The sequence below is a fragment of the Rhamphochromis sp. 'chilingali' genome (genome assembly GCF_963969265.1).
Source record: "Rhamphochromis sp. 'chilingali' genome assembly, chromosome: 9".
Lineage (NCBI taxonomy): Eukaryota > Metazoa > Chordata > Actinopteri > Cichliformes > Cichlidae > Rhamphochromis > Rhamphochromis sp. 'chilingali'.
In genome coordinates, this window is record NC_137936.1 from 11136471 (window position 1) to 11380492 (window position 244022).

At 40.6% G+C, this 244022-nt stretch overlaps 1 protein-coding gene and 1 long non-coding RNA gene across 7 annotated transcripts; one reads left to right on the forward strand and one right to left on the reverse strand.

Annotated features, from left to right (window-relative positions):
- Positions 1–26301: 26301 nt before the first annotated feature.
- On the reverse strand, positions 26302–157124 carry tafa1b (TAFA chemokine like family member 1b). 4 transcript variants are annotated; one of them, XM_080892746.1, is made up of 7 exons: positions 156550–157124; positions 154383–154519; positions 146841–146894; positions 59287–59427; positions 34839–34963; positions 32424–32515; positions 26302–27546 (listed from the first exon to the last, which is right to left on the reverse strand). In XM_080892746.1, exons 2-6 carry the CDS (start codon positions 154504–154506, stop codon positions 32489–32491), a joined length of 471 nt encoding a protein of 156 aa, XP_080748872.1. In that variant the 5' UTR covers positions 154507–154519; positions 156550–157124; the 3' UTR covers positions 26302–27546; positions 32424–32488. The 4 variants fall into 4 exon arrangements, with proteins under 4 accessions (XP_080748872.1, XP_080748874.1, XP_080748873.1 ...); XM_080892747.1 differs by lacking the exon at positions 26302–27546 and adding an exon at positions 31090–31227; XM_080892748.1 differs by lacking the exon at positions 146841–146894.
- LOC308403392 lies at positions 47779–57834 on the forward strand. 3 transcript variants are annotated; one of them, XR_013972902.1, is made up of 4 exons: positions 47779–48172; positions 48262–56463; positions 56553–56640; positions 57349–57834. It is a non-coding gene; the product is annotated as an uncharacterized lncRNA (long non-coding RNA). The 3 variants fall into 3 exon arrangements; XR_013972903.1 differs by having other exon boundaries at positions 48262–48349; positions 49058–56463; positions 56553–57834; XR_013972901.1 differs by having other exon boundaries at positions 56553–57834.
- Positions 157125–244022: the final 86898 nt, after the last annotated feature.

Sequence of the window (244022 nt, forward strand, 5' to 3'; positions counted from 1 at the left end):
TCACAAGCCGTGTCTGGGCCTAAACTCCGCTGCAGGTCCATATATCAAACGATCACTATGGCATTACTGAGAGTTGAAAAACTGTCTAAAGTCTTTCATCTTTAATAAAATGATCAGCGTTCTGCTCTACCAGGTGTAACAATTGAGTTTAACATCCAGGCATCCATGAAAACGGAATTTATGACATAAGTAAAGTAAGTAAGTAAAGTTTATTTATTAAGCGCTTTTCATAGACAGGTAGTCACAAAGCGCTGCACACAGAGATTAAAATAAACAATACGATAATTAGCAAATGCATGATATACACAATAGGCCTATAGAGTTTAAATGTAAATCAAAAATATAAAAATGTAAAAAAGCATTGGTCAACAGAAAGCTTGTTTAAACAGTAAAGTTTTTAACTGTTTTTAAAGGATTCCACAGAGTCAACCAAACGTAGTTGTAGAGGTAAACTGTTCCACAGACATTTGACAACGGAGTTAGAAGTTAGCAGGAAGTTAGCTCGCTAGCTTCTATCTAAATACGATATAGCATGTCCTGACTGCGGGGTTTTGGAAACAAATTAAAACGTACAGCTCTGTTATCACTTCCAACATAAATGAAGACAGAAAACTAAACAGCAGTGACGTTTGTAGGGTTACTGAAGTTGGGCTAGCTGGTATATAATGATGTGCTACGTGACCGCTAGCGACACAGCTATGTTAGCATAATATAAACAAGCTAACTTTTTTTCCACTGATAAAAGTTAACATGAGTGTTCTCGGTGGTCAGGAACAAATGTAATCGCATGGCAGGATGCTGTAAAAGGACCAAACTTCAGCCAGGAGAACAACTGAGATAATCCATCCACAATACGAGGTTAGTCATTCATATACTGCTGCATGGGCTGGGCTGTAGTTACATCCTAAGGTTTTAAAACTGAGCTTAAATAAATGATTAGCGGTAATAAAAGCCGAGGGAGGTCAACAGGGATCACTGACTGTTTTAGGAGCTTTTTGAGACTAAATAGAAGAAAATACAAAACATTAAACATGTTAACAACACAAAAGCCATATTAAACGCAGACTACTTTAGGCCCGGAAGTAGGATTCGTCACGTCATCGACCTGATTGATTTTCTCCAGAATTACCCTCCGTATCAAAGCTTGGGTGAGACATACTGAAATAATTGCCACAGATAATGGCAGTTCAACATTTTGCAAACATGTTTTTTTTCTGTACAAGGCTCGATCATTACAGCCCTGAGTGCAGTAGCATCGCGCCCTGTACAAACATCATAAATCTCTCTATTATCTTTGTCCCCCCCTTTCTTTGAATCTTTCTCTCCTTCTCTTGTGCCCTCTCCTTCTCTCTTTTTTCCCACTGTAATGTCTGAAACAAATGATGGCACAGATGAAAGTTTTCACGCAATCTACCCCACGCACTGTATCTTAATTTCTCAGCTGTTCGGAGTAGTTTGCAGCTTTTTGCACTGATGCTTTCCAAATCATAACCCCGCCCCCCACCCCCCCCCTCCCCTCTTGTGGACACACAACCAAAAGAAAGTGTTTTTCAAACTGCATCATTCTGCCTCTCTGATTTGTGAATGTCTTGGGTTAGTGTGCCCAAGGGTGAGCCTGGTGGGGGCTGCTCCTCTGTGAATGAGAGCCTCTGCTTTCAGACATGCTGCCTTGTGAGCTATGATAAATTTGTGGGAGCTGAGCAGCTAACTCTCCGGCTCCAATGCCGAGCTCTGAGCCAGAGGGAGCTTGGGGACAGCAGGGCTACCGGTTGCAGGCAGTTCCACTCTCTCATTACTGAGAGGCCTGGATAGCACTGGGCTTCTCTCGGGAACACTGACATGGAATATTTTTAGGCTTACGATGCAGCACTGCAGTTAGGCCAGTCACACCAAACTGCCCTCTTTCCACGAGCGGCGTATCAGCAACAATGGTCCTTTGGAGAGGGAAATATGATGGCATCCTGTAACTGCATTCACGCTCAAGCAAAAACACCTACGTCCACATGAGCTCATTCTTTTTTAAACTTTTTTCCGTTTCATGCATATGCACACGGGCGTGGGAGAGCTGGAATTCGCAGAGAAATTGGCAAGCCTTAATTACAGCAACCAGAAGCTAATGGAAAGGTCTTGAGATCTGTGCAACATCAAACTATATGGTGGATCTGTTTCCCATTCGCCCCTCCTTCCCACTCTCTCTTTCCCTCCCTCAGAGAATTCATGTTCTGTAGATGAGCCTGGCGCCTTGCTCCCCTTCGTCCTACATGGCTCTCTGCAGCAGAATCAATATTTGAGGACTATTTGCGCCGCTCCCCGGTGGCTGGGGTTTGACGCTCCAGCTCCACCTTCAGTTTCAACTGTGTTTAGAAAGACAAAAAAAGAGCTGCCAGGGACAGATTCAAACCTCGTCCCAGGTCACCAGTATTTAACGAGAAAATCACCAGAGTGCACCGTATGTACTTTTACTATTGCTGTGCTGGACAACCAACTCTGCAGCAGAGAAGCCACACACTACTCTGCACAACACTCCACTTGTGCTAGTTTATAAGAAGTAAGTCTAAAAAACCCACTAAGAACCCTTGAGGTATCTTGGAAGAATTTATATTACCATTTTCACCTTTAATGATGCTACACTGAATGCAAATTTAGCAGACATCAATGTCTATGCAAGGCTATATACATTATCCATTCTTTGTTTTTAAAAAAAGCTTAAACCCTGCTTCCAAAACCTTTGTTGCTAGCTAGCTTTTAAAAAATGATGAAAGAAATGTATTCTATGTATAAACTGTGCTTACATCACATTATCTAGTGTGAAAAATAATCTTGTTTTTAACTGGAAGGGGATGTGTCTTAGTGTGTCAGTGGGGGTCTAACCTCAAACACCCCGTTGAGACTGGAAGCTTTCATCTCCATGGGTTAGCAACTGGTGGGACCCAGAGGGTAGGATCCTTAGAAGCAAACAAGCAGCATGGAAGAAAAGACTGCAGAATATCATACTAATGAGAGGATAGATAGCTGGAGTAAAAATGGAAAACAGAAGAATGACAAGATACCTACAAGAGATAAAGAGGTACAGCTGTAGTGTTTTGAGAAGTGGGGGAGAGAAAAAAATGGATGAAAAGCTTTTCTCTTATTCATCATACTTTGTCAAGTCCAATTTGCATTAGCCTCCAGCCACGTCTGACAAATATGGGTTCAGGATTCATTTTACGTGAGAGCTGTAATCTTCAGATGAAGTGAGTCGGTGAGAGGCAGGTGAACTTGACTCGGTTGTAGGAAAAGAAGAGTTCGCTGTTGCAGGAGGAAGAGGCTGGAAAGCCTCGCTGTCTGAAAGTGACACTGATTTAATATAAGTCAGAGGCAGATTAGCAGATGAAGAAGATCTGATTGGTTTTATTGTTGCTGGATGGCACTCGCTGGTCTCGTCACTGTCACTTCAGATGGAACAAATCAACCCGGGCCAAAGTGTTTCCTTTAAGAGAGCAAATCATTTTAGCCCAAAACCATATTATTCACACCACATCTAATTGCATTCAGGCCTTTTATTATCGCTGAGCTCACTTGAGAGCACAATGCAGTAATTTGCCTTCATTTTGAATCATGGGGCAGGATGTTAGAATAGTGCAACAGCAATAGCCGTCACGTGGTTTTTATTGGCCACCACAGCTGGTTGGCTGTCAGGTGATGGTATGGGGATTAATTGCATTATCTCCAGTCTCTTACCCAGCATAGAAAATGTGACAAAACACCCTAACATAGCCCATTAAAATTCTATGAAACCAGGAAAAAAGAGAGGACAAACAATCAAAAGCGTCTTTAATATTCATTTTGTGGCAGGCCTGCGACTGGCCGATATTGACGGTGGAGTGAACGGGGGGAGACATTAACATCTTCTCCCTCGCTGCTTCCTTTCGCTGAGCCGTCCCTTGCTGCGTCGTCAAACTCACTTATCTCTCTGAAGCAATTAGCCACTGGAGGCTCCATTGACCTGAGCCTTTGTTAGACTAACGGGTTACATTAGCATGGCCGTAGCCTGGCAGGCTTGGCAATGCATGTGTCGTTGCCAGTGCGAGCAGCACTGATAAAGAGGGGCCCTGCAGTCTGTGGGTGTGTGTGCACAGGAGGATTAAGGAGCTATTATTAACATATTAACTGTCCATTACCATTTTGGCACTTATACTGAATACCTAGTATATGCACTCTGTATATATGTATACTATACACGTGTTTGCTGCAGTCCTGTTTACATAAGGAAGGTGTCTCATATCTGAGTCAATATGGTTTTCTCTGCATTTATGCTATGGCATTCAAAAAATTGAGAAGCTGAATGCAAAGCAACACTGATAATGTACACAGTAGATATCAGACTTCAACAATATGCGTCCTGATGCACAATATTCCATTGTATTTGCTGGCGTGAGGTGCATACATACAGTAGAAGTGACAGATTTAATTCTGCCTACTGACACTTTAAAATTCCTCAGATATGCACATGACAGTAAAAACACTGCTTGCTCTCTCAGCTGAACATATAACAATAGAGAGACCATGCACTTAGCTGGGGAATATGGTGTGGTAACAGTGCTATTTAAAGCTCACGTCTATTTTGTGAATATTGCATTTACTTTACTGTCACACTGTATGACTGCCAGCTCCAGACCATATAACAACAGAGGGTCCATATTTAGACAGCACATAAATATGCATTGAACTCTCTGATAAACAGCCAGCATTTACGTTAAGCAGAGAAATGGGCTACTACTGCTAGAGTGTTTGCACCAATGACAACAAAAGCTAAATTTGCAAGCATTATTCATAATTAATTATCATAGTGTGATACTCCTTCCTTATTTACCAAATTAATGGTTTGTTTTCCTGAGAAATGTCTCCTGTCTGGCATGTTGGGTGGAGAAACAGCATCCTCATAAATTTCCCTGGCAGGTGGGGCATGGAGAGAGGGATGAGACAGAACAAGGGAGGATCAAACACAAAGAAAACCATTAGTTCCACTGACTCGCTGCTGATTTTTACAACTTTAAAGTCATTCCTTGCAGAGACCTTGCAAATTCTACCATGCTGTGGTACTTGTCATGTAACGTGGAGTCAAGCTCATCCCCCAGCTAGCCACTCTTTGCTCTACAACCATGTGTAAAACAGTGGGTTTTTCCTTCATTCAACTTTATGCATCATTGAATTATGTAACAGTGGTTTTGTGTCCAAATTGTCAACTATAATGGATGTCTTCTCTTGTCATGTCATATTTTCGATTAGGCTTAAAGCAGCACTTTGCCGATGCTTCTCGTGTAGCCATTGTCAGCTTTTAGAAAGTACAGCTCCAACAGAGCGTTAAAATGAGGTTGTTGTTACACTCAGCTTATTTAACCCTTGTATGGTGTTCGGGTCTGTGAGACCCGTGTTCAGTTTTTTTCAAAAGAAAAATTAAACAATTAATTATTTTTTCACGTGTAAATGTGTTGTGTCTTTCCACTCACTCCACTTGATTATAACTGATTTATTTATAACATTTTATATAAAAGAAAAACGAGAAGCACATTAATTCATAAATGTGATCTAACAAAGGTAAAGGGAAAAAATTAACCATGTTTGCTGTTCACATGTCTTGTAATTGGGATGAAGTAAACATCTGTTGAGTAATTTAACATAAAATTGTTTGATAGTGTTAATTTGGAAAGCCAAAACTCTAGCGGGTCCACCAGACCCATGAACACTGGCTGAGTAACAAAAATACGAACACCACACAAGGGTTAAGAAGGAATTTCACTCTTAGCTGTAAGGTCTGGTGGGCAGACAGAATCTGATATAAGATGGGAAGCATCCGAGCATTAAGAAAACCTCATTCAAAATAAAGCTCGCACTTTTAATAAAACAAATCACCTCGAAAAATTGTTACGGCCCAAGCAGCAAAGGCATAGATAACACAGGAAAAATGTCTTCAAAAATGGGCTTTTTAAAATTTTTAACCCCCCAAAAAAGAAAGTTCAAAATATAATTAGCAGGGCCATAAAAGAGGTCAACTAAACGCAACGCTACTCAAAAAGTAACTTCCAGAAACTCAACCAAACAAACTAAACACATGTTAACTCACAAACTGACCTAAACACAAAGACACAAGAGGCACAAAATAACATAAGTAAACTAAAACACCCCAGTTTCTGAAATGCACTTGGTTGGTCCTGCTGAGCAGGCTTGTATTGTCAAAATCCTCAGCTCTTGGCCACGCCCTTTCACCCAGACAGGAAACAGCCACCTCCCCAAACCAGGAAAGATAGAAAATTTGTATAACAGAACACATTTTTATGATATCACTGTTAGGTTTAAGTAAAGACATTAACGAATAACATTATTGAAATAAGTGCAAGCCAAACTAATGAGATATAAGGTATGGACTGATTTTTTTCCCATGTGTGGCAGATGCCATCGCAATAATAATGAAATGTTAAATAAAAATCTTTTGATTTGCCCAGACACGAGTAGTAGATTTAAAAAAAAAAAAAAAAACAGTGACAAAAACAATATAATTGCAGCCTGCTTTGGAATTTGCATACCTGTATTATAAAGTTAGCTCTAAGTTAAGTGTGCAAGTGAGAAATAACTGAAAACAATAGGTGCTCAAATTTTACGCTGCGGTATAGAAGTAGACGCCACTTTATCATGTTATGTGTGTACAGAAAAAAAACTGTGAGAAAATTCATTGACATATAGGAGCTGCAGGCTTGCTAGAGTATAATAAATTGCACTGAGAAACAATGCTGGTGCTTTCTGTCCACCAGCTATCCTGGTGCTCTGCAGAATGATTTTTAGACATATATTTTCAGAGTCTTCTGAGCGTAGCTGCGCATCTGCTGGGACTGGCAGCCAGATGCTGTGCCCTCAGCCAGACCTCAGCCCAGATGACAAGCTCCACAAGCCGTGATTGGCGTCTCTCATCGCGCTCTACCCTGGTCACCCTCATAGCTCAGGGCTTTCTGCCGCTCCGGCTGCCTCTGTGCCAGCCTGACAGATGCCCTGTCGGAGCAGATGTGAGTGGTGTGGAAGTGGTGGGGGATGGCAGAATAGAGCTAAATCACTGTGTAATCAACGTGTGTGGCTGGGAGGTGATGGGGGCTCAGCGGGCACGCAAACATTTACAATTGGCCAGGCAGTCCTTGTAAACAGGAGTGGTTGTACAAAAGAGGCAGGTTGAATAATTGATAGCATGTAAGAGGATCTGGCTTTGGGGGATTTTGGAGCATTGATTCTGGCTGAGAGGGAGTGAGAAGGGGAGAAAGTGAAAGGCTTTCCTGGTGCCAACCTGTATAAATGCTTCTCTCTTTCCCTTAGACCCCACCTCTGCGCTTGCCAGGTATAGTTTTTCGTGTCCGCCTCTGTCTTTTTGTAAAGCTTTTCTGTATGAAATAGTGGGTAGGCCCTCATGCCAGTGCCTGACAACAGCATAGCCAGAAACAAACAAAAGAGCAGATGGCGGCAATGAGCAAGAGTGAGAGTGAAAGAATAGAAAGAAATGATAGAATGAGAGGGATGCGGGACGATTTACAAAAGTGAGAGGGAAACAAATGGGACAACCAGGCCCAACAGCGCCAGTGAAGAGGTAGAGGGAATGCACAAAATATGAAAAAAGAAAACCCAAACACTACTAATATAAATGTGGGAGAGTTAACCTAGATGAAAACCCCAATAATCAGATTTTACACACAAAATCAAAAATACACGCACCACATACTGTGGTAACCCCTACATCTCACCAGCTGCGGGGCTCATAAAAAGAGCTGATATAAATAAATTCACCAGCTTGGTTTCAAGCCCTGCTCTTAGTCTGCCAGCAAGCACAAACACACAGGCATGCACAATGCAAATGTGCAGCAACGAACGCAGACGAGAAGCACACACAAGCCACACACAGCCTCTTTTGACTTTGCACACTTCACATTCACAGCATGTCCGCAGACTGAGAAACAAGCTTATCTGTGGTTGTTTCGCTCGAGCTCTACTTTGCAGCAGCAAGAGAAAATGTCTTGAAGTCTTATTCTTGTCTCATCAAACAGAATAGGTATCAAGATGTGGCATTTCACAACACCGGTCACTTGTAAATGTGCTGCTGCCTTGTTATTGTTGTGTAAGTGATGGGCACTCACTCTTCAAATACAAATTTGTCTTTGAACGAAGTTGCACAGCTGTACCATCAGCTGCTTTGACTGTATATTGCCTGCTTTTATCAGAATCCATCAGAATATTGCACTCCAATGTTGTGCGCTACAACGTTGGAATAATTCATACATCAAAGTCCTAACATATTCACATTTGTCTTCATACTCGAATGGCTGTGATTGCTGCGGTAATTTGAAGTCCTCGGTCTTAAAGTCTTCATGAAACTCTATGCAATTAGCTATTATGGCTATGCTAATGCTTCCCCTCCTCTTGGCAATGGTCTTAGCTTTCCTGTGAAGTTCATATATCATGGGGAAGGTATGAAAATAAGAACCTTTGCTTTTTATTTGCTTTTTATTTGCTTTATCTTTAGTTCAAGTAAGGCCCCCTTTTATGCATGAAGTAACTGAGAACAGTGGGTGGCTTCTCCGAGACAAGAGACATGTGTTTGTTTGGCATTGGGTGGGTGGGTTACATCATCTAACTGTCCGCCTCATGGCCATGCACTCCTCAGTGCCGAAACAAAGACAACGCGCTAAGACCATCATCAGAGGAAATTAGCTCAGTAGCACTGAAAGCGCTCGCTTCTCACAATAGCCAGTGGCCATGCTAAATCATTAGCCTGTCACTTCGTTGGGGTTGAGTCCAATTATTCTCTCAATCCGCCTCCAAACCAAATTGCATTATTGCAATTATATCCATTGCATGACATATTGTCATTGCAAGGGCGTATAAGATGGGAAAAGGAGGAGTGGGGCTAAAAAAAAGAAGGAGATGGAAGGGGGAAATAATTTTGGTGGCATTATCAAGCACTGAGGAATGTCTCCATCTTTGCTAGCTGGCTCTTTAAAAGGGCACATTGATTATGTTTTCTGCTTTAATGGATGTTTCCAGGCTATTTAAACTTCTCTCCCGATCACCCTTCCCCACACTTTTTTTTTCCAAGTGAGATTTTCCCTTGTTAGACTTTGTTATAGGACCAATCCATCTAACTTGTTACATAGATTTTTTTGCTCTTCTTCTCGCTTTCTCGTCACTCTCAGCGTATATCTGCACACTTTTCCCCTGTCTTCCTTTCACACATCTCTCAACACATCTTTTTCTCTCACTGCACCATTGTCATCAAGCTGTCAGCGCTAATCAGGGCAGGGTGCAGTTGATTGCAGTGCATCAGATCATTATTGAGACCTTCCACTCTGATGAAGTCCGAGGTATAATACAGTGCAGTCCCGTCAGCCCCGTCGGCAGTCATGTTGGAGTTACCTGCTTGTACTGTAGATCACAGCTACTGCCAAGAGATTCAGCGCTGCCACTGGGTGCATCATGCTGAGGTGTTCAGCAGTTACACTGACCATCTTCATATTCCTACACTCCAATGTCTTACTTGCTATAACTCTACTTTCTTACTATACGATTAAGTACCCCAAGCGAAAGATATTCTTTTGCAGTCCCACTGTTACTTTTGAGATCGTTTAAGACATTTTAAAAAAATAGACTTTACTTTTCAGCCATTATTCTTGTGTAGTCAGCGCTCACGCTACCCTTCTCACTGTCTTTTCCTTCCCTATTTCTTGCACTGGATAACTCTGTGTATGTGTTTGTTAGTGCGCCCTTGTGCCTGTCTGCAGTGAGACCTTGGACCCAGATGTAATTAGACTTGGTAATGATGTTTACAGCTTAAGCCCTCTGCTAATGATAAATGCACTTGACGTATGTAAGTCCAGACTACACATGAAAAAGACAGTGTGGGACATGCCCCATTTCAGTTAGTCAGCCATCACTAATGTATCGTACTTTTACACCCTGGACCTTGTGCACATGAGAGGCATGTTCTCAGAGCTGCTTGGAGTAGCCCCCATTTTGACAGCTAACAAATTAGTCTGTAAATATTCAAACATTCAAACTACAGGAAACATACTGACTAATCTTACACATCACTTGCTGTTTGTGATGCCTGACATATTTATTCTGAGGACTCTTCACCAGTTGATGGCACAGCTCCAGAAGTTGTTGGTCAAATCATTCTAAAAATAATCCTTCTGTTGGTCACAGTGAAATGTCCCTAAGACAGGTGTGGAAATGGACCATGCATTTAACACTGGCATAAAGCCAGAGGCTTGACATTATGAAAGAGAGAGAGATGCCGTGCTATCGAGACTCCTAACCACCTGCTCTCTCTCCTTGCTCTCTCTCCTGCCTAGCGGGTCACTATGGACACACTTAGAAGACCTGCACTTAAACTCCTTGGAATCAGAGTCAAATAAATGTCCCCACTTACTAATCCGCTCAGTGTGTGTGTTTCTGTGTATGGTCCTGCGTGTCCTTGTGTGTGCTGAATACACTCGTCTAGCCCCCGGGGAGTGAGATCGTGGGATGGTTGGGGCTAGGTGTAGGGTGATATGACAGCGCTGGGGCGGAGCAGGGCCAGACGGTGCAGCTCCATCTGTGGCCCTTCTGTTCCTTCACTACCTGACCTTTGACTGTCTTTAGGTGTTACATGACAAGGATATCTGAGCCATGGCCCTTTAGGAACACTATTGCTTCACACTCACTCTATACACACAGGTAGCAGTTTGTGCATAAATAAATAAATCACACCTCAGACACAAAGTCATGTGTATGTGTTTGTGTAAAAGGGTGCTTCTGGGTAAGAGGAGATTTTGTAGCGGCTCTGATTCACACTTGACACTGTGCTAAAGAGAGAGGGAAAAAAACTGTCACTTCACAGTGCTAATTTGGGTGTAATATCCCAAAGTCAGCCAATTCACAGAGGAGAGGAGAAAGAGAAAATTAAGCATCTGCTTCATTTCCCTAACTGGCCACAGCCAGACTCATTAACAAGAACTATGCTCATCCAGAGAGGCTCTACTCATAGAAACATGCAAACAGCCAGTTAAAGAACGAGAGTATGTAGCAGACTGTAAAAATCTGCATCACTGCTCACCTCCATTTATAAAGTCATAGAATCCAAGTGAGAATCTTTTAGAGAAATTACACAGCAGATTAGTGCAAACCAATGGTGATTACTTAAAGGAACCCTTCATAATCTAAAATTGAGCGATATTCCTGACAATGCTGTTTATGCGTGCTTTGAGTGAGTAAGAGCATCCTGCATTAACTTCCTAGGTGAGGATGGTAAGCTGCGAGGCCAGCTCAAACAAAGCTCTCTATCACACTGTTGTTGCCTGGCAAGATTTCTGGGTCACTGAATGTGAGAGCTGAGCTCATAACCAAATGGCTGTTGTCGCTGAACAGATGGGTTACAGCGACTGTTTGTTGCCGTGGCAATTGCAAAATTTTCAGTTAAGGGGGTTATAGAGAGACACGAGAATCAATTAGGTTCGGATTGGGGCAAAGTTCTTACATTTCATTACTGACAGCCTAATTACAGGGGAATAATTTTCTGATAATTACATTTGCAATAATTAATACACTTACTGTAACAAAAGGAGCGCCGCGAACACACTCATCAGCTAATAGCTTATAGTTGATACAATCAGCCATTCTGTAACGAGGGATGACGGAGCTACAGAAGTAAGAGCAGAACAATAGAGTTTGCCAATGCAGATGTCTAACATCAGAATATATTCTGAAGAGTCTAAAAGAGTCTGAAATGCATGGCTGTCAGTAAGAAATACCAATGAATCTATTAGCATTTCATGTAAGTGATGAGTGACATAAGCACTCAGCATTAATCTGCGCTAACATGGATTGAAATATTAATGAATACATGAGTGTCTTCTTTTACCTTTGATTCAGCTCTCTGTGTGCTGTATGTGTTTAATTAAGCGCCGAGTTAAAACATCTTTTTTGCAAAACCGATGGAATTCATAAGATTTACCCAAGGCTACCAGTAAACACTGCAGCAAACACTTCAATAAACAAAGCTAGCCTTAGCAAAACATACCCAATGATCCTAAGGGCTAAGACAAGCAAGATGTTTAAGGTTTGTTGAAGGAAGCAAGACTGTCCAATTATGTTCACATTTCACGGATTTCTTTGGGGCAGCGAGGACGGAAAAGACTGAAATAAGAACTCTATGTTCGTCAGTGATCCTACACATCCGTTCTATCGCTGAGGTCCCTGCCAGGCTGAGGGAAGTGTTCATTAGTACAACATGTTGGAGGGACATCAGTGCTGAAGGCAGACGCCAGACACGCCAATCAAGGCCGTGGGTGGACAAGGTCGTCCTTGACTCCAGGTAAGCTATCCTAGTTGTTGCTTTTTCAGCTGAGAAATATGGATCACAGTTTATACAGCTCAGACTTTTTTCAGGTTTTGTGGGAGAGAACAAGCAAATGTCAATGGGCTCCTGCAGAGGAGGTTTATATCGAGTCCTTAGTAAACAGATCATTGATTGCTTAGATTTTAATGTTTGTGCCTAGGTGATGAAAAGGGTGCAAACATAAAACTCCCTGACTGTGTCTTGAAAGTATTCCCTTTAATATCTGCATGCAAATAAACTGAGAAAAAAATAACTACTAAGGGGAAGGTTTTAACATATTTAACTGTTTTAACATATTACAGTATTTATAACTTAGCTTACATGTTCAATGATCATCGATCTGGTATTGATTTTGTATGTAAATAGCTGCAGTATTACATATATGTAGATGTGTCTCTCTACATATATGTAATACTGTTGCTGTTAGTTAGCTGCAATTTTTCCAGCTTCATGAAAATTATCCTACCATCCCACGCTGTAGCTGGTAATTTAAACCCATGAGAAAAGGCTACATTTTAATTAATTTTTGCATGCTTGGCAGGTAATGCACAGGAAACCCTGGGTCATGATCAAAGGAACTATAAATGCTTATTAGAAAAAGTTAACGTCATCGATATCCACAGGGAAAGTCATAAACCATCTCCTTATTATTGCTCTCGGACACCTTTGCTTGTGTGAAATGGTGTTGTCTGCAGCAGTATAAATGTTGGAAAAGCCCACGAGACCTGACTGCCTGCCCTGTTCTCAGCTGCCTTGACAGATGTCAACATGTGAACAATTGTCCTTCGGTAAAACTCCAGTGGGTTGGGTGATATGTGTCTATATATGATGTAAGTTTTGGGAAATGCAGAGTCCTTGAGAGTCTGAGGCTTTGTTTGAAAAAAAAAAAGTGTTATGTTTTCTTGTGATCGCCAAATCTGGTGTAATTTTTAACATTCAAGAGGAAAAGGCTTCAAATAAAGACTAGACAGATGCAGATAACACAATAGGAATTTAACAAATTTTGCATCTAACAATCACAACATGAAAGATTACAGTTTGTGTCTATTACTGAATATTTACTTACTGCCCTCCAAAGATTTTCTATGAATTTCACATAAATGCATTTTGAACTGCATTCTGAATTCTGCTCTCGCTGTGTGATGACCGTTTATGTGGTGTCTGTGGCAACTGTGTGTTTTGTCAGTGTCATGTCATGTGTAATGCTAGGCCCAACTTTAACTTGCATGCAATCCTCTCTTCAAATACCTGGGCCCTTTTTCAGCACAGCAATCATCAACCTGGGTATCTAAGCCAGTGTGTGCCAGTTGTTGGTGTCTGTCTTGTAGAATTTGAGATTTTTGTTCAATGTGTCTTTATACCTCAGGAGTGGGCACCCAGAACACCTTGTACTGGAACAGAGTATATGATCCTGTACTCTTTGAAAATGAACTGGTCCAACGCTGAATGGTGTTGGAAATGTTTCTAAAAAAGTTGTCATGAGCAATGATCATTTAAACCCTGTTTTGAATTTGATCAAAGCTGAGCATTTCAGAAAAGTTCACAGAGACAGAACTTCTTTTAACACCAATTTACTAATAGCAGACCAGTTGCAGGAGACCAGTTGCCATAATTTAGAAAGCCTGATGTTGCTTTTTCTTTCTTTAGTCTTTGTCATGCAGCAGTTGTGGGAATTTCTTGTTCTATCTGAGAATTGTTTGGCTTGTTGGTAAGTCCCACAGTAATAATTTTAATATTTTATGAACTAAATTAAATTTCCTAACAACAACTAAATACATGCCTAGCAATTAAATGTTAGGCATATATTTATTGTTTTGCAGGTTTTCTATTAACTCGTGCACACTGTGCTGACCACTAGAGAATAATTCACGTGTCAGTGCAATTCACATCTAAAATCTGGTTTATTGCTAATTTGGTAAGCTATAGGAAAACAAAGTCTGACATGTATAAAGTACGGTATATGTTTTTGGATGCTATTTAGGTTTACATTTAAAACATATTAAGAAAAGAGTAATAGTTTAATTTTGGCTATCTTCTAGATTTAAAATGATGGTTCAACAAATCAGATTCAAAGGTGACTGTCAAACAGCAGAGGTAAAATAGGCAGACACATTCAGACACTTTCAGCCTGGTGCACACTGACTGCACACAGTAGCAAGGAAGATGCTTCCTATCAAAGGGCTTTAGACTAGTGCTTTCTTTTCAAATTATGGTCCCTTAAATCACGAGACATCATAATTCAAAACACACATCCTTATTTGAAGCGTCAGAGCTCTTCTCTTCACTAAAATGAGTTGCTTTTTAAGTTTACCTTTTAGTGTCTGCCAGCAAATCTTGTGCATCATTGCAGGAAGCTGTTGGAAGCAATGGAGTGAGTCCTGACTTGATCAGACTATGTGTCTGCCAGTCTGTCTGTCTAGCAGACAGGTATATTGACTTTCATTCATAAGACATATCTCGCCGTTTGCTCAGGGTAAATGTTAGCGCCATGACTATGCTTGACTGATGCTGAATATCTCTCTCAAACCATAAGTAAATAATACCCTCATGAGAAACCCTGGTTAGGTGGCTACTGGCTGTCAGTGGGGCATTCACACCTCTATTACATCTGGCAGGGCATGACACAACTCAGCCTGTTATTTACAGCTGCTCACATTCTGCATGCTGTATTTCTGACAGTCTGGAAGTTCTCCAGCGTCATCCATTTCTCGGGGAAAATATGGAAACAGACAATATTTATCTACTCAATAAATTTACTTAAAGTTACCATCACTTGCTGGACAAAGAAACCATTTTTTTTTCTGTACACTACCACAGTGGGTTTTAAATCAGCCAATCCAGATGTGATTGAAATGCAGATTTCAGCTTTCACTCAAAGGGTTTTACAAACATTTTCTATTAACCAGCCCAGAAACACCAAACGGACACAGACGAAACCCAAAGTGGATGATGACAGAATTATTTCTCTGGTTAAGACACACATGTTCACAAGAAGCAAATCAAGAACACTCTACAGATACATCTAGCACCTTCAGTCACTGCTGTCTACAAACAAGAGACACGGTCATGAATGGAAGTGCAATAAGGTGTAAACCATCGGTTACACTCAGGAACAGGAAGGTCAGACTAGACTTTGTCAGAAAACATCTAAACGAGCCTGCACAGGTCTAAAGCATTTTTTGACAGATGAAAGCAAAATTAATTTGGATCAGAATGATTGGAAGAGAAAAGTATGGAGAAAGGGAGAAAGAACCAAAACATAGCACATTATCTGTCACATATGTAGGTATCATTATTGAATGGGAATGAAGGGCTGCTGGTGGAACCAGGCCACTGGTATTTATTGATGATGTGACTGCTGCTAAAAGTAGCAGGATGTATTCTGAAGTGTACAGGTCTATACTCTCTGCTCAGATTCTGCCACATTCTGCAAAACTGATCAGGTTCTCAGTGCAAATGCATAACCTGAGTTTCTCAAAGAAATGAGACATTCTTCAATGGCTAAATGAGGCATGTTATTATCACCAACAACAGCAATAATAATAACAATAATCACCATCATAATCATATTGAGTATGTTAGTTTGTCTGATTCAGCCTCTGTAAATGGGGGACTGTGTATAAATAGGTCTGTAATTCTGAAACCTTGTCAAACTCTTGAATTAAAGTTGAAACTAAAACGTGAATCACATCTTAATTATTTGACTTAAAATTCAGTGTGACAGTGTACAGAGGAAAAACTTCATAATTTTGTCTTTGTCTCGCAATATTAGGGATCTAAATGTAAACCCATCTGTTTGTTTTTTATATCCTCTCACTAATATTTTGGATTATTTCTAGCTTGTCAAAATCAAATCATCAATCACTTTTTATTTAAACCCAGGTGTCATCCACATACCCTAAACAAAGACTTGCTGGTGTTTCAGGGTAGGATAACAGAGGACTCTTTTCTGCTTCTTCCATGTGCAAGTTGTACACACTGGGTCAACTGGGGAACCCATGGCGCACCCATGTTTCTTCCTGTAGTGCTAACCATGGTATGTGAAATAGGTGGAATGAAGACACAGATCCAAGAGCAAACACACTTGGTCAGTGCTGAGAGTGGTCCTGTTGCTGAGGTGGGGATCATCCTGTCATCTCTTACGCACTACCTCCACTCCTTCAGTGACTGGAACACAAGTGAAGAGAGATGTAACATCATACAAGCCCATGAGAGTACATCTTTCACCATCTTACAATGCTGTCATTGCAGCCATTCCCCAACTCTCATTGATCAATTGCCAGTGATCAATGGTCTTTAATCAGTGGTTGTTGACGAATGGTCGTGACAATTTGCATATTAATGATCAAGAAACTGACCTCACAGCCCATTGTTCATCAGCGGTGCTAGATTCAGTCATTGTGGAAATGTATAAGGTTGAGGAAACCTGCAGTGAGCTGAGACTGAAGAAGTCACTTGGATGAGTGACAAAACACTGAAAGCGCTACGTCCAGATGAACAGAATCAACTTTTGGGGATTTACTTACCTGGATGATTGAGTATGCACCAAGATATGATCTCAAATGGGTGTAAAAAAACATCCCCTGTCATCTTAGATGGGTTTTAATAAGTTCTTGCATCTAATGCCTAAACTAAAAAAAAACACCTTTTTAATCTCTGCTCAGGGATCATTGTCAAATTACTCGTAGAATGTCCACCAAATGTATATTTTATGAATACGTTGGAGAAAGGCATTTGTGGTTTTCAAGTCATACTTTAAATGCTAAAGACATAAAACCTTGTGGGTGAATCCCAAATATTGTGAGTCCACTGTATTCATGCTTACAAAAGGAGGTTTTCTTATCGGCCTAACTGCAAAGACACTTGTCGGCACATCTTTGCAAGTAAGTGGATAAGGAAAGCATAAATGTGTGAAACCCAGCTGTTTGTGTAGTTGTATTGTGTTTTATTTTGTAATGTTGTTTAGTGGTATCGTGACATTGTTCTCAATCCAGAGAATAAATGGTCCCAGAACAGATAGGGAAAAAATGTAAAAACAAAACAAAACAAAAAACAGGTAGGTAAATTATTCTCCTATTGCTTAAAAGAAGGATAAGTGTATTCAGGTTAAGCAATAACTAAATGATTAAGTCTTTGATTTATTTAACATGCAGATTCAGCTATCATAAACCCACAGAATTTATTAAAATTGCACAAAAAATGTATTATCTATATTGAATCGAAATGAATGGAAAAAAAAGCATATCCGCAACTTTGCTTGTGTCTGTTTTTCAGTGATAAGGCATGAAATAAAAATTAGTGGGCAAGTAAAAAATGTAATATTGTGTTGAATTCCGTCTGGAAGACTGTCATTGTCATTCTACTTTCTGAGAATTTCTTTGTGAAAAGTTTCTGATCCAAGAAATAGTCAATACACTTTCTGTCTACATCACACAGAAGACTTTGTGTTAAATCCTGAGAAATGTCTCTCTATCAGTATGTAAAGAATATGCAGCACTGTAGGTGTGTCTCAGCACAACCTTGAGATATAAAAGAAGGAAACTGCTTAAACACTTGCGACATGTGTACAATACTCTTCTGTTAGGAAATATCATTAGTAGCATCTACATTCAGTTATGAAACTTATATGACTTCCCAAGTTGGAATCAACTGACTTGGACTTTTGCCATTCTGAGGCTTCATTGCAGCCTTTTGGAGGGCTGGTTTCACTCTCCTGGGTCAAGCCATGGCCCTTCCCAGTCTGCCCATGTAGGATAAAACAAATGAAGGGGAACTAATGGTTTAACCACAATTGCAGTACTCTGGAATTTTTGGAAATTAGTATAGCAGTGTATTGTGGTGCATTTGCAAGTGAACAATAATTTTTCTTGCAGCTGCATTCAGTCCCCGTATTTGTTTGTGCTTGTATGCGGTTGAATGCACGCGGCATAGACACACAATAATGCATTGTATGTAAATTCAAGTAACCCTGCATAGTGTGGGCACATACAAATGACAGACACAATATCTAGGACAGCTACACTGGAATTCAGAACACAGACTCAAATGAACTACGACCTCAAATATTATCATAAAGTGTAGATATTGCAAAATTGATCGAGTATTTCTCAGTCAGCCTCTGTGAGGCAGAGGGGTTCAACCTGAGGTTCATGCAGAACATCGCAGTTTTTCTCACAATGATCAAGTTAAATGCAAAGCGGTTGGGTTGCATTGTATACAGATGTTCTCGATATTACGTGTACTCTCTGCAGGTGTAAACACAATTACAAACACACTCGCTCCCCCTACCTGTCCCTCCAAATATAACACAAATCAATTAGAATTCACTTGAGAAATTAATTACCTTCTGTTTGCTTCCCTCCACTAAGCTTTTCATCAAGCATCACTGGGAGAGAGCATGAGGTGAACCGGATCTTATGATGACAGCATAGCAACATAGACATTATGGTCTGCCAGAACTGTGCTTTGTTTTGGATTGCCATTTTGACTTCACACAGGGACGTCTGCGCTCCCCATTGTTTACAACATTCAAAATTGGTGATCTGGCAGCTGTATGATATTCGTGGCACTTTTCATGTATGAAAACCAGGCATTATCTCGGCTTTTGGTTTACACTGCATCTCTCCGCTCCCGCCCTCTACTCTGTAATCACTGGCTTTTCAGTTGAAACAATTATAAACACACATCATTGAGCGTCATTGCATAATGTCGTTGGACATCGCGTCACAAGAAGAGACCATAACCCAGCCCTTAATCTCTAAGCATGTTGAAATCTTATGATTTCTTATGTTCCTCTGTGCCTGCGAGTAAGAACTGCGGCACTCATCTTCTGTTTTGGTGGCTCAGTGACTAATGCCTTGGCCTTATCTTTTCCTCTTTCAGTGCTTCGATGTGTCATACAGTGTTCCTACCTTCTTAAAAGATCACATTATATCTGGAATGTAGTTTGATTTTTACCTCCACCTACATAAATGACTATACTTGTTGCTTTATGATGGTGGTATGTCCAATTATGGATTAATAAGAATAATGTAACATCAGAGGCTTTGATTAAATTACACTCAGTCCCCTGTCAGCGACTTTGTCACAGGGCTATCTATCCAAAGTCTCCTTTAATCTGATTGCTTCATGTGGATCACAAGTGGATTTTCGTTACTCTCTCAGCCCCCACTTTTCATGTTTTATTAATGTCATATGCTGTCGAGTTGGGTTCTCCTAACTGACTTACCAAGTCATCCTTTTCCTTGTCACAAATCAAATTAGCCCAGGCTGTGATTAATCATCAGGCAGAGCACCCAGTGAAAGGGGGCTGACACCTTATTAATTTCCTTAATTACATCTTGTATTAGGTTTCAGAATCGTCCCGTCTAATTATGCCGCCTTTGACTCCCAAGTCTTTCAACCTGGCTACACAAATAATTTGTGCAACCAGGGGTATTTAAATGGATTTCATTTAATGTAGGCACATGTGATTAATGTAATAAAGATGGGGACAGGAGCGAGTTGTTGAGGTGGAAGATGGTGGAAAATTTGGAAAGGTAGGTTACACGTAAAATGGGCGTTATATCATCTTGTGAAGTTTGAGTTATATTTCCAGTAATCAGTCTTCACTGTAACACTGATTTCATTGCTTTATTAAAGTGAATAAATCGCTGTAATATCGCTGGAAGGTTGTTGTTAAGATAGATTTGAATGTATATAAAAGAAACTATTATGATCTGTTTAAGCTCACATGTTATGTTACATGTTATTGGCTCCACAAGTGACAAAACACGTTTTTAAAGGCTATAATTTCCTTCAGATGTAATCTGGAAAATACTGGTATATTGCTTTTTAGGATGCAGTAAAACAAATATCTGTCTGATGCAGCAGAGAGCTGCGCTTTCGGGTAGCGGAAAATTATGAATCAGCTAAATGATCAACGCATTTTATATGAGCTCATGGATAGGCTTGCAGAGCTTTGCTGCCACTGTCATTATTTGTGTTTAGAAGGCAATTCTGGAGGTGCTGAAATGAAAAAAAGAGATTATGTGCCTGAGTGCACGCACTCTGCCTATGAATCATAGGAGAAGGACTGTGCTGTTTAATCGATGACACATTCCAGGCATTCATTTACTAAGTTGTTCATATGGGAACGACTTTAAGTAGTTTTGCTCTGAGCACTTCAGGAAAATGCACTGCCAGTGTTACACGAAATGAGAGCAGTGGCAGGGGACATTCCTGTAACAGCCTACAGCAGACTGCACCGGGGGATCACAGCTTCTCTCTAGCTGAACCTTATGCACTAATGGTTCGCCGCACTCAAAAAACCCAGCTTTATTTAAAACACACATAACGGCTGATGTCATTTTTATTTTATTTTGGCTTTATAAAAATATAAAAACTGCACAGTAGATTAGACAAGGCAGTTTCACAGCACTGGTCGAGTGTGCACTGAATGTCTCTTGATTAGGATATACGATGAAACCCCCCAAAAAAACCCTTCCTTCATATTTCAGCAGCTCTATTGACTTTGTCAGTTTGCATTATGAAAGCATTGTGTCACCTACAGGTATTATGTATACACAGGCCTATTTGTCTTCTATCTACTGTCTGCGAGGGAAGACAGACCGAGAGTTAACTTTGCGACAGCTCCCAGAAAAGCTAATACAGAATAAAGATATGAAGAAGCTGTTGTAGGGATGGTGTGGTGTATAATATCAGCTGACATGTAACTAACTGTGAATGTGAAAGTGGTTGCAGCTCACTTAGATTATGAAACTATATGAGATAAAAACAAGATGTCTTAGTAGACGGCACAGAGCCAGAGGGCCACGAGCTGTTTCTAGCTAATAGATCCACGAGGGACAAGAAGCGAACAGGGCACTCGTTGGATGTTATGCATTGTGGCCACGTTAAGTTTGTCTGATTTTCTGTAGCTGTCGTGGTTGTGGTCAGTGGATTGCATTTATATAGCATATTTTTGGTGTTTTTCTTACTGCTCAAAGTACTTTAGGCTGCAAACCCCAATCGCATAGCACTATAAATCTTTAACCACTTTGTATATCTCACATTTACCTACAGGCAATTTAGAATCGCCAATTAACGCAATGCTCTTCCGACTGTAGGAGAACACTGGATCACCCAAAGGAAACCCACACAAGTACAGGGAAAGCATGCAAACTCCACACAGAATTGCCCCAAGAAGGTTCAAATCAAGAAGCGACAGTGCTAACTACTACACCAGTCTTCCACCCTGCTGTACAATACCATAAAGGCAAGCCATATAGAGACGTAGATCTTCCAAAATGCTATGCTATTTCATATGAAACATACAAATATGAGAGTCTATTGCTTAATTTATAGGCTAATTCCAATAACTTCCTTTTAAACCTATAAATATGTAGTTGGAAGCATTGGGTCACACACTGAGATGTTAAAGCTCAGTTGTATCACAACCATGTCTGTGTACAGCCAGCACGTTTGACCATCTATATCCAGTCACTGATGAAGTCTGACCAATAACAAGTATTGTGCCGATGGCACAAGCAGCAGTGTCTCACTTCCAGTGTGGATCAATGGCCGCCGCCTTGAGGCGCAGACACCATTCTATTTGGGATGATGGCTTGGGGGAAAAAAATCAAGGTGGGAAAGGTAACACAAAATAGAAAATACCCTGGCTAGTCATACCCAGGCACTGTCGTGGGAATAACATCTAAATTGATTTCTGCATCATGCTCATCTTAAAATTCCAATCTAGCAGCGAGGTTTGCAATACTGGCTGCTTAGGTAAAGGCATGTGTTCAGCCCCTTTGTGTACTTGTGTGTGTATATGTCAGTTGCCAGGTTAAGGCGATTTTCTGAAGAATGTATGCCACTATAAGGTATGCTTTTATGGCCCAGATAGCACATCATTCACATTCAATTATTAAACAAGATTTCCACACTGGACTACTGGTTGCAATCGTTTTTTAAAGGTATGCCTGCTTGTGTTCTCGGCACTGTATTCAGTCTGAGTTTAGCACCGACGTACTTCATCTGCCGAGGGGAAATGATCGTGTTGAATCTGAATGAGGCATCGTTGGCCCTCCGGGGTGGCTCCGTCTCCTTGTGGCCTAAAGACTGTGTCCTTCACAATCCCTGCTTGCCCTTGTGCCTCTAATTTGCATACCAGAGAAAGAGGCAGCTCATTGGCTGAGAGTGGAATTGGGGAAAGTGGTTCCATCCTGCAGCCATCAGAAAATCACCTTTACCATTAACCCAGACTAAAGACTCTGCTGAGACTGTGCTATATAACCGCTCAGCTTGTACCTGACACAGGAGAGAATAGCAACAATTCACTTTCTGTCTAGTCAGTCCATGGATTTTTATGTGTTATTGTGGATTTTACATACTTGGTGTTCTGCGTCATGCTGTAATCACAAGGATTCACTTTCAAATTCAGAAAAGAGGAACTTTTTGTGAGACGGCCTTGAGACATGATATAATGTGGAAGAGACAGATCAGAGAATGAATATGAATTGTAGCAATTTATTTGTGAAAATGTTTTAAATTTATTAGATTATGGCTTAATCGAATTTTAGGATTTCTATTATTCGTGAAAGCCTGTGTGAGGACAGAGCAAGGACTAAACATGTATTTGGTATTTGGCCTTGGTGTATTACTAGCCTAACGCTAGTCTACAACAGTAGAACTGTTAGTAATTTCCAGTTTAAGATTCAGTTTGATCATCCAACGGTACTATTTGTTCAAATTGAACCCACATTTACAGGATAAACCCAATTGATTAGGAAACTCAGGTAACTTAATGGAGAACGAGAAAAACGGAAATTGCATGAACTCGATGACATGGCAAAACTTTTCAGGCAGTGTGTGGGCAAGACAAATGCTCTAGTTTGCCTTTCCATCATCCAAACTTTAGATAAGTTCACTGCAGATATTGTGTGTGTGGGCAGGTTTGGACTGACGGCACAGTGCTTTGTCTCTGGCAGGCAGCCTGGGGGCCAGGCCAGTTGTGAACTGTCTATACAATTGTGGACAAACAACATGAAATTGTATCTGACCTCTCCTTAAAAATGCCAAGGTACAATCTTCTCTGCATATCAGAGATCTAGATAGATCTCTGATATGTATGTCTTTATTTCTTTACTGTATGATGTAATTGAAGCCAACACCAGAAAATAGCTGTGTCGTGTTTACTGGTCTGAATTATAGTACTCTGTGGTGCACTGGACATTTTATGAAAAAAATAACGCAATAAAAAAAAAAACACAAATTCAACACAAACAAACAGCCTTTTCAACCTGTGAGATGTGCTGTGTGTCCTCATCCTGCGTTGTGTCCTGCATGAAAACATTATTTTGCATTTTATAATCATTAAATTTTGAATACTGTGAGATGTACAAGCTAAACTCATGTGACGTATTCGTGTACTCTGCGGCTCGGAACAAGAAGTTAACTCCTCACTCCTTCCAGTTCGGCTCTTGGTCATTTATTCAGAAGTGGCAAACAATTGAGAAACTGTGTGTTTACAGCTGTCCCGCTGTGTGGATTCAGCACTATGAAAAATGCTCTCTGTTTAATGGGAAAGTGTGAACTGTGAAATCTCCCAGGGAGGCTGCTCTGTGACGACATCGGCGCCCCTTGTGGGACATGAAATGTCATCCTCAACGCTCGGCCATTCAGCATGTGCAGCATGATGGATTTTAGTTTGCTGCGTTTTGGGTTGAAATGGGAGACGAAATAAGGTGAAGAAGTGTAAAGGAGCACGGAAATAAATTATCATTATGGCAGCCGCTGACAATCATAGACAGGCTAGTCATTTGGCTGACAAGGGTATTGGTGGTTGGTGGGTACGGTTAAGTGTCATGGGACTAGAACAGTGATGTATTGCATACCCATCAGAGTATGTGCTCATTTGTTACAAACAATGGTGTACAGCAGGGGATTGGTGTGTTTCACTTGAAAGTATGCGGTTGAATCAGTTTCAGCTTTTGTGTGTGTGTGTGTGTGTGTGTGTGTGTGTGTATCAACTTTGTGTTTTGTCACCACTACAAGTTCTTTTTAAAAAAAGGTGTGATGAACATGTTAGCTGTGACAGTGCTGCCACTGCTCCCATTTGTTGAGTTCAATAATTAAAAGGATTAATTCTACTCTGTCTGATACTGTGCTATTACATTTCATAGAAAATGGGCCACTGGTAATAATGCCCAAAGTTGCAGAAAATAGCTATCATTGAGGGGAAGTTTTAGTGTCATTAATGATTTTCGAACACTCTTAGTTGTCCAGCTCTAGTGAATGATCATTATAAAGCTGATATTCACCGTGACTCATGGCCATAATGACTGTAATTATAGGCCACAAAGCCCCCACAGGTAAGGAGTGTGCCCTTTCCACAAATTATAGGTTGCTATCCAAAATGATTAAAGAATATGAATGTGATAAAGTGCGAAGACAGAAGTGCCGTCAAAGAGGAGTGAGGCTCTTTATGAAAGCTCCTAAAAGCAGCCAAGCATTTACCTTCTATGCAGGGCAAAAGTTTAGGTTTTACTTGAGATACCCTTGGAAGTTACAAGTGCAAGTTTTATAAACAACACTGGCCGACATCCTGCGCGCACATCTCGGCTGCATGAAAAGGGTTGTCCTTGCTGTCAGGCGTTGATTAGCCATCCAGCGTGATGTGGTCATGGCTGTCTCCCTGTCTCAGTGGGAGGTCGGCAGGACTTGATGGATGTCTCTCTTTTGAGATTGTACAGTCCTGTGGCGTGGGAGGAGGACCTGGCCCCGCTTATTTATTCATGCTGGGCTCCTTTCTGCTTTGTCTAAAATGGTGCAGGACCTCCCTCCACAGCACGACTCCATCATTTCTGGATAGAGCTAAGCAGTGCATAAAAGAGAATGAGAAAAGGCAAAAGGAAAAGCACCTCTTCCGTTTCTGATCCCCAAGCACCTTTTAAGCAAAAAAAAAATCCACTTAGAACTGCATAAGTAGGAAGGGAGAAATCGCTTGATTTCCTACACGAGCACCGAATTTTGAGGATAATCTTCACAGTACGTCGTCGCAGGATGTATTTCTCCCAGACTCTGGGTCTAAAATACACACACACAGGGATGTGCGTGTAAAAAAAGACAAACGTTTATGGCAACAAAAAAGCACCCGCAGACAGGTCGTGCATATGCACAAACTCCTCTACTGTTTCATTTTCTTTAGTACAAGCTAAATAAGACTTAAGGACGGCCAATCCCAATAAATAGGAGAAAACAAAGACGGAAATGACCCATTCAGGAGGAGAAAGCAGTCTCTCTCTCTCTCCTTTACTATATTCCCTCATGATTCTGGCAAGACCACTGGGAGATTGATGTCTCTGTCTTTTTCATACCTTCTGTGACTGCTCAGCGAGGCACCGGGCTCCACGAAACTAGCCAAATTCCTAAATGATGAATGTACACTAGTGCATCCACTGGGACAAGAAACGAATCTAATATCTGCCGAGAGAGGAGGTTGATATTGAAAATCATCTGGAATTTTGCCTGGCCTGATATTGGAAATCCTTATTCTAATTGCATGAATGAATTGAATGCTCTGTTTTGATAAATCCACTCTGCCAGCAAGGGAATTGTATAAATGAAGCATCACAGATCCGTTTGTGTTTACCGCATGTGTGTGTGTTTGTGAGTGTGTCTGTGCCCGTAAGTCATTTTCATACCCGTCCTGTGCCGTTCTTGATTGCTTGTTTACTCAAGCAAAAACTCTGTTCACAATGTTAACATATAAAATAAATGAAACTCTGACGAGATCTTCCACCCACATATTACAACATATCAAATAGTCGTAAGAGGAACATTTTTCAAAATATCAGTCACCTTATGGAGAAATGGGAGGCAGCATATCAGTATAGAAAACCATTTTTATTTCTCATAAGGCTGTCCTGTAATGTACTTATAGCTACTGGGGGATAACTATGTTTCTCCTTTGTGACTAATACTTTCTCACTGTCACTTTGAATAAATCATCTCTCTGGTGTGTGTAAGAGGAACATCTACATTACAGACACTCTCACCTGTGACCACTCTCCGCTGCAGAAACGTAATTGTCCTATTATGGTCAGAGTTTCTCTGATGTGTCTGAGGGGAAAGGTCACGGGTGGGTGTTGCTGCTTTCTTTAGTGAGGCAGTTCTATACAGTGTTTTCCTCAGCTTTACTGAAACAACAAGCGCTTTCTGGAGTAACCAAACAACATTGCTGAATGACAAAAGTGAGCAGAACTTATTTTTATGATTCCGTTGTGGCTTTTCCCCCCAATGCGAAGCAGTCCTAGACACACCGCACCGTGACGACAGCCTCTGGCTCACGTTCAAGGGTTATTCAGGATTCCAACACGGGCTTGAAATCTGTAAATATATTTTTCAGCTTCTTGGATCTGTCAGCTTAACATGTAATGTATTTATATATGTGTATATATACACAAATTATCTTACATACAAAGAAAAGAAGTGCTCATGAATTTACACTGGGCATGCCCACCAATAAAAGTCAGAATGTTCGTCGTGGAGGATAAGCGTGAGGCCATGGGGTTCACCCTAAAGCCTCTCTGAGAGTCTTCATTAATCGACCTTTCTAGCGGTAACAGCTGACAGTTTCCTCGGTGCAGCCACAACAAAGCGATCAGCCTCAGGTAGTGAGTCAAATACAAATGCTTTCCACACAGAAATAAAAATAAACCGACGTAATTTCCCCCAATGTGCCCTCAGTTCCACAGATTCAGGTCTATGAAAGTTTGCCAACAAGTTCACCCTCAGATGGGCGGGGAGAACGTCTTCAAATTATGTTTTAACAACCTCTAAATAGCCCCTGCTAAGCTGCTTCAGTTCTGAATAGGGAAACAGAGTGAGGGAAGAGTAGGTCAGAAACTGGCCACAGCTGTGTGGAAGAGGAGAGTCACCAACATGGAGCTCATTGATCAAACACGGGATTAGTCTGGTTTCAAATCCTTGGCACCACGCGAGCAAAGCTGTTTTTATCTGGGTGGATATCCTTTCTATGGTCCCAGGTAATCCAGTCAGTAGCCGTGGATGTAATAGTTTTAGTCCATTCGATGAGAAGAGAAAGGGTACATGAGGGGAAGGAGCCTGGCGCTGAGCCCTGCAATGGGAGCTCTCTGTTAGGTCCTGGGATGAATCTGCAACACAGAGGAAGAAGAGGAGAGGAGAGAAAACACACATATGCTTAGATCGAACAAAGGCATACAAGTGTGTGAGGATTAGACCCCGAGGAATTGCTTCGTTCGCACGTTTAAAAAAAACAACCAAAAAACGAGGGGAGTCTTTTGAGCTGTGGAGGCTTTGTACAGCCCCGTCTCACCTCCTGATTTATGCTGTGACAGAAAACGGAAAAACAGACAGCTTATATGCTTGGAAACCACACTGAAGATGGAGGGTTATTTGGCATTTTTATGTGTACCAGGATAAATCAGCAAAATTCTTTGCATAGGAAACCCTGGTGTGTTTCCATGCTGTGCATGTCTGCTTCATGGTATAATTTTTAGCATATTTTTGCCTTTAACATTGAGCAGTTTTGCAGGCCCCCTCACAGCCTGCTGCAGCACCTTCATTTGAACCTTAATAGTCAGCCAGCCAATTTCAAACGACCTGATAAAATAACGTTGGCTTTTCTAAATGGGATTGGGGGCCCCTGCTGTGGAGTCTGAGCTGTCTCGCCATGACTCTGGTTCAGGGACTCTTATTCAGCCCCAGTTGCAGATCTGGACACTTTTCAATGCTCCGTTGTACAGCCTTGAGACTGCTATTGAAAGTCCTGCTTTTCAGCATCCTGCTCATCCTGAAGCTCAATAAAAACGGTGCGCACGATGTCTGCAACAGTTACAGTTGTCGAGTTCCTTAATCTCTTTTTATTGTCGCAACAAAAGCATGAAAGAGTTTCATCACATTTCTGACTTATGTTACTGCTTTAAGAGTTTACATTAAAGAAACATCATGTTTCTCGCGCACGGCGGTGCCAATTAGAAATCCCATAATCCTCTTCAACAAAGAAACACACTCATGGCATTTCCAGCAGTCTTGGCAGGTGGCAACCAGGTGTATGAATTTAATTATGGAGGGTGCTGTGTTGGACTCTGTAATCTCTAACTCACAGTCAGAGCTCCAGTAACTTGTACATGCCAGTAAGCAAGCCATGTGACTTTGTTAGCTGTCCTTCCTCAGTAACAGTAATGTGCACCTATATTCACTCATTCCATTTATGAGGAGGTCTTATGATTAATATCTGAAACCATACGAAAACATGTGCATCTGAAAATATAATGCAGTGCAGCCATAGCACCGACAGACTTGTTATTGACTTGACAGAATAATTGAATGCAGCGGCAAAGTAAGAATTTTAGCAGGCCATTTATTTCATCTTTGAGCCGTAATTCAATTTTGTTGCAAAACACCGATTTGACACCAGTTGTAAATGAACATCAGCTCATTTATGCAATTTTCAAGAGCCAAGAATCATCCATTATTCTGCCTTTCTTCCCAGCAGAGTGGTGGATTTTGTCTTCAGGACATTTAGTATTTAAAAAATATATATTTAAAGATTTTTTTCTGGTTTCTCTGCAACATTTCTGGCAGATACCTTAGTCTGGGGCAGATATAGACAGTTTTTTGTTGACAGTATTTCAAGAAAATCTGTAACGTGTCTTCTTTTTAAAACATATACCAGATATTAATGCATTATCTGTATAAACTAACAGTAGAAGGAAAATATATTTAAAATGTCAGCTGAACACAGAATTGTTCATTCCAAATAATGTTCATTTTAGCATCTATTTTATCCAGTAGCATTTTAATATTTTGTTTACTTCTTTTATAACTTATATGCGGTCAGTTGCACAATTGTAAACATTTCATGTAAAGAGAATTTTATAGATTTTACTTAAAGATGCAAATACAACTTCTGGAAAAAAGTAGCGTGTGAGTGGTAACAATCACACTGACTTATTTGTGTTTTAGGGATTTTTTTTTTTAATGCAGTCGTTAAATCGTCTGACAGGAACAGCAGGATTGATGTAGTCACCTTTTTAACTCTTTTGAATGATTCACCGCAGCTGTTATTATGTATGCTTTAAATAGCTACTCGGATTTAATATTTCCTCCTCCGGGTCTCTTTCTCTGTATAGATTCTCAATTTTTCCCAATGATTTTAAACACTTCCCCCCCCCTCTGGGCTCATCTGTCCAGCATTTGCATATGTATGATCTACTGTCTGGTGACATATCAAAATTACCTCTGCCAGAACAAAAGCAGTAACAGGTTACACCACTGAGGATCACTTTCGGTCTGAAATGCAATCCACCAGAGGTTTGTTAGCGGGAAGAGAAGGGTTGTATGCAAATGTCGTCATTTCAACCCACATATGCATGTAAGAGCAACTAAAAGTGTCCTCTGTTCTTTTTTGTCCCCTTCAAGCAAACAGTGCAGCGAGCACAAGTGGAACGCTCAAGGATTTCCTGCCTGTTCCCATCTTTGCTGGCAACTTAGGTGTCTGCATTCTAATTTGCTGGGTGCATTAAATTGCAATTTGCTCAGACTTCAGTTAGTAAAAAGACCCAAGGACAATTGCCTTAACAAAAGGATTTAGTGCAAACACAGCCTACCCTTTCCCCTTTCTTGTTTAGTGCTGAACAAATCAATCATGCTTGCTCAGAAACCACTTGAAATAGCACTAAAGAGGACCCTCTGAAAACAGAAGACTCCAGACAAGAAAATACATCAAGATCCATTTAATGTGACATTGACAATGGATAAAGAAAAGCAAATGAACATAAATTAATCAGCAGCACTTGGAATGAACTCCTTCACCATTACTATGTACAAATATGTCATAAGGATGACAATCTGGGCACTTTTGGGAGTCTGAACCGCATCTGTCAGCTTAGAGTCTCATCCTTTAACAAAGTGGATATCTCAAACAATGCACTGTTTATGATTAGTTTATAATTTTTCTGTTTGTCATCGTGATGACATTATACAAAGCTGAAGGAGAAAGAAGCGTTGTCAGGCTCAGAGATGGAACGAATCATTCCTGGGTGAAGCTGGACTGTATGCGGCACGGCCGTTTGGAGTTCATTTTGATCAACTTCAGAGCTCGATCTCCCGATTTGACAAATTAGATGGTGAAGCATCTGCTGGCAGGTCACTTTTGCTCTCGGGCTATCTCACAGATGGGCTACATCCTGTCACAGTGTGTTATTTTGCTTGAAAAAGTGCCCTCTGCTCCTTTTAATAAGGGACTTGCGGCACACTGAACAGCAAGTAAATCATGTCAGACTAGCTGGAGATGGAACACACTGAAAAGTGTGAAAGATGGTGCTCCACTTAAATGTCTTTATACAGTTTAAACAACTTCTGTAGATGAATAAGAAACGTTTGCTGCAGTGTGAAATCACTAGAAAAAGTTCAAATTCATGGGATGCGGGATGACGCTCGTATTAGATATGTATCACATTCTCGCTTTGATAGTGACAACATATTGATATTCACTCTAGTACACTAACAATGAGGTTATTAAATGGATGTAATTTTTTTTCTCGCTATCATCAAACGGGAAGAAGAATGAATAAGAGAAAAGATGCTTCGATTACAGCCTCTCTCATTCTGCCTGTCTCTTTTAAGGTGTGTAATTGTTTGGAGGGAGCAGAAATGGATTGATCTATTTAGCCAGTGGAGCGGGTAATGCAGATCTATGGTGGGCGAGTGTTTTGGAAGGTGCTCCCCAGCCTCGCTCTCACTGTGACTTCCACAAACAATAGGGCCTGCCTTGTCTGCTGATACAGAACAGGCAATGAAGGGCTCCCTCTCTGAAAGACATAAGGAAAGAAAAGAAGAAACATGGGTGTCAGGCACTGGCTTTTTGCTTCTTGCTTCTTACTTTGAATGCCAATTTTTTGTGAACGATGATGATGATGAAGCCTGTCTTTGGCTGTACATGTACGCACGCCTGTCTCATTGTGTTTCACTTGCGCGTTTCAGAACCAAATAAAAACTTCTAGGTGGAACAAAATGACTAGGAAAAAGAAAACACGCCGCTGTGTTGTGAGTTTGGTGGCTTGTAAAGGAACAAATACAAATGAGGCAATTTGGCCTGAGAGGCAGGTGAATGAGGAATGTTGATTAAAAAAGAGAGCAGAGTGCAGGATAAAAGCCCTTTCATGTAGCCTGTGGGCTATGCTGTGTGCTGATAGCTGCTTCAACAAGACCCTCTGAGGGGGATCAGGACATCAAGTGGCCTCTGATAAGAAGCCACACAACGAAAAGGGAAGAGATCTGCCCGCCAGCCTCAGTTGTGCACACATGAGTGTACCCGTACAAACACAGACATATCAAACACATCAAACATGTGCGTGCATACACAACTAGGAGCACACACACATGGAGGAGCAAGTAGCATGTCACAGATTAGTGCCTAATGGGATTGGCAGACCGGTGCAAGGCGCTGTAATCAAACCCACACAGTGGCCGATAGCAAAAAACAGGACATGGAACAAAGGAGGCAATGAAAGGAAGAAGGACAGATCCTGCCATTACACACTGATCACAGACAGCAAGGTTCTGCTAAGAGGCGGACCCGACTCTGTGTGTGTGTGTGTGTGTGTGTTTCTACAGTGCTCTGTGAATGCGCTGCTATAGCATGCTGTATGCATATGTATGTTAAGCCATCTGCGCACTAAACATTTTACTGATACATGAGCCACAGTTTCTGTAAAAAACTTTGCAGCAACTTGCTTATTATTTATGCGTGCTCTGCCTGCACTTGGTGATAAATATTTACAGTGGGTGGCGGTGCGATCAGTATTTGTGTCACGCCTGCCTAATCATGCACGGCATGTAAACACACACTTGATTATTTCGCACTGAGTATTTGGGTTAATGGGAAGTCATTGAACATGAGTTGGTCCCACTCCTACTGCCCAACACTCAAATGCATACAGTGATGTGAGAGAGACGTGAAAACATAGAAGGAAAAAAAAAGAGAACAGCTTAAAAAAAGACTAACCTTTACAGAAGCAAGAATGCAGCTCAATTTCTGTTGACGCATCCTCTGCATTTTGCTTCCGGAAGCTAAAAAGGGGAGTATGGCTGGGTGTTCTGCAAAGAGAGGGTCAAGAAAAGAAGGACACGTGTGTATTCGGTAGAAAAGCACCTTCAGGCCTGACCTTTTTACGCTCTTCTCTTAAGATTTTGACATTAGACCAAAGCCATGTTACAGTATAGCTTTTCCATCTTTTGTGCGCAGAAATTAACAAACTCGATTTCTGCATCTCAAGAGAGTAAATAAATAAAATAGGATTCACTGCCTCTACTTTACTGTGCCAAAATCTTGAGCCACCCTGCATTGCTTTATATTTTGTTAGGAAAATAGCTAATAGGTGCAATGATTTATTGAAATCTGCAAACATACATTTAGGACAAAAAAAAAAGCATTTTGTTTCTATGCAGGTATCCTTTTACTGCTCTGGCAATGTGACTGGGATCATTGTCATGCTCGAAAGTGAAGCTGTAATCAATCAGATGCTTTTCCAGATATTATTCCAACATAGATCAAAATCTGATGGTAATTTCTCTTTTAATAATTCCAACAATCTCCAACACCACTAAACCATGACAGAGCCTCCACCGTGTTTTACAGATGGCTGTGGACCCTTACTGTTGTGCTCATTGCTGATACATACTGATGATAATCTGAACCAAATTTGGATTCAGCACTCCGTAAGACTTTTCAGTTCAGTTCTTGTGCAATTTGGCGTACGCCAGCCTCTTCTCCCTGTTTCTCTTCATTAAGATCAGATTATTGACAGCCACACTTCCACTGAGACTGAACATTTCTGATGAAGCTTTGGTGGACAGTAGATCAGCTGAATAGCCAGAGGCATCTCTCAGGTCTTGGCTGGATTTCTTTTCCTATTTCTTAAGGACATTAGATACTGTTCACCTGCTTTTTGGGCCTGTCAGTTCTTTGTTTGTCCTCTACTTGCCTGGTGTCCTAAATTGTTTTAACACAATGCACACCATGTTGACAATAGCACTTTGGGAATGACCTTGTTGGTGCAAAAATATTCTATGCCTGTTAAACCGTGTTATCGTAAGTGTTTTTCATAGTTTTGACTAAAGAATTAGGAAGAAGTCACATGCTTTTGCAAAAGGCTGCTAGTCATAAAGTGTCTAAAGATATGATTTATAATTGGTTCTTTGCTAAGTTGTCTGCGATGTGGCAATATAATAATATAATACAGATGCGGTTCATATAATACTATTTGGCTGATTTATGAGTCAGTGTTAAGCGACTCATCCAAAACACAAAACAGAGAGCGCAGGTATAAGGGCTGGACTGGAGAATTAGTGAAAAAGAAATGTCAGAAAGCCTGCCCAAGACATTTTTAAATACCTGGCTCCTTTGAAGTGAAATGCAAAGAAATGACAGGTTGCTCAAGACTTTTGAACAGTACTGTTCATAAGATCATTTTAAATCGACTTTCTTCACATTATGCAGTGGGCTGCATTGATACTTCTAGATGCATTCTAAAGAGTAAACCAAGTACTGCACCTTACCTTGACAAGCTGGCAAGACCCCATTCGATCAACTTCTTTCTGAAAATTTTAAGCCTGCGATGGCTGTGAGGGGCCCCTTTGAAAGCTTTATGTCTATTTGCTGGCACATAAATCTACAGAACAACCTTGGGAAGCCCCATGACGTCTAGCCTTCACTGGCTGTTCCCCGTTTCTCTACTATCACATTAGCCTCTGCTGCTATTCAAAGTCATTGTCACCAAGCACTGGAAGGGAGAAAGGGGGTCAATTAAGTGAATACAAATCAGGTGATCAACTTGTCACAGTGCTGGACTGCTGGCTTCGAGGACTAAACTCTGCATTATTTTTGCATACTGCAATCGAAGTGAGTGCGCAAAGCTGAAAAAGCAGTGGAGGAGCAGAGCAGCCATTAACTTTATGTCGTTGACAAGTGTGGCCTGAGGCAGATCCCACCTGTTTGTTTACCACCTGCTTTATATTTATTTTTTTACTACTATGGGCCATTAGATAGGTTGCTTACACTGAACAAAACCAACCTTGTTATAGAGAGGGCACAGCTTTTGGATGAATTTCTTTACAGTGCTATTTCAGCACATTTATATGGGTTTGAAAATCTGCGTTTCAATGTGTGCAGCAGCAGGCAGTTGACAAGTTCAAGAAAAACGATTAAATTTTAAGTTGTCTGGCTATATGCAATGCATTGTGTGGAAACGGTGTAAGTGTGCCGTGTCGTATGGTTGGTTAGGTGTGCATTTCTACTCGCAGCACAGAAATGACAAACACATGCGTGTAAAGTATGCGTAGAATAGCTTCTCTGTATTATGAGAGTATGTGTGTGCATGCAGATGTAGGCAGCTGAACTTAAGTGTGTGTGATTTCTCACCCTTGTGGTCTTGATTTTGTTCCCAGAGGAGCACATCCATCCAGAGTTGTCAGGCAGAGTCTTACACTCTTCTCCCTCCAGACACGGTTCCATCTCACACCACCATTTCCCAATTACAATGGACGCTGTGAAAGATGAGCACAGACACATAACAAAGCAGCATTAGTTTAGACACATAGTTCCCTGCCCTCCAGCCCCGCATCCACTCATAAACTGGACTTCTCTTCTACTTGAAACATGAAATACAGAAGGAAAAAGAAATAACTAAAATGGGAAAAAGATTTATTTGTGCCTGCATGTGTTTCACTTCAGTACAGCTGTTATTGCTGGTTCCCTCCACTCCTCTGCTCTTTGTTTCACTGTGTGTGTTTCCTCTTCATTGTGTGATCCGTGTGCAAAGTTCCACACACAAAGAACAGAGCGGGACAGACAGTGACTTTAAAGTAAAGACAGCCACAGCTGAGGTGGAGAACAGGGAAAAATGAGTGTTTAAATAATAAGTCAAGTGTCAAAATCACAATTGCTGGGATTAAATCTGTAACATATGGCTAGTAATGGTAATGACAAGACTTGAAGAAATGGAAGCAGGATGCATTGAAAAGCAACAAATTCAGTTTGTAAAATGTGGGGATAAATCACTGTTTAAAGGACTAATTAAAAAAAATTGTGTTATTTTCAAGATTGTGTTTTTCAAATAGGCATGGAAAGCATAAAATGTATAGTAACATACAATTTAAAAACATAAGGATTAGTATTCGAAATGTGGGTGGAATCGCACATGCGGAAAACTCCCACACAAACATATTTGGTGTGCAAATTATCCACACAGGCAGAATTGTGAGCACTTACACAGAAGCAGCCACACATTATATTACGAGCATCTCCAGAGGAACATCCAGCAGTGTCTCTAAATGAATATTTTTCCTCCTCTTTGGCCTCAGAGCAATTGTATTGTTGCTGCATGGGTACTTTAGCTGTTGACAATAATGTCTTATACCAACAGAAATTAATCATTATTTTGTTTTGATATAGCTACATTGCATGAAGGGGAGCAATCTCATTTTTAATCAAAACTAATTGCCTCTCATCAACTGAATTCTTCCTCCAGCTATTTAACAAAAGCAAATATGTTCTCATCTTCACAACAAGATGTCTTTCCCTCCCCTTTTCCCATTCCTCTTTCTCTCTCTCTCTCTGTCTGTAGGTACATATATGTTTTGTTTTTACCCAAAGTATATATGGCATGTTAAAGAGCACCATACATGCACTTTCTAACAAGCAAATCTTTTTATGTAGTAATTATGGTAAATGGTAAATGGCCTGTATTTGTATAGCGCTTTACTAGTCCCTAAGGACCCCAAAGCGCTTTACACATCCAGTCGTCCACCCATTCACACACACATTCACACAGAGTGTTAAAAAATTACTTTGTTACTTCTTCTAATTAACTTACTTCAGTCCATATGTTTTTATAGTTGCAAACCACCAGCCTCCTGGGTGTTTCATAGCTTCTGCGTCACTGAGCATTATAGTGCTTATACCATTGCTACTTGCCAACAAACTGCCATATGTAAAAATGCCATATGTAATACAACTAAAAATATCAGTTACTCATTTTCAAATATAGCTCATTTTGCTCTACGCTTCCACATTAAAATCCCTCCTGGTTGTCCCAAGTGCAATACACATTAAAAACTGCATAAATGGGTTTTTCACTGAGAAGCTTCATGTCTTTTGTTTGAGCTTGTCGTTGGTGGTTACACAAACAACTCTAGTTCTCGCGAACTTACACTGAGGCTCAGCTATTCCTTCCTTTGCCTACGCTTTGATACATGGATTAATCAGGTTACTAAATGCTAATCTTAACCTTACAACCAATAAGAATTTTAAATGGCCATCATCTAAGGCTGCTAAATTATGGAATTTACTTTTCTTTTATTGAATAATAACAAAATCACAAGTTCTTCGCTTGATCTGATTGATTCAAGTGGGTGTGAATGTATCAAATTGATTTTTAAACATAAAAGAAAATACCAGAACCAGCCCAAGCTGTAGTTTAGATTCAGTTGAGCATACGGGGTAACATCCTTCCCTGTGCATTTTATATAGTTTTGTAGTATTTTTGTCTTCTAAATTTTTAAATTCCACTCTAGGTTCCCACTGCAATTTGAGTGGGAACCTCTCTTCAAGTTACTGTAAATCCCAGCACAAATCAAAACCAGTCTTTCAAAGTCAAGCTGTGATTCATTTATTAACCATGAAGTTTGAAAAAAGAAACTTTTTGTTTTTCACACTCCTCCGTTAGAGCCTTCTGACAGAAAAAGTTAAAACTTCAAAGCAGGTTTTCAGATGACAAGTGATCTCTTGTCCCAACAGAATTTTTGCAGCATGCACTGTGCTTTCTTAAATTCACTCTTTAAAGAGCATCTTTCCTTTTATCTTGTTGACGCAAAGAGGACGTGAAGGTCAAATTATTGGGTAAGTACAATGAGTTAAAACTGTATCATTTAATTTTCCAAACCTTGTTTTTTTTTCTGAACCATTTGGAAAATATACTTTTTTTTACCCTCCAGCATGTGTTGCCAAGGTTACAGACCAACCACCAATCAATTGTGAGCATGAGCAACATGCCGTCTCTACCTGATGGAAGAAGACTGTTAAAGTGCCGTCCCTCACAGCACAGAGTGTGCTACAGTTCAGTGTGAACCAACACACACATACATATACACCAGAGAGAGACTGGACCACTGCTGTTCAGTAAACTCACCATGTTATGTTGTCTCCTCCTTCATTTTTTTCCCTCCATGAGCCCCAAGAATACTAAATACAGGAACGAGAGCATCCACTAACCGGCTGTAAATTCTCCCTTTGGCTTCCCCTGTGGCTGTTTACCTTATACACTAATTACATGTTGGTCCACCATAAACTGTGCTTCCTTATCTTGGCTTTCTCCGTGTCTTAAATATTTCCCATGTTTAATTATGTTCACATTGAGCTGTTTTAGGTGTCAAATCATAAGTATGCATGAAGCCTTCATTAAGTTGCAAATCAGAACTAGACTTGAGGAGATGTGTTTAATCATTTCTACTGAGTGATGATGATGTGCCGTGGTGTTACCATTCTGCTAGTCCCATCCCGTCACTCCAGAGAGTGAACAGGAAACCAAAAAGTTGTTTTTCAATACCCCAACAACCCAGGAGGATTTATAGCCAACAATGTGAATGCTGAGTTCACTTGAAATTGAAGAACGGTAAAGGAGTGCCTGGCAAAACAAAAATCAATTCCTTTAAACCAAACCAGGAAGACAAACAAAAAACAGGAAAAGGCAGAAAAAGAAAGATGAATAAAAAGAAGAAAAAACAAGGTGGGAGATTAAAAAGCTGCATCACATGAGAACTGCTTAGCAGTGAATTGACTTTCTTCTAACCCTGAAATGCTTCCACATGAAGTAGATTGTTCATACAGCAGTCTAAAAAAAACGCATTGAATGCAAAAAGTTTGTTTTTCTGTTTTTTATTCATCCCTCAATTTTCCTTTCGTTTAGGGGCAGCTGTAGCTCAGAAGGTCAGTGGCTTGAACCGTGGCTCCTCCAGCGAGGATGTCAAAGTATCCTTGGGCAAGCTGAACCCCAAATTGGCCCTGATGCATCTATTGGAGTGTGAGAGGGTGTGTAAATCTTAGACAAAAGCGTTCGAAGGAATAAAATGAAGTGCTATGGGGTGAATGAGGCTTGTGGAAGGCAGCAGTTTGAGCACACAGCTGGAGCAGAAAAGCACTATGCGTGTACCAGTCCACTTTATTAGTGACTAATGTAAAAATATGCAGTGTTTATAATTAGGGAAGAGCCATAATTCTAGCTGACTGTTCGCACTTGTTACTTGTTGATTATTAATGATTTTTTTTGCTAATTTGTAAATGGTTATTATATTGAAGAACATTTAGTAACACTGATATGAGGCCTCATTTTCAGTACTGTACAAAAGTCTTAAGCTACCCCTCATTTTTTATATTTCGCCAAATTAAAGAACATTTTCAGAAAGAAACTGATTGAATTGCCAGCCTGTCATTGTGAGATGAGGACTTGGTTTACTTTGAAATCCATCTATAAGTTTCAGTTTATCCACCCATCATTTATTTGCCTTTTGGTTTAAAGAGCCAGACTTTATTGCAATTCTTAAAGTGGTCTTTACTGGGTTTCCTGAAGGGCAAAGGTTTTCTTTTGACATTGGCAGCTTTTTCACTCATTGTACCATTTTTAGAAGATTTTCTTTGCCTGTTTTTTGTTTGCTTGTTAAGTTACTTAACCTTAATCTATGAATCACTCAAGAATAAATAAGGCACCTTGCTCAAGGACTGAATCAGTTTAGTGTGTAACAGACACTTAAATTGTATCTTAGTCACTCTGTTACTTGTCACAAAAACACACAATTTCTTTCCATTCTTTAGTTGAACCTAGGAAAAATGCCAAAGATCAAACAGTTGGACAGGTATAAAATAGTGTTTTTGAAACAACAAGTAGAGGTAAAGAGGTATTAGCTGAAAACCTGGCATATATTGTCATGGTGTGCAGTGGGTTCTTAAAATTTTTTGATGAAAGTTGTAGAGGACGAACAATGACGCAGCAGGACTGAAAATCTACAGTAGAACAATATAAGAAAGTCTGAGAGATGCATCTGACCCTTCAGTTGGTCTACTTACTGTTCAGTTAAGCTTCAGCAGAAATGGTCTCAGCTGAGGGGTTTCTATCAAGAAGCCATTCTTCAGGAAGGGAAACAAGTAGAAAAAGCTGATGTATGTCAAATTACACAAAAATCTGACTGAAAATCAGTGGCAACAGGTATGACTGAGTGACTAATCAAAATTTGGCATCAATATTTATGGAGGAAGTCAGGAGAGAGGTACAACAGTGAGTGTCTACATCCACCTGTAAAACATGCAGTGATGGGAATAACGGCATTATAAGTAACGGCGTTATTTTTTCAGGAACGAGTAATCTGACTAATTACTATTTCTATCGTTACAATGCCGTTATCATTACTAACAAGAAAATGCTGTTTTTCAACAAACAGATGGTTGAAGTTGTCTTCAGCTTACTGCACCTTATATCAGTTGCACGGAAGTAGCTGAGCTACGTAAGTAATCTGGATGCTACAGCTTTAAGCAGCTGCGCACGCTCCCGCGGGCGGCAATCACTTTTTGGCACAACACCTGGAGCTAAGGGGCAAAACAATCGCATGAATGCTGCTGTTTGACTGAGGAAGAATAAAGTAGTCGTGGTAATCCAATCACACGACCACTTCAAGATGACAAAGCAACAAGGTGATATACACCAGTTTTTAAATAGTGTTGATAGGCCACGTAAAACCAGAGTCATGATAAACAATATATACGCGCATTTTTTCCTCAATAGTTTCGTCAGTTTACTGTCTAAGGACAGCGCTAGCAAGCACTCTCTGCTTATGACCAAAAATAAATAAATAAATAAAACAAAACAAAAAACAGTCCTTTCGTGTTGGTGAAAAAATATACATTAAACATGTTTGTGGTTGTTATAGTGAAAAATATAACTTTTTCTACTTGGATTTTATGTTTTTTGTCAAATTTTAGATCAGTGGTGTAAATATAGTATATCAACCATCAGTCATGTATGCCTCCTCAGCGCTGAGCTTCTTAGACTTGTAGAAACTCTGTTTTTGCCTTAAGTTACTTCCATGTATGTTTGCATATCAATAAACTGCTACATGCATTTCCGATTTTCCTAGCAATATAAAGAAATGGGTGGCTAAAAGTAATGCATATTATTGACCTTTCCTTCCACCTTCAGTTTGTTTGTTTGTTTAGTTGCTTCATTGTAAGCTCTTCTGTAAAAGACTTTTTAATGCTAAAATCTGTGCTTTTCATTTGAACTCTCTGATGTTCTTCTAACGTTAACTTAAAATGACCCTTACTTGTTTTGGATTGAACTTGATTGAAACTACACATGAAAGCCCACGGGTTTACATACTGAACTTGGACAATCTATTTCATATCTGTTTTTTTTTACTTTAAAAAAAAGCCCCTTTCACTCAATAATTTCCATGTTGTTACATTACAAACATCATTCTGCATATTGAACTTCCAGTGTAACCTTCAATAGTCAGAATCATCTTTTATGTGTGTGTTTATGTGTGTTTTAAAGGAGACAAAAATTGTCTGTGCTCACATCCGTGCATCTTATTTTACAACAGATTATTGTTTGAAAGCCAATCATGCTCTAAAATAATGTATATTGAAACCTTCAGTGAAGAAATAGGTACAGTGATTGAACATAGAGAGAACGCTGCCATTTTTGGGTGTATCACTGCTGTGGATTAAAAATGTATTTAAAAACGATGTACATGTAGTGGACATGTAATTTTACCTTTGTTTTGAGATCAGCTACTACATATGTATATATAATATGTAAGGATTGAGGTATTAGAAAAATAATTGCCAACAAACTACATAGACATTGATAATTCTGGCACCTTAGGCATGTATTTTTTTTTCATGGCCTTGTTGTTGGCACTCTTTCTTATTTTGCACTCCCTAGCATGCTCAACCATTCTGTTCTGTTCATTGAGCCTTGGACGAGGAGTATTCACAGTCACCAACAACTGCTTCAAGTTATAATTTTAAGTATCTTTCGCCATTCTTTAGCTTCAAAATAAATTTGTCAGCCAGAGAGAGTGCTAAAACATATCAGCATATCAGCAAACTGAAGCAGTGGTGCAAGGCTGTGGTAAAAAGTACACTCAACAAAAATATAAATGCAACACCTTTGTTACTGCTCCCATTCCCCATGGGATGGACGTAGAGACCTAAAATTCATTCCAGATACACAATATAACCATCCCTCCCAAACAGTGGTCACAAATCAGTCCAAATGTGTGTAGTGGGCACATCTGCCATATTGAGATAATCCATCCCACCTCACAGGTGTGCCACATCAGGATGCTGATCTGACATCATGAGTAGTGCACAGGTGTACCTCAGACTGCCCACAACAAAAGGCCACCCTGGAATGTGCAGTTTTGTCTCACAGCAAAATGCCACAGATGCCACAAGCAATGAGGGAGCGTGCAATTGGCATGCTGACAGCAGGAATGTCAACCAGATCTGTCGCCCGTGCATTGAATGTTCATTTCTCAACCATAAGCCGTCTCCACAGGCGTTTCAGAGAATATGGCAGCACATCCAACCGGCCTCACAACCGCAGACCTCGTGTAACCACACCAGCCCAGGACCTCCACATCCAGCAGGTTCACCTCCAAGATCGTCTGAGACCAGCCACCCAGACAGCTGCTGGAACAATTGGTTTGCACAACCAAACAATTTCTGCAAAAACTGTCAGAAACCGTCTCAGGGACGCTCAACTGCATGCCCGTCGTCCTCATCGGGGTCTTGACCTGACTCCAGCTCGTCGCCGTAACAGACTTGTGTGGGCAAATGCTCACATTCGATGGCGTCTGGCACGTTGGAGAGGTGTGCGCTTCACGGATGAATCATGGTTCACATTGTTCAGGGCAGATGGCAGCTGAGAATGTCCCAGTTCTTGCATGGCCAGCATACTCACCGGACATGTCACCCATTGAGCATGTTCGGGATGTGCTTGACGTATACGACAGCGTGTACCAGTTCCCACGAATATCCAACAACCTCGCACAGCCATTGAAGTGGAGTGGACCAACATTCCACAGGCCACAATTGACAATCTGATAGACTCCATGCGACGATGTGTTGCACTGCATGAGGCAAATGGTGGTCACACCAGATACTGACCGGTTCTGGGTCCCCAGACCCCCAATAGCGCAAAAAACTGCACATTCCAGGGTGGCCTTTTGTTGTGGGCAGTCTGAGGTACACCTGTGCACTACTCATGATGTCAGATCAGCATCCTGATGTGGCACACCTGTGAGGTGGGATGGATTATCTCAATATGGCAGATGTGCCCACTACCACACATTTGGACTGATTTGTGACCACTGTTTGGGAGGGATGGTTATATTGTGTATCTGGAATGAATTTTAGGTCTCTACGTCCATCCCATGGGGAATGGGAGCAGTAACAAAGGTGTTGCGTTTATATTTTTGTTGAGTGTATATTGGTATAGTTATTCCACCGCACAGACCACCTGATGTGGAAGAGTCACCATCTCTTAAAAAGGCACTTTATCATAATCTTAATTAACATCTTGACAGCTTCTCATCTTGCAATAAAAGTAAAAATTTAATGAGCAGTGACTATGAAATACATCTTATTAACGTTCATGCTTTAATTTATTATTGCCATCAGTATATTTTTCACTGTATGAGAACAACAATGGCTCAAGAAAACCTCAGAAAGCGCTCTTAATGACATGTCTTTACACCAGTAGCACAACGAAAAAATAGACAGTCCCAAGCCCAGTGGGAACACAGACACTACATGTACACGGCTGTGCACCGGCCAGGACATCTGGCTTTGACCTTGACCAATGGAGAAGAGGGATCTCTGGGCTGGGATCCATGCATCACTCTCTGGTGACCACTGACCTCCAACAGTCGTTTTACTTAACTGCTCTCTGTGCAGTCGTCAGCATAGAGGGTATAACCTTTGTTCCAACATCAGCAAACTTTACTCCTCCTCTGTGACGGTTGGGGAGTGAAAGGGGGGGGGAGACTTATGCTGGGCCACTGTCCGAAATCCTCCTTGGTGGCCATCCATTAATTTTCAGATCCATCTGTTTACAAGATGAACGCGCTGAATGTGATTTAAAGTACCATTACAAATTAAAACCATCCTCGCATATTACCATAAAATAGCTGCATTAGGGTGTCAGCGATAACAGATGGTCTTCGAATAATCAACACACGGACAGGAGGGGTGTTTGATTCAAGATGTCAGCGATGTAGCAAGCTGGAGTCTTTAGCTTTGATAGACAAACAACTGAGAATGGGACTTGATTGAAAAACATGAAGCGATGGACCTTTTTACAAGTGCATCTGTCAGATCACTGTTTGCGGGTTCGGTGATGGATTGAACTTGCTGACACGTCCCTGCCACGTAGCAGAATGTTTGAACACCTTGGCGAATGAGGAAGAAAATTGATCCCTTTCTGTGTCAAAATGTGAATACGTGTCTCTAGGTTCAATGAATAGTTAATGTTAGTCACTTGGTAGACTTTTATAAAATTAATCACAGCAAAAATGGCAGCTTTCCGTTTCGTGATCTATCTGTAATGCGATGGCATCCGGTATTTAGAGTTTGTGTGTTTTTCCCTTTATCTAAGTTAACCAGTGCTCTTCCAGCACCCTGAATATTCACCTATTAACAAAAGAAAGATCCAATCAATCATGCATTCATATAATCATGCACACAAGCAAACAGTTGATCAAATTATTCCCCTCTCACATTCAAAGAATTAGAAGGACTCGCTTTCATCTTAATGAGACGGAGTTATAAATGCAAGTATTTTGCCACAGTGAAGCACTGGAAGGGTCACAGGAGCATGAAACAAATGAAGCAATTGTATAATTATGCAAGGATTGAGACTTGAACCCCTGAACCTGAGGTCAGCTTCAGATAGTCATTATTCTACATTAATCTTTGCCCCTCTCTGAAAAGAGAGAGCCAAGATTTGATTAGCTATTCAGAAAATATTGTTTAGCTTTCTAATCATAGCTTTAGTGAATTTCTGAATTTGTAATTCACCCTGGCACAGCAGCACCTGCAGACCAAAAGTCCAGGGTCTCCATATTTTTATTCTCAGCACGTGTTTTAAAACTCAAATTAATTCTCATAAATGCTGTAAACTATTTTTCTATGATGCGTCTCCATTTCACCAGTCAAGTGAAACTGGAAACCTCCCAGTTACAAGTACAAACATCCATAAAAGCCTAACGCAGAAATACTGGCAGGTGCTGGCCGGTATTACAGTAATGCTGGTTAAAACTATTCCATTTATGACATAACTGGCATTAAATTACAGTATTTAATAACTTCCACTCACTATCAGTACTCTATTTTACAAGCAATGCAGTATCTAAATATTTCATTTCCATGTGTCTTAACTTAAATGTGCAGTAAGTGTAACTCTGTGGTTCTGTCAGTGAACGTGTATATTTTTATTTCCATTTCTTTATGTGGGTAAAAATTCGACTGCTGCTCCCACACAGGTGACATAGATCTCGCTGTGGGTCCCTTCTCTCAGCTCGCTGTGGACTTGTTACTCTGATAGTGAGACCAAGGAAGGCGATGCCATGTTGCTTAAAAAGCTGAGAGAAGTGGTTAGAGAAGGAAGAAAACTACAGTGACCTTTAAACCTCAGCTCAGGGTCAGATGCTTTTCCTTGCAGGTTACAGGTTAGAGCCTAATCACATCATCAGTGCTGTGAGAGCTCAGTGGGATGTGACAACAGTGTAGGAGAAAATGTTCTTCGCAATCATTATCTTCACTCCCCCCTCCCGGAAAAAACATATTTTTTTGACCCAGGAGGATTTCAGTGTTTGTTAGTCTTGCCTTGTGTGCGTTATAGCAAGAGAAAGATGTTTTTGTTGTACAGTACACTCTAATATGCTCCTTCTGTCCATACCCTCGAGCTCTATCTGCAGCAGGTTCGTGTCTTGGCAACCACATACAATTACAGTAGCAGGGGGTCTGTGAAGCAGTGAGACCTGAACTGTGGGAGCTGAGATTTTATAACGGGAAGCCTTTGCTGTTCTTGGGTGTCATCAGGTTGGACTTTGCTGTCCATGCAACCACGTGTAGTAGTCAGTCCTCGTTGGCTATTTTTTTGTAGGACTATCTTTGCCAACAAGGATGTACTTTGTTTGGAAAACAACCACCTTCCTGCTTATATTGACACCAGCCGTGCTTGTGAGAAGATGCTATTGATTTAAGAGTGTATCAAAGTACCCATGTTAATCTACTGTGTTTACTAAAAAAAGATTTTATTCAATTCACAAAGTATGTGAAAAAAAGAGAAAAACTTCAGCACTTACTGTCCCTTCCCTCAGGTAGTCCCCCCCAGGATGTATCTCTAATGTACCATGACAACCTGTTATGCTCGACTCTACACGCCTGCAGCCAAACAGAAGGGTTCATTCCCCACCAGTGATCAGCAGCGAGCGGGCATCTGGGTGCGTCTCCCGCTGAATGAGTGTACCGCTACAGCAGCAACACGACAATACACACGTATGCATAATTAGGCGTCAGCATGCATGTGTTTATTAAATGGGCGCATATGTAAGTGTGTACTCGGGTGCTTCGGCTGAGGGCTTACTTGTCTCATACACGGGGATAAAGGCAGCGGTGCAGTGATGAGCTCCTAATCTGAGTGCATGTGATTGGTCCGGTGAGGCTGGAGAGATATGAGCGTTTGACTTGTTAAAAGGGATGTTCTTCACTTGGAGCTTCGTTGGCCCTGACATAACTGGGACATAATTCTCCTTGTCAAAACTAATAATCAATTCCCACTATGAGGATAATCTGACAGTAGACCCCCAGTGAGCGTGACGCAAGCTGTCCTCACTTCCCCATATATTATTAACAGCCACAACGGTTACCAGTAGCAACTGAGATAACCCCATGTAGCCCCTCTCCACAAGTCAGTAAACACTTGACAATGGGACTGATCTTCACTGTGGGCTTTGATGCTGGAGTTTGACGCTAATGACCAATAATACAGAGCGCCAGAGAGACTGCCTGTTTCTGCAAATTTGGCTAAAAATAAGGAAGTGTTCATTCCTCCGGGCTTTGTATGTGTGTCCAGACTAAATGACCTCTGAAGGTTTTGACTTATATCAGAACACTAGCCGTTCTTTTTATATGTTATTATGTTTTTTTGGATTTTATTTTTGGGTGGATATATAACCTGTGTATGGTACAGTGACAGCAGGTGTCCCCCAGGGGGTGGCAAGATGAGCAACATCGTTCCTCAACTGGATGGAACATTAATAACATGAGGACCTGGGGAGAAAGCTCCATCTGGGCCAGGCTGGTGCAATGCTGAAGGGACAGGCCACTGACTCCACAAGTCTATAATCCCTCACATAGTGCACTGGAAGCCCACTGGGGCAAGTTGACAAACACGCAACTTTTCCAGATAATCGACACCCTTGAACGAAGTGACCTCCTCCTTCCAGTGTCACACTTGAAAAAGAAATAAAAAGCTCAATTTAATGGTGTTTGTTTGTCAGAACCTGACACTTTTGACTGCAAATGAGCTCTCATGAATAATCACATAATTATTTTGCGTGCCCTTCAGCCTTATTCCCTGGTAGGTGTTAAATAAATAACACTGAGCCGGATTCACTTTCAAGCAGGTGAAAATTATCCAAGTAGGGAGGCGAGGCAAGATAAAGGAAGTAAAATTATTAAAAGGTCAGGTCACTACCACTCAAAAGGGGCAGCGATGCTCAATATTGTAGCAGTGCAGCTCAGTGACTTGTCATTTCCATTTTTTATCACCACCTCTTCTGTAAGTGCTTGTTAATCAATACACTAACAACAAGGATTCTCTCACTGTGGGAGCTTGAAGCACAGAAGCATGAAGTGTTTACACCAGCCCCTCTTCTTCACCCCGGTGTCTCAGTCTGTACTTTTTAAAAAATACAAAAATTATATCTTTGTCCAGCTTTGGTGGAAAACTTCTTTGGATTTCCTCATCTCGGTGTAAAAAAAACAAACAACTACTACAAAAAACCTCCCCCAAAAACCTGAGGTTGTATTCACATTTTACACTGCATTCAGCTAACATTTTTTATCTTAATGTCCAGGGTGTAATTTGTAGTTGCCGATAACGAAAGGTCTCAGTCTGACATTAAGGTTTTCAGGTATTGTACGCTGCTGGCCTTGGATAGGAAAAAAAGGGAAAGAATCTTCATTAATATAAAATGATTGCCTTGTCTGCTAGATGCTGCAGAGGAGTGGCTCTGTAACCCAGTGAGTTTACACGACTCAGTAATGCACTACAACATGTTATTGTTAATTGGGATTTATCATTACTCTGTTAATCACTGAGTTGATCAAAAATAAATCAATAATAAAAGATAAATACTATAAATATAAGAATAAAACCCAAAGAGTATATTTAACACCCCTACTGGTTAGGAAGGAACAAGCCCCGCCTTCCCCTGCTCTGTACCGTCACGTGCTCAGACACAGAGAGAGACGGAGGTGCACGAGACCATCACTGATTTTCACCGCCAAGCTTTTCGCTGGAAAATAACTATTAACTTGATAAATTGAGCAAATATCCATACCGGAGATCTGCATGGACCTTGGAGAAACGGACCTGATTTATTGTGAACATTTCGGACCTTGAAACCATCGCGGTGAGTCAGAAGCTGTTAAGCTAACCTTGAAGCTAAAAAGCTAACAAGAAGTTAACAGGGAATATAATGGCCCGATTTCAATGTTGTAGATCTGCGCGGGAGCGGATGAAGTGGACAAGATCCTCTCTGAGAGTTGAACAAGATCCTCTCTGAGAGTTGAACATTAGAAGTGTGCTGGTGAGTTAAACTGGGACTGGGCGAATCAGGCTAATTGAAAAGCTAACTAGCCTAATGCTCATAGCTGTAGCTGACCACGTTTTCACTGTGGGAGAACACACGGGGTTTCTCACTGAGTTCAGCCATTTTGAGCACTCAGCTTGTGTGCTGATGATGTTCTAGTATTACTTGTTGAATATTAAATGCACTAAAATTAGATGATGGAATAAGTTAATGTTGATCTTAAAGGTCATGAATCTACTTTATTTTGTTACATTTGATGCTCGAGCGGCACTGGATAGATGTCCGTGTGTATTCTTACTGTGCTGATACGTTACCACATACTGTAAAACTACAGCCTGTGGGTTTTTGTATATTCTTTTGGTAATTTTATTCTGTACATTGAGTGTAAATAATATATTGCTTCATTGCTATGCAGTGTAAAGCAATGCTCCTGTAATTCAGTTAAAGGGCAATACTGTAAAAAAATAATCTACCATAGTTTATGGTTTATTTCTGATTTCTGATAGAAATGTGCACCTTGACGATAGAATAAGCTGATTGTGATTTAAAGATTGCATTCATGATTAAGATGCACTGTATAGACTATAGTTAGAAATTAGAATTAATGTTTTGTGCTTGTTTTGTTATAGCACTTACATTATTTACATATGGCCATGTATATCATTAGAGTGTGAACTGAATTAGTAATAGTCCTGTTGTTTACAGGCTAGGTTTTTTTATGGGATCGTGAGACCTGGATCTCTTCCTGACGAGGAAGATGGCGAGCCTTTCCCTTTGAACCGAACCGAACCACAGCCATTCTGAGTTGGCCCAGAAGGGCAGGTTGCTCTTCTCTCACGAACAATTGCAACAGTGCGGTAGGACGAAATCGCACCAATCACAAACTTTTGACCTGTTGGATTTGACTTGACTGAACACTGACTATTAAGCCGGCAAGACTGACATATCTGAGCTCAGATAGGATTCTGACTGTTATTATTATTGCTGTCACTGTATTTTATTTTATGTTTTCATTCCTGTTCATAAAATGCTGTTAAATTGTTGCTAAATAGTTTAATACAATTCATAGCAACTTTACCTGTGGCTCCAGTCATTCTTCTCCACGCAACTCCCTTTATCCCTCCTGCGAATCTAGCTATTGGCCCATTCTCTCCATCTTACTTTAATTTCCCCTACCCTATCCTGTACTTGGCTACAGAAAGTGGCGAGCCAGCCAGGAGGGTTTGCAGAGTTGTTAGTCCACCCAAAATTTAATAAAACGATTAAGAGTGCCTGGAGTTTCACAGTGACTTGTATTTTTTTCTACTGGTACTTTTACGTGTCCTAACCATGGAAGTTGTGAAAACAGAGAATGTTAAAGTTCAAAATGCTGTCTTGGTCAGTGGTTTAACTAACACAGACATTGATGAAGAAATAATTGAGTTCTTAGAAGCTTTCGGTCCTGTCAGTAGGCAGATTAAGCTACCAACTGGTGGTCAGATTATTGTGGAATTTCAACATGAGGCTACTGCTAAAGAACTAGAGAAAAGATATTTGCCTTATGACAGACCTTGCACTGTGAAACCTGAAGTTGTCTATCACGTTCGAGACCTAGCCAGTGCGTATAGCATTGAAACCAGCGCATCAGCTACTGTAACTTACCTGTCACAGCTTAAAGATGTGGCAGCACGAAGCAACCGATCGTTTAAAGACCTTTTGATGGATGAACTAGCTAAAATTGGGGAGTCATTGGGAGGGGATGTCCACACAGTTGAGCCTTCCACTGAACAAGAGCCAGTGCCCCACAGTGATGAGGCCCTACCTTCTTCTCCTTTAACACCCAATAGCAACCATGTAAGTGCCTTGAATACTCACCCACCGGCAGAGGCTGAGAAACAAACCCCTCAGATTCCCACCAACCTTTTAAGCACACCTGAAGTGCAGCGGGTTATTGTAGAGCACATTGTTAAAAGCAGTGAAGTCATTCCCCCACCAAACTCGCAATACAGACTGAAACCTTTTTCAGGGAGAGTTCCACATCCTCCTTTCGAAACTGACTATGACACTTGGCGCAGCAGCGTAGAGTTTTGCTTGACTGATCCCTCGCTCACCGAAACTCAAGTTGTGCGAAAGATTGTTGAAAGTCTTTCACCCCCTGCAGCGGACCTGGTGAAAGCTTTTGGTCCAAAAGCAAACCCCAAAACTTACCTTGAACATCTTGATTCTGCCTATGCAACTGTAGAGGACGGCGACGAACTCTTTGCTCGCTTCTTAAACACCAATCAGAATGGAGGTGAAAAACCCTCACATTACCTGCAAAGATTGCACACAGTGCTAAACCTAGTCATAAAAAGAGACGGAATTGCTTCTAGTGACATCAATAAACAGCTCCTGAGACAGTTTTGTAGAGGGTGTTGGGACAGCTCATTGATTGCAAACCTTCAACTTGAACAAAAGAAAGACGACCCACCTCATTTTGCAGAGCTACTCCTCCACCTACGCACCGAGGAGGACAAACAGGCAAGTAAAGCAACCCGCATGAAACAACATTTGGGGATCCAAAAGACTCGTGTTTATTCTAACGTGCAAACCACACGCTCTCAAGGTAGGAACGATTATGAGCATGAAATGGACAGCAATTCGTCTGACCTCCAGAAGCAAATTGCTGACCTCAGGTCTCAAATCGCACAGCTCAGAGCTGATAAAACAGAGAAAAGATCGCAGAAACTTCAAAAGGAAGCAAAAAGGAACCCAAGTACCAAAACTCAGAACAAGCCGGGACAGATACCACAAATTGCTGCAGTGTCAGCCAAACCCAAACCTGGATACTGTTTCAAGTGTGGAGAAGATGGTCATATCGCTTCCAGCTGTAGTAATGATCCCAACCCAGCATTAGTAGCAGCTAAAAGGAATGCCCTCAGACAGAAGCAGCGAGAATGGGAAATATCCAGACCAGTTGATGAGTCATTTAATTTAAACTAGAAGGAGCCCCTGTCGCGGGACAGATGGGTGCTAAATCTGAACCAAGTCCCACTGAGAAAAAGACAACAAAAGCCCAATGTGAAACAGCTAATGTTCACTCAGTGCCTAAACTTCCCAAAAGACTTGTGGGTAGAAAATGCACAGCCAGAGTTGTTATCAATGGCGTTGAATGTAGTTGCTTGCTCGACTCAGGCTCTCAAGTAACCACTATTGCCAAATCCTTCTATCAAGAACACTTACCTGATCATCCTATAAAACCCATCAGTGATCTCCTAGAGGTCGAAGGTGCGAATGGTCAGACAGTCCCTTACTTGGGATACATTGAGACGAGTATCATGTTCCCCAAAGATCTCGATCAGTCAGAGCTTGAACTATCTACTCTTGCCTTAGTTGTCCCTGACATTCGCTCAAACTCAGACACACCTCTACTAATTGGCACAAATACACTTGACCCCTTATATGAGCATCTTTGTGAGAACACCTTACCTGACTTTAAGGTACTCCCTTATGGATACCAACAAGTGCTAAAGACATTAGCATCCAGAAAAAGACAAAGTGACAGTGGCAAGATCGGCTTGGTAAAACTTCAAAGTAGAACCCAAGAAGTCCTTCCTGCAAATCAAAAGCTACTAGTGGAAGGTTTTATGCATGCTAGCCACGCTAAGCCTGAACAGTGTGCACTTATTGAACAGCCCACTACCGGCTCCCTACCTGGTGGTGTGTTTGTAGATTGTTGCCTTATATCTCTGCCAAAGCACGGACCTTATAAAGTTCCTGTGTTGCTGAGAAACGAGACTAACCATGACATTACATTGCCCACTAACTGTGTAATTGCTGAGCTAGTTGCCCCTGACTGTGTCATGCCATGTCCTGAGCCTGAGAAAGGCGACCAAAAGGTGTCTGCAACGTGTAACTCTCAGCAGCAGACTTCAACCTCAAGACCCCCTCTCAGTTTCGACTTTGGTGAATCACCACTATCTGAAGAGTGGAAAGAGAAGATAGCTGAAAAGCTAAACACCTTCTCTGATGTTTTCTCACACAATGATCTTGATTTTGGGCATGCCACACATGTAAAACATCACATCAACTTAAAAGATGAAACCCCCTTCAAACAGAGATCTCGCCCGATTCATCCCCATGATTACGAGGCAGTTAAAAAGCACTTACAAGCCCTCTTAGATGCAGGCATAATCAGAGAATCTGAATCTCCATTCTCATCACCGATAGTGGTGGTCCGCAAAAAGAATGGTGATGTGCGGTTATGCATTGATTTTAGGAAGCTTAACTTGCAGACCATCCGCGATGCCTATGCCTTGCCAAACTTAGAGGAGTCATTTTCTGCTCTTGCAGGATCTCAGTGGTTCTCTGTGATGGACCTTAAGTCAGGGTACTATCAAATCGAGATGTGTGAAGAAGATAAGCCAAAGACAGCCTTCGTGTGCCCCTTCGGCTTCTACGAATTTAATCGTATGCCCCAGGGAATAACAAATGCCCCAAGCACTTTCCAAAGGCTTATGGAAAAGTGTATGAAAGACATCAATCTGAGAGAAGTGTTAGTCTTTTTGGATGATTTGATAGTCTTTTCCAGTTCCCTTGAAGATCATGAGACCCGACTCATTCATGTTCTTGAGCGACTCAGAGAGTACGGGCTGAAACTCTCGCCCGACAAATGTCGTTTCTTCCAAACATCAGTCCGTTATCTAGGCCACATTGTATCTAGAGACGGCGTAAAGACTGATCCCGAAAAAACTGAAGCACTCAAGACTTGGCCGAGACCCCAAACCTTAAAAGAACTCCAATCGTTTCTTGGTTTTACCGGTTATTACCGGAGATTTGTCAAAGATTACTCAAAAATTGTCAAGCCCCTCACCTCCCTCACAGCTGGCTATCCTCCGAGACGAAAGCATAGTAAAAACCCACCCAGTGATCCAAAGTATCTGAACCCCAAAGAGCCCTTTGGTGATCGTTGGGGACCAGAGTGCCAGAAATCGTTTCAAACTATTATTGAAAAACTCACCACCTCACCAGTCCTTGGGTATGCTGATGCAAAGCTACCTTACCTGGTACACACAGATGCCAGTACAACCGGACTTGGGGCAGCTCTTTATCAAGTGCAGAATGGAACCACACAGGTTATAGCCTATGCAAGTCGTGGTCTATCCCGTAGTGAAGCTAGATACCCCGCCCACAAGTTAGAATTTCTAGCTTTAAAGTGGGCCATAACTGACAAGTTTCATGACTATTTATATGGAAACACATTCACAGTCATCACCGACAACAACCCATTGACTTACCTTCTGACCACAGCAAAGCTTGATGCCACGAGTTATCGTTGGTTGGCTGCATTGTCCACCTATAACTTTGACATTAAGTACAGAGCTGGGAGACAAAATCTTGATGCAGATGGACTATCTAGGAAACCACATGACAAACCTGAAGACGATCCAGTTTTTACCCAGGAATGTCAGCGCATTGATAAGTTCAGATCCCATCTCTTGTCCTCAGTCAAAGATGTCGAGCTCCAACTTCAATCCGATACCGTGATGGCAGCCTGTCAAAGATATATGGCTATGGATCAGACTGAACCCTCTTGTGCTCTAGTCCAGTCACTTGCCATGTCTGCAGGTGCCATTCCAGACATGTTTCAAGAAGAAGGCAATGATAACAATCTCCTAGCCTTACCCAGATACACCCATACTGATCTTGTCAACCTGCAGAGAAAAGATCCAGCCATTAGTAAAGTCATCAAGCTGCTGGCAGCTGACTCACGTCCACCAGCCGATACTAAGTCTGAGTCTCACGATGTTCTCTTATTTTTAAGGGAGTGGAAACGTCTTGACCTCCAAAATGACTTACTGTACCGGAAACGCCAGTTGGGGCCAGAGACCTTGTTGCAGTTAGTCCTTCCTGATTCCTTACGCCCTACAGTTATGCTTAATCTTCATGACAACATGGGGCATTTAGGGGTCGAACGCACACTGGAACTCATTCGGTCACGTTTCTACTGGCCAAAAATGGCAGTTGATGTCGAAAAGAAAGTGAAAGCTTGCGAGAGATGTGTCCGTAGAAAAGCCCTGCCAGACAAGGCTGCTCCTCTGGTAAATATTAAAACTTCCAGGCCCATGGAGCTAGTCTGCATGGACTTCCTCTCAATAGAACCAGACAGTAAAAACACTAAAGATGTCCTAGTGATCACGGATCATTTTACAAAGTATGCTGTGTCCATTCCAACCAAAGACCAGAAAGCCACCACCGTTGCAAAGAACTTATGGGAGAACTTCTTAGTTCATTATGGCTTTCCAGAGCGACTTCATAGCGACCAAGGGAGAGACTTTGAATCGCGTACAATCAAAGAACTGTGCTCTCTGCTCGGTATCCGCAAAGTCCGAACAAGTCCTTATCATCCTCGTGGCAACCCTGTTGAGCGATACAATCGCACATTACTCAGTATGCTTGGTACCTTGAAAGACACCGAGAAACATCACTGGCGTGACTTCGTAAAACCACTTACTCACGCTTATAACTGTACAAAAAATGATGTAACAGGCTATTCTCCTTATGAGTTAATGTTTGGTAGACAGCCTCGCTTGCCCATTGATATTGCCTTTGGCCTGCCACAGCCAAACAAGCCACAGTTGACTCACTCTCAATACGTCAAGCAGTTGAAAAGCTACCTCGAACAGAGCTACGAAATAGCCATCAAAAACTCCCAGAAAGTAGCAGACAAAAACAAGAAACGGTTTGACAAAATCATCCGTGAATCCACACTACATGTGGGAGACAGAGTCTTGGTTCGAAATCTCCGCCTGAGAGAGAAGCACAAATTAGCGGACAAATGGGAGCAAACAGTGTATATTGTTACCAAACAAATGGAAAACTTACCAGTATACACTGTAAAACCAGAAAACGGAGATGGACCCAACAGAACGCTCCACAGAGATCTGTTACTTCCCTGTGGATTTCTCTCACCAACAGAGCATGAACCCGAGCGAGTCACAAAAACTAACAGACCATGCACAAGACAAAGTTCAGCTTTGGAAGTTGACTCCGACCAAACACTTGAGGAAGAGGAAGATGAGTTTTCTTACCCTGAACCTCCACAAGTGAAAAACAGACATTTTTACCAAGTATGCGCCATACCGCCAACCCAAGGATTCAAACAAAACAAAGATCCTGTAAATGATAACGAACAACCTAACACATTACCGGACATGACAGACTTACCTGAAAAGGAAACTGAGAACGAAACTGAAACATACTTACCTGAAGGCGAAATTGGAAGTTCAACTGACACCAACTTACCTGAAATGGACCGTGAAACAGACCTACCTCAGACAGAACGTGAAAGTGAAGCAAACGTATCACCAAGTGAAAGTGACACAAGCCTACAAAATAACACACCAAGTGAGTCTGAAACAGACACTCGAAAAGACAAAAATGTTTTGTCGACCAGTTTGTCAGATTCACCGTTGTCAGAGAACTCAACTCATCAACTTTCACCTGAAAGACAAGTTGAAAACGATGATGAACCTGAAACCTTGCAAACAGAAACACAGATCAGAAGATCTGAAAGAATTCGCCAACCATCCCAAAGACTCACTTATCCTCAGCTAGGTAACCCACTAGTAACAGTGGTTAAATCACTCTTTCAAGGATTGAACAAAGCTTTCATCGACTCCCTTGCTCATGATGTTACCTATTCCACCAGAGCCATGCACGGGGACGTGCATGAGATTTAAGAGGGGAGGATGTAACCCAGTGAGTTTACACGACTCAGTAATGCACTACAACATGTTATTGTTAATTGGGATTTATCATTACTCTGTTAATCACTGAGTTGATCAAAAATAAATCAATAATAAAAGATAAATACTATAAATATAAGAATAAAACCCAAAGAGTATATTTAACACCCCTACTGGTTAGGAAGGAACAAGCCCCGCCTTCCCCTGCTCTGTACCGTCACGTGCTCAGACACAGAGAGAGACGGAGGTGCACGAGACCATCACTGATTTTCACCGCCAAGCTTTTCGCTGGAAAATAACTATTAACTTGATAAATTGAGCAAATATCCATACCGGAGATCTGCATGGACCTTGGAGAAACGGACCTGATTTATTGTGAACATTTCGGACCTTGAAACCATCGCGGTGAGTCAGAAGCTGTTAAGCTAACCTTGAAGCTAAAAAGCTAACAAGAAGTTAACAGGGAATATAATGGCCCGATTTCAATGTTGTAGATCTGCGCGGGAGCGGATGAAGTGGACAAGATCCTCTCTGAGAGTTGAACAAGATCCTCTCTGAGAGTTGAACATTAGAAGTGTGCTGGTGAGTTAAACTGGGACTGGGCGAATCAGGCTAATTGAAAAGCTAACTAGCCTAATGCTCATAGCTGTAGCTGACCACGTTTTCACTGTGGGAGAACACACGGGGTTTCTCACTGAGTTCAGCCATTTTGAGCACTCAGCTTGTGTGCTGATGATGTTCTAGTATTACTTGTTGAATATTAAATGCACTAAAATTAGATGATGGAATAAGTTAATGTTGATCTTAAAGGTCATGAATCTACTTTATTTTGTTACATTTGATGCTCGAGCGGCACTGGATAGATGTCCGTGTGTATTCTTACTGTGCTGATACGTTACCACATACTGTAAAACTACAGCCTGTGGGTTTTTGTATATTCTTTTGGTAATTTTATTCTGTACATTGAGTGTAAATAATATATTGCTTCATTGCTATGCAGTGTAAAGCAATGCTCCTGTAATTCAGTTAAAGGGCAATACTGTAAAAAAATAATCTACCATAGTTTATGGTTTATTTCTGATTTCTGATAGAAATGTGCACCTTGACGATAGAATAAGCTGATTGTGATTTAAAGATTGCATTCATGATTAAGATGCACTGTATAGACTATAGTTAGAAATTAGAATTAATGTTTTGTGCTTGTTTTGTTATAGCACTTACATTATTTACATATGGCCATGTATATCATTAGAGTGTGAACTGAATTAGTAATAGTCCTGTTGTTTACAGGCTAGGTTTTTTTATGGGATCGTGAGACCTGGATCTCTTCCTGACGAGGAAGATGGCGAGCCTTTCCCTTTGAACCGAACCGAACCACAGCCATTCTGAGTTGGCCCAGAAGGGCAGGTTGCTCTTCTCTCACGAACAATTGCAACAGTGCGGTAGGACGAAATCGCACCAATCACAAACTTTTGACCTGTTGGATTTGACTTGACTGAACACTGACTATTAAGCCGGCAAGACTGACATATCTGAGCTCAGATAGGATTCTGACTGTTATTATTATTGCTGTCACTGTATTTTATTTTATGTTTTCATTCCTGTTCATAAAATGCTGTTAAATTGTTGCTAAATAGTTTAATACAATTCATAGCAACTTTACCTGTGGCTCCAGTCATTCTTCTCCACGCAACTCCCTTTATCCCTCCTGCGAATCTAGCTATTGGCCCATTCTCTCCATCTTACTTTAATTTCCCCTACCCTATCCTGTACTTGGCTACAGCTCCATTTCATATCCAAAGATCTTTCTGAGTTTCAGCTGTGGCTGACTAATCTTGTGAGGCCCACTGTCCATGCCTGTCTGGCCCCCCTTTGTAATTTAATGAAGATATTTTGGTGTCACTTCTTTGCGGGAGGGCAGACACATGACTTTGATCGTAAATGAAGGTGAAGGTTAAAAGATCGAAACTGAGGAGCCACAAATGAGCTGCGTTGAATTAAGGGGCATCACAGTTCTGTCTCAGCAGACTTGTGATTTCCTGTCAGCTTTTTCCCCCTTTTTCTCTCCATGGAGCTGCCGATGCCTGATTGTTTTTCTCGACTGAGGTAATTCAAGTGCACTAGCCTGGAGCTTCCCTGACTTCTGTTTATTAGTCATTCATTTCTGAGATGCCTTGGGCAATGCGATCTGCAAATTTCTCTCCATTTAGGAGTTCTGCAGGCCAACTGGATCATCGTCCAGATGCCCAGCAGCACTGCACTACTGGGTTCTTAATAGTTAAACTTAGTTTTGTCATTTGAGAGTGGAGAAATTGTGTTTGAATATACTGTATGCCTTCATCTGAAGTGCTTATTAAAGCCTGAGTCAGACTTGAGATGGTAAATCTCACATTTGAAACGACTTTTGTATGTATAAGTAAAGTTCAGTAACAGAAGCTTTCTTAAGTAATAATAGCAAGTTCTCACAATTAAAAAAAAATATGTAGAAACTGTATATTTATCCTTTTACTTCAGCAAAAATGCAGAACTTTAATCAGTCAGTCATCCACCTCCTCTTATGTGGTCTAGCATAAAGTAGTGGATTTATATCTAAAGTTGAATTTTTATATGAAATTTGTAACTTTTAATGTGATATAATTCTGCAAACTAAATTTGTTAATCTCCTAATTTGGCTGATACTGACTGTGGCATTTTTACTTTTTGAACAAAAAAATCTTCACCAGAGAATAATGTGAGTACCACAAATATGTTGCTGCAAAATGAAGCAGATCCTGTCAGCTAGGCGAGGCAGGCGACCTGAGCTGCACTATGTCATGCACATTAACCTCACTCTTTTCGTGCCAAATCCCCCAAATTGGCAGTCTAATCAAGCCCCAGAATTTTCCTGTCGCTCCCTCTGATGCGTCAGTGCTGCACCTGCCCTGCATTGCATCCTGCTCTTTCAACCCCAGCATCCACCTGTTGGCTAAGGGGTTTGTTTACTCTTCACTCTCTATTTGCATCATATTTGTTATCTTCCCCTGTAAGAAAGCAGTCGTTTCAAACGTGAGCTGTCTGACTGAAATGCCACACATGTAGGACACATGCTCTCTGTACTGTCTCTGGATGTCATTTATACTGGGAGAGCGCAGGTAGTAGTATATCTGCTAGAACAGGTATCAGACGGACAAGGACTGTCTCTCAGAGGAGCATTTATAGATAAGTTTAAAACACGTTAGATGTTCTCACCATCCACACAGGAGGGTTTGTTGCGTGTCGTTCCGGCCACTTTCCCCGGTAAACAGGAGCACTTGACTGTCTGAGAGCGCTCCTCGATACGATTCTTGTTACAGCATCGGTGGGCAGCAATCACCTCGCACGTACCACCCTCTGGAGAGAGATTGAAAAGACACCCTGTCAGTAAATGTGAGATGTTAATAAGAAACGTTTAACAGTAAACTATCTGAAGCAACCATGTAATAAGTGTCCTTAACTCACTGCAGTTTGAACTTGAAATCACAAACGAGCAACAACAACGCAGATAAAAGATGGACATCCTGTATAGGGAGCTGCAATACAATCACTGGGTACTTCTACCATAAGTATATGAAGCAAATTAGCCCTCAAGGCATCTCAATAACGCCATCTAATTGCCTCTTACTTGGTGCTGACTGTTCTCACTTCATACCAATCAGCACATGATTGACTCTGATGCCAATACAATAAGCAATAGTACACTAAAGCAATAACTCCAAAGTATAGGTGACATCAGTCGTGACAACTGCTGAACAATAGGTCCCAGTCTGACAAAGGGGTATGTCTGTGGAAAGCGAAGGTGATAAGCACATATAGCAATAGTAGGCCAAAATAACAATAGGGAGGGTGAGGGGGTGATGGAGCTGAGGGACATCCTAAAATGAGTGAGACAGACAGAAAGAGAAAGCTAGAGGACAAGGTGTGTCTGGATACCAGGGACTTGGCATACCGGTGAGTAATGAGAGAGCCACTGGAAGTGCCCCCTTCACACAATTATAAAGCGTGGGGCTAATGCAGCCAGCAGAGCTGCAGGAGAGAGGCCCTCTATCACTGCTCTCCCTTTTCCTTACGCCCCAGGAAAAACTCTTTATCTTCTTTTGACAGGCACCACAACAGACACCAGCGTCCAGCAATTAAACTGGAGCTCATCCCAGGACAAGGGGAGAGGAGAGGAGAGTTTAACTTATTCTCTCCAATATCCAGAATAGAACAGATAGAGTGCAGAAAGAGAGGGAGACAACCAAATGCCACGTTTAATCTTGTCTGTGCATTATTTTTGTGGCGATATGGCTTTTTAAAGAGGACATCCTGCTGTGCTCAGACGATGCACTTGCTTCTGCTGGCATGACAATCACCGGTGTGTGCGTGTCTCTGGCCGGGCTGGTTGTGCAAATGTTTGAAATGGCTCGGGTCATGAATTACAGAACTGAGTTCCCAGCAGCCTAGACAAGTTTGGCAACAGTTTTCTTCTCCCATTCCCATCAATGTCTGCCTCGGCCAGACCAAAGGCCGATGAGATCTGGATTAAAAGGCAAACATTTGCAATCCTGCTGGACCGCGCTGTCGTGCAGAATTAATGTCACTCTCTCCGTGCTTGTTGTCTTGATATTTCTAGGCAGGAGGAAGCAGAACACAGACTATAAAAGTGAGGAGAACAATCCCTCGAGTCTGCTAAAACCCCAATCCTCACAATGTGTTGCCTTGTTGAATATTTTAGCGAGAGTTTCCTGACCTGCGGACTTACTTTTAAGTCAAAGCAGATCGCTAGACAAGAGAGGATTTAATGTTGCATCATAGAATATTGAATTGGCCTGAATCCCCACACCAATAATACGATACATGATCTGCAGGTTAGCGCTACCAGACTTCCAATGGAAAACCTCTGACAAGGTACTACCAAAGTAAACCCTAACATATTTGCATCTGTTATTTGAATGTGATGAGAATGATCTTGATCTGTGTCGCTGGACTTAGTTGTTCAGTGGAAGTAGAGTTAAAATTCATTGTTTCTCCACTTTGTGATTCTGTTAGGTAAGAAAATGGACCACTTATCCCAAATGGTAATACAGTTTCATTTAATCATGGAAGGGTGTAACTCAACCCCCGCCCAAAAAAACCAAACCAATACAAAACAAACAAACAAACAAGGTGAGGTAATGTTAGGATTAACTCTGGGTTTTCAGTATCATGTAGCTGGTTTACTTTACATCGCCATGGTAACTTGTGCTCTGCTCCAGCACAGATTAGGGATTAACAGGTCCAAAATCCCAACCTAAGGACTAAACAGTTCTTTAGAAAACAACGGCATCATCATTCCCGGAAGATCAATCCTAGCAAGAAGGTCTAAAGGATCTACAGTTTTTGTCTTCCCTGATGAGGATCAGTAATAAATACAGATTATTAGCAGGAACTCTATTCCCTGTGCATGTGTGAAAGGTTTTTTTCATGTTGACTTAATGTATGATCCTAAAACAGAAGTATTTTTACTTTTCGTCCTTAATTTAAATTTGCACGTAGATCCTACCCTTGAATTCTGTTTTTATAGATTATTTAGTCTTTACTTTCTCTCAGGCTGTTCAACATCACTGCAGCTGAAAGAATAAGAACTAAATCTGTAGGCCTATTATGCAGAATGGAATAACAATTTTAATCTGTAAAATTCAATCTGATAACCACCTTTTTGTGTCTGCTTATCCCAACTGCCAAGTGAAGCCAAATGAAAGACATCCTGTTGATGTTGAACTTTGCTTTTGTACAAGTTACAGTTCAGCTTAGGAAGTCAGCAGCAGCAGAGATTAAGTCGCATAATGAGATCATGAAGGCAGCTTTTATACAAATGGAATGTATATATAGTTATAGAGTATTTAAAAGTAGAATGGGAGGGAGAGCCTTCAGTTTTCAGGCCCCTCTTCTGTGGAACCAGCTTCCCGTTTGGATTCGGGAGACAGACACTATCTCTACTTTTAAGATTAGGCTTAAAACTTTCCTTTTTGCTAAAGCATATAGTTAGGGCTGGACCAGGTGACCCTGAATGTCCTGAAAAGCACCTTGAGGCGACTGTTGTTGTGATTTGGCGCTATACAAATAAAATTGAATTGAATTGAATATGGTTACTATTTAGCTGACTAAACAGACAGAGTGCCAATGAACCAGCAATTCTGGTCATAGATTAAAAAAAAACAGCTGGACGTGAACTGTTGCAGAGTGCCAATCTAAATGTTGTAAGCTGTCTTTGTAGACTTTAAACTGTCATACCCATGCAAGTCAGCTATAAACATACATACTTGGTTTTGAATGACCAATGAGGAAGTGCTGTATGATCATATTTTTACATTTTGTCTTTGGGATTGTTTAGAAAAGTCCAGCCCTGGACAGATGTTGGAAAGAATCATCTTGACAGCTGTTTCACCATGAGGGGAGGATGCATTAGAAACTTTTGCCCAATTAATTAGTTGATGAATTTTGAAGATATGTTAACTCAGATAAAAATCTGAGCATTATCAATTGCTTGTAATAGAAATCCATAGTGTAGTATATAACAGGCTTTTGGCTCTCACAGTTGTTTTGCACCTTCAGTAAAATAAATTAAAAAGTAATTGTTGTCTGGAAGGACAGTGCATTACTTTGATTTTTTCTTAATGCGGTACATAAAATATAGTATGACTGACAAAATTACCAGCAATACAGCGAAGGCATTTGATTGACAAAGCAAAGCAAAACAAAAAGGAAAGCAGACAAAAACAAAATGAAAACAACTGATGTTGGTGGAATATGGCTGTGTGTTTTAGACCTGTGAAAGAACATAAGACATTTAGTGTTTTATGTTTACCATATTCATTTCTAAGAGAACAGACTGAACAAACATCCCTAACATGCACACAAGCATGTTTTGGTGCGATTCCCAGCAGCATGATCGCGATGAAGCATCTGGTATGTGGAGGAAAGAGCAGCTTCATTACTCTTCTGGGCCAGTCACTAGTGCCACTTAGACAACAAATGGCCATTTGGACAAGCCATATTGCCATTCAGGTAACTAAGAGCTCAGAGTGAGGTTAACGACCATCTATTATCGTCACATAAATTTGGTGGTTTGTGTCTCAATGCATATATTGTGTGGTATTTCATAACAGATTTATTCTGCTCACGTGCACAGTAGTAATCAGTGTGTGTTCTGGTGCAATGTGGGATCAGAACAGCTTAAGACTGTGGTTGTGATGGATGCAGTGCTTGGAGCCTGTCAGGCAACTAAAGGGGTTAAAACAAACTGCAAAGATGGAGTGGGTGACGGTGCACTCTAGCCTTTGGTGAAGGAAGGTGAAGGGTATCGATGGGACCATTGACCGGTCATTTTTCTCTCGGCAGCCTACAGTGACAGCAGTCGTTAAATGAGTGGATGAGGTGATTATGCTTAAGGAAATCAATGCTTCATTGTTTTCAGCTTAGCCCAATGGCCAATTAGGAGGTGTTAATGAAGGAAGGCTGTAAAAATTAGAGATATATATGAGAAGTAGGAATGAGAGTGCAAGATAAGAAGGCATAGATCATATCAGATATTTCCTCTGGTTATCAAAGTTTATGTTTGTGGAAACCACTCTGAACTTAACTATAAAATAACTTTTTACAGATATACAGTATGAATGCACCAAGTTAGTACATCAGATATTCTTTTCAGCGAGAAGCTATAGTTTAGACATTGACTCCTACTGTGTATTCTGTGTTATAAGTCATGAGCAGCCTTAATGCTTCTAAAATAACTAATGTCTTTAAGACTATATTGGAGTATGGTGTTTAGTGTTAATCAAGCCTAAACCTTTTCATTAGTCTGGTTTAACCTGAGTTTCTAATGCTTGTGTAATGTTACAGTGCCAGAAATAATCCACAAGTAAAAACCGGTCAAAACTGACTCCCTGTTTACTTTCTGCAGAAATGGACTGTGGGTTGCATCATCTGTCAAACAGCATAAAATTACTCCTGTCACAGATGAAGACCTCAAGCTTACTGCTGGAGGAAATAATTTTTACTATCTCATATCGTCTGTTATGAGATATTGTAATTATTTCCCTGATGGACGAATTAATAATTGGGGATTATAAGTTGTACTTTATTAGTTATATTTCATGTTCAATTTCAGAAGAGAAAAGACTTTAAGGATGGGTACTCTCTTCTAAAAACAGATGGTTTAGAGGGCGCATGGCTGTCTGATATAAGCCAAAAAAGACATATAAATCAATCACATTTTGTTATCTTAGGCTGAATGGTAATAAATTATTTAATGGTATAAATCTAGGTATTTTTCTACCAAGTAGAGTTTTTTTGTCCATTTTGGTGGGAACTCAAAGCCATATGTGAGATGCAACAATCTTTAAGACAGGGAAACATTAAAAAAGGAAAAACAAACTTTCCTCTAGGTTTGTGGACCATTCAGGTGCTGAGTTTGCAGCAGTGAAACGGTGTCTTCCCAAAGTCAGGATATCGATGCAAATCAGCCAAATCATATTTTTGTCTTTTCAGTGCTCCCTATTCTGTTCTTTATTCATATTCTTACTCTCTTCTTTCAAACTAAATACATGTCATTTTTAATTCAGGGCACAAAATATACTAAATGTTGTTTTCCACAGCAGCAACTGTAACATTAGCTAGTTGGGTCCATACAGGCAGCTTTCGTTTGGGGGTGTTTGTAACAGTCTGTTATGTGGCATGTACAACACAGGGTTACAAGCAGCTGAAAATGTCCACATGTCTAAGCTTTTTGAACAGGTGGTGTCGAAAATTGCACTCATCAGGTTTTTACATGAAAGGTTAATGCACTTATAAAGCCAAGTCTAGTTGTGGAGGGCGCAGAGGTGTGGACCCAAAGGCAGGACGCTGGAGGCAGGATCAAATTGACTCATAGCTCACGCTAAAAACTGTCACAGTAAAACAGAAAATGAACAAATAATAACTGACACAAGTAGACATGAAAGATGAAAATAAATATTCACAATGAAAGAATGTGCAATGGAAAGGCAAAGTGAAACGCAGAGGGAACTAAATATTAATTTTGAACGGGATAAAACAAAAACAGAAACTAAAACTCAAATATGACAAGAAACAGAGACAATAGGAACAAGAATTCATTATCATTCAATTAGCAAGTCTTCTTTTCCATCCACCCTGTGTGTGCCTGACAGAGGTGGAAAAGATTACACTAAAAAAATGGCACCTAACACAGACAACATTTACCTTACTATAATGATCGCAGCGTATGGATGTGTATATATCTGGTGGGCCAGTATGAATGAAACTGAGCAAACATCATCACACATACAGCCATTATTAACATCTATGTTTTTAAAAAGTATTTAAATATGACAGAAACATAGCTTAACAGATGGCAATTCATTCTTTCATTCATTCAATGTTTTCATTCATGGCCTATGTCAGGGTCACGGGGGGGGGGCTGGAGCCTATCCCAGCTACCAAAGGGCAAGAGGCCGGATCCACCCTGGAGGGGTTTGTCATGGTCCCCGCACCTCGCCAGCTGACATCAGTCAGACGCCTTGTTTGTTTATTCTCCCTCTCTCGCCTCTGCTATCTCTTTCTCTCTCGCTCTCTCCCGCTCTCTCTTTCTCCTGCCGGGGCGGAGCTCAGTGTGGGCTCCCGCCCCTGGCCCACGCACCTGGGGATGATCAGCACTGCTGCTGATTATGAATTAGAGGGCTACTTAAGATGACGGACCTGCTCTACTCGCTGCTGGATTGTTGAGCCATCAGCGTCAGGCGTCCTGCAATCTGCAAAGTTTAAGTCGTGAGGACGCCTGAACCTGGAGACTAACTGTTTATCTGTATGTGTGTAGATTCCCCCCTGGACCCGTTCTCTGTGCACTGTGACTGAGCGTGAGCCAGAGTGGTGGTGGAGAGCAGAGGAGCTGTTTGCGTTTAAGGAAGCCGTGTGGAAATCTTCCCTCCCTGAACTTCTGCCCCTTTCACTCCCGGACCCTGGAACCCTGGCCCCCTTTCCCCAAACACCCTTTGTATATATATTTCACTGTGAAGAGTACTGTAAATAAATTCACTCTTGTTTGAAGGAGCTTGTGGTCTGCGCCTGAGTCTGCTTCACTAGCCTTGACAGGGTTGGCACTCCGACACAGGGCTAACACACAAAGACAGACAACCATGCACACTCACAGCTACAGGCAATCTGGAATCACCAATTAACCTAACCCCACTAATTACATGGCTTTGGACTGTGTGACTGTTTATTTAAAATATAAATGAATTACTATGAACGCGACAGTTTGAGGTTAAATGAGGAGTGAATTTAGATCGACAGCCAGGATGTGAATCTGGTAGGGTACAATGTGTATTACAGCTGGGACCTTAGATTACTGACCACAGAGATCAATAGATCTAGAGTACTATGCCTCTTAAATGTCTCTTTTATAATTACAGGCATGTGTTTTTTGGAGATTATCACTGGAAACACCAACATTAAAGTATGACATGTAAACATGAAACCCCAGATTTACAGATCACAGCAGGGTTGTGTTTTGTTTTTTGTTTTTTTCTCTAAATGAACAGATTTCTATGTAGCTTACAAGCTAGACAATAAATATATATCTGTATATCTCACTATTATTTATATATATATATATATATATATATATATATATATATATATATATATATATATATATATATATATATATATATTTGTTGAGTGTTTATAAGCAACAAAAGCACTAAAGGCTGTCAACAAAATTTAACACACTGTACTTTATGGCATTGTTGACGTAATCGGTGAAGAACATTTGAAGTGCTTTCATTTATGGATGGTATGTGTTTCTGCTGTTCTTTACAAATAACATGGTTTTGTTGCACACTATCTGACCTTTAAAAGTGTGAACAATTTTAAAGTAATTAAACTATTTTCATTTTATTAACCATATTTTTTGGCAGTGTGGACCTCTATCGCGTTTCCCTGTGCCAGGTCAGACGTCGAGTGAGATGCGAGACACGAGTTGCATGTAAACAAGGGCTTTAAGAAAGAAATGTAGTGCAGTATCAAACTATGTGACCATAAATGTATTGAAAATATACTGATATAGTTTAAAAACATCTGTCCAATACCAAGGCTTAAAAAGGAGCCGAAATTTTGGCTGCTTTAAACCCATAGAGTAGATAGATGGATCACTGTCTTGCTGTGCATATTCTCAAGGTCACAGCAGCATGACAGCTTATTTTGCAACACCTAAAGGCTTCAAGTTCACAGGAAGTGACAGCTGCTTTCTATATTCAGAGTGACAAAGAAAGCTGGCAACTGACAGCCTTTTGATCACACTGAATTAGAAATTTTTTGACAGAAAAATTAAGGTACTTGTAACAATGTCAGCACCAGATGGAAAAAAAACCCCTCTTTACACTACACCTTTGCTCAGCTGCAGTTCGACAACTGTAATCTATGCAGCGGCAAAGAGCAGTAATCACTGGCTCACCATCAGCAAAGCATTTCTGTCACCTCCTCTTTCTCAAGCTCTCTTGATCTCTCTCTTGCACTGCTTTTCTTGCTGCTACAGTTATTAAGTAATAACATATGGCCCAGTGAAGGGACACAGCAGTCCCTTAAGCTTCTCAAGGACTCATCATAACAACTTAATCAGCGCACACTTGCTGCTTCAGCTTGCGTGCCAGAGCCCCTATTTTGTTTTGTCAGGCAGGTGTTGCATCAACCACAATTTTCTTGCAGTTCTTTCATTTTCCTTAGCTTGTTGTTGTTGTTGCTCACTGGTGCTTCTGGGTAACTGACAGCTATCCACAGTCTCAGAACTTTTAATTGTCAATTTACATCTCAGGTGGCAAAAGGAATTATGGTTCCCTTTGTCAGTAAATAAATGTAGATGCATGTAGAGCTAAAATGTAAATTTGAGACCCAGTTTGCATTTATGAAGCAGAGTGAGAGCAGCATTTTAAATTAGCGCTGAAAATGATGCACATTTGGAGGACAAATTGAGACTCTTGCAGTCGCCTTATTTTTTTCCTCACAAGTGAACAAAGTTACCTTGTACTGTGAGCCAGAGAAGTCAATTCAAACCCTCACAAAGTTTTATCAAGCAGCAGATTGTTTGACAAGTTAGTGTCTGTCAACTTTTCTTTCAGTCAAATCATGCATAATGGAAAATGACCTCCTTTTAAAAAACAAAAAAACAAAAGCTTCTGATGCGCCGTTTTCAATCAGATGCATTTCATTAGATTTAAAAGTTCAAAGTATGCTTTGTCATGATTAGTTTTATGTTCTTTGGGAAATAAAAAAAAAAGTGAGTATATTAATGACTTGTTTGAAGAAACAATGGCATCAAAGTGGCTGTGGGCCAGCTGTCCCTCTGATTATATGTTTAATGACGCTCATCAGAATTTCTTTTCGTTGCTTAAACATCAAGTTTAGTGGACTTAGGGTAACGTTTAAACACACCTTATGGAACATGTAAGTGATATGATAGGTGGTCTTTCATGGCCTTCACAATCACAGCTGGTTCCTCACCAGTATGTTGATGTTTGTGCTGATAGGAGCACTGGGAATGGTTTATACTGTAGCTGCACAGCCTTACATCCAAGGGGAGAGCAGCTACATTTAAATTAGAAATGTCTTTTACTTTTTATAATCCCAGTCATGGAACCATTTGAATGCACCTCATACTTCCATGCCTGAGCCCTAGTTACTTTCTTAGAAAACCAATAAGACTTTTACCAATGAATAATAAAAGTTGCCTCAAGAAGACAGGCTTCGAGATGTTGGAGCAGTTGAAGTATTTCCAGCTTTGGAACCTTTTATGAAGAAAAATTATAAGAAATTAATCTGAGGCATTGTTGACCATTGTTTTTCCAGTCTAAAACCATTTTGACCTACGTGTCACTGATGCATCAGGAGCTGGAGTGCATTCACCATTTATCAAGTGCCCATCAGCCCCTATTGCAGTGATCCGTATAGTTTGTCTGACCTCAGCCAGTCTGAAGGCTTTTGGCTGGTTTTCACTGACCCGTCTGTGGCCTGGATTTCACTTTCCTCCTGAGGCAGCATAACCCACAGTAATGGGAGAAGACAAACAAGTGGGCATTGCAGCTATAGTCTCGCCTGGAGCTACCACAAACGTGAGGGACAGAGGGGTAGCAAACAGGGGGGTGGGGTGCTCTAGAGCTCAAGCTGACTGACAGAACCACTGACCCAGTTATACTGGAGTCACATGAATGAATGCTGTTTTTTCCCCTCTGCTGGTATGGCTTACTCCTAAGTCTAGCTATGCCCTCACAGAATACTGAATACCACTCCACCACAGGTTGAATTTACAGAAACTGTATATGGATGGAGTTTGATAAATGAGTAGAAACCTAAGGAAAAAATAGAAATAAACATATCTAATGCACTCTGCTTTAACAGACAGACATTCTTCATGCATGAGTGCACCGAAATAGGCTCCAGTTTACTGAATAGGAAAAGTATATTGCAGTAATTGCACCATTGGTGGTAATAGTCTTGACATCTTTAACAGGTAATTCCATTAGTATAAATACGAGATGCAAGGTGCATGCTGGCCACGGCACAGGTCGATTCTTAATCACTTGTATGGGTTTCCTCTCGTGGGCCTGTATGACTCCAATGCTCACATCTTTATGGTTATTAAAGTTAACGATTGCTGCGTGCCTCATTTACCAAGGCTCTATCAATACCAGTTCAGCACCATGAAATTACCCCACTCCGGAGGGAGCAGCATGACAAACCGGATTAAGAAGGGCTCTGTAATACCCTGGCATATATAACTCTCCGTGTCATGGACCGCCGCAAGAAGACCCACTGCGAAACCCCAGCGAAGGGGGAGGGGGATGGGTACTACAGGGATGGATGACAACCGTTATAGCCTAAATGTCAATTCAAGATTTTATTACCCACATAGTTGTTGAGAAATGCAATGAAAACTAATAGCTGGTAGTTAAAAAAAGAAAAGGCAAAAAAAATAAACTAAAATCTCAGAAGGAAACACATTAAAAGTTGTGAAAAGTTACCTCACAGATTGATGAAAAAGGGGGGAAAGTGATTATGGTAAATATATGCAGAATGTAGCCTACTTCTGGTCTTTCAGGTGTATGCATATCTTTGGCGGATACTCTCTTACACGGTACTCATATTTTGCAAGGGCAGAGATGGTTGGCATTTCTTCACTTATACCTTGCTTATCTTATTTCCATGACAGGAGGGTGAAGCCAGAAATAGTACAGAGCTGTGCCAGAAACGCTATTGCACAAAATTTACTGTGTTTACATGCCTGTGAAAAAATGCATTGGATCAAGTCAGCAAACCTTGCTTTATCACATTGTGTTTCTCAGTTTATTCCTCTCGTCAGTTGTGTCCCTTGCATGTGTCTAACCCTATGTCATTACAAGTCAACACGACTGCTGAGTCTAGGCCCGCAGGTGTAGCTGTACCTCTCTGTCTTTTACTGCACCCAGCAGTACAGTTAGCGGTGCCTGACCTCCATTCAGTGTCCATATGACACAGGTCACTGCTCACTCTAAATGAGAGTCGGATGGTGAAATGAGCAACTAAATTGTCCATTCAAAATCACAAAACTGCCTTTTTGAACAGCACCATTGAGTAGCCTTCAAAAAGCGGCATTACCCAGACAAAACAATTGGATGCCATGATCCCTGCAGAATGGCCTGAAAGCAGACCATAAGTTTCAGTTCACCTCTTCCAAAAAAGGAAAAAGAAAACTGCTGAAAGTAAAGTTGCAAAACTCGATGGGATTGTTTTATAGAACACAGGGTGCACCAAGAGGTCTATTTTGAATCCTGCGTGATACACAATGAGCAGTGGAGGAGTTGTGATGCAAGGAAGCCGGTAGCTGGCCGAACCAGCAATCAACGCCATATCCGGATTTCTGCATGAGGACCTTGAATGTCATCCTGGGTTCAGTTATGGTCTGCTTGAATTACACATAATGCATTATCTAATCTGCATAATGCATCAGCAGGCACTTAACATCAAATTATGGATGCATGCAAAAATTCCCAGAGTAGTGTATGCAGAAAAATGGCACTTTGCTGTGCAAATAATCTGCCCACTTTTCATGAAGCTGAGCAATATGGGCTTTGTATGATTTTGCACAAGTCCACCTTCTTACCGGCATGCTTGCACCATCAACTCCATGTATTTCATTCATTTGAATCTATGAACAACTGCTAGCTGCTCTTTCACATGTTCTACAAGCCAGGCTTGTGTTTGCTATTGAGCTCCAGCACCATTGCCTGACAAGTAATTTAGCCCATTATACCCATTATTAAATAAATATTGCCTTTTTTTAATGATACATTGGTAAGGTGATAATTGTACAGCAGAACACTGATCATTTTTACACAGACCAATTTCCATGTGACAATCAGCCTTAGAGCAAAAGAGGAAAAAAAATCAATGTGCTAACTTCTCTTCTGAATGACAGTGCAGAGTAACGATGTCAGAATTGGCATTTAGCTGCTGACCTTGATCATGGTGGCAGCAAGGACAAGAGAGTGTGTGGACTATGAAAAACACAGGAGCATGAAGCTGTCACTAAGAGCTACAATTCACCATTGGGTTTTTCTTTCTTTCTTTTTCTTTTTTCTAAGTTACTACGGTAACAGCGTTTTTTTTCCATACCTGCTTGTAGATGACAGACCATAAACTCACACTAATTTTACTGCTGACAGTTTTCTGAATAAATAACTGTAGGTGTTACTTTTTATTTTACTTTTTCATACTGAGGTGAAAATTTGATAAATTAAAAACGAAATATCTGATATTTATATCATCAGATCATATTTTTGGTTATATTGTATTGGTATGGTCAGGATTACAGAGCAATTGTGTTTACGCCAATATTTTATTATCATTGTTTTTTTTCCTCATTGTTTTATCAGTTTTTAACATTTTGACTTGTCTGTCAACAACAGATATCTGGCCATCCTATTAAGTTTGTGTGTCCAACGAAGAGTAATTATGTAAATGTCTTGTAGCAAAAACACTGCCTGTCTGATAATGTGGAAAACATTTCCCAGCTTTTCTCCCTGCATTCGAGCATGGCTATTTAGTAAAAGCAAAAGTCAGCTTTTACCTTGTGAAAAGTTACATCATGTTACATCATGTGACATGTTATCATCGTTATTAGTATTATTATTTTTCAGCAGAACACATATTTCCAGTAGACGGAGTATCATAAAGAAAATGCTTTCTCCTTACATTCACCACTGTAGTGATTACAGTAATTGTAGCCACTGTGGGGAAATTGTACAATGAAAGGAGTCCCCACTGTTAATACTCATCATCCTTTATGATTTTCCTTTCTACTGTAGATGCTAATTATCCTTCTTACAAAAGCTTAGCGCAAAAGTCAGAGACAGGTTTTCAGTCCTATCACTGGAGCAAAATAGAGACTACTGAAAGTACAGCACGGTACACACTGTACAACAGATTAACTGTGGGCCAAACAGAAATCGGACAATGATGATCTATTTTTCTGTAACAGAGCACTGAAATGGGTTTTCAACCCATTTCTCTACCTGTGGGGAAAAAAAATTCAAAGCTATGACGAATGACGATAAGTGAGCTGAGAGATTGGGGGGGGCGGCGCGAGGGCGAGGTTACGAATTAGCAGAGAAGGGCAGCGCGGTTGTTTGCAGGCTCTGAAATCGGCACAATATGAGAAGTGGAACACAATTTGGTGTCAGATTACTCACAGCGATATCCATCAAAACACACAATTCAGTCACTCAGCATCGTTACTGTTTGCTTGATAAGCTTTTAAGCGGGAGATAACATCTTGATGTGGTAACGCAAGTGGGAGAGCTGCTTCGGTATCATCCATTTCTATTGTTGACGCCACAACGCAGAAAATAAGTCATGTAGCAGAGCAATAAGTGAGATGATTTGTTGCCCAAAAATGATGGGCTGAGGCTTACTCTGCTTCCCTGCAGAAACTTTCCCAACTATTGACATCTTTTTGAATCAATGCTTTGCTACTTTTGAGTATTTTCATATGAATACTGTGTTTTATGCATGTGCAGAGATAATCTTGCAATTAAAGGTTTTTAGTTTCTCGTGGAAACTGACTGAATTGGCTTGCTGAATGAAGCCGGTGTAATGCAAACTCTCTAACTTTTGCGCTTCCCTATTGGAGTGAGAGTGGGTACTTCATCTCCCAAAGCAGTCCTCTACAAGAATCATGCATGGATTGAAACATGCTTTGATTCACTGACAGAAAATATTCCCTGTCTACGAGATTAAATATCAGCTGTAATGAATGACACAGCCTCTTGTAGCCATTAATTATAGAGATTAGAATCATGACTTGTTTTGAACTCGTGGCTACATTCGATTCTCAAGGTCATTCTCACTGACTAGGAGTCTTTGTGCAAAGAAACAGACAGACTAGATAAAAGCTTAGAAAACAGTTTTTCATGCTTTTTGTATTCTTGTTGCCCCCAAATTTGAATAATATGTTGGTACTGTGGCAAAAGACCAAACGGTTTTGGAATGATTGCATGAACATTAACACAGTGTTCACATACTGGGTGTGTGTATTTGAGCTTTTTACAGCACTGTAACTGTGAAAACCTTATGTAGTGATAAAATGAAAATCTGAATCTCCTCATCAGTCTTGCTTCTACATACCTGTAAATTTGATCTGTGCCACCGGGGTGGACTGTGAAATCATGTGGCTGCACATCAAATTGAGACTGAACTTAGTGTGCATACTAATGGCAGTGCATGCACTGAGCTCTGTGATGGAGTGAGAGAGGGAAGGAGAGGGAGAGAGCAAAAGCAGCTGCCAGAGAAAATCTCTCTTCAAAGAAAAAAATAAATATATTGGAAAAACGAAATCACGTTGACATTTAGTTAATATTTCATCCACGGGATAAAAAAAAGGTTAAATACAATTTTCAGGTACATAACTACTTCTCCAAACTGGAATCTGCCTTTCACCGGACAACTTATTGGACGAGGTATTGCTGATATGGTGCCAAAAGCAGCAGTGTGCATCCTCTTTATCCATCATGTCTGCTGCATCATTTCCCTGGTCATTGCCTGTGTACTGGTGGTGCTTCAAGTTGTGACTGTGGGATCAGAGCAAGCAGATAAGTGATTGTCTCCCGGCACACAGACACTGCCTTGACATGCAATGAAGAAAGGAGCCTCTGCACTGCACTTCAGTAGATCCTCTCCCTATTTCTCTCTGTTCTGTCTTTCTCCATCCATCTATCCACCCATCTGTCCATCCATCCAGCCGCTGCTCTCCAAGGTAGGTCAAAAGAAAGATCCTGCTTGGCAGCTCATTCCTCACTCTGATGAAGCTGCTTGTTAGAGACTCATCAGCTCCTCTTCGGGTCTCTCAAAGACACACATAACCCCCCCCCCCCCACACACACACACACACACACACGCCTGCACAAAATGCAGCACCATTTTTCACTCTAATACTTTTCTTTGAATGTCTCCATTCCACTTTTTTCACAGCCCGTCTTCCCTTCTTGTGTCTCTCGTCTCTCATTAAGAACGTCTCCAACAGCAGAGTGTATAAGCGTATGCAGCGACACTGCATCTGAACTGCAATGCTTTTGAAAACAGCATGCACTGGTTATCACTTCTCAAGGTCAGAGACTAGAAGTCAGTGAGGTTTAGTGACCACTCTATTTAAAGGGACTCTTGAGATTTAAAAAAAACCATGAAAATGGGACTAGATGAAGAACATTCTCATAGAGGAAATGCGCCTGCGTTCTGCTGCTGTTGACTTTCAGAATGGCACTGTTGGGACAATTATTGCAGGTGTATTGATCATTAAAAAAAAAACACACCATCTTAAATGGCAACTAATGGAATTGTGGTTGTCTTCTGGTTGACACTGTTGCAAAGAAGTGTGTCTTTGATTAATATCATCACGAGGTAATTTGTATATTAATTTTCACATTATTGCTCTGCTCTGTCAACACCTATGCACTCTAAATGGAAGAAAATGCAATAACAATATTTGCCAGCTGTTTCTAGCACACAAATCAAATTAGAGTGCAGCTCTCAAGGCTCAGCAACAGATGGTTGATCACAATAAGTGGGAGGTAAATCCTCAATAGTTACTGTACTGTTCTATGACACTCCTCTGTTTATCTCCATGGACACTCTGAAAGAGCTCTATTATTTACCCATTTTCTCCACTGATGGCATTTTGCGACAGTGAAATGCTGTATTATTTGGGTTTTTTAAAGGCAGATTTATTCGGCTGCTTAGCTGCACAAGACGGCAGCTTGTTTAAATTTGTTTAAAACGTCTCCTATCTGTCTTTGTCAGAACTGCTGCAGCTGCGGCAGATGCCAACACTTTTCAGAACTGAAATGTCTTAGGACCCACCTGCTTTCTTCGGAATTTAATTAATCGCCGTCAAATTTGGCATGTGGCATCCTGAGACTAGTGCAGCCTTTTGTTGACGTCACAAATGGAGCTTGGCGCGCCCTCTCTGCCCTAAACACCTCTGTTAGCATCGGCTGGAGGGCTCAGATAAAAGGGGAGAACATAGCCGCAGCGTGTGGTCTAAGTCTTGTTTCTAATCCCCAGAATGAATGTACAGTACCTACTCTAAGCATCTCTTACAGAGACTATATGAGGTCAAGGAAGACACAGAAATGTTAATCACTTAATCTCTTTAAAGGAATTCAGTAGCTATTTTTTTTTTTGCTAGCTGCTAGCTAGCATCTGTATTCCAGTTAGGGAGCACTTTTCTCTAAATGCTAAAATCAGTGACAATGTTAACACACATAATGTTTCCTTTACCTTAATTTAATGGCCTATTCATGTAGCACTAGAACAATACTTCTGTGCATGGTGTCAGACAAATATATGCAATAAACTTAAATGGTGAAAGTGAGCATTTGTTTGGCCAGTAGGCCAACACACAACAAGTGTTGGTCGGGTATGAAAGATTAAGGGGAACGTACACTTCTGTATCAAATTCCATGGCAGGTTATATTAAAGAAAAAATGTGAGGTATTTCATTACAAATACAGAAATATCAATAGTGTGGTGCAATCAGATAAAAAAAAAAATCAGGAGACCAAAAAGTAATTGCACCTCATCCTCTGGTGAGCTTGTATGTCTCTGCAAGATTTTATGGCAACCCACCCAAATAAAATATTTCACTGACCAACTAATATCTAAATAACCACAGACAAACAAAATCTACAGTTATTTAGGACCACATTTTAGGGACCCCTCTTTACTACATGAGGATGTAACCATTGGCAGAGGTGGTGAAAGTATAGACATTATTCTGTAGAACCAGGCTCAGGGAGATGCAGCCATCCGGCTGTTTGGTACTTTTATGCACAGGTAACTGGACCTTCTGCCATATATACAAATATATTATTAGTACATGAGACTACAAATGTTATTTGAATCTAAATTCTAATTCTAATGAATGTACTCAGCTTGAATCTGTTTTTTAGGGAATAAAAATAAATGTAAAAACTTATTTTTTTTGTTGCCTACATGGTAGAGGATGACTTTGCATCCACACATAAAATGAGAACAGCTAGTGGTTAAAGTGAGATTTGTCAAGTGAGGGAACACTATGATCTATTGTAATGGTTCAACGTGGGAAAAATACTAACACCTCACAACAATTTCTGTTGTTGGCTCCAGTAGATTTTCTCACTGGACAAGCTGTGATCAGCTGACCTGCTGCTCTTTGTGGATTTACACAACATAATTCAAAAAGACATAAGCAGATGTTTCCCAGCTATCTTGGCTGAGTTCCATTTCCAACAGTATACTGTGTATTGTCTTTCTAGTAGACAGTATAAAGTTGGTATAACGATTGAATTCAGTCAATGAATGTAAGCGTCATCAGCTGAAATGTAAATTAATCTCTGCAACACTTGATGTAACCCAACACTGACGATAAGCACAACAGCCACCATGCACCAGTCCAATACAGTGTGTTGGATTCACCACATTAATTCAAGCTAACCTGTTTTAACCTGTACTAAACTACCCAGTCTTTTCATGCAACATTCGAATAACACAAAGTTATTATAGCTTTATTTATTTTTCAGGAAGTCTCACAAAATTAAAATATAAAATGTATATACAAATACAATATACAATTTAAATGCTGACATTACATGTAATCTTCAAATCTGCAGTTTATGAAGCATCACTGAGCAGCGCCTTACCTTGAGATATAACATCTCTTCTTCCTCTCCTGTCCTGTCTTTTCCTACATCTCTCTCCATCTCTGAATGAGGTGAACTCTCATTCTTTTCTCTTCCAGGAAATACAGCAGCTGGACCTTTAGCTAGCAACACAGTACTACTACAAACTGCACAAAAACAGTTTGTGTGTTTGCTGATGTTTGTTGAGTTGATAGAAATGTTGTAGAAACTCCCTTTATGCCCAATTCCTCTTCTGTAGCGCTAGCTAGATGCTGAACTTACACACACCTGCTCTTGTTCACACACACACACAACCCCCTGATAATAAATCATTTAAATGATACTGTTGTAAGGAGTAGAAAGTACAGATATTTGTGTAAAAATGTAACAAGTTAAAGGAAAAAGCTGTTAGAAAAATAAATACTCCAGTAAAGTTAATAAAACTCATTGTGAAGTACAATTTCACTAACTCATCTACACAAGGCATTTTATAGAGGTTAAACCTCCTAGAGCAGCGGTGGCAGTCTGACTTGAAACAGCAACTTTAATGTCCACATTTTGACTTTATTCTCAAGAAAGTAGCTCAACTTTTTTTCCCCCAAAATTAGATTTTTTAAAAATGTGGTCATATAAATCCTTTTTTTATTTGAGGTGCTTTTGTACTCTACCGTACATTGAATATGAATTATGAGGTTGCCAGTGGGCAAGCTCAGCATACTGGTTTTTCTCCTTATATAATACAACATAATAAACCTCCTTTTCCCCAACATTTTTCATGAAGTCTACGTCTGTCACTCGCTGTGTCACAACTGTAACTAAAACATTTCAGGGTTTTTTGTTTTGTTTTGTTTATTTAGAGGACAGATAAAAGTAAAATCAAACCTTTGCCACTGTGTTATTTACTTCTCTTTCAAAAGATAAAGAGGGACATGATTATGGGTCACTCCTGCTGGAACACTAAAACATTTCAATCACAGAACTATTGATGCACAATCTGGCTGCAAAGAAGACTGTAAAACAATTTCTTAAAAATAACTATCTTAGATAAAAACCCAGAAACGGAATAAAGATACTAACCCCATGTTTGCCTACTGGTGGTGGTCAGAGGGCCCGGTGGCGCCAGTGTCCAGCAGCCTCGCCTCTGTCAGTGCGCCCCAGGGCAGCTGGGGCTACAATGTAGCTTGCCATCACCAGTGTGTGAAAGACTGAATGTAGTGTAAAGCACTTTGGGGTCCTTAGGGACTGAGTAAAGCGCTATACAAATGCAGGCCATTTACCATAACTTAAACACAGTTACTCCTAACTTTTACTTTTTACAATGGGGCTGTTTAAGTACTGCATTCCAAAAATAGCCGGGACACTTTTGCAAAATGTAAATAAAAACAGAATGCAACAGTGTGAAAATCTCATAAACCCATATTTTATTAACAATACGTTATAATCTATTATAACAACAGTCATGGGTACGTCTTACACAGACCATAGAGTAGCTGCTGAACTTTTGGGACAGCAATTTTGTCCCATTCTTGTCTGATTCTAACGAGTTATCAGTCCCGAATCCCAAAAGGTAGATTCTGTTCATCTGGACGTAGCGTTTTCAGTGGGAGAAGCGTTTTGTCACTCATCCAAATGACTTCTTCAGTATCAGCTGACTGCAGGTTTCCCCAATCTTATAAACAGTACCTTTGCACAATGACTGAAACTAGCACCACTGAAAGAACAATGGGCTGGGAGGTCAGTTCCTTGATCATTAATATGCAACATGGATCAATAACCATTGATCAATGGTCTTTGAACAATGGTCGTGGCCATCAGTACCATTTGTTGTGGAAGTTTTCCATTTAAATAAAGCCTGCAGACGAGCGGTGAGCGGTAGCTAACATTCTTTAATCCAAACACACAAAGAACAGACAACCAAGCTTGTGGAGAGCCTGCATGACCGCGGGGCAGACGGTCAGCAGAGTCTCACTGAGCCTAGCATGGCTCTCAGTTAAATACCTTCTCCAGGAACAAAAGGCAGTACACAGCTGTTTCACACCTTAAGGTTCACACTCCCTTGCTACCTCCCAGAGTCCTGAAAGAGGTTCTTCCTGTGGAGTGGTCTGCTTCCCCCAACTTCCTACTAGACCCCCACCATTTGTCTTACTGTATGAGTGTCAGACATGTTAAAATCCAGTGGCACCAAGGCGTTATACAATAAAATAATGTGATTCATACATAAGTAAAAGAAATTCCTATACACATTCATAGAGAGTTGGGGAATGGCTGCAATCACAGCCATTGTAAGATGTTGAAAGATGTACCATTAGGCTCCCTCCTCGATTTGTTTTTAGTACAGTGCTATCAGAGGGCCTAGAGATCACAGGCAATGCCCTGTGTCCCTTACGCACATAGATCTCAGCTCATATGTTTCCTGAAATAATAAAATGCATCAATTTTAAAGTTTGACATACTTTCTGTTTTCCACTGTGAATAAAATATGGCTTTATGAGATTTGAAAACCATTGCTTTCCATTTTTATTGACATTTTACGGAGCATCCCAGCTTTTTTGTAATTAGGTCTGTACACAAATCTTCTTCATGAAGGCACATAAACAAATCTTGACCCACACACTACACTAAACTAAATGCAGGAGTCAAGCAAAACGTAATCTTGCCAGAAGCAGCAGACCAGCAGACGCACTTGTGGTCCTGGGCACTTTACTTTTAGGATCTATTGTCACATTAAAACACACAGGCTATCATGTTGGAAGGCATATGGGTGAACTAATTAGGAACGCTGCGTTCTTCGCCACAAAGTACTGGCTCCCAGCTCTGGGCCACTGACCATACTTGCCAGTTAATGAGCTAAGCTTGCAATGCAGAAGCCCCCGCATGCTTTTACAGGGGACACCCAGCCGAAATCTCCATAAAATGTGTTCGCCCAACACACAGAGCGAGAGCGACACGCAGCAAGGTACGCAACGCTGCCCCCACAGCAAAAGCACTGTTCACTCAGTGTTAATGAATCAATCAATTTCTCCCAGATAAATCACAGTGAACGCCTCGCAATGGCCAACTGTCACCATGATGAATTCCTTCATTTCATGTAATAAGCTAGCTGGGAAGTGATTTATCCCTGTTGCACAGGCGGCTATATACAGCAGTGGACAGAGGCGAGAGATACAAAATGAAGTGTAATATGTCATTGAAATATTTCTTATGCAGTGAGTGAATAAGGTTGTGCTTTAGGAAAAACACTTAAGTCTAAACTTCAGTCGATATCATAAGATTTCACTCGGTCTCTGATTGAGGCAGCAGGTTGGGAGAATGGCTGGTCTTTTGCTGCTCTAAGGGTTCCCTGTGGGCCAAGGCACATTTCCTGACTTCATACAGCTTGCTGACATTTGGCTTATATCATGCACTAAGCTTTTCAAGGCTCCTCTTCTCTTTCTCCTTATATTTCAGAATGAGAGAAAGATAAGTGGGTGTAAGAACTACATTCTAATACTATTGATTTTCCTTGCCCTGCCTTTGTTCTGGGCCAAGATTAAGAGCTGTTGTGATTTTCCTTTTTTTTTGAAAAAATGCAGCCCTCCTCTCCGGTTAAGTAGGAGACTCTGCGTGTTAATCAATTTAAACCACTCCTGAGCTCAAAGCATCACTCATCACAATCTCTGCCCAGTTTCTGTAAAAGCATTGAAGCGAGTGTCATGGTTTTGTGATAATCCCAGTTAAGTGATGCTAATACTAACAAAGAGTATCTGCCATTTCACCTGCAGAGAAATCTGTTTCAGTTTTATTTGTGGACTCGATGTTTCTACTTGTCTACACATTAGTGTGTGAATGGGTGGATGACTGGATGTGTAAAGCGCTTTGGGGTCCTTAGGGACTAGTAAAGTGCTAAACAAATACAAATACAGGCCATTGCTTGATGAAAGCTTGTCAAAAACATCCACATTTTCCCAAAAATGTGAGAATTATAAACAAACTATTTTTTCACAGCAGTGACAGAGTAGCAACTTTCTTTCCTCTTCACCAAATACTGAAAGTTACAAATTAAGCCCCTCTGAATTAGCCCCCGAATAGCCATGAAGCTCTTATCCATGTCATTACCATCACCTTTATGGTGCTAAGTGATAATTAATTGAAAATAAATGAGAAATTCTTAAGACTTATTGGCTGCAGAAATCGAAAGGTGATGCAGAAGGCTTTGTTTTGACGACTCAGGCAAGGTGATAATTAAGAAACTGTCACTGTTTGTTAACTAATTCATTGTATGCGTGTGGAGGCGAGTGCCCATAGCGCCAGAGCATGTATGCGAACGGATCCAGGTCCCCTAATCTCTTAAATATGCGTCTGAGGTCTCGTTTAGGTTCAAAGGTCACCGTTTAATTATACTGCGGCAAATACTTAATTTTCAATTATGACAGCGCCAGGGAGCTCACCTTGAAAAAAGGTTGACGCAGAGGCAGGCAGACGGAGCCCCTTCTAACCTTTTCAGAAATGGCTTTATATTTATTTATTTATTTTTTTGGAAACACTGGAGATTGTCAGCCTGGTTGATGTATGGGGCTGTGGCATAATGAAGGCCTTGTGTTGGTGACCCTTTGTAGTTCTTGCTGTGAAGAAATCTGTCTTTTTCTTGGGTAATTAGTGAACAGACCCTTGACCACAAACAGATATGTTTGCTTCCAGGCAAAAATCCTTATAAGGGAACATTTATAGCTATTTAGGAAAGATTAAATCAGGTTTTATTACCAGATAAGTGAATGGTGAACAAAAGAAAGCTGAATACAGGGCAAGAAAAGAGCAGAGCTGCGCAGCTTCTGTCTGAGTCATTGAAACCACAGTTTGCAGTACGGTGGGTCAGCTGTGGTAAAGCTGTTTCCCAATTAAAATGTCCCCGTGTCTGAATTGAAGTCAGAAACTGGATTGGAACCAAAGCGTGGTTAAATGGCAGGTTTGACAATACCCTTTCAATCTCAGCTCAGTTCACAGGTGCTGAGCAACATTAGCAGAATCACTAATGCCTGAAAGTGGTGGGTTTTTTTCTTAAGGGTTGAGAAGTTTAAGAAAAATTGTCTCCAGCAGAAATGAAGACTGTATTATGCAAATTTGCCCATTTTATATTTCCCCAAATCTTCTCGGAGTGGCAGCCAATAGACAGCACTCAGCAGGACACTTTCCTTCGAGCGGCTGGCATCGCCGAGCCCGAGCAGTGGGACAGTCAGGCACAATGAGTGATGAAATGGTTCCCAAACCAAGCTCAGTGCCTCGCTCACTTTCCCTTTTTCCTTCCCCTCTCTGTTTCTCTCTCATTCTCTCTTTCTCTTGAATACTCCACTTCAAGTGAAAGGTTCCCTTGTTCTCAGCATGGAAGAGCGGATGCAGGTTGAAAGACATTTTTTTCCCCCCTTCATCTCGGTGAGAAAATGAGCCTGTTCCTGGCATCAGTAGGCATTCGGCTTTCACAGCTTTCTTCTATGAGAGCAGGTACAGTATGTGAGTGCCAGTTCTCAACATTTCCATTTAGCCAGACATAGAAATGCCCCCTCCCTCACTTTTTTCTAACCTCCAAACAGTCACCTACTCTACTTAACTTTTACACAGAATGAAAGGTGAGTATAAAAAGGTGACGGTTGAAATAAGGAAACTTTTTACTGCCGAATACAGTTTCTCTGTTCTGTTTGTCCAACTCAGCTGCTGCTCATTTATCACAAAAAGCTACCTGCTAAATAGGAGAGAGAACCCACAGAGTCACAGAGAGGAGAAGGAGTAGGAGGAGGAGGAGGAGGAAGGTAGGATGGAAGGAAAGAAAGAAAGAGGGAAGGCAGCAACCAAGCCTATTTTAATTCTATCTCACTTTTGTCACAACTAAACCGGCCCTCCTCCTCCTCTCCATCTCTCATCAATAACACCTACACTTAAACACCTACACTCATTCAAAGGTGACATGCGTCTGCATCACAAATGCATCCTGCACAGAGACAGGAAATAGCCACGGTCAGAGATGCTGAGTAAGGTTTTGTATAGGCAGAGTCTGAAAATAACAGACAGCACAGTGTGGGTGTACGGTACATGCTTTGTTATTACACTGAAGGATTTCAAGGCTGTTACCCTAGGTTTGTTCAGTCTTTTAATAATAATAATAATAATGGATACTTTATTGATCCCCATGGGGAAATTACTTGTTTTTCTCTGCATTTGACCCATTCACTCAGTGAAGCAGTGGGCAGCCCACTAAGCAGGCGCCCGGGGAGCAGTGTGTAGGGACGGTACCTTGCTCAGGGGTACCTCAGGGTAGCCGTTAAGTGGATTCGAACCGCCGACCTTCCAATCATGGGGGGACCACTTTACCTACTCAGCTATCCCTGCCCCTTTTTCACGTTTTAATGGTGTTTTCTCATGTCAAGAAGTAAACAAAACTTATTATTCAGGGGGGAAAAGAAGACAGACACACAAGCAAAATCTAGATGCTTTGCAGCAAGCGGGAAATAAAAAAAAATCTCAGCTTTTGAGGGTATACACAATGGAAAAAATAGCTGAAAAGCTGGACCTCGACAACAGAGCTAAGCACAGAGTGAAATGTTTAGACTTGGATTCAGCAGGTGGGCAGAAACATGACTTCAAATGGATCTGCTGGATATAGAATAAGCAGCCAACTCTGAACTGCTAACATGCTATCAATATCAACTCAAAAATGTGTTGTTCCTGTGTTTTACTTTTTAGTTTTAGTTGTTAGTATTTTTTTTTAAATCACACACTGCATGTTCTTAACCAGTGGAAGGTAATATTTGGTTTGTGGTAGCTGTGGGTAGTGAAGGGATCACACCACCGGCCCGTGTGAACAGTAGGGAAATACAACACAAACATCTTCGGCGTAGAGTATGTAAGTATTCCAGACAGTTTAAAAAAATCTCAGGCCATCTCTTTCACATTTGAACAAATTTTGAATACATTTTTAATGGAAGAAGAGCTCAGCTAAATACACCAGCTGGCACTTTACCGGGTAATTTCAAGCATGTATAATATTGTTTTGCTTCACTTTGTTCAGAATTGTGTTTTTAAGCCAAACAATTTGGAGCATGCGAATCTCCTGGGATGCAACAATTGCCAATGTGTGTGCATGACAAAGCAGACTGTTACTAATTTCCTTTTTTTCAGTTTTCACCTGCTCCCTTTCTTTATCGCAAAGGAGACCTTGAGGCGCTGCCTTTTCTCCTTCACTGGGGAGAAGTTAGACAGCCAAACAGCACATGGATTGCATGCTAACCTAGGCCGCAAAGCATCACCAGAACAGCTTCAGTGTGTCTTGGCAGGGATTCTCCAAATCTCTAACTTTTACTGGAGGGAGGCAACGCTGTGCTTCTAAAAGAGATTGTTTGCTTTGATGTTTGGATGTTGCTAGTGGACAGTGATGAGTGGTCCTTAGTCTTTTAAAAAATATTCAATTAGGTTCTGATCTGGTGAGCAGAAAGACCAAAGAATATGATTCACATAATTTTTATTCTCCTCAAACCATCAAACTATTCTGGGATTCCTTATGGCTCATGGATAGGTAGCATTGCAGACCAATCCTATGAGGACAGGCATGTTTAATCAGGGGATAAATTTGCTAAGTAAGAACAACTTTGCATTCATTTCCACCGATTTGCCTCTAAAAAGACAAGCGAGGCCAAACTATCCCAGCAAAATGTTCCCCACAGTATGACAGAGCCAGGGGATAAGGTTTCATTTTTCCTTTACGTGATCACAAGTCCATGGATGTATCAAATGAGGGTTTTTTTATAGGTATATTTGGGGATCTAAACTGTACTTTTCCTCTGTGTAGCTTCCTCCACTTGATGCATGGAAACCTGCAGGCATGAGAAATTTTAAGAGGTAGGGGGTCTGACTGAATCTCAGCTGGACTGCAAATTGAAATGCACTGTTTAATACAATCAAAGCAGATCATTGGAGTCCATGAGAGAAGCACGGAGGATGACGGAGATGGGTGTGTGTGGGGGCTTCTTGTTAGCTTCCCACAAAGGTTTATCGCTGGGTGTTCAGAGCATCCCAGAGTGCTCCCTTTTCTCTTGTTAGTGGTTTAATTAGAGATTCAACGGCACTGAAGAGGATGGGGGAGTGTAGGAAAAGGGCTGATGTGCTATGAGATAGAGGTGGTTACTGTGAAGAGGAGCTGTTTGTGCTTGTTCTTGAGGCACAAATTGCAAGGCCTTGTTTGTACTGGATTAATCAGCAATTGTCCTACAATTGAGAGCCAGAATATTTATTCTGCAGACATGCTGATAGCACTAATGATGATAATAATAACAACAATAACAACAGTTGAGCCTCTTGGGAGAGCCTTTTCTGTGGGCATTACTTCAATAATTACATGATGCATACCCATAATTCAGCACAATGCGTTTAGAAAAATAGTGGGGGATGAGAGGTAGGTTACACAACTGAGGGAGGCTGAAGTCTGAAAATAAACTAGGCAGAGCTAACACGAGGCTTCATTGGCTCTGTGTATTTAAGAGATAAAACGGCAAAGAGGCAAAAAAAATAATAATAATCCCACTGAGACATGGGTGGTCCCAGAAAATGCAAATGATGCTGTTAATTCTGCAGATCTTGCTGTGGAACTGGGTGCCCGTGACCCACACACTGTCCCCGAGTTGAGCCCAAATTGCTCTGACAAGGGCATTTGCTTTTATCTTATGCTTGGCTTCTCGGAGCCTGTGATTGATGCAGGTCTTTCCAAGGCAGGAGCACTCATTGTTTTGAGACCACATACCTGAGTTATGAATGTTTCATTCAGGAGACTAAATATGAACTCGCCGGGTGAGAGCTTCCCCAAGAGCACTGAGAAATAGAAGACTCATGCATGCTAATAATGGTCTCTGAGAGCGTGCAAGATGGAAAGATGGTAATAGCAAGAAAAGCAAAAAAAGCAGAGCAAACATATCAAATAATTCAATGGCTTCAGTTCCTTTCTTCTACATGTTTCTGCTCTCTGTCAATAACTCTGAATTCTTTTTACCAGCAACAAAAATTCAGGAACAAGCTTCTGAAAACAGAGGAAAAAAAACACATGAATGGTTTTGACTAAACCAGCACAGCGATAGATCCATCTTGTTGACTTGGGAGATGCGGGGAATAGCTTTTGCCGCAGTGACATGCTGGTCTGTCTTATCTGAATTCGGGTGAAATTTATCAATATAACATGTGCTGCCGTAGTCGCTGACAAGTCCTGCTGTGGCCCATTGTGAGGTCTGGATAGGAAGGGGAGGGCGGCTGGCGGGGATGGGAGTCTGGCTGGGGTTGAATAAAACCACAGAATCAGTAAGTCACACTAACCCGCCTTGCACCTTCTGCACTGTTGATTTGACACCTTGTCCACTGCTGCGGTGGGGTCGAGGCACAGGCACATTGCATGTTGGGAGATGAGAGTAGAAAATATTGAAAAAGCAGTTATCCGTGCAACAAGAAATGTCCCATCTGCAGCAAGATGATGATGATGATGATGATGATGATGGCGACACACGTGTGGTGCAAGAGGTGACTTATGCAAAGTTTTCACTGGCTGCCCTGTAATGCTGGGACTGGAGCTGCGATGTATGTTAATAATCGAGGTTGACTCTCTCTCTCTGTATGGAATATTAAACTAAATGTGACTCTCTGATCTTGAGTCGCATTGATGCTGAATACTTCTCTCACCATGAACAAATTATGATTTGTGGTGAACTGAGGCACACTAGCGGTTTAATGGAGTCGAACAGGATGGAGGAGTCTCATTTTCACTTGCGAGTAAGAGACATACGCATAGGCAGAGAGAACGTAAGAAAGCGAGGAGAGAGAGGCAAGCAAAGACATAAAGGATGGGAAGGAAGGGATCCACTGGGATGTGTCAAATGTTGCATGAATCACTAAATGCTTCCTGCTCTAATTGGCTCTATTGAGTGCATCAGCATCCCCTGCGGTGGGGGCCAAATGCCTCCCATTGCATATGTGCGTCTCTCACATTCAACACTCAAAGTGATGGGGATCAAAGGATTGCCCCTGTGCATACAGTGAGCCATGAAGTGATAGTGTCAGCTCCATTAAGGCTCAGATCCTTGTATGAAAACGTATGGTGGAGCTCAGAGCTACTGTGCGAGGGATCGACAACATTTTATTCCAACAAACCTAGAAAGGCTGCTTTCAGCGTTATGTCAGTTGGATATAAGATACAAGTTTATGATATGAGGTGCCGTAAGGGACATTATTACTGAAACGCTCTCACACACACAACTGAAACGCTCTCACACACACTACTGAAACGCTCTCACACACACTACTGAAATTTTAGCTCTCACACACACAACTGAAACGCTCTCACACACACAACTGAAATTTTAGCTCTCACACACACTACTGAAACGCTCTCACAGACACAACTGAAACGCTCTCACACACACAACTGAAACGCTCTCACACACACTACTGAAATTTTATCTCTCACACACACAACTGAAACGCTCTCACACACACAACTGAAACGCTCTCACACACACTACTGAAACGCTCTCACACACACTACTGAAAAACCAAGGCATTTCAGTTGAACAGGAAGGCATTTCAGTTAAATAGGAAGGTATTTCAGTTGAACAGGAAGGTGTTTCAGTTGAACAGGAAGTTAATTCTTGACAAGGAAACTGAAGGAAAAAGTGTTAGATTTCAAACAAACCACTACACAGATGTCTACTCAGCAACCTGTTAGTTAGGGGTGGGTTTTTATAATCGATTTATTGATTAAAATCGATTCTGGCTTGGATAACGTGAAATCGATTCATTAAAATCCTGAATTGATTTTTTAATATAAATTTATTTTGCCCGAAATGCCAGAATCTCTGGTGAAACCTCACAAAATTTCAAATTAATATTTAGGGAAATCGAATTTTTTAAGTTGCACCAAATACATTGTGTGATAGGGCATAGAAAAAAAAAGATGTTCTAGGGTTTTATTTTCATCAGTACAAAAAGAACACTGATCCACCTCAAAGCCAAATCTCTTTTTTTTAGAAATTCTGCCACAGTATTAGTTTTGTTTAAAGTGTGTTTCTTTAACTTTAGGTAGAATAGGCTATTTCATAAATTTTTAGTATGCTTTATCCAGTGTATATGAAATAACTAAATTAGAACCATGCCATGTAACCATTCTGTTGTAACTATGAAATATTTTGTCTTTGAAGAAACTACTAACAAATTTCTTATTGCATTTTTATCAAACAGCTGACATTGCCCTAGCAATAAATTTGGGAGCACTGATGAGAAATTATTGTATATCATAAAAATTTTAATCAAATGAAGCAGAGGCAGTGGGACCAGTTCACAAAATTTGTTATATTCTCTTTGAGAACAGTTTAGACAATATTTTTCTGAAAAGTCTGTGTAACTTAGAATGACACCGTTATCATCCAACAAATCTGTTATGAATATAATATTTTTGTTCAAACCAGTCACTCTTGAAAATTGATTTTTGATCAAGTGTTATTACCCTATTATTCCATAAGGTTGAATTATGGGGAGAAGTTGTGGGTACATCTCATTTTCCCAAAAATGCAACGTCTGTTTTGGAAAGTTTGATATCTTTATGGGGATTTTATTTGCCGCAAAATCACATTTCAAAATAAAGTCTAATCCTGTATACTATTTTATTAAACAAGAATCATGGGATGTGGGGCTAAGTAGAGTCTGGCTGTGACAGACAAGATTTTAACCATTTAATTCTAAGGGTGCCAACCATAAATTCCAATTCTGGAGTTTTGATACCACCTTTATTGTATCCCTTCACAAGCTGAGATCTTTCTATGTAATGGGTTTTATTCCTCCACAAAAATTCGAACACATTTCTATTTATGGTTTTCATGGTATTTATCGTTTTTTTATTTTTATATCGTTTACGTGGCGCAAAAAAGGTTGGGGACTGCTGTACTAGCAGGTTGCTGAGTAGACATCCTTGTAGTGTTTTGAAATATACCACTTTTTCCATCAGTTTCCTTGTCAGGAAACAACTTCCTGTTCAGCGGAAATGCCTCTGGTTTCAGTAGTGTGTGTGAGAGCGTTTCAGTTGTGTCTGTGAGAGCTAAAATTTCAGTAGTGTGTGTGAGAGCGTTTCAGTTGTGTGTGTGAGAGCGTTTCAGTAGTGTGTGTGAGAGCTAAAATTTCAGTAGTGTGTGTGAGAGCGTTTCAGTTGTGTGTGTGAGAGATAAAATTTCAGTAGTGTGTGTGAGAGCGTTTCAGTAGTGTGTGTGAGAGCTAAAATTTCAGTAGTGTGTGTGAGAGCGTTTCAGTAGTGTGTGTGAGAGCTAAAATTTCAGTAGTGTGTGTGAGAGCGTTTCAGTAGTGTGTGTGAGAGCTAAAATTTCAGTAGTGTGTGTGAGAGCGTTTCAGTAGTGTGTGTGAGAGCGTTTCAGTAGTGTGTGTGAGAGCTAAAATTTCAGTAGTGTGTGTGAGAGCGTTTCAGTTGTGTGTATGAGAGCGTTTCAGTAATAATGTCCCTTACGGCACCTCATACAAGTTGTCCTAATCCATCATAGAGAATGAGCAAAATGCTTAATTGATGCAAACACAGGGAATCAAACTGTACGACACACACAATCTATATACTGCACATATACCCTTTTTTGAGCTCGTATAAGACTTGTGAGGATACTATCAAAAAGGTGAAATGGAGCAGAAAAAAAGGCTTCAGGTTTAGCTGTTCTGACTAATGGCTTTCAGTGGCTTACATCACCATTACATCAGTTTTACCAGACACTTATTAAGTATTCATAGATTCTCCAGCATTGTTAAAGTAACCATAATATTCCTGCTGTGTGTGCAACAATTGAAAGTGACAGAGAAAAATGCAAAAACAGAGTGAGTGTAACTCTAACATTAATATTTTAGGGAACATGGGAAACTGCCAAAATGACAGTATGTATGACACAGTGTAATCAAATAACATCTTAAGCATTCATCATCTGTGTAATATATTCATGAATACATAATCAGTGTCATATTCAGTGACTTTTGCAATAACGACTGTGTATTGAGTTGGACAGTGGTTACTAATGCACATTCAAATGCTCAGAATCCAAGTGATAAATAATAATTTGCTTCTGCATGTGGAGGTCTGGTATTCTAATTCCAATTTTTTCATCTTGTTGAATGCAAGTTTTAGAGTAAAGCCCCCTGGCTGTCCCCATGGTTCATCTGCTCTCAGTGTTAAAGCTTATTCACCAGTCTAACATGATGCCAGTCATAATACGGCTCTGTGTGCGTGCTTGTGCGTGCGTGCGTGTGTACTGCTGATATAACAATATGCCTAGTAAATACATATATTTCCTCATGTTTTATATCATTCATGTTGCCGACAGTATACAATAAAAAGACCAAAACTAAAAAAACAAACAAAAAGATTTGATCAAACACGCATTCGCTTGTTACCTAAAAGCCTAATATAGCACACTGCTTTGTGCCATCGGCCTCAGTTGTCACTATTGCACCACAGTGATCCACACAGTTGCACCAGGTTGCTTCATTATGATGAGATGATGCCACTGGATTTTATTTTGAGTCAATAGTGCATTCTCCAGGCTGCTCAAAAGAGCACCTAATGTGTGTTAAGCCAAGAATACAAGTAGCCCCCAATGCTTTTCTTTCAAATTTTTTACATAATGTTTTTATTTTAGGAAATAAATGAGCCTATTTTGAAACTGTTGCATTAGAATAAATAGCCACACATGGGATAGGTCACTCATTAAGTTTTAAATTACCATACTGAATTAAGATGATGTTGACTACGGTCTCTTTTTTTTAATTTGTAGACAGCTGCAACATTTTTAAGTATTTCCAACCTTGTGTTCATACTTATAGACAAGACTTAACTAAGCTGTGCAGGCACGCGGCACATAGAAAGTGCCTGTTTTTAAATCAGCATGCGGCACAATCAGCTAATGTTCATCTGCTGGCGAGCACTTGTGCATTGGGAATGATTGTGTGGTGGTCATAAACGGGGTCTGTGTGTGAAACTGAGGGATTGGAGGTCATGAAAACAACATGGACATGAGAGGCAGGCTTGTAATCCACCAGGTACCTGTATGCGGATAGTGCTCACACACGAACAAATGACCAAATTTACATTTGCAGGAGTGCAACAGTTTTGCACACAAAAGTCAAAATCGACCACAAAAAAATTCATAGAATGACTGAAACTGACAAATATGTGTGCAAGTCTGGAGAAAACGTAACTACAAAGCAATAGCATCAGAATATGTCAAACAATTTTTATAAGCAATAAAGCTCCTGAGAGAATTATTTAGCGAGGACTGTGTTTACTTAAGGAAGATTATTGACTTTTTGCTGCATGACAGCAATATAGAAAATACAAATAGTGTATAAGAAACAAATATGGCCCAATACTGAAGAGAACAATTTGTAGTTTGCTTTTGTCTTTTGCAGGAGTTTCAAAAGAACTAAATTGTTAGTTTTGTCATCAAAATAGAGATGAATCAGAACAAAGAATATTTTGTGTGACTATTTATAAGGCTGATTGCCATCAAAAGATAAATGCCAAACATTGGACTGTGGTGCTCAAGGACTAAACCAAATAAATAAATGACTGTACTCATTAAAATGTTTTTATATATATTTCCTTCAGTATCATAATTTTAGTAACTTAGTAATAATCAAGCAAACATTGTGTTACATGAAAAAAATTCAAAATAGGCCACTTTTATGAACAATAGAAGTCTTGTCTATAAATATAAAGATTTAATAATGGAATGTTAAACTCTAATTTTTTTTTATTTTGTTCGCATTGTAGGACTTTAAGCAGACAAATCCATAATGGGAAGCATGTGTGATGTTCTATCAACAGCGGGAGCCAGCTGTTACTGTAAAGACGCCATATCTGTGCTAATAAAGGAGAGAAATTCTGGGTGTAAATGACTCAAGAATCCAGTTATGACTGTAAGCAAAGTTTCTGTTCTTAGTTTTCTGGCTTTGTAAGGATGATCAAAAATGAGTTCAGTGATAATATGTGAAAAATCAGATAAAACAGATTCATGACTAATCAGACAATATTACTGCAGACATTAAAAAAATCAAACATTATGGATGCTAACTGAACCTATGAATCATCTAAACATCTTTCTCTAAGACAGATTGCTTTTGACAGTGTTATACAAACTGAAATTACATTTAACTTTACATCACACACTCCATATGTGTGCAGATGGCGCATCAATCGGAATAATAAAAGAACACCTGAGCTCTTTTCTGGCTCTCGATTAACAGCATACTGAAGTCAGTAAAAAAAACGCATCATCTGCATCACCATATAGTTCCCTACATCTACCAACACTTACAAGGAATTGAAAAATAAAAAGCTTGTTATATACTGTAAGCCGTACTGTACAAAGAGGAAGGGTTATCTCTCTAACAAATCTCTGAAATTCTTAGTAATTCTCAACACTCTGACCTGCTCCCTTTCTTTCTTGGACCTCTTGAGGCTGCTGAAAATAAACCTAGAGGAGTCACGGTGTACCCTGACCACTCTGTTGGATCTAAAACTGCCAGCCCCTCACCCCAGGAGACACCTGGCATCCTCAGGGCTAAGAAAGCTAAACCCTCTAGGCATTTGGCTCTCCTCTACCTATCTGAAAGCCCTACAGTACTTAGAAATATTCACCAAAAACAGCAGCTGAGGACTGACATAACTGAGCTGGACTAACTGCAGCAAGCACTTTCAAACCATATGTGTACACAACGAGCCTGTGCTGTGGTCATCAGCCTCCAAGACTCTTTAGTCTAGCTTTGCTAACTCAACTTGGCTTCCCTCAAGCCATAAAGCTGGCAATGATCGGAGTGCAGTCATTAAAGAAATAACACTCGGGGAGCATCAATAAATGCCCAGAAGGCTCCTGGTTCAGGTCAATCATTCTAGTCAGTTAATGGTCTCCAAACAACAGGGCAAATTCATCATTGGGACTAATCACATTGGGCCGAGTCCACACTTCGCCTCAGAACAATATCCGCTAACGACATTAGCGAAGGGCTAGTAATATGATGTGATTTCCTGCTGTCACACAGAGGTGCTGATCGATGGAGGGATGAGCGGAGCATAATTCAGGGGAACCCAATGTTCTCATACAAATGTGTTCATTCCTGCACACACACGCACACAGAGCATTATAAGCAGCTTTAAGTCTTATATATTTTTTGACATGATTGTTTTTTTAAGACTGAAAAAGCAGGAATGCCGGTTTTCTACCTTCTGTCTAAAAGCAACACTAAATGCCACCCGAACATGGTTTGAAAATGTCGGTATTTTGCTATAAGTCTATCTATTTTGGGGGCTTTGTTGGAAGTGAGACTATTATGTTTTCCATCAATGGAAAAAAAATAAGTATTTCTGGGGTGAACAGATTCAATTAACCTTTGAGAAGAAAAGCTTCATACAAAAAGCAAAGGGAACCTTCAGTAAACTCATGGATGCACATCCAGTATACAGTCTTGTCGCTGTGCTTTTCTCCAATTAAGGAGTCTCTCCTGAGTCCCACTGGGAGTACATTATCACTCTATAATAAATGGGTGGGTTTCAAAATTTTCAAGGAAATTTAATCCGAAAGAATTTGCATTAATGAAAACACGACGAAAAAAGGAAAAACTGGTTTGTTTCACCAGTGAACTACATTGCTTTATTTTGCTGGGATAAATGAATATCAATAAGTGGTTTCTTAAGGGGAAAAAAGAAGAAGAAAAAAGCACAACAAAAAATTTGTGACTTGAATCTGAAATATTCTCTCTTTCTCTGAATAATGCCCCTGCATCTGCCTATTCCCCCCCAAACTTACATTATCACTGTTCAGCTACATCAGTTGTGGCAATAATTGGCTAGGTATGCACTTTGATTCTTGGGAGCTAAGATCAGCTACAAATCCAAGACATTTACTCAAATAGCTTAACACAGACTAAAGCTCTAGCAACAAAATCCTAGTATATTCACAAAGATTGTATCCAAAGCCAGGGTTACAAGACATGAATTATAATGTCGCTGTGCTTTTTAAAAGCATCATTTTTCAGATAACTTTTTCATTTAAAAAAATAATTGAAGCCTAGAACAAAGTGATCAGTTTTCAAAAGGTAAAGGGATCACTAAAATAATGTGCCTTTCTGTCATATGGGTATGAATAAAACTCCGAGGCCTCCTATTTTTATGAGGATATATTCAAAGAAAATTTTCTTTGTGGAGGCAAGAATTTTGATTTGACCTCTGCTCCGTGAAACAAAATGCTAACAAATCCAGCCATTTTTAGCATGGGCACTGGGTACATTTATTTATTATCCTATATTAGTTGCACTTTACTCTGCTGAGCCTGTGGCCTGTGTCTCAGATGTGCAGTCCTGTACTGTACAGTCACTGAGCAGCAACATTTCTGGCTGTTCCACAGTGTTAAAGGGTTTCTGGGATCTTGAGTGGGGTGAGCTCAGCAGAGAGGCGGTCTGTCCGCTCTGCCACCTCGATGACAAGCAAGCAATGGTCCCTAGATTGAGGCCTTTGTGGCTCCCCTCCTCCTCTTTTTCCGACAAAAACTACCTACGCCTCCATCCATATTCACAGCTGCCTGCTCCCTGTCATATTTGCTTGCTTAAGTTTCCAACTGCTGCCCAGCCTCATTGTTACTCAGCTGGGAATGAGTGACCAGGGGAGCTGGGAGAAGACCAAGGCCTCTCTCCTAGCGATACGATTGGAGGCAGTCTGAACACAGACTCCTGAGAGACACACAGAACAAAACAATTGTGACAACAACAGGAGCAAAAATCAAAACGGCGCAAAAGAAGGAAGCTGAGCTGAGAAAGGAAACAAAGGAAAACACATTTCTGCTTTAACTATACTGTTATTATCTGTGGTTCCGCGCAATTACCACATCACGTAAGTTATTCAGCAAATTAGAACACATAACACTACGATACAATACCGCAGAGCTAGTGTCAGCTTTCTCCTCACTTTCATGAAAATGCAGCAATGGTAGACACTTGGAAACAACAACAATCCAAACTTCTTAAACCTCCTGACTTTGGACTTCAGACACAGTAAGAACTATGGTACAGGATATCCCCTGTAGCGCTTGTCTGATCCTGCTCCATTGGCAGGTGAACACTGCTGGCCAAGTTCCAGCAAATGGGCCTACAGGCTGTGATCAGCTCATTATCCTCCCTGTAAACAACAGTCAATAGTGGGTTACCACCTTGGACTCACCTGAGGTGGACAACCTCTATATAGCATGGCAGCTTCCTTAGGTTGAAGCACTACATTTTATAGACTTCAGACCTGTAAAATAATTGTGGTAAAGCTTGCAGTGCTAGCAGTGCATGGGTCCTACAAATGCCCTCTTTACTATTCCAACTTTGTGCCTGTCCAAGCTAGCTGTCAGCTTTACACTGGTCAGCTGGGCTGACAGCTAGCAAAACCATGGGAGAGAGGGACACTGAGCTCTTACACATCCATCTTCAGCACACGTTGAGAAGCTGAGGTGTGACAGAGGGACTGTCCCAGCGCTGGTTAAAGGGCAAACTTAATGGAGGGTGCCCTGGAGCAGATGCCTCAGGAGGATAGGCTAGCTTAATGTGCTTTACTTTACGCTGGCGTACGTTTCCTTGTCAAAAGTTAAAACAGGACAGCTCAAGTGAACTTCAGAGGAAGAACGATCTGGACAGGTTTATACCTTTGACATTTTTCAGGAAAATGTGAGTTATCTGGTTTAGATGTCTAATCTTCCAATCAAGATCATTTTTTGTACACTTCACGTTAAGCAGTTCTGGAATTTTAGGATGCTCCCTGGAAGCTTCTTGCATTTTTGATCTGCAGTTTCAACATGAACCTCAAACGGAAACCTCAACTCCTCTGTTAAACTGACCTGATGCCGAGGACCACAACTGTCTCTCCATGTACAACTCAGAGAGCAAATAGCGGCTTTCAGTGTTTGTTAGGTCAGAAGTACGAGGGGGAGTATGCTCATTTGATTTTGGGTTTTTTTTCTCCCACTGTCAGTGCAGACCTCTAGTGAAATGTAATGTCCTGTAAACGTTAGGGATGAAACTCAGTGGAAGCAGCCTGAACAAAAGCAAACAGTACATTCAAAAGTTTTGAGGCCACAAAAACACAATCTGGGGTCACCTCCCACCCTACTTGCCAGATTTGGGTCCCTTTGTCGGCTTCTCCAAAAATAAAACCTAAGCTGAAGTATTGCAGTATTTACACAATGCAGAGAATTCAGCCGTCATCTCAGGGGGATCACGACAGGACTTCTTGGTAGTGATCTAAAAATAGCTGCAGTGCTGAAATCAGTTAAGAGCTGCACTTCCAGGTAACCTTGAAGACGAGAATAAAAATTAAATCAGGTATGTATTTAATTTCTAAGAATTTCGAAAACTTTTTCATTGTACCTCATACATAGAAAGTAAAAAGTAATACAGATAAGAAGTTTCAAATAAGGCTGTCAAAACTTCAACAGCCATTACTTCAACTGGAGGTTGAAAACCTCAGGTCTGCTGTCATTGTAGCATAAAATATAGAAACTATTGGCCATTTGGGGTTTCTGCTGCTTTCATTAGGGATCAGAACATCCTTCTTTAAAGAGTGGCTAGACAACTGTATGTTTAACTGACAACTAGAATTTACTTGGAAGAGCAGGTGGAGGTGTTGATGTGTAATTTTGGAGCCTTGATCGATTTCTATCTCTAAGTAAAAAACTGGAGAAGTGATGAGTTGAATACTCCAGGTAATAAACAGATGAAATGGTGACAGATTTCATGGGTTTAAATATTCAAAATATGTGCTGAATTATTTGCAATAACAGTGGAAGAGCATTTGGAGTCTAGTATTGCTAGCTTGCTAATACTTAATCAAGATGTTTACATCAGAGACCTGTTTTCTTCTTTACCGCTTTGATGCTCATCGTTTTGTCATTCTGTTTCTATTCTGGTCTTGTTGAACCGCTAAAGCATGTATCAGCTTGTTTATTAATATAGCTGCCAAAGCTGGAGCTATGGGTTAGCAGTTTTACATGAAGCACTGTTGCTCTTGATAGACCTCCCTGGGACATTCAGAGAAAAACATGAGTACAATGTTTCACTCTCAGATAGCTCCTCTAGAGAAAGCTGGTGCTAACATCATCATCATTATGCAGACATGCCCTGCTGTAAATTAACACAGCTGCAAGAGTGTAAGATGGGAAATGATGAAAGTTAACTTTGAACAATATACTGTCAGAGTGCCGAAATGGGAGACAAGTGCTGGAAAAGGGTGTATTTGACACAGTGTGGTGGAATATAATGGTAAATATTGCAAGACCGAGTCAATGAAATGGATGTCACAGTTGGGCTTGTGTGTCCACGGCTGTACCCTGAAGGTACAACAGTGGAGTTCAACACCAAACGGAATTCGCTCCCGCTCGCTTCACTCTGAAGTCCAGTCTGCTCTATATAAAGTACCGTGTCAGTGAAATTCACTTGGACAGCTACACGTTTTCTATTTTTTTCCTAGGGCTGTATCATACTCTCAGATCATTTATAAATGAGTTGGCGGGATGTCTGCATCACAAGACGTGCCTGAGCATCGCAAAAGCACACTAATAGACACACTAGCTCTGGCACGGCTTCAGTTTTCTCTAGTGAAGTGGGTTACGGTGAGTGTTATTATGTTGAATCACACCACCAGTCATGTAAATTTTCTCCTCGTGCTGGGCCTCTGTGCCAATTTTGAGTGTGAAATGCAACGGCACTCGAAGAAATAATGGGTAGGAAAAGATGCTTCCATCCGTCCTCGCACATATTTGCACACCCATGTGTGCAGCAAGCATTCAGCCGAATGGATAAACCATATCTGAATAACCTCAGCAGGTACTGCAGAGATGAATGGGTGAAAGATGAAACACAGCTGAAAGAGCAGCTCAATATAATGACTTTAACATAAAAAGTCACGAGGAGGAGGCAATAAGCTACCCTGAAATTAGTGAGTCTAAACTGTGCGTCTGTAAACATACAAATATACAGTCTGATAAAGATTCAGGCTCTTAAACTAAATTGCTTAAAAAAAATCTGTTTTTTATTTATTAGATCACTTAACACAACCTGCAGTAGACAGAAAATGAAATCTATAACCATTGACTATTTTGTGTGACCACCTTCTGCTTTTGGAACTATACATATATCGGCTTGCTTATTAATATAGCTGCCAAAGCTGGAGCTATGGGTTAGCAATTTTACAAGAAGCACTGCTGCTCATGTACAACTCTTGTAAAGTATATATTTTTTAATATACTTAAAAGGGAGATTGAATCAATCACCTTGTGGGTTTAGGCTGGGTGAGCTGCCTCTGTTGCCCCATGCAGTCCTAGATAGCCATGATGATGCCGATGATGCTAACAGGCCAATACCATTTTCAAAGATGACACATCTTCGTAATGGAAGATAACACTCTCAGCACAGTCTGCAGCAACTGTAGCAGAGTCACAGCTGAACAGATGGGCAGTGTCACCTGCAGCAAAATTTTGTGTGAAATGTGCTGATAAAAGTTAATAAAAATGAGCCAGTTGTTTTGCCTTTTCAGTATTAGCAAAGCTGCTACTTCTCCACATCAAAAGGAACCATTTGAGGTGGTTCAGGCATCTGACTAGGATGCCTCCTGGGAGCCTCCTAGGTGAGGTGTACAGGCCATGTCTGCCCCGGAGGAGGCTTCGGGGCTAACCCAGGACATGTTTTTTTCCCCGAATGAATTGGGAACGCTTCAGTGTCACCCTCAGGTGAGATGGTAGGAAGGTGGCTACCGAGGGGGATGTGTAGGCTTCTCTCCTTATTTTAACCCCCAAGACCCAGACTCGGACCGGTGGCAGAAAAGAGATGGATGGATGAATGAGACTATATGAATGCACATGTGTATATCTTTATAAATATCCATATACTGTCTCATATTCTTGGCTGATAACCTTTAATATGTGTATATATTAAAGAATATCAGGCAGTTTGTGGATATCCATAAGACAAGCTTAAAAAAAAAAGCAAATCCCAATAACATAATTTCTTTTGGATTATCATGCACACAACATTATTGCCACACCATCTTTGCCATGAAAGCCCTGACATCTGTCCCTATCAGATCACTTTAAATGTCTACATTCAAGGTCATTTGTATTGCAGGGGTTGTGAGGTGGGACAGTAAAAATGAGGGTCTTAGTCATCAGGAAATATGTTATGTTTGGCTGAAAATGCTGCTTGTCAGCGATTTGCTACATGGCGGAGGGGTCAGTGCATCCGGACCTGCTGCTGGTGCTACCACTAATCAAGAGGGGGGCAGGGGAGTCACCATGAAGGGCACACCGTTATTCATAAGAACACAAAGTGCCCAGGCTTTGACAGACAACTAGTTTTCTAACTGTGAGAGTAATGACCATTTCCTAGCTATCCAAGTTAGTAACTTTTTTAGGTTACGCAAACTCCAGATTTAAATATCATGCATAATTATTAACATCTTTGGCCAAAGTTTGCTCCTGAATGCCAAAACAACTCCTACAAACTTTTCAAAGAGCAGCAAAGGGCTTCTGGTCCCTTTGCACATGCTTTATTCAATAGAGTGCAGTGGTAGAAGAAATAAAACAGTTGCATAACAATTGAACAGCCCCCTCTCATTGTAAATGGCTAAGTATTGCTGATTGCCAAATTTAACTGGACGCTAGGGACTGGAGTAGTGGGTGGATGTAGGGCCTCCGCTTTCCCTTGGCTCTGACAGGGACCCTGTGGGTTGCCCTGGGCCACTCGAGATCATTTCTAGCCCTAGTTCTCTTTCAGCTCCATTATTTATAGACTTAGAGCAGAGAAACAATTTCCCTTGCGGCAGCTCACTGGGCTTATTTCTCTGCCTGCAGTCCCATTGAAAAGAACCTTTATTTACACAGACATCAGTGGTTAGGCATTGGCCTCAGAGGGACAATTCTGTAAGCTGTCCTTCTTTGCCTTCTGTCTAATATATTACAATAAGAGTGAAGAGGAAAGGCGGCTTAGTGTCTGAGCTATTCACTGTAAGCAACAAGAGAATTGATCAAGTTTTTAAAAAACGCTCTTTGTGCATCGCATCCTTGCAATAGCTCTCAACTAGATGTCCTCATCTTGCAAAGTCCTCATGTTTTCAAAGTCTATTATCCTTAAGGGAGAGCAAAATCACCTCTGAGAAGGAATCTTAAAACCTTAACTAATTGTGGTAGATTTTCATTTTGAAATTGTCCATCTGTCACATAAAGATATCAGAAACAAAAACACAATCGAGCAACTGTAGCAGACCTTAAAAGGGAAAAAGGAGTTTTTAAATAAAACTCCCGGGATAAAAAAGCTGGGTGGAGTAGGGGGATGCATTAAGGATGGCATTGCCAAGTCTCTTGGAAATAGTTTAGACAGCACAGACTTTAAAGCCAAAAAATGTGATGATGGCAGAGGGAGAGGAATGGGGTAAACAGACTGAGGAAAAGTGAAAAAAAATCTAGTGTATGTTGTGCATCCTGCTTTATCTTCCACTGAAATATCAAAGGGTAATGTTTGGAGCTTTTGTCACCCTCGGTTTTAATACAAAGCAGCTAGATGGCTTGGTAGGAAAGCAGGAAGACACAGTTGTCCCCCTCAGGGTGAGACATCTGAAGTCAAGCCCATCAATCTCCAGACCCGATGCGTCTGGGTCTGCTGTTTGGGAATTCTGCGTGAATGCCAACACTGATGAAACCTGATGCTGAGCAATTTTACTCTTCTAGTTTGTATAATCAGGTAAAATTGCACGGATTGTGTGATGAATTGTTGGACCATCCAGCTTCATATGAATGTGTATGTGTCTGCATGAGCGCTTCCGTATGTGTACATAATGTTTGTGTCAGTGATGCCATGTGTTAAACCATGTATGAAAGTAATTACATCCCTGGAATGAACCAGTGTAAAAAAAACTTGAGGATGCAATTATGCTCCCATTGAATAACTCATCCTTCCTGGCAAGAGCTAATTGCATTAAAATGGATTGTGTATAGTCCTCTAGCATGAGGCATTAAGATTAACGCCAGGAGAGTTAATAATGTGTCATCTCCAACCAACTCCTCGCACCCCTCACCACCCCCTCCCCGCATCTCCAATATAAGATTAGAAGCAGGGAGAAAAAGACAGTGCAGGAGGATATAAAAACACGTTCCCCTCTCAGCATCTGCTCTCCCAGCTGGGAAAAGACCCAAGCTATTCATCAGGCTCCACGCTGCTGTCTACATGTATTCAACTCACTCAAAGGTCACACCGTTAAAACACCAATCTGAAATTCTCTGGCCTGTTTTTGGAGCGCCATCCCTTCAAATGGGCCAGACCTTTAGGCCAAACTTATTTACATACAACACACACAGAGGGGTGTGGGTAGATATATGCATTCCAGCATCATTTATCAACTTCCATTTTTTCCTCTATGTTTGCTGGCCCGGGGTCTTGTTTGCAATATGTTCTCTCGCGTTTATGAATTTGTTTCACTTTTTTTTTGTTTTACTTTGGAAATTCTACTTTAGAAAGCCTGTGATAGATGCTAATGCACGGCAATACTGCGGCTCTCTCTTCTCTTAGAGGTGTTAGGTGTGTGATCTGGGTAGCAGCTTACACTCACCCGCCCACCATACCCCACCGCGCACACACACACACACACAGACACACACACACTTGGGGTGGACAAAAACGTGTGTGTTCACTTGAAACACTCCCAAATGGCTCAACACGCTGTGTCATAGTTCCCTGTCAGGCCCTTAGTGCTCCACCAGGCAGCTAATGCTGTGAAGAAATGGGCTCCCGAGCTCAACATTAATCCCTACAGCATTTCTGTCCTCACTTCCCTCCTTCCTTGCTGTCAGAGCAAATTTAATGTGACATATATTCACAAGAACACGGGCCCTTGTAATTGTTCGAGCTCAAGTCATGATAACGTTGGTTAGCCATTTGGCTGTAATGCTGGCATACCAAAGTTTCTAGCAAGTGCGGGAGGGATAGAGGAGTGCGTGAGGCGGGGTCTGGGGTCCTCTCTAATGGTTGCTGAGATATGTTAAAAGAGAAACACAATTTCTCAGTTAAATGATGTGTAAAACAGATCCCACACAGGGGATGTTCCTGTGTTTTTTTCCCTCCTCTCGCTCTACAGAGGGACATCTTAGAAGTTCTTGGCTCATATCCACAAAGCATTTTCTCACCCATAAATACTGCATATAAAACATCAAAAATATATGCTGCATGGTATTAAATTTAGGAACTAAGGCTTTCTCCGATGTCATGTGCATAGATAGCAAATCCTAACAAGTAGTTTTATTCTTAAAGAGTGGAGCTGAAACTGAAAATTTAATCACAGGGTGATTACAGAGTTTCAGACTGACAGAGCCTCTAAAATGATGAAAGGGTGTAACTTATTCATTTTTCTTGGTCGCGGGTGTCAGATATTTTTTTTATTTCAGTATAAAAGCTCAGCTGTTGCTTAAAAGGATAACGATCATTTACAGAATTATTAACATTTATGAAATTGTTGATAATTGTGTAAACATCGTGTTAATCCAGGCACTAGATAGATCATCTAAAATCCATTAATAAGAAATGATGATGGATTGTACCAATATTGATTTCAATGAAAGTGTTACGGTTTAAATTTATCATCTCAAATGTTTATATGCTGATTACATTGCTTTATATAAGAAAGGCCTAACTCTGAGTACACTCTGTGCCAAAAAGTGCTGACAGGAAACTGCATGCTTTTGCAGCTAGAATGAAGTGAAAGTGAAACCAACTAGGCTGTTTGATGCACACTAGAGAGCAAGTATATAAATACCTAGGCTTCCGTTTGTGCTTCAGACCTTGGGTTGTGTGTTGCGTGCTAAGGTCTCCATATCCGGAAATGTAAAATAAAGATCATTTTTTAAAGTAAAAAGACCACTTTGAGCCGTGTCTTTCTTGGCCCTAAGAATCCAAAAGAACCGGAATATAACAAAAGCTAGAAATTACCTACTGACAGCTACCTATTGACACTCAATTACTCAAAATGAGCAATGTTATCAGATCAGATATGTCCAAGAAGACCCCTTCAAAATGCGATCTAATAACCAATTAAACCAAAAGTCTAGAAAAGAAGGTGAAAAGGCTAAAAAGGAGATTTTTTAGAGGAAAAGGTTTAAGTTTGACTACAGCACGTCCGTTAAACTGTATTGTGTTTAGACAGTTATACAGACAATTTAGGCCAGGACAGATAAACGGGAATTTGTTAAATATGTAGGAAAATCTTGAAATCATGAAAGTCTTTGGGAATTTCAATGAGCTTCTTCGTGTCACAATTTCAGTGGGCATTGATTTTCCATTGAAGTGGCCATTCCTTGAATAATTTCATGGTCCTGAGTCTGCCGACTCACTGCTTTCCGCGCGGCCGGCCTCCAGACTGCCTTCATCTGCCTCACCGCCGTTGCTGTCCGCACGGTTGGCCCCCGGAACTGTTGGCTAGTCGCCGCCGTTGCTGTCTGCACGGTCGCCCCCCTGAATTATTGGTGGACTCACGCACGTTGTGTATTCTACAATACAAATACACACGACTGCTGCCCCAGCCGTGACAAATAAAGAGAAAAGGGATGCTGTTTTACCAATATCAAGGGAACATGCAATAGATGCTGATGATATCTCTCTAAACTTATGGTGAATAAAATTACTAACACTTAATTTACGGTGGCCCCTAGAGACAAAGCACGTACAAACTCCAAAACACTTGCAAAATCCAAAACACTTGCAAACTAAAAAACACATGCAAATTCCAAAACACGTACAAACTCCAAAACACTTGCAAACTAAAACACACATGCAAATTCCAAAACACTTGCAAAATCCAAAACACTTGCAAACTAAAAAACACATGCAAATTCCAAAACACTTGCAAAATCCAAAACACTTGCAAACTAAAAAACACGTACAAAATCCAAAACACGTACAAACTCCAAAACACGTACAAACTCCAAAACACTTGCAAAATCCAAAACATGTACAAATTCCAAAACACGTACAAATTCCAAAACACGTACAAATTCCAAAACACTTGCAAACTCAAAAACACATGCAAATTCCAAAACACAACGGAAGTGCTCCAGGACGCTAGGGGCAGTGTTGAGCTCGATTTGCAAAATAAACAGCAAGTTTGTCTGTATGGGACGGTCTAGTCTCCGTCGCGCTTCCCAGGTTGCCTAGCAACCGTGATACTAACCGCTGGAAACGTGTCATACAACTTGGTTTGACAGAAATGAGGGAGAACATATTTTGTTCATTTGTTTGTTTGTTTCTACATGAGCTTTGTGTGATTTGATAAGTATCTGAGGCTGAGACCACAGGACAGTAAAACATGATTTTTGGGCTTCATTTCTGTACTGAACAGTCATTTCAAGATTAATTAGTAAATAAGAATTAGCTGATGTTGTTCATGAGACTAAAGTCATATCACTTTGGTAATGTAAATATAATATGGCCAATATTCTAGTTATTATATTAATCATTATTAGCTATTACAGCAGTGAACATGAACTCTGTGTCAAATACTGAGCTTCAGTACAGATTCAAGTTGCAGTTATTTATATGTCTTATCACCTTAAATCTTCACTCAAAGACAAGTATCTTTGACAGTGCATATATAGGTGTATCATATATAAGAGACAAATGTTGTTCCTTCATGCTGGCATTACTAAATTTGGCTCATTGCTTACATATATTTATAAAAAGAAAATGTACAAGCTGTGATAACTGTTTCTGATAAAATGAAGAGTAGACTGATATATGAAATATTCCTTTATTGGGTGAGAAAATCAGACCATGTCATAACTGCTTTAAGTCATACAGAATAGATATCAGAGCCTTAAACAGGCTGGCTTCTGCTAAATGGGTCAAACTGGGCAGAAAGTCTACAAACACATAACATCCTTACAGAATATGATGTAACACTATAGATCAACTTACCTCAGAATATATAAAGCATATAAACAATTACAGCAATATGATGCAACAAACACAGCAGTGCTACTAATCCAAAATACTCAAAGCTTCATAGAACTGAAAAAAACATTTGTTTTTAGCTCCATTCTGCTGCTGATACATACTTTAGGTTTCTGAATATTACACTTGTTGCTGCCTTTCATAGTGTGTAACCTGAAGGCCCTGAGTACTTTCTCCCACACTGAAAACACTGGAATGATAAAATTATTTGAACATTACCTAATAAGACTGATTCAGGACAGACAATTAGTTATTTTAAACTTTTCTAGCAGTCCTTCACAAACAGGGAACAGTCTGTCTATTCTCTCCATCTGTCAGCTGCTGCTGGCTCTTCCTCCTCCTCTTCCTCACACACTGTTGAGTTTGTCCTGGTGGATCATCAGGGGTGCAAAGCCTCACAGATGATGTGCAGCAGTGGGTCCCTCAGTCTGTCCTCACTCTGGACACTTGCAGTTGTCACACATGGAAATCAAATGTGTGATAAGCTGCAGGATTCAAACACAAGTGTGACTTATAAACACATGTTCATATTTTTATTACACAATCAGAGAGAAAGAAACAGAGAGAGAGTGCAGGACAGACAGACAGGTGACAGTCTCAGGTGTATACACTGCTACAAAACAGCACAAAAGAAGGAGGATTTAGTGTTTGTGTTATTACGAAACAAGAGGAGTTCCCAGATGGTACAGTGGACACATGTGTGACTCCTGTGATTAAAGCATCTTTCTTTCAGCTTAACGAGTGAACCGTCAGCTCGTTCAAACACACGTTAAAGTCCGTTTGGCTCGACACCACTGAACAGAGGCAGCAATATAACATAGCTAACATTAACAGTGCAGTGAATCTTCCTTGTGCTGTGATATTCAGGACTGCAAACCGAGCAGCATCACTGACTTTCAGCTTGTTGTGTTTGTGGATATATGACTGACTTTAATTATCCACAAAATCATCACAATCTCTGTAAGATTAAGATCGACTATATTTTTTTTTTTAAAGTAAAGGCTTTAAAACCAAGTTAATTCTGAAAGTACAGACATGACTAATGTCACATAACTTTCCCGACATGTGGCCAACAATAATGGTTTAATGTTCTTCATTAAAAAAATATTTGCGCATAAATAAGTGACATAATATTCAGTACTTACTTCTGAAAGTTTACACTTCCTCCGCTCCGCTTCCACCGTTTTTTTTCGGCAAAATTATCCACACCACCACCGCACTATGAAATCTGGGATATGTTGGGCCATGAAGGCTACACCGACCCATCCTTAAAATTCAGGGAAATTATGGACGCATTTGAGGGCCGCATTTCGAGCAGCCTTTGAATTGGGAAAGCCTTCTCTTGTCGCTGTGACGTAATCGGCCTTAAAATGCGGCCTTTAAGGCTGCAAACCCCAAATCCGGTCATTGGTACTTCCTGGCTTGTGTAGTTACTAGGTAACAAAAGCTCAACACTGCCCCTAGCGTCCTGGAGCACTTCCGTTGTGTTTTGGAATTTGCATGTGTTTTTGAGTTTGCAAGTGTTTTGGAATTTGTACGTGTTTTGGATTTTGCAAGTGTTTTGGAATTTGTACGTGTTTTGGATTTTGCAAGTGTTTTGGAATTTGTACGTGTTTTGGAATTTGCATGTGTTTTTTAGTTTGCAAGTGTTTTGGATTTTGCAAGTGTTTTGGAATTTGTACGTGTTTTGGAATTTGTACGTGTTTTGGAATTTGCATGTGTTTTTTAGTTTGCAAGTGTTTTGGATTTTGCAAGTGTTTTGGAGTCTGTACGTGTTTTGGAGTTTGCATGTGTTTTTTAGTTTGCAAGTGTTTTGGATTTTGCATGTGTTTTGGAGTTTGCAAGTGTTTTGGAGTTTGTACGTGTTTTGGAGTTTGCATGTGTTTTTTAGTTTGCAAGTGTTTTGGAGTTTGCATGTGTTTTGGAGTTTGCAAGTGTTTTGGAGTTTGTACGTGCTTTGTCTCTAGGGGCCACCGTAAGAATGGTCGTGTCACATTAAAGCCGTCTTTTACGTCACTGACACAAGACAGACGCCGATTATCAGCGCCGGAGAAGACATCGCGATCGCTTCCTGGCCATCCAGTGTAGATGTCAGTGAAACTGTTGGGAAGACAACATTGGAGCATTAAGACCTGCAGTGTGAATGTAGCCTTAGTGTCCCCAGTAATGGGAACATTTGCCTTCAGGACTTCCTGCCAGAGAGGTACTGTAGGATATGGCTAAGGCCTGATGAAATGGTATACCTGTAGACATAGACAAGTTTTTTTTTTTTGTTTGTTTGTTTTTTTTTTTAAACCAAACTAGGACTGAAAAATCAAAATAACAAAATAACAAGTCTTTCTGGAAAAGAAGGCAAAATTCATCAAGTAAGAGATAGTTTTCTCCTCATCAGGGTATCTGAGGGAAAGCCTGTAGTTTAAAGTGCTGTACAGTGCAGATCTTTTGAAATAAAACACAGCTGATCGTGTAACTTCACCCGATCATGGTGAATAAACACGGCATTCATCCAGTAATTATTTGCCATCTTGCAAAACTAGACTAACTAGATGAACTGCAGACAGAACTAAATGTGACACAGTGTACATCTGGTTGCAGCACAGAGCCTTTTTCAGTACAATGGTATTAAAGATATACAAAACTCAGTCAAAGCTACCATGACATAAGGGAGCACTGACTGCTGCGGCAGTGTATTACAAACATGTTTATGATCTAAGAACATACAGAAATATATTATTCATGGATTCTGTATGTGCGACTGCTAGTCTGACATAACTGTGCTTTAGGCTAAGACTGACTAGTGACTGCTCAAGCTGTTGCAAAAACACCAATCAGAATCATTAAGGCTCTGTGCCAACTTTCACAGGAATATGTAGGGGAGCGATCTATACTGATTGCCGTGGACATCGTGTGTGTTTGAAGTTCAAGGGAAGGGAGTACGTGTGCGTGCATCCAGTGCCAATAACTCAAGTGTATTAACCTCTTAAGCAAGACTAAAGTAACAGCCACGGGAAGTATTTTCTCTAAACTAATGTGTGCAAATTTGAAAGCTGTTGCAGAGAGACAAGCTTAATGATTGTTGTAAAATTATTTTTCCAGTGTGCAACAACAGCCCTGTGAAGAGAGAAACTGCAATACGCTGTTATATCCTGATTATTAAGTAAAGTTTGATGAATTCAGGTTATGCTAATGGAATGCTGCAAATCATTCTTTGAGGCTGTGTGGAAATAAACCACAGAGTAAAAATCAATCATTAGCCCTACGAGCTGGCTGCCCATATTTCACTGATTCTTATTTTACGCTTCCAGCTATGCTCTGCTGTAAAACCTTAGTTGGCCCGCTAATTGCTGGGCCACTGTGAGAGAGGTTATAAAACAAGCTCTATGCCTTATTTAAACCTATTGTTAGTATGATCGATTTGATACATTGTCCTCAGAGCTTCTAGGTTCATTGGCCCATAGGTGAAAACGCACTCGATACTACATTAGAACACGGGTAACATGCAGAGAGCTAAGTTTTTAGCACTAACATCAGCTTAGTAACCACATATGCTGAGTCCATGTGCCTTCACTGAGAGCCACTCAAAGCCCAGTCACACTTCACCCAGCTACTTTTGCATACATGTCACTCATTCTGAATCACAGACAGGTAGCAGATTTTGCACGATGGCTTTCCTTCCACAAGAGGTAAACACTGACTTTCAATTTAGAAATGCTACCGGCTGAACGAATAAATAAATGGTTAACACTTTGGTGCGGAGAAGTGCGGTAAAAAGCGCTGCTTTTTCTACGTGTTGATTTGAATGACCTGACAGCAATCACGCCTAAGCAGATACCGGGAGACAACAGCTGTAGTTTTAGGCAAGTGTTCCGACTGACGTAATGGCTTTTCGAGAAGACATTTGCAGCCCACGGCGTGTCACTTCAACGCCGCTGAAGCGGAGGTGCGTGTGAGTGTACTGCCATGAGCAAAGATCAGGCAAGTTTGTATGTGTTTAAGAAGATCTTGCAGCCAGAGCAGGGCAAATACATGGTCTCACTATTGATTTGGCCCTGGGTTCTCCTGCTGTGCTTGTTTATTGGCCCTTGACTGACGCTTTTGTGCTGAGGAGACACCTGCCGTGTCCTGACTGCTAGCTGACAGACCAAATTCCTGAACTCATGGCTGGATGGCAGCCCACCCAATAAAAACCACAGTGGATCACGCATGCTCTGGAAAAGTGTTAAGTTTGTGTGTATGTGTGTGTTTCTCCACATGAGTGTTGCTACCAACTGTGTCTCTTTGATGTGTGTGTGTGTGTGTGTCTCACGCAATTCTGATGAGTGTGTGCAGATGTGGACATCTGTGTGTGCTCAATTCATATTGATTAATTGCAGTGTGATGAGAGTTAAATCTGTGCAGCCCAGGGAAGTGTGGATTAATCGAAGGAGCCAGCAGACAAATTCCTCTACAGCCATAGACAACCCAAGTCAGACAGCTGGTCCTTCAATACTTCAATTTCAGTACATGCAGTCGTACTTCTTCGTACCCCGAATCCACTGAACAATAGATTTTTAACTTATGTTAGACCAGCTCAGACAATGTGACCCTGAATATATAAGATATGTCTATTAAGTTACACATAGTGATAATGCAAAATGTGTTTGTTTTTTAATTAGCATAGTTTGGAGGCTCGGTTTATTTAAAAAACCACAAGGTAGTCCTCCATCTGTAGTTCTCAACAGCCGTGAGATATGCTTCATATGCTAGTAAATATAAGACAACAATTTGATTTCACACAGCATTTCAGTGCTTTAACGTCAGGTGTCTTCTGCTGGCCCCACTGTACACTCACAACTTACTTCCTGCATTTAATTTTTAACAGATGCCTGCTATCATGTGCTATATTATCTGAAGCTCGAAAACACAACCAGGGTGAGTTGTGGGATTATAGTTCCCTCTCAAATGCCTTTAATTATTCTTGTGTTGTACTTGTGTTATACATTTGTTTTTGTACGGTGACACCAAAAACATGTTGCCTACCTCAAATTTAAGCATGAAAGCACATTTATATGTATATAAAGGGAAAGTAAATTCCTTTCCTTCTCGCTCACTACCTTTTAGAGAAGAAACCCATTAGCCCTGGGACAAATGGCTGATGGGACAGGAAGGACTCAATAATTCAGCAACCATTGTTTCCTGTGATGTGCTCCACGCTCTCAATTGACCTCTGCTTCTCTGTTGTGTTTTTCCTGCACCGGCTTGATGGATCTCCTCACTATGAGACAACTTTAGGAAGACTCCAAAGACCCTAAGTATATAAATAAAAGCATAGCTACAGGCAGCAGCCGTAGTGGCTGCATTATGTATAAACACACACACACACACACACACACATGCATGTCAGCTAAAATAAAGCAAGCAGACAGAGAAACACGCAGAGATAAGCACACATGCCCTGGACTTGAACATAAATCAACTCCTATCTGTTTATCCACAATGGCCAGGCTTCTGCCCCACAGCTTAACTGTCACTCAATGATAAATTAATTACTTGAGTACTGCTAGTTTCTCCACTGTAGCTACGGGCTTATCTGCATCATACAAAGAACTTGACATGCGTGCATACGTGAACACCCAGAGGTCCAAAGCACTGGGAGAGATGGAGAGAGTCCTAATCAAATTGCTTTCTCTTCCATTAAAAAGCTCATTAAACAGGGGAAATACTTGATTTCATTCCTTTAACAAATGCATTAGCCTGAACACAACTCACTGTGTTGGTGAACTGAAATAAAACACAGGTGAGGGGACCATTTATATGCAAGACCCATAGCTCGACCAGGGAACGCTCTTACATTTTTACTCATTTATCCAACGGCCATAGCTGCCTGCTGACAACTTTGTCTGAATTAAGGGCTGCTGCACAATAATCAGCTCTGCTGAATTACAGGATGGATGATTTGTGCTTGTAACATTTGACCCTGGGCTGTCACGGGAAACATGGGCTTCTGCAGGGCAATTGGGAAACTAGTAGTGTTTCGTGCAAGTATTTTTCCACTTTGCATTTCCTTGTAGGCACCCAAAACCAGATGTTTAAGGTATATTCAGGTAAATGCTGACCTCTAACCTCAACCTTATAACCTTCATTCATCTGTCACATGCTCTTTTTTCATAGTGACACATGCAGAAAACAAAAACGACCTGTGAAGCTCTTTACGTGTCCTTCAACTTGTACGTTATTCACTTCAGCATCTTGAAAATTAAATCTTATCAACCAACTGAGTGCAATTCAGCATGGGGCTGGAGTAATTATCGCTTTGAGTAATTATTTTTTTCTCCAGTAGGCAAAGACTAATCCATCATATTGATAGTCCACATAGATACCCAATGGGAGTGCGCGTTGACTGAATATTTATACCCTATGAGGTGAGCCATATTTTACTGAGTCAAGGACTGAAACTGTGTGTTCTGTGTTTGACAAAGACTTTCGAAACAATAGCCTGAAACAAACTAATAGATTTTCCCCCCATGTTGAATGGCTTATTGATAACTCTGGGGCTGCGTAAACAAGGGTATGAAAGAATCAGTAATTTGAAAAAATTGAATAACTCTTTAACTGTTTGACTTTTTATGAAGTTACTCCTACAGTTTTCTTGTTATTAAATAGGAGGGCAGAACATTTAGGAATGATTTCAAGGATAATTCAAAGCTCCTAATAAATGAATACTATCACTGGAGCACATGAAAGTACTCTCTCCCACACGACCCAGAAGTTGAAATCACTGAAGTTCAGAGTACTGTAAGATAAGGCAGAGACATGTTTCTGCTCCTGTCTAGCCATGGAAAATTGGATTAGTTAAACCAATGATAAACTGAAAAAAAGTGAAGAGCCTTTCACTATGTAGCACCAGCATGTGTTAGGCAGATTAAAAGCCTCTTCCTCTTCACGGGAATGCAAAAAGGCAAACAAGTCAGACAAGTAAAAAAAAAAAAAAAAAGATCCTTTTAGTATGAGAGGTGCTGGCAGTTCCTTCAGTGGCAATAAGCCTGCATAGACCACTTGGCTCACAATACATAATGTAAAAGTAGTTGGCTGTGGAAGCCATGCTATCATGGAAAGGTGATGCATGATGGATGGAAATGCTGCTCTGGCCTCAAAGACCGAACGCTGTGAGGAGAGGAAGCCCTGCAGACAACATCTTAAGTTCTATCTACCACTTCGCTATCGACTAATGTTTTTTTCCCCCCTCCCTCCATTCCTGCGGGAACTATCAGCTAACTCGAGATCGAGGTCAAATTCTATGTCAGTGTTTCCCTAACTCCTAAATGTGCAGACAAATAAAACCTATTATGATTGAACCTAGAAGAGAGTGCTATAACTGCACATTATTGCTCACAGTTTATGTCTGCTGAATATTTCGGCTTCAAGGTTTTTTTTGTTTTTTACTGTGCGCATCACAGAGTGTGAAAAAGCTGGATGGTGCTCATTGAATTTTGATTTTGTTTAGAAGTTTTAGAACAAAACTTCATTTTATTGAGACCAAGCTTTACAACTTTACACATACTAACCATATGTAGTGTATATGTAAAACCATTTTACATGAGCATTATTATAAAGGAATTACATCACTATTTTATATAACATACCTATATACTGTACCTATAGACCAGCGAAGGAAGCAGATAACTACGCAGTCCAGACACACACCCACTCAACCTTTTCCCCAACACATCCAGGCTTTGTGAGTTTCCATTACACACTTTTGTTCCCATCTCCTGTTCTGTTCTTCGAAATAATTGGAAAGGCAGTGAAGGCATTCTGGGAAACATGACCATGTAGTCAGAGGAAAGCATCCAGGCAGAAGATATTAAAATGTATAAGTTTCACCTTTTTGTTTTTTTCCAGTGGCAGTTCAGAGCGGGGTGGAGCGACGCCACCCACGAGAGGGGACACTCATCTTCACACATAGCCCTCCGGAGTCTTCCCACGTCTGCCCCAGACGGTCATCTCATAGGCGAGCTAAAGTTTAACACTGATGAAAGCTGACTGACATCATAAGAAATTAATGTTACACATCAGTGGGAGTGCTCCTGCAGCGCAGAGTGGAGAAATTTAGATGTTTAACGTCTCCTTTGAGGAGCAGTTGTTGGTTGACAGTTGCGTTTGGGTGAAGTCGTTGGGTAAGATCGTACTGTGCGTCGTCGGTGGGTATGGGAGGTTGAAAGTCTCCGGAATGGCTCTAATTTTCACAGAAAGTTAATTAATTCCTGCTTGTTCCAAAAGCAGGGAATGCCATAAAAGCACCTTCCACATGATAAAATATGCCATTTCTGAAAATACATAGATTCATTAGTACAGCTGGCCACAGCCATGTCAACAGTCTCTACAGATTAATTAGTGTGTAGACATCTCCACCTTCAGACTAACACCTAACTTTGTTCTCGTTATGTGCCAAGTCTTTAATTAGCCAAGAGGCTCTCTGTTCACTGCTATTTATATTGCCAAATATTTTTGTTTTGTTATCTTCTCTTTTATGCAGTGTCAGCCGGCGCAGAAGCCACACAAACAGTTCAAACAGCAAAGTAGCTGCTAAAGATGTGTCGGAAACCTTAATGTGTGTTGCTTGATTATTTTTTTTTTTTGTTTTTTTAAACAGACCTCATTTCACAGAGGAACAAGTTATTTTGTCGAGCAGCTTAAAAGCTTGACTTAATTGCTGCTGTAGCCAAACTGCCCATCGTCAGCATTCAGCAGGAGAGATCAGAGAACTGACTTCTTTGTTCTTTAGGCTAATTAGTATATATATATATATATATATATACTGTGTATATATATATATATATATATATATATATATATATATATATATATATATATATATATATATATATATATACTGTGTGTGTGTGTATATATATATATATATATATATATATATATATATATATATATATATATATATATATATATATATATATATATATATATATATATATATATATATTCATTTCAGCAGTGGAAAATGAGTGTTGTGAAAATCATTATCATGAGGAGCATAAATCTCAGAATGCATGATTATTTTACACAGTGCTCCACTCTACATAATCGTGATGCTGATTTCTATGTGCATGAACAAACTTTGCGTTTCTTTGTTTCTGTCAGTCTTCCTTCTATCTTTAATTCAGCCACTTGGAATCGCATACTTAAAGAAACAAAAAAAAAACCCCAAATGATTGGAACCCTCTTTTTGCCTTATTAATTCATGCCATGCTTTCTAGTGTGGCAGCTGGTGAGACAAGAGGGTGGGGACTGCTATCGCTTCTGCTCACTGTGTAGCTGTCTGTGTATTACTTTTTAATATGTTGTTTTTTTCATGCCATCTACAGCAGGGTGGGGCATCAGTATAGAGGAAGTGAGGAGAAGAGGGGGGGGTTAGATGAAAGCTGGTGGAACAATTTATCATTCTGTTTCTCCCTTGTCAAGTCAAAACCCAAGACTCTTCTTTTCTGAGCCAAAGAGCAGTGATAACAATAGGCAAACAGTGGAGCCATTTCTAACATCTGTATTTCACACACAATCCCCGCTGACTGAGGTTTGAACATTCCCCCACAGCCCTTGACACAGCAAGCTGCCTGCCTCCTGACTTTGGCAGTTGCTGCACGCAAACACACACAGAGACGCAAGCCAGGAGCTCACACATACCCCAGCAGAGATGCAGATAAACAGTTGAATAGATAAGGAGCCAACAAGATGAAATGTAAAAACAATTTGACTTGACATACCAAGTGCGCACATGCACTCCGGCTCCTCCCTCTCCCCTCCATCCCTGCAATAAGAGCATCATCTTTGCTGTTGTCTTTGTCAAGCTGTGGCGCTGTGAATGGATGTTTTTTTCAGAAATTAGACGAGTGATCACAAGTAATTAAGAGTGAAGAGGTGGAGGAAGAGCAAAAAAACCCAAAAGCTAAATAAAATAGAAAGACCAAAAATACTCCTAGCGGTATGAAAGGAGGATAAGGAGTGAAAAAAAAAAGTTCAAAGACAAGCAAATCAGTGTGGATTAAGTGTCAGACAAGCACCTAAGACCGACCGCAGAATGAAAAACACAATTTTGGCTGGATTTATGTATAATTTCGGCTTTTCCGTGAAGCTACGTAGGTTTCCAGCAGGCATCATTTTATCATTCATCTCACAAAATATGCCTGGAGACATTTTTTCTCCCACTTGAACACACACAAGTTTCTTTCTGTGCTGGAATATTCAGCACTGAAAGTCTGGATGTTTGCGGCAACTTACCCATGTCAAAAATGTACTTGCAGAGGAAAAAATCCAACTCTGAAACTGTGATCCAACATTTGATAAGACAGATAAAAGTCAAGCTAGATAAAGCCTGCTGCACACCCTACTGACTACTTTGGTAACTTCTGTAGTTTGTGCTACTCTGTGATTAACTGAGTTACGTCTCCAGAGGGCCAGTAAATCTGCCACACTTATGATAGCTTGATAAAAATGAATAAGGCACACATTTGTCATTTTTATTCAGTCATATCCGTTCCACCAGGCTGGCATAGCCCATCGTCAAAGCAAAGACATTATTAAATGTTGTCAGATTCATTTTATTTCTCACATTTAGTCACCAGACAGCAAGTATTTAAATAAATGGACACATTGGTTTTAAATTGGTCCTGCACAACAAGTTATGATAAATGACAATGTAAGAGTGAGTCCCAACTGAAATCAACAATGTAATAAGAAGAGAAACTAAAATAAAAAATTGAGTTTTAAGGCATCTGTACTCTGTTTAAAAAATCGTGCAGTATGTTATACATTCAAGTGATAATGAAAAAAAACTATCACTTGTTTAAAAGAAATTAGCTTCATAATGTGTTTTAGAGTTTATGAGAAAGATAACACATTATAAATTAGCACAGCGTACCAGCATATAAGACTAAACTCTCAAGTCACGGTTGATCCTGCCTGAAGGTTCTTCCTGTTAAAAGGGAGTTTTTCTTTCCCGCTGTCACCAAGTGCTTGCTCATACCATGTCATCTAATTGTTGGGATTTTCTCTGTATTATTATTGTAGGGTCTTTACCTTAAAATATAAAACACCTTGAGGCAAAACTGTTATTAGGATTTGATGAAATATAAACAATATAGAATTTGATTTAATTTAATTACAAACGTTTATGCTTATAGTGGTTAAAAGATATACTATGAGTATACCCATATAGTCATTAGCTTCCCAAGCTAGCCTATTGCTTAGCTTGGCAAGTGAAAGGTTCAGTTTCAGTCAGAGACACAAAGCCCTTTGGGGTTGCATTAGGAAGGGCATCCGACATTAAAAAAAATAAAATAAATAAAATTCTGTCAACTCAAACATGTGCAGCTACCTTATGTGATAAAGTGAGCTGCCAAAAAAAAGGCTTTCTCTTTTGATGAGATTCTTCCAGCATCATTGTGTACTTTGTGTACTGGAAAAAGGACAAACATTACCTCATTGACTTTGTATAGCCAGTTCTGTATTACCACTACTTGTGAGAATCCCTTTCCTGTGCCTCACCAAATATCTCTATAATCAAAATAAAATGAGGAGAAAGTAACCAGCCTGCTCTCCCAACACTACTTGACCCAGACTGACTGCAATGATACTTTTTCCTGATCTCTTAACATTTAAGACACCTTTTTTGTGTAATTAACATGCTCCTACAAGACATTACATCAGAGGGAGAAATGAGAAAGCAGAAATCTTGTGTCGCTTTCCTCCACCTTAGACTCTATCATCTAGCTTTCTTGGCTACATATTCCCTCCTTAGAGGTTTAAAGAGAAATGACACTGACAGCACTGGTGCATTTAGTGGCAGCAGATCTGATCCATTAGGAAACAAAGAACTCTTTTTCTACAGCTTCACTCTGTTTTTCTATCCTCTTTCACTTTGCCAGATCCCGCCAGTAACAAACAGACACTCTCCTCTTGTTGTTATTCTCTTCACCATCGCCCTGTTTTAAGCTACTTTTTTATTTATATTTTTTACTTTATATATTTATAATTTCCCGCAGTACCCAGACTATGCAAACACTTCACTACCTCGGGCAATTCGGCTGGAGATTGTCTTCTTTCCCTAAAGTGAAAAAGGCTATATAGTATAAGTATTTGGATAATTTTTTTTCCAAGTTGAAGGATGAATTACTTAACTCATAAATGTGTAAATAAGTATCCTTCACCCATGAGCGATGAAGGCCAGCAGATTTTATATCAACTGCTCGAGTTGGATCGTTTGTGGTTTTGTTCATATACTCATTATAAAGACGGTTATACCCAGCACCATGCATTATGGCTATTTTAATTTAAACTCAACTTCTTATATCTTCAACTCTTCACGTGCCATAGCACCATTAAGTTCATAAATATTCATCGGGAAATCAAAACACCCTTACAAACTTCCTCCAGCTTCATCTTTTACTTTTACACATTCCAGTTTCCACTACAGTGCATTATTTTGAAGTCAAATAAACAAGCAGAAACCTCCAGTTAGCTTTGTGAAGTTGTCCCATCAAGTGAACAGGCTGTCTCTGCCAAATAGATGAACAACGCAAATGGTACAAGTTTCTGCCAATTTGCATGATGAGAAAATGATATGCTGGGCAACGGCCCTAGTGTTGATGAAAAGAAATATGGAAAATGGTTTCTATATTTAGCATCCCCGTGAGCATTCGGTTGGGGGTGGCTCTGGCTCAAACTCATGTTGCTTTCTGTGAGCACTGGGATGAAACATAGTTGCTGTTTTTAAACACCATCATTTGACAAGCATGGCAATCTACATTTTCAAAAATTGCTTATTTGTCCTTAAGTGACACCGAATCGAATGCCAGGGATATCCTGGGGTATAAAATTGGAAAAAAGGGAGGTGGAGGTGTATTGATTTTTGTTTTCAGGTTGGATGTGCCTGGGAGTTTTAAAAGATGTTCGGCACTAAGGTGTAGGCCCCAAAACGCGAGGCATGTGTGGGACCCTTTAATACCGTCGGGTAACGATTATCTTTCAGGCAATCTTCAATGCATTTATTTTTCTGGCCTAACCTACTCTTATACTCACACTTGGAGAGATGCAAGAGAGTGTTTGTGCTGTGTGTGTGTCCATTATTAATGTCGTGGGGACCTAGATCTTTGTAGTTATGTTATGGGGACGTGCTGTTCTTGTGGAAACACCAAGTCCCCATTGTGTAAATCAATGGGCATGTTTTAGAGTTAGGTTCGATTCAGGTTAAGTGTTAGTCAAGTAGCAGTTACGGGGACGCAGACAGAAAATGAATGTAAGTCAAACGGAGAGACCCCTGAAGCCATGGATACATGACTGTGTGTTATTGCTCAAATATTGCATGTGTGTGTTTACACAGATTATAGCGTATACTCTGCCAGTATACTGCTGTGGCCTCCACCTCTGATTAACTCAGTAGGTAATGACTGTGAGAGCTGCATGGGGACTGGAATGAAGAGGGCTCAGAAAGAAAAATAATAGTACAGAGAAGAAGTGGGTCTGGCTGGGAAAGTGGATGGACAATTTGATGAGGTTGTCTATTCTGTGCATGTACAAATGTGTCTACTACTATTTGTTTTTGCAGAGACTAAACAGAAAAAGCAATATGAGTTAGAAAAACTGAGAGTAAATTATTCCTAAAATATATTCAATTCTTCTTAACCTGCAGCATATTTGGCACTGCTTTGAAAAAAGAAAAAAATGTTTTTATCGAAAAATTTTTAAGTTGTACTTTTGTTCTAAAACAGCCTTTTCATGGAGGCAGAGCGTTGCAGAACCTTATAAATATTTTCTGTTCCTTTGACTGTGTAAAACCATCGCTGCAAAACTTGGCATTTTCCATTACAGCTTTGACAGCTTCTCTCTGAAGTTTGAAAACATCGCCTCATATTTTTCTCAAGCCTTCTGGTCCTCAGCCTCATAAGTGTGCTAAGAAAATCCAAGGCAACAAGTTAAACTTAATAGGCAATTAGCTTTCCAATAAACCCTACTCACTGTGATTACAGGACTACATTAGTCTGTTGCTCTGAGAAAGAAATGGCTGCAAGCTAGATAATCATGGCCATGTTCTACTATAAAGTTTTGGTGCAGCCAAAAGTACTTTCCATCTCAAGGTACAACTTATATCTGTGGAGAATCCACTGCACATACCAAAAAAGTTCTACGAAGCAAATAGCATAGAGTACATTTTTATAGTAAGTTTACTCTAAGACCGAGAACACAGCATTTCTCTAGAGGTGTTTGGTTCAGGTTCACTACACACTCTTTGCGTCTCTACACAACAGTCGCTGACACGGCCCTTCCTGCTCTCATTTGGAAAGACTTCATAGTGAGTGCCTCTGCTTCTCAGTGTCCCTGGCCTCTCCTTGGCCCTCATTTCTTCCCGTTTCCTTGCATCAGCTCCATTTTTGTCTCAGAGTGTCTGCGAGAGCACCGGTCATTCTCCCGCTCTAGGCTGAGCCAAGGAATCGATGAGTGGCTGGGCCTCTTACTGTAATCACTGACCCATTCCCCAGCCACCGTTTGGCCTCCGACCTCCTTTTCCTCAGCTCTGAGTGCGGAGCTTTATTTCTGCAGAGCCGGGTCCAAAAGGTCACAATGATTCCGGTTCACTTGGGTTACACCCCCTGAGCCAACTCAAACTCCAAAAGTCGAGACAGATTTTCCTCCTTTTATTAGCTGCTGCTCTGACTTTAAAGTGCTGACATACTTCAATCATGTCAGCTGCTTCAACATACAGCATAGGTCACAGCAGGAAGGATGTCACCTTCATTTTAGTCCCCTGATACCAAAGATGCTAAACTCCTTATCAAACTGCAATCCATCACAAATGCACCGACGGAACCAACAGTTTGTATAAGGTTTGTTCATCTAGGAGCTTCAAGTATCTAGGCTGCATACCTGAGGGTGTTCAGAAAAACCATAGGTTTGGAAGTCCAGATATCTGTCTCCATGGTAACCCTCAGCCCTTGTGCATGTAAGCTGAAAACTGCACAGCATCATATTGTCCTTAGCATCTGAAGGCAACAATTATAACCCAGTTCCTTAGTGAATATGGAGTGATTAGCACACCCACATTCTTGCTGTATGTCACAGGATCTCAATCTGCTTCTAGCTTGCTAAATCATGGGGGTCAGACCCCTTTGAGAAACAGTGGATTGTTTCCTCAAGTCTAATGATCCAGACGTCTTCTGAAAATATGTATAGCTGCTGAAATCAGATGGCATTTTTAAAAAAAAAGATTCCAACTGTTTTCGAATGAGAGCACATCTGCTAGAGGAAGCTTTATTTGCATTTTAACAACATAACATTTAGTGTGGACATTATTTACAGTAACAGCCCTCTCCTTGAGATGTTGAATCATCATCAGTATCATCAGTGGATCTATACAGAGTGATTTACTCCTCAGTGTCAGTTTCCTGCACGCCCTCTACAGTGACAGCTGATAGCGTTCTGTCAAATCCTGCTGTCTCTAGAGTATTTATGAAGGTATGATGATAGTGTCTGTAGCAAGTACAGTCAAGCCCTAAACTCCAGCGTGAAGTGGAAATATTTACTCATGTCATATGCACAGCCTCATATTGTCTAAGCGTGGAGTGATCTTCAGTGAACGAAAGCTGTGCATGTGCTGGTTAGCTTACACACATTTACTGACAGCATATGACTTAATTTAGCCGAAACTTCAAACAGACTTAGAAATATGTGCTGAGAAAGCATTGATTGACTTAAAAGGCTTCGCTTGACTTTACTTATTGCAAAGTCAGAAGGCAAAGTTTGCCTCACCTCAAAACACAGTCTGGTCCAGTACTTGGCTGCTGTTAAATTTGGAGATTTTAATTTATTTTTTCATGCTGTTATTTCTCATAATAATATAATCTCTTGTGTTATGCTCCAATACTGTAAAACAATATCTGTTCTTTAAGTAGCCAGAGGAACTAGTATAGGGCAACTCCAGGCCTCAAGTGCTGGTGTCCTGCAGGTTTTAGATGTGTCCTCGAACCAACACAGCTGATTTAAATGGCTAAATTACCTCCTCAACATGTCTTGTAGTTCTCCAGAGGCCTGATAGTGAACTAATCATGTGATTCAGGTGTGTTAACCCAGGGTGATATTTAAAAGCTGCAGGACACCGGCACTTGAAGCCTGGAGTTGCCTACTCCAATCTAGTATTTCTAAAGGTCTAAAACCACATTCATGACGTTGATTTCATAATAATCATGTTAAATCACCACCTTTGCACACTGACCAGTAAATTCAGTATCCATGCAAGGATACATTTAAAAAGACAGTAGACAGTAAACTTTTTAAAAAGTTTTACTTTAACTGCTATTTTATGATGTGCTGAAATATTCATGTGTTGAATGAAAATGTTTTCTTTCCGAAATAGAAATAAAATCAAAGGAGTATTTTAATTCAGTCGGTTCCCCTTTCATTCACATGGTATGAGTGAAAGGCGATCCCTGTTTAGCTCCCAATAGCCAATGGGCTGTCATGTCCTTCAACATTAACATCATCCACTGGGCCCTTACCCAAAGGTGATTCAGAGTCAAAGCTGCCATTTGTCACAGTGGTGCTATAAATTTAATCGTCTTCCCATTTGTATTAAATTTTTTTTAATGCTTTCCATCTACATTCATCCAATTTCCTCTCTTCCTCTAATGAATAAGTCACATAATTGCAAGATGAACACACAGTTCCTTGGAAGTATGCAGTAAACAGCAAACACAATGGGTAGGAAGTGCTTAAACTTGAATGGCTAAAACCAGCCGTTGTTTACTCTCCAAGGAGACGAGCTTAGAGGTTGCATCAGGTGCTTAAAAAAAGATTTTGTTTATCCCGGTGTATAGTCAGTAAATAAAAATAATGAATTAATTGATTCCTTTCTTCAGGGGTCCTTTGCTTTAAAGCAGGGTGGGCTTTGAAAAGTTTGGCATCAGAGGGAATTTTGCCAGGTAGATGCCTAATTACACTTCCAAGGCCCGGCTGTCTAATAGATTTTGATTTTAACTATCACAAAAGCTGCAGTTTGCCCTCTGAGGCACGTATGTCCTTTCAAAAACATAGAAGAGATTAGTAACACTTTTGTTTTCCAAAGTATTATCGTCAACTGATTGTGAGTACACAGAACGTCTGGATGTTTTTCACCCAGGGTTTTTTCTTTGTGTGTGTCTGTGTGTGAAGAAAACGTTGGCATAATGGAATCTTAGCCTAGCATACAGCATAATGTGCAGATGTTGACAATTTATAATCTTAATGCTGGACACTTGGAATATTCATGGGTGAAGCAGGTCGCTCCCGCAGGCCGACAGTGACACAGGCAAGGACACATTTGATCAGCATCACTTGTTCTAAAGTGTATAAACCACTTCCTCCTGAGTCTGAACCCTCTCTTTTCCCTTGCCTCTGTCGTCTTTAGCTATTTTCTCTTTTAACCTGATACCCAATAACATTTTACTCCTATAATTTGTCCCAGTCAATCAGGAACCAAATTACTCTGGAGTTTTCTTGTCACCAACAGGACCGATCTTAGCATAATGGAATCAGAAAATTCATAGTATCCTCTCCGGATAATCAAGAGTTATTTGTGCATTTTTGAGTGGGAGGATTGTCAGCGTGACTACTAGACTGACTAATAAATTCTGACATTCAGGCGCAGTGGCTGGATGTCTTAACAGATATGTATCGCAATAAGAGGGTAAAGTCATCTGCAATTATGACTAATTGAACGTAACACTGCGTCAAAGCGCATGCCTTTTAAAGTAAAAGCAGGCGGACAGTTGTAGTGGTTTGCATAAATTACATATGATAACAAGTAGGCAGGGGTTCAAATGTGATGACTCTAATGTGACAATAATCTAGTATAATTACATGTGGATGAGTCATTATTTGTGTTTGCTCATCTCTTAGATAACAAAAAAAAAAGAGACCGGCACATTTAATGAGCTGGGAGGAGTAGACAGACGGAGGATCACGGACTGAATGAGAACAAGATTTTTGGAAGTTAGGAGAAGGGTTTGCTGCAGAGAAATCTTGCCGTTTCTACGGATGCATGCGTTAGTATGCAAAAATTTGCAACATTTACCATGAATATGCATCCTTGCACAGGCGCGCCCACATTCAGACTGGCACAGGCAGCATCACACGAGACAGAGAGCGCAGCACGTCCACTTGCAAGTAAATGAACCAGCAAATGTCTCAGCATGCGCACATCAGTGTTAAGTGGCTTTCTTCTACAAGAAAGCTTACGCCTCCTGTCTGTTGTAATGCACGGATGTCTCTAACTTAGTCGCACGGCAGGGAAAAAATCTTAAATGATACGTTGCTGCATTTTACAACGGCGCCAGACATTCCATTAAAGCTAACAAGCATTCTTGACTTTCTCTTGACATTGCCCCATTCTCTCGTCTGAGTCATGGTAATGCGAGTAATAGTGAGTATACCACTGTGGGTGTGTTTAATGTGGCAGCAGTTAAGACTAGTTGTGTAAACAGGCGGCCTAACACCATCTGTTTCTTTATGAACCCTGATTTGATTGTCTCCAACTTGCCATCTCCTTTTGCTTCCTTCTTAATGGCCACTCTCCAGGGACAAATCTGAAACTGAGGACTACTTTTAAGAGAAACACATCCACCGAACCGTAAAAACTTAAATGTTGATTCATCCAATATGCTTTCATTAGTTAGCCGCATTTGTTAAAGCTTTATATGAGGAGGACTTTGTGTGTCCAAACCTGGAGAAGAGAGTATGCTGCATGACTTGTAGCCTCAAGCTGTGTTACCTCTTCTTGATATCTCTCCTTCATTATCCGACTGTGGTTCTTATTTCACTCATGTATCCTGTGAAAGTTCTCGCCACTCACACGTTGCGGTGTCTGACTGTCCTGCTGGTTGTCTCCTTTTAAAATCGATCATTTGAGACCGTCAGTTTAAAAAAGGATCAGCTGTATTTATTTATTTATTTATTTTACTGGAGCAATAAAAGTCTGTCTGCTGTAATCTCTCACCTTTTTCCGGAGGTGCTGGGTTAAGTATATTAGCAATGATTGGGTCCTTTTGAGTGCAGAAACAGGAGACATTAAAAGCTCTCACTAGAATGCTACATATTAAGATTGGATTCCTTTAGAGTGAGGCTCATTGTAGACAACCACAGATCAGGGGAAGAAAATATGGAAGCACTGAAAGAGGAGCTGCATATCCGGGTGTTGCTGATTATCCTGTTGTTCTGTTCGGATTTCTCATATCAAATGGATTTGCAGCTCTGATAGCTCTGTTCATAATATGAGTGAGCAAGCATGACTCTAAAAGTGCTCGGGTCCCAGTGTGCAGTTTACATAAGTGCATGCGTCTGACTGCAAATAGGTAATATCTTTGCTTTCATCTCTGAGGGGCTTTAGCAGCTCCTGTGTGTTCAACATGATGGATAGTGCCCAAGTGGTTTTCCCTGCGTGCAGCTGATCCCGTCACATCAACATGAAATGTTGATAGTGCGGCAATCGGGAAGTCGAAGGCTAGCTGGGTGCTCCTTACGGGCCCATTGATTTGCGCTTGGGTTTTTAAGAGCTAGGATTTCCTAACGATTCACCTGCGGTTCTTTCCCTGTTTGACCAGAAGGAACGTTCCCTTGGGATGCTACAGTGTGTTATATCAGTCTAGTTGTTTTTTTCTTCTTGGTCAATCTCTACTGCTGTGTCATCCACGAACTACTCGACACTGTTAAAGTATTGATCTGCATACACAAAACGCCACTCGGCGTTATCATCTCTTTCTACCTGTTAATGAAAAGGCATGCAAAAGGGGTCGCTGACCACACATGGAAAGAAAACCATCCTCGCCAATCTCTTCTGTTGTTTACAACTTTGCTGAATACGATTTGCACGAAAAAAGAAAAATCCTATTACTTGCCAGGTTTTTAGCCTTTTCAAACACACAGGTCATAAGCAGTCATATGAATTGGAACGCCCTGCTCTGAGAAGCGTGACTACCTTTCATACGAGGCAGCTGTTGTGCTTTAATAATAACAGATATGACGTCCAAGTTGAAAGTGGAATTAGGTATCTGGGAGACGGGAGACTGATTGGCACAGCCGCGAGAGCTGTCTGATAATTGAATCTGACTCCTTCAACAAACACAAAGAAGACAAGGTGTCGAGTGGGAGGATAATCGTAGAAGACATCAAGGCATTAGTGGCAGCTCTGCAACTTTGTCTACACAGTGCTTTGCTAGGTTGTGTATCACTCACAAAAACACTCACACCATTAACAGCCAATCATACTATAAGTAATACCATCATTTGAGATGAGTGTGTGGATTATTGACTTCAAAGTTATCACAGCGGAATACTTTAAAAGAGGAAAAAGAAATGCTCCATTGAGTAATCCTGTAGCACACAATAGCCAAAATAGCCCTGCTTGGTTGACACAACCTCGGAGACCAAAAAGGGGTTTTTTTCCCGTTTTGCCATTAGTTGTGTAAAAAGAAGTCTGATATGAGTCTGTCTGCTTTTATAATAGCTTGCTGCCACAGGGACATTGCCTTGCTCATTGGAAATCTTAAACAAAGCACAAGGTCTTTTGGCCTCGTCTGATTTGGGATCGGGGAGAGCTGGATTGGCTATTATCTCGCAGGGGCTGCTGCCGAGGAGCTCCGGGAGGCTACAACTAGACCTCAGGTGCACTGTCGTACACAGAGGAAATTGAGCAAACAGGAGATAAGTGAGATGGAGGGCTGTCTCTTTTTGTAGGGCGACATCACGGAACTGTCCCTCACTATTAGGTTTCCACTCGTTTCTGCTGCATGTCTCTCCTTCCCACCCTCTCTGCTTCTTTCTCCCTCTCCTCTGTTATCTCAAACACCACGTAAAACATCGGCCCAGTCAGACAAAGTGATGTGATGAAGGACATCTTGCTACACGGGCCCTTTTTATATTCTCCCTTTATACATAGCATCAAGTATGTTACTCTGAGACATCAACCTAATCAAAAGCTAGCACTTTGCCGTCACCCTGTGCAGTGCATTGTCTAAAGATGACATACTGCCACGGTTGGTGGTGGGAGACAGCAACAGGAACAGTAGGGAAGGCATTTACAATCTATATAGCAGCTTGTGCTGAAACACCCCGAGGCGAGCAAATAAACAGACAATGCTTAGTCAATGCCTGCTTTGGCATTGAAGAAATGCTACAGACAGTCAAGCCAGAGTGCAGACAGACAAGCAGCATTACAACGGTCTACCCCTGTCTGCACTAGCATTTAAATGAAGTGAACATTATTAAAAACAGCACATAAATAAACATGCACATGATTTATAGAAGCTGGCATCCGGGAACTCATTCTCACCCAGAGGAGATGGCTGACACAGGGACATGGGACGAGGGCTGGCCAGTACGTGGTCACTACTGCAGTGCACGATCGTGCTGGAACAGAGGGGAAATGGCATTCTCCAGATGCGGAGTGGCCCGGGGCCGTTTCTGTCCATCAAAATATTGTCAGAGATTCAGCAGAAAGACAAAAAGAGGTGATATGACTCCAAGAGTATTGTGACTGACTTTGAGAGAAAAAGATGGAAAATATGTGGGCTGGTAATGACTTGTGTGTTATCTGCATTTGTATACTCAAGTGATCACGATCTTGTGTTTTTTTTCTTTTAAAAGAAGATCTTTTGTTAAGATAAGCAAGAGTTTGATGAGTTATTTCAATAGGGGGAAAAAACGCACGTCTACAATATTCAGGAACAGCTTATGTAAGGACAGATGATAAAAAATGTCACCATGTTGCATCACACTGGTGGCCAGCCAACCGTTGCTTTTGTCCTCCTGATAAAAAGCCATCTCCATGCAAGCTCCCTTTTCTCTTTCGTTGCCAGATCCTCTTTCAGCCTAATTAAAAACAATTACAATGAAGTATATTTAAAAAGACAAAATTCTGAAAATGATGGGAATGGTGCACCGCATCCATCTACACGCATGCCCAGAGCCCAGGAGAGACTCTTGCCTGTTCAGCTGTGCAGATTCTTGAATGTGTAGATTAATTGTATGTTTTATTGTGGGCAGTAGTTATTACTTTTTTTCTCCCCTCCCTTGCCTTGCTTGTGTGTGGGTGAGATTATTAAGACACTGAACACGTGGGAGGCTTAGTCTGCAATGACATGTGTAGTGCAATGACAGACTGGTGATGTGCTCATTATAGCAACCGTGTGCTGCTGCTGCATCCACATGACAGACCTTGACAATATTTCATTCCATTTCCTTCTTTGTGAAACACACTTCATGTTCAAGCCTGCGGTAACTACCATCTTACATCACACATAACCCCAGTAATGGCCTCCAACCTATGTTATCCAAAGGAAAACACCTGCAGCAGGAGAAGGGCAGCACTTTTCCACCACTTTCTTCACTTTTTTTCCTTTACTTATCAGTTCGTCTTTTCATCTCCTTGTCTGTCTGTACAACCCCGCTGAGAGGATTTAGTAGCTCCTGAAAGTCGTTATGTCTATAATATACTGGATCAATCGTCATTAGTCAGTGGTCAGCGTAGGTTCAGGCAGAGAGGGGGGAAATAAAAAGGCTCCTGTCACTAAGAAATCTAGACCCAGTCATTTCAATAAATTCTCAGAGGAAGTGACCTTTGCTGTAGTCATTAAGTTTGGGGGTCTGATTTAAAAGCCGCTTGATCCTGGCTTATTGACTGAATCTTTTGGCTGATTTTTCCGTTATTGTCGCTTTTGTGAACATGTGATTATTCATGTGTCTTTCATATGAGATGTAACAGAGTGCATAAATGACTGACTCTGTGTATTCTTTATTCATGAAATATTCCAGCTGTATCTACGTGCAATTCCTCATGTGGGAAATAGAGACTGGCAGACTGTTTATAGCAGATGGCCATAGCTTAGAGGTCTAAAAGGTTAAGCCAGTGTAGAAGTGCCTTCAACCTGCAAGCTTTCTCACAGGGGGCAAATCTTCTGGTTGCAAGAAAAATCGATGACAAAGTGGCCCTTTGGTTTCCTTGATTGAGGGCCTCAGTATGACCAATTTCTCAATGATTGCATTCACTAGTTTCAAGTCTCATAAAAAACACAAAACGTTTTATGTTCCTGTAACATTTGGTTCCAGTGAGACTCATAAGAGATGCTAAAGTAGACTATGGTTCAGGATAGGCCACCTTGTGACGGTCATGATTGTTATGAGTTTGCAGTGTCCCTCAGTTTCTTGATTAGATCCACTCCTAGCTTATTACATTCATTTTCAAAACACCAAGGTGCTCAGAACACTGAGCTTAAGGCGGTGGTGTCAAACATAATGCCCGGGGGCCAGAATCGGCCTGACAAAGTCTCCAATTTGGCCCACTTAACTGCTTTGGAAAATGTGATGGGACGAGGAATGGACATTTAACAGTACTTTCATAGGTTTAACAGCTTTTCCTACTGATCAAGACTTTCCCCATGGTTACTCATACTACACCAAAATAAATAAAAATTAAATTACAGTTTTTTTCACTATCTGATGTAGAAATTTATGGTTTTTATAATGGTTCCACAGTAAAAAAGGGTGGGGGCTTTACTGGTCGGGCCTATTTAAGCTTGTATGTGGCACATGGTGTATTTGAAATTTCAACTGAAAGCACTTGTGTAAGATAAAGACAAATAAAGCACATTACAGTATCTGTCACTGTCTCTTATTTATGAATTTATTTTTGTTTGATTCCTCTAATTTTGCAATGGTGACCCACCTGCTACAAAAGCCGTAAAACTTTACCCCTCATTAAGTGTACATGTGAGGGACATAATGTTAAAGCTCATTTAAAACACAACTATACTCTCTCACTGAGCTGAAACGCATCAACCAATCAGTATTCTAATACACTGTAGGTTTATTACTTCACCTGTTATCGCAATCAGGCATCCAGCTGCTCCTGCAAATGAGACAGTTTTGCCCCCATCTGGAAGAGTTAAAGGCAGTGAGAAGGAGCATCTAAGCAGGCAGTTTCTTCCAAATGAAAATGTTCTCCTATCCTAATATTAATGTTGTTATCTTATAAAGTGCTACTGAATCAAAAGCGAGGAAGGTGTAAAGCAGGGGATTAGGAAAAGGTGCAGATAAAGAAGGCACAGAGTAAGAAGCTCATTTTCTTTTCATTTAGTCCCAAGTGGTGATTCTGGAGCTCCGATCGATGCTGGGTGATAAATAAATAAATAAATAAATAGAAACATAATGCAAATCTGTTTTCTTTAAGATTAGCCGTCATTAAAAATGGAGCCTTGCTATATCTCACTGTGAGGAGGAAGTGAAAAAAAAACAAAAAACCTGGACTTTCTTTTGATAGTGGCGGGTTTATATAAGTAAATAAAGCAATCCCTTGTTTCCTGTCAGCTAAAGCTGATATTTTGTAAGGTGTCACAGGCAGTCTGCAGCAGTTTTTCTAGCAAAATACACAGCACAGTTCGGTGTTGCTATGAATGCATAAACACATCCCCTTGGAAAGCATTTGTTTATGAATACTATTTACTGACATTATGATCCCTTAGCACTTGCATGCAGCATGCTGAAGTGTGGGATGAGGGAGGAAAAACTTCATTTTCACTGCATTCTCCAGACTTCACTCCACACTTGTCTCTTACTCGCTCTTATATATATATTTTTCCCTTCTTAACCAAGCCAAGAGGAGAAGCAGAGTGCAAGTATTGGAATAAAATTTATGAATCATTAAGAGAAGAAGCGCATTAATATTTTACGGCTCTTAGACCACCAAGTGTTTGAGTGGAAACAGGAGTTTGCCCTCTAACACACATATATGCACGTTTCACAGTCTCGACTGCATTTATGCAGCACTAGATAAAAACCACGCACAACCGCACCCTTCACCATAATGCACATATTCAACACATGCACACACAGACACGCTAACAATAAACACAGACTAAAATTCCTCTGGAGAATTTTTAATTGCTGTCTGTGAGGGTGACGCGGTAAGCACATCTGAAATCAACCCTCCAGCAAAGTCTTCCTCAACCCTGTCCTCCTCCTCTCATTGGTTCCTACTCCAAAATGCTCAGCCCTCTCTCTCCTCAACCCTTGAGCATAATTACCCCTCTATCTACAGACAGAGTATTGGTTTCCTCTAACTAAAGAGCAGCAGGCTCCTGCTTCCTCCTATCACTCTAGACCTTAGTTCGGTCGCCTCGCCTAATCATCCACTAAAAGCCTGGAACTATATCAAAGGGGATTTGTGTGTGCGTGTGCATGTGTATGTGTGTTTTTCTGTGTGATAGCTTTTGTGTGTATGAAGGTATATGTGTTTATATGAGAATTGAGAGGGAGCAATGCGCTAATTTGTGTATGGGTGTGTGTGCATGTATGCACAATTTCCCCCCTCACTCACAGGGTATTGTGCGTTAGATCAAAGCTATAAACCCCTCTGGGCTTGACACACTCTAGCAAGGCTGCTGCAGTGTTGAATCCAAGCCGAAGTAATTCTGCTGATACTGTATGCTGCTATTTAAAAAAATAATAAAAAGTTCTTTTTTTGTACAATGGGGATCACAGACTCCTCTCATTGTTCTGCAGAGGTAAGTGTGTGTCTGTGTGTTGATGGGATAGGAAAGATAGCGCGGTCAGCTGGGGAAAAGAAAGTGATATGTGTTCAGTTATAGATTTCCACTCTCTTTCCTGAAACTTTCCCCTGGGAAGCCAGGACATCAGGATTTCTAGAGAGGCTGGATAGTGCAGGTCATTGTTCATTGATATCTTTACTGATGGCCATTGCTAAGCCTGAGCCAACATAGGAAGAAAAAAAACAAAACAAGCCTGAACAGTGTATGCTCCACAGGGAGAACAAAACAGAGTGCTGAAAAAAAGTGCAACAAGAGCTTGGGACCTGCATGGACAGGAAAGTGTGACGTTCTTCTGCGTTCACTCCATCTTTGGGTTTGGAGATTGGAAGGAAAAAACGTGTTTTCACTTCTTTCTTTGGGTGCAAGCTTTTTTTAAGTTGTGAGATGACCCCATGGCTGGTATGGTACTGCTGCTGCTTGTGATAGGGGACGACTTGTATTTCAGGGGAGCACAGTTCCAAGGAAATTTGTTTCTACTCCTGGAAACTCTTCTCATCTTGGCCAGTGGTCGACCTGCAGTCATCAAGGTGGCATAGTAGGTGTCAGATTTGGAGACATTAAAGACATCTTTTTATTTTGGATTCATATCTCAGTTGAATATATATATCTCAATTTAATAAACACTATGGGTCTTTTAGCTAGTGGCTAGACAAGGGGAAAGTGCTTTAGCTGTCTCTTTTTTTCCTGTTGGTCCTTCATTTATTTTGCCTCCATCCTTTGTTTCTTAACCACAGGAGAGATGGAGCTCTGAGAGCAGAGAAGAGCAACTTTTGGCAGCAGTCTCAGTGGGAGTGAGAGTACAGACAGGGGAACTCCTTTCAAAATACATTTCTCTGTTTCTCTCCTTCTCATTTCTTTCCTAACATTCCCCAGCTTTAGCACAGAGGCTAATGAATAATAGAGTGAACCATGACCCTTGCAGTGTGGGTTCAGGCCTGGCATCCGTCTGATCTGGTGACCATTTTTAATCCAACACACAATAAAGCTCCAAGATACCTGGAAAAGACCTCACAGACAATACTGTGTGCACTCTGAGCCTTAAAAATCACAGCGTTTAGCTCAAAGCGACCACTTCAGGAGAAACAAGAAGCCAAAAATGTACAAAGGCCTTTTAGTGTTGTTTGTTTTCTGTCCCGCTGAATTGCTAGTGAAAAGCTAATATGACAGCCTTGCACCTCTAAATGAAGTGTCACAGCGGCATAGTGTGAACATAAGCTAAAATATCGTGCTTGTGTCTTTAACTTTAGCATCCCAAGCCATATGCCTTTTTCACAGGTGTCAGATTCTGTGTCAGGGTGGATATCAGAATGAAAAACACATCCGCAGGGGTAAAACAGAAAGCTGTGATTTGGCAAAAAGATCTATATTTTTTGCAAATGATTTGCTGTGCTCAATTTGTTTGCATTGCCCAGGGATAACCCTCCACCCTGCATCGCCTCACTGACCTCTGAGTCAAAGCTATCTTTTTTCACACCTTGCGCTTTCTCTCTCTCTCTCCCTTTTGGCCCGGGGAAATCTCTCGCTGGGATAGCTTAAATAACACGCTCACACTTCTGGGAAAGCGAGAGGTGCAGAGAAAAGTGCAAGACAAAAGGTGATAGAGGGAAAGTGAAAAGGAAGAAAGAACACCTGTCTCAGCAACCCCTCGAGTGGGGAGATGATATCCTGATTAAAGGGTGATGTAGAGTCTGGGAGACATTGATCACACAAAACACTTGACCATGGAGGCCCAAGATGTGGTAGATATTAAAAAATCATGAAGTATCTCCCCCCACCCCCTAGTTATGTCAGGGATGAAGAACACAAAGGTGTGAGAGAGGGAGAGAGAGTATTCTGATGGATGGAGCGAAAACTTAAAGTGTTCCTGCCAAGCAGCGTGTGAAGTAAGGTCAGGAGAGCTGCATGCAAGAGTGCAGAGAAGAGTCACTCATCCCGTCACTTTAAGAGAAGAACTCCTACATCCTAGGCTAATTCTACCTTTGTGGTCTGCATCCACGCTAATATACGTTTTTAAATGGGGGTTTTAAAACTGTAATGCACATGGCTTAAAACACATATCGCACTGAATATTAAAAGGGCACACACAGGCAAGCTTGTAGAAAATACTACACCAATGACAAAAAGTAACACCAGAGATAAACACAGAAGCACACAATAATCCAGCGATGGTGGCGGAAAACATCGGATTCGCGAATCAAGCAGCAACAAAATAGAGAAATACTTATGGCTGGAAAGTGCCTGCACAAGAAAGATGAAATCACAAATGATATATGAGTTTAATTTTAATGACTAGGCTTTTATTTCCTTGCTACTGACAGAACTCGGCTAGCATGTAATCATATGTGTCTGCGTCACTGTTTAAAAAAAAGATACTCGAATACTTTCAGTCATCCTACAATATGTTTCAGTATTGCTGATGCTTCATATTAAGTTCCTAAAACAGTGAATGTGTAAGTGTGGAACGTACGAGCTATGCTTTGCATCCAATATTAGAGGAAGTTGAGCTGTGAAAGGTGCTGAAATCTGGATTTTGAAAGGGACCGATGAGTCATTTTGGTGCAGATGGGTTCATTCTCTCCCACTCTCCTTTCTGTTTAAAATGCACACGGGAAAGCACGAGCAAGCGCGATGGCCTACCACCTGTGTTAGCCTTCTTCCTAAAGTGTACTAAGTAATCGGCTGTAGCGAGGGGATGGTAATTTGACAGCTGGTGAGAGTGCAAGCAAACCGAACTGTGAAACAAAAAAGTTAAAACAAAAAAAAAGAGTGAAAGAAAGACTGTGGGGGTGAAAGAGTCCAAAGTAAATGGTCCTGTTTAAAAGCTTCGATATGCATCTTTCAAGAGACTCCTGGATTCCCTTTGTGAGAAACAGTTTATTTGCTGGCATGTACCGATACACGCAGACATAAACACACATCATTCGCAAATGGGATCAAAGATCTGATGGAGCTGAAAGAGTGCCCAATAAGTGCTGCTGCCCCAGACTAAATGAGTGACAATTTACCAGTGTTGTTGCTGCCGCCGCTCTTGAGCCCTTGTGATCATGTTAAAAATGCAGGGAAGTGGAGGAGGAGCAAAAGGATTTCAGGAGAAAGGACAGCTCTCAAATGTCCAACGCAACACTCACAGATGAAGCGTCTGGCCGCTGAAAATTGGTCTTTGAGAGATTCACAAATGCACCTATAATTTCAGTTGCATGTGCGAGGAAAATGTGCGCAGTGACATCCAGCTTCTCAAATACCACATTTGCACACATTTGTACGACTCCTCACAAAGTGTTGGAACAATGCAAAAATGGGCCAAATGCACAGAATCAGACGTGGAGAACAATGCAGACACACCTCTGGCACCAACATGAAAGCTCATACTAAACCAGCAACGCTACTTGTTTAGCAAATAAGAGTGATTTGAAGACTTTCCCCAGAATCCCATCTGATTTAGAAGCCTAAATCTAACGGACGTGCCCTTCTTTCTTTAGGGAAAAAACATTTTAATTGACATAAAAACATGCAAACTTTGATGTTCTCACATGTTAACGATCTGCTGCACAGTCTCTGAGCTCCTGTGCTGTGCGCCGCATGTTTCCACTCTAGCCCCGCTTAGTCCATCCACTCCTTGAGTTAAGATCCTAGAGAGACAATTTGTGCAGTCCATTAAGAGCTGATGAATTGGATTTAGACCAGCAAACTGGTGTGAATGGGCGGCCTAAACACACAGGCTGACAGCCCCCACTCCCCAATCGTTTGTGCAACTCTGTGAATAATGCTGGCCCAGCGTTCGCTCCTGTTTCAAACACACATACAGTTCCCTAGCCCAGTGCTTACGGCTGTATTCACAGCAGAAAACATGACTTCTATTGCTGTATATTGACTGACATCTACTCTACGCTATAAAAGGCTTGTGCAGGGAGCTTTCTATTTGCAGAGGAGACAAAGCACACTCGACAAAATTTGAGTCGTTACGCTAATAGAGGCGTGTACATCCTGTGAACAGCTTTTAATCTAAAAATCAAGAATGGAAAAGTGCTTGACACTTTAATCCCTTTTTGATATGGAAGTGTTACATGCTGCTCTAAGCATAAATATGGGGGTGAGCGGCAAAAAAGAAGAGAGTTTGGTTTACCACACAAAATGCAAGCATCCCCACAACAATGTAATGCAAACGTTCGACACAAAAACAAAACAAAAGCAAAAACCACACACACACACACAAGGACTTGAAAACTGGCCATAAGTGACTCAACAGATCTTTTGGTTCAGTGCGCCGCATTATTGCATTTTGGTATTTTATTAGTAAGGGTAAAGTCTTGATGGTAAAATTCAGATCTAAAAAACTGCGATCCCTCCATGTAAAAAAGTGTGAGCTGCTAATGAATTGGATACGTGTGATGAAGGCTGAGCAAATTCCCTCCTGGCTCTTAAAAGTGCAGTCCTGTCTCAGTTTCATTTAAACAGAGTGAACAGTAGTTACACATATTTAAACACCGAGGGTGTATTTGATACTGCTTCAATTATTAAGATTGCAAAAAAAAAGGAAAGCTGCCAGTGGAAAAGTGCCAACAATGTTCATGTGGTTTTCTATTCTATTTCTACCCTAATGAAAAAGACTTAATTGAAGAAAAAAAAATTATGTTTTAAACTGTTTTTATGCACATTTCCATCATTGGTAATATTCCCTATCAGCACAGCCCTACTGAACTTTTATTCATGTCTGAGTTGAGTGTTTGTTTTGAAACTGGCCTAAAGTGTTGCCGATTGTTGTATTAGAGCTTTGGTTCCTGTTTTTTAACGCTCACTTTTTTCTCCATGTCTGCTTTGTGTCTCAGTTCTGTTTTAATTGCTCTTCTCGTGCAGGTTTTCTTGTTGTCCTTACCACCTGCGATTCCTTGATCATTTCCACTTGTATCTTCCTTCCCAATTACCCCTGAACAAATATGATTCAGTGTCTCCCTCTGTCATTGTCAGACTCTCTACACTGTCTGTGTGTATACCATGTGCTCCACACCTGCGCTTTTTGGCTTTCCTCCCCGTGCCATCATGCCGTTTGTCTCAAACATATCTTTCTCACTCGATCAGCTTTGTGTGTGAAGCTTGTCTTTAGTTTTGTACTTAGTTTCTCACATCTGCATTTGGAGCCTCATTTTGTACCACCCTGAGCACAAATGTATTTAGCGCCGGACATGACATTGTGAATACCATAAGTACTGGAATGTGTGTGCAGTCGTGAACTGGCAAAGCACTGCAGCAATTTTGATTATTATTTATCTCAAGCTTTGAATAAACAAATTCTTGCAAAATGAAAGTCAAAGGGTTAGTTTGATACCGTCAAACCTACTGCAAGTTTCATGCAGTCATCCAGGAAGTGTCTGTAGCACTCTGCCAGTGGTATTAAATATTAATCTCTCCACTTAGGATCTACTGATTCAGAGAGAATGTGCAGGCCATAGGGAACTTAATGGGACACTTATCACACTTACTGTGATAGGCCTAGTGCATGTCTCGCTATTTAACATTTTGCAGTACTCAAAGTCCCACAATATAGTTTTTCATCGGGATTACGATGAAACATCTGTTTTGGCTTTGTGTGTATGTGTGGTAGTAGATGGTTTGAGCATATGTTTGTAATTTTTTGTGGTTCTGTGCCTTTATTTAAGCACGCAGGTAGTGCAATAAGCAAGTGTGTGGGCGGGTACATCTGCGCAGGGCTTAGTGCCTAACTGAAGCTGGATATTTACTGTAGCCTGTTAAACGCCCAATATCAAAAGTTGGTCTTGCAAAACTGTCAGCCACATGGCGGCCACTGGACTTGAATCTCACATGGACCTTGGATTAGTTTCTGTCTATTGCTCAGGGTGAAATGTGTAATCCTGATTCTGAGAGGCGGGTGAGAGGAGAAGGAGTGGGGAGGCGGGGATTCTTGCTATTAATGTCTAACCTTTTAAAAAATGAATTTGCAATTGTGACAAGATACGGGGGCAGATGTGATAATTACTTACCTCCGGTGTGTGTGTGTGTGTGTGTGTGTGTGTGTGTGTGTGTGTGTGGGGAGTGGTGGGTAAACTGCCAAAGAAAGCTTGCTTTATAAAGCTGCCCAACGCCGACATCTTACTTTGACACGAAACTTCATACTTTCTTTGAAAGTAATTTAGCAATTACAACTGTGGCTATACTGGTGAATTTTCTCTTTAAATGGGAAAAAGCAAAAACAAAACATTTAAAAACACCTACACCTATCCATGTGTACAGGTCTGTTCATATGAAATGAATATGCATTTATATGCTCTGAGACAGAGCATTTATATGCAGCACGGTGGCACGGTGGTTAGCACTGTTGCTGCACAGCAAGAAGGTCCTGAGTTCAATTCCACCATCAGGCCGGGGTCTTTCTGTGTGGAGTTTGCATGTTCTCCCCGTGTTTGCGTGGGTTCTCTCCGGGTACTCCAGCTTCCTCCCACCGTCCAAAGACATGCAGTTTGTGGGGATAGGTTAATTGGATAATCCAAATTGCCACTAGGTGTGAGTGTGAATGGTTGTCTGTCCTTGTGTGTTAGCCCTGCGACAGACTGGCGACCTGTCCAGGGTGTACCCCGCCTCTCGCCCTATGACAGCTGGGATTGGCTCCAGCACCCCCCGCGACCCTGAAAAGGATAAGCGGTAGCGGATGGATGGATGGATGCTCTGAGACAATGATCTGGCTCCTCAGCAAACCCATCAGTGAAGCGGCAGGGCAAAATAAGGAATCCTTTTAAAAAAGGTTAAAATCTTCACTGTCTGGCAGATGGGGAGTGTGGCCTGCTCGTGAAGACCCTATAACAACCTCTCTTAGCTGCTCCTGGCCCACCATTACAGTATCTCCCTGATCAAATGGATGCCATCTGTCTGGCTGGGGTTCAGCAAGAGTGCTACAGCAAGCTGGTTTGCTGGCTCAGCCAGACGCATCCTACCTTGTTCTTTTGCATACACATAAGCTCATTTTCTTATCCCACTCTCTCTCACAAACAAACACAGGCGAACACAAAGAGGTGAGTTCAGCCATGCAAATGTCCAGAGGAAACGGATTTAAGATGGCAACTGGGATCTTGTGGCAAATGACGTGTAACAGGTAAGTGGTAAATGATGATCGATGGTAGTGTAATCTTTGGATAGGGACGTGAAATTGACTGTCAGAATTTTCTGTTAAAATACATCGTTGCCTCCTCTAGCTGGCACTCGTGAACAAGAGCCGCACATCCATGAATTTTAATTCACTCTTGTATCCAACGTCAAAGCATGAGGGAAAGCATTCTGCCTAGGTAGCAATAAGAATTTAACACAATTACTGAGTCATTCCCGTGTGCTTCCTAAATGTTTCACACTGTTATCAATATTAAACCTACAACTCCTGCCTCTTATTTTGATTTCTATCTTTCACATGTCGAGTACACATGAAAGCCACATTCCTACTTTAAGGCTCTTACATATAAATGATTCTATAGGTGGTTTTATTGCAGCTCTCCCATGTAGTTTAAGAGTCCTGGCAGAGAGCTGTGGCACCTGCAATCATTCCCTATCACATTCAAGTTGTAGGTGTGTTCACAAAAGCTTGCGATTCCTAACTAGAAATTTGTATTCCATTGTGAATGCCATCAGTATCGCTAACATTAGCACAGTACACCTTTGGGTAGAAAGAATGAAAGAGGTTAGGGCTGCTCGATTATGGCAAAAATGATAATCACGATTATTTTCACTGAAATTGAGATCTCGATTATTTGACGATATTTATTTAACCCTTTAAGACCTACCATAGAACCAAGTCCGCCAGAGCTTATATTATTTTTTTACATGTTGTAGTGCCATTTGTGGGAGCATTTCAAGTTGCTATACAACTGTTATAGCCCATATTTTAATAATATGTATGCATTAAGTCCATAGTAACTACATTAGTTGCAAAAAAGTGCAATAAACTATAAAAAAATTGAAAATAGTTTTTGTTTTGTTTTTTACATATATTTCTACTTGGAGAAATTTAAGAGGTTTATCCCTCAAAACTTTAAATACAAAAAAGTTGCAAAAAATAGTTTACAACAACAGGAAATTTATTTGGAGTGGCTTCATAGTTTTATTTTGGAGATACACAAATTTTTATATACTGCAGGAAAAACGAAAAAACAATCATATGATGCAAATTTGCAAAGAAAACAGCAGGTGCATCAAAATAAACTATTTCCAGCAGTGCAATTTGAGTTCTAAGCATCTCAGAAACTATTCAGAAAAGTCAAACATGACCAGTATAGGCTTTTAAGGCCTACAAGTAAAAAAACTACATTTCCGCGAAAATGACATCACTTCCGGTTTCGGCCAGGAAATTGCAGACATGTGATAGTTCTCGCTGACGTCTGTTTCACTGTGGGAAGTGTTACGAACAGCTGATCGGATCGGCAAAGCGTGTTTCTGGAATATTATGTTTTTGTTCCTGCAAGCGCTTTTTATGCAATTTTTGCAAAGCTATATGTGGAAGGAAACCGTGACCGAGGACAAGCTGATGGCATAAGATGTAAGTACAACTCCTCCGGTTTCATATGCAAAACAAATTATTGCGCTAGCTTACGCGGTTCAGATTCTACCGGGATTTAAAAATAGTTACACAAACTGAGGGCAGGGATAGCTCAGTAGGTAGAGTGGTTGCCCCATGATCGGAAGGTCGGGGGTTCGATTCCCCTTAACAGCTACCCTGAGGTACCCCTGAGCAAGGTACCGTCCCTACACACTGCTCCCCGGGCGCCCAATGGCTGCCCACTGCTTCACTGAGTGAATGGGTTAAATGCAGAGAGCAATTTCCCCACGGGGCTCAATAAAGTACAATAATGTACACACTTTCTAAAACGGAGCGTGCTGTTCTGACCGGATTTAAAGGGTTAACAATGACTTTAAAAAATAATATAAAATAGTGTGCAACACCACTGAAGTTTTTTTTACCTCTCTTTTCAACCAACGGCAGTCACTCTCCTCTCCAAATAACTTCTGCTTAGCTTTCCGAGCTTCCCTCGGGTCCTCTTAATCAGCGGTCTCCAACCTTTTTTGCGCCACGGACCGGTTTATGCCCGACAATATTTTCACGGACCGGCCTTTAAGGTGTCGCGGATAAATGAGGGAGGGGCTAATAATCGGCTCAGTCATTTTTAATGATCGTTGAAAGCCCAGATCGTAATCGTGATTAAAATTCGATTAATTGAGCAGCCCTAAAAGAGGTCCCCTTACTTTCCGTTGCTGTCATTGAATAACATCTGATAGGTTCAACTGTTGAGCTTTCATCTCCTCCAGATCCACAAAATCTCCCCTCATTGATTCAGTGCTGAAGTGGGACTCAAGTTAATTCCACATGTGTTTTTCCTACAGGTAGGTTATACATTTATCACACACACTTTGGAGCTAGAAACTTAAAATGTGTATCCGCTTTAAACGATTAAGGTTGTTACATTTCTCTATTGATCAATACATTTATTTTCTTTTATTCTTTACATTTTATTTCTTTAGAATAGAATAGAATAGAATAGAATAGAATAGAATAGAATAGAATAGAATAGAATAGAATAATCCTTTAATTGTCCCACAAGGGGAAATTTGGTAAAGAAGAATTTGTTTGGTGTAAATCTCTCCATTATTCCTCCTAGTGTTTTATTTGTGTCTAGTAAAGAATCTCAATAAAATACTATTTTTCATGTTTTTATAGGTTCAACTATTTGCAGAATTAACTGGATCATAGATTACTAGCACACTTTCCCGTAAGCATGCTGCGTGTTTTTGTTTGTGAGAGTCTCACATGACAATGGTGTAGGCGTGTGTGACATCCGTAGCAGCACCAGACGTGTGTAGATCAGCAATGGATAATATGGAGTTCGGGAGACAGTACGACCATGCAGCGTTTAAAGCTTGGAAGTACTTACATTACTTCAAGTTTTATTCCGTAAGAAGTGACAAAAGCATTAGCGTACGCAGTAAACTCTGCGTGGGAAGAAAACTTCTTCTTCTTCGTCTTTGATTTTATTTATTCTTTGCTGTGCTTTACTTGCATCCGTTTACAAAGAGTGAGTGTAAACACAAAACATTTTATTTTACATGCTGAAATACGCAGAAAATAGGTTTAAATGTTAAACAATTTCAACTTCAAGTCAAAGACCGTTGCATATAATTTAATTTTTGCTTAATGCAATGTGCATAAAATTAAAAGATTAAAGCTAATTTAAAAAGCATTTTGAGTTTATTTTGTAGTTTTGATTTTCATATGTTACATTGCAATAATGTTACGTGCTTGTTTTGTTATTTAGTTAGGGTCTTAGTTGAGTTTTAGTCTAGTTTATGTTTCTTCTATAGCTCCTGACTCATGAATCTTTTCCTGTCCCCTGTGCAGTCTGTCATGTGTCATTTCTGTGTTAACATTGTCAAGCTTGTGTTGTCTTGTCTACGTTCTGTTATGTTTCCTGTTTTACTTTGAAGGGTCTGGTGTTCCATGTTCAGTGTGTCTAGTTGTACTTCCGCTGTGTCGTTCAGGTTCATTTGTGTCAGCTGTTTCCCCCAGGTCTTCTCATTTCCCTCAAGTCTTCCTCCATTCAGTGTCGGGTCGTCTGTTTTGTCAAGATTCATGTACTTAGTTATTTTAATTATTTTAAAGCTTCGGTTCATGTTCAGGTCTCTCGCCATAGTTTTTGCATGTACCTGTTCTGATTCATGTTCAAGTTTTCATGTTAGTGTTAGCTTATCCCAGTTGAGGTTTTAGTTTAGTTTCACCTTTGTTCACCTTGCCTTGTTTTTCTGTTTCGGTATTCAACCTAATAAATGGCTCACTTTTTGTAATACTTAGTTTCCTCTCTTCCATGTCTGCTTTTTGGGTCCACACCACAAACACACCAGCTGCTCAGCCGTGACAATTTTTCCTTCCCACTGTCACCAAGTGATTGCGCATGTCTAATTGTTGTAGTTTTCTCTGCATTATTGTACGGTCTTTACCTTACAATATAAAGCACCTGGAGATGCTGTTGCTGTGATTTGACTCTATATAAATTAAGTGGAACTGAAATTAAATGAATTAATACTTTTGTCCATATAGTGCAATTCATCTTAAATTTAAAATATAAAAGCAAGCAAACACAAAATAAAAAAAAATACAAATAACACTGAATGTTTTCACAGTTCTGGGACTGTGGGTAGAAAGCTAGGAAAACTAACTTCTCAAACTTTACTGTGCAAAACAAGATATGATTACACCTAAGCTAACCTAACTGGTTATATGCGACTGTACCTGAATGGTAATGTTAGCCAACATCTGTCTTAGAGTAATAAATAAATAAAAAAAATAATGATGCATAATAAATAATGAACATTGGATTAGTATTTCCTAGTTCCATCTTCTTCTGCTTATCCATTTCACGGTCACAGAACAGCTGGAGTCTGTCTCAGGTATCATCAGGCCAGAAGCAGGGTACATGTCATGTCATCAGCTGGTCACAGGGCTAACACAGAGAGACACTCTCACATTCACATATTTAAAAAATCAAAACAAACAAACACAAAAACCCCATTCAAATACAGCTTGCGCGTTGATGATTACCATAGCAATGAAAACAAGTTCTTCTTATTTTTTTTAAAGGTGTATAACACTGAAAATTCCTGTGAGTCACAAAAGGTAACAGCATTTGATAGAGCTGGAAGCTGTATGACACACATCTTAACACCTAGATACCATCAGACTAGGGCACTAACAAACAGAAGGTTCAAGGTTGTGAAGCCTTGTTGCAAGTCAAAGGGTGCTGAATGGAACGGATATATTTTCTGTTTCCATCTCAACCAACTAATTCCTTTTTCGGAGGCTTCCTTTCACACATTTCCTTTCCTTTGCCTTCACTAAGTATGTCTTTACCGCCGCACTTTTAGCATTTACTCGTCTACCCTTTGGTATATACCACCAACTGCATTATGCCAGTGTAACAAATAGTTATAGCTCTTTGGATTTGTACTCCCTTAATCCTGCCCTCGCTGATGCTTTGGGTGACATTTCTCATTTGCTGAACAGTTTAGAAAAAAAAAAAGAAAACGCTGTCTGCCCTCTCATGTGAAACATCCAAAATTGTAATAACATCACTATAGCAACATTCTGCTGCACAGAGACACAGTCTGGCGTGACTGGCTGCCAGCACGTGCACAGCTCATCACCACCCCAACAAACTGTTAAAAGCAGCATCCCCTGCTTAAGCCATGTTTCATACTAAGGTTATTCTCAGTCATGCAAAGAAACGTGAACAAGATGTGAACTTATCCAATATACAGCCAGATGGAAGAATAATGCACAGAAGTGTTGCTTAGGTTCATGGTCCTTCCACACGTTTGCCTATCAAAGGTTTAGTACGACTTACACTTTTTTAGAATAAATACACTGTAAACAAGATTTAAACAACTTGCATTTGCACAATAAAATCGTTTTTAGATAATTGCATTAAAATGCTTCAAAAGGCACTAAGGTCACAAACATGGTTCCAGCATAGGGATGGAAATTAGCTGAGTGCCATCTAGCAGACAGCTACTGGCTACAGCTGCATGTGTCACTCTCAAAATATCAATACAGGTGTGCCCAGCCCTAGTAAAACATATATTTAACCCTTAACACTATTTAAATTGATGTGAAGCTACAAAATTAGCAATAGAAACCAAATGCATTTTTAAACTGGGGAGTAAACTTTTCATTTCTGCTTTAAACTTGTGCATTTTAACATAACCATATGGAGACCGACTTGCTTTTGGAGCTTTTCAACTGGCCATGGCTTCCTTTTTAAGCCCCAGAGGTTGCCGCCTGGTTCTGCCTCTTTCACGCTCTACCCAGGCTCTACCCAGGCTCTACCCCTTGGCTTAAACCAAACAGTGGTTTTCCAGTATGAACGTATCTGACACAGAGACTCTCCTGTTGCGTGCTACATCTGAGAAAGGGCAATTTCGGACAAAGCCCAGGCTTGATTCTCTCTTTCGTGTGTGAAAACGGCTTAAGATAGTGATTGAATAGGCTAGTTTTATCCCTTTCTGCCAGCTCTCTGCCTGACATGCATTCTGCAAAAAAAAAAAAAAAAAGGAAAATGTAGCATCAAGCCAGACAAGTTCTTTTCAGTCCACTGACTGTATCACAAAACATTTTCTGTATTTTATTCAGCTAAATCAAAAACCGATGCTTTGATTGCACCCCAGAGAAGAGGGGGAGTTGTTTTGAGATATGAGCGTAGCTCTATGCAAGGGCTGTACCCAGTAAGACGAGGGAAGAGGTGGAATGTAACACTAAAAGGTAAAATATAGTATGTTAGCCAGAGGTTCTCCTTCTCTGTTCAGCAAAACACTACACAGATACGGTGATTCTTTGGATCTGCTGAGAGTGAAACTAAAGCCCTTTTTTTTCTTGACAAGAGCGGAGCACATTGGCTCAGCTATGAGTAGAATTTTCATTGCATGCTCTTGCCAAGTCACCCACATATACACAAATGTGGGACATAAATGGCTGAAATACAAAATGACTTGGGAGAAATAATGCAGCAGTTAGCTTGTCAAAGGAAATCGTGTATACAGCATGAATCGGGTAGAGCATTAACTGCATCAAACCAGAGTATCTAATACAGCCGCTACATTGTTTTAGTCATTAACCTTAGGTCTATACATTGACCTGCACAGTATACTTGTGCACTAAATCCTTAATACAGACGTGCATCCTCTGTGTAGATATAAGCAAGGAAATAACTTTGAACCCGATCTTAGCTTGAATATCCCACAAAAACTCATCTGCAGCTTATCTGCAGTTGATGTTTTTGTTTGTCTTTCACGAAGGAGCTTAAGCTCACAGGCCTTGATGTGGACTCCACAAGGACACGGAGGGAAAATTTTTTTATTATCATAAAAGATGAGGTGAGGGAAACTGTTTTGCATCGGTACTGTTCCAGCTCTCTTTATTTAGCATGCATGTGTGCCTCGCGGTGTATGCCTTGGAGAGGGCTGAAATCCACAAGGATGGGAAAAAGATGTTATGATCAAAGAGAGCATGCAAAGGTATTCCGTTCTATTAGCTCGGTTCCAATAACACTCTTCTTTTATACACATGTACGGCAACCTCATACTTTTGTTGATGCCTTTTGGGAGAAGGCTGAAAAAGTTCCTCGGAGCAGGCATTAATTCTCATTTAAACTCAACTCACAGAACTTACAGAAAGCAGGTCAAAAGGTCTTTTTGTTGGAAAAAGCTCAGTTCCTCAAACCACTTAAACCTCTGGGATGTGAGACGAGGAGGAGAAAAATCCTACACAGCCTGCCTGGTTGCCTGAGGTTCTAAATATTATTTCCTTGCAAACGCACACTGCAAATTTTAAGATAATTGGAGCTAAGCACAGCTTTTTTGTTTCTTTTTTGTTTTTTACTAACACCTCAAATGAAACTGACATATAGGGGAGCCTGCGTCTGTACAAATAAGACTAATGTGCATAAGAATAATAAGAGATCAGGCAAATAAATAAAAACAGGATGTCCGGGGCAGGAGAAAGAGAAAGGGCACAGAAGAAAAGAATGAGGCAGCGAGTGAGATGCGCAGCTCCGCTGGGTCATTAGGCTAGAGACAGACACATGCAATTGCCACCTCATCCTTCATTCTCTGGCTCTCCTGGCCAAAAGGCACTGGGGTATTGAGCCATGTTCAGTGAACCTGACATGTGCTGCAGATACTGTGGCAAATGAAGATACACTACGGGGCCCATGGACACTAATTCTCCTCCTCCTTTTTCAGCAGTCTGTCACCATTGTTACTGTGTACAGTATGAGTGACTGGCATATTAATACGAGATGCAAAATAGCGAGAAAACTCTAAAACATGGTGGCTGGAGCAGATTAAAATATGATTTCCTGTCTGTTTATACAAGCATTTGGCTGTGTCCATCTCATGTGTCTTACTCTGTACAGCGGTGATAAATAGTTAGCTGTGACATCTCAACCTAACTTCCATTATTAGAGCGTCTGCTGTCAGATAAAGCTGTGATAAGACAATACGGTGGTGCCTCGGCCCAGCAGTCGCATAGATTCATCCAGACACATCAGACAAGACAAATAGACCTCAGCTAATGCTGACAGAGCATCCCGGGTGGAAAATTTAGACAGACTTTCAATCATTTGTTTGACAAGTGGGGACATATTCAAGCAAGAGATTTCTGTTTCCATAATTCCAAACCCCATAATCCATTTTTGTCCCATAGTCAGGGCTCGAATGACTGGACTGGACTGAAAAATGGAGTCTCCCTGGCAACAAATATGCAACTGAAATTTCATGTTATTAGAAGTGTGAAAGCAATTTTTGAAACACAGAAGGTCTAAATATGAATATGGCATGAGTGTTTAGAAGTAAGGTGTGCATATAAAAGGCAACAAGATAGGTTTCATTCAGAGTGGTGTCCGTGTCCACTTGAAGTCCAATATTCATTATGTTTTGGTCTCCTCTAATATCTGAAGAAGATATCTTATTTTTAGCAGGCAATTCCTTCACTACATTCACTAGCTGGTAGCAAACATTGTTTGTTTGTTTGTTTACTGGTGCAGAGAAAGTAGCATACAGTAGTTAAGCCATTTCCTGATGCAGAAACAGCATTATTAGAACTTAGAAATTTCAGTTGCAATGCATATTATACACACATACCATAGATGAGAATGAACAGACTGTTTTGAACTGACAGAAAGGCAAGATTAACTCAAAAAACCGCTTGTTAGAACCAATGTACGGAGAAAAGCATCTCAGAAAGTACAACCTGGCAACCTTTCTTTTTACCCAGTTAGCATCGGACCTTGAAGCAGAAGGGCTACAGCAGCAGACTTAGGTTTAGAAACTGTGGTAACAATTTACACTGACTCACCAAAATTGGACAGAAGACTGGAAAAATGTTGCCAGGTCTGATGACTTTTGATTTCTGTTGAGACATTCATATAGTAGCGTCAGACTATGGCATAAATAAAAAGAAACCAGAGATCCTCGTATCAAAGGTTCAGGCTGGTGCTCTTGGCATTACTGTGTAATGGTACAGGGGATATTATTTTCTTGACACACGTTGAGCCCCTTGGGACCAACTCCCCATCGCTTAAACGCCACAGCCTACCTGAGTCTTGTTGTTGACCATGTCCATCTCTTTATGACCACAGTGTACCCATTTTCAAAAGTCCAGCAGGATAAAGCACCGTGTCACAAAGCTCAAATCATCTCGAACTGGTTTGTTGAACATGACATTGAGTTCACTGTACTTAAATGGCATCCACAGTCACCAGATCTCAATCCAATAGAGCTCCTTTGGTGAAATGGGAGATTCATATCATGGATGTGCAGCTGACAAATCTGCAGCAACTCTTTGATGCTATCATGTCAAAAATCCAAATAGACCATGTTTCCAGCATTTTGTTGAATTGATCCCACACAGAATTAAAGCAGCTCTGAAGGCAAAAGTGGATCCAGCAACTTTTATTAGGTGTACCTAATGAAGTGTCTACTGAGTTTATATATTAAAATAAAGTTGCATGCTGTCAAATGGAAAAATAGGATAAAAGAGCCTACAAATCTTTATTGAGCACCAAGAAACTGCAGAAGTTGTGTAATAATTCTCACATTGCCTTTCATGATGTGCTTTAAAGGAAGATTTTTAAGTATAACTACTTAAGACACTCAAAAGGTAAACTCCCTCACCGCTGCTCGCTCAATAAAACGAAAACAGAATTGATTACTTCAGACTAGACGCAATGTTTTTATCTGTGTACACTGCAAACCATCAGAGGGGGAACTGAGGGGGTGGGACGAATCAGTAAAATGGCCCTTTCCCTTGCATGAGCTTCAAGTTCATTGCTAAAACAGTGATGATGACATCATGACAGAATGAAACTCGTCTTTAGGATCTGTTTGCTGTCTGTTCACATTTGCCGGACAGTGACGACAACGACATGTACAAAGCAATGCGCGATTTAAAAGCCTCACTGGAATGGCTTACCAGAAGAAGACCTGTAGCACGGTTAAGACAAACCTAATTTGACTGCCACTGGATAAATGAGTTGCTCGGGCAAAGTGAGACCTCTGCAAACAAAACACTGAATGAGTAACATTTGTCCCCTGCAGTGGTTTTAACTGATGCGGCGGAGTAGCTCTTTTGCATCACAATTACCTGGCATTGTGTCTTTTCGCTCCATTAGCATAAGCAACCCATTTCACTTCAGTGAGATGCTACTGAAGGGCTCGAGGAGCCCGGAGGCAATCGGGAAGCCGCACGTAGCTACTGTATGAATAAAGATGGCAGTGATGTATGATATAGTAACTATATGCTTTGTATAAATAGAATGGATGTGCTACATGTAACTGGACTACTCTGAGATAAACATGGGATAATAAGACACAGATGTGTATCTCGGTATGCTGCTAGACAGCTGGGCGATGTGAGACCTGTCTATTTTAATGCTCTTCACATTCTTAAAAATAATTGGTGAAGTGAGCCACCCATGCTCGATAGCACCTGCTCACTCAGTGTGTCACAATTATCTAACATCAGAAAAGAACAGGATCTAATCTACCATCTAATCACTCCAGGATTGTGAAAAATACTCCCGAGAACACGCAGTTAAAGGCTTCAGATGGAAAAAGACCGCTCGCTGAGTAAATAAATCCCAATGACACGGCAGAACTGTCACAGGTGAATCGGACTACGTTTGTCGAGGGGGCACATGAAGCAGTGAATCTTCATTCATTCATTAATTAACAGACGCAAGTGGCATTTTCAATAAAGTCACAGCTGGTGACACATATATCAGTAAGGCAGATTGTACAATGCGACTGTACTGTGCAAAAAAATAAAAAAGTTTGACAGTTACCTGAGATTTGGTCATTTTAGAAGTGGTTACTCAGGAAAGAACACAGAGAAGCTCATCTACTTTTCCAGTTTGACACATTAGTGAAGCTCACCTCTAAGTGAATATCTGATTATGTGTGGAGGGGAGAAAAAAAAGTCAAGAAATGGTGCACAGGCGATAGAAAGCACCAGTTCAACCTACAGTCCTTTCTCCCCTCTTGCCGGCCATAAAACGCAGTGTAATAGGATTCCTAAGCTTTTCCAGTGACTGCTTCCACTATCACACAGACATTTAAGTGCACTAATCCATGACAAATTGTCTCATCTGATCCATGACAAATCGTCTGAAGGGCCGATAGAGACGAGGAGATGAAGGAGGGGTGGGCTGGGGAATGGGCGGCAAGAGGATGAAGAGTCGGTGGTGGCGGTGGTGGCGGTGGTGGCGGCGGCGGCGGCGGTGGGGGTGACTGGTGTGAAGAGAGTGCTGCTCGGCACCTAAATGATCAGACAGTTATTGCCTAGTTTTTTAGAAAGGTTGCTTTCATTACCTTGAAGGGCATGCTGTGTGATAAAATGTGAGTGATCACATAGCACTGATGAGCTCTCCACCTAAGCCTGCCATTTTCAAAGCAATTATAATCCCATGTGGAGGTAGATTATAGGATTTCACTTCCTTTGTTGGCAAAAGGCCGGATTTGTAGATGTCATGTTCGCAAAACGAATGGTTCTAATTGAATTTGTGTGATATGTAATTTATGATTTTCATCACCCGGTAGTTACATTTTGGTTCTTTTTTTTTTCTTTTGGGGGAAAAAATTCTATTTTAAAAAAGACACACACAGACTGACTAAATATTCATTTACAAAAAAAAGATAACAGATAAAACTTAACAAACAAGAAAACTGAGCTTATTCAGAGGTCATACCAGAACCTTGCATATTATTGATTTAAATGTGTGTGTGTGTGTGTGTGTGTGTGTCTTGTACTGTACTATGTTGTATTTCAATATTCACCAATGCACCAACGCTGCCAAGCAGATAAAAAAAAATTCCTTTTCATCCACTTTGCAAAAATAAGATTAAGGCATCATCCATTCAAGTGACTGTAATTACATTGAATTTTCTTTTGCCATAAATTCTCACACTAATTAGTCCCCATCGTCTAATGAGGATGCAAATAAAGCTGATTCGATGACGAGAACGCAGCCTATGCGCTCCTACCTTCCTGTGGGTAGCACGGATGGATCGGCTGTTCAAAAGCACCAAAGTGACGAGATTGCCACTGTGCGTTCCTCCGCCTGTTCGCGCCGCTAACTCCGAGCTATTGTAATGAGGAGTGTGACAACTATGGAAATGAGTTCCAAGTTTTTTTTTAAAAAAAAACTGTGTGTGCGTTTGGTTCTTAAATCTGTGAAGTTAATTTCTTAGAGTTCCAAAGTGCTGCAAGAGAAATCGTATATCTTCTGAAGTAAAAAAAAATAATAAAAAATCAGTTCATACTGTGTATATGTACAGCTTCCAGATGTCAGTGCTATCCTCATTTACCAATCTGGCAGCTTTCCTAAATCCGTTTCATAGTTTAGGTTTAACACCCTGTATCCTGTCTGTTTTTTATCTCCCTAGAAAACTCCATACAGCTCACTGTTACATAAAGTTAGAGTTAAGCTCTGTGGTGTTTTGACAGGATGTGTTCTCAGAGCTGGAGACATGCTGCCTAATTTAACCAACATCCCTGCTTACGGTTATGCTGTTGCCCTTACTTGACCATGTGATGCATCTTGGCTAATCAAAGTAATTACGTGGAGGGTTTTTTATTTTCCACCTCAAAGAAAACTTCTACAGCGACAGAGCATTATGCCACATTGAATAATGAGCTCATTAAAATGCATTCCAATCATCTGGGATTAGACTTTACAGTCCATTTCAGATCAATGGATAAAAACATAACAGCAGCACCACTGCATTATTTATCAGCCTTTTCAGTTAGATCATAGCCCCCTTTTGTGTTTTTACATGTAACATGTTTCACGTCCATGAAAAAAATAAAATAAATAAACTTTTTTTTTTTAAATCAGTGCATTTACAGCTGACACTCACAGTTGATTTCATATTCCAATTGTTTTTTTCTCTGACGAACACCAGATAACGTAATTAGTACAAGTGCAGTTCTGTAACAATGCAGATACACCGCAACGCTGCGGCTGACGAGGAATTTGGAGAATAAAACCGGATCCTGTCAGGGTGTGACAGCCTAGTTAGTTTTACAGCTGCACCTGCTCTATTAGATCCAAGTCTCTCTTAAATAATAATAAATAATAAAACAAAGCAGCGGCTAAGGTGCTGTTATATCAAGACTGCTCCTCTTGGTATTGATATATTATATTGGTATTCATGCATGCAGCAAGGGTAAATAGGTAGAGCACCTGCTAAGTATAACTTAATGACAAAACTCTTATCAGACAACGCATTAGGGAGCGTGTTTCATTTTATCATTAGGAGGCACAAATTCTCCATTAACTTCTGCCAGCAAATGCACTGACAATGTAAATGCAAATTGGTTACACTGAAAACCAGTACTATTTATCAAGAGTGGCCTGGTTTGTGCAGCAGCACTCTTGGCAGTGAGAACTTGTGCTCACTGTGCTGGCAGGTGGGGAGAGTGCATAGCCAGGCTTGTGTGTGTCATGTCACATTCAGCTCATCTGTCAATGTAGTGGATTATTTCTTGAGAGACCAGAATTGGCTTCCCAGAATCAGGGCACCATCAATCTTCAGCCGCACGAGCAGGACACGCGGGAGGCTGTGTGAAGCGGAGGCTCGCGGGAGAGAGTGCGGCGCCGCGCTTCCCGAGCAGGTGACGAAGCAGTCGGGCAACTCGTTACTCAATCGCAGCATCAGCCGTGTCTATGGCGATTTGTCACTGAAACGTTTGGAGAAATAAATAAACAAACAAGTGCAATGTGAAATCTTCGCCCAATCTGTGGTGCCTTATTTTAACGTGTGCTGTGAGTTACTGTTGCAGGAGGCAGAGAAGCTGATCTCTCAAAAACTGTTAGCTGCTTCAACAGGCTGGAAGATAACATGACCTTCACTTCCCCTCCTCATATATATACCCACACAGCCCCTTCGCTGTGGGTTTTTTGTTTGTTAGCTTTTGTACCACTCAGTTTCTCAGGCAGTCTGCCAAGCTGCATTCACAGAGCCACACAAAGTAATTTCAGGGCATGTTTTCTTTAAAGGTACCAACCTCCAATTTCAGCATCATCATCTCAATGAAATGTATCTTTTAAAAATTGTGACTTAATAGCAAACATAAAGCATGTTAGTCTAATGTAACATTATACTTCTGTTCACAAAATATGTTTCAGTGCTTCATGAGGAAAGCTCTACTGAAACTTAACTTGCAGTAGGACCATGCAGCACATGATATCATTCTTTAGAAACACAGAAACATCCGCTTATGGAAAACAGCAGAGCGTGAAAGCCAATGGATTTTTCAAGGCAAGACATCTCTTTCTTGCCACGTCCTACATAGCCATATCTATTTATATCTGAGGGTTCTGGCCTCAATGAAACCAGAGAGCTTCTCAAATTATAAAATCAATTCTAATTCAAATATTCATCATAGCATTTCAATTCTGAGAGAGGAGTTCTGGTTAGATCGGTTAATGCCACTTCACGGATGAGTAAAATTGATGTCAGCTTAATCCTCTAAAAAAAAACCCCAAAAAACATGATATACAGTAAATTGTCCAGTCAGACAACAGCAGCTGGAGGGGATGCATTCTGTGAGCAGTCAGATGTGATAGAACAATGCCTGCTGGGAAGTCTGCTGATTAGGACTGTAAAACTTCATAATACACTGGCAGACTAAGATTATAAGTGCATTGTTCTGCACTTGTCTATTTGTCTCTGTTTGTTAAGTTTTAAAGTTTTCTAGAAATTACTCATTGCACCCGTCTCAGTGAGAATCCCAGAGATGTTATTCAAAATTGAGTGGCCCAACCAGAAACACCCCAGTAACATGAATTAAATCTGGGTCAATCACCCATCTCTGTGTTTGAAACTTGCTACTGAAATGCACCCTAAACACAGCTCCAGTATCCCCACAGCACCCATGAGGAAAGGCCACAGCATAATGGCCTTAAAGACGAGACTTCATTTACATCCCTGTACCCTCCTCGGTGCAGTAAATGCATGAGTTGATCTGTCTGACAGGAAAAACCCTTCCCTATCACCATCTTGTGGTTGGATGCCTCTTCTAAATGTACAAGGAAGGGTGTGGAGGCCAACCACTACTTCCCCCCCCTCAGCCCCTTTGGGATCACTGCATTATTCAAAAAAGACATTTACTGAGCCATGCACTTCCTTGTACATCTTTGGCACCAAGCTTGACTTGCCAACCAGTCAAACCCAAAAAAAAGGGAGGAGGAGGAGAAAGGAAAGGGGGGTAAAAAAAAAGAAAATGAAGGCAGCCTTTAAAAAATTCATTCTGAGCTCTCTATTGCTCATCCCTTACTGTCTTGTTCCAATTAACGGGGTTGGGATACTTTGAGAACTTTCTATCTATCATAGCTGGGATTTTCATGTGTCAGCTGTTCCACAGAAAAAAGTACGCCAGCTCTCTGACATGCTGCTTAAAGCCACCAATGTTCAACACAAGCATAGAGAATTCAATGCTGGATTTTTTTTTCCACTTGCTGTGCTTCAATTACTGTCTTTTTGCCTGGCAATGCAACACACACAAAAGGGAACCAAGCAGAAGATAGCATCAATGTTTAACAGCCGCTTGGCATCCACAGAAAGCTCCGCTCCACACAAGAGTTCAGCACAGAAGTCGCACTTATTGTTAGAAGCTTAAGGAAAGCACTTGCTTTGCTCTAAAAACCTTCGCCTCCAGTGTAACAGTTCTACATACACTATAAGCGATTCTGGTAAGCTTCTCCGTAATCAGTGAATTAGAGCCACCTCTGTGTCTACCTCCCCTTTTGCCCTTACAGTGCAGCAAGGCGTCGGGCTTAATTGCCAAATGTTTCCAGTGCAAAAGAGGGGAACATAATTGTCATTTCTATCTAAGCCGCAGTGATCAAAGCTCCCCTGGCTACCAGCACAGTAATGGGGATTTCTCTCTACAGCTTGGCCTATTCGTAACAGTGTGCCAGCAAGATTCACGCTGCAGTAGTCAAGAATTCCACATCGCGACTGTGAATCATCGTTCCACTAGCTAACTCGGAGTGCTGAAAGGATGTCGTCCTCGTTGAGGTCTACACACAGAGATGGGGCGTAGCAGCCATATTTCTCCAATAGGTTGCAAAAAATGTATATGGGTAGGTTTGATTAAATTAACCTAGGGTAATGCATGATTAGAGGTAGCTGTCTTTGCTTATCTTGTATGACTGCGAGCACAGTGAATCATCTTGTACAGTACCGTGGCAAATCATCCTGACATACTGCAGCAGTGTCTCGCTGTTGCCTTTTAAACAGCCAAAGCTGACAACTGCTGCCCCATGGAGAGGGCACCATGTTTCACTGTAACAGGGTGCTATGAAGCTGAAATCTGACAAAGAGGGACACGTACCCAGGGTGAGAATGTCAGTGCGACCAGGCCGGGCCACATGGTGCTGTTGGATGGTCTGGTAGAGAGTTGCCTGGCACAGCAGCAGGAAGCCGAGGCTAATCCACATGGCCAACAACCAGGACATGGTAAGGCCGAGTCTGCAGGATGGCACGCCGCGGGGGAGAAACAACAGGGGGACAGGGGCAGAGTTGTATTACAGCATGTCTCCATATATATTTACAACACACACTGTGTTTATTTCATGTGCCAAAAAGACAAACAATGCTGACATCAACCACACACATCAAGACCACCGCGTCGAATACTGTCACCTGTTTTTTTTTTTTTTTTTCAAAGTAACACAGCTAATGGGAAGAAAAAGACGACAAAGGGGCTTTGAGGGAAATCCCAGCGGTCAAACACAAACTTTAACATGCTAATATCACACCACAAAAAGGAGAGCAAAGAAACACGGGGGAAAAAAACACCCTGCCTCCAATTTTTTTTAGACTGTAAGAATGATTCACCCCTTTTTAGGAAAACCAGAGTTATTAAAAACAACAGCAAGACTGTGTTTCTAAGCACAGGCAGCCTTCTTGCAGATTTGTGCAGCGACTGCCTAATGGCTGGTGAGGGCCAGCATATGGAGACACGCCTTAGCCCTTATTGAATAATGAGGCTCTCCTCCTTTCCAGGTGTTATTAGGGCCTCTCTCCACAGCATACCCCCCCCCCCACCCCCAACCAAGAAATGTGTCTTAGTGTGTTTAGAATTAGTACATATAAGGCTGAGGAGCTCATTTAGTATATTCAGCCAAATGACAAATCACATGTTCTGAAGTGATGTCATGACTCTAATGTAACTATGAATTTAGTAGTGTTTGATTCTACCTGTCCTTTTACACTCTTTACCAACACTAAACCTGCCAATAAAGGAAAATCTAAATGCTCCAGTTTTCCAAATTAAGTGCCAATGATCTGTTCTGATCTAATAATACACTTTCAGAACCCCCCACCCCCTCCTGGTTTGATGTACATCTGAGATTAAAGCCATTAAGGTATTAAATGTTACCCATGTGTTCTTTACCCTCAGTGACATTGAGGCTGCTTAATATTCAGCGAAAATTAAGCATATAATTATTAACAGCACATTGTAAATCCCCACCCCTGCACTAAATCCATCATAATCCGGTTTTGTGGAAATATGAACGGGTCCTGTGGGTTTATTTTCCTTAAAAAAGAAAAAAGAAAAAGAAAAAAAAAACATTAAAAAAAACTATCGTGTTCTTCTTATCGGGCTGCATTTATTATATATTCAAACAAAAAATTGCGCTTGTGTGCTTTGCTGTTTATTGCACAGACTTGGAGGGTGCACGTTCTGACCAAAAAAATAAAAACATCACCTGATGTGAACACACACAGTTTATCATCGAAAGGAGGAGGAGTATTAGTATCATTTTAAAGGAACTTAAGAAATAAAAACACACACAACCAGCTTTGAGGAAAAGCAGACAGGAAAACTCACGTGCATCTCGTTTTCCTTGCGGGAAACAAAAGAATTCACAAGAGCCGGTTTGGCTCTCACAGTTTTATTGCCTTAAAAGAGAGGCAGCCGCTCATCTGTGCGTAACAGGTAAGTCTAGCGTGAGATTTTAAATGCGGTTCGGAGCAGAAGCAGCAGACACACCTGCGGGCGCATAACCTCCTGATGCACCTGCGTGCAGCGTGGATTTAACAAAGTAAGGCGGTTTTATGAGCCCGCTCGTCTTAATGCTGCGGAGACAAGTTTAAGCAGTGACTCCCTAACACATAGACCTGTCTACCTGATTGCAATACACCGGGAGGAAATCACTCACCCTTGTCCGCTGGCTTGTAAATAGCCCACATCTTTCCAAGAACTATATTTGTTTAGTGCTTAGCCTGCTACTCCTGTACTGTTTATCTGGGGAGGTCACCTACCGCTATGTGGAACTATTCATTCTAATTCTAAACATAGGTGGAAACTTAGCATCTTGGTTCAAATGTATTCTTGAGGCTAGAAAAGCTTTTCTACTTGGACTCCAGCATATCTTTACATAAACCAGATGCATTTTTCAGCAGGCAGTATACTGTGGGGAATTAAATCAACAGCCCTCCTACCCCATCCCCAAACACCAAAGGTGCTCCATTCAAGCCCCCCACGCCCTTACCTGAGCGCTGCGTTCAGAAGCAAAGGAGTTCAGTCAGAATCACTGCCTGCCCAGCAGACTCACTCCTCAGTCTTAAATCCATCCATACTTGGGAGCCAGGGTTTTCAGCCTGAAATTCCACTAACAGATAAGCCAAACACTGCACAAAAGGGAGCTAAAAAGGCTGTTCTTTCCTTTCTATATATCCTTTTGGACCCCTGCTGCTCAGGTTCTTTTTGAAATCCTTTGGCAACACAAACAGTCACCAAAAGCAAAACACCCAGGGGTCTTTGTTACAAACTGGCCAGGATTTGAGGGATGGAAGGCTGATCATGTCACTGCTGTCTCAGCCACATTCGTGAAGATGTGCTCTCCTTCCTTCAGTGTCTCTTCTCCGTCAGTAAAACTCCTATGTTCTGTTGACAGGGAGCTAATTTACCCTCCTCACTTGTCGTCTTCTTCTCACGCGTGCAGCGGAAGGCTCCAGTGGAATGACTGCTCTGTCTGCTCTTGGCTGCATCCCCCCATTGAGAAGCAGTGCTGATAGTGTGAGCTTCAGTCCTCTCTCCAGCGCTCTAAGTAGAGAGTCTGTGTCAGACAGGCAGAGCGAATGTGAGTGAGTGTGCATGTGTGTGTGTATTACAATGTAGCCCAGCTGGAAAGCAAGGGAGAGAGCGAGAGAGAGCTGAGAGAGTCAGATCACACGTCTTAAAGCAAGACTACCCACTTCTGCATCAAGACTTCATCGGCAAATGAGGCATGCTTTATTAACCCACCTCTCTTTACGTCCCGGCTTCCCATCCAGAGCACTGGGAGACGTGCGAGTGTAGCCTTCAGCTCACTTTGAATCTGTTTGCGTCCACGTGCACGCCTGCGAGTGTGAGTTGGAGAGAGGGAGTGTGCGTCTGTTTTAGTCATCGCCCTCCAGCAAATTATCGGTCAAAGTGAAATGCTCCAAGCACAGCACTTTTAATAGAAGGCAGGGTGCCTCATCTCAGCTCTGCAATCACCATATTACATGTTGTGAGCTGGCTTTGCTCTTCCTCTAGTTTCCCGGTGATCAGCGAGGATTTGTTTTTTCCTTCTTTTAAACCACGAACCCTTCAGAAAACATCTTGCCACCCCTGAAACGAATTGAATGGGAAAGAGCCATGACAATAAATCTATTCCCTTTAAAGGAAACCCATCTCTTCTCTTCTTCTTCTTTTTTTGTATGCGTGTGAGTTGGTGTGGGTCACGTGTGACACGTGTGTTTGTATGGAGTGTGTGGAGTACCATTTCCTCCAATATACTGAATTTTCCTCTACAAGCATGAGTTCCTCTTTAATTCATCCTAATGTTAACCAGAGATTTACTGTATATGCCACTCCCACACACCTGCCATGACTGACTCACTCATAGTGTGATATTTCAAGTGAACCGTGTGCTGCACACAAGAATACTCAGAGGGGCTAAATAAACTTGCAGACAGTGAAGAGAGTGTTGTTACTGCGGAGGAGTAATACAGATGAACTTGATGATGACTATCTGGATAATTCTCAGATCCGTGTTCCTACACTTTGCGTTCTGTGATGTGCGAGCACAGTGAAACAATCTATTTCTCTGTATGAGAGCTTTGTTGCTAATAAAAAAAAAATCAGCTTTCTGATTGGCTGTGATTTTTGGGCTATCTTTTTTTTTTTTTGTTTCAGCTGCTGGTCAGGGTGCCATGATTCGGGGCATCCTGGACTTATTTGCGCTGCTGTGTTATCACCTCTGCTTGTTCTTTACACGCCATAGTGGGATGTGACAGCCAGATGCACACAGCCCCACAGAGTTAAAATCTGCAGGAAAAGGGCTGAAGTCAAAAAACACACAGTGTGACAAAATGCCACATGGGGATATTATTCCTGCAGTGCAAAGTGCGGAGCAAGTGGGTAAAAAGCTGTTAAAATTACTCATCTTAAGGCTGAAAAATGTCGTGGAAGCAGTTCAAGCCATGTGTTGCTGTTGTTTTTTCATAGTTCTGTAATAATCTATTGGGAAGACAGTTATGAATAGTGGCGCTGCCATCTGGATCTCTGTTGGGTAAAGCACACCACATGTTAAGTGACCAGATTCGCATTAGGCAGAAACTGCAGCGTAATTACCACAATGATTAGTGCGTCTACATTGTAAACGCGTATTTGCACAAAGTGGCTTGATTACTAATAAACAGGCTCATTTGTACATCTTTGTATTACGGTAGCTTATTTTTTTGCATGCGTGTAAGAATTATTAATAGTACCCATGCTTGGATTTCATTTTGTCCTCAGCACTTAATGCTTTTATGATCTGTCCCATTGGACTAAGATGAAGGCGTGAAATGAAAGTCCTACAAACAAGCCTCAGTGGAGAACTTAGGACTGAAGGCATCCAGTTATTATGGGTTTCTTTTCGGCGTTGTGTAACACAAGTCTCCCATTTATAGCTTTATTTCTCTGTCGTTGTTATTTTGTCGCTGCCTCCTGTTTTTCATTCTGTGTCAGTCTGAGCTGTGCTGGAAGAATGGACCAGGACAACAGAATTTCACAGTAATTCTGGATTGTTGTCGCAGTCTCATTCCTTCCTGTCTCCCTTCTCAGGGGTTTCCATCATTTCCAAACAGCTGTCGCCACAACCCATGCCAAGACCTAACCACAACCGACCAGTCGCTGGCCAACTCTGTGTTTGGATCTGGGCAGACCTGTTAAACACCAGCGTTTGCCAGTATTCCTCTCTCAGTCCTCTTCTTTTTCATTCTGTCATTCTCTTTTTTCTCCCCCGCCTTTATGGTTTTCCCTCTAGCTAATAAAATTCTTCCTTTCAGATCAGCCAACAAGCTTCAATATGCACCCGCTAGCTGTACCAAAATGCCAATTTAAGCCCCCACCACCACCCCAGAAGCTTTCTGCTTTTATTTATTAAATGAGCTTTGTGCTTTTCATCATTTCAGACTAGGAAAACAAAGAATTTCTTCATCTGATGTGAAAAGTTGTCGTGTTAGTAAACCTTTTCTCCAGAGTTATCGTAGCGTGACAGAGAGAGTCAGAGGAAAGAAGGGAAATAAAAGAACAGGGGGGAAAAAGAAGGAGATTAAGGCAAGCGGGAAAATTCATTTGGAGGAACTGTGCCGCAGCACTCTTGCTCACTGATGGATGGTAATGGGAAGAAAATGATTAATGAAATAAAGAAACCTGATATATAGTAATAATTTATTTCACATTTATCAGAGCATCTTTTGTGTGCACTTCCTCACATGGGTACCTTACTGTAACAGCAAAGTGTAAAATGTAAGGTTAGTGGATATACAGTTTTCCAAACATAAGCCTTTGAAGCATTAGGTTTATCCTGTTTCTCATGTGTCAGCAGAACCGGTGAGAGTAAACACTAAAATGTCAGCATGAACTCCGAAAGGAAGAGAAATACTGGTTCTCACAAGCAAATTATTTCGTATCTACAAAGATGAATGTTTTGGGTTTTTTCTTGTTATGGCCCTAATTACATTCTCATTTTCACTACTAGACAAAATCAAGTCAGTTAGACACATTTGAATCCTGTAAAACTGAGCTATTTTTATTGATTGTCTGCTCCTGTTCAGTAGCAAATGCATACAACTGTATGTTGTTAGGAGGCGGTTATATAAACAGCAGATTATAATAACACATGTGATTCTGGAGTAAATTACCATCATCTATCCAATTCATTTCTATTTTAAGCTGTGTTTGCCTAAGCCACTTATTATGGCCTGTTTGCTTGTTGGGGCTCTTTTGAGTCACCAGCTTTGATTTGACCTTATACAAGTTTTCAGTGGAAGGGTTGTAATTTTCCATCACCTAAAGGCGATAGGTTAGCTGAGGATCAAGACCAGTTTTTGCAGTCTTCACGGTTTGAGACTGTCAGCCTGGAGTTCCTGACGTGCTGATAGCTAGCATGCCATCATTTGCAGGCAAGCGACACAGTGCAGTAATATTTCTTTTTTTACTTTCTTCTAAAATGAAAATCAAATTGAAGAAATGGCATTTTGAGTGTAGATCCAGCATGCAGAGACATAATTACAGGAGTAATCAATGAGACTTCCATTGAGTGATCTTAAGGTAGCAGCCACACTGAAAGTTTCTGGACATGCCCAGATGGGCAGATTAGACTAATTCAAGGTTTAGGGTTAAGACCTGTAATTTTTATTGGCCTGGTTCTGGAATATTTTCATCATGGCTTCTAACTGGCATGCACAAGTTAGTATTCAACATTAATAAGATGGATCTTGACTCATTGGCCACACTGTATTTGTTACAGTACCAAACATTTTGTTTACTACTGAGCTTTCAGTCCATTCTTCTGACATCACTCCATCCCTATATTTGTCTAATTTCCTTTTATAGCCGGGCATTTTTAATATTATCCTCCCAAGGCACGCTGAGCTACAATATGAACCCCACTTTTGAGGCTTGTGAAAGCAGGACACCAGACCTCACTGATGCTGATGAAAAAGTGCCAGGGAACTTGCCCAGCTACTTGCCTTTGTTAACAGTTGAAGGGAAATGCTCTGGCACATCACTCAGATGTGGCACCGATACCACCCCGTGCTCCACCCTGTGCTCTCAGCCACTGTAACATTGTAACTTCAGTGCCTCAGTTTATGATGTACGAAGTTGCTTTGCAGTACACCCACCTGGTGGTCCATGTCAAAACTTTAAAAACTGATCAGAATGCATCAAACATGATCTCATTTGGATTCTGTGCTGTTTAGCTAAAGATCTAATGCTGATGAAGGGTCTAAATTATTTCTACTTGACTTTGAGACTTTAAAGGAGTGTCAAACATCCCTGTCAACTGATCGATCACCTATCTCTGTAAAACTGACACTGAGCTTTGGATTTGTTTATGTCTCTGCCCCAGATCTTCTACAGTTTTGTATTGGTGTGCTGCTCCTTGGCTAAATAATCCATAGTCAGTTGCCCTTACGCTGGCACTGCAATCATTTATCTCTGATCACCAATTAGTTTCATGCCTTGTAAGGTTTTCTAAAATTTTGGTTATCCAGCTCCCTCCTTACATTGAGTTGTTTTCTATATCCACATCTCCCCACACACACGGAGACACACATATATATGATTATGTATCATGTCCTGATGTTTGGGAATTCTCATGGCTGTCACTCTGTATTTGTGACTAACAGCATGTAGTAAGCTGTGACAAAGCAGGCTTTTACATCAAAGGTAATGGCATTGGTAAAAAAAAGAAAGAAAAAGGAAAGAAAGAAGGAAAGAAAAAAAATCACTCATAAAAATAATACGTTTATAATTAAGGCTTATTCATCACCATTTTTTACATAGGTATTCTGTTGTATAATGCTGATAACATCAGACAACATAATCGAATGATCTCCACAAATGCTACACATATCTACACACTTAAAGTTAAATTCCTTTTTAAAGAATCTCTGTTAGTGCTGCTATAGTCAAACTCCTGGGGAATATTACTCCCCACATATTTAATCATATACTACAGGTAGAAGTGAAAATAATTTGTGGGATTTTTTGTGTTTTGAAGTAGGTCAGAAAATCTGGGCTGGTAATGTACTGGGACTCACCAAGTCTCAGCAGGGCATAGTTTCCTTCTCTTGCCGTTTCAGGCTGTACGAGTAATTGAGCACTAGGTGCCTCTACTCCTGGAGACGACTGCAGCCATGGAAATGTCCCCTCACAGACCAATAAAAATGTCCTCTCCCTCTTGCTGTAATTGGACCAGGGACGGTGGGGTTGGGCTTTGGCCCAAGGAGACCACCTGTGGAAATGCTTTGCTCAATACACCACTATTAAACTGATGAGGCAGGGGACTCCCTGGGAGGGAAAAAAAAAAGCACAGTAAAAAGAGTGATGCTGATGAGAACAAGGAGACAAAACAACTGCAACAAAACTGGAACATTTCAGAAATGCTCACTGCTTACTCAAATTGACAGCTGCCAGAGTTCTACAAATCTACTGAAAATCTGTCTGCCACCACAGATTGGGATTGTGTAGTGACAAGAGCTAGCATCGGAATACAATTTCAATATGAACAATAGAATAAAAAACAAAACGCCTGAATACAGCCAGTGAGAAGTCAGGCAATAACAGTAACATTAACAATTAGAGCATCAAAGTTAAATAACCTAATGTGAAAAGAGAACGAAATATGCTTTCCTATAAAAGTAACACTTTGATTACATTTTTTCAGCTAGGTTTTGGGGTTTTATCTTCCAGTTTTTTATTTAGCAGTGAAAAAGAAAAACCTGATGTCAGGTGTCTTAATTTTTTAACTACCCATGACCTTTATCAGTTACACCCTATCTTTAGATTACATGGTAACATGATTAAAAAATACAAGACTGACATTTTTTATTTATCAGGGAGAATGATTCATATCGAGCAATCACCACACTTCTATACACTGTATGGATATACTGAGGAGTTTAAGTGCTACATGCTCTGCAGTTGTGCTTCAGCAACTGTTTCAAATGAAATCATTCTAGGCTATTCCCACAAAATATCACAATCAGTGTGAAAACGCTGAAAAGAAGCGACATCGAGAGCATTCCAAAGCAGCAGGTGGTGATATAATCCTAACCATATAAAAAGTTTAGCTAATGAAAAACCTACAAATAATAACACCGGTTTTACGTTACAGTATAACCATGTATGCATCGGCGCTTGTGATTGGCCATTAGGGGATTCAATTCAGTTCATAATAATTATTCAGAATTATTTCATTTATTGGTTTTGCTACGTGTCATGCACTTTTTCATACATGCTATATGTCTGCATCATTTATGTTGCTCTCGCTTTAATCACTGATCACATTGGATGATAATAGCTGGAATGTAGCAGTGGACACCTACAGCCAATGATAATGTAACAGATGATAACAACCACTCTGTCAGGTTCTACAGGATAACTTCATCCTTCTTGTTTTTATTGTCCAATTCATCCATCCATCCATCCATCCATCCATCCATCCATTCTCTGCCATTTATCCTTTTCAGGGTCGCAGGGGGGAGGCTATCCCAGCTGTCTTAGGGTGAGAGGCAGGGTACACCCTGGACAGGTCACTAGTCTATCACAGGGCTAACTCATAGACACAGAGTTTCCAATTAACCTATCTCCAGAGTACCCAGAGAGAACCCACGCAAACACGGGGAAAACATGCAAACTTCACACAGAAGGACCCCGGCCTGATGGTGGAACTGAACTCAGGACCTTCATGCTGTGAGGCTAGAGTGCTAAATTCTGCGAAATTCTGAATTTACCGGATTTGAGCTTGCCATGTAACGTATATTCACACTAAATCCACTGAATTTAAAAAAATGAAGTCAACATCAAGCTATGATGAGGTGGCACTGATGTTTATAAAATAGAAAAGTAAGAAACTGAGTCAGATCTGTTTATTCTGATCTGAACAACTGGAAAAACTGACCTTGGTTTAAAAAAATAAATAAATGCTGCAAATTTTCCCAGTAAAATTATGTGAACAGCTGCATTAAGAATAAGTGAAATATTTGGACTAAAGACTTTTAATTTGTTATTTCAGCAACAGACATGTGGCCTGGCCACCGAGACTGGTGGCTATGAACCTGAGTGATAAAACAGCTTTGAAGCACAGTCTTCTTATTTTTATCTCTTTATCTGGCAGGACTTTGAAAATGTCACGCGTAAATTATAAGTGCAAATTTAAAAGCTAAAACTGTTGTGAGACATATCTTAGATGAGTTCAGCATTACTTTAATGGTCTGATCTGTTTCTTACTGTATTCATCAGGATGATGATGTAGGTCAGGCGTTACAGTGTCACAGCCTTTCAGTTACAGTCACCCAGGTCACACATGGATCAAAACCAAGGTGTTTTAACGCTCTGCATACAGGGCTGAAGAAGGTATGGAAGAAAAGGTTGAGATAAGAGGAAGAGGAGAGAGGGAGCAACAAGAGACAGAAGACAGAGAGAAGCTGCAGGCAGACAGAGTAAAAACGCTAAGGCATTCACACTCAAAGCCCATTTAAACATTCATCTGGCTTCTCTCTTCTCCTGCATTCATGCTGCACAGCCAATTCCGGGGCGATAAGCCAGCTGTGTGCTTCTCAAGGTAAGAGAGTGAATAGAGCAGTACAATCTCTGGCTGATGCTGAGGAGGGACAGAGCCTACACACTTACCTTCCGTATGCTAGCTTTACTTCAGCAGTAGAGGAGGGTTTCATAAATGGATTATTCCGCTCAGTCACCTTTGACCTGTCTGGCTGCCTTCCATAATGGCTCAAGCTGCCTGTCCATCACTCAAAGAGAAGCAGAAAGAGAGGAAGATAAGAGGGGAGATGGTTTCAACCTGTGGGAAGGGATTAAACCCTCTGTTGCTTGGCTGTAGAGACACAGGGGGGCCAAAGTGAGGGATCGGCAACTGAGTTGTCAGAAACTGCAGCTGCCACCGTCTGTGCTGGTGACTCAGTAGGTCAGGGTAATATGGAGGAACTGAAGTGACCTTTTTCATCAACTGTGAGACAAGGCTGTTCAACATTTTCCCTCTGCTGACAATTATGATCTATCAAATGTGGCAGAGAAGCCCGAGGAGAGCCACTGAATGCCAAACATCCCGAGTTCCACCCACAAAGAACTGCATTTTCCAATGTGATTCACAGGAGCTGGAAAGGAACTTCCAGCCCTTCATTGAAAAAATACTGAGGATGACTCAGCCGTATTTGAAAGCATTGTTATAGAACACACATTTAGCAACTGACTCACCAGATCTAGATAATGACTGCTATTTAATTGAAAAAGTGAGTATAACCTGGAGAAGAATTATAGAAGCACATTTTCTCATTGCTTAAATCAGAACACTGGATATGTTGGAGTGAAAATCCTCTGTAACGTGTCAAAAGGAAATTAACATGTTATATCACAAGTTTATATAGAAAATGATTACAAAAAAATATGCTCTTGTTGCCAACTCTTTGTATTCCGAAGGACCGTAGCTGGCTGTGACTGACAGTTGATGTTTTGGATGATGGTGAGCCAGTGAGCTGTAACAACTCACTCCAACAAAACAAAATCTCCTACAAGTCTCAAAGGAAAGCTCTTTGAGGGAGGCATCCAATTCCACCTTCCTTTCAGCAATCATCCACCAGGCACGCAGGAATAAAAGAAACAGGACTGAGAGGGCAAGAAAGTAAAGGAGATTGAGACGCACAGAGGAGAGATGAGGGGGGCAGAAGAAGGAAGCGGGAGAGAATGAATGCATGAAGTATTGTAAGCAGGAAGCTGAAAGAGAAAGAAAGGTTGTGCGAGTACAGGGGATTTTCTCCTCTCTACTCTCTCCATTTCTCCCTCTGGCAATGTAGCGGTTATTTACTGCGGCTTCTCCCCTCCCGGTGGAATGGGAGGGAAATGGGCTCTTAACTGGGTTTCCATACATCACCTGCTGACACTGATGCTTGTAGTTTTGGAATGCCTACATCTGATGTTTCTCTTTAAAATCAATTATTTACAGAGTATCTAAGAGCCTTACAATTCATCATAGCTAATTGCAGTGCATCACCGCGGCCCTAGATCATGTCAGCGGCGTCTCGCTCTGTTTCGAATTTGTTTTAAGTGGCAGAAAAGTGGTGAAAGCTTCTGACGTTCTCAGCTATGAAATTATAGAAACTGAGCTCAGCAGTTGAGCTTTCATCAGCCCACCCTTGATTAAAAAAATCTGTCAATCATTTGCACCTCGGATGAAAGTCGTTGTTTTTACACTGTTTATTGTGCACTGGCAATGCATTTTAATAAGACTTGTCAAGCCATCAGACTATTAATAGAACAGAATAAAGTAAAACTGAAAATAGTTTCATCAGGCACTTATGTATTTAGTATTATGAAGCACTGATCCCCATGATGACATGTCACATGTAGTCACAAGGCTTTCACCTAGAGGACAGAGTTAGTTTTTGACTTTCAGATTTCATTTTCATTGCTTTTTTTTTTTTTTACATTGATGTTCTCTGTCTCAGCTGGAACAGGCTGCAGATATTTCCAGAGCGACAAGTCTCTTCCCATTTGTCTGTGTCCTTTCAAAGAAAGTGACAGTAGAAAAGCAAGTCAGTAATTGGCAACAATATAGTAAGGTGACTACAAACACATGTGTGATATGCTGCAATCAATCACAATCAAGGAGAAAACATGTTTCAGTTTGGTTTCACGAGAGTCAAAACTTTAGACAAACACCCGCATTTAGTCAGTTTGATCAGTTAATGGAAACGTCTTATTAACAACAGACAATCGGGATCCGTTTTTAAAATGCTCTGACTTTGATTAATCACACCTTTAAGGAGGAAGCACGAATACAATTTTGGGTTTTTAAATAACTGACTGCTGACTGATCAGCAGTCAGTGGTGTTTGGTTGTTAGAAATGTTGATGGTTCTTCAACAACCTTGGATGCCATGAGGACATCCCACAAGGGTCCTGAGGGATTATACATGGTGTTCATTAGATATGATGGAAATAAAGGCACCTGCTGGTACCCAGCTGTGTTTAGATACAAGGTATACATCAGTGAGATTGCAAGGACACCCCAGCATGTGTATCCCTTTAGATCTTGTTGCTTGCTATTGACACACATGATGAAATCCTTCCACTCTGAAGAGACCTCAGCACACCTGTACCCCACAGGGTGGATGAAGTTGTCATCCACTGTGGAAATTTGTTTGAATTTTCCCAATGTGGCTGCCCCCCTCCTCCACCACCACCACCACCACCACCAGTGTTCACAGTCTGATTGCTTTTACACAAATCTAAATGAAATACAACTGCATTATGAGCCAATCCAAGAAATACATTAACCTTTACAAATCAAAACATGTCATATCCTTTGAGCTGGTGCTGTTTGCCTAAAACGGTTGGATTAAAAAGAACATAATTATGTTTTTGTTTTTTTACTTGTGTTTAGCTGCCTATTGTTTATTGAGTCAGTGGACCTTTTAGTTACTCTCTTAAATGGAAACATCCATGTACAGTAAAATCTTGTGTTTATCTTCCCATTATTAGAGGAAGGATGTGTTTCCCTTTTTTTTTTAATAATTAAAATGCCACAGGCATTAATGCACCGCAGTTATTCAGAAGTTGTTTGGAGATGACCTTCTTCGCTCCTTTTCTGAAAACGAACGACATTAATGGCAGCGTGTAGGGGCAGATCAAAACAGGGATAACAGAGAAGCAGGAAGTGGAGATAATATGTAAAATGCCGTGAGAAGATGAATTGGGGAGTGGGAGCAAGGTGAATGATGGCAAGATGATCATGGGGAACGAGGTGAAGACAGCAGCGAAAGATGGTCAAGCGCGGATGGGAGAGAGAGGACTGATTGACAATTTGCATCCTCTTCAGAGGGTATCAGGGGACATGATTGAATCCAGTCAGGCTGAACCCATTAGGGGTGCGCTGCTGTCGGAGGCCGAGCAGAAAGCCATTCACTGACACCCAGTCCCTGCTCTTCACCGGTCTCCATTTATATTCATGTCAGGGTTGAGTTATTGAGGGACAAGAGAGAGAGAGGCAGGCCTCGCCCAGCCATCCATTTGCTGTTTGTAAGCCATAAAGTTCTTACCCCCTGCCTAAATTGCTCACTTAACCTGTGCACAACTGATCCCATTTGCATGCGATTTTGAAGGTTCAATGTGTCTATAAATTGGATTCAAATTGCGGACGTATGACATTTCAAACCACTTAAAAGCACTGGGAGAAACTATTTAAATACCCTGCAGAAAATGCAAAGCATATTTGCATTTTAAGCAGTTTATGTGTCTCTTCTCATTAGCCCGGTTCGACAGTGCTGGCATAACTGAAACCTAGATGGTGCATATTCTTGGGAGATGGCCATGCAAGAGATTTTTAGTTGAACCGAAACAAGCGTTTTGCTGAAGGTTCTTCTTTGTGCTTCTCGGTAGTCTCGGGGCATGATGAAAGCAGCGGAGATATACAGCACTTGAGGGTGTGATAAGCCACAATGGCCGAGGGCTGCTGGGAACAGTTCCTGACAGCTGTCCCGCCGCTCGTGTCTCCATTCACCTCAGCCAGACAGCAGATCCAGGGCAGCCTCAGAGTTTGACTAGGTGACAAGGGAGGTGGAGTGTTGCGGAGTGTCGTCCACGTGTCGCCATTTATCTCACAAATACAGCACACACGCCCAAAGCTACAATATTACAGCAAGCTTGGTTTTGTTACAGCTCGGTTGTCAAAGCAGAGATGATGGAACCATGCCGACAGACTTCTCTTTATTCTCTCGAGTGGAAATCAGACGCTAATAGAGAAGATTTCTTCCTTTGTGTGTGAGTGCTTTCAGTGGACCTTTTGTGATATTCTGCAGTTGTGAGTGACTCAGACGTAAGTACTAAAAAGGGACACTGTGGCATTTGAAAACAATTGTATTCATATTTTAGTTTGTACCTTAGAAGTGCACTCAGGATGCCAAATTGCCTATTAGGCTGTTTTCATAAAAGCTGCCATGGCGCCGCTAATCCAGTTTTTATACATTGGCTCCTTGCTTTGATGTAATTATCTAAACACAAATTTGATAAGTGTTTTCTGGGTATTTTAGGAGTCCAGCAGGAGTGTAGCTGAAATACTGTTTAATGTCATACAGTCGCCATATAAAGATCACGAGAAAGAGATGTGGTTAGTTGGTTCCTCCTGGGACTACTGTGGAAGGGACTGGTTATATGGGCACAGTCATTTTTGCTGCACAGCAATACGTTTGTTTCCAATGTCTCTTGCCCCGCCTCGCCTCGCCCGCCTCTTCGTTTGTGTCCCTGAAGTTTAAAATAGTCACAGAGGGATCATGTTCGAGTTATTAATGTCCTAATTACCAGAAGGTAGAGAGAGAGAGAGGGTCCTGAAAGTGGTGCTCAAGTGACTGGTTCAAAAACATTGCCAGGCCATAGTTTTTATTTAGGCAGGCTTAATGCAGGCTATTGACTTCTCAGTGAGGACCAGGATTAGGTCAGATATACTTCACTCACTAATGCATGCCTAATGGTTCTACTATAGATTAGCCATAAAAATGGATGAACATAAATATTGCTAGATTTTAAAACATTTATGAGTGAAATCCAATGCCCCGCTTCGAAAACTGAGAGTCACTAAGCAGAGTCACTGAGTGCAGATTTATGCTTTATGTTTAAAAAAAACAAAAGTGGTGGAAAATGTTTGGACTCAGCATAGCTGCATTGATTCCAGTACCACTCTACAAGATGTGTTGTGTTTTTGTTTGGCTGCTGTGTTGCACATTCTCCAGCTGGCATATCCATCACAGAGTAATGAAAGAGCAGGAACGGTGGGTCTCGGAGCTTCCAGAGTTGACTTGTTCGTGCCGGCCTGCCACGGTTACTTCGGCGTCTGTGGCACAGCTGTTGACAAGTGCCTGCTTCACCTGTCACAAGCTCAACTGTCACCTTTGACCTCTGGCAGGATTTTATGGCAGGTGTTGAGATCTGCCTCTGAAAACTCAAACACACATAACGCTGTCAGTGCTGTATGAGACGATTTCAGAGCGAAAGCAATAGTGAAGACCACAGCACATGACAGGCAGGTAGTCAGCAGCAGAACTACCAAGAAGTAACGTTTTCCTGCTGACGGGATTGAGAGACAGTCTTCCTGATGAAGACGTCACCGCCTTCACTGCTAAATCTATTAAAACAAAGTCACCTTTAACTTTAATAAGACTCTTTAAATCAAACTACCTTTGTCACTATCATCACTGAACTAATCAGTAGTTTTTAGCAGTGGGGCTCTTCTCTTCTCTGAGAGTGCCATTGTCAGTTCAGCCACAGTACATTACCTTCTCATTAAAAGCTTATTAAAAGACCATGAAAGCCACAGAAACAGTCATAATATAGCTCAGTTTTTAATAATAGGCTGCTGAGCTTTAACCTTATGTGCTGTGCAGATGTAGTTTTTCTACTAAACTGAATATTAGAGTCTGGGCAGGCAACCGACTGAGCATACCCCTGAAATGAAGACATTTACAATCAGGACAGAGCACAGGGTTGTTTGAAAGATGATGATGATGATGATGATGATTTCACCGACTGATGTGCTGAAGTGCATTTCTGCAGTGATCAGAATGGCATCATCAGTTACTAAGAATCTATAGACCAAACAAGTAGACCATGATTGCTCTACAGTCTTCGAGTCTTCTTCTTAGTTGATATATATTTTAAGCATAGATATAAGCATACACTGTATAAAAAGTATATAGTTGAGTTAACCCACTGGTTTGTAGGCACATGCTTACATTAGCAGCTTATCAGTCGAAGGATAGTTTCATTCTAAATCATGTATTATCATCCATTTTCTCTAAATGTGACTTTCATTTGGTGAACAAAAGTAATTCTATTAAATATAAGTGTCTTAGTTATTGTTATTCTCTGGCTCTCTTAGACAGCGGGTCTTTTTTCTTGTCTTCCTCCCCTCACCCCCCACCAGTCATGGCAGATGGCCGCCCATACTTGAGCCTGGTTCTGCCGGAGGTTTCTTCCTGTTGAAGGGAGTTTTCCCTTCCCACTGTTGCCAAAGCAGTTGCTCATATGGGGTCTGATAGTTGGGGTTTTCCCTGTATTATTGTATTATTGTAGGGTCTCTGCCCCTTAGGATGATCTGATATCGTCGTGTTGGTGTTGTTCCCAGCTCAAATGTTGTTCCAGGTTTAACATTGCAAGTGACGTTATTCTTTTGCACGCCAAGCCATTCCTGCATTTATGAGATTCCAATGTTGCAAGGACAATATCAATTCTGCTTACCGTTTATTAAAGGGTTAGGGTCAGGGTCCGTTAATCGGCGGACAGAGGTGGTTTCTCGCAGCTTAAGTACAGTTTTTTGTTTTACGGTGGTTTTCCCCAAAGTCGCAAAAGTATGACGTCGCAACATTCTGATTGGTCACTTGCAATGTTGATCCTGGAACAACATTTAGTATGATGATCTGGGAACAACACCAACACGACGACATCAGATCGTGCCTCTACCTTACAGTATAAAGCACCTTGAGGCAACGGTTGTTGTTATTTGGTGCTGTATAAATAAACTTGAATTCGATTGAAGCTTTAGGACTATAAATTAATTAGTTAATTAGTGTTTAACAAAGTCAAAAACAAAGAAAAAAGCAGGGGTCATTTTAAATATACTTACTGTATATCTTTATATACGAATACTACAAATGGACTTCTTTTTGCAACCGAAGGATTCACCCTGCTCACCATTGGAATTCTGATTTAAGGCACTTTTTCCTTGCTTCACTTTTCAAGACCCAGAGGCAAAAAAACTCCCCTCTGAGCTCTGCAACGCCCCAGCAAGGAAATCTTTCAAAAAGCAGTCAAAATGTCACCTATTGACTAGAAGCCTTTGGCCTTTGACTCTTTTCCTCCGTGTGTGTGTGTATATGTGTGTGTGTGTGCGTGCGTGCGTGCGTGCGTGCGTGTGTGTAAAGCCTTGTGTTACCTCGTGTTACCATAGTCGGCCCTTAATAAATCTAAGTTATTATTATTAGTAATAGTATTAGTGGTAGTTTTAGTATTAGTTTTATTCAAGTTTTTCATGTGAGATTGTGCACACATTGCTCAAGAGCTGTCCACTGCCTGAAGTTTGTTAAGCTTTGTGACACAAAATGCTGACAAGCATGCAAACGTCTATAGGCCTTGAGATCTTGCTGTGTATAATTTGAGGGGTTGTTGAGAACATAATGATACAAATTGTGTGTCATGAAGTCAGAGAGAGCGTCAGGGCTGCACTTCACTGCACCAGTAAACAAACCTGGCGACAGTAAGTAAATGTTCATGCTCCATTTCATCACATAATGCACAAAATGCTCACCCTGCAAGTGTTTTTGTCAGAGAGGGTGTATGCATTTTTTTTCACACACTGCAGACATAGTTTATCTTGTGTACATTTAATGTATTGCAGGTTTATTCACTGTGTCACTATCACTTGGAGAATAGTTAGCAAGCGTTTGCAGATAATTCAATGTCTTCCAAGCAAACTATAGGTGGCTGTGGTAATACAAAGTAGCGTGTTACTGTACTAAATCAAATAATCACATTACAGCCACAATTATTTCAGTACTTGTACTACAAAGGTTCTTCAGTCATTTGCACGCCATTCGGATAGAAAGAAGAAAAACATCAAACATAAGCACCTTTTTCTTTTTCGTATTGAGAACTACATACTTATATATCATATATCATAACTGGTGGTTTCTAAATTTTTGCTGAGGAGTCTCTAGATCCTGCATTCACGTCCAAAATGACAAGTTAAGCTCAGGAAAACATATTTTATCAGTGTACTTATTTTAACATCAGAAAGTGTTAAAACAGAAGTATGTTGCCTATGTGTCATAGATTGTGCATCACTGAGCAACCTGATCTTTACAAGTGCTTCTTCATAGCACTGACGACACAGTCTCACACTTACCAAACAGTCAAATCAGTGAGTCATCATTTAGTCCCATTGAATTCTTCTTCGGTTCATTTATGCAGTAAACTGTTTAAAGTCATTGCAAACATAAACAGAGCCGGGGTTATCGTGGGTTAACCCTTTCCCACTACACCAGTGCTTTCACACAGATGAGTGTTGCAGCTTCTGTCTTTGTCACTCGTGCACCTGATTCTACGACTGACGAGCCTGGAGACATGCTCATCGCATATTTCTTTCTTTTATAGAGCTATGAATCAGTGCTGACTTGTATTAAGCACATTTTCCAGCTAACATCAATTGCCACTCTCACTCTCGTACTTTTTGCTGCTGTTCTCATCCTCCCTTTACTCGCCTTGCGCCCTCTCCAAGCAGCAGATAAATACATGTTGCTGGCTCGTTCTCTTCTTCTTTGTCCCTGTCTCTGTTTCATACACACAGACAAAAACAAGCAGTTTGTTTAAACAAGTGCTGCTCTTTTGTTCTCTGCTGTGAGTGGGGTCAGCAAAAGGTTGGCAGCAGATAGTGTGTGTCCAATGGATCGCTGCTCAGGAGTCAATTAACGAGGGTCTTTGCAAATGAACAGAACAAGGGCATAATCAGCTCCAGTCTCCTGCTAAGACCTGCCTCCTGACTCATCTGTTAAAGCATGCTGGTAAATTGACTGCTCTGGACTTTAATGGGATGAATCTTAAGTGGTGGAGGTTGGAGGCTCTTAAGACAATTGGTCCAGAGTTTTTAGAACAAGCGCGAGTGATAAGAGTAATCGAGATGCAAAGAGAAGAGCCTTCTGCTCTCACCGTGCCGGTGTAATGTAATGGGTTTCTGGACATGCTCTGTTCAGATACATTGCATAAAACATTATGAGACTGAGCAGGGTGCGTTACCAGCGATTTTAATTAATTACCTTCCCATGGCCACAAACAGCCTCAACCACTCCACACCACTGCCCCCAAACACTAATCCATGAAATCCGTGCTGACAATCCTCTCAAGGCTGTCCTCTTCTCCTACCACTCGGTTTCCCTGCCCATTTTAACATGTGGAAATTCACTGGTGACATTTTCAAATCGAGATGATTTCCCAAGTGGGCAGATCAATGAATTCAATGCAATGCTACATCGAAAGGTGCAGAAAAGTATTTACTGCTCACTCCCGGTTTAACAAGCAACTCACACCTCTCCCTGTACATTTATGCATTACTAATCAGCTATAGTGTACAAATAACGGAGTGGCCCTGAGCAAGGTCAGGTACCATCTACTGCTATTAAGATCATTTGTGTATATTTATACTGAATAACTATCTTAATATACAGCTTTGATCAGAAGTTTACATACACTCATCGTAGGCATGCATATCATGGTAATTTTATTGTTTTGATGATTTCTTTGAACTTTTTCAAGGGTGAAATGATTATACAGTATACATCTTTAACGAATTTAAAAAAACAAAGCTTATGTGGAAAAGTTTGAATTAATTCTCTCTAATCCACACAGGGTCAAAGTATACATATAGGTTCAAAAATATACATAAACTTACTTAAATCTTTTAAAAGGGTTGAATATTGTCTTTTAACTTGACAAGGCCAAGACCCATTAACTTCTCATTAATGATAATGATTGCCCACAACTGGTAATTTCTCTTTCCCAACATAAAAAGGATCGTTTAATATCACTCAGTGGGTTGGCCAATACTGAGAGCAATGGGGAAGTAAAAGGGACTCAGAGAAGAGCTAAGAAGAAGAATTGTAGATTTACAGAAGTTGGGAAGGTCTCAGTTTCTAAACAGCTGTAGCCTCCGAGATCATCAATGAAAACACGCAGTTGTATCAAAAATTTATGCTTTCATGTCACCACCAATGTCTGGAAGAAGACCCAGGCTGTCACTCCCACATGCCAGGGCAGGTCAGGCTCTTAAAGAACAACCCAGACTGAGTTATTTGGCACAGGGACAAGAGGTATGCTTGGAGGCTTTCAAACCTAAGAACACTGAACCAACTGGGCTGTTAAGCTGTTAAGCTGTTAAGTGGATAGAATAATTAAAAAGGAAGTTCACCTCGAATAAAAAGCTAGATGGTTAAAATTTGGACACCAATGGGTGTTCCAACAAGACAATGATCCCAAACACACATTAAAACTGGTTTGGGGATGGATAAAGCAACTGACATTAAGCTTCTGGAATAGCCTTCCCAAGTCCGTAACCTGAAGCTTACTAAAAATTTGTGGAGTATACTTAGTGTTTGTGGATTAGAGAAAATCCAGAATAAAACTTTAAACTTGAGCACCCAGTTCTTGTTTTTTACAGTCATTAATGATGTGCACTGTACGATCATTTCACTCTGGAAAAACAATCGCTCAAATAAAGAATTAAAAACCTAAAATTAGCATGATACTCATGCTCATGAGCATATGTAAACATCTGACCACAACTGTATGTTTGTCTCAAGTAAATCCATCATAACTGAATATTATTGGCATCTTGTCTACAATGAATCTATATCTCGCCTCAGTCTTTTTCCTGCTGAGCAAAAGTGGCTGGCCTTTTTTCTTTTTTCTTTTTTTTAGTTCATTTTTTCTAGGCAACTGGTGAAATGACGAAAGAACGCTGTGAACTTCACACGACCATCAACATTTCCCAGTGTCCTTTAAAAGTCAGGCTGCCCATTTCCTTTCTAAAATAGCAAAGTGTATTTAAATAGCTCGAGCAGAAACAAGCTTAAAAACTGAAACAATGAAAGTCCAGCCTCACGGTGCGTACCAGCTGTGACATTAGAAGCAAGTAAAACTTTCAAATAAAATATGTCTGCCTCGTTCCTCCTATATTTCATTTTAGTGGTGTTGTGTTCACTGAGCAGTGCAATAAAAGTTTGAATCATTTTTAAAGGCCTGTAAATTGAATCTGTGGATTGAACACAATGGGGAAAAGGGGAAGAAAGGGCACAGTCATCAGCCGGCTACAAGGTATTAGAAGCTCCTCTTATAGGAAGGCTTGGGGCTTCTGTCAATGTCAGCTGGCACAATGGAGCCGGATAGGCCGGAGAATCGTCAATTATTTCATTGTTATTTTGTTCAGCCTATGTTTTTATTCTTCTCTGGCCATATATCTCCAAAGACATGAAATGTGCAGCTTTGTTGTCCTTGTCTGTCTCATGTTGTGTCTTCCTGTCATTTTTTTTCCAAGTTTGTTAATAGCGTTGCACGACTGTTTTGAAAATGCTAACGTTTACAGTTAAATTTGACTAAGATATGTGACATATTTTTGGCTAAATGTATTTAAGCAAGAGGTTTGTTTTTTATTTGAATCTATTATCATCATAATTAAATAAAGAGAAGAAGCCATTGCTGTTGTTTTATATTAGAGCATCTAAATTTGGAGCACATTGTCATATTATACTTATACATATACATATTATACTTGTCATATTATACAGTTTATACCCTCAAAATAGTCTAGCAAAAATCTACAGTAATTTAGCTGCCTGCCTAAAGGGACCAATTAATGAGAGCCCTAATTAACACATTTGCACACTGTATTCTAATGTATTTGAATAATGGCGATACTTAGAAATGGATGAGGAAAAATACCCAGACGTGTCAGTTATTATTTATTAATTATTGTTTATTTATTTTTACCTCAAATGTTCTGGCCAGTAGTAAGAATGCCCTATAAGGTCACTGCTTACCTTAGCTGTCACCATGCCTGGTTTGAAGCGTCCATGTCTATTCGCTCTTGGGGAGGCTGTAAAACTTTGTGAAAGGAGTCTGATAGGGGTCAATGAGCAGATCGAGCTCATGTCTGACCTATGACTGTGATTTTGAAGTGAATTGTTAAGAATATCCTGAACGTTTATGTCAGAAAGCACTGCTTTTTTTTGCCGGTGTTAGTCAGTCTTACTAAAGCTTTCTTTGAAGTGGATCAAACATTGTCAGACTTGAACAATTAGAAAAAAAAACTCCTATATGATGTGAGAATGTAATGAACCAATTTATCAAAGGAAATGTGGGATTTTTATACACTCAAGCTTTGAGTTAGCTGGCCTAATGTTAACTTACATGTACATTATAGATGGCTCATTTTCAGCTATCCAGACTAATCTGCTGACAGTAACTGAGTGCAACAGAAGACAAGACTTCAGGTGGATTCAGAGGCAAATGAAGAGAAGAAGAAAGAGACGATCATTAAGAGAGGAAGAAAATATAAAGTACAACTTTTTAATGAGTTTTGTCATTTGAATGAAGTATGTGTGACCATTAAATATCAAGGCTCGCATATTTGAGACTCTTCAATAGATTTTTAGCTAAATGTAAGTGTGCTTAATGTTTATCAGATTTCCCTTTTCTTTTGGAGTCTGGAATAATCGAATAGAATAACAGTGGGCTATGGATGGATAAAACTGGGCCGTGCTTGTACAAGAGGATGAGGGTGACTACTGTCAGCTTAGCTAACATTTAACAATTAACATTATGATGTATTAAATAAGAGCTGGAGCTAGTAACTAAGACCATAAACACATTACGGAAATGTTTACTGGGGTAATAAGTCAAGTGTAAGATAAATTTTTATAGGCCTCCGTAGATCTTGCTTTCTACCAAATGAGTTCCTTAACATTAGAAAGAACATAAATTAATATACATTTGACATGGAAAACTGTGACTTAGTCTCTTGCTTTTTCAGTGAAATGCACAAGCTTTGAAGTAAGAACAAGTGCTGGTTTCCAATTTCCCACCTGGAAAACTCCAGCTGTCAGTGTGCTGTCTATTTAGCAGAATATTATAATGAAAATCCACTTTCACCTGCTCCCTTGTTATAAGAGGTCACCATAGCAGGAAGCTCCACATCTTTGCTCTGCCAGGGTTTTATGCCAGATGCCCTTCCTGATGCAAAATGAAATGGGATTCAGGTCTCCAGCCAGAATTAAACCAGCAACCTTTTGCTTACAAAGTAAACGTGTAATCCACTATAGTATAGTATAATAGTATAGTTTGCTACATAGTACAATAGTATAGTATAATTATTATTATAGTATCATTTTATATCTGACCCCTGCTTTTCTGCACTACCAATAAAAAATGTTTAAAACTGTGTTTTTAAATTTTGGTGTCACATTTCTAGGATGTAAGGGATCTGTATTTCTTTTCCCACTCAGAGTACAGGCACAATCTTACGTGCGAGAAATTCTTCACATATAGTACCTGTTCTTATTCAAAGAGCACAAAAAGACGGGGGACAAAGTTTAGAGTGCGTTCATCATCGTTTACATGCAGGAAAGAGTTGTCAGACAACAACTAAAGCAACACTGCAGAAATACCTATTGAGCTTGTCTGTGTTGGACTGCTGTACACGATCCCCACAGGATCCATCTATCTGCTACTCCAGCTCCCTGATGAGCTGTGCATCGCCGATCCAATAAAAAACTCATGGAACTCCGCTGACAGCTCTGTGCTGCTGCAGGCTCTGATCAAAAAGAGCTACAGCCATTCTAATAGCCACATCTCATTGCATTATATTTCACACAGTAAATATGGCATCAACCTGTCAAGGCCCAGTGAAATTTAGGACACAGAGCTGGCAGACATTTTTTTTGTCCTGGCAGGAGCTTTTCCATGTAAAAATGGGACAGAGTGATAGACTTTAACTTACTTTGTAGAAAATACCTCAGGCAGTAAGCACCAGGTTCATAAGACAGGCATCCCTTTTTGGCAAAATATGTAAGGAGTAGATATGTACACATACGACAGACATCAAGATGTAAAATAGTGTGTTGCACACATGTTACCCAGGGTAATAAAATCCCATTGTCTGCCCTTGGAACATGGGAGAAAAATGGACTTGGGCAGCTAGCACCAGCTTCTTTGGATTTCCCAAAGAAGGATTTGACACAGTTTATCTTTACACACCATATAGCAACCTCCCTTTACCTTTTACTTCAGTGGCAGCATGAAACCATTTCTTTTGCGTACTGTGTGTCATCATCAGTGGGCATAAGCAGATAACCAGATAATCCCACTTCAAGCGTCATTCCGGTGAGGTAACACACAAAATGTTCAATTGTCTTCAAGAGATTCAGCTCTGAGGGAATCCAACGGCTCTTCTGACAGCTTGGCTGATACAGCTATCTTATCTGAGGAAGGTGTTGCTGGGGTTCATTTATTGCTGGTACTTTATTCTATCAGAGTGTTCTAGTTTGAGAAACAGTATGCCATTGTCTGATATTTTAAATGTAGAACGCTGTGCAAAAGTTGTGAGTCACCCTTCCTTTCTTTATATTTTGCTTCCAAGGAGCCAGACGTTCTTGTAAAAGTAGTATTGAACATTAGTTTGCCAGGATTTCTGAAGGTAATTCGAATTTTTTCTTTGGCTGCTTTTTCACTCATTTTCAACCCATTCCTTGCACCTGACCATTTTGAGGACAAGTAGGAGGAATATTTGGTCTGTTTTTAAGCATGTAACACATGTAACAAACATCTTAGCAAAGAACAGATTTTCAATGTTATCTTTCAGAACTTTGTTATTAGCAACCTGTCGCAAAAACACATAACTTGTTCCCTTTACTTTAGTTGAATCAACAGAAAATGACAAAGATAAAACTGTTTGAAAGACATCGAATAGTATTTTTGCACCAACAAGATGATTCCCAAGGACTTACCCCAAAACCTGGCATCCCAAAGCATGGTGTGTAGCGTGTCCTAAAGAAATTTGACAAGTGGAGGACAAAAGAAGAAGCAGCAGGCCCAAGAAACTTTCTACAGCGGATGAGCACTATGTGAAAGTCATGTCCTTTCATGGATAAAAATCCAACAAAGGTCTGACACAGGACCTGAGAGCTGCATCTCACCCTTCAGTTGATCTATTGACTGTTTTCCAGAGCTCCATCAGAAATGGTCTGTGGACAGGTGGCTGTCAGGAAACCAATCTTGTGGGAAACGGGCAGAAAAAGACTGAGGTAGAAGTTTGCTAATGTGATTTATTACAAACAGATTGGATGCAGTTTCCAACTTGAACCCATTCAGTTGCTTCAGTTGACTGACTCTAACTTAGTCACTTTGAAGACAAGGAAAGGAAATTTTTTGGTGATCTGGCCCCTGTATTCAAAACAACCATTTCAAAGGAAATGGCACTGCAAGTTTATTGAACACTAAAATACTATCCTCAGAGTTCTGATTACAGATGAGTTCATACTTGTAGGGAGTTTTACTAACAGTGATGCTAGGATTCATTGTGACACTGGACGATGTGATGCCTCCAGTCTAACTGAATGATGATAACTGTTCTACGGTTGAAAGGATATGCCTGTCCAAGTCAGCCTTTGTTCAGGAATCTTTGCAGCAATATTCCCACACAGTTACCTCAGTCATAAGATGTGAATTCTAGGGGGTTACGGAAAGCAGTGGCAGCATGTGAACCAAGTATTGGTTAGCCATAGGATTCTGCAAATGAAAAATAGGCTGACAAAGCACATGAGAAAACAATAATAAGTAAATAATAAATATTTTCTGGTAGGCATTAGCAAAAACCTTTATTTAGCTTTAGTGTTATTAGTATGCTGAACATTGTGTTTGTAAAAATCACTCAGCTGCATCATTGCACCGCGTTATTAAAGCATCTATGACTGTCTTCCAAGGCCTTAGTTGATATGTGTTTATCGCCTTTTGCTTATCTCACTTGAATCTCTAAAAAGTTTGATAGAAGCTTCAACTGAAGATAATTATTTATAAGCTATGATCTGGCTCACTATCTTACTTGTGAACATTATCCATATATGTTTCAAATATTTTGAGACTGCACTTGTACATAAAAATATCGTTGAGTAAAAATATTGAAACCCTGACAGTGAGGATCTAATATTTTCTAAATTAAGCAATTTTAACCTTTAATGCATGCTGTGAGGAGGGCATTCTCTAATGAGGTAGGAGAAAAGGAATGATGGAGGCTCAGTGAGGTGTGCTGAACTTTGTAGGAGTCTATATGCTCTGGATGAGACGAGGCGATCTCTTTGCTGGAAATGCTGGAAACATCTCTTTAATTAGCCAGCTGCTGTATTTTCTATCTTATCAAAGCCATTTGCTTCAAAAGCAACAATTAAATCAGAATTTAAACTTTTTTGAACTTGTCGCTGCCCTCGCTGCACATCAAACAAGCACATTCTTTTTGTCTTCCAAGCTAAAACCCTACAATATATGCAACGAGCTAGGACCAAAAGAACCAAACTGATTTCATTACTCGCAGAGACGATATGACAAGCCGAGAAAATGGCACTTAAGGAATCCCACGGGTGCCCCACGTTCCGCTGCCACGTGTCCTGCACACTTAATGGAATCTGTGCACTTCTCGGTTTCCATATCAGTGGAGCTGAAATGTCAAAGGACTAATGTGGACTTCCCCTCCTGACACTGCAGTCTTAATTAAAGATCCTGGACACATCATTATTTTGATGGGGATGTTTAGCTTATATGAAGGTGGCATGTTGGTCTGGCACATGTAATTGTAAATATAGCATTATACATGAATAATAAGCCAGTGTTGTATTCGTTGTATCACTAATGATGTCTCAGGGACACCAAAGTCCCAACTTAGACTTTCAATTTTAGGTGTGAAAATGCAATGCCGAGGACAGTACATACTCTGCATGCAACCAGGTTGTTGCTATCATAGTGAATATGACTTGTAGACATATCACGTCCCAGCCAATTTCATCCTTTTTGTATGGAGCAGCAGCAGCAGCAGCAGCAAAGGTTTAAGTTAATGTTAGGTTTTAGCATGAATCAATCCCAGAGATAAAGTGCAAACCATTTTCAGATTATGGAGATTTTTGTACATGTTTCTGATACTTTTGCCTTGGTGTTATCATTTTGGATAAGCTCTGACTGAGCTAGCCCCTTGTTGTTAAAGGGCAGCTTCAAAGAATGAATAAATCTGCAGGTCTCTGCTGGATTTTATTTCTCTCAGACTGAGTTTTTGCTGTGGCCAGTATTAGACAGCTGGATGGCTGACCAGCTGCTTAACACTGGCTGTACTGCAGGAAACACCCCAAGGTTTCTATACCCAGAGTGCCAGCTGATAAATCTGCAGCTACATTGATATTCTTCCGCTCTCACCACCCAGTATGCCGAAACACCTTTCAGCATATGGTGGGAGACCAGGAATAGTTCTGACCTAGTTGGAGCTTCTGTGCTTCACCATCCAACTTCTCTCTCCCTCTAGATTCTGACTTCCCGTGGCCTGGGCATCAGAGCCAAAGAGCTTCACTAACTTTACAAGTTGTTGTGTTGTGTGTGTGTTTTAGAAAGACCTCATTTTTACATGAAATAGTTACATTTCTCTAAATGTAAACAAAAGAGACATTTTAAGCAACTGCCCTGAAGCCCATGAATTTAAAAACAGGCTGCCATTATTTAATCTGTCATATTGTATTGTTTATCGTCCATCTTTTAGAAATGTGAAAAATAGTATTAAGTTCAACATACAAATTTCCTGCCATGGCCACACCACCCCTGTTGAGAAAGAAATACAGCTTGCAACAATTCCTATTTTTTTAGTGTATAAAAGGTCTTGGGCAGCACAGCTGTTCCCCTCATGCACTTCACAATATGACTGAAGCCTATTGATTGACAAGCCAGGAGTTCTAAGAGCTTTGACAAACAGATACAAGTGCAAATAATCCATAGCTGGCCACATTAAGGATAGTGTCCATTTATATACATGAAGGTCAGTCAATCGATGGTTGGTATTAAAACAAGAAACACAAGGCAATGCTTTGTCAGATCAATGGGAGAGCAATCCATCGCAGCAACTCCACAAAGTTCTGACCTTTGCAGTTAAATTTAAAATCTCCTTGGATCACTCACTCTTTCTTTCTTTGTTTTTTTGTTTTTGTTTTTTTTGCCTGTTTGTAGCTTTGAACATGTTCTCTGGAATCATAATTTTTTTAAATTTGGCTTTACACATAAAATATTTAGAAGTATATTTAACCATTCAGATGATCATAGATTTAAACAAAGGAAATTAAGTATTCACGAGGCTTTCATAATCTAAATCTTCGCTTTGTTGCTTCTGAAAGGGCACCTGTGCCCAATAGTTGGACGGCACCAAGGAGAGCCCTCCACCAATCACTCGGCGTGTTGCACTGAGTTCAGCACCATGGACAGCTCCCTCTGCTCATTCTGCTCATGGAGGTGAACTGCACTCTCTTTTCTTTGTGCGGTTCTCATGGCCTGTTAGATGACTAAACACCATTATCAACAACCTTGCGGCTAAACTTTCGATTCCTACTTGTGTCCTGGAACATTTCAGCCTTGTGCGCAGCCTCTGCGTCGCCATCAACATGACCTTTATGCTGCAAATGCAGCACCTGTTTGATGGGCTGCACCTGAACGCTCATGAGACAGCCTTGTGAGATGTTAAATTGACAATTGTCTAGTAAAAATCTGAGAGGATTCTGAGATAAAGCCCAGGCAGAATATTTCTATCCTTGCGTGTGCTGTGAATGCAGTCTCCTTCACAGCACTACAGCCTTGTCTGATTCTGATTCACTGTCTTGCCAGACACTATGAGTCACACAAACAAGCTCACTGCAGGCGTTTTCACTCTTGGTTAGTTCAAGCTATTGGTGAAATTCTTAACACACATATTTTAAGTTAGCAATGTGTGTCTGTGTGTGTTTGTCTACCTGTGTTGCATAGTAAATCTTCAAATCTATACACTTTTGTAAAGCAGATGGGAGCCCAGGCTCCCTGGGGGCTGCTAAATACTATTCCAGGTGCACATTCTAATTTCCTGACTTCTTACTGAAATGCTAACTAAGTGTTTCTAAAGACCCAACGGCTTGTAGTTAAAGAAATGCTTTGTTGTGGATACCTTGTATAAATAGCCAATAAGTAACCTGGAAAGGTGAAAAGAGGTCTTGAAGTTGATGTAAACCCCAGGTGTAATGTCTGCTGCTGTGATAAGGACCTGTTTGTTTCCCCCCCCGTACTGCACTAAGCTAAAAATTGACTGGCACTATCTAAGCCTCTGGCGATTATCTGACGTGCCAGAGGGTTCATGCCGCAAAGACTAATTAGTTTCATTAACTTGCACTCCAGATAAAAAACAATTGCTTTCATGTAATTGAAATTCGGATTTTCTTATCCCGCAGCTCTCCCATCACCACTGCCTTGTCTCACTTTTCTCTGGATTGGATATCTGTGCCCTGACCTGCCCCTCCATCTCTGTACTTAAGGGGTTGATCTCACCATCAACGCACTCTTAATGTTTTTGCTACTTAATTTTATTCTACCGTCACACTTGAAAATCACTTGAATGTGTGAGTCCGTTTTCTTTGGTCATCTCGCCAACCAACTGGACAAATCTGTATTAGTATGTAGACAGTATATAACTTTGGGAAAACCAAACTGATCATAGTTTGGCCATATATAATGATTTTTGTGAAATTTTACCCTTATACATCAAATATTTTCAAGATACATTGTTTTGAAAAATGGGCCGCTGACCCACTTTAAGGGCATGTTTTGGAACACTGAATTGTTTGAACATGAATATTTTAAAAAGTATTAAAGCCAAGAGCCTGAAATTTTCAATGGTCTTTCTTATCAACATGAATCAGGATCTGTAATTTGACACAGACACAAACAATTAAATGAAAATATAAATACATATATAAAAAATAATTAAAACTTAAATTTTTTTTACTGCATTCATTATATATGTCCAAACTTTGGATCAGAAAAAGGGTTGGACCAGAAAACGTTCTAAAAATTGGCTGATTTAAGAATAAAAAGAGGCAAAGATTCAACAATCTGCAAAAAAACTGCGTCTGTAAATTCTGGAAAATTTTCAGAATAATGTTCCTTACCTTAAAATTATGAAGACTTTAAATATCTCATCATCTACAGTAGACATGGCCTGGGCCATTTTGACCCAGCATTTTGAGTTTAATATTTTGTATTATGGTTTATGCTCGGGTTCATTTATAGTCCTAGTTGTTGTATTTTTGAGTTTCCTGTATTCCATGTTTAGTTCCTTGATGATTAGATTCCCTCTTGTGTCTTATTTGTCTTGTGTTCAATTCTGCTTCCCACAGCCCATCATGACCCCTCTCGTTTGCCTTTCCTCCACTCCTCTGTCACACTCGTGTGTCAGTCTTGCATTTTTTCATTTCCTGTTTTATTGTGAAGGTCGTATGTTCCATGTTCAGTGTGCTTAGTTTGGCTTCCCTGGTCTCATCATGTCTAATTTGTCTCAGCTGCGTTCCCCAACTAGTGTCTTTTAGGGAAACAGTAGAAAGTTGTTATTGGATGTCCGTGATCTTTGTGCCATCCGACAACACTGTATTAAAAACAGGCATGATCCTGCCAATGAAATCACTGCATGAGCTCAAGAACACTTTCAGAAATTATTGTCTGTGAACCCAGTTTGCCATGCTGTCCAAAACTGCAGGAAGAAGAAGCCATATGTGAACATGAGCCAGACATCTTGCCGTCTCTTCTGGGCCAAAGCTCATTTAAAATGCCCTGAGACAAAGATGGAAAAAAACAACTATTGTGCTGTGAAATAAATCTGAAATTCTCCTTTTGGAGAACATAGACATGGACTAAAAAGAAGAGGGACCATCCAGCCTGTTATCAACGCTCAGTTCAAAAGCCTGCATCTCAGCTAGTACAGAGGTGCATCAGTGTTTGTAGAACTGGCAACTTACACATCTGGAAAGGCACGACCAATGCTGAAAGTGTTTTCCAGCGAAGCCCTTGGACACTTCAGCAAGCCAATGCCAAACCGCATACCTCATCTATTACACTGCTATTTTTGTGTATGCATACAAACCCCCCTAACCATTTTAAAAAAATAAAATATATAGAACAATCAATCCTTTTGTTATGAAGCTTTATGTTTAATTACCGTTTTGTTTAATTTTGCGCAACACAGCAGCAAACCGATATTTCAAAATGGATGTGAAAATGTCACAGATTGCTAATTGCATCAGCAAGCATGTTATTGTCACATTATTAGATCACGTATGATTGAAAGTCATTATTGTTGCTATTACCATCGCAACCCCCTCCCCAGCTAGCAAGCCCATCATTAATCATCATCATCATCGTCATCATTACTGTCTTCATAATGAACAAAAACACCAGCAAAAGTTGCAGCTTCCACAGCCGCACCAACTGCACCAGAAGCAGCATGATAGTGGGTGTTAACAGCTGGTGTCTTCATAATGAAATGTCACTTTTCATTCAAAAGAAAATCCAGAGAATCCAGCCAAACAATGGTTCAATAATACAGGCTGAATAGCGTGACATGAAGCACACAGTTGAGGAAGTGCTTGTCAAAAGAGCCGTAAATATCAGCTGTGTTATATTCAAGGTAGCTGTAAACACCTGTTTTCACACCACAAAGAACAGTGAGAATAGTGTTCTCCCCCCACTACTGTTCCTTTACACTTTTACCCCTCTCCTACATTTTCTTAAGCTGACAACATCTCTTTCACGTGGTCGCATGTACTGCCCTTCTTTACAAGAGCTGAATGGCAGAACTGCAACCTGGTTTTAACTGGATGCATCTTTGTAGTGTATGCTGGTATATGCAGTACTGCGTTCCTCCACTTAAAAAAATAAAAATTGACGCTGAAATGACTGACATCATCTCAACCTGCAGACGTCCCTTTGAGACAAGGTGCACATTCCTCTTTATTTTCAGTGTATGCGATTTTCTGATAAGACAGTCTATTACATACACACCAGGATGACAATCCAAATTGGTATTTCTCAGGTGTGGTCAGAAAACTCCTATATGAATGTCAGTCTTGTGTCCTTTATGTAAATTTACAATCTACCTATGATCTCCCAGAGAAAGCCCACCTGTGGGCTACGAGTCCACATAAAAGTTTTTGTTTTTTTAGTTCAGCATGCATTTGCTCTTTACTCTGTACTCTCTCTCTCTTTCTCTTCAGCAGTTTATATAAACGATGGTAGGTAATATGGTCGCAAAGACAGAGGCAGTCACAAAACTATAATTTAATTAAAAGGTTACTGAAGTACATGGCATTTGTTACTCCCCACCTCTGAGTAGCTTCAGGTTAAAAATTTCATTTGCTGGAGCAATAAAATCCCTCAGTTGCACCCAGCTGGGGACCTTTGTTGCATATCTCTTTCCACTTTTCCCCCTTATAATCTCTCTGTTGGTGCCATATGATATGTTATAAAAGGCCCAGTGAAAACATACCTTAACCCTATGAAGCCCAAAGCACGAAATAAAACTCAAGTGTCTATTGAACCTTTTGACCAAACTGTTTTACAGTTTTGGTCATTGCATTTTTTTGCAAATATGTGTTTTCAATTTACACTATTTTTGCTACATCTGCAATTTTTATAATGAAATGTATTGCTTTAAATTGTTTTGTGCAACTTATTTAGGTTTTATGGAGGCGGTTTCGATTCACACGGATGACGCAAAGGTGTCAAAAACTCATGTGTCAGATACGATACACTTGGCATCAAAGGGTTAATATTGGAGTTTCTCAGGCACGTTCATGAATAACTATTTCCTACAAAACTAACGGCGTTCCCGTCACCCTGAGCTGCACAATGTGTTTGGAGAAGACTTACAAATGTTGGCACATCATTTCTCATAACACCCTTGCAAGCAGTGTCTTGTTTCACCTGCTGTATGAATAAAACTCCATTTGATAGCCCCAACCTGCACATGACTCTTCACCCAGCTTCACCTGCTCTCGCTGTGTACTACATGTACATGACTGCAAACAGGGCAGATATTGTACACTATGGAAATAAGCTTGCAGTTTACTGAAACAAACACCACCTACGCCACCCACCTTGCATATAAGTTAACTTTTTCTTCTCCTTCAGGGCTTCTGGTCTTTTATAACAGTGTAGGTGAGCAATGACGTGTGTGATATTGTTTGATATTGTTTGGAAAGTGACACACTCCGGGGTTAGACAGAGAGGCGCAGCAGGGACTGGATCGGACCCATTCGCTCTGTGAAGAGATATTGGCGTTTTGACCGAAGGGGTCCGTGCCCATCATTAATGACCTTTTCAAACACGCAGACTGAATACATTTTATCGAGTCTGCACTGTTAAACCTCACGCTATCCCAGGGCTGCTTTGTTCTGTGAAGAGTTGGGCCCGCATAAATCACAGATTCAAATATTTTGATGTAGTTCCTTTTAACAACAGCACAGCAATGATGGGAGCAGGCATAAATAGAAAGAGAGCCGCTGTAGCTTTTCTGTGATTAGTGTGTGTAATTTGCCTGTAGCCATAAAGAAAACATTATCCTAAATATAAAGGAGGCCAGCTTGTGAGAAGATGAGTCATTATTTATTAGCAGCTGCATTCAACAGTGTATTTGTAATTTTACAGTTTGCACTAAATGACTTAACGGTATGTTGTAAATGTTTATAGGCGTTCTATGAGGCTGGCTATGAGGATAATTAGAGTTGCTGCTTTGGATCAACCGAACGTCACTCAAACAGCATTCTCATTAAAGTGTGTTCAAATGACACTGAGCAGCCATATTCATTAGTTTTTAAGCATTGTTAAAGGAAACAAAGACTTTCCTCAACATAAAGCTTCCATAATGACTGAAAAAGTCTTGGAAATCCTCAAACTTTTGAAGCTTATGGATTTTAGAGCCGAGCCCGCGAAAGTGATTATGTGCCATGAATGATTATAGGCTAATGTGAACAGAAAGTGGCAGTAATAAAGCACCACAGGATGAACAGGGAGACTGACTGGCAGGCAGAGGAAGACACTTCCTCCTTCTGAAGCGTTACTTGCCGAATTTCCATTTCAATCATGGGCTGCCTCCAGAGAGGCCCCCAGCCCCAGAGCCTGAATGGGAGGAGTCAAGCCCCCTCTTTGCCAGTGGCGCTTAGCATCGAGCAGAACAGCCTGATGCTTCTGCTTTGTACACCTCTATCGCACCTGTGAAGAGTTTGCATGCAGCACAGGCTCCATCCTCCACTTCGCAGTCTCACTATCGCTCCCTCTGCCTGTCTCCCTTTGCAAACACCTCGGTATCTTCAAGCACAATGTGATAACACCAACCCTTTCTACCATGCTCCACAAAGAAGTTGGCAGTCTTTCCAAACTTTACTTTCACTTTCTTATAGATGCTATAAAAAGAGAAAAATAATTGAGTGCATCAAATCAGCAAACTTTTGTCCACCTTAAGTCCTGAGTTTGGAAGAAACTCAGGAGTGGACAGAAGTGGATCATCTGAGTTTCTCATTGGACGCTGCATCCTTTCATTGTGGAAATGAAGATCCAATTTAGGGGTTTAATTTTTTAATACAATCTTGGTTGAAATGGGAGTGCAGCTCTCAAAACGTCTGAATCTTGTGAAAAGTTCTATTTTATTTTATTCAAAAACCTAAACTTTGATGTATTCTTTATTCATGGTAAATGAAGTGAAATATTTCAAGCTTTTTTTGTCGTAATTAGAGCTTCTAGCTTGTGGAAATCCAGTAACTCAAATATCTGAACATTTTCTGAGATCGATCAAACAGAAATGTCTGCCTTCTCACGAGTATGTTATTTATTCACTATATAGTTAATTGTGACTCCTTTGCCATGAACTATTGCCTCAGTGTGGTGTGATAAGAGAAGCTCAGATTGCCGTGAGCAGCCTAGTGTTTCTCATCTTCCTATTTACAATACCGCACAGCTGACTGACTGCTTCTCTATGGGGTTCAGCTTGGGTGAGTTGGCTGGCCAATCGATGATGGCGCTACCATATTCAGCACATATTTAGTAGTAGTTTTGGTCCAGTGGGCAGGTGCTAAGGCTTGTTGGAAAAATAAATTCAGCATCTGCATAAAGCTTGCCAGCAGATGAAGTGCTCTAAAGTCTTCTGATAGCCATCCTGCTGCCTGAACCAACCATCAACATCAGCAGGTGACATGATACCCTAAATCATCAGAGAATGTGGAAGCTTCATACTGGACTTCTAACAGCTTGGATTCTATGACTCTACACTCTTCCTTCAAACTTTCAAAATGAAATGCAAAAGGTTTTTCTTTTTCTCCCTCCTGACACTGCCTCTGGTTCAGGAGCAGCTGATTGGATCAGGCCACTCTTGCATGTAATGTAAGAGTTGTAGCCCCTGTTTAAGAGCCTTTACCTGGCTCTTGATGCACTCACACCAGCCTCAATCCGCTCACTGTGAAGTTCTCCAAAGTTCTTGAATTGACTTTTGTTGACAGTCCTCTCAAGGCTGCTCCCATTCTCACTGCTCGTGCACATCTTGCCACACATTGCCTTCCCAGTCAACTTTCCACCTTTTCAGCAGTAACCTTGTTTGCTTTACCCTCATTTTATAGAGCATCACTGATCGCCTCAGCGCTATCAGGTCAGCAGTCTTACCCACGTCTCTGGTTAAATATACTGAACTAGACCCAGAGATACACAATATACTGTTACTATAGTCATTTACTCATAATTTGAGATATTCGTTTTTTGATTTTCATGAACTCAAAATATTTCATTTTACATGCAATGAATGCAGAATATATGAAAGATGTTGAGTTGCTGATAGCAAGAATATTTGAAATAAAGATCAAAACGGGAACTTTTTCAATCTAATCTTTTGAGATGTACTAGTATGTGACATGCTGGCTGTGCCGAGGAGTCGAAGCAGCACTTTTTGTCTGTAAGTGGGATGTACTGATGCTCACTGACATAAATAGGTCCTGCATATTTGGTAACACATCGCCTGGGTATATTTGGATGTGTTGCAATAAAACCTCTGTTTGCTCTCTCTCCCACTCTTTCTCTGTGTTTTATGTTTTATATAAGACTGTCACAACTAAAATGTTTTATCTTTGTGCAAATGAATTCTGGTGCAACAACTTCTTAGGGGCAGTCACAAATAATATCCTCTTGAAAGCAGTTCTGCTTTAGAAGAATGCAGATAAAATGATCGGGGAAAAATTAGGCTCGAGTAAGTGGCTCACTGGCTTTCTCCCTCTGTGTCTCCTTCTCTCTCCCTCTGTGCTGTCAATACTGTAAGTAAGATGAAAGGGCTGTTTAGGTGAAATACAATAAAGACATTTCTACCTCCGGGTCCACTGGCTCAGGATCGATGGCTGCCAGGCATGTTTTACTGTAACTAACATGCACGAATAACATCAGATGATGGATCTTTCGTTTGTCACAAATATTTTTTTTGTCTGCCATGACACAAGAGAGCAGTCATCCATGAGGAGAGCATTACCTCACTGATCTTGATTTGCCTTTCTGATATGACTGGAACACGAGGGTATCTTCAACATGTCAGAGAACAGATTCTTTACTGTGATACCATGTGTCTGATTATTTCTGTTTGCTCTGATAACCTCAGAAGAAATGAGTGAGCATTCTATAACACAACAAACGTGCACTGAGACTCAGTGAGAGCAAGGTTTTTAAACAAGGTTGCTTATTGCAGCTTTGAAAGAACTCAGAGTGTAGGTCATGCCCTTGATGACGTTTTAATACTTTGACAGTCTGATTACATTAGATTTATTGCCAGTTATTAACTACAGTTCTATTAATTTTTTAAACAACACATCAGGCAACAAAACGAGCTCACCAAGGCTGAAAAGTGCTATGCAAAAAGATGCCAGAGGAAGGAATCAATATCTTAAAGGACGGCAGACCTGCATGGGTGAAAGATACATGGAGGCTCCAAAGCTATTGAAATGCACTGTACGGTAAAATGATGTGATTTTACAAATCATGATCATTATTTTAGGAGAGAAAAAAATGCAAGTTGACCAGTTGGGCAAATCCATGTATTTTTACACAGCAGTGGTAATGGTGCATTGCACTTGAACATTCAGAATGCTGTAAAAATCAAGCGAAACCACCAAATAAGTTCATCCGTAATAATATGTTCCACTGCGCAGTTCTTTTAATTTGCTAAACTTCATTAGTAACAGTTGCATGGCTGCATTTAATAACGTGACATAATGCATTATTTATTAAACAAATGTGGCATGAATACACACATCTCATCCTGGCTAACTAATAGTATGTGCTTGTGTTAATGTGCTTAACCAGGTTTCACTGTCCTCTGTGGCTTAACGTTTTCAAGTGTGCTCCTCCTCTGTATATATATATATATATATATATATATATATATATATATATATATATATATATATTAGGGGTGCAACGATATTCGTATCGATATTGAACCGTTCGATACAGTGCTTTCGGTTCGGTACGCATATGTATCGAACAATACAACATTTGTAATTTATTTTATCAATTTTCCTTCTGACGATGCTGTCTGTGTTGAGCGCTCAGTGAATCTGTGTTCGACTACTCCGCCTAGGCTGCACTGTCCAGCACAGATCCATTTCAACGAGATTAACCTGAAAGCACTAGTGGGAACACAACGAATATGACTGCACATTTACGCCGACATCATCCTAGTGCAAAGACAAGTGGAAGCAGAAAAAAAAACAAGCAAGCATGCTACTAACTTTAGCCGAGTCATTTAGACAGCTGTTAGCACATGATTCTCCTTATGCTGCTGAGAATATAGCCCAGAAGAAGCGGATAGTATAGCTTTTATTTGGGAAAGAGCCATTTCTCTGTAATAAACTCTCTTTTCCAAAGATGAGTGATTCCTCAATCAGATACAGGGCTCGCAATATCGCTAGCCCGACGTCCCGGGGCTAGCGATTTTTTCAGTCGGGCTACCAAAATCTATCTCTTCCCTGCCCGTCGGGCTATTGTAGGAAAAATATATGTCAATGCTTTTGCATTCTTTCAGAAATGTAGCTGGGTAATTATGTCATTGGCATCGGTGAGCCACTGTCAATATGTGACATATTGAAGTCGCGTTTGAATTTGCGCTTGTTTTTTTGCTTTCACTTTGCAATCGCGCGAACTGTGTATAGAGAGCGACAGCACTGATCTGTGAGTGATGATAATTTGTGCACCAATTCCTCTGACATCGTCTTATTAATTGTTAGCTTACTATGCAAACATGACAAGTGAAATCTCCCGCAGCTTAAACATGTGAGAGGTTGATCGCGCAGAGAATCGCTGAGCTTATGTGAGTGAGCGTGTAAAAGCATTTCAGTTCTGCTGAGCCAAATAAGACAGGTCAGGGTGAAGAAGTGACAGCCAAAGAAAAGCTTACCACAAAACGGAGAAGTTATGACAAATCAGACTATAAGGCAAAAAGAAAGTGCAGCTTTATGGTTTCATGGACAAAAGAATTTCTGTGGCTGCAATATGACAAGCTAAATAACCAGGGCTGCACATAAGTGGTCCGCAGGTGCGCATTCGCTGTCAAAATAAAAAACACGCACAAGGGTTAGGGTTAAATTTAAAAACTGTACTTTTGAGTTAAAATATATATTTATAATTTTAATAAATGACAAATTAAAAAGGCATGAATATATATACATATATATATATATATACATATATACATATATATATATATACATATGACCGAGCTAAGATCTTGTGGGACTTCCAGATACAGACGGACAAAATGGTGGTGGCTAACCAACCGGACATAGTGGTGGTAGACAAACAGAAGAAGACGGCCGTAGTGATCGATGTAGCGGTTCCGAATGACAGCAATATCAGGAAGAAGGAACACGAGAAGCTGGAGAAATACCAAGGGCTCAGAGAAGCGCTCGAGAGGATGTGGAGGGTGAAGGTGACGGTGGTCCCCGTGGTAATCGGAGCACTAGGTGCGGTGACTCCCAAGCTAGGCGAGTGGCTCCAGCAGATCCCGGGAACAACATCGGAGATCTCTGTCCAGAAGAGCGCAGTCCTGGGAACAGCTAAGATACTGTGCAGGACCCTCAAGCTCCCAGGCCTCTGGTAGAGGACCCGAGCTTGAAGGATAAACCGCCCGCAGGGGCGTGCTGGGTGGTTTTTTATATACAGTGGGGCAAAAAAGTATTTAGTCAGCCACCGATTGTGCAAGTTCCCCCACCTAAAATGATGACAGAGGTCAGTAATTTGCACCAGAGGTACACTTCAACTGTGAGAGACAGAATGTGAAATAAAAATCCATGAATCCACATGGTAGGATTTGTAAAGAATTTATTCGTAAATCAGGGTGGAAAATAAGTATTTGGTCAATAACGAAAATACAACTCAATACTTTGTAACATAACCTTTGTTGGCAATAACAGAGGTCAAATGTTTACTATAGGTCTTTACCAGGTTTCGGGCCTGGACATGCACTGGCTTCAGCAGCGGAACACGTCTGGCACTGCGGGATTTGATTCCCTGCCGTTGTAGTGTGTTACTGATGGTGACCTTTGATACTTTGGTCCCAGCTCTCTGCAGGTCATTCACCAGGTCCCCCCGTGTGGTTCTGGGATCTTTGCTCACCGTTCTCATGATCATTTTGACCCCACGGGATGAGATCTTGCGTGGAGCCCCAGATCGAGGGAGATTATCAGTGGTCTTGTATGTCTTCCATTTTCTGATGATTGCTCCCACAGTTGATTTTTTCACACCAAGCTGCTTGCCTATTGTAGATTCACTCTTCCCAGTCTGGTGCAGGTCTACAATACTGTTCCTGGTGTCCTTCGAAAGCTCTTTGGTCTTGGCCATGGCGGAGTTTGGAGTCTGACTGTTTGAGGCTGTGGACAGGTGTCTTTTATACAGATGATGAGTTCAAACAGGTGCCATTCATACAGGTAACGAGTGGGGGACAGAAAAGCTTCTTACAGAAGACGTTACAGGTCTGTGAGAGCCAGAGATTTTCCTTGTTTGAGGTGACCAAATACTTATTTTCCACCCTGATTTACGAATAAATTCTTTACAAATCCTACCATGTGAATTCATGGATTTTTTTTTTCACATTCTGTCTCTCACAGTTGAAGTGTACCTCTGCTGCAAATTACTGACCTCTGTCATCGTTTTAGGTGGGGGAACTTGCACAATCGGTGGCTGACTAAATACTTTTTTGCCCCACTGTATATATATATATATATATATATATAGATTGCTGGAAAGAGAGCCCGAATGCAGAACACTGAGGAAGGTTAAATAAGCACAATACAAGCTCTTAATGGCTGATACCAAAACTAAAGGTAACACACTTCAACAAGCAGTTAGAACAAAACAGGAATCTGAAAGGGGATAGAAGAAGGTCAGAGGGTGAGTAAACAGACTAACAGCTGACAAGGGGAGAAGCAAGATGACTATAGTAAGCACACGCACAGGCCAGACAGGATACAAGTGAACACAAACATGTGAAACTAGGTGGCACAAACAATCATAACGAAGGGGAAAACAAGCAAAAAACCCTGGAGATGTGAAATATAAAATCAGAAGTAAGAATCAACAATACAAGGAAACAAATACATTAAACAGAGTGGGGCAAAGCAGAGACACAGGTGGCACTTGGAGCTCTTCTTATGTCATTAATATGCACTTTGCTCCTTTTTCATCCCTGCTCCTGCCTGAGATGCCAAAAATCAATCACAGTCTATCAAAAAACTAAGTACACCTTGTGATTCAGTAGCTTGTAGAAGCACCTTTAGCTGCAGTAACCTGAAGTAATCAATTTTTCTGTATGACTTTCTCAGTTCATCACATGGTTGTGGAGCAATTTTTGGCCCAGACTGTTATAGTTATGCAGCTCTGTTTGGGATCATTGTCCTGTTGAATGAACCATTTTCATCCAGGCTTTAACTGTCCGACAGATGTCCTCGCATTTGACTCTGGAATACTTTGGTATACAGAGGAGTATATAGTCAGCTCAATGACTGCAATTTGCAGCTTTAACATTTGACATGCTAACTAAGGTCTGTAGACTCTGAGAGTAGCTCTTGGGTTTTTTTCTAATTTGTGTGAGCATTGCATGATCTGACCTTGGGATGAGTTTGCCAGGATTTCAATCCCTGGTAACACTGTAGTGGAGTCTTAACACACCCTTTAGTTGTCCAGACCAGCAAACTGCCAATACTTCTGCTTTTAGTCTTAATCTAGTGCATCTGATGAGCAGTAGCTGGCTGTTAACCTTCCTATGGAAGCAGTAAGGGTGCACCTAGTTTTTCACAGCACTTGCACAGAGTCCTTAGAAAATCTTTATTTACAGGAGAGAGGAAGCTTACCAGATAATCAAGGATGCACAGGTATATCTTTTTGGAAACCTCGAGTGTTTAAAAGAGGTGTGGTACACAGGTGCAATATACGAACCAGAGTGAGATGAGGACTCTTTAAACAACTAGTCCTTTTCATCTCTGTGAGACAAAGTCATTTAGCATGACTTTGTCTCATTGTGTGATTGAAAAAAGCTGTGCAGATATCTTTTCACTCTGTCTATGTTGTGAATTCAATTAAAATTAAATATAACCATAAGCACTGTTACCAATCATAATATAGAGTTACAGCTGGGCTATAGCTAAGCAATTCATGATGCTCTTGTGTCAAATGTCATGTTTAATAAAAATGATTTTAAAATGATGGCTCCAGGGTAAGGCTGTCTCATTTTGTTGAACGTTTGTTGCCTCAACTCTTTGCTCCTTGTGTCTCTTCCTCACCTCCTCTGCTCACATCTCTAGGAGCAACTAAGACACAAATAGAGGAGTCAAGGAGAGGAATCACACAAGAAAGGATGCAACCAAAAAGCAGCCTAAAGTTAACCAGGAGTAAAATTTCTTTATTTTATCCCAAACGGACATCTGATTTTTAAATAGGGAACACCATTCTTAGGTAAAGAACACACAGAGTGCACTATTCAGTAAATCCCACCAGTGGTTATTCACACATACAGCTTTATTTCTTGTACTTTTGCCATTCCTCTGCACCAAGTGATACAAATCTGGAGGGAAGGGAGTGGATGAACCCTATCAAATGTACAGCAACAACACTCTTTACGATGTAAAGAGGATGTGCCTGCGAGGTGCTGATGATTTCATTTGGTCAACACCATAAAAACAATTTGAGAGCAAGAGGAGAAATTTGACAGGAGACATTTCAAGTGTACAGAGGATGACTGAATGTAAGTGGCTGATTTAAGATGTGTGCACAAACCAACTGATCTCAGTGCAAGCATCACGTTTGAGGCACCTGAGTGCACAGAGAGAACTAAAGAGATCGGTTATAATAATAACACTAATAATAATAATGAGCCTTTTAATGCACAGAACTTTTTAAAAGATATTTACAAAGTGCTTTACAGAACAATAAAATAGATCCCAATCAAAAAGAATCTCTACAAGAACTGGTATCAGTTCTAAATATTTACTTGTATGTTGATTCTGTGCACATATTGGGATTATTCTGTTCCTGCTCATGTGGATTCTCCACGGTGTTCGTTTGTTGTTGTGTGTATGTTCTGTGTAGAAATATGCTAAAAAGGTCGGATTACTGTTTTTATTTCCCTTTCTGTTGGCAACAGAAGACATCTTATGAAAACACATGCCTTTTTAATAAACTGAGCAAGTGTTTGATGTGTAAATTTGTATTCCAGGCATGTAAATAGAATGCTATCAGCTACTCAACATCTGTCTGTCAGAGTTTTGACTTGTCACCAATGTTCTTCTTCTTCATCTATGTGCAGTTCTCTCTTATGTACATTTCCTTTCTGCCTTGACAAGAAAGCAAACTGGCAAGTGTAGCCTGAGGCAGAGCAACAGAGCCTTTGTTTAAAAGGTTATACATTTGTGCTCATGCTGATAGAGAACTTGCAAGCCCACTGGCTTAGCAACTGTTTCATCTAGGACAAAATAATCACATATGTGCACCGAAATTATATGGTGCAGCAAAAGTTCAGTCTTCAGCTATAGAAAGACTTTGTTGCCATAGATGCAATTGTTTTCAGTGAAAAGTCTAACTTGTTTATTTCTAGCTATATGTACATCTCTAATAGTGATGGGTCGTTCGCGAACGAAATGGCTCTTAGAGCCGGCTCTTTGACGTGAACGACGCGAGCCGGCTCCTTATCGCGAGCCGTCACGTGGGTTTTTTTTTTTTTTTCTTTCTCTCAGCCTCTCTCTCGCACTTTTTTTCCGCTTCACTCTGCACGCGAGCCTTGTGCTTTACGCTGGGCAGAGGGGGGAGGGGCGGTAGTTACACTCAGTAGCACAGGAACAGAGCCAGAGAGAGAGAAAGAGAGGCAGGGACAACAACATTAGAAAGGTATAGTAATCATCCACAACTATTTTCGGTTGCAGATGATAAAGGATTGAGAAAGTTTATTCATGCAGGTCCATATGACAGAGAATGTGCATGGTCTTTTAGTTTTCATATTATAATTTATATTTAATTGTGTTGTGGTTTGCAGTGTTTTGTGTTCTTTTCACTTTAAATTTGTGAAAGGAAAAAGCTGAAAATTTAAATAGTTAAAACTTGAAATGTGAATAGTTGATTTTTGTATTATATGATTTATTTATTACATTTTATGTGGAGTGAATAAATAAAAGTATATTTACGGTGGCCCCTAGAGACAAAGCACATACAAACTTCAAATCACGTACGAACTCTGAAGCATGTACAAACTCCAAAACACGTAAAAACACGTACAAACTCCAAAACACGTACAAACTCCGAAGCACGTAAAAACTCAGAAGCATATAAAAACTCAGAAGCACATAAAAACTCAAAACACGTACAAAAGACAACAGAAGTGCTCCAGGATGCTGGGCGCAGTGTTGAGCCTTTGTTATCTTGTGGCTACACAAGCCAGCAAGTACCAACGACCGGATTTGGTGTGTGGTAATAACAGGTAAATGAACTTTTTTTTTAAATTATTTGAATATATATATATGAGTGCCTGTGTATAAATACACAAACAATACATACATGCTTTCAATTGTGTAATTTAAGTGATCTAGTAGCTCTGCTTTGGAAGTTCAGTTCATGCTAGAAATGTGTTTTGGAGTTTGTACGTGTTTTGTCTCTAGGGGCCACCGCATATATTTATATATAAACATATATAAATAAAACCACTTGTTTTTATGTTAGTAATTCCTTTTGTGCATAATTTTATATTATTGTTAATAATAAATTAATTAAAGCAACAAAACAACCTGAAGAGCCGGTTCGGAGCCGAAAGAGCCGGCTCTTTTTAGTGAGCCGAACCGAAAGAGCCGGATCTCTAAAAAGAGCCGGAAATCCCATCACTAATCTCTAACTATAAATAAACATATTCCTACACACGTGGGCATGCATCTGTACATCTGTCTACACAACATCAAAAGCTCTAAATGAATATTTTAAGCAGCACAAAGTAATTTTGCAATTGTTATTGTTAATCCGTTTATCCAGTATTTATCAATCTCAGCAGAGCTGCCCCGCTCCCCCCCACTACCACAGGCGGTTGTGTTGGGATACCAAGGCATTCCAAGTCCATCTGAGACAAATCTGTGTCCTGGCCTCCTAATGGAAGAACCTGCCCAAAACACCTCACCCAGGAAGCATCCTAACAATACCTGATACCGGGCGTAGATTTGGTTGCGGCATTGGTGGGGACGGATGATTCAACCACCGAACCCTGCCCTGTTTCTTTTTTTTCCCCTTTTCGTCTTTGCTTCTTGATAAAAAAAAGGAGAGATATACTTGCCTGCATATGCTATTCTACATGCTTTTAAACCATTTAAAAATCACAATTCATAGTTTTATATGTGAATTATATCATGTTAAATTAATATTAAACAAATGACTGACTAAGTATTTTAGACTTTAGTTTACTTCAGCCATATTCCATATAAATCAGGTATCATACAAAAATAAAAAATAGTTTCAAATACAGTCATGACAATAAAATAATATGACTTTAAGGACTTAACAACATTACTTCAGTTATAGTACACCAACATCTGTTATACATTAGCACTAAGGGAACACTTAATGACCTGGTGGTTTTTGTCCATCTAAGATTATCACAAAGTAAAAGATCTCTCAGCAAAATTATGCAACATTTTAGTCGCACTATTGCCCCGATCAAATCAGTGAGCTGGGATTTTTTATTCTAAACATGAACTACTGTTACAGCAACAGACATGGACTACTGGTGCCCCACACAACAACTTAATGTCCAGTATTTGAAGGAGCCAAACACAGGCCTGCTCCTCTCGTTAACTGAGATAAACTGCTGGCATATTGGTTTTATATCTATACTGTCCAGTCTCTCCTGGTGGACATGGCAACACGTTATTCATGGTTACTGTGAGATTATTATATTATCTTATGCCACGCTATACCCCCCAATTATAGATTGTGAAATTATTATGTAGTTTTAGTTCACATTATTCTCCTGAAGAGGTGATAACTATTAGATTTATTAGACTGATTTGTATTACATTAGACTGCTGATTTATTGTGAATGAATGATATTGTTTTATGCATAATAAAACAATAATGATGCATTATACTGCTGAGTTGTAAGAAATACTGTTTTCAGAGAATCATGGCCTTATTTGTCTGATTAGAAGAGAACAGAACATACCGTAGAGGTTTTCTGCCCCATCTCATCAGGAGGAGATAAAACAGGAAACCAAGGCCGTCACTTAAGACGAGAGAGAGAATGTGAATGCTTAGTTTGGAGGGGGACAGAAGCTATAAGAATGTGAGACACTTCGAGATCAGGCGGACACCCTCCCACGCTCATCTCCCCTCTGGATGGTTTATGCTCAAAAGGGTTGTTTGGAATAATGAGAATTGTATGGAATAAAATGATTGTTGATTGAGCATTTATACACCGAGTGTTGTCCTTCCTTCAGCCCAAAGATCAAAAGAATTGGAGATTTAACATTACATACAATTTTAGACTGATGTGGATCAAAGCCTAGCACATACTTGCCATACTTGAGACCTCAGAATTAGGGAGACATTCAAAAGGGCTGTTTGGGATACATATATATATATATATATATATATTCCCCACTCGCCCCTGTAGGTGGTCAATCCTTCAAGCTCGGGTCCTCTACCAGAGGCCTGGGAGCTTGAGGGTCCTGCGCAGTATCTTAGCTGTTCCCAGGACTGCGCTCTTCTGGACAGAGATCTCCGATGTTGTTCCCGGGATCTGCTGGAGCCACTCGCCTAGCTTGGGAGTCACCACACCTAGTACTCCGATTACCACTGGGACCACCGTCACCTTCACCCTCCACATCCTCTCGAGCTCTTCTCTGAGCCCTTGGTATTTCTCGAGCTTCTCGTGTTCCTTCTTCCTGATGTTGCTGTCATTCGGAACCGCTACATTGATCAGGGCCGTCTTCTCATGTTTGTCTACCACCACTATGTCCGGTTGGTTAGCCACCACCATTTTGTCCGTATATATCTGGAAGTCCCACAGGATCTTAGCTCGGTCATTCTCCACCACCCTTGGGGGCATCTCCCATTTTGACCTCGGGACTTCCAGGTTATACTCGGCACAGATGTTCCTGTACACTATGCCGGCCACTTGGTTATGGCGTTCCATGTATGCCTTGCCTGCTAGCATCTTACACCCTGCTGTTATGTGCTGGATTGTCTCTGGGGCATCTTTACACAGCCTGCACCTGGGGTCTTGCCTGGTGTGATAGACCCCAGCCTTAATGGATCTTGTGCTTAGTGCTTGTTCCTGTGCTGCCATGATTAGTGCTTCCATGCTGTTTTTCAGTCCAGCTTTGTCCAGCTACTGGTAGGATTTCTGGATATCAGCCACCTCCTCTATCTGCCGGTGGTACATACCCTGCAGGGGCCTGTCCTTCCATGATGGTTCCTCGCCTTGCTCCACTTTCTTGGGTTTCTGCTGCCTGAGGTATTCACTGAGCACGCTGTCAGTTGGGGCAATCTTCGTGATGTATTCGTGGATGTTCCTTGTCTCATCCTGGACTGTGGTGCTGACACTCACCAGTCCCCGGTCCCCTTCCTTCCGCTAAGCGTACAGCCTCAGGGTGCTGGACTTGGGGTGAAACCCTCCATGGTGAGGAGCTTTCTTGTCTTTGTGTCAGTGGCTTCTATCTCCTCCTTTGGCCAGCCTATTACCCCAGCAGGGTACCTGATCACGGGCAGGGCGTAGGTGTTGATAGCCCGGATCTTGTTTTTACCGTTCAGCTGACTCCCCAGGACTTGCCTGACCCTCTGCAGGTACTTGGTGGTTGCAGCTTTCCTAGCGGCCTCTTCATGGTTCCCATTTGCCTGCGGGATCCCCAGGTACAGCTTGATGTCATCCATGTACAGGAGGTGGCTGACAACTGCTCCATTCCGTAGTCGGTATCCGTAGCCAGTCTTGTCAATTATCTCACTGAAGGGGTTCAGGCCTATGCAGAACAGCAGTGGGGACAGAGCATCTCCTTGGTAGATCCCGCACTTGATGGTGACTTGTGCTATGGGCTTGGGGTTGTCCTCCATTGTTGTACGCCACATCCCCATTGAGTTCCTAATGAAGGCTCTCAGTGTCCTGTTGATCTTATATAGTTCTAGGCATTCCAGGATCCAGGTGTGGGGCATTGAGTCATAGGCCTTCTTGTAATCAATCCAGGCAGTGCACAGGTTGGTCAGTCTGGTCCTGCAGTCTCGGCTGACTGCTTGGTCTGCCAGTTCGATACAGTGCTTTCGGTTCGGTACCCATATGTATCGAACAATACAAAAGGCTGCACTGTCGAGCGCAGATCCACTGAGCGCAGTGCAAGCTAGCAAGACAAAAGCTAAGCTCGTTGCAACATGGCAACTGCCTCAACGCTACCTGAAAATGAACCTCCCCCACCCTCATTCAGATCTGGCATTTGGAACTATTTTGGTTTTCATGTGAAGCATGACCCTGATGGTAAGCGAGTCATGGACAAAAGTAAAACAGGATGTCTGATGTGCCACGCAATGCTCAATTGTTGGGAGCTAGTGCATTAGCGCAGTTAGCTCGTTAACATGTTGACGCTGTCCAGCCCCACGCACGGGACGATCCGCGGTAACTCGTTAACGGAGATTTTCCGCATTATGGTGTTAATGTCATTTTAACGAGATTAACGCTGACAGCACTAGTGGGAACACAACGAATATGACTGCACATTTACGCCGACATCATCCTAGTGCAAAGTCAAATGGAAGCAGACAAAAACAACAAGCACACATGCTACAAACTTTACCCGAGTCATTTAGACAGCCGTTAAAACATGATTCTCCTTATGGGGACCTGCTATGTTTAATATGCTGCTGAGAATATAGCCCAGAAGAAGCGTATAGTATAGCTTTTATTTTGGAAAGAGACATTTCTCTGTAATAAACTCTCTTTTCCTCTTTTCCACATGTCAAATGTATCCCTTAAATGATATCAAGTCATCTTGAGCAACAAACAACAATCCTGTAACAAGGTAGAAGCCGCAATCAGTTTTTGGCAGTGACTTTTATGTATGCTTTATTTATGCAGTTAAAAAAAATTCTTGTTGACTTTAAAAATGTCTCTCTTAACAGTAATCTGGCCAAGAGGACAGCTGAAATTGCAACACATGCAAAAATAGTTCTGTAAACATATTTTAAGTGGACAAAAGGGAGCTGATTGATTATAATGTAGGTACAATAACACAGTTACAAAGATACTTGAGAAACAGGTATTTTTAAAATTTTATATATAACCCCTTTGTAATACCTGTTCACAGAATTCTATTTAGGATCATATGTAACGATATTACACATAAAAGACACAGGGAAACATTGGAAATCACTTTTTGGCACAACACCGGCTCAGATATTTGAAGTTTACACAGCTACATTCTCGCCTGAAAATATGTTTTGCGACCCAGAAAGAGTAATAAGAGTAATATTAAAACTAAGTAGCTGCAGTGGTAGTAGCCATTGTTGGAAACTGGAATTGGCTGGGCCAAGCTGGGATATTTTTCAATTTTGTTGTCTGGGTGGAAAATTGGGATAAATTGGGGAGAATGGTGGCTCCGGGAGATTTTCAGGAGGGAGCCCTGAAATTCGGGATTCTCCTGGAAAAATCTGGAGGGTTTGCATGTATGGCGTAGCATAGCCTGTAACATTATTTTGACGGACACATGAATGAACTTGACTTTAAGTGACTTACAGGTTTCTTTGAAAAATACTTTCTTATATCCAGGTTCTTCCTTTTTGCTGCCATCCTCCTCTCCTCCTTGCAGGTCCTTGCAGCCGCTGCTAAAACTAAACATAGCTGCCTGAAAGGCACAGCCAATCACATTGGCCATATTTGTCACATGAGGTAGGACTCCAGTAGAGAACATAATTTAACTCTTTCTGCACCGTTGGGTGAATGAGATGTTGACGGATTGTCTTTTTTCTTTCTATCGGGTTTGTTTTTCTTTACTCGAAGAGATCAAATTATTGGTGCGGACAATTCAATAATCGCTGGATATTGGTGGGGACATGTCCCTTCCATCCATGCCAAATCCACGCCCTTGCCTGAAACACTTCAGCGGGCTCTTAGCAGTGCAGAATTGCAGCAGCTCGGCTGTGAGCCCCTGCTGAATAATCAAGCACCCTTTCTCTAAGTATGAACCCAGCCATCCTGTGGAGGAAGAGTTATGTCACTAACCACAGCTCATGGCCAGTGTTGGGGTTGTTACTCACAAAGATTAAAGTACTCATTACTTTTCTTAAAAGTGATGCAGTATGTTACCTAATTACTCACCATAATTTTTTACAGTACTTTTGCATTATTCCATAAATTATGTGAAACACATTGTCTTGTAATTCCTTGTTCCACACACCAACACAAATCGCTATCCTAATGATGACACACATACAATCTTTCCTTTAGTGTTTACATGTGAACACAAAGCCGACAACACAAAGCAAAGTGATTTTCCTTACAGGTAGGAATGAAGGCCACTGACTGCTCCGCTTGTCTTTTTAGCCTGTTGAAATTCAGCTTTTCTCGCATTCACTCAGCTTTAGCATCACTCTGGTTTCTTTGCTAGCTTTGTGTTAGCATGCTGTCTGTGCAGATGCTTTTGGTAAAGACAGGAAACGAAGAGGGACCAATAAACTGATTGCCTTAGCTTCAGATTCCTGCTTTCTTTTCCCTCCTACTATGTCACTAAAGTAAGTTTTGGTAGCTGGGAACTGGATCACCAAGTTCAGTCTTCTGCCAGTCCAAAACTCACCAGACCCGAACAGTTCATCCTGCAGGTGGTGGACCCAAAGGAAAGCAGCCCCATGTGGTTTTTTTGACAGCTGAGCTGGCTAGGCCTCAGGAGAAGGGTCCCAGTTGTTCATCTCGTAGGCGTGTGTGGTCTCTCACCAGCGACCGCATTCATTTTGGGAAACGCATCATGGACAGAAGGCCTCTGAGAGTATAGCTCCTGGGATCAGTCAAGCAGCACTCAAACCTCTCCACCATGATAAAATGCAACTTTAAAAAAGTGTGAGTTTACAGTTAAACTACTAAAATATACTGTAGTCCCCAATTTTCAGAATTTCAGTATGCTCCCCGCAGAGAAACTATAATGGAGCAGGTAAGTCACAGCCTTAACTTATATGAAATGGAAAGTTCCGCATCTATAGATCCACTGCAATTCAAAGAAGAATGTTTAGACTGTAGCTTTTTACATAAAACATATATTTTTTATCCTATTAAGCACACACTTTTTCATACTCAAACAAAGCCACATTTTATTTTTAATCCTGACAATATTGTTCTATAGTCTTACACCCAGTTGCATAAAGAAAAGTCACACACAGCTGACATTTCAAAGAACACGAGTGAAAGGAAATTGTTGTACAGTTCAATTCAGAATTGCTTATCGCTCGGAGGCATCTGTCTGTACACACGTTCTTCAAGATACAGAACTGCAGAACACTAGGAGAAAAAGGTTTGTACAACATCAACACATTCCTTTACATTAGCAGTTTTCCTGCATAGCACTAGTTCAAAACATATATGCATTCTGAAAGAAGATTAAATATCCATTAAATAACCTCAGGACATTATGTGCATGCTCCTGGAAAGAGTGTGGCTAGAAATATATATGTATGTCTTGTGTTTTCTTGTGCTTTCAAACACTTTGTGTTGTAAAACTCAGCCACTGGAAATAGCCTCACATGAGCTGAAGCCCCCCCACTGTTTGATATAACAACCATCTAAAGGTCACAGTCGGCTCAACTTCCCTCCCAAACCAAACTCCCTCACTCCCACCACTGCTATTGACTTCATAACCAAAAACATTTGTTCATTTCATTTGTGGCTTTTGTAGGAACTAAATATCCCAGAGACGTTTTAGTCCATTTCGATGTCTGATCTTACCATGAGCTCATTAAAAATACATGATCAGTATTCCAGCTTTGGCACTTGGATAACTGCTTTTTTAATTCCCCTCGCCAACATCTCATGGAATTAAAAAGTTGGTATTAACACGACTAATTCCATCCTCAGGGGGATTTACATGCACACTGTATTATGGCAACTTGTCAGGACACACTGATTAGTGACCACTGTATACAGTATGTGCAGTGATCTATTCCCAGCCTCGGAATGTCTGTGAAATGTGCCGTGAAGTTAAATCAGACATTTAAAACTGCAACTTTTGTTAACATTACACATACAAACAGTTAGTACAGATTTGCTTTTTGGTCCTCAGGCTAAATCCTTTGCTTCTTATAATTTGATAAAGCTGATTTAAATATTCCAGGATCTGAATTTCTTTTTTTTTTTGCACCTCTAATATTCAACAATTTGGGATCTTTACAGATAAATTAAATACATTTATACAAGGAAAATGGATAGATGAACAGTTAAGGAACACTCACAAGAAAAAGTAAAGCTTTAAAAAGTTGGATCCTTTAGATAAGATGCTAAAGGCAAGCTGAGAGGAAGGTCATTGCACCAGCAATAAATGAGATTGAGAAGGTGCAGCAATGCTAGCAGTTTGCTAAAACATGCATAAGTGAATATATCAGAGAATCACCAAAACGCTAACCTGGTGGTGGCAGCCAATGAAAAGGTATGAGTTTAAAAAAATTTGACATCAATACAGACAAAAAACATCTGTGCAAGAATATACAGCAATCCATCTGCTAGTTGTTGAGGTATATTATAATGTGGATCATGCTTTAGACTGATTAACACACACACAGTTACTGCTATCCTTCAAGAACTTTAGCTAAAGGGATTGTTTGTTTGTTTTTTATTGTTTTTTTTATTTTTTTATTAATTTTACAGTTGTAGCATCAGTAGCCATAGTTTCAATAAAGTAAACCTGGAACATTAGGCCTGAGCAAACCGTTCAAGCTCATTGTACTTGTCTCCTGAACTGTCTATGTGTGTGTAAGAGACAATGAGAGAGCGAGAGAGGGAGCGAGAGAGTCCAATTTCAGTATTGATATCGCAGATTTCACACACCAGGCACCAAACTGTCTGAACACTTTAAAAGAAGCCCCTTGCAGCAATAAATTGTCAGTCTTATGCCAGCAGAGACACATACACGTCCTATCAGTGACTAATCGTTTGAAAGACTTTTGCCACACCACCGCAAAGGACAGAACCTTTGCTTCTACCATCGATTTGAAGTAATGACCTGTTCCTTTATTCGTCATGATCTTTTGGGGTTGTTTATACTGCCTGTCCAAGATACCTCACACAAAAAATACTCCTAGGTCAAAGGTCTGAGATCAAGTGTTGAACGATTAATAATACAGTGGAGGACAGGGAACTCTTCTCGCTTCCTTGTGCTGTCGCATCTATAATACATGACCCAATATGAAGGACCATCACAGCTAAGAGGGACAGACTTGGTACAGAACAACGGTCATTCCAGGTCTCAAATCCAGTAATCTATATTTCAGGAGTTATCTTGTGAAAGCGAAACTGCCCCCTCTGTTCTTTATGATGAGTTATAACGGATTCCTTTTTTGTTTTCTTCTATACTTCTTTTAATCTTAGCTTTACGTGCCTGATCAATTTTTTACACAGCTGGTCTTCCTGTCTTTTGTGTGGTGGCTTTTGATGTTAGCCTGCACTTTTTCCACCTATGTACAGGGAGTGCAGAATTATTAGGCAAATGAGTATTTTGTCCACATCATCCTCTTCATGCATGTTGTCTTACTCCAAGCTGTATAGGCTCGAAAGCCTACTACCAATTAAGCATATTAGGTGATGTGCATCTCTGTAATGAGAAGGGGTGTGGTCTAATGACATCAACACCCTATATCAGGTGTGCATAATTATTAGGCAACGTCCTTTCCTTTGGCAAAATGGGTCAAAAGAAGGACTTGACAGGCTCAGAAAAGTCAAAAATAGTGAGATATCTTGCAGAGGGATGCAGCAGTCTCAAAATTGCAAAGCTTCTGAAGCGTGATCATCGAACAATCAAGCGTTTCATTCAAAATAGTCAACAGGGTCGCAAGAAGTGTGTGGAAAAACCAAGGCGCAAAATAACTGCCCATGAACTGAGAAAAGTCAAGCGTGCAGCTGCCAAGATGCCACTTGCCACCAGTTTGGCCATATTTCAGAGCTGCAACATCACTGGAGTGCCCAAAAGCACAAGGTGTGCAATACTCAGAGACATGGCCAAGGTAAGAAAGGCTGAAAGACGACCACCACTGAACAAGACACACAAGCTGAAACGTCAAGACTGGGCCAAGAAATATCTCAAGACTGGTTTTTCTAAGGTTTTATGGACTGATGAAATGAGAGTGAGTCTTGATGGGCCTGATGGATGGGCCCGTGGCTGGATTGGTAAAGGGCAGAGAGCTCCAGTCCGACTCAGACGCCAGTGGAGGTGGAGTACTGGTTTGGGCTGGTATCATCAAAGATGAGCTTGTGGGGCCTTTTCGGGTTGAGGATGCAGTCCTACTGCCAGTTTCTGGAAGACACCTTCTTCAAGCAGTGGTACAGGAAGAAGTCTGCATCCTTCAAGAAAAACATGATTTTCATGCAGGACAATGCTCCATCACACGCGTCCAAGTACTCCACAGCGTGGCTGGCAAGAAAGGGTATAAAAGAAGAAAAACTAATGACATGGCCTCCTTGTTCACCTGATCTGAACCCCATTGAGAACCTGTGGTCCATCATCAAATGTGAGATTTACAAGGAGGGAAAACAGTACACCTCTCTGAACAGTGTCTGGGAGGCTGTGGTTGCTGCTGCACGCAATGTTGATGGTGAACAGATCAAAACACTGACAGAATCCATGGATGGCAGGCTTTTGAGTGTCCTTGCAAAGAAAGGTGGCTATATTGGTCGCTGATTTGTTTTTGTTTTGTTTTTGAATGTCAGAAATGTATATTTGTGAATGTGGAGATGTTATATTGGTTTCACTGGTAAAAATAAATAATTGAAATGGGTATATATTTGTTTTTTGTTAAGTTGCCTAATAATTATGCACAGTAATAGTCACCTGCACACACAGATATCCCCCTAAAATAGCTACAACTAAAAACAAACTAAAAACTACTTCCAAAAACATTCAGCTTTGATATTAATGAGTTTTTTTGGGTTCATTGAGAACATGGTTGTTGTTCAATAATAAAATTATTCCTCAAAAATACAACTTGCCTAATAATTCTGCACTCCCTGTATTTTTCATGCTCTCTGACAAGCAGTTAAGCATTTACAATGCATTGGTTTGTGATAATCAAATAATAGACTTAAAGAGAATGCTGCCATTCACTTTTTACAGCATGGATATGCATCTAACTTTGAAAGTTTTCATACCTTATTAAAGCTAAAAGAGTGATCATGCTAAACAGTATAGGCCAATATTGCAGCCATGAATTTCATTGTCTCTTTTCAGCTCCAGGATGGAGCAATGCCAGGCAGGTCTCTGCTTGAGGCTCACACCTCTCTTATTGTTGGATGTACAACTCAAAGTAGCACAGGGTCAGGTGGGGGCATCATTAATTAAAAGCATGTGCTCCACAGAAGCGCCTCTCTGCAATGCAATAAAGCAAGTTTATAGGTCTCAGCTGCCCACATTCTTTTCCCCCACTTTTCATCTCTGTGACAAAATGCCCTCTCCCCGCTCAGAGAATAACTCTCCGCTCACTGACAGCTCCGGGATTATGACTGTGGGGAAGAGGGTGAGGTGAGAGGGAATGGGAGGTAACAACTTGGCTCCTCAAAGTCATCATGCCGGCTGTAGATTACCTAGTATCCTCTCCCTCACTCTCCCTGGCAGGCGGACAGCGTGCAGCAGCGTGCATGCTGATCAGTTGTGGGAAAGATGAGGGAGGAAGGATGGCAGGACAGACTCGTGTAGCTTGGGCCTTAGGAAGAAAAGCCACCTGATCCCACAGCTGCCGGTGCAGCCCAGGCGCCTCGCACTATCCCACTCAATAGGTGGAGACAGGAAGGGCTGGTAAGAGCTGAGTGATGTGACTGGAGCCTTGGCTGTGTTAAGATCAGCTCTTTGTGTCTACATTCATACTGCTGGCTGCTCACATCTGGTTTCTGGACTAGCCAGTCATATCTATCCTAGGATATGTGGCATCACTGTCAAACGTCATCACAGCTGTCAGACTAATTCCCGCACAAACAGATACTCTTTGCTCTGAGCAGCGGGCTAAACTGCTGAGGCCCCAGTGGAAATCTTCTTTAGGCTACCCTAATCCTGGTGCTTACTGGAAAGGTAAATGCTTTAGAAAATAATATGTGGAATAAAGGTAACAGATAATTTCTAGCTTAACTAAACTATAGACAGTATATAAACAATAGATCATTTAGCATGATGGCATTTGCTGTCTTACTTATTTGTTTTAAATGTCTTTTAGAAAATCAGCTAGTGCATATTATTTGTAATGATCTTAGTGTTATAAAAATAGTTACCAAAAGCTACATAGATGAGATGCTACACTAGGCAGTTTATATAGTAACTTTCATCCAAATTGATTAACATGTCTTACATTAGGGAACAGACACAAATTATAGTGAGATTTACTAAAGTTTATTTTATGTCATGGCTGAGCAGCCGGTGTGTTTGTGCAGTGAACTCAAAAGCAGACACGGGAGAAATTAACTGATGATCAAACAAAAAGCATGCCTGTATTATGGCTGATACAAAAAAACCCCCAGAAAAATAAGGAGAGGCAAAACAAGGCTGAAACTAAACTGAAACCTAAACAGGGACTGAACTAAACTAACTACAAAGACAATGACATGAGACATAACATGAAACCTGAACAGGAGCATGTAAAACCTTGAACTTGAAGTAACTTAAACATGAAATGAGCATGAACCTGAACAAGTGAAAGCAAACACTCTGTGACCTGACCTGACCTGACCTGGAGACAAACAGACATCCCAACACTAAACAGAGGAAGACAGAGGACTTAAATACACAGAAGGGTAACGAGGGAAGTGGAAACAACTGGGAAAAGGAAAACTAAACACACTCAATATGGAAACTCCAGACCTTTCAAAATAAAACAGGAAACATGGAAAACATGAACTAGGACACGCAAGCATGACACAAGAGGCAGAGACAGAAGCAAGAGAGAGAGAGAGAGAGAGAGAGAGGAAACAGACACAAGAGGAAACATAGGTGACATAAACAAGTAGACATGTGTCAAACATAAACTAGACTAAAACTCAACTAAATCCTAACTAATAATAACAACACAAGAACTTAGCATATTTCCAATATAACATAAGAAATCAAACATATAAAATACATTCAAAATGATCCTGACACTTTACTTTTTACTTTACTTTCTCACATAGCTTAATACAGGGCTACCACATAACACAAAGGTAACATACTGTCTCTATTCTATCATTCTGTTCAAAAAAGTTTGACTGGCATCAGTAACTTGTCAAAGAAATAGAAGCAGTCCCATGTGACCAGTGATTCTTCCTTTTACAGTGTGATACATGGTGTCATTATATCAGCCTGCCATATTGTCACAGTTCTGAAACATCTCGTTTGGCAGTGCAATTTAAACTTTTCATTTTAAAGTCTGAATGTCCTACTGAGTCATTCAGCAATTCCTGATTTAAAGCTATAACTTTGCAGACACTTACAAAATATTATGTCAGCTGCCTACTGGTGAATTGTATTGCTCACCTATTGTCATGTTGGCCCTGTCAATTTCCACATTGTATCAGAACCTGATTTCCCTAACCTGGATTTTCCGTGGTCTGTATGAGAAGTCATGCTGCATGTATCACATTTAGCAGAAAATATCAGATCTGTGTCACCCATGACGTGTGACAGAACTCCAAATGTGGAGCTTTTCAGCTGTAGTGTGACTGTGCCCTTGTCTTTCCATCTGTCTACCCTGGCTCTCTCTCTCTGTGTACCCTGTTGGTTGTGTCTGTCTGCCTGATTCTGTCACCTTTCTATCATTTTCTCAGTGTCTCTTTCTCCCTCGTCTGGTCTCCTTGACTGCCCCATTTAAACTACTTCTGCTTTCCCTCTATGCTGTCTCTCCCTCTCTTCTTTCCTTGTTCCTTCTCTTCTGACACCATCATTTTGTCCCCTCAGAATTGGTCTCTGCCTTCAATCCCATATGGATTAACATACATTACACATTTCACAGGGTGCTGTGTAATAAAAGACTGCATTCAGCTTGTCACTCCGAGAGCAGAAAGCAGTATGTACCTTTCCCCAAGGTCAGGACAGACCTGAATAGCCCACCTTAATTCATTTTGGGGGTGTGCCAGTATAGGCTACTTTGGCATGCCGTCTTTTTTTGCATCGCCTAGTGGCCCAGGTGTTGCTTTTAGATTACACTGTATGCTCACAAAGGGGAAGAGGAGGCCTGTAATCAGGTTAGCTGGATAAAGACACACTACACCTCTCCTTCTTCATAAAATTACACCTATTGTCAACATGGAGTAGTGCCTGACTATGTCTGGCTATGTGTGCAAGGGTAGACATAAGAGTGATGTGGCTGGAGGTGCACTGACTTTTGGAAGAGACAAGACAGCAGGCCTCTGTGAAGGTGTAAATAGGTAGCTGGAACAGCAGCACAACATGACAAAAGGATACCATGTTTGAACAACTACCTACACCCTTTTCCATCTTCCTGGGATTCTTTTTTATTTTATTTTTATTCTATCTATCTATCTATCTATCTATCTATCTATCTATCTATCTATCTATCTATCTATCTATCTATCTATCTATCTGTCTGTCTGTCTGTCTGTCTGTGAAACTATCAGAAAAAACTCATTCAAATAAACTGGATCAGTGCCATTTCACACCATTACTTCACCACCCCAGCGGTCAAAAAATAATTGATAGTGTTATAGGAAGACCAGGCATATATCATTAACTTTTATATCACAGTGTTTCTGTGGGTGAATACTAAATTGAACAGACCTAAGGGCAATGTACAGAAAGACATAAATATTGCTCTGCTTTTTGGAGTGTAGGAAATTCCAATTATTTTTGATATTCCCATTGAGTTTGATTGCTCCATTAAAAAACAATGTTAAAAAAACAATTTACAATTTAAATGTACAATTTAAAAATGAATAAATAAATAAAAGAGCGCATTCAAATTCTGTGCATTCATATTTAAACTGGAACCTTGTCTAGTTTATATTCCTGGAATTTACTTTCCATATTCTAAAACAAATCCACAAACACCTCTTTTTAGAAAATAATATCTTGTGGTTTTTGCTTTTGTCTGAAAACTTTTGAAGCATTCTGCCTTCTCATTAGGCTACTCGTCAAGTTATGCGCTGGAAATGCAGTATTTTGCTTAAAAGGCAAGGCAGGAAACATTAGTGTGAGGATCAGACTGGATTTTAGCTCCAGTATAACAACCATGTCAAACCTTCAACATTCCAATTTTTCACAGACTGCAACTTGGTTTCATATATACAGTTTTTTTTATTGGTTTGGCGCAGTTTTCACAAGCAATTGGTACATTTTCAAAACTCTTAGTACTTATATCACAACAGATCATCAAAAGTACACCTTTTTCAAACATTTCAGCATATTTTCAATTGTGTTAGTACAATACACATAATGACGAAATATCTTTTTCTTTTTCTTTTTTTTTTTCTTTTTTTTTTGGCCTGTCCCGTTTGGCTCTTTTGCCATCAGAATTGTTGTCTAAAGGCAAAGAAAGATGCCCAACGGATTTACTTTACCAAATTGACCATCCCAGCCTTGCCATAATGGTCCATTTGATTCACCTTTTATTGTTTATTTTATTTTCACTTACTGAATACGGGACAGACTTGACTGGGGGAAAGAAGGGGAGAAAGAAAGAGGGAAAGAGAAACAGCTGAGAAGAGGGACGGGGGAGAAGGGCAAAAACCAAAAACCAACAGAATGAGCAGAAAAAAAGAAAAAAAAGAAATAAAAAATGCATATATCAATCACCTGGATCACCTGCTGAGAAAGAAAAAAGAAAACAAGCAGAAGAGAACAAGAGTAATAGAATAAACAGCATCACAATGATATATGGGAATATGACAGTAAATGCTAAATATTAAACATTATTGTGCAGCACATAAGATCAACAGAACACAGTGTGCTTTGAGGTAGGAGCCAAAAAGGGTGTAGTTTGTGGGTGTGATCACCCGTGTGTACACCTGTGAGCATGGACGCGCTTGTTTTTAAAAGGTTCCTTCATGTAATGATCTGCTAGAGGGTGTGGGGGGCCACAGCCCCGTCCTCCAGGGCATGAAGCAGGTATGGAGGAGATCAAAACTCCAGACATCCAGAGGCCCCCAGAACACAGACAAAATATCATTTTCACTACACAAAATAAGTGTTTCATCTAAATAAATGTTTCGTTCACAGTTACTGCCTTTCATAATGTTGTCACTATAAAATTTTTGATTTGCATCTCTTATTATTCAGTTTACAGTTTTTTCTGAATGCTTAAACCCTAACTGTGATTCCTGTAGCACAATCTCTAAAACTATTCAGACTTATAGCAAAACCACTCACTGAGTTTGCAAAACTAAAAGCACAAAAACTGCTTTGCACTCAGTTTGCAATTTTGTAACACACACTTTGCAAAACTGTAGGCACAATTCACTGCACAACACTCAATTACCAAATTTCCAACACACTCCTAGCAAAAGTATACACATGTATGGCTATCATTAACACTAATTTGCCAACTGTCTGGCACACTTTCACATGTGAAAACTTTTTTAGATAATTCGTTCACTTTGCAATCAGCCTAAGCACTATAATACAGGTAAGCTGTGTGTGCGGAGTACAATGGAGGGAGCAGAAAGAGTGAGAAGTAGAGGAGGCCGAGGAAGAGGACGTGGAGGTGAAGAAGTAGGATGAAGAGGACGACAAGGACAAGGAGGAGCAAGAGGAAGACGAGGAGGAGGGAGAGGAAGATGAGGAGGGGGGAGAGGAAGGGTAGGAAGAGTAAGAAATAGAATTGCTGATGACATCAGAGCTACAATAGTGGACCATGTAATCAACCGTGGAATGACCCTGAGGGAAGCTGGCCAACGGGTCCAGCCTAACTCGAGCCGCTACACTGTAGCAAGCACCATAAGGACATCTTGAAATGAGAATCGGTTAGTACAGTCACTTCGCACAAAGATTTGTAGCACTGCCATATGCCAATGAGAAACACACCAATACCATTGATGTAAAAATACTGAAATTGTTACTTTACAGAATTGCTAGATGACCAGATGCTGGGGGCAGAGGAAGCATGTTCACTGCAGACCAAGTAACCCATATAGTCATTATGGCGATTGCAAATAATCCTATACTTGGAAATAAACACTTGTGTTTGTTTTGATGTACTTGAAGTTTGGATCCCTCTATGCTTATGGATCTATGACAGAAGTATGAGCTCAAACTGACATAGCCTACCTTGTGCACAGAGAAAGCAAAAGCCAGATGTGTTTTGTATTCATACCATCAGTGTGCAGTTGGCGCATTGTGTGCTTAGTAGATGATGGCCTGTGTGTACTGTTTGATACGGAAACACCATTTTTACGAAGGTGTGAAGAGTTACAGTTTTTACCGAATGCCTAAACCCTAACTGTGATTCCTGTAGCACAATCTCTAAAACTAGTCAGACTTATAGCAAAACCACTCACTGAGTGTGCAAAACTAAAAGCACAAAAACTGCTTTGCACTCAGTTTGCAATTTTGTAACACACACTTTGCAAGACTGTAGGCACAATTCACTGCACAACACTCAATTTCCAAATTTCCAACACACTCCTAGCAAAAGTATACACATGTATGGCTATCATTAACACTAACTTGCCAACTGTCTGGCACACTTTCACATGTGAAAACTTTCTTAGATAATTCGTTCACTTTGCAATCAGCCTAAGCACTATAATACAGGTAAGCTGTGTGTGCGGAGTACAATGGTGGGAGCAGAAAGAGTGAGAAGTAGAGCAGGCCGAGGAAGAGGACGTGGAGGTGAAGAAGTAGGATGAAGAGGACGTGGAGGTGAAGAAGTCCCATATGGAAAAGATATATATAAATCTTATAAAGTTTGTATCTGTCTTGTGTGAAACTTGTATGAAAAGCATATAAGTGTGAAAACAGATATAAGATCCCTTGAAAAATTATATAATGAAACTTGTATGTTTTGGATACTTACTAAAACAATGTATGAAAGTAATGCGAAAGTGGCCACTTTCATGAGTAAATCATGTAAGCCTTATATGATTTACTCATGAAAGTGGCCACTTTCATGAGTAATCACATATAAGTTTTTACTATTTCTTTTCTGTATGGGGTAGGATGAAGAGGACGACAAGGACAAGGAGGAGCAAGAGGAAGACGAGGAGGGGGCAGAGGAAGCATGTTCACTGCAGACCAAGTAACCCATATAGTCATTATGGCGATTGCAAATAATCCTATACTTGGAAATAAACACTTGTGTTTGTTTTGATGTGTTTGAATAAACACCAGTACTTGAAGTTTGGATCCCTCCATGCTTATGGATCTATGACAGAAGTATGAGCTCAAACTGACATAGCCTACCTTGTGCACAGGGAAGGCAAACGCCAGATGTGTTTTGTATTCATACCATCAGTGTGCAGTTGGCGCATTGTGTGCTTAGTAGATGATGGCTTGTGTGTACTGTTTGATACGGAAACACCATTTTTACAAAGGTGTGAAGAGTTAATCTCGCTGTGTTTGCTTTTGCAAGAGAACTACAATGTTTTGATTATTGGGTGACAGGTTTTCTTATTTGTGTGTAGAGTTTTGCTAAATTAGCCAATAGTTACATAACATGTGCTTAAGCAATCAGAAAAAACTGTAATCTAGCTGTGTTTGCTTTTGCAAGAGAACTACAATGTTTTGATTATTGGGTGACAGGTTTTCTTATTTGTGTGAAGAGTTTTGCAAAATTAGCCAATAGTTACAAAAAATGTGCTTAAGCAATCAGAAAAAACTGTAATACATTTTTCTGTCATTTAATTCAACCGATCTTAATGTTTAATCAATGAATCTTTCATTATGTCCATGGATTTTCAACTTGACTGATTGTTGTCTGGTCATTTGTAAGTTCCTTTTGAGAGGAACAATGTCCAGGTGAAACAACTGCGTTCAGAATATATTCAGGTACAACACTAAACTGGCATGCAATTACTGTAACAGAGGGTGATGGAGCTGGACGCTGCTGTGAATCATCACAAGTATATTTTTGTTGATGAGGCCGCTTTCAATCTAGCAAAAACTAGACACAGAGGACGTAACCTTATTGGGCTACCATCCACGTCCCTGGACAACGTGGGGGGAACATCTCAATGTGTGCAGCTATATCTGAAGATGGTGTGGTAGGCTGTAGACCAGTTCTAGGGTCATACAACACTGAACACCTGATAGTTTTTTTTTAAATGAACTGGAGCAGGCCTGTCAGGGAGAAGACATCGTCTATGTTGTTGTATGGGACAATGTCAGCTTCCACCATGCACAGCTGGTTCAGGAATGGTTTCAAACACACCATATTCCCCTTTCCTCAACCCAATTGAGAAATTCTTCTCTACATGGAGGTGGAAGGTGTATGATCGCCATCCCCATGAGCATGTCTCCCTTCTTCAAGCCATGTGTGGAGCTTGTGGTGATATAACTGCTGAGCAATGTCAAGCCTGGATTCGTCATGTCAGGAGATTTTTCCCACGGTGCCTGAACAACGAAGACATCCACTGGGATGTTGATGAAAACTTATGGCCCAATGTTAATGACCGGCTTGATTAATTGTATAAAAGTGATAAAAATAAAATAAAAAAATATATTGTGCTTATGTAAATGACTTGTTGTTTTTTCTCCCTTTTTCGTGTGTGTGTATATATATATATATATATATATATATATATATATATATATATATATATATATATATATTTTTTTTTTTTTTTGGTTATGCCTGAACATAAGTGTAATATTTGCTGTGTAAAGTTTTACAGTTCAGTTACACTCATTCATCACCAAGGACAATTTGAAACGCTTACCTTGTATTATTTGCTCCTGAATGAAATGATTGGTAAAAGTACTACGTTGAAAAAAGATCTTACTGATTTGTCTGGGTGAGTAAAGCAAATGTTCTCAGAATATATCACAATGATCATATGTTCTGCAACAATGATTAAGTGGAATGAAAATATGTGCAAATACAATGAACTCATGACATCAGATTTGAAAGAATGACTAGTGGTGTTACAAATGTGATCAAATGTGAGTTTTGTACTGAGAGATTTGAAAATGCACACTTTAGTTGTGAAAATAGTACCAAACCAATTTAAAAAAAACTGTAAAGTAAATGTAGAGCTTCGATTAATGGACAAAATAGGTAAAAAAAATATTTTACCTGTCAGCAAAAATGACTGAACCCCAATGCCAAGCAGACACTAAAACTGAACAAGAAGGATCCTGATGAGGGTACAACACCTTTGAACTACTTCCCTCCTGTCTCTTCTCATTGCAGCAAAGCTAAGTAGGAATATTAGTCAGCCTACGAACAAAGCTTAGAAGGAGCAACATCAGCAGATCAATGCACAAATTACCGGTTGATGCAGTTGGCTAAGACTCTAAAACTAGGTAGAACAAGCTGAGCATCACCTGGATAGATTATAAGAAAGCCCCAAATACCCCACACATTCAAGTGCTTGGTACTATGCAAGGCTATACAAGGTTACTGATAACCTCCATCAAGAACTTGGTGTGGCAATGGAAAATAATGCTGGAAGCCAAGGTCAATATACTAGTCATCTCCAAGTGCAGTAGCTCCTGTACACAGATGACATCATGCTTAAGTCCTGACCCATTTTACCAGAATCTACTGAATTCACAAAGAGGGTGAATGTGATCAGGACTTAGCTTATAGTTACCAAGTTAACATTACCAAAGGGAAGGATAATAAACTTACAGGACTAAGTTTGCTAAGAAGGAAGAAAAAGATCTAAGCTATGAATGTGTTTTTCTTGCCAGTCATCAGATACCCAACTGCAGTACTTAAATGGCCACAGGAGGAGACAAAACCAACTACATGTCAAAGCAAAAAAAAAAAAAAAACCTCCTCATGATGCACGGAGGGTTTGTGAGGAAGTAAAATAGGGTGGGAGAGGATTAGTGAGTGTCAGAGTCACACTCCAGGATGAAACAAGAATCACAGGCTACATAGTAACAGGCTGTAAGATATAACCTGAGACAGCATAAACTCAGAGGCATAAGCAAGTGGCTGGGACAGTGGACAGAAACATCTGTGCCACATATGGATTACAAATCCCCAAGTCCCAGTGAAACTCACCTCGGAAAGTGGTTAAAAAGAGCAGAGCCAAGATCCTGTGGGACTTGTTTCAGACAGAAAAGAGGCTGCTGGCTACATATTGTTTGTGCGGGTATATATACATAAATAAAGCAATGTCAGCACCACCTATGTGTGTTTGCCTGATATAATTTTGTTGATGTTGCACTCATTTTATTTATTTTATTGCTGTGCATTGTAAGATTTCTCAGGGTGTTCCATTTCCTTTCGTTTTTGTCCCCCGCATGCTAATCCTATTTTACAAAAACAGGTGAGGCTGCACGATGTAGGCAGGGAAGCAGGTGACATACATCTGCACCATTAAGCCTCATTAAACCTCTGGGTGTTCGCTTTATGCTGTAGATGTTTCGCAGCTCTTGTTTTTATACATCAAACCTTGTAACCACGCAAACAAAGGAGCTCACTAGGATTTGTTTTGTTTTCTGAAATAAAGATATGGTGGGAAAAAAGGATTCTTATTGAATATTTTGATTTTTTAGGAAGTTTTCTGATTGATTAATTAACCATAGCAACAATTGAAAGTAAAGTCTGAAATGGCAATCTGTGCATTTTCTTATTTTTGTAAATATGTGCCAGTAAGGCGTATCAATTATGGATGATGAATAATGTATGTAAGCGCTAGATCTGTCTGCAAACTCCACATCCCGGAGTTGCGTATTAATTGATTTCATGTAATCAAACTTTCTTTGCATGTTTGCAGCGACTCAGTGTTACCAACTGACAAACTGACTGGATTGGGGATTTAAAATGAATAACACAAATCAGCTTACTCACAATAACACAAAGGTCCGCTGAATACAGAGAGGCTCTGTCAGCACTTTGCAAGAGGCGGCAGCAGGAAACGAGTTTCACTGACAGTGTAAATCATAGATCAGTTCATTAACAAAATGGCACTGATGGATTTACACTGGGGTCAGAACATTACCAAGCGCCTGGAGGATCCTGGCTCTTTTCTACAACCTTGTGCAATGTTCCACCTTTGTATCCTTTTTCGCTGAACATTTTAATTCTCTGTTCCACACCTCAGGCACAAATAGAGGAGATTTTCACCTACAAAGGCCACGAGTGAGAGAAGCTTCCTTTAACTGGAAGGATGGCAGAAAACTTCACAGCCCAACAAAAATGTAAAAAAGGAATTAATGTGGCAAATACACCACCTTACATCGGTCCATCCATTTTCTTGGGGTTGTGGGGGTGTTGGGGGAGAAGGGTGGGATTGAGACCCTGGACTTTCTGCTAATGGCTCAGTCACGCTAGAGAAAAATGGGACAGCAACCTCCTTGCAGCAAGTAAAAATCACTGATTTTCCAATTATCGCATTGAATTTTATCACCTTTGGTTACCGTAGTAACTAGTTTCAATTGCAAGGTCACCTGGTGGGAGACAACTGTTTACTGCTATGTCACATCATTGTCAATAAAGATTTCAGATCATTTTACACATTAATTCACCAGTTATTGACAGATGGAATCAAACTGTGCACTGCCAACTTAATGCATATATTTTTATGTGACAAGGTAAAGCTGAGCAGAGGATGAGTGGGCGGCATCGCCTCCACATTGCCAGAATGTTCATGCCATGTGCATTTCAATATAAACAGGAGGCCTTGAATCTTACTGAATGCAATATATGGATAAATAGTCAAACTCCCAAAGTGCCTTTTGTAAAGTGCATCTAATGAGCATAAATAGGTGAAAAGACAAAAAAAAAACCAGACTGATGGAATGAATATGTGATGATTATCGTTTTACGCATTCAGTAATAATGTGTGGCTCACACATAACATATGGGATATGGAGCTGTGCATGAGTGATTCAAGTGAGTGACGAGTTTTTAGAAAAAAATCATGTGTGCATGACAAGCTGGAATAGTAACCGGTGACTTACAGAATACTTCTGCCTCCACAAAAGCTTCAGCTCTGGCATGAATTACCTTTGTTTTGAAAGTCAAAAAGGGCATTCATGATGTATACAGAAACTCTTCAGTAGCATTAGATTTGTATTATGAGATATAGTATAATGGTTTGATCTCTGGGCAATTAATTTATAATTTATTTTGCCGGTTTTTACGTAGCCTATCTGGCTGTGACTAATGACTTGCTTAATTGCTTTACTTTCATGATGTCACATTTATTCACATCTCTGTGCTTGCACAATCACTGTGTTATGATCATTTATTTATAACCTTATTTATTAGCTGTGTCTAAATCCAGCTTAAAATAACTTCCAGCCAACCCAAAAAGATGTGTGTGTTGTTATCAGAGCTGCTCAGTGTTGGTTGTGCTGTTATGGGCCTGCTGTTGCTTTATTGTGGCAGCTTTTTTTTTTTTTCTTCTGAGAAAGAAACAGCCACTGCCCGTAGAGAGAAACTCGGTCCGTGCAAGGTCAAATAAAGGTGAAGCTCTTGGCCGTCTGGCCCCAGCGTATATTCTGCTTCACTACTGTGTGAGAAGTGTATTCTGGGCTGTCCTCTCACTTCACCAGAGTGGAATGAGTGTCACTCCTCTGAGAGGAGCTGTCACAGGCAGGAAATGTGCTCCAAGAGGACAAAGGCAAAGTGTCCACAACTGACGGCCAATATCTGACACAGAGAGCTGTGAAGAAATGAACGGATGCACGAAAGAGAAAAGCAAAAAGGCAATCCCTCTTAACTAGAAAGCTGGGGAGGGGGAGATTTTATCAAATCTTGCGGCAGGTATTTATTCGACATGAATTAAATTCTGTTCACAGAACAGTTTCTCCTTCAGGATATACAAGAGCGAAAATAGATTTACAGTTTACGCCTGGAAAATTCTGCACCAGCAATAAGTAAACATGATTAAAACCCATTAAGTAGAACGTGGTCGGAATTTCAGCTGTGTGTTTTTGTTTCTTTGCGTTTGTTTTCCAGATTCATTTAAATGATTGAGGTCTGATATGGGGAATGTTTCCATCATTATAACAGTTTGATTTTGTTTCTGAGCTTTGCATCTCAACTCCTGTTCAAGATGTACCTTTGGAGCAAGATGCCCATTATTTCTGATCTGTTGGGTAAGAAGAAAATGAACAAATTACAAAGTTTCCCCATATTTATTAAATGTAGAAAAGTAAGAGAACATACACACAATTTATAGCAGTGATATACCACATATCTGATACCACAATGTTAGGGTTATTCCTATAATATTATATTAATGTTGCTCCTGAACTATCGCCACAGCCAACCAACCTCAGTGTTGGGATGTTAGAGCTCTGAAAAATATGAAATGCAACTTTGTAGTGCAAACAGTAAACGGGGGTGGTTAAAACACAGAACATTAACCCCGACACTGGTGTCTGTGTCCTGTGGAGGGGGGTTGACTTCGGACCAAAAGAAAATGTGGAATTATTCATTTGTGCTCAGTGGATGTAATATTTTAAAAAAGATTTGGTTGTGAGTCAGAATTTGGTTAAGTTTAGAAATTAGAAATTAAAATACAACATAGTACAACAAAACTAAATAAGACTAAAAAAATAAAACAAGTTGGGTTTAGAAAAAGGTCATGGTTTCCATTAAAATAGTCTTTTTTATGTTACCCATTTATTAAAAAATAATTGTCATTATAGCGAAAGGCATAAAAACAAACCCCCACGTGCAGTCTCTTTCTCCAGGTACAAACCTTTGTCAAAAGAGTTATCAGTAGAGATGGCACGATACCACTTTTTTATGTCCGATACCGATATCATAAATTTGGATATCTGCCGATACCGATATGAATCCAATATAGTGTTTTTTAATCAACAAAACTGTTTTTTTTTTTAAATATCTTGCTGCATTTTCTATAAGTTCATACTCAAGTTTAAAACAACAACTACACTAAAGCTATTCTGTTATACCTATATGCAAAAAAAAAAAAAAAATTTCATAGTTCAGCAATACTGATCAATCTAATAAACTTAAACCTACACCATCCTTCCTATTCTGGTATTTTAAAGAGTACTTAGCGTAAATATTAAGCAACCTAACTAATAGGGTTCCAACTCCCAGCAACAACAAAAATAAATAAATAAAAAATAGGGAACCACCCCTCACGCTCCACCTCATGATGCTTAATCGACGTAATCAACCTTAATTTGATGCAGTGTGAAAAAAAATGCACAGAAATCAATTATTTTTCAAGAAATATTAAATAGATTCAACATCTTTCTTCAACAAAATTGCAGACTGCACAGATGGTACCTTCCCAAAGTAAAAAGTACTATAGCTTACTAGGGTATATATATTAGACTTAATAGTCACTATATACAGTAATTGACTTCTATTCATTTTACATCAAATTAAAACTTTGGGTGTCAGATAATTATTTATTAAAAGCTAGACATTTTAAATGAGAATAAGAAAGAAAAGTATGTCTTTGTGCCCCCTTTTCCCTGTTAATGCCCTATCGGCCCCCCGGCTAAACTTTGCTAGATCCGCCCCTGCACAGTTACCAGCCGTCAGCTACATAGAAAAAGATCCTCGAGTAGAAACTAATATTAAATACATTCTAACAACAGCTGATCAAGCTTAAACGTGCTGCTGTTGTTCAGCCGCTGGTTTCCTCTTTCTGGTGCAAAGTGGGCCAAAAACAAACCAGAGAGACGGACTCGCGACAGAAAAGCCGATCAGCTGATCATTAAGCAGTTTCATGATTGAAGTAGCAGCAGGAGAGGGAGGAAGAGAGAAGAGGCAGTTGCTCCATATGTTGTTAAGCTTATCGCTAAAATGCTTTACAAACATTCAGAGATGGACTTACACACTTGCTTTACTTCTCTCGGGGATAATTTTGTCGGAGATGAAATGCCGGGTTGCTAGCGAAGCTCCACATGCTATCCAGACCACCGACAGGTCCCGCATGCCACAGCGCTCTATCACGTGATGCATACTGCTCCGACGTGCTAACGTCCCGAGGTGAGTTACGGCGTGTTGCAAGTTTTGTGAGGTGCTTTCGTGATATTTAATGGATCGGATTACATTTTTTTATTTTTCTCCGATATCCGATCCAGTAATTTAGGTCAGTATCGGACTGATACCGATACGTAATATCGGATCGGTCCATCTCTAGTTATCAGTCAAAAAACTGATGTTGTAGAAGCAAGACCATTAAATATCTGATATGATAAATAATTTTGAATGGCGGACAAGGATGTTAGGAACAAATTATTTACAGTCCAGCTATGAGGCTCCTTAAGACCCTCCAGATGAGGCAGTTTGCTCGAGCTATCAGCAACCAGTGCTTTTCTAATACAGGTTTCACAATATCCATCACACTGGTTCTTCTTTTGTAGGCTGGAGAGATTAAAAGAAAGTCAGAATTTCAGTAGTGAGCAGGCTTTGGTAGTTCAGAAGAATATGGGGATGATTCACATGCATGTATACCTGCTCTGGAAGCACCACGTCATTGCCAGCGGATGCTGAGACACACAGTCACCTGCTGAGGGGACAGAGATTTTTAGAGTGAGTCAGCGGTAACAGAATGTTTTGAATGAATCAGAGCACAATCTGTCCTCTGTGCACTTGAGAAGCTGAGTGGCATCAATAAAAACTAATCCAAACAGGGCAGTGAGTCAGTGGGAGATGTCTGCAGAATCTCTCTCTGTCTTGGACACTGGTCCAAGCCTGGATAAAATCGATGGTCTGACTGATGTTATGGGTCAAAATATTCCATGAATAGAATAGTTTAATTTTGATCTTCTAAACCTGCTGCTAATAGGGCTACAAGCACAATCACACTACCCTAGCGAGGATTAAGATTTTATTTATATAATTTTCACCAAGAGTTGTATTTTTTAAACTGAGGTTTTCTGTGAGGATATTGGTCCGAATAAAAAACCTGATGAGCCTTGCTCCTATCTATGTCACCTATAGATGGAAGAGTTTTTTTCTCCAATCAAATGAATATAAAAAGCACTCACTGTAAACCTGCATAAAGATCTTTTACACCAGCGGCTCATGTGGAAAGCAGTTATCAGGGATTCTGCTGTGTCAAAGTAGTAAAAAAGTACTAGGACTTTGTTGCTAAAGTTACAGTAGCTCGTTCATGTCCTGCCAAAATATGTAGTATTTGCCTCGTGCTACCATCTTAGTTTAGAAAGCTTTGTATGATTTCTCTCTCACATAACGTCCTGATCCAAAGCAAAGTGCAATGTAATTATACTAAAAGTTTGTTTTGTGAAATATACACAGAGAACTATTTACATCATTTAGCGCTTTTTTTGATTAAAGGGCATGCGCACGTGCATGGACTTACACGTGTGCTCGGAGATGCACATGTGCACAGTGAGTGCATTTCTCTTTGTGTTCCGTATGTGGTTTCGTATGCTCAAGAATTATTGTGCGCTTATACGTGTGCACTCGATACTGAAGACAGAGAAACGTGCATTGGAAGCAGAGTGGTGGAGGCAAGGGCAACATGACAGCACGCTTGGCTTGTTCAGCTGGTGACCCCGCTCATCACCTACCTCCAGGCTCTGCCTCTTCAAAAAACAATAGAATATTTACTGTGCCCGTCCAAGCAGTGGGCTGTGTGGATTGGAAGCCGCCCAAAAATTCAAGTTTATTAAAGTATCTGTATGTGGGAGACTTGGTGTATATAGCCAAAAAATAAATAAATTCTAGATTCAGCACCATCAAAGGCGTTGAACAATCACATTACTGCATGCTTTGTTTTGGTGTGGGGGTTTGTACATGACAGGGATTGTTTCAGCCATGCCTCCGTTGTAATTTAACAGGAGTTTATACTATTTTGTCATTCTTTAGCTTATGTATGTTTTTTAAAAAAGGACAGAGAAAACTTTTTAAAAAATGCCTGTTTGGCTAGTGTTTACAGTGATGTTTTAACTGAGTTTGATGTGTTTTCTGTGGTTTATTTACTCCAGTTTTATCTGAATAGAATCATCGAAGCATTATACTGTATTCAATTATAAATTCCCAGATAACATAAAAGTAATCCATTAGTTGCACTTATGAGAATATGGTGTAAGGTGCTAATATAAAAATGAAGGCACTAATGTGCTGCCTTTAATTTGATACTTCCCTGCAGGACCTGTTATGTGCTCTAAAAGCATTTACTACTCTACTGTAGGGTCGTACCTTTGTTGCCTTGGGTGCAGTTTATGGTAATCAGACATTATCTTACAGATTAAATGGTGAGATATGTTTGGTATTGTGTAGTAAGTGTGCCACAAACTCCGTAATGCCATAATCATGTATGTGGTAGGATACAGACTTTGAAATTATGACAGTAAGTGATAAAAGACAAATTCAGCTTTGTTTCATCTTGCTTTTCATCGTCACACAACCTGTACCAAACTGTCACAGCCTTAGAATAGCACAGTTTGCTGTAATATCTTTCAGTGTAACAAAAGCTGAGTTTGCACGAATACAAAAACCTGAAAATTTCAGGCAGATAAATTGTAAGGTGAAGCGTGAGTGAGAGTGTTAGGGGTGTGTGTATCTGTGTGTGTGTGTGTGTGTTTGTGTGTGTGTGTGTGGGGGGGGGGGTGCAAACAAAACAGAAAAATGATAGGACTGAAGTTCAGTTTAGAGGCCCACTCAAGGCGATGCTAAATGAGAGAGACAAACGGCGCCGAGTTGGAAAGGCGTATCTGATGAGATTCTGTGAGCATACACCACTCAGAAAACCTCTGAATGGTAGCAAATTGTTAATACAAAAGATTCATTGATATGACTCAAGCATTGAATTATACACTGTCAGAGAAAAATATAGCAGAAGTGTCTCTTTTGTAGTAAAAAGCCAATGCATTCTCTAAAAGTAATTTATTTGGGCATTCATTTTGCTCTTTGTTTACACAGGGCAAGTTAAAAAAACAACAAAAAAAACGATAATAATATCCAGAGGATATTGCTGGCTTCTCTAAAGTATTTTTTTTTTCTATTAAAATATCTTCTGGTTTCAATTCAAGTCAGTTTAATTTATATATCGCACAAAACCCCAACAACAGTTGTCTTAAGGCACGTTGTATTGTAAGGTAAACACAATAATACAGAGAAAAACCCCACAATCAGACCACTCCCCATGAGCAAGTACTTGATGAGAGTGGGAACGAGAAAATCCCTTTTAACAGGAAGAAACCTTCAGAAGAAAAATACTGTGTGTTTTGTTTATTTTATTGAATAAATGAAGCATTTATTCAATAACAATGTCAATGAAATTAATATTCTTTTAGTAGTAAAAGCCTGGCATCAGAAACTAATGTTGGCTGCTCAATAAATCAAAGCTCATTGACCAGAACTGGATATTATTCTGATCAGTTATGGTTCTTGATAAACTTTTGACCACTCAACTGGAGCTTTGTTTTCCACTGCAACAGCCACGCTGGATAACAAGCTTTAAGGCAGACTTGTAAAACTGAGTTGGGAGATAGATTGTACATGTTTTACTTTAAAGAGCGATCCATGAATCCATTCGCCATGAGACATTTGTGTATTCAAAGATTTTTAGTTTGTTTTGTTGTTTTCTTTACACATGCCAGTAAAGCTGTGAAGTCAATAACAGAGAACTTCAGAAAGTCTAAGAAATGAAAAGAGGGCTGCAGCTACAGTGCACCATATATTTCTTCATCCAAAGCTCAATGTGATGGAGCTGAGATGGAATCGCTGAAGCACTATACTGCATTAAATTATGAATTCCCAGATACCATAAAAGTAATGCATTAGTTGTACATATGAGACTACTGGCCTAAGGTGCTATTATAAAAACAAAAGCAGTTATGTGTTGGTTTTAATTTGATACTCCCCTGCAGGACGTGTTATGTCCTCTAAAAGCTTTTACTATTCTGCTCCAGGTTTGTATTGTGGGTGCTTTAGATGCAGTTTATGGTAATCGCCGGGAGTGGCTACAGACATTCTGTATGTTAGTAGAAGTACAGATAATAGCGTTAAAACATACATAAATACATAAAGTGCTGATTCAACTTCTTTACTCAAGTAAAAGTGAAAAAGTACAGGTTCTGATATGTACTTAAAAGTATGAAAGTAAAAGTAGGATTATTCTCAGTCAGTTTTAGTGGCTCAGTGTGGGGAAAAGACTCAGTTCACAATCATTTCTATTTAGAGCTCCAGCAATCCTCTGTCTCTATGTTTTTACATGCTAGTTTTTATTTTGTGGCCTGTGTGCTTGTGTAGAAAACACTACTTTGTGATGCATGAAATAACCTGTCAATATTTTAAATGCTAACATGTAGCTAAATGTACTTTTTATATATTCATATTCGTTCATTTTTATTGTTGCCATAGGATCAAGGGAAGAAAATGATGCAGGACTTTGTCACGGCACTTTTATTGCACTCTTATAAATGTGAACTTGAATATAGGTGAAATCAGAGCCGTTCTTGTAAGTGTGCCCTAACCTCTGTTAATGTTCTTGTATGTGTCTTTCAACTCTCCTGAAGCCCAGATCATATTTCATGTTTTTATTGAAAAGAGCGCCCATTTGAGTTCATAATCGCCTCTGCATTACGCCAGGGGCTATTTCTCTCTCACGCGCGTCTGATTTATGTTTTAGTGATCTCTGCTTGTGGGCTCACATACTGTGTGAGTGCCGCTCGTGTCTGACCTGGATATCTCCGAGCGTTATAAAGTACTACAGGGAGTCTCGGGGTTTGAGAAATTGTGTGGATGGGGCAGTGCTGTGAGTATTGATGGGGGATTTTGTCTGGTGCAGTGAACGCAATGCTCTTGGTTAACCACGTCACATTAAAGTTTTTGGTTGCTTGTTTTCTCATCTTTCCACAGTCCATCTGAGGGAGGTACGGCTGCTCTGTTAAAGCAGACTTACTTGTGGTTGTTTTCCAGAGTGTAATTTGCACATCAGGGAGAATGTTCCAGCTGTGATGAAAGGAAACTGATTTATAATTCATGAAGTTGTAAATTACTGTGCAACAGGCTAATGGGATATGTGCTGTTATGTAATGAAACGCAGCATAATGAAATTTAGGAATATTGTATGACCCTTTAAATGGCAACTCGAGTTTTTCAATAAATTTGGGCGTTAAGCTATGCGTGTCGAGTTTGTTCCGCTTTACTAGAAATAAAATTAGAATGCAGACAACCACCACTGTGTTCAAAGTAAGGTGCTCTTTAAGAATTTATATCTACCTGGCAGACTGAAAATAAATCAGTGGTATTATAAACAAAACAGCCTAACTCCGTTCTGAAATATCCAGTGCTCTCTTGTCACTGTCAGTGGCTACAATGGAAATAATTGACACTCTTTTGAAGTGATGCTTAAGACTCGGTTCCAGCGCAGGTCAGACATTCTTGAAAAATAAGTCATTAAAACTGGGAGATAAAAGAAAGGTAGAGGAGCAGATAAGCAGAGAAAGAGTGGACCAAAAAAAGACAGCACAACACAAGCACAAGCATGCTAAGGAAGCACGACTTCTTTGTTCTAACACCACGCTCAGGGAAAAAGGCTACATCAATGATGTTGGCTGTTTCCCTCAAATAGCATAAAAGAGAGGGGGTGGGGGGGTATGAGAGCCAGGCGAGAGGAGGGAGAAAGAGAGTGTAATCCATTTGAGATTCTGGAAAGGACTCAGTCCTCCCTGTCACTCGTCCATCCTTCCCAGGAAACACAAAGAGCATTATGCATGAAGCCCAGAAGGTCTCCGAGCACGCACCATGCTGTCGCCCAGCTCCACCATACAAAGTCACTCTGACACCATTTCTCCAGGAATTCACAATGCTGCATAACACAATGAAATACATCCAAATCAATGAGGGGTTAAGAGGTGATAATTCTTACAGCTTTCAGCCTTGACCACCTCCTCAGCGCTCCTATTGAAGTGTGACTAACAGCCAGTCACCTTTCAGATATGACATCTTTTTCCCTGTGGGTAGAGTTTGAATAAAAAATAGCATGGGGGAGAAAGATATGAAAGATATTTAAATCCATTGTCCTTTTGTTTTGAAGTCTCAAAGTGCTGTCTTGGGTTTTTTAGATTTCTGTGGGTTTTCTCTCATGTGCAAGTGCAAAACTTCCTTATTCTGCTCTAAAGTTGAGCGAAGAGATACAAGATAGGGATGTGGCAACCACCCAAACATTGTGCAGGTACCTTTTACAGATAAAGTTAGAGTAAAATCCACAGAAGGGAGGGTAAATAAAAAAAAGATAAAGGCTGAGTCAGATCATATGCCGAACAAGCTATGTGATGGCATGCCCCAATAAGACGAAGAAACAAAGAAGAGCTGCATTCACCTTTCTCTCTCTCTGTGTGTGTGTGTGTGTGTGTGTGTGTGTGTGTGTGTGTGTGTGTGTGTGTGTGTGTGTGTGTGTGTGTGTGTGTGTGTGTGTGTGTGTGTGTGTAAATATATATATGCATACACTTATATAAAATGCCGGCATGTTAGGCAATCTGGGACTGAATCAGTCGTAGATCCTAGCGTTCCAGACATCCATGCTGATGGTAACATGTCCTATTTTTGACTGCTTCCCATAGTCATCTCAATGCTTAACAACCATGTAATGTTTTGTGAATCAACTTCTGAAAAAGCTACCCATTTTATAACACCTGAAAGACTTTTGATGGCTTAGTAATGATAAGGAATAAGGTGTAGTACTGATTAGGCAAACAAAAAGAGCATGCAACAAATGCAACTGTCACTCACTATTGTGTAAGCATGTGCAAACAATTTTACCATACAGTAATTAAAAAGGAGAGATTTATATGCAAATTTGTATTATTATTAAAATCAACATGAGGTCAGTCCATCTCTTTAATCTGAGCATGGCTCCAGAATACCATAATCACCTCCTGAGTTTTTCAGATTTATAGTATACTAGAGATGGCACGATACCACTTTTTTATGTCCGATACCGATATCATAAATTTGGATATCTGCCGATACCAATATGAATCCGATATAGTGTTTTTTAATCAATAAAAATGTTTTTTTTAATATCTTGCTGCTTTTTTTATAAGTTCATACTCAAGTTACAAAAACAAACACTAAAGCTATTCTGGTATACCTGTACTGTATGTAAAAAATACACTGCACCCAAAATATTTCATAGTTCAGCAAAACTGATCAATCTAATAACCTTAAACCTACTCCATCCTTTCTATTCTGGTATTTTAAAGAGTACTTAGCAGAAATATTAAGCAACCTAACTAATAGGGTTGCAAACTCCCAGCAAAAAAAAAATAGGGAAACACCCTCCACCTCGTGATGCTTAATCGACGTAATCAACTTTAATTTGATGCAGGTTGGAGAAAAAAATGCACATAAATCAATTATTTTTCAAGAATAATTAAATAGATTCAGCATCTTTCTTCAACAGAATTGCAGACTGCACAGATGGAAAAAGTACTATAGCTTACTAGGGTATATTAGACTTAATAGTTACTATATACAGTAATGGACTTCTATACATTTTTCATCAGATTAAAACTTTGAGTGTAAGATTCGGATAATTATTTATTAAAAGCTACATATTTTAAATGAGAATAAGAAAGAAAAGTATGTCTTTGTGCCCTGCTTTTCCTGTCAATGCCCTATCGCCCCCCCTGGCTAAACTTTGCTAGATCCGCCCCTGCACAGTTACCAGCTGTCAGCTACATAGAAAAAGATCCTGGAGTAGAAAGTAATAATAAATAAATTCTAACAACAGATTATCAAGCTGAAACGTGCTGCTGTTGTTCAGCTGCTGGTTTCCTCTTTATGGTGCAAAGTGGGCCAAAAACAAAGAAGAGAGACGGACTCACGACAGAAAAGCCGATCAGCTGATCATTGATCAGTTTCATGATTGAAGTAGCAGCAGGAGAGGAAGGAAGAGAGAAGAGGCAGTTGCTCCATATGTTGTTAAGCTTATCGCTAAAATGCTTTACAAACATTCAGAGATGAACTTACACACTTGCTTTACTTCTCTGGGATAAATTTGTCGGAGATGAAATGCCGGTTTGGTAGCGAGGCTCCAAATGCTCAACCACAGCAGCTCTATCACGTGAGAACACTGCTCCTACGTGCTACGGTTATGAGGCGAGTTACGGCGTGTCGCAAGTTTTGTGAGGTGCTTTTTGAAATAACGGATCGATTACATTTTTTATTTCTCTCTGATATCCTATCCAGTAATTTAGGTCAGTATTGGACCGATACCGATACGTAATATCGGATCGATCCATCTCTATAGTATACCTATTCTTTATTTTCAACTTTGTAACATTTTAATGATTGTAACCTTATTTTTTCCATCTGTGAATCGATTCATGTCTTTTACACACTTCAGAATATCCAGATATCAGGTTATAGAGCCTTTTCCACTCCATAAAATCCACATTTTGGCTCCTTAGATCAACGCATCGTCCACGCAGGAAACAAAGTGCACATGGGCTGCGTTTAGGCTACTGGATTTTAGGGGACATCATTCATCAACCACAAAACAAAGATTTAGATTAAAGGGATTACTTTTCCTGGTGAACTCCAGTTTTACAGCCAGGTGATGCCTGTTCCCGTGTTATTTTGTGACAGATGAATCAGACATAATATCAGAAGTGATTGAAGTGTTGAACTTGTGCTTTTTAGCTTTTCACTATAATTGTAAATTGGAGGTCCAAAGAGATGTTAGTGCAAGTGAAAAAGGGCATCATCAAGCTAAAAAAAACAAACAAATAAACCTAACCCTCTCAGAGACAAAAACTGTCTGGTGCATTGTTAGAAAAAAAATAATTCACTCAGCAAGACCAAGATGATTGAAAGACGACAGAAGACAACTGAAGTGCATGATGAGAGAATTATTTCTGCCAAAAAAACAACTTCACAACATCTAAGCAAGTCATGAATATTCTTAGTGAGGTAGCTGTATCACTGTGAAGTTCTACGATGTAAAACCACTGGATGCACTCAAGAACAAGAACGTGAGTTTGAAAACATCTAAAAGAGCCTGGACGGTTTACGATAGTAATATTTTGACAAAGTAAACCATTATTATCTTGTACCAGAATGATGGGATGAGAAAAGTATGGAGAAGGAGAGAAAAGTTATGATCCAAAAAGTAACATATTGACTGTCAAACACGGTGGAGGCAGTGTTATAGCATGGGTGTTTATGGCTGCCAGTGGAACTGAGCTACTAGTGTATACCTGACTGCTGATAGAAGTAGGAAGAAGAAAATATAGTGAAGTGTACAGGGCTATACTCTCTGCTTAGGTTCACACAAATGATGCAAAACTGATCAGACAGCACTTTACAGGGTACATGGATAATGATCCAAAGCAAACTGCAAAAGCAACCAAATCTTAGTTTCTCATGGTAAAGAAATTGGATATTTTTCAGTGGAAGGTCAGACACCTGTTCCACCTAACAGGTGGATGCTTTCATGTTTTCATTAATAAATACAAAACTGAAGGACCCACAACTGAAGCAAGCTGCAGTAAAGGTCTGGCAAAGCCTCTCAAGGGAGGAAGCACAAACACACTAGTGATGTCTATGGGCTGTAGACTTCAGGCTTATGTTGACTGCAGAGGATTTTTTGATATATTGTTGGATTGTTCATTTGAGCCTCTAAAAATAGGAGCGTATGTATTAACACAGCTGAAATTTTTAAATGATTAATGTAAACTGGCTTCTGTAAGACTGAAAGCTGAAAGTCTGCACTTCAGTAGCATCTTGATTGCTTGCTTTAAACTCCACTGTTATGGTGTCGAGAGGCAAAATTACAAAATTGCATAATTTGTTGGACAAAGCATCTTTACCCAACAGATTTTGGGCTTGTATATCTTTTTTTCTTCTTTACTCTACATAAAAAGCAGTGTGTTCCACTGCTCTTATATGACGTCTGCATTATGCTTAAAATTGGCCTGAGATGCACTGTTGTTAGCTGGTAATTACACATAATTACCAGCTAATAATATAAACTGCAGGCTGCGCTGCTTCACAGGAAACTGCTTTTGTTACCTTTTGAGAATCAGTCCTTTGTCTGCTTGACTGGGCTTATCATACACGTGGCTTTAAAATCAGTCTGAAAGAAAAATCTGGTGTTTGTTGCTCGAGGCTCTGTGTTGTCCTGACAATGTTTACAATGGCTCATTTTGTGAAACCGGTAGTAGACAGTTGTCCCTGGCCTGAAAGTAAGGTAAGAAAGAAAAAAGTTGTAGACCCCTTTACTATTTTATCTTCCCTCCACAGCATGTGAAGAGAGCAGACTGTAATGCCAGTGCGCAAGAAAATATTTATGATTTTATTCTATCCATCCATTCATCATGCAGATGTTCAAAGAAGTTGAAACTAAGGAACGGCGGCTTGAAACACACATGTCAATTTAGAATTCTTCTGTGTCACACCACAGCCCGAGCCAGTGCAGGCAAATATTGGTTTTGTGTCAAAAAGCTACTTGAAAGTTGGATGTGTTAATCTTCCTGCTAATGGCCTAGCAAAGGCCTCCTTATTATTCTAGTCCCAGCCTCCCTCTACTGAGGGTGTCTTCACAAGGTTAATTAGTGGAGGGTCCCCCGAGGTTCCCCATGCGATGTGGGCTTAGGATAGTGGAGGTGCCTCTACACAAACAAGGTTAATGGAACCTCAGATAACTCCCTCCTACTTTTTCCCTCATCCACATGCATCCACATGGAGAGTGTTACTGTGCTTTATTCATTCATCTGCCTTTGAGGTGGAAGGGCTGTTTGCCTGGGAAGTCTGAAGTATAAGGTATTAGCCATTGAAATGACATTTGCATCTGCTCGTGGTCATTGCTTATTTAAGTAATGTTTCAGCTGGCAATGCGAAATGGCAGTATGGTAAACAGCCAACTGCTGTTTCCAGCAATAAGAAGTTAAATCATCATGTGTCAGCATGCAGAAAGAGCAGCAACGGGAGAACATTTTCAGGGCAGAAAAATGCATTTGGATATCATTTTTACCCGGAAAACCATTTCGGGAACCATCATCCATCAATGATCTCGCAGCGTAGCAGCTTTTCTGATGTAGGCAATAATGTTCTATTGAGCTAATCCCAAGCCCACGGGTGTATATGTCATCATTTCCCGAGAGACAGAGGCGGTAACACAAGGCTTAAATCAAAGAAATAACCCAAGAGTGGAGGAGGCCCTTCGGTCACTATGTCACAAAAAAAACCTTTGCATCCAGAGTAAATGTGAGCCCACTCCGAATAGCACCCCTGAATAAAGTGTGTCTTTAAGTCATTCCCTACCGGCACGCATATCTGAACGTCTCTCCTGGGATGGCAGGCATGCAACTGCAGATGGTAATCGCAGCGACTCGCACTTGGATGATAGCTCATGTGCTATTAACGTGTTTACTTTACATACCACATGCTAAGAGAGCAGGCCAACGTAGATTTGTGTGTGTCCGCCTACACATCTTGTTGTCCAAGTTGAGATAGCACCTCAGAGGGAAAACGACGGCAAGCGCCCCGCTGCTTCTTTGAGGTCACAGGTGAGGAGGGTGTTGATATGCTGGAGGTCTGTAAGGGGAGTGAAAGGCAGCAGAGGAGCAGGTAAAAGTTTTAAAGCATGACCCAGTCCTCCGAAGGTGGCACAGCAGGTGGTGAGGCTTGTGAAGGGATCTGGCTCCTCTTACACTCATATGCACATCTAAGCACTCTCTCTGCCTCTGCTGGCCTTGTCACCACTGAGCTCTGAGTGTTGGTGTTTGTGTGGGGAGGATGTGCAGCTTTTTGTTTTTTTCTGTGTGTCCATGCATGTTTGTGTGCTTGGTTTTGTTTGGACTATGAATTCCATGCTCCCCAGTGCACTGAGCCATGCTGTGTGTGATACTGAAGCCTGAAATAAAACAGGGCCATCTATTGAAGCCAGCTTTTTTAGATGTCACCCCTCCTCGTGCTGTTGAAGTTGAGAGTTTGTCAACATTTGCTTTCCTTTGTGGGAATCCAAGTAAGCCTCTCTAACCCCCCGCTCCTTCTGCACTGCAGCAGAACCCCTTAATGCAAAGGATCTACTTAGTATCGCCGTTGCTACATGCATTTACTCCCAAGCATTTATGATTAGCAGATCAATCACCTCCACGAATGCTCGGACTTTCTGCGCTATCGCAATATTATCTCGCTCCAGCTTTGATCAAAGCTAGTTATTTCCACCCAGGAAGCAAATGCAAAACCTGCAGGAGCATCACGCGCTCACAGGCCCAACACTTCACAAGCTTTGTTTGATGCATCTGTCTCTAAGCATGGGACTGACTATGTTATTCCACAACACATTAATGGAGGGCCTCCAGCTGAGTATGGCTGACAGACATCTGGGGAGAGAGACAGCTAAGATGTGGCAGCTCCTGTTGCTGTATTGATTCCCTCTCCAGCTCTGACATTCAGAGCAGACACAAGCCAAGCTTTGGCAGTCTTATGTTCTTGGGCTGTTATGGATTTTACGGTAGAAAAGTGAAAGTTATAGAGGGTAATGCTGAGGTATGTCAGTCGACCCTTGGGAAAAGTCTACCCCGCTTTTCTTCCGGAGTAAAATATGTTTGCTGTGTCATAATCTTTCCAAACTCTCTGGGAGAAATGAGGATAAAAGAAAGGTCTTGGACTCATGCATATGCATTGTCGTGACATTGTGAACTCTAAGGGTTAGCACAGAAAATGATGAGTAACTATGTTTGCCGTCTGTCATATCAAAAGATGTGCTGAGCACAGGGTGGCAATGACCCGATCCCACTCTTTCACTTTCTCTCTTGTCCGATCTCTGTCGCTCTCAGCTCTCCGTAGCATCTTCCTTGCCTATTTTAATTTCCCTGTCAGGCAGTCTGCTTTCTGTCTGTTTGGCTAAGCTGCAAGATTCCTTGCTTGTTGACTCAGCAGTTAAGTGCATTAATTCCCCATCTCTCTCATTACTTTGGCATTCTGTCAGGTAGAAAACAAAACTCTCCTCTGGCTAGTCAATGCCACATGATTCTGTACATAAACATAGTATAAAACAGCCTTTAAAACATGAGTTTTCACTGAGATCGCCGCTCTGTTACAAGCCTACTTTTGGAACTTGTATGCAAAGTTAGTCCCTTACTCTTAAATGCTCGGCATGGACTTTTGGCCTCACTGCATATATATATACATTTATTCAGAGAGGTCACACTTAGTAAGTTGGTGCTTGTCCATTTCTGCTTTGTGTGAATGGAGACTGAATAAAATGAACACACTGATCTGCATTCAGTCCAAAAAATAAAGGGTCATTGAAGTGTCCAGGTTCTATGTCAGCGTGACACTGACAGACAGCCAAGCAAACCTTCTGGATGCTTTTAGTTTCATCTTTCTCTTCCGTGTGATCTGCTATGCTGTCCAACCAGTCACGTTAATGAGAGGGGCAAAGTGTTGCTGAAACGGCCTCATTGACGTTTGAAGAGGTATAGTCAGGATCACTGTGGAGAATTCTCTTTTGAGCTCACATGCGGGAAGTGTGGTTAACAGACAGCTCAGAGATAAGCAGAGACACACAGAGAAGAAGGGGCAGAGAAAGCCGAAACAAAGAGACACTGGAAGAACAACAAGGGCAAGAAACGACTTAAAGTAGCACGGTCAGTGCAAACAGAGAAAAAGAGAGAGGCACCTGAGACACGAATTAAAAAGAAAAAGATGGCAGAGGAGCAGAGACTGACAGTGTGGTCCAGACTCTGGGCATGCTCAGTGTGTCAGCTCCTCGCCTGATCACTGCAGGTTGTTAGCCAACCACCCCTCTGCTATTTTGGTGACAGAAGCATCAGGGCTAACCGCACAACCTGTTGGGAACTGTGAGTTTTCATCCCTGGTATTTTCATGGCTGTCAAGTTATTGAGTGGAAACTGACAATGGATAATTGAGTGAAACCACAAATTAGTTGCCCTGCCTGCACACTTACTCATGTTGCTCCCGGGAGAAAAAAAAGGGTGGGGGAAAAAAAGAACGATAAGACAAGATCACATATGTTATAAGATAAGATAAGATAAGACTTTATTGATCCCACAACGGGGAAATTGTTGCGTCACCTCAGCTCAGGTACAGATATCAGAAGGAAATACAAAAATACAAATAAGTACAATAAACTATATAGCTTGATATAGCTATTGTACCACTCACCACCCGCTGGTGCAGGGTCCGCTCTTCGGCAAAGGTTTCTCCATTTGGTTCTGTCCAAGGCGTCCTCAGGTTTCAAAAATAAAACTATGAAGACACTTAAAATAAATTTCCTGTGGTGGGAAACTATTTTGTGCAACTTTTTTGTATTTACAGTTTTGAGGGATAAGCCTCTTAAATTTCTCTAACTAGAAATATATGTTAAAAAAACAAAAAGGATTTTCAATTTTTTTGTAGTTTATTGCACTTTTTTGCAAGTTATGTAATTACTATGCACTTAATGCATGCATATTATTAAAATGTGGGCTATAATCGTTGTATTGATGTATATCATCTTAAGGGCAGGGATAGCTCAGTAGGTAAAGTGGTCACCCCATGATCGGAAGGTCGGCGGTTCGAATCCACTTAACGGCTACCCTGAGGTACCCCTGAGCAAGGTACCGTCCCTACACACTGCTCCCCGGGCGCCTGCTTAGTGGGCTGCCCACTGCTTCACTGAGTGAATGGGTCAAATGCAGAGAAAAACAAGTAATTTCCCCATGGGGATCAATAAAGTATCCATTATTATTATTATTATTATTATTATTATTATTATTATTATTATTATTATTGAAATGCTCCCAAAAATGGCACTACAACATATAAATTTATAAAATATACTCTGGCGGACTTGGTTCTATAGGTCTTAAAGGGTTAACAGAGTCCTGCAGACTCCGAAGGACCTCAGTCTCCTCAGCAGGTGGAGTCGACTTCTTATACAGGATGTCTGTATTTGTAGTCCAGTGCAGTTTATTGTTGAGGTGAACACCCAGGTACTTATAAGAGTCCACTATCTCAATGTCTTTCCCTTGGATGTTCACCGATGTTGTAGGGGGTGACTTCCTCCTGGAGTCTATGATCATCTCCTTTGTCTTGCCAGCGTTGATTTGGAGTACGTTGGTCTCACAACAGCCAACAAAGTCACTGACGACCCCCCTGTATTCCTGATCATTCCCGTCTGATACGCATCCAATGATGGCTGTATCATCTGAGAACTTCTGTAGATGACAATCGTCCGAATTATAACAGAAGTCTGAAGTGTAAAGGCTGAAGAGGAAAGGTGAGAGAACCGTGCCCTGTGGTGCCCCCGTGCTGCAGATTACCACCTCGGACACACAGTCATGGAGCCTCATATACTGTGGTCTGTTGGTAAGGTAGTCGATGGTCCATGCAGTCAGCTGTTTGCCTACTCCGGCTCCCTCCAGCTTTCCTCTCAGTAGTGCAGGTTGGATGGTGTTGAAAGCACTGGAGAAGTCAAAAAACATGATCCTCACAGTGCTCCCCGCCTGCTCTAGGTGAGAGAGGGATCAGTGTAACAGGTAGATGACAGCGTCATCCACCCCCATTCCAGAATGGTAGGCGAACTGCAGGGGGTCCATCACTGAGCCCACCAGTGGCCGAAGGTGGTGCAGGATGAGCCTTTCCATGGTCTTCATCAGATGAGAAGTCAAGGCAACAGGCCTGAAGTGGTTGGGCTCCCTGGGGTGTGCAATTTCTGGCACCGGAACCACACAGGAAGTCTTCCACAGTTCAGGAACCCTCTCCAGGCTCAGGCTCAGGTTGAAGATGTACAGGGCCACCTGACAGAGCTGGTCTGCACAGTCCCTGAGCAGTCTGGAGCAGATTCCATCCGGACCTGCTGCCTTCCTTGCCTTCGTCCTCTTAAGCTGATTTCTCACCTGATCAGCTGTGAAGTAGATGTGAGGCTGGGCTGGAGTGGGGGGTGGGGCTGGCTTTGTTGTGGGTAGATGTGTTATGTATCTGAAATGAACACAAGCTGCTTTAGTCACACTGTTTTGTGCTATAAAACATTCAGCCATTTTCTTCCATTTATCCAAATCAGAGTAAGTGGAAGGGAAAAAGATGAGGTACACGGTGGGCAGGTTGCTAATCTTTCACAGAGCTAAAACTTAGTGTTAATTTAGAGTGACTAGTTATCCTAAAGCCACTAATTGCATGTCTTTGGACTGTGGGAGAAAGCTAGATTACTCAGAGAGAACCCACACAGACAGGGGGGAGAACATGCAAGCTCCACACCGAAGGGCCCCAGACCTTCTTGCTGTGAGGTAACAGTGCAACACACATCCTACCTCACGATTCACCTGAATCCTAGTGAAACATTTTAAGAATTTTATGTGTGATTAAAATGTTTTTTTTTTAATTAACTTTTGTTTTAGTCAAAGAAAGGAGGCACAAACAGCAAATACCCTGCTTTTCTGGTGCATTTAAAAAGTATCACTGACTTGAAAATCAGCACGTACTTCTAGTTGTGTATTCATATATGTAGATATCGTTGTACTTTGTGAACTGCCCATTGAAAACAAATTCAATTTGTGTTAGAAAGTTTAGGTAGTTTTGAAAAGAATACAAAGCAACAATAGCTGCTTTGTATTCTGGGATTAAAATGACATGATTGCTCCGAGTGCAGACAAAAACACAGGTTTTGTTCTGAGCGACAGGACAACATCTCAAATTTTAAAAAAAAGCTGAATTGTATTAGTTAGGGCCATTGATATTCTGACAGTCCTGTTTGAATATCAGTTCCTTGGAGAGAAGAAAATGTCCCTGGTGAGAGAGAGAGAAAAAGAAACAAAATGCTTTAAAATGCTCACGCGAATCGTCTTTTAGTCATTCTGCTGGGCTCCCACTCTCAGTGATTTTGTTTTTTTTAATACTTAAGTTACACACGCCACTCTTCACTGACACAAAGACACTGGGTGGACTTTTTATACATTCGGTAGGATTTGTTGACACACCCAGATATTATGCTGGTGCAGCAATTTTCACTTCATTTGTGCAGTTACTGTGCTAAGGTTTTTTTTTGTTTTTTTTAAAGCTGGCAACCACAGAATATTTTCAATGTGTGAAATATGGATCACTGACTTCCAAAAAGCTCTCACCCACAAGCTGGGGGGGAGGTTAAGAGCAAAAAAAAAAAAAAAAAATCAAATAAACATGAGGCAAATTCTCTCCCCGTTGACATCAAAGTGGCTCACATTTGCAAATTTTTCTTCTTTCAAAGTTTTTCAGGGGTTTATCATTTCAACTTACTTATTGACCATAAAAGGTCTCCAGAAAAAGAAAAAAAAAGATCCTTTGGTTGTAGCTGTTCATCATCATCTCCTCCCCTCCGTCATGTCCTCTCTAGCCTGCTGACACTGATGGTTTCTAAGTGAGTATCTCATCCAACTCTCCCTCTCTCTCTCCTCCTGTCATAATCACTGCTCTTTATGATCGGTTTGCCCTCTCTGCCCTTTCAAGATGCGGCGTGTAATGAGGGCTCTGGAGAACTATGTGAGTGGGCTATTTAGCTATTCAGACAAGATCAGCTCACACATCCCACGCTCTCTCTCGCTCGACTCCCTACCAATACCTTTCAGCTGAGTGCAGTGATTGTTTGTCCTGCTCACAAGGTCACACTGTGGATGGAGCCGGAGCAGCTCCGCATTCAACATCCATGACGGGCCTTTTAGTGTCTGCTCACCACATGGAAATTGAATGATTAAAATGGGCGATTTAAATATTCAATTCGATACTACTGTCAAATTATTTTGTATAGCTTAATAGCTGCAAAGGCAACATAAAGGGTCAGTTTTCTCAAATTAAAATAATAATTATAACATAAAAGACATATTTCCTCCCACCAAAATCTGTGCACGCCGTATGAATCCATCATATTTTACACCAGCAGCAGCTTTTCTTTTTTTTTTTTTTGCAATACTGCCAGAACTCATTAACCTTGAGTTTCAAGTACTGCTTGTACATGCTGTTTGCAGACACATTAATAAGCAGCAAATAATATTATTTCTATTAAGGCCCCCCAAAAAACTTGAAACTTACTCTGCAACCTTCCCCACCCACTGGATAAACAAATTATGTCCATGAGTGCTTATAGATGAACCTGTACAAATTCTTCCTGCAATTCATGTCCAGTCTGCTTGTGTGGGTTTTCCTCCCACAGTGCAAAGCCAAGCATGTTACATTAATTGTGGAGTTGATCCCCAGTTAAGAAAACGAATGGATGCATTTCCAGCAATGAGACTGAAACTAATACACACACACATCCTCCCCATCCATCCAAGCAATCAACCCCAAACGCAAAACAAAGACTGTATGCACTATGTGAGTCAGCACATTATAAATCCAAGTTATACATATATGCAGTAAAAATGTTTAGTTTGTTTGTGCCCTTTTCTTATGTCCTTTGATTCTTAACATTAGTGGAAAATTAACTCATATTGCTGTTTTTAATAATATGATTTATTATGATTTTCAGTTGTGATTGTTCATCACACATTAGTAACATAACTATTTTAAATCATATCTAATTTACCACATAAAAGTGTTAAATTGGAACAGATCGAAAGCGCATCAAATCTGACTTTTTTGACCCAATGCGACCCATGTGCGATCATGCTATGACAGTGTGAACGGCACAAATCCGATATTTTCAAATCCGATCTGGGTCACTTTCGTATGTGGTACTGAATCCGATACATAGCTGATGTTTCAGAAAGCAACTGCTGTGTGAACGGTCATGTCGCATTAAATCCGTCTTTTACGTCACTGACACAAGACAGACGCCAATTATCAGCGCCCGAGAAGACACTGTGAACGCTTCCTGGCCATCCAGTGTAGATGTTGAAACTGTTGGGAAAACAACTTTGAAGAAACGTGAACATTTTATTTGTACTGTATAATCTGCAGATTCTGACAGAAATCTGCAAATATCCTTTGGAGCACCGCTCCTCTCTAAAACAGCAATAAGGATAATTATTAAGGCCATATGTAAATAACAAAATAACTTAAAGCAAAATTGGGAAACGTAAAGTCCGAAACAAGTCTTTATATTAAGGGTCTAAACAGAGCGCGTTGTGTGTGACGTCTTCTTTTGCTTTGAGGGTTCACACTAGAGCGCATTTGCTGTCACATTTTATTTGTAGTGTGAACAAGCAGACAAGAAAATTGGATTTGATCAAAAAATCGGAACTGAGCATTAAGACCTGCAGTGTGAACGTAGCCTAAGATTCAAAGCTTATTACATTAGAAAAAAGGAAAAAAAGAAAAAACCTGCATGTGTAACATGAGTTTAATAATAGAATCTAAACTCTTCTTCAGTTGGTTAAAAACCACAAATTCCCAGAGATATTCTGAGGACAGAAACTCAGGGTCCTGTGTGGCAGTTGTAACACTGCACACGCTAACATGTACTACTTATGTAACGTGTAAGGGAGAAAATGAACATTAAAACTTAATAACAACAAGTTTTACAATCTTTGGTTTTACCCCACATATTGCTCAGTTACAGTATTTGGTCTAATGCTTAGATGACCCCATTAAGACCTCAGTAAGA

What these genes read in the sequence shown, in the direction of transcription:
- tafa1b (XM_080892745.1), bottom strand. Translation starts at nt 154,506, where the DNA reads ATGTCCTGGTTGTTGGCCATGTGGATTAGCCTCGGCTTCCTGCTGCTG. An exon ending in CACTGACATTCTCACCCTGG is followed by an intron (nt 59,428 to 154,382) that starts GTACGTGTCCCT and finishes ATCTCTCTCCAG; the next exon opens with AGGGTGGTACGTGCGAGGTG. An exon ending in CAAACCCTCCTGTGTGGATG is followed by an intron (nt 34,964 to 59,286) that starts GTGAGAACATCT and finishes CATCTTTCACAG; the next exon opens with CGTCCATTGTAATTGGGAAA.